Source organism: Pholis gunnellus (genome assembly GCF_910591455.1).
Source record: "Pholis gunnellus genome assembly, chromosome: 1".
Taxonomy (NCBI): Eukaryota; Metazoa; Chordata; class Actinopteri; order Perciformes; family Pholidae; genus Pholis; species Pholis gunnellus.
The window spans coordinates 19,482,558-19,726,350 of record NC_136528.1 but is presented as its reverse complement, the minus strand read 5'-3'; the positions used below and the strand labels follow the sequence as shown (position 1 = coordinate 19,726,350).

The window sequence follows — 243,793 nt, the reverse complement described above, 5'->3', positions numbered from 1 at the left end:
GTAGTCAGCATTCGGGTCCTCTTCCTCGCTGCCTCGTCCTCACCCTTTTCTCAAAGAGGTCAGAAGCCTAAAAAGGTTTGGAACCACTATAATATTTGATAATGCATTGCATTCTATTAACTTAGATTATGTTGTAAAATAAAATTACATGAAAGATAACTGGTCTCTGCAATACATAAATTGTAGTAGAAATATGAAGTAGCATGGAAATATTCAAGTATGGTAAAAGTAGCTCAAAGTTGTACTTAAGTACTGTACTTAACATGGAGGCTACTTAGTTACTTTCTACCACTAGTTGTCAGATAATAAAGCCTGTAGTATATCAGTGGATATGTTCTTTAGTGGTGCATATTCTCGAGTAAAGGTACAGTTTACTAAATGACCACAAACCATCGTCAAACTGTCAAGATGTTGGTAATCCACATACAAATGCATATAATAATAATAATATGTATTAATAATAATAATATGAATTATTGATTGATATAACCTTTTCATATTTATTTTGTACTTTACTGTTGTGTAAACATATATACGCAATAATAATATCCATATTTAAACCGATTTAAACTGACATTCATAGCAACGTGCTCAGTAACGTCTCCAGCTTACATGTTGTTTTTAATGCTGTGGGTCTTAGTGCGCATGCGTTCGCCCAACAGCTACTACTCACCATGCACATGCAGAGACATCCCATAACGTGAGGGGTACTGCAGGGCAGAGCACACCGGAGGGACTAGCTAGTTGCCTTGCAGCTGTCCGTTTACTATTTACACCCGCCTGTATTTATATCCATGCATCACGTCGCGTTTGCCAGCGACACGTAGTTTTGTTGCACAGCGTCTTTAATTCAGCAAGTGTTGGGACTCGCGATGTCGGAGGAGGACTGGGTGGCAACAACAACAACAGGGCGCGCTGCTGTCCCGTTAGCACCGCGACGACCTCCGGTCCATGTTGTTTAACCCGAGTACACCCGTCCACGCCTCCCGCCCAGTCCACTCCAGTCCAGACTCGTGCCGTGGCCCACCGTGATGGCCGAGGAGGACCCCCAGCAGCATGCGGACCGCGGGGCGAGGAGTCTGCCCGGCCTGCTCACCGGGCTGCAGGGCGCTGAGGCCAGTGCTCTGCAGCTGAGGATCAAGAACTCCATCTGGTGAGGAGGTGTTCACATACTACCGCTGTGCATGTACGATGATGCTTCAAGGGGAAATAACTAACAGATATCACATTTAAACTGAGGCTTTTCGTTGTTCTTGGTCAGAGAGTCAGCACCCAGAGGGGAAAGTAGTAAGAGTAGTGATACCACAATGTAATAATACTTAGTTACAAGTAGTCGACTTACGTGAAAGTACACAAGTATTATCAGCAAAGTGTACAAGCATAACATGTAAACAGTACTTGTTGAGCAGAAATGTAACCCAATGCGAGTACTAAATTAGTACATATTATACGTCACTGAATTACTGATGCAATAATATGTAAGGAGCATACTTACATTATAGTCGCTCAAGTGGGAGCCATGTTTACCTACACTATATACTTTTGTTAATCAACAGCAATGCATTATATTTTATAGGCTTATCATATGTTTTACAAGTAAAATGTGAATCTGTAAGGTAACAAACGAATGTAGGGCACAACAATTCCCTCTAAAATGAAGGGAGAGAATTATAAAATGGCAGAAAAGTTAAATACTAAGTGCAGCACTTGAGCCAAATTCCACCACTCCGTTTAGAACGTAACAGAAGCAGAACAACATAATAAACATTTTCTATAACAAACAAACTACAAGTCTTGCATTTACAAGACTTGTAGTTACATTTCATCAAAAGTACCATAACTCATTATGCAACGCACAGTGGTTTCTATCAGCGTCATTGTATTGCACTGTATATTATTATTATATAAATAGATTATTATTGCTGAAATTTGACTTTTTAGTAATGATGGAGCTGATTTGAACTTTTTTCATACTGTCAAATTGTTCAATCAATAGCAATCATATGATCAATAACAGTATCTCATATTATAGTCACAGATTATACATTGTGCATGTAAAATATGAATCTGTAAAGAACAGTACAATGTGGAGGTACTTGTACTTAACTTCTTTACTGCTACTCCACTACACCTCCCCAGAAAATATTGTACTTTTTACTCTGTATTGTTTTTACAGCTATCAGTTATTCTGTAAATATATATGTTACATATATAACATATCTTGTACAATATGATGATGCATTGCTATATATCAAACAATCCAACACTACATATAGTAGTTGAAACTAGCTCCACCTTGAACAGCAACAACATTAAAATGCTGCACTTTAAAGCTACAATTGGTAACTTGGTAAATGTTTGTTTGATGTTTCTTGAATAAAGTACTTAGTTTATGTATTACTCTTTGAATAAGTTAACCCATTTCTCATGAGCAGAAGTAATTAGTTACATTACTTGATACATTACTTTCCATTACCCAGTCCAGCTCAATCAAAGCTCCTTCAAATAACTCAGAAGATGCCTCAGGTTTGTGACCTGGCCGCCATGTTTCAATTAGTCGAGCCAAAACCAAGCACCGCCCACCGAACAAAGCAAACGTTATCATTTTACAGCTGAACGGTACACACATATATGTAAACATTTGATGTGCGAAATAGTTAATTTTGTAACAGAATCTTGATTCATATTTGATCAGCATTGACTAGTTTGATCAGAGTTCACAAGCAGCGATTGACAGCTGCGTTAGAGACTCCTCGGCTCTGATTGGTTGTTTCTGAGTGGAAACTTTTAAATGCTATTAGTAGCACCAAAAGGGGGCAAAGCTTATCTGTCTTATGTACTTTCAGGATAAAGTGACAGTTTGAGCATATATGACAAAAAGTTATTTTCATTAAAGTTACTAACTGTAGCTTTAATGCACCTGTAATAGTAATCTGATATTATAGTACATGATAGTATAAATATGACAGGGTCATTCTGCTTGTATAGTTCTGTGTACTTTCACTCATGGAACTTGTAATAGAGTTTTGCTACTTTTACTTAAGTAAAGGCAACATGGCGCTAGTTCATCCCTTCCTTCACCTTACACCCGCCTCCTCATCTTTTGCTAGATTATTGATTGGTTGAAGGCGTTGTCACAGTAATAGTCATCTACATTCAAGTTCCCTCTATTTCCATCATCAAAACACGACCGACATGCCGAAACAAACAGCTCCAGTATGTAGCTCCCGTAACAGCTGTGCTAAACCCTTGAAATAAAAATATAATGGCATGTTTATCACCAAGATCTGTTTTTGAAAACTGCTCACATCTACCAGACATGGCCACGATATTATCCAAATTATTCTCATACCAGTTTATTTAAAAGAGCTCACTGAACTCATATGTCTTTGCCTGGTTTTAGGCTACAAATAACTATTTACAAAAAAATTACCAGACAGAAGCACATGACTACAAGTGACCTGGGATGCTCTTACCAGTTTTAAATAATCAGGACGGACACTTATCTACTCAAATGACAAAGTCAAACACACTGAATCAAAGCCTCATGGAAAAGTGTATGTATTAAACTAAATGAATTTAAGGATTGCATAAAGCTGCCAGTCAGTTTAACAGCCTGTAAATAATAGTAATATTACAGCAGTTGTTGTTTGTATTCTAATAGATCTGTCGGCTATAATGTTGTATTAATGAATTGAATGATGTTTTATGGTTAAAATATGTCACATTAGAAAAAAATACTTGATTTTGTTAACAACTGATAGTGCATATTGTCTATGGTTGTTGTGTTTCAAGGCTGTGTTCTGACTGGAAGTAGCCTTTAATTTCTGAATGTGAATGAACTCAAGTATCATTTAAATGTCAAACAGCCATAAAATGTCAAAAGGCTGAACTACCAGAAAGCACGACAGTTCAGAGGTGAAACGTCTGCAGGAGAACCTCAGCAGAAACACGTCACTATGCTAACATAATGGGGTATTGGATATTTGTCCTGCTCACTAAATCTTTAACCTTTAAGAGGATTAGAGCATAAATATTGACGTTGACTTGAGCGGCTGAGCGGTTCATTGTAGAGTGAGACTGTCTTAGTCGGGGCCAGCAAGTTCACCTGCAACTATACCGTCACTGTGTCTTGATCAACAATGATAGTCTATCGTGAATTGCTACTGTTCCTGCTGGTTTTCAGCAAATCCACCTAATCAGAGACTGAATTACACCTGAATATTATACACAGTATGATTTAAAGTTCAATCAATTCTTCCATTGATTCAGTGCCTTGGGTGTCATTTGGGATCTCTGCCAAAATCTGCCTAACAAACAGCTTAATGACGGCCTTTCAGCACTGGGAAATCCTTGGCTCCCTAGTAACAGTGAATTAAAGTGAACTGTTCTTGACGTGTCCTATAGCATCTCCTGATTCTGACCTGCCCGATGTCGCCGAGTAAGAGTCTTTAAATGTGACATGCCTTCTGTGCCTTAGTCAACAACAACCTGACCTGTTTGCAGATTAGGAATTAGACCTGGAGAAGTTTTATTCATGTATTTTAGTTTGACCCTGAGTTATTTCTCATTGGTTTAAATCTGTCTTCTAATGCATGTTTTTGCATGAATAAGTGCTCTTGCATAGGGTCTTGTAGTTTATTTTGTTAATTTGCTCTGTATCTTTTGTCTGACCAGTATGGTCAGTATGGAGAGGACCGGGCTCCTTTTATTGTAGTATATACACTATAAAATACACATTAGTAAAGGTTAAAAGTCCTTTTTTTAAATTAAATTCTTCCTTCAAGATTAAGATATTCGTATGGTAGGTTTACACAGTGACTGCACATGAGGAACTGTGTTCTTCTGTCAGACACAATGTTACCACAGTGGCCGTCTCTCTCTCTCTTTTTACATATGACAACATGTGTTGCTGGTGGTGGGATACATGATCTGAGAGATGCTGGAGGGAGGGTTGTCTCATGCCAAACATTCCTCTGCTTTATAAATAAATACACTTTAGACACAAGCGTTCATGTTACATAAGCTTGATACTAATTTATACTTTGTCTCTGTTTTGCAGCAAATCGGTTCAATCAAAAGTGGAAAACATTCTGGTGAGTTTCCTTGACGTGTTTTAACCTACAAATTACAATTGAAATGAAACCTTTTAATTCAACTGGTGAAATGTTTTTTCTAATATGTTTTTGGTTCTAGCATGTCGGGCTGAAATACTTTTGATTCCTAAAGGGTTTATTTCCTTTCTGGCAAATCTTTCAACAAACAACTAATCTATCTGTACAAAATGTTGTACAGAAGATTTTATAACATACTTATATTGTTTCTTGGGATACCAGAAATTGGTTAGAACGTAAAAAATATGTCCTGGGAGTGATGCTAAAAGAACATTAATGTGATCGTTAAAATTAAAAACGTATTGGAGCAAATTTAATCTTGACCTGAAGGTGGTGCTATTTCCAAAAACGGTGAAGGTCAAGCTCTGGGAAGAATGACTGAGCTCTAGGACTCCAACTAACGATTATTGTTATTAGAGACTTAATCTGCCGATTTGTTTCTTCATTAATCGATAAATCCTTACGTCCGTAAAACATAAAAAAACAGTTAAAAACAACCATCACGCCCCAAAGTGATGTCCTTTTAATTGCTTGTTTCATCCACTCAACTGTTCAAAACAAAAAAATATTTCACTCAAAAACTGAATATCAACTGTTGTTGAAAATCCGGCTCCCGCTGTTTGTGGGACAAAGAATAAATAAATGTTGCTGTGCTGTAGATATTTACGGTCTATTCAGTTATCATCACGAATCACGTTTTGATGTCCATCGTTTGTACATTGTGACTAAGGCCGTGGTGACTTTACTGTCGTGGTTTTGTGTGATGCTCTGGAGTAGATTTCATAACCTGCTATATAGAGAAGAAGTCGAGTACCAACAAGAGCGGGCTAATGTTGTACTTTACTGTTTGCTGAAGAGGTGTCCAGTGTTGTACATGCCAGCACAGTTGCTATTCAACAACAATATAATTGTTTTTTTAATAATGTGCAGCTCCCTGGAGAGTGTGACAGTCACCATTAAAGCCTCATGGGAGCTGTAGCCTACATGTTGAATAAATATAAATAATTGTTATTTATTTGTTAAAGTCATGATGACTCAAAGTTTTATCGAGCCGTTGTAGAAACCATTTAACATATCAGAATATCCCAGTGTCATGTTTCAGCTTTTAATAAAAGAAACCCTCAATGCAAAAAATCCACTGTGGAGCCAAGGCTAGTAGAAGTTGGCCAGCTTTGGTTGTCCTTATGTAACACTCTATATATACGGTTTGATGTCATGTAGTTGTTAATACAGACTGGTTCATCTACCCTCATCCCTGTCAAAAAAAGAAAGTCAAAAATGTCTTTTGACCTTGTGTGAGCCTGTGTTCTCATCCTCCTCTCTTCCTCCTGATCTCTCCTTGCGCTCACCTTAGATGACCAACCTGCAGCATCGTGTGTCATCTTGTGTCAGGTTCACAGTGTACAAAGCTGCACAAAAAAGCTGAAACAAATGAACTATACACTCCTAAAATGTACACTGCGTTTGTGTTTGCATGCTGGTAACAACTTTGTTAGAAGTGGGGATTGGAGTTCACTGTGCACAGCTGATGACACAGTAACATACAGACATTGATAGTCCAAGTCAGCAGAGCAGGAAGTGAGTCAGACTAAAAAAAAAAGGCAACCACCACGTCCTCTGAATGATACACAACCAGGTTTAAGCAGCATTGCCTCTGAAATACAGATAAAGCTGTGCCTATCATTATTTCTTCGTTAAAAAATGTTCAGGATTATCATTTATAAGGATGATGTGTGTTACCTGTATTCCTCATGGCTGCTCTGTGTTACCTTCAGCCATGAGAGAGCTGTGGGCTCAGCAAGCTGTTCAAGGTGAAAGGTTAACGGCAGAGGATTGAAGTTCACCTCACAAGCTTGCATGTTCTGCCGAAGCCTGTCTGTCTGTCTGTCTGTCTGTCTGTCTGTCTGTCTGCAGGCATTTAAGCCGTATGTGTGTGTCTCAGCTGTACAGCTGTAAGAATGCAGCATGTTAATGCCTCATATTTCTACACTTCTAGGTTTAAAGTCAGGTTAAAACTGAATTAATGCTCCTCACTCCTAGCCACGCTGCTTCACTGTGGGGATGGTATGTTAATGATATGCCGTGTTTGGTTTACGCCAAAAATGGGATTAAGTCTGACAGACAAAAAGAGCACCTTCCCAACAGTTGTATGCACCATCTCCGCCTGTGAAGCTTTTAAATACTTCAGAGGTCTCTTGGTGTCCTTTCTCACTAGTTTCTCTTCAGGCAGATTTCAGTTGTGTCATACTCTTTCTATTTCTTAATGCTTGATTTAAAAGAGTCCTCCGCTAATTTAGTACTGCACTCCTATAACATCGTCTTTTTTATTCCATGCAATCTTCTTCTTGTCAAAACCTGGCGCCTACTATACCCACAATGCAACACGGTTGACACCACGGTTCAGAGATTCAGGTGTGTTATGTTAGTAGTGGCTGATGTAACATCAAGCAGAGATGAGGAGAGAGCTACATATCTGTTAAACTCACTTCTTTCTAACTCCACACCTTTTCTTTTCCTCAGCACCAACTCACGCTGACTCAAGTGACATCACTTGAGTCAATTTAACCAATTTTGCACTGCTCCTTCTGGAGCCACAAAAGGCTTAACACAACTTGTTTCACACATGAAGTTGCCAACTAGAGTTACACATCCAGATACAGTATGTATCGTAATGCTTATGCAAACAAGTATTTTATGTTTAAAATGAATTGAAATCACTTTGTAGAGATATTTCTTTTCACTTTAACGTTGAAGAGTGTTTTCTGTTGAACAGTTTAAAACCAAAAATCTACTTTAATTCAGTGTTTTAAAACAATAAAACATGAATACATTCAAGGGAGGTGAACACTTTTCAAAGCATTTGTTACTGACATCATTCCCACATGGTTGGAGTATTGTTTGGTGTTCAACACTGTTGTCGGCTGCCAATTAAACCACCAGGATTTAAACTGCTCCTTCTTCTTCTGCCATCATGTTAGAAGTGTCTCAGACTGTTTGTAGCTCCAGACCGTGCCAAGGACGTTTAGTTAGCACACATCTTAGATACCAAGGCTAACAGGTCAGCCCTGATGATTTCTTGAATTTTGTGATTCATTTTAGTTTGTGGAGGTTCGGCTGGTCTGCAGAGCAGCATCCAAGACCCCAACAAAAGATGAAAAGTGTTCCTCTGCTGTCTTGATTTACAAAACAAGATGTTTCCCTGCTGATTATATTTACAGGAGACTATATAACATGACAGAATTCAGCTTTAATGAATGTTTAATATTCATCCAGTGAAGCACCTTGTTGCTTCAGATTTAAGTTGTGTTGGACACGCCTGTGTGTACTGTTGTGTTACTACTGTTACATTTGACTGAGAATAGGCCGGGATCATAATTTACTTGTTCACTGTAATAAAGGCAGGTACACTGTTGAGTTGTGTCACTGAGAAGACACGACTTAACAGTCTACAGCAGGGGTCTCCAAAATTTGACAAAATGAGAGCTACTCAGAGCACCAAGTTGTACATGGCTAATAGCAGAGAAAGTTTTTATGGTCCTTTAACAACATTCAGTCACCACAGTCATCGGCTCTATTTCAATCCCACCATATGCGAAGGACTTCTTCTGTTCCTCCTGAAAATTGAAATTGAAATGTTTTGCCTTTTATTGGCCTTGTTATATTCTGCGGTCATTGTCAAATCTGGTGTGTGCTTGCTAGTCTGCTAACACCGCCTAAAGTCACAGCGTCAAATAGAAAGCAACGCAACTCATCGAATCGTCAACTGATTGACAAATAATCATTTTGTGTCAGAAGGGGGTGGTATGTCAGTGAATTTGATTGGATAGAAATGTAAACAGTTAAAGTGACTCTGTGTTATCAAATTAATCTAAATTTTCTTTGAACCTTTAGCGAGCCACTCAGAAACCGTTACGCTACAGTTAGCTCGAGAGCTACTTGTTGGAGAGCCCCGGTCAACAGCCTGTGGGCTAAATGTGTCACAATGACAAGGTTAACAGGTGTAGCAGGTGTAATGTTTACCATGGTCACCTTCTTATAGTTGGGCATGTTGGCAAGCTAACATTGGATTATTAGCACTAAACACAAAGTACAGCTGAGCAAAAGTCGGGGGCCCGCCACAGTTATTACTCTTCATCTTGACAGATTGATGAACGTGTGACCCAGATTTAATTTTAATGCAGCCGATAGTTGTTGTTGAGACTTTTTAACTCAAAACCACAGATGTGAACCTGCTGGTGGCGCTAAAGAAAAAGTCAGAGAATCAGCAAAATCATCCTCTTGGGATCATGAATGTTCGTACAATATTTCTTGGAAATCCATCAAATAGAGGTTAACATATTTCATTCTGGACCACAGTGGAGACTGAACCAACTATCTGCTCTGCAGGTGTACCAGGACGACCTCCACTTTTAAATCCAAGGCAGGAAGCTACCTACATACTGATGAATAGGAAGGCCAAATATTAAAACTATATTCTATTTTTTTTTACCCTTTTTTCATTTCTACAGCAAGATGTGGAGAAGTTCTCAGACATTGAAAAACTCTACCTCTACCTTAAGTTGCCTTCTGGTCCAAGCAGTAGCATTGATAAAAGGTAAGAACACACCTGCTTTCTCACAGTATTTATAGAAAGATGTACAGTTGATGAAGTGGTTTGTTTTAGTCTTAAAAATGTTTAGTTTGTGAATGACATAGAATTGTAAAATAATAATGACACACACAAACAAAGTTAGATTATGTTTGGTGAGGAGGATTTCTCAGGACTCTTAAGGTGACAGGGACTTGAGTGAGCCAAGTGTTGTTCTTTTGCTTTGTCATTTGTCAGTCAACCAATGATCCACGTTTTTTTCTCAGTGACCAGACCGCCCTGTCATCAAGCCGCACTCAGCAGATGCATGCGTTTAACTGGATCCGCCATCATTTGGAGGAATACCCAGAGACGTCTCTTCCCAAACAGGAGGTCTATGATGAATACAAGTGGGTGAAAACAGAGCCCAAAGCAGATACACATAAACACATAAAATATACAACTCACAGAGAATAAAGCTGATTTTTTTTTACTTACCTATAGACTCCACTATGTATTTGAATATCTTTCATTGGTGTTCACCTCTTTAATAGATAACAGCTACTAATGGTCGAGATTTTTTCACTTCTAAATCACTGGCGGCTGAAGCAACAGTATAAATAGACGCAGCAGGCATGGGAATCACAGAGAGCACCATGTGTTGGTAATATTAGAATGGAAAGTCTGAGACAGCCATTGAAATGCTCTGACAGTGTTATGTAACTGTCTTTTTAACTCTACCAGATCAGAAATACAGTGCCCCCCAGAAATATTGGCGCCTTTGGGATAGACATGTGAAAAGGCTTTAAAGAGTGAGAGCGTTATGTGCTTCACTTTAAAACTAAAACATTTTGTTTTCTAAATGGAAATAATCACATTTGGCACTATATTTTTTAAAGGTACTGCAAGTACTGAAGTCAAGAAACAAATGCAAGAAAGAAACATTTGATTACCTCCCTTTATGTTCAATGGGAATGGGGGTGATGCCCAATACAAACATGTAGATATGGACGTCACTTAGTTTAGTTCTCGTTTTACAAATTTGTCAAACTGTGAGTCACTTTTACAACTCTATTGTTGCAAAATTCTACACACCTAACTTTAGCAAAGTTTCCTACTCATCCAGCAGTTGCAAAGCAACATTAGTATTCATTTACAGTCAAGTTTTCTGGTCACATGATTAATATAACTGTTCAATCTCCTCTTAGTTTTGTTTTTGGTCTCCGCCAGCACCTAAGAAAAAGACAAATATCTGACTTTTTAGTATGTTGGAATAGCATTTTTTACTTCCTGAATCCGATTCCATCACCTGAACTTATTGAGTACCGATCTGATACCAGCGCGCAAAAAATGTGTTGCCGTTTGACTGGTGTGCTTTTACAGTGTAAAACATTTCCAAATTGCTGACATTTTGCTAGCTCTGGCTGACGTTACACTCTGCCGTAGAACCTAGCTGTTTGATATTATGCATGTGCAACTCTCAACAAACAAAGAAGCAAGATGGCTCACTCGTGCAGATAACTGATTGTTTTTTTCTGGAGCTGATGATTGAAGTAGATAACGATTAAGCCGTCTCGCAAATCTGTTCCTGTGCACAGCGCCGTCATTTGACATGACAATGACGTCGTTGGATGTAAGGATGAACTAGGCTGCTGTTTCAGCTTGGACTTCAAGTCTCAGCCTCTGGGTAGCCGAAGGGCCGGCTCTAGATGCCGCTCAAAAACGTACTGTTCTCTTCGCTTGTATTGCAAACTCGCTACATTGCAACGAAGAAAATGGCATCATCAAAATGTGAGTGCAGAGGACGTTATGGGCGAGGATACATTTTAGAGTATTTTGGCTTACTCGGATATTCAAACGTATTTATTTGAGTATACTGTCGAAGAAATGCAGCAAAGAGAGACAGAGGCTGAATTAGCTTTGTTAGAGGTTATGGCCGGCACATAAAAGCTGTTGATGGAATTTTCCCTCTGATTTAATTTGTTCTGTCTGTTGTGTCTTTCAGGAGCTTCTGTGACAATCTAAACTACCAACCACTGAGTGCTGCAGATTTTGGAAAAATGATGAAAAACGTCTTCCCGAACATGAAGGCGCGTCGACTTGGCATGAGAGGAAAATCAAAATATCCTTCAGTGGAATGATTGTAACAGTTTGGGGCTGTCTCTGGTCACAGACCATCTGCTGTTGCAGTTCATAAGCTCTCTAAATATAGATGTGAAATGAAATAAAGTCCCCCTCTGCCTCTGAAGCAGGAGCATAATACAGAGGCCACCGTGATCTTAACCTTCACGACACAATTGTGATTTTGCTGATGACGTAAAAGTGCAAAACTTGATTTGTATTTATAGCCTTCAGTCATTCAGGTTAATGAATTATCTTGGTGTGAGAGTTTTATAGGTTGTGATGGCGAAATACTTTTGCCTGTTGAAGGGAGTTTGTTTTGAACTTGTATTAGCAAACTGCTAGTGTCTGAGGAATCAATTTCTTTTCATTCATAGTTTGACAATAAGCACTAATTAAAGTAGTCTGTAAAAGAACTGGTACACTATCAACATATTAAACACGATTTCCATTTTTAAATCCAACAGGCCCTAGATACGAAACAAATCTTAATTTTACATTGATCTGTCAAATAAAAAACTAAAATAGAAATAGAAAATAGAAAATTAAATTGTCCAATTTTCTAATATAGATTTATTTACATGGAAAATTGAACTGATTACATTACATGGAACGTGTACAATCTATATTACTGCAGACGTTGGAATCACATGTTATTGATCTTAACACCAGCTTACATATTGCTACAGTGGACTGAGGAAGAGGCCCTTTGTTCACATGCCATCTTTACCCTCTCTGGATCTCCATAAAACAGGGGATGGGGTAAGCACATTTAGATTCCTTCCTTATTAATCATTTTAAATAATCTCAAAATCTCTTTGACTCTATTTTTATCAATGTCCTGTCATGCAATGTATCATGTATATATGTAAAAACACAACTCTTTTGTGTGTAGCTCCAGTGTGATGTCTTAGAGTCACCGGGCCAGCTGAGCAGCATAAAGGAGGATGTACGATTTGCAGCCTGTGATCTGGTGTGTGAGTGGGCCCAAAAGGTGCTGAAACGCCAGTTTGATGCCGTGGAAGACTTGGCTCGCTTCCTAATCGACAGCCATTACATCAGCAACAAGTCTCTGGCAGCTCTCACCATTGTCACCGGCACAGCAACAGGTCAGACGCTCTCTAAATCGGCTCCATGCCACCTGTGTAAAAACAAGTCAACTGTGGCACCTTGAGGCGGCTGCCTGCTACTGCTCTTTTATGTCAGTAAAACAAAGTGTCTCTGGATCTCTGGTCGAACACATACATATTACTCATTTGATATGTGGATAAACAAAATATTCAGTATTATAGAATCAACAAGTGCTCACACATTTTTGAACCAAATGAACTTAAATCAGACTATATGACTGAATATACATACATGAATGTTCCTATCTAATGTTGTAGCTGGTTGTATTTTTGTAGTTATTAGTTTGAATTTGTCGGCGCTTGTTTGGCCCATTTTTTGCCTGCATTTTGTTTATCTTATATGTGTATTGTTTGATCCAGTTGTTGATGTTATTAATGAATGCATGTTGTTATTTGATTTTGATTGTGTTGTATTGGGATTTTAATCTTAGCTTTTGGACCTTGCACTCATTATTGTATTAATGTTTTATTTTGACTTTTTTAATGCGTGGACTCCTGGATGTTAAGTATTATAAACATTAAGTTAGGGTATTTTCCAATGAAGTGCCATGATCAGAGCATATTGTCTTCACATATAATGATGACGAGGCTATTTACGTTTTACTATTAACAGTAGTATGATACATCTCTAACCTACCGCTGTTTCCTTTCTTTAGAGGTTAAGTCTTCACAGACGGTTTCAGCGTTCGTCCCCACTGCTGAGGCTCACTCCTTCCAGCCTCATGTGACGACCCTGTCCTCACCTTCTGTCGATGCAAAGCAGCAGCTCCAGAGGAAGATCCAGAGGAAACAACAAGAACAGAAGCTGCACTCTCCTTTACCCGGAGAGGGACAAACCAAGAGGGACAGTGTGCCTTGTGCCAGCCCAACCCCTCTGTCACCTCAGCCAACCATTGGCATCGTGGTCGCTGCTGTCCCGAGCCCCATCACGGTGAGAGAGCAGCGCTCTCAGCAGCATGTAGATTACACTGTTGTGTGTAATTTTGTCCTGTCTTTTTGTCACTGTAGAGTAAATAGAAATCTAGATTTTATTGAAATTTGACTTAAAGTGGTAAATGATATATTCTTTGTTAATGCTTAGAACCTGATAAACACAATTTGCGTCCAAAATCACCACTTTTTTAAATCTAATAACACAGTGAATTAATTAATTAGTAAAGATGAGTGCAGTCATCTTTTTTTTCATTCTAATAAAACCTTTAATACTGACTTTACTGACATCAAAGAAGTAATCACACTAATGCAAATTGCATCTGAATGGACTACTCTGTGTAAAACATTAACAGAGACAGTCAATGATATTTGTTACTTCAAAGTCACTCAACATTTTAATGAGTAATTTTGTTCGGATATGAGTGTAAAGCTGCAAAAACACATGATTAGTCAAAACAAATATTAATTTATATTGGATGCAGTCATCATCATCATTTAAAGAGTTAATGGGTTATCCATTCAACATAATGTAAACTATGGTGAACTAACTATTTATTGCAGACCTTTTGATTATGATCTAGAATTCAGTTGTGCACTTTCTGATTGACCTTCCCTCCCTGCAGGTACAAAGAAGCAGGCAGCTGTTGTCCCCCAGCCCAATGGGAACAGTAGAGAGCAAAATGCTGCCTATTAACTTCCAAATGGTGACCCAGCCGGTCCAGGCAGTGAAGCAGAGCCCCAAAACTCCACAAAATATTAGAGCCAGTCCAGTGGGAGAACGCACTGCTCGGCAGCGCTATGCGCAAATCCTGCCCAAACCTGCGACCACGACTGCTATCACTTTGCGCTCGCCCTCCACCATGATCATCGGCAACAGCCCTGTTAAGACAGTGATGACCACATGTCATGTCAGCCCAGTCAGTTTGGTCAAGATGACAGCCATATCGCTCGCACCCAACAGCAGCAATACCACCACTTCCCTCGCAAACGCCACTCTGCGGCCGGCATCTGCAGGCATTAGTAGTACTTTGTTTGCAGAAGACATCAGCTCCAATCAAAGCACGAGGAGTACTTCTGCAGTCCCCATTCTGGCCCCGGTGGCCAGGTCCGGGCAGACTACTAACACTCATACCATCGATGTTGAAATGGAAGTTGAAGCTATACATAAATACAGCCAAATGCAAAATCCTGGTGCTCTAGTTTTCCCTCAAGAGGCAATGGCAATTAGGGCTAGAGGGGCTTTACATAGGGCTGCCAGTGTGCCCATACCTCAGTCTAAAGGCTTCTTGGGTCTGGAGGACACATCCAGCACTAATTGCAATGGAAATTCCTCTTCAAGCTCTAACACTGTGGCAACAGTTGGAAACAGCAATAACGGCGCTAATAATACAAGCGCTTTGCACTTAACTCCCTCCACTCAGAATACCAGCGCTGTTTCTTTACTGAACACCAGCACACCACCTTCATTTGGGGAAAGCAGCCGTTTGATACCAATAAAGGAAGGTTTCGTGTCCACTAAGAGCCTCAGGAAACGTTCAGGCCTCAGTCCAGACCTTTCTCCAATCAAAAGGGCTTTTATGCCCCAGCAGCCAGTAGAGGGCGGTGCTGGTCTTGGATATGGGATTAGAAACACGGTTGGTAACATTTTCAGGCCAGGAGCTCCAACTAGACCTGAAAGTGCACCAGCTGCCAGAGAGGTAGAGACCGTCCCATCCGCTCAAGTCCACGCACCTTGCACTTCCTCTGTCAGAGCCAGTGGCTTCTACTCTGTTGCCAAAACACAGAGCTCAATGCAGAGGAAAAACACTTCCACTGTTATGGAAACTTGCAACTCAGTCAGTCACGCATTAATTCAGCAACAACAGGGGCACACGATGTCTAACGTGCATGCCATACCTAATAACCCCGGCCTCCAAACACATTCAGGTATGAGTGATGTTAGGAGTTCAGCCACAGGGAGCCTGGAGGGAGCTCAACAACATACCTACTCGAAGTCTATCCCTGTTAATACACCCTTAGACTTTTTGAATCAAGCTTCATCGTCAAGCCAGCTCCCTATGCAGACTGATATGGACTACTTTCCCTTTGATGATGATGTGACTCAGGACAGCATTGTGGAGGAGCTGGTGCAGATGGAGGAGCAGATGAAACTTAACAACCTGCAGGAGTTTCAAACCTGTGTTAGTCTGCAGGGCCAACACGCTTTGGTGCCAGACAACATAATGTCTAACAATCAGACCATGTCTGCTTACTATCATGCTGCAAACTGCCACAGCAACCCGATCCAAACTCCAACACCTACTCCGACTCCAACTCCCACACCCACGTCGGAAATGATGGGAGGAATCCAATGCTTCACCAGAGAGAGCCCCTTCTCCCGCATCGCCTCCACAACACCAGTGGACAGCGCACTGGGAAGCAGTCGACACACCCCAGTTGGTACTCCACACTCCAACTGCAGCAGCACTGTGCCTCCCAGTCCAGTGGAGTGCAGAAACCCGTTTGCATTCACACCCATCAACTCCAGCATCACTGGTTTCCACGACGGCAGCACCATCTCCAGCAGCCCAGTCAAGCCCATGCAGAGACCGATGGCAACCCACCCAGACAAGACCAGGCTGGAGTGGATGAATACCAGTTACAACAGCAGCAGCGGGAGCTTAAACAAGGCCAACAGTGGAATGGGAATCCTCCCCAGCTATCAAAGCCTGATAGGTGACCATTTCCAAAAACCTCACGCTTTCGCCGTCCCTCACGCACGGCACCACGACAGCCATTTTGGGCGCTTGACTCCCATCTCCCCCGTGCAGCAGCAGGTAACTAACATGGCCAAGCAGGAGGGCTTTGCTGTGCCGGCCCCTCTGGATAACAAAGCCACCAACACACCTGCTACAACCTTTCGATGTCGCAGTGTAAGTCCCGCTGTGCATCAGAGGAACTTGAGTGGAAACACAGGAAACCTTCCCCATATCCCTTGTTCAGTAGCGTCTCCCTTTAACTCTCCTGTGACGCCAGAGATGTTAAACATCTTTGCAAACTGCCAGACAAATCTTGGGGTGAGCAGCATGGCGCAGAGGAGCCATTCTGTGCCGCTCAACATCATGATGCAAACTGAGGTCCGGCCCACGCCGGGCCAACACTGCCACAGCAAAAACATCACCAATGTCCTTCTGAGCAAGCTGGATGGGGACCATGACGACACTGTTCGGGGGCTGGGCATCAATAATTTCCCCCCCAGCTACACTGCACGTATGAACCTCACTCAGATCCTCGAGTCCGACGCCAACCTCTCCTGCAGTGACCACCACTTCAGCCCGATGACCTCTGACTCCACCAGCAGATGCAATTTGCAGAGGCCAGATTACCTCATCGAGAATGCTATTAATGAACAAATGATTCTCTCGGCAGTTAACAGCCGAGTGCAATCAGCTTCTAGAGAGCAGCATCGACAACAGGCCCAGTCTATGTTGCTATCGCTGAGCTCACAGCAGCATCAAGAAGAACTACAGCAGCAGTTGGATTTCAGCAGCACTGTGAAAGACCTCCTGGCAGACAACAGCCTTACTGCTGGCAGTCAGCTCATGGACCAGGTGTCAGGGCTAACTACAGGCACGGCAGATTTCCCTTGTGAAATCAGAATGACATCGGATCTCTCCAGTAGCATCAATGACCTTAACGCATTGGACACAGACCTTCTGTTTGACCCCAACCAGCAGCAAGGGCAATATCAACATGCTGCTGCAGAGGAGGAGTTGGTGAATGATGTGCTGTTTCAGCAAATTACCAGCGACACGGCCCATTCAAGTGGGCTTGAGTGGCTCGAAAGCAAAGATCATCCAACTGTTGGGTTGATGGGTTGAGAATAGAGCTTTTTTTTTTAGTCATGTTGAACATGTTAACCTGTGGTTCTTGTTTGTTTATTTATTTTCAGGTATTTAGACTTTATAACGCAACACTGGACACATTGAGGTTTGTCCAGTTTAAGTGCCAGGCTGAACTGCAATGATGCTGCAGCACTCTGATTAAAATGCTGGTCATTTCCCTTTAATCAGAGCACGTCGCCTCACGTTGTTTGATCAAGAGCATTTACAACAAGTAAACAAAAGTTACTGAACAAAAAAACAATCTTTCACTGACAAGTCTGTGAAGAAATCATAACATCCGTGGATTTCTTAGTGTAACGAAATGTATAAATGAATGAAAAAAAGAGTTTTATTAATAAGCCTTTTACAAAACTACTTCTTAATATCATTGTGTCTAACTCTTTTAACTGAAGCATTATCTAACTAAAGCATAATGAGAAAAATGACTGCTGAACTAATAATAGTAATAATAGTGATTTGTGTGCGATGCATATTCACTGAAAAAAAACTGCAAGTATCGCAAATTATCTTTGCTGGAGCTTTAGGTGTCAGTCTAGTTTATGTGCATTTTCTTTCGCTGAAAAAAATATTAACAAGACATGTTTGAAAGTGTACACTCAGTTTATAGAAATGCAATTCAGTGACAGAAACATAGAGGCAAATTCAACAATAGAAACACATTTAATATATTCTTTTGATCTGCTGGAGTTGGCATGGAGCATATAATAGGATGCGGAATAATTAAAGAATATAAAATAGATTATCTGATTATATAAAAATGAACACTGAGGGATCAGTTCGATGGAATACATGAAGAGTAATACTTTAAGCGTACCAGAACCAAAAAAGAAAGTGATCAATGTCTAAATTGTCAGTTCATCTGGTCCACATTTTCAAGCTTTGAGATGTCGTTCATTTATATATTCCTGACAGTCATCCCAGACTCCGTGCCTCTCCATTGGATTCAAAGAGTCAACCTCTCATGTCTTAATCATCACCACAATCAAACGTCTGCTCAATATAGAGCTCTGACAACTTGAAGATGATGATCTCCATCGTAGAATTAGGCCTCTTTTGCACTTTGTCTTGTTTTTCAAGCCACATTTTTGCAAAAAGTATGAAAAAATATAAATTGTCTTTTATAATCTAAGCTATAAAGTTGCAGAAACTCTAATGAAGCTCTTTTATTTACATGGAAAAAACATTTCTTTGTTTATTGTTAAATCCTTAGACATATTAAGAAAACCAGCAGTGTAAGATGAGGGCTCTACTCTTAACCACTTGTAGATTAAAAATGGAAAGAATTTATTAAAGAAACCAGTTGATAATAATTAAACTAAACCCCATGAATGTGGGGTTTCTGCACTTTTAGAGTATGATTCTTGTATAAAAGAAGAGTTACGGGACATAATAATAGCCATTTTCCTTTGCACTCAGAAAATGCATTGTTGTACTGTGTGCAAATAACTTCCTTGATTCGGAGGTGAAGGTTTTCATCTGATAAAAAAATTGACTAAATAGATGAAATTGAGCATAAATGTACTCCTCATCTCTAAAGAACTCGAACAATTTTGTTTCCTAATGTAGTACTCCTCATACTGCACTGACAATCTGTAGTACTTGTGTTTCTTTACATAAATGCACTGAGTTCAATTTGAATGATGGAGGAACATGTTTGACTGCGTGGCCTGAGGATTTCTATCATGAAATCACTGATCATATATGAAAAGTCTTGTTTTGCACTGATGAAGAGCTGTGTGTGAAGAAGTCATGCAACCACAGATGTGATGAGACTCACAGGTGCTCCCTGAGGGTTTTGGTTTTTAAGCCTTATGTCCATACCAAAGACTATCTGTTAAATATAACCTGCAATAACATGCACTGAGATATCGGTAACATACTGAGTTATGTTTGGTAACAGCCATAATAATTATATTCTTTAATGTGAAGAATAAAATGGGAAATAGGTGAAACATTGGTGACAGTTGCAGCACTGGAAAAACATTTCTTTATATAATCAGTTCATCAGGACAATGTTAATGTTTTGTTTACTATTGTTGATGCTTTTGTGAAACCAACAGGTAAATAATGTTTTTATGACACTGTAATTTATCCTGTTTCTCTGTGTTAGCACTAGAGAGTGTGTTTTTATTTTTGGTCAGTCTCACCGTCGTTCACGGTGTTTGTGTTTTTAATATTTATTCAGAGTGTGTTGTTTGTACAGAAGATGCAACATTGCAAACCATGTAATCTTGGGAATTCACAATAATCTGACTTGCACTGTCATGATGTTTTGTAGCATACATTTTAAAAGTGTCATAGCAAATAACCACATATCATATAAAGTGCTTTTTTTTCAACAGATGATTTGTCCAATGTGGTGAATAATAAGAAAATGTAACAAAACTCTCAAAATTCAAAACCTTTCAGAACTGTATTTTGGCAGAAAATTGTCCCAGAAAATATTTGCTCACGTTTTTAAAATGTGTAAATGAGACAATCCATAACTATAAAGTGTAATATTAATGTCATGATATATTGCAAGCGCAGGACATTGAATCTCTTTCAGTGTGTTGATAAATATTGTGCGTTGTTTTATACATTTTTAGAAAACCTTTCATTTCTGTAAAAGCAGATTGTAATATATAATCTCATTTTGAGTATGATTTAACATTGATCAATTTAGACAAATGTTTCTTATTTATGTTTTATTTTCTCTTTACTGTGTCTGTGAAACAAACAAAGCATTTATTTGGTTAACTCTGGTTTGTGTTTAAAGAAGACTTCACCCTTCCTCTTGCTGAACGTGGTTCAGAGCTGTAGAACTGCCCTCTACTGTTGTGTCGCTGTGGTCAGTGTATCGGGGATTTTTTTATAAGGGGAAGTGCTTGTTGATACTGCTTTTTAAAGAGTTTTTCAAACAATAAACATTTTAAGTACATCAGTATCGTGGAATCAGTGTTTTCTCTTTGATATGTGCATAAAAGCAAAATACACAAGGAACGCATGCTCGTTCACCTTTGAATCTATAGGTGAACATCTTTCACCTATAAAAGTAGCCACAGTGTAGAAATACTCTGAAATAAGAGAAACATTCAAAATGTTAATTAAGCAAAAGTGCAAATGTTTTAGCATCAAAATATACTTAAAAATACAAAAAGTGAAAGTACAGTGAAATTCAGATTAGGATATTTATACATATTTTCAGCCTTGGCGGGTGTCCTTAAATACACATGTTGTCTATAGATTCACGACTTAATGTCCAGAGTGTCTCTTTCTGCTTCTGTCTGTTGGGGATTAATAGTTGAAGGCATATCTTCATGACTGGTTCTGACAACAAAGCTGTGTGGAAATCCTGTATCTATTGATCTAGAGTTAACATATGCAAGGTCTCACCTATGACAGTAATCAGACTACTTTGTTTGGACTTCCGACTGAATTTGGGAGAACCTGAATTTCACATGAACAAATTAATTTAAATTCAGAGCACACAATTGCATTTCATGACACATATTGTTTGTGACAAACATTTGAATCCTTGAATCCTTACTTCAAATGAATTTAGCTGATACAACAACTCCATACATACACTACGCCATAATTAGACTGACGGTCAATGTCACTAGTGAAACAGAACTAATACCTTGTATTTATGTATTTAAGTTGAGGTACTATATTTGTGTATTTTTATTTTGTGCTACTTAATATTTCTACTCCATTACATTTATTCGACAGATATAGTTACTTAAAGATCAATATTGTCCTCAAATGACTGAATACAACATACACACAGCTTACATATTATCATCAGTGATAATAATAATAATACAATAGTACTTTTACTTTATGTCAGTACGGTACTGAGATGTGAAAGAAATGTAGTGGGAATAAAAAGTACAATATTTCCCTCTAAAATGTGTTAAAGTTGCATTAAAACCTATATTATTATTAGTACCACAAATATGTACTTAAATAATTGTTGTTAGTTACATTACAGCACTGCTTTTTGCTGATTGTAGGCTACTCCATTACTTTAAGTTACTTGTAATGGTATTGTATTTTGTGGTGTCGCTATGTTTATATATATTCAGTGAAAGATTTATGATGCGTTCAGGTGCTCTATCGGTATTGTTGTTCTGGGGTTTCCTCCGACTGTAGAGGTGCCAGGAAGAAGAAAACAAGGAGAGGAGGAGGAGGAGGAAGGACGAAACAGAGGAGGAGGAGGAGAAGAAGAAGAAGAAGAAGGAGGACGATGGATACAGTGAATGACGACGGTGTCACATCGAGCCAATAGGTCAGGTTCACGGTAGCTACCAGCGTAAACACGCAGAGGGCATAATAGAGGCAGAGTAGTAACTAAACACCACTAGAGTCTACTGTTGAACGCGCCACTATCTTCTTCTTCTTGGCTCTTCTTGTCGCTCTCTGTGGGGGAGGAAGGGCGAGGATATTATGGCTGCACTTTCTCCACAGATCCGAGGACTTCAGATAGATGAGGTAAACTAACGCTCCTTTCTCAAACCCGCGACACTGTTCATGTGATCGCGTCGTTAGCCAGCTGGCTAACTAGTTAACGCTATCTATAGCGTTAGCTAACTAAACACTGTGCGTTAACTAACGCTGGCGAGCTAACTAACTAACCCACTAGCAAGGGGGGTCAACTCGCGATGTAAGGAGTTATGTGTTCGCTAAAATGTGGTCGTTATTGATGAAAGATCGATGAAATTGATCAGGTGTACTTCTCAGCTAATGCTACACAAATTGGAAAGCTGTAGCTGTTCACTTTTTCATCCAGGAAACACAATGGGCTCCAACGGCTGTTTCCCGTCCTCAACACACACACACACACACACACACACACACACTGAACTGAAATCGACCAAACTCTGAATTAACTCGCTAAAGAATCACGTTGGCTGAGCTTTCACAACAGGTATCGACGTTAGGGCCCTATAGTTGTGTCCTTCATGCCAAGTCAGTGTGATTGATTGCGAAATCTTATGATGATTCACCAACTTCACAGTAAAAGCATAAATGAGGGTTATGAAGGAAATGTACCAAGTATTGTCAGGATGTTACATCATCCCGTAAACACTGATTGTATTGTCGGGGGGGGGGGGGGGGGGGGGGGGTGGGCGGGATGTGCATGTGATGGGCATTATACTGGAAATGAGTTTTCTGTGTGTGTATGTGTTTTTGTTTGTGTGTGTTTATATCTAGTGAACCACATTCCCAATACAGACAATATTCAGTATTCTGGACTTGCATTAACCATGGACATAATATTACCAGTTATTCGAGAGAAACAGTATGGTATTAGTTCAGTTTCTAGCTCAGGTTTTTAATTGTTGATGTTTGTATTATGTCCTCATGTTGTTTGGTTTATGATTAATGTGTGACGGCAAGACTCCATCTCTGTCTTTATGTCATTATCATATTCACAAACTCATTATTTTTGTATTTTTTAGGAAGAATCCAGAGTCCTAAAAGTGAAAGTCGTTGCTGGAATTGGGCTGGCCAAAAAAGATATACTCGGAGCCAGGTAAGCTGTAGATAGTTAACACTAACTGTTGCTGTATGATTAGGGCTGCAACTAACTCTTGGTTAGTTTGACATTTTCCCTAAAATCAGTGGTCATCTTCCTGCGCATGTGTGGTGGGCGTCTCCCGTAGTCAGTTTGCTTCATTATCTTCAGTAAAGCTGGACAGTCAGAGCTTGCATCCTCTGAACCATTGTGTAGAATGACAGGAAGGGGACGACGACCTTTTCGAACAAACAGCACACGTACGTCAGCCATGAACCAGTTTGTGTTCCATTATTCCAATTCAGTCCGCCATACTCTCCAAAACCCTCTCGACACCCAAAGCAATGTGCTATATCTCTGTCAAGAATTATTCAACTACACCATGGGTTATGTTAGTTCATTGTCTAGTGTTTCATTCTGATTACGTTCTTTTCTATTTTCATTTATAGATGGGTAATTTGGAAGCAGTGGGTGTGTAAAGGTTCAGAAGGATGTTTTTGTTGTTGCAGTTTTCACAACAGACATTCGCTGTAAAAAATAAATGAAAGTCCTTAATTCTTTAAAGTAAAGAGGATAAAAGGTTTCCTCTGGTATTTCCTTTGCAAACAGCCCTGACTTTTGCAAGGCTGGCGCTCCTCTAAGAGCATGAATTGGTAATGAGTGCTGATTAGCTTAGTCTACTACATAGTGTCATGTTGTTGGGCATGTTTACTCTAACAAATCCCAAAACAACTCTACAAATGTGCAAATTTAATTATTTGAATGCCCTGTTTTAAGCCTTTGCACACCACATTTGTGTCCTACTTTTAGGTTTCCTTAAAATCCTCCATTTAATAAATGTTTACTTCCCCATAACCTACAAATGCAATCTGACATTGGCACAAGAGTTGTGGATTTTATGCCTTTATGTTTAATTATACATGGCACAAACAAAATTGCTGTATTAACATCACTCTAATGTAAAAACACTCACTTAATCTATCACCAATGCTGCAGGCCTAAAGATACATAAAGTTAGGGTAATGAATAATGGGATTGTTGAATGTGGTTTTAATGCGCGTCACAGTGCCTCAAACCATCATTTATTAACAATTCCAGTCAACTTTGCTTTAAGTATTGAGTCGCTGGAACCATTATGTTAATGTTTCTCGGGTCTGAATGCAACTCCTGATGTAAAGAGATTTACTTCCCTCAGAAATAAAGTAGAGATCCATGGCAGAAGAACCACACAAACCACTAATACATACAGAATAGGAAGTAGATCATAACCACTTCAATCTTTATAGATGGAGGACTACGCCAGACCTGAATCTAATGTGTGTCTCTTTATCTCGCAGTGATCCATACACAAGACTGTCCCTCTATGACCCCATCAACGGAGAAATCACAAGTCTTCAGACTAAGACAATCAAAAAGGTGAGCAAGTGAACATCTACATTTGCTTTTACACTTGTTCTGTTTGTGGACTTATATTTTATTTTGATTTTATTTCCTTCCCATCACACGTTACATAAAGTCACTGGACCCGAAATGGAACGAAGAATTCTTTTTCAAAGTAAGTAAAAACATAAAATACATAACCATTTTAAAATGCATCTATTTACCTCTCATGTGTGAATATCTACGCTCACGTGTATGTATCAGAAGATCATTTGTGACATTTTATAACAATACTCTTAATCATATATATATCATATATACTTGATCATATGTAACTATAAGATTCTAAAAGTGATGCTGTTGGCTTTGTTGACCTCAGTACTTGTGCGGTTGATTGTATTGATTCTATATTGTGTTTCAGGTTGATCCCCGGAAGCATCGTCTGCTCTTGGAGGTGTTTGATGAGAACCGCCTGGTAAGTTATTTAGTTATGTTCAACCTTTCTCTGTATCATTTTGATATACTCAACATTTTGGGTTGTGTATCCCAAGTGTGGACATCTTGGTTAAGGGCTGCAACTAATAATCATTTTACTTATCAATTAATCAATCAAAAGTTTGGTCTTTAAATTGTTGGTTTTGTCTGACCAATGGTGTAAAACCCCAAAATATTCAGATTTGCTATCATAGAAAAAAAGCTAAAAATCCTCACATTTGATAATGTAGAACAAGAGAATGTTTTAGTGCACATCACACAGGGGAACCAGCCAACCACGCTTGAGTCTGGACATGTTCTAGAAGGTGGATAACCTGTCTTGCTGTATGACAGTTTGTTATAATTGTCGGGCAAAGTGTTTTTATTACTATATTATTCTTAAAAGCCCTGGACAGGCTCCTACATTGACAGGGCTACTGGCTCTGTAGACTGGTGTGAACAGATCAGAAAGCATTGGAAATCAATTTTAAGAGCCACTTTACTATAGAGGGACACAATAGTTGTGATGTTGATAATTGTGCAGGTGTTCAAGTCAGGAAATTGTCTCACAAATGTTTGAAAATGTAAAACAAATTGATTGGCAGAAGAGCTTTAAACATATTAGAGTCATAAACAAATATTTCTCCTAATACCTAATATGTGTTTACCATAAAGTGAACAATGAATGCCAAACAAGGCAATGGTGTCGTATTTCTGAGGATAAGGGTATCTCCAGTCAGTGCAAGGTTAACTTTGGTTTGTCTGCCTGATACAGCCACCCTTGTTTTGCCACAACATGCAAGTTATTGTTGTAAAACTAGGATCCCTTATTATTCAGAGCTAATCATACGGGCAAATCTGGCTGCCTTAAGGCTACAGGTGTGGCTGGTGATTGAAAGAGTCGTGTATCAGGTCGATGTGTAGTACTACGTAGCTTAATAGTTTCTGTTATAACACACATATACACATAGGGTTCTTGTGTGTAGCAGCAGCTCAGTAGGAACTGAGGTTTTGGCTTGTTGTGTGCTGGTAGATTGAGAAAGGAGACTGCAGTGAATGTAGATTACAGTGTTCTCTCATTGATTACACAGTTAGCGCACAGCAATGTGAACGCTTTTGGGAATATAAGTTTGGAGCACGATCTCAATCGAGCTGCTGACCCAGTTTCACGCTGGTCTGATACACAGCAGGTCCTGAGACACCTGAGCAGCTAGACCACAGTGACAGCATCATTGCTATCTGAGACTTCCTGCTAACTGTTCTATCTGTGTGTAAACACAGTGAGTTAGTGGGGAACCACAATTTACTCATTTAGAACAGTTTTATCAGAGCCTTACCCATAAAATTAGCAAAGTGACACATTCTGTAGTTAGTGCACCCTACCCTACATTTACACTCCACATAGTTTTTATTTATTGATCTGCGGCTGCATAGCCACGCATGTTGTATAAAGCCATATATAAAACATTTTTGGAAACTTGTACCACTGTAATTCCCTTTTAAAGCTATTTTGTACTCTGCTCTGGATCAAAAAGAAGTTATTAACTTATAATGTAGATGTTTTTAGTAGTTGAGATTGTAGTATTTTTCTGACTGAGTTGCAGTTCAAATGAGTTTGGTCTTATCTTTACCGGCCCTGTTATCCCCACTGCTTCGACAACCTGTCCAAACTGGTAAAGTCTGCTCAGTGAGCACAAAGCAGCGCATTCGATTGGCAGAAAAAGATGTCAGTGCACAGCTGTGTCTAGAAATCTACCAGGTACAACATGTACAGTTTCTAATCGGTTCTGCACAGAACTAACAGTGCTGTAAAATGGAAATCATATTTTGTCCCACTCCCTTCTTCTATTGTGCTTTGTTTCGTTATGTTTGTAATTCTTTATTCTTGTTGGTCACAATATAGAATAAGTTAAAACATACAGTCCACACAAACACACGTAGCTTCTGCTTCACTCTGTTTGTTTTTGTGCTTGTAGCTTGGCTGAATGTTTCTAGGACATGTCATAATATCAAACAAACCTGGGCGTGACTGACTCGAGTCTGCCTAGTCATGCTCCAGGTAGATCTTGTAAAAATGTGAAGGGTGTGTCTGCACTGTGAACATGTTTCTGTGCATGTGTGTGTGTGTGTGTGTGTGTGTGTGTGTGTGTGTGTGTGTGTGTGTGTGTAACTGCTGCTCTGACACGCAGAGGAATGAGCAGGAAATCCAGGAAACATTCGCAGAAATGTTTTGTTTCGCTGTTCATTGTGTTAGCATTGTTCTTTAATCGACATTGATAATTGTTGTGATCCACAGTTTGATCTTTCACCTACTGTCATCATTACTATTCTTCTGCTGCTTGTTGAGCGGGTTACGCTGTGTAGAAAATGAGAATGAAGGCGATAATCTAACAACAGTGTGTGAGACACTCACAGTGAAAGACATATTCAGAATCAGACACATGCAAATCTAAATAAGAGACATTCTAAGGTTTCCTTTCTGCTATCACATGCTGGTATGGAGATGTCTGTGTAGCAGACCTTGTCTCACTTCCAGAGACGGCATGAATAGAGAGTATGCACATGGCCGTATGCAGAAGTTGCCATGGTTACCCCCCTCGCCCCCTTTGAATGAATGGCCATCATGAATTCACATTGAAAACACTGATGAAATGGTACAGAGCTGTTGTGCTGATTCAGGAAGAAGTTTTTACCAAAAGCTGAAGGCTAAAGAGAATAGAAGCACATCTGAAAGAAAAATACAAAATCCTCCCAACCTGCCCCGATAGTCGACAGACGACCAAAACATCCACTGAAGTGTGATTTTGATCAGGTCCTGCTTTAAGTTATCGACACGTCTGCAGGCTTTGTTCAGAGTAACGATACTTGCATGTATTATTCTGCCCTCACTATGTGTAGCTCAGCAAGCTAAACACACTTCTAGTTAGGGTTGAATACATAATGCATTGGAAGTGTTACTGGAAGCAATTAAAAAACTGTAAAAACAGTGATAGTGAATACAATTGATAAGAAAATGAAAAGACAAAAAGCTAAAGCTATTGTAAAAATGATTTAGGACAGAAACGATAAAACTGGAGTCGCCAAAGTAAAGACTATTTGTCAAATTAGTTATGTTGACCTTCATGTAAGGAAGAAATATATCATCGTCAGTCCCCACAGGAAGTACAGCACAGTAGTTAATATAGTAAAGAGTAAAATACACAACAGCAGTAATTCAGTACACTTCATTATCAACTTTTTCAAGATGGTGTTTTGTTTTCCTCCAGATATCTCAAGCCTTTCTGCTCACAACAGACGTCGCATGTTTGTTTTGCCACTCAGTGGTGGTGAGGGGGCTGTACAATGTGATGCTAGCAACTCGTTAGCCGTTAACTCATTACAGCTGCTGACTGACAGAGCCATCCTCTGTCTCCTGTGTCCAGCCTCCACTCTCACCACACCACACTGACACCGTGTGTAATGACATAATACGGCTTATCTTTTCAGTCTTTCTTTTGGGCCCAGTATTTTTATGGTGCCGGATTCAATCTGTGTATTACACGCGGCTTTGCTTTATTATTGGCCTATTACACACTTAAATATAAATATTGTAGTGTGAGTCGCCAATCTTACGGCCCACGCACCACCATCAATTAAATCTGTTTTTGGCCAGATGAGTGATTGATAGCCAATCACGAGGTTTCCTGGTAGTTTGTCATGTCGGTTTAAAAAAAATAGGCAGCTGCATCAGTGAAGTGTCCTCTGATGAATCATGTCTTTATCCTGGCTGTCTCTTACTATTACACCTTATACTAAAACTGATTTGTATGCACACTAATGCCCTGAAATAGGCCAGTCTGACGCACAATAGACTGCCATTAATAAACCGGACTGTCAACAGCCACGGAGAGGAAATCAGACCAGCACTGACTGTGACATGAGGTGTCTTATAACAGGTGTCGTGTCGTGTCGAAGCTCGTTCTCATCTTCTTGTGTTTTTTCGTAGGCAGGCAGATAATATGTCACAGCTTACTTTATCACTGTTTAACACATTCACTGTTTCTTTGCAAGTATTTCTTTGCTTTAGTTGTACTTGTGCATGAAATACAAGGCTATGGTGGTTTTATTTTGTGCTATGCGATTTTGCAGCCCAGTCCCCAGTTTGTTACAGAATTATATTGGAAGCCATTTCCTTTTGATTTCCTGTAATTCAATAGCAGCGGGTAAAAGTATTTTTGGGGCCACAGAGCAGTAGAAACATTAGAAGCGTTCCCGCAGCAGGAAGTAGGAGTCTCGAGTGAGCAGCCTGAGGCAGATGTAACAGTTTACCAAAGCTTCAGTCTAAGATGCAACGTAGAGGGCTACCATGTTGTTGTTTTCTCCAAAGGAGGGAACAGGAGTGAGGCGGCTGGAACAGACACGAGGTGTACGATATTAATCTGGCTGGAACTCGGGAGGTGCCGTGATCTAGCAGCTAAGCTAAGGTTATAAAGCAGGTCAGCAGTGGAAGCTCTTGTCTTTTTAGTTTTATTTGTAATTTAGTTTTCCGTATAAGGTTTAAGCTCCTTAAGGGGGCGGATGTCTGTGATTGCTCTTGTTTCAAAGGTCGTATGTTTGGGTCATGTCTCCAAACGGAACCACTCGCCCCCTCTGACTAAAAGCTGAGATCAGCCTGGAGAGGAATGCAGGTTGTCACCAGAGCTATTTTGGCAATGTACAGCCGCTAATGATTGTGATCACAGAGCAGAGCTCGGAGCAGTTGCTTTGCTTTCCTTTTTTCCCTTCCAGCGAGTTTGATCATGCAGCTCTCACCAGCGCTGCAGGGATTAGAGAGTTAAACGAATGGCACGCCGTCTGCGCTTACAATTTGCGTCAAGGAGAAGCAACACAGACCCTCTGTCAGAAAGCCTCAGCAGCCATGGTGAGGAGAGCGGAGTTGCCTTGTCAGCTCGTAGCCCCACAGAGAGTCTGGCGCACAGCTCCGTCCACTTGAAGGTGACTCCGCTGTCACCAGACTACGCTAATTTACAGCGGTACTCTTCAGTATTCATACCCAGGGTCAACACTGGAGGATTTAATAAGAAGAGCATTCTGCAGATCTCGCTGCAGCCCTGTGGAAAGCTCGGCGGAGAGCTAGATGGCAGTATAGAGGATGGAGACCCAGGGGCCAGTGAAGGCGGAGCAGGCAGTGGCTCTGATGGAGGCTCGTGCAGCAGCAGCAGCATGGCCAGCGATGCCGGGTACTGTAGCAGCAACAGCATCTTTGAGCCAGAGGCTTCAGAAAAGCACAGGACCACCCAGGAGAGGAGTCTACTCCGCTGCAAGTCAAAGGTCCCTTTGAGACGGTGCTCCTCCTTGGTTATATTTCCAAAGAGCCCCTGCAGCACACCACCTGCTTCCCCCGTCAGTCCAATGGCTCTATCTGCTCTCCCACCAGCAAGGGGGTGTCATCAGTCATCTCTACAGACATCTGCCAGTGAATTCTCACAAGATGATGAGGAAGTGAATTGCAAAGAGTCAATTACCACAGCAGTAAGTGGCCATCGTGTCCCTAAAGGAAGCTGTTCAGCCGAGTTAAGGGACACGAAGCACATGGTGCAATTTAATATTCCTTTACAGGAAGAACCAAAAGGCGAAATGGAGGACAGGAGTAAAATAAGGGAACTGTCGTCAACTTTAGACAGATCGAATCGTCACTCCAGCAGCGTGCTGCTGCACTTTGCCCACCAGAGACCAATAATGTCCGGCAAGGGAGCTACAACCACGGCTACAGTCAATGTGGAAAATCCTGAGGCTCCTAACCCAGCCACACACCCCGATGGTGAAAACAACCCTCGCACAAAACTGTACCGCAGTACTTCTGCTTGTTTGTTCTCCCCAATTAAACCAACAGAGAAAAAGGTCTGTTCGTCAGGAAAAGGACAGGAAAGGCTTGAGAAAAACCATTGTCATCGAGCCATACAAAGGAGCTTTTCCCTGGAGGTGCCCTACGCTAACACTGGAATTTCATGTCACGTTTCAAATCCAAAACTCAGTAGCCCTCACTCTCCACATGTGCACATTCATTTGTCTCCTTGCTGCCCAGCTAAGCTGCCTAGCTTTTTTACTGATGTAAACACAAGCCATGAAGGGATTAACGTGCAAAAGAGTCAAAACACCAAGGTGAGTGTTACGTTTCATTGGAACTAGCTGATGCTCGCTGATCAACAGGAATCAGCTCAAATGCCTAAAACAGTTCACCCAAAAAGCAAGAATTTATATTTTTTTCTCTTACCTGTATCGACCGTAGAGATGTCTCCCTTCTCTCGAATATAAAGGGACTATATGGCACTCGTCTCCTGCCAAAACAATAGTCCCGTTATATTGAAGAAAATGCAGACATCTCCACGGCAAACCCCAAACAATCCAGATTGAAAAATGTGTATTTTTTATTTGAACTGTCCCTTTAACAATGAATTGCATGGCAAAGAGCTCTCTTAGTATTAACTGGACACATAGAGGCCCTAAGGTGTAACACTGTGGAGTCACCTTTAATGTTGTCTGACTGGTTCTAGTAGATTCCCCGCTGCTTTGGTTTGACAGCTCAGGTGAAGCCACTTTGACTTCCATGTACAGAGTAAAATTCAAGTTTGACTCTTGAATACTTCACGTAACAAACAGCATGTTCATTTTATGCTAAATCTTTGGCTCATAGTTGCAGAAGAAAAGTTAAACCTTTAAAAGATTACTTCAATAACTTTCAGTATTTAATATAAAGCTGAGGTATTGGTGCTCTCCTTCAGTGCTGTCGCCATTCAAACCCTTAACACTGTTTACTCAGTGTCAGCCATTAGACTCGCCACAAGCTAGAGAGATATGCAGTAAGGGAGAAGATCACTATAGCTAAGTCATGCTATTAACAAGCCCAATGTGGACAAACATTCAGAGGTATTCAGTTACATTACAGGAAAGCCATTTACTTATTGGTTTTCAAGAAAAGCATGAATGAGAAGGAAGGGTTTCCCGTCTTTCATCTTGTGAGTCTGTCCGTTTGTTGGCGTGTATGAAGACATTCAACTTCAGAATAGCTCTCCATTTTTACTATTCTGTTAGCGCTATGAGTAATCGACTTTAAGTATTTACCCGGGCTAATTTTAGTGGTGGGAAAAGCAGTGCCCCTAGCTGGTATAAATAAAGTCCTTCTAAAATATTCCCCTTGACTCCAGATAGTCTGGTGGTCTGTAGCACTGCCCAGTCCTGTGGATTCAAATTTAACAGCATGATACTAGAGCAGCGCACAGTCATGCCAGCCAAGCCATCTGTGGATATGGTGTGTGTGTGTGTGTGTTGGGGGTAATGTAATGAAGCAGGATGGGAGCGTGAGCCTTTCCCAGTAAAAGGTTGGCGCGTTCCCTTCCCTATGGGTCCTCCTGCCAGGCAGTGTTTGTGACGTATCAGGTGTCGGCCCCCCTCCTGCATTTAGCAGGTTGTCAAATAAGACGGCGTACTCCTTACCTAATTAGCCAGTCCATTTACTTTTTAGATTTAAGATATAAATTTGCTTTTGTAAATCTGGATTTTATTTTCTCACTTTAAAATGCCTGTGAAATACCAGCATCAAGTGTCTTGATTTCACTTGAGCTTTGATGTTCATAGTCCTTCGTGAATATAGATGTGTGACGAATCACATCACCCTGTTAAAAGTCTGCATCAATACTACACACCTTTGTTTACTTTCTGACTGTGTCTGCCCACAACTGAGCAACAACAATGGGATAAGTATATCATAATTCAAATAACAAGGAAGCACATGTAAAAAAAACAAAAAACTAATATATATGTAGTGATTTTCCTGAGGACATGTAGCAAAATGAACTTTGTACTTGCAAATGACTTTCCTTTTACTGCAGCAGTAAAGTTGGTCACCTCATGCCTACAATCAGTCTTCCAACAATGTTTAATATCTGGACCTCAAACAATCAAAGCAGAAAATAAACTGCTATTTCAAAATATTCCCATCCCCTGAACTATATGGGCTCAAAGTGCTAAATGTGAAAACCTTTGTTAATCTCAGCAGTGGCAGAGACAAACTACTGTGGCGGGATCAAGATAATGTTTTTCTAACAAAGAGAAATCTGTTTAAATTTATAGTTGAATGGGTCGGGTGCAGCAAGATGTGATCTTTTTTAAATCCCACAACGGAATTTCTTATGGAAAGTTCAGGTCTGCTGTTCTTATCTGAAGTGCCGTCATAACCCCGTATACCTCATCTTACGAGTTAATGAACAACCAGTAGTGACCACGTTAACCAAGGAAGGGGAAACACGTGACTCATAACAAAGAATAAATTGCACAACAAATGGAACTTTAATGACATTTTCTGAGGTATCAAGCCAAAGATGAGGTTCATGTCATTATGGACCGTTTAGATTTGTCTCAGCTAGTTTTGTGCAGCTGCCACGGTGGTGGTGGTGTTTGTGGTGTTTGTGGCCGGTTGCAAGTCTTTCAGAATTCTTCACAAAGTGATAACATGTGGTTTAGAAAAGTCACTCACGCATTAATGAAAATACCCGAGCAACAAGCTTAACTCTTGGACTTTAACTTTAAACACTGGAATATAGCAGCAGACAAGAAGAATATGACCTCTTTCTTCCCCTTCAAGGGTTAAAATACTATGTTTTGGTTAGACGCTCTCGATAAGCATAACAAACGAGCGGTGCAGGCCATCAGACTCGCTGTTACGGCCTCCTGCTGTGACAGCAAATGCTTTCAGGTGTGGAAAACAAGGGCTTCCTCATTTCACAGCGATGACTTAACTTTGTCGAGATGATTAAGCATATTGTCTCTGCAGCTCAGGCAGTCTCATGACTGTTTTTGCCAAGATATAACTTGTTTCAACCTTGTTTTACGGAATTGCTTCTCAGATGTGAACATAAGTTCCTGATCAGGATGGTTTATCATCATCACTGCTCCAATAACATTAGCTGGGTAACTCTTCAGAGGTTTAGGTTTCACAAGCTGCTGTCCACCTGTTAACAGTAGTTCGTCGCAGCCAAGCTAAGCTGGATATCACTGAGCTTGCTCCACAGATGCCACAACCTCACACAGTACATGGTCAGCACTGCTGTGTTTCAATTAGTGTCACGTGAACCTTCAGGGATGCTCTTCATGAACATTTATCTTTTTATCTTCGGGTAGTCTTGTCATGTGTCCAAAGCAAACACTTCCTCTTTGTTAAGCTTGGCCTCACTCCACTCTACATCCACTAACTTTACAAGGAAAGAGACCGTTTCACGTGATAGAAAACTCTGTTACTGATATAGAAATCACCTACTTTGACTTTTCAAACCAGCAGGGACAGCCATCACTATTAGCCTGCAATTGTTTCTGCATTTCTGTTCATGGCACCCTCGGTTTTAATTTGACGGAGGGATCAGTTGTCCTATTAGGCTGTAATTGTTTGTATATGGTTCAGTTTCTCATCGCCTGAGCAGACTGTTAAAAGCTATGACGGGCAGATTGTATTGATAAATGTTGTTAAGATGTCTAAGAGCTACAGAAGTAGTGGGTGACTGTTACATGGGCCCCGGGCTTAAAGTGGAGTTTAGATGTAGATGGATCGGATCAGTGCCGACAGCTGATGACATGAATGTGACACTAAAATGTTATCCTGCTAGATGTTGTACTTGATTTATTGACTTAAATAAGTTATGAGAAACATTGCCATAATAAGAGATTACCTACTGTTATAATGTCTTTACATTACATTATCTTTACATTAAGTCCAATCTCTCAGTCAGTAGACATGAGGCTTTTCATTTCTTTACAGTTTAGGAGAGGAAAACAGTGCATGAAGATGCTTTAAATGAACCACTATGTATTATGTATACATGCATACATTCATGTAAATCTCCAATACACTGGCTGTTTGTAAACAATCCCAAAAGAAACACAAATTCAAACTTTTTTTAATGTCCTGTGGACAGTTGTGTGTAAATAAATATAACCAACATTAATGCCGCTGTTCCCTCTTTAATAAACATCTGTATTTTAGAAGACCTCACTGTCGGGGAAACACTGTGCAAAGTTCTTCTCAAAATGCACTATACAAACATTTATCCACTGGGAATAGAAAGCAACTACAGCTTGCAGAAAAGTAATGATAATAAATACGCTTGACATACCAGAGCGTTGTTAGTTTTCAGTTTGTCAGTTGAGAGGATTTACTGCTTTACTTAATAGTAAACTGGATATTTGTAGCAATGTAATTACATCAACTAGAGCTTTGGGAAATTGCTTTTTGTCTCTTTTAACTATTTTCTGACGTCAAATGATTAATTGTGTAGTTGAGAGTCTGCACATTAATAAACAATGAAAATAATTGTTAGCTGTAACCGCACTTCTGTACACTTGTGATTTCCATTCTGTCCATCTTTGTGCAGAGTGACTTACAGGGAGTGCTGCCATTGAATACCTCGAACAACAACATTGCAAGCAATCTGTAGTAAGACTTGTGTGTCTTATCTTGTTGACTTGTGTCTTTTTAGGTGTTCATTAAACCCAGAATGGGTCAAATAAATATATAAATAAAGAATCCTTCCAAGACCATCAGTGAAAACTGTTTCATGTAGCATGTATCTTTTAACCTCGACTTAGCTGCTTCTCTTGGCTCCACTATTAGACGTGCAAGGGCAGGACGAAGGAGGCCTCCATCTATATTTGTTCACGTAAACACTCTATACTGCTGTTAGACAGTTTGACCTGACGCGGGTGTTAATTTGGTCACAAAGCTGGCTCCCTCAGCGCAGTGTGTGTTTGCCTTTGAGACTGTAAAGGCTGCAATACAGGCATGCAGTGAATGTGTGAAGTGTTCAGAGAAAAGAAAAGTGTATCTGACAAATGCTACATTATTTCGGTCCCAGTCTCTCTGGCGATGACACAGTAAGCCATTCATTGTGGGCTGATAAACACATTCCTATCGAGGCTACATAGTTAATATATATGGAAATGGATAAAGTCAAATGATCCGCATTGTTTCAAGTAGAAAGAGTGCAGTGTTCCATTTATTCTAATGATTAAAGACAGTTTGTTAGAGGAACTGGCTCGTAATAGATGTAGCAGACAAAGAAAAAGTCTGATGAAGATAAAATACCACAAAAAATAAATCACTATGTCTGTACAGTACATTTGAATGTGGAAGGAGATAATATTGTCATGCTCTCTCTCTCTCTCTCGCTCTCGCTACCCCCCCCCCCCCCCCCCCCCCCCCCCCTCTCTTGTCAGACACGTGATGACTTTCTGGGACAGGTGGACGTCCCCTTAAATCAGATACCGGTGAGTTCTCGGTTGCAGAGGAAATTCTTGTTATTTGTATATTGATATCTGTGACTTGTCTAAGTTCAAGTAAGTTAGAATTGATTTAGTTTTTATCTGGAGCTCAGTCTCACCCATATCACCGTGGGACTATATACACGCATGCCCTTCTTCTAGTGTCTGTTCCACATCGTTGTCTATCGTTTTGGAAACACAGTCTGTCATGGTTATGCTATGTTCCTGCTTTTGTTTCATTATAAATACAACACTCGCAAATGAGCCCTCATGGTACACTGCCACCATCATCATTTTCTTTAAATATACAGTGCTGTGTTCGGATACACGGCCAGGCAGTAGATTTATTCACGTGTCTGTAGAAATGTTCTGAGAATTAAAGATTTCCTTTTATTGTTTTGTTTTTTTTCTCAGACAGAAAATCCTAACACAGAAAGGCCATACACATTCAAGGATTTTCTGCTTCACCCACGAAGGTTGGCATGATTTCATGGCTATTTAATCCTTTTGTCTTCTCCTGTTTTACATTACATTTCACATATGTTAATTTGCAGGAGAAATGATAGGCTACAGTTCATACTTCATTTTTTTAAACAGTCATGACAATATTTATTTCTTCGCTGTTCAAAAAAATAATTAATCTGTTGGTTACGCAGCCACAAGTCCAGAGTCAAAGGTCACCTGCGTCTTAAAATGACGTACCTGCCAAAAAACCCCGGCTCAGAAGAGGAAACGGCCGAACAGACGGAGGACGTAGACGTAAGTTTTGCTCGTGATTGTTGACAGTAAGAAGATATCACAGATCCTCTTGTGTTTCGTTTGCCTACGCAGTGATTCTTCTTACCTGTTCATAACGCATCACCTGCAGCCTCAAGTTAACATTTTAGAGCATCAATTAAAACAGATGGAGATTTTGGCATGGCCGCAGTGATATGAGTTCTTAAGAGCTTCTACTTAATGTACGTCTTGTCTTAACATAAAGTCCGTGAGTGCATATTTGTCCCACTGCGTGTCCTCGACCTTTGTAAAATATGCTGATGATTTCTTTGAACTTAATCAAACTGAAAGCTCCAGTCTTCATCCTAGTGAATGTTCTTGTAGTTTGCAAGTCTTTTTTTGGTGTGTGCACTTAAACAGCTGGCATTAGGATATTGTCTCCCTGCTGCTGGTGCTGCCTGTTAACACTTTCTGTTCATGTGGAGCAGCCTGGATGGGAGTTTCTGGAGTCTCAGGACATGTCCGGTCCCAGACAAAGCCAGCTGCTGCCTGCTCTGCCCCCTGGCTGGGAGGAGCGGCAGGACAACCTGGGAAGAACCTTCTTCGTCAATCATGAGAGCAGAACCACACAGTGGCAACGACCCACAATCCAGTAAGACTGCTGCCCTGTCCACAGCCAAGTTACATCCTTTTCTTTGTTGGTGCAGTACTAATAGAGTGTGTGTGTGTGTGTGTGTGTCTCCATCCTAAACAGGGAAGTTGATGGGCAGGTGCAAAGAGGACAGAACAATGATATGGATGCGGAGCAAGCTTTAAATACACGCAGACAGATCTCAGACCCAGAGGAGAACAACACACGAGAGTCTCCTGAGGTAATTTTAACACCGTTTTTAGAAAAAGCCTTTTAGGTGAATGGATAAGGGAATATTCTGCTAGATATGCAGACGCCATGTTGAAGCCAGGTGTTGCACTGGTGGTTGTAGCAGTGTAGTTCTGGCGTGTCCTCTGAGGGCTTTGGCTTATTACACTTTCTAAACAATTTAACTTTTAGGTTTACTATACAACAGACCACTGTATAGTTAAACTGAGTCATTTGGCAGAGCTGTTGTTGTCTGATCTAACCTCGGATCAATCCCCCACTGAGTCTTCTTGATGAATCTCATCTGTCTCCTCTTCTAGAGCTGGGAGATCATTACGGAGGACGAGTCCACCTTGTACCACAGCAATAACCAGCTCGCATCGCCTCCACCACACGGGCCTGCAGAGTTCCTGCCGCTCCAGGACGAGCTGAGAAGCACTCAATTTTCGGGGGCCACAGCTGGCGAGCTGCGCGCCTCCCAGATGGTGAGTCACTTTCTGTGCGCCATACGGTTCTACTTACCAGAAATTCAGAGGAATAGAGACTCACAAAGAGATGGATGGGAACCACACGCTTTCAGTGAGAGAGGGAGAAAAGTTAAATTAATAACACATTAATGGCCAAGTGATCATTGTTGTCTTTGACATGCTTCCTCTGTCCTGCAGAATCATGCTAGTAATTCAAGTAATTCAAGTCATTCCAGTCGCAGAGGAAGTGCCCAGACTTCAACGGGAGAGGAACATCCTGTTAATCCTGTGGTGGGTATTTCACTGTCTTATGAAATCACTCCTTAAACCTGTCTTACATCAGGGTGTTGCCGTTTGTGTGGACAGCGTTCAAGATTCACAGCTGTTTTCTTTAATCTACCAGTTCCTGTGGTATGGAAGTTAGGAAATGGTTTTAGTGAATGTATGTGTTTCATTGTTGGTGTTGGGTTTCTCAATGAGCTTGAGGTTTTCCGTATTGATCACTGTTTTCATTTTTGATGTCGTTCAATAGCATATTCCAACCTCAGCTGGGCTGCCTCCAGGATGGGAGGAGAAGCGAGACAGTAAAGGAAGACGCTACTTTGTCAACCACAACAGTCGAAGCACTTCATGGACACGACCCGTCATTCAGGTACAAAGTGATTTATTTTATTCTTATTGATACTGATAGGGGGGAAAAGTATGTAAACTGACGCTCAACTGGCCAAGAGTTAATTCTTTAGACCAAATTTCTCCATACCTCTCAATATTATATTTGTTGTTGGACAGAAAACCACAGAGACACCACCACCACCACCACCAGCAGCAGTAGCAGCAGCAGCAGCACAGCGTGGTGCAGGTGTACCTCAGAGCCAGACTCCACCCTTACCACCCATGTCCCCCGAGGACTCTAACTCTCAGCACACCCCAAGCCCCGAGGCCACACCTGAATCTGGCTCCCTGCCGGCTGGTTGGGAGGTTCGCAGTGCTCCCAGTGGAAGACCCTTTTTCATTAACCACAACACTAAGACTACTACTTGGGTGAGAAAGATGTGCTTTTACCTTTTTTATTTCCAATACAAAGTTAGCTTTTTTTCAAACGTAAGTATTTCCTCCTTGACTGAAACACACCCCGTTTTGTTTTCCTCTGAACAGGAAGATCCCAGGCAGCCCAAGATTCCTGTGCACATGAGGAAGAGACCCTCACTCGACCCATCTGATCTCGGCCCTCTGCCGGTAAATTCACCAGTTATAGAATATCGGTAACAAATCAATTGAAAGACATTTATCAACTTTGAGCTTTAGATCATCGGGAAAAATCATACATGAGACCTTAATTGCTCTGTGTTGTGATATATAATCAGAGCAGACTGTACTGTCTATTTTATTTGATAGTCTAAAGCCGACATATTTAAAATGTACATTTTCTTTCTTCCAAGCCCGGCTGGGAAGAGAGGATCCACACTGATGGGAGGATATTCTACATAGATCACAGTGCGTATGACGTTTAATACTCAGATTACATGATGGACTAAACAAAGTGGACTAAACAACGTGTAGGTTTCCATGTTAATGAACGGCCTCTGATGTATTATATTTCACAGACACCAAGATCACACAATGGGATGATCCCAGACTGCAGAACTCAGCTATAACCGGACCAGTGAGTATAGATTATGTTTGACAAATTATTCTTCAGTAATACAGTATTAGCGCACAACAGAAATAGTTCTTTATTTATAGTTTGCAGCTTTCCTGTAAATATGTATCCTTGACTACAGTGTAAGTCATAAGGTTCGGGTGGATTTGTCACTAAAGTCTGTCCTTTGTTGGTTCTAGGCAGTGCCTTATTCCAGAGATTATAAACAGAAGTATGACTACTTCCGGAAGAAGCTGAAGAAACCGGTGAGTGTCCTCAAAGAGCAACTGTAACTGTTGATTCTTTACAACTACTTCTACCAAATACTTGATTCTAATCAGGACTGGTGTTGCTTTAACCTCTGATATCAGTGTGTCACTATCACATATGCTGTATTTATTCAACCTGTAGATGATCATAAACTCTCTTCTTAATGCTGCAATACATTTCTGCGTAGGCTGACATCCCAAACCGCTTTGAGCTGAAGCTGAGGCGAAATGCGGTGCTGGAGGACTCGTACCGACGCATCCTGTCGGTGAAGAGGGCAGACCTGCTGAAGGCACGACTGTGGGTGGAGTTTGAAGGAGAAAAGGGACTGGACTATGGTGGTGTGGCCAGGGAGTGGTTCTTCCTCATGTCCAAGGAGATGTTCAACCCGTACTACGGACTGTTTGAGTATTCTGCCACGTGAGTCCAAACACTGCCTCTGTTTATGCCTCCTCTAATGGTCTTATACATCATTAACTTGTGTTTAGACAAGACAGTCTTGTGTTGCAGCACAGCCATTCAAATTTAGAATTTGCTGGTGCTCCGTTTTATATGAAGGAACAGTAAATAAAAGACATTCAGGACAGATGTTCTGCTTCCAGGTCTGGAAAGACCAAAGAAATATGAGAAAATACCATCCTAGAGACATAAACACCATATATATCTGCTCATATTCTGCTCACACATACTCTGTATGTGACTTTTGGAAGGATACGTTTCTGTTTACACAGTGTCACGGCCACATTGAGATTAATATTGCTCATCTTCCTTCACTGTCCTACAATATGTGATCTGGAAAACTGTAATTGTGGAATGGAAAATGAGCAGTTGGTGGTATTTACATAACTTGTAAGGCGCTTCAATGAAAATATAAATGTCAAGCGTCAAGTCAAAGTCCCCATACAATCACAGGATTCTGTTTCTTATAATAGCAGCAATTTAAGAATACGCATAAACAAGCTGTAATTATCTGGCAGAAACCCGGACAGATGATTTAGGAAAATATTTATTCCTGTTCATATTTTGTGATTTGCCTTCCAGAGACAACTACACGCTGCAGATTAACCCCAACTCAGGTTTATGTAATGAGGACCACCTGTCCTACTTCAAGTTCATCGGTCGCGTGGCGGGCATGGCTGTGTATCATGGCAAACTGCTCGATGGTGAGTGCTAAACGGTGTCATCGGGCATAGGGGAGATCAGAGGGATTAGAGCAAATGGTGATTTTTTATAGATCCTGACATTTTTATTTGTGTCCTTCAAAGCTTTCTTCATTCGGCCTTTCTACAAGATGATGCTGCAGAAGCCGATCACGCTCCAGGACATGGAGTCTGTTGTGAGTGTTACATGTTTCCACTGCAAATAATTAGGTGAATCACGTAATGTGGAAGATATTTATTTTGTGTGTGTTGTCTTTTCAGGACAGTGAATATTTCAACTCCTTGAAGTGGATTTTGGAGAACGACCCGACAGACTTGGATTTGAGGTTCACCATTGATGAGGAGCTGTTTGGACAGGTGAGTTCAAACATGCCGTCTTTGCCTCAACATCTTTTAATTTGTGATAAGTGGTTAAATGTGTAATTTGCATTATATATTTCATTCTTCATGTTCAGACTCACCAGCATGAACTGAAGCCGGGAGGCACAGAGATTGTCATCACTAATGACACCAAGAAGGAATACATCCAGTAAGAAAGAGAAAAAAACACGTCTCATCATCTTCAAAGTGCTGAAATGATGGTTTGATGCTAATCAGCTGTGTTGTGTTTGACAGTCTGGTGATGCAGTGGAGGTTTGTGAACAGGATACAGAAGCAGATGACTGCCTTCAAAGAGGTAACAACTTATTTGATGCATTTTTTTGTAACATGGTAGACACCATCTAACAGTATAAAGTCATATTTTTGTGTTTTAGGGATTCTTTGAGTTGATACCACAAGATGTGATCAAGATCTTTGATGAGAATGAGCTCGAGGTGAGTTTTCAGTCCGTCTGATGTACTGAAATCCCCTTTCAGGTTAATTGTAGATTCATTCCAGACAGATTAATAATGATGTGTCCACCTGCCGTCTTCTCCTCCACAGCTGCTCATGTGTGGTCTGGGAGATGTGGATGTGAATGACTGGAGAGAGAACACCAAGTACAAGAACAGCTACTGCTCCACCCACGCTGTTATCCAGTGGTTTTGGAAAGTAAGACAACTTTCCACGCCTGGAGCCATCAAGCTGAGCTGTGGACCTTTTCAGAGTTTATTCTCCTTTTTAAGAAGAGCTTTGTGTTTGTTGTTTATTTGTATATCTGTTTGTGTTGTTCAGACGGTGCTGTTGATGGATGCAGAAAAGAGAATCAGGCTCTTACAGTTTGTGACAGGGACTTCAAGGGTCCCAATGAATGGCTTTGCTGAACTCTATGGTGAGATAACACTTTTTATTGCTGCATTATTGTTTGACTGCCTCATCACATATTTTCCCTCTATACTGAATATATAACACCTCGCTTCAGTTCACAGATGGCTGGGAATTTTTAGTTTTATTGTAAATTAATTCCAGTTGAAATCAGGTTGTATGTGTTTGTCTAATGTTTGATGGGTTTGTTTTTTCCAGGGTCTAACGGACCACAGCTGTTCACCATCGAGCAGTGGGGAACGCGTGAGAAACTCCCCCGAGCCCACACATGGTGAGCACTTCACTCAGATGTTTCAGTTAATATTTTCCGACAGCAGATTTTGCCATGTGCTGTTCTTGCTACTGATTTGTTGGTTATGTTTAGCAGTGAGGTTTGTAGCGAGACCAGAGATTTCAGTTGAGCTTTGAGGAACGTTCACAGATATTATCATGTGACTGTAACGTGTGTTGGATGTTCAGAGCCCACAATGTCTCTAAAGATGACCATTTTCATCTCCACTCTTGATAAAAAATACGGGCATGCAAGATTAAACATATATATGTATATATTCTGGGGCTTCAGGGGCGCCACAAGAATGTAAATCCCAAAGATTTTAGTGTTAACCAGAGTTGTGCTCATTCGTTTCTTGGAAATAAGAGCAAATAGTAGGTTGAAGCCCTCTAGTGGCTGGATACAGTCATAGCTCTCGCTCCGCTGATTGAGAACTGAATACAGTCATTAGGCTCAGAGAGACGCTTCACTATTAAGGGAGAACTCCACTGATATCTAAATGTGAAAGTTAATTATCTAGTCGGTCACAGAGAATGCAATAGTAGCAATTGAGTTGCGTTATAGGAAGTTAAGGATCTAGGGTTTTTGTAGCTTGACCCCTTCCAGGGACTGAAGTGTTTCTGCTACTGTTGCACCACATTCGACCAATCCTTAGTTAATCCATCTCTGGAAAGTTCCTCGTTTTTATGCAGGTGCAGCATTAAATCACTGGACTGTCTCTTAAGAATTATGAATGAACACATAGCAGCTGCAGTTGATTCCTGCATTATGACTTTTGCTTGAATATGATTTTTCCCTTGTTTTCCCTCATTCTCTTTGCTTTCACCTCGTAAAGCTTCAACCGACTGGACCTGCCTCCTTACGAGTCCTTTGAGGAGCTGAGGGAGAAACTTCACATCGCCATTGAGAACGCACAAGGCTTCGATGGGGTGGACTAGAGCTTGTGCTGACATTACTGCGTGATGTGGTGAAGAAATGTAATGATGAGAAAAACAAGCTGTGCAAGAGATTCATGTTTTAACCTGCCAGCTGTGTGACAGATGAAGGACAGTCACACAACCTTCACTTTGGTCCTCTGTGGAGCCACATGTGAAGAAAGGACATCAAATCTGGAGGGACGGAGTTATTTAATCACTCTACATCTTCTAAAGTTTACAAAGCAAAAATGCAAAGCTGTATGCTGTATAACAAAATCATCTAACCTTTAAAAATAATTGTTTAATTTTGGCTGAATTGCTTCAGAAAACATTATGCTCTGATTCTCACATCAGGTACTTGTAAGATTTTGTCTTTTTTTTTTGTATTTGGTTGGAAATAATTTAGGTTTTGTGGCTCCTTAACTAAATCCCTTAACTTGTTGTTGTAGGCAACGACGTGTCAGACGTTTTTTAACGACAACCTGAATGATCAATTGGCAATTCAACCTAAATGAAACGTATCTTTTCCTATCATTTAATTCTATACATAATTAAAAAAAACATTCATTCCATCACACTTACCCCAAACATATGCACCTCAAAAGCATTGGTAGCAGAAAATGTGCAAGTTAAATACAAGTTTGAGCGACTACACTTAAAGAAAGTGTATTATTTAATTATTATTATAGTAGTGATGTACCAATACCAGGACCAGTAAACGGCTAAATTCATTATTCTGTAGTTTGTAACTGACTACATGCAGTGTTAGATTGTGCTCAATCATAATTGCATAATTGTACATATCGACATGAGATCATTGAATATCACCAGATTTCTTTTTTGTTATTACATAAATAAACTGTACATATAAAATTCGCTTTACCTTCTACAAAATTATGAAGCATTTATTGTTAAAACTTTTCACTCGAAATTGTGAAATTGGCAAATAACGGCTATTGGTGCACTTCTACATCACTCGTACTCAAGTTCAACAGTAACCGATTGTGTATCAGAGAAAGAAACAAATGTATTTACACATGATATCTGACAGACTTAGCTTATCACACACTTTGTATACAGTATGTTAGAAATTAAGTTTTGTTGCCTTTTGTCAATGAGTGATATCTTTTTGTTTTCCTCTCCTCATCATGGTTGTCTAATTGCAGCACGGTGCTCTATTTTTAAGAGTACAACTTTAATAATTGTTTTGTTGGTTGTCAAAATATGTACAGATTATTGTCTGTTTTAAAAATGAGTAATCACTTGTTAATACCTTTGTAGGAAAGTAACTGTTCGTCCGCAGTAGTTTTAACATTTTCTAAATGGCAAAACGTGTTTACACCACCTGCCATGTTTACAGGTCATTGATAAAAGAAGCTATCGTGGGCTGGTTCTTGTCTCTGACAACACAATTTTATACTTTATGCTTTTATACAGTCAAGCACTTTGTTGATATCGATGAGTCTTACTTCTGAACTGTCTGAATCTTTGCCAATCAGTCACCTGCAGACTGCTTGAATCGCTCTTTAAGAAAATTATCCAATGCTTCAAGTGCACGTGTTTAAATGTTTACATGTGAACATCGCTGAAAATAAGCACATTCTCTTCTTTCACTTATATTTAAAGTCAAATACAGAGGCCTTCGTTTGTAATGTATTGTAGAATTTGATTGTTAATGTTTTAATCTTTAAATGGAAATACTGTTATATAGCTATTGTCTACTGAAGAATAATGAATATATCAACACTTAAGTTCTGATATATCAGATTTTCTTAATATAGAAATTAATTAAAACACCTATAAGTGCATTACAACAACATATATACAACAGTTAAAAGGGTTGAATGAACTGTAGCTGTTAAATACCCATTTGATGACGTATAGCACACCAAATTCAAAATAAATATATTTGAAAAATAAAGAATTGTTAAAAACAACTGTCTTCATGTCTGTCTTTCCCACTGAGTTTTATTTCTTATTGCAGATTTTCACCACTGATTTGAAGCACGTCAGACAACTATTCTAAGACTGCAAAGGCAGTGAAGCAGTGATCTCAACCTAAAATGCATTCACTTAACTTTTAATGATTTAATGATTTAATGGCAGTTCTTAGTAACACTTTACAAAAACTGAATTCATGGTTTATAACACACTATAATGTAGTTTTAAGCAGATCTATTCACGTATTTGTCAACAGCTGTAACTCCTCCTGTGGTATAAGAGGAAGCTACAATACACCAGTAATATAACTATAAGGTATAATCGCTGTCTACAACTGTACATTATTAAACACTTTTAAGTGTGTTATACATGTTAATATACCCCTTATTGCTAAATAGGTAACTATCACATAGAAAACATGATTTGCAGAGCATTTAACACCAGTACAGGAACTTAAGTACAGAAGTCACCTTAGAGTTGTCTCACAATCTTTCTGTTGTGTTGTCTAATAATAGGAGTGAGAATATGTCCAGGTACAAAACATGTGACTCTGTAATCAGTGTGAAGTCGCATGTAAAAAGAAACACCAGGCTGGTAACCTGTAAAGAGAGGAGGTGTCTGAGTGTTATGTGGGGAAATCAGTGGAGGGACAATAGCACTACAACTTTGCAGTATCGAAGTTGGATGTCTTACATACACATTTTTATCTAAAGTCTATATTACAGTAGGTGTATGAACATCTATGACCTGGTGTAAATGACACTAAGGAACAGATATAGAGCAACAAACAAACTGCCTGAAATATGTTGTTGTTTTTGTGTCTGGTTTTGTGTTTCAACGCTGCATAACAGCAGGTGAGGCCTTATGACACGATGCACTGTCAGTATGTGTATTCTTGATGATTGTATAAAGACTTTTGAGGACACATCTTGGAGTTTTAGTCAAATAAAATACGCCCATTTTGGTTTTTGTCTCACCAATTCTTCGCCATTTTAACTGTTTTTTTTGGATTTGATGTAATGAAAAGCATTTGAGGTTTTATTTTTGAGAACTGACACTGATATCTTTCAGAGTATCCTGTACGTTCTTTTATTCAGTCATTAGAAGTGTTGTTCTTTTGGGTGGCACACATAATCTAACCAGATTATTGTAGTTTGAACAGATGTAAAGTAGTGTTTGTAGTACTGAATTGTTCCAGCTGGGGGAAGTAAAACACATTGTATTCTTTGTGAATGGCATCACCCAACTTTTAAATTTTACCGCTGACGAACAGAATGTTTCACATCATATTAGTAGGAAAACATTGACTCTTCTCCTTCAATTCTGCTTTTTTTATGTCCAAATGTTTCTCACATTTTGGGATTTATTTTAAACTACATTTCAGTGCATAACAGAGCTGGGAAGACAGTCTGCCTGTTTATCTCAAGCTAATTTAGCTGCAGTCAAATATGGATCTGTGATCTCTCCCGTGGGCTTGTTGACCTACAGTATGGAGCACTGATTCATAAGTAGTGTTAGCTGTTGACCGGCTCTTGTGGAGAGGACTCGTCAACATCTCTGTGGTCGGAGCCTTTTGTGTGACTCAGCTCCTATGTTCTCCACAACCCCCCTGTTGTGGCACTAAAAGCCCCCTCCCATCCACTGGGTCAGTGGAAAGGTCGCACACCATTCAGGCCGGCCTTTTGGACACTTCTGGGGTCAGTGGGGATGGGCATGTGGGCCAGCAAGAAGACACAGACCTCAACCAATGGCAGCAGGTCCTTAGAAAGCTGGATCCCCTTTACCCACAGCCTTACCAGCATTCATAACCGGATGATTACTTTTACTACATTGATCCGGCCGCAGAGCTTGACCCGAGTTCACATCAGGCTGACCATCACTCCACCCACAAACTCTGCCATATTGGCAGGTGCCGAAACTGAATTTTTGATTAATTAAACACCCTAGGGAGAGCCACACTGACCATGAATGAGGCCATGCTCTCGCTTTCCCACGTTATGTAAGAGAAGTGCCGGCCATCTGCAATAAGGCTGTGTACTATCATCTGGTTATATAATATAGTTATACACTTTACATGAAACTGTAATCACGGCACACTTTACAAGGAAACATTACAAGCTTATCGGTTGTATAGTGTGTATAAATGCGTATTGATAGACAATATAAGTTGAAAGAGGTTAGGTTGTTTTGATTAATTGGAATATATTTTGAGGCCATTCTTGGAACGAATGTGGGATTTTTTCAAATTTAGTAAAACGTGAAGAAATCTTGATGATGACAATCATTTCTTTCTTTTTTATGGACTTTTTAATGAATTTGTTTTGGGGAAACAAACAGAAATGGCTAAAATTCAGTTAATTTTTAACCTTTGAACATATGATCGTCCATATTTTTTAATGTATTTTTTAGGTGCATATGTGGTATTTAAAAAATATTATATACATATATTAATAAAAACCGTTGCAACAGTGACACAGTAAATGTATCAAGTACTTCTGCATAACTCTTTATTGAAGAGTGCCGTTTTTTTCTTGAGTGTGTTTTGTTTTCTGATTGACTGGACATCCCAGCTGGGCTGAAAAAGGTTCACAGGGGGAGGGGGTAGGACCGTGGGAGGGAGGTTTGATCTCTCGCCACAATAAGTGATGGATATTGGATCAATATCGACACTGACACAGCAGCTGTCCTGCTCCTATCAATGCTTCTTCTTAATTCCAGGACCCCGTTTTAAAGGACAAATTCATTTCTATTAACGTTGTTTTTTCGTCTGTAGAGACCATTTGGTGTACAGTTAGTCTCATCAATACAGCTTCACTTGTATTGATAAGGAAGAGTGAAAAGCTCTTGGTGGAACAAGTGAGACAACCATATCGGTGTACAAATGCTGAACTCCCATTGTTACAAAATGTACAAAGCATTTATCATTTTGGTGTCAGACCCACACTGTACAAAAAACAGTGATCTGATTTTAAAGTTGTTGATACAAAACATGCAGTGTTATTGTGTTTCTTTACTATTATTGTGTGAATGAAAGGAGGCTCCAATCAATGCAATGCATACTAGTAAAATCCATAATCAAAAATCAACTTCTTCAAAGTATTGCTAATTTAATATGTCCTTAAAACGTGACATTAACATACACAAGCATACCATTTTGCTACATCAGTGAAAGTACTTGTAATGGGCTTTCCATCCCTGTAAAGTACACATTGTACTTTATTTCATCAGATGGCACCTGAGCCAGAGACATCAGGACATGCAGCAGCTCTCCTCCAGGTGCCTAAACTCTGTTACTCATTTAGTGGATGGGTGACCCTCAGCGTGATGCGTGAGGTTGCTATTCTTGTAATTACCATTGCAGTAAAGTGCGTATGTTGCCAATGTACGACAACTATACTGACAGCATTTGAGATACCACCAATGAACCTGACTACTAAGACATTTGTTTGGTAATGTGCAAATGAAAGTATAATATCAACTGAAATGATAAGGGCATACAGGTGGACGCTGCATTTTTAGCCATCTTGTCTACCTGTCTTATAAAGGGGCCTTGTGTGAAACTGTACATGGTGCGTACTCCTAAATAAATTAGGTGTAAATTAAGATAATAAGTGGGGACCCACATCTTGGCTCATGTTTGCCCTTCTAGCAGGTTAACCTGGCCATGGACAGGAACACTCTCCCCCACTAGTTTCAGAGGGATATATTGTACCTTTTACTCCATTACATTTATGTAACAGCTAACATTAGTTTCTTTGCAGATAGACATAGGTGTTTTACATTGAATATGATATGTACTTATAGATTGTGACACATAAAGTATCATGAAGTAGACAGACCTAGTGCTGGAATACCTTCAGCATTAATACAGCCTACTATTTATATATTAAACATAGTGAACCAAGGTGTTGGATCAGGTTAAGTACAGAGTGCATTGAGTTAATCTAACGCTAGATGGCGCTGGACTAAACGCTTCATTCAGACCCACTGACGTGAATATTTGACGAGTGTCCGTCCCAGAGGAGGGAAACTCAACTCCTGCAGCTCTCAACACCGCCGGCCCTCCTCAGTAGTAGCGCAGTTCATGTGGAGGAAACAACGATGAGAGAGTAGCTAGCATGCACTGACAATTAATGTAGTTAAATGGCGCCTGTCAAAAGGAAATTATATCAGCGGTTGCTGTTATTTGTCGCTTTTCTACCAATCTCAGGTAAGGAACGTTTTCACCTATATTTTGCTCGAGAGTTAAGTCAAAGTTTAAACACTCACAATTAGGAGCATCACTCTGACTGTGCGAATAATAATGTCATCGTGATAACTTGATTAACTGGTTTTGACATTTTCGTTTCCTAATAAATTAACGTTAACGTTAAATTACTTATTTACAGGACAATTATCCGAGAAACCTTCATTCTTCGAATGCCAGCTGTATTTATATCTGATATAACGTTAACGTTATATTAAATAGTTAACTGTTAAAATGTTTTTATCCAGTGGCGTTACTCCCGTTTAACTGTTGGAAGGTTTGTTAACTAATATATCTAACGTTACTTCAATTCAGAACGGTTCTACAGCTGAATATAGAGAGATCATGTTACTGATGAGGCATACTAATGCTGTGGGTATATATATTTTAAAAGCCACATTTAAGCACATCATATTGATGCTTTAAATTGGTAGTTTGGCTTTGCAAGAGTACACTGACAGTATTTATATTGTTAAGTATTACAAAGCATTTAGTTTCAGTTTGACTCCATGATCTTCCTATCCCCATCATCCAATTACAGAGGTGAAATGAGAGATCAGCAGTGTGTCAATCCAACAAAGAACAATTTGCTGGTACAGAATCTGAACATATATCAAACACAGAGCTGGTGTTGGAGACATTGCTCAGGAAGGACTACACACACTGTGGCCATGCTTCATGAATGGTCCCTTCCTTTGCTTTAGGAGTAAATGTTGCATGTTGTCATGTTATTGCTCTGAGTTGGAAGTACCTGCAATGTATTCTGTTGATATATTGAATTCAGGGGAATAACACTGTCTCTGTATTTGGTCAAATAAAGCTCATTCTGAGGGTTCAGTAATTGGTTTCTGTGTAAACTAAAGGGACTAATCAGATTAACCGTTTCACCTTCAGCTGGTGACTTTATGAGCTGTAAGTAATTGGATTTAAGTGGTAATGAAAGCTGCAATGTGATTACAGAGCAAGACAGTAGATCTCCAACCCTTACAAATGTAATATTTCACCTTACAAGGGTGTTTTGATTAGTGTCACACTTGTATCCACCTGAGACTATAAACACCGATCCAGAGGATACTGAGCCACAGCCTCCAATAAGTGTAATTATTGACTGAAAACTCACCTTTTAAATCACTTTCAGCCAGTAGTTTTACTCGACTCCTTTTAGTGCTGGCCCCTTCACTCACATGCATTTCTTCTCTCTTTCTACAGGTGTTTTATGCTTTAGCGAGTTATTTTTCATCAAGGAGCCCCATGATGTCACTGTCATGCGGAGAGAAGCTGTTATTTTGGACTGTCAGGCACATGGAGAGTCACCCATCGACGTCAGATGGCTCAAGAATGGAGTAAAAGTGGTGGAGAACGAACGGGTGTACCATCTCTCCAATGGCTCCCTTTACATTTCAGAGGTGGAGAGCAGAAGAGGAGACAAATCAGACGAAGGGCTCTATCAGTGCCTTGCTCAGAACAAGTATGGTGCAATCCTGAGCCAGAAAGCCCGTCTTACAATCGCAAGTGAGTATCATGCTGGAAGTGTTGAGGACATGAGATGGGATTTAGGTTATAGCAAACTCTAACCATGTTCAGGCAGAGTCTAAAGTCTTGTATTGTGGGTCTTTGCTACCATTTATTTTGCAATATTCATTAGGTGAGAATCAAATCTCCCTGCATGGTATTTTACACCTTGCTTTATTTTGCTGCTCAGCGTTGCATTTGAGGCAGCTATGGTGGTAGCAGTGAGGGAAGACGGACAAAGTCTTCCCATTGGTGTGTTAATGAAGGGGCAGCAGATTTGAAAGGTTAGGAGCTGTCCAGGAGACCGGCTCTCCAATGCTAAAGAGCAGATGACCCCTATTCACTGGCTGGGGCTTTCATGTTATTGCACCCTGATCGCTTGAAGAATTGTCCTTTTAGAATGCTTTCTCCTCCGGTGCTGTGCGAGTTGGCTTCGTATTTTAAGGGGGGAGAAGAGAAGCTTCAGGCAGAGTTGGTCTTTTGGGACCAACTCTGCCTGAACCTCCTCCCACACCACAGGCCATGCATCTTGCTGTGCCACTTTTGCAGAATGTATGTAAACCCTTTTACCCTGCCAGCAATACGTTCACTTGTACTACAACGTGCATTTTTAACATTGCTGACATTTTATTTTACATTGAATTTAATGAGGCGTGTCTTGTCCTGGGGTTGTATTGTAATCCTCGTTTCCATGTTCAATTCCTTCTCAACGTGATCCAAGTTTCTGAAAATGACTTCTGATGATTTTCTTTTAAGAGATAATAAAGAATAAAAAGTCTGCTGACTTGTAAAAAAAAAAAATCCTCCAAGACCAGCATAGATTTATAGGAGCTGATAACATTGCCAGCACTTTTGGTTTAATGGAGTGCAATTAGCTTTAGTTACATAACAGTTCTTTCAGTTTCTTGAGCCAGTTTACATGAATTTTTCTGAAGTTGTACTTAACTAAAAGCAGTGCTCTCTGGTAGAGTGTCAAGTCTTAAGTCAGATATTTTCTGGTACTTGCATAGTATATATAGTTCATTAATTATTTGAGTGGTATACCTGCTTTATAGTTTGAAGTTAAGAGGTGATAAAGGCTGCCAGTAAGCTTTACTAGTTAGTTTAAAACGGCACTTAGACCTGCTTGAGGGTCTATCTGGAAGCTCATAAAATTTGCACATACCTGAGAAATGCTCAGTTGAAGGACACAGAGGTATCAGTGGGGGTTGCAGCGAGAGGTGTGCCCACACACATACACACACACACACAAATGTGAATTGCTGTTTCCCAGTACCACTGCCTTACCCCAAGTGTCTAAATGACCGAATTTTATTGCAGGTCTTACCAGGTCAGTAGGGGCTGGAGGCTTTGCACACAATTGTTTTCAGCCTCACTTCTCTGGCGAAAGGGTGAAAAGCTTTTCACTCTGCCGTTTTGTCCACATTGTCCCGCATGCTCGCAAAAGAAAAGGGTTTCTTTGGGGGCAATTGTTTGTCCTGATATCAGTGGACAGAACAGCTGGATCTGTTCCCCACTAAAAGGCTAATTACATTTATCGTAAAAGTTAAACATCAGAGATTGATTCTAAGTTTGAAAAGTCAGGGTGGCAATCCTCATTAAACAGCTTGGCTCTGTTCTATTACCTGCCTGTTTTTTTTCCTCATTTTGGCAATACGTGATCATTTAACCGTTAATTCCTCGTCTGAGAGATGCATAGTGTAACAAGTGGGGAGCCTCAGTGCCTCCTTTCCAGAGCCAATTAGATGTCCCTCTTTATCAGACTCGTGCTCCCATTTCCTTTCCAATAGCTTAGTCTTTTAGAAGATGTTTTATGTCTGCAGGAGTGGTACCCTTGGTGAATTTTTCAATCCCATGCTCATGTACTGAAGCTTTGGACCTGCTAGTTGTTCTTTGAGGAATGTGATGGTGATGGAGGGTAACCTTAAACATTGGTTTGCTAAAGCACGAAGGTGAGAAGGGATTTGGCCACGATGAAAAGGAATGTGACACATGATCCTCACCATGTGACTTTTGTCAATAGGCTTCAGATTGATGGGGATTTCAGTAGAGAGATTGTCTCCTGAGTTAGCTTCCTGTTTGGCCTCTTGTTCCATGTGATCACAGGTACATAAGGCATGAAAACCGAGAAAAATATCAGATTCCTCATCTCGTCTGTATGGCTCAGTTGTGGCCCCCATGTTGGTGTCACTGTCAGATGGTGAAATTTGCCCAGAGATGTCAAGTTTTACGTATGCATTGCAGTCTGGATGGTTTCAGACATGATGATAGTTTAAGAAAATCATTGACCAGTCTGTAATGATAATGATCTGCTGACCCTGGCGTTATTGATGCAGTACAAGCTGGGGACAGAATCACCAGTTCTAGGAACAGTTGAAATTTAGGGCGTCTGGTCAATCATGTAGAGAGGAGAGGGCCTGTGTTGGAGGTTAAATGTATAAACAGCTCAGCTGTGTTATATAACATTATGTGTCGCATTCACACTGATGAAGCTCATCTATTTATGATTACTATATTATATATTTTAACTTGACATTACCCACAAATGGTGCTTCGTTAAGGTGTATGTTGTTGCTGCTTGATGAATGAAAAGTAATTTAGCAAAGTGCTTGTGTTGTGGTCACCTCTTAATTTGCAACTGTCATCCAAAGCAATCTGTTTAAGCTGATTTACCAATCCAACTTTTTATCTCCCGCAGAATACGTGCCAGTGCATTGTAATGGCATCCTAGATTACAGTTTTAGTGTGGTTGTTTCTAGCTAGTAAGGTCACTTTCACAGATACAGAAGTTAAACATCTTATACTGCATATTATTCTTGTTTTATTTGTGTTTAAAGCTGATATCAGAATGAGCTTCAAAGGACTTATTTGAAGGAGCTGCTGCTGTTCATGTACAAAGTTTATTTTACCTTAATAGTGTGTCCAAAGGCGTTAGGCCAGGACCACAGCATTATTTTAAGTTGCTAAGGAATGGGTCTGACTAGCACTCGCTGTGCACAATTAGAAACCCCAATAAGACGAAAGCAAACCTTGCCCAGTGTGAGCTGTGGGGGTGAATGAATGAAATGGCCTGATGGGAGACAACTCAAAGCCTGGAATCTTGTTTTTCTCCTCTGCTGGACACGAAAGGTTTCCATGGTTCCCCTGAACGGCAGGCCCAGAGGTCAGAGGTGTCTTTAAGTTGTTCAATAGATGGAGGGCAGCGAGACAGAACACACGACTTAAATCTTTACTACAACAACTCGAGATGCTCATCTAGTTTTATCAGTTGCTGTAATAGTCGTCAGTGGGTCGACTCTCTCACTTATCCGTCGTATTAACACAACTTTTATTTTGTCTCCCATCAACTTATTTTTCTAATACCCCATGACAAAGTATAAAGCTGTTGTTAAAAACAAAATGTAGCTAATTACAGATCTATGTTGTGATATGGAGATTAAAGACAATGAAGCCACTGTCTGTGGTGAGTGGAGGTTGCTGTTGAATGATTGGAAAACTTTGTAGCAGAGATAAGGGGTTGGAGGAGGGGATGAATGCTCCTTCCAACACCGCTCCCCCACAGCTCGCACGGTGCTTTCAGAGGTCAGGCTGCTCATGGGAATAGCTCTTTGTTTAGCCAGGCCAGTGGTCACTTGACTGTCCTGCAGCCTGTGTTTAGCAGCAGCACATCTGCCAGCCACCTAGTGATTGATTTGTGGGCTTTTTCAGCTTTGCATTCTTCTGCTTCTTGGTTATCAGCTCTCTTTTTTTGCCCGAGAGGCTTTTATTTATGTTCAGTGGGGTCACTGAACATTGTAAGGGACTCATCACTCAATTGAAAAACAGCGTTTTTCAGTAGGAGTTGTGGAATGAGTAAATGTCCTTAAAAACTTATTTTGGTGTAACCATGTGGTGCATTCAAGTTCACAGGATTGTGGTCCATAAGAAGAGGACATCAATTTAGCATGCAGCTTGCAGGATCAGGAGAAGATGATACATTTTACTGTCTCCCCTAAAAGATTGGACCCTGGGGGTTGAGGATGGTTGGGGACCATCATAGCCATCCACATAGTTGAACTAGCTTAACGTCACATAACTGAACACAAACTGTTTCATCCACAATGTTAAAACCAGATTGAAGGTAACATCCTGTCATTTACTGTCGATGACAACATTTACGGAAAAGTATTTTGTTTATTCCAGAATAATTTCTGCATTTTGATTTAGCAAAACATCACTTTTCCTTGATAGATAGAGAGATAGAGAGATAACAGATAAATAAACTTGTGTCCCCAAGAGGAAATTTGTCTTGGGCACAGCGCTACACTCCGTTGCTTTAAATAAACATCACAAAACAACATAAAAGCCATCTTAAAACATACTGTAACAGACATTTGACAATGGCAATGCTGCAGATTAAAGTGCTATCTACTTGACACAGAGTGTGTTTCCTCACCTGAATAAGAGAACAGTGCATATTTTGTAATATGAGATGTGTCAAATTTTATTTTCATCACTTTGACGGCTCTATTAGTGTGCAAGCTCACTTGCGCATAGACTGTGCTGGGCCCTGGCTGAGAAACTGACCACAGTAACCAGAGGACAGAGGGCTGAACTAATTCCTGGTATTTGTAAGGGAACCTTTGTTTTGGCCTGACCTGTCCTCTGACATTCGGTTTGTTGAGCTTCTGGCATAAGCAGGCCCATCTGTTGCAAGCTGAAGTGAAGCAAATACACCATTCTTCAGGTAAACATACCGAAATAAATAAGGCATGTGGATAGACTCATATTTGTATATCTTTAGCTTTACATTTTGAACTCTGGACATTGCTGTCACTTTACGTCAAGCATGCAGTTGGTTTAACATTGTGGTTCAACATGTAACAGCTGTACCTCATGTGTTGTTTTATTCGTTGTAGTAGCATCAACTGGCACATGTCAGAAGAAAAAATATATTATTACGAAGCAGCATTGAAAGACGTCGCAGCTGGAGAACAGCAGGCAGTTTTACAGTGAGCAGTAGTGCTGGTTTGGGGTGTTCATGCAGGGCTCTGAGTTGGGTGCTAACCAGGATTTGTGGAGGTCAGAGGTCAGAGGTGAGAGGTGAGATTGCTGGGAAGTCAAAACTGTTTCTTCATGCTTTTGGGGTATAGGCTCAGGAATGTATTCTTCTTTATCCTATTCATCTTCTTCTTCCAGTTGGCTAAAGTGTTATGGTAAACTAACCAAAGATTTTATATTTATGTATTTTGGTGGATTAAAGGAAATGATGCACACATACGCTCAGTGAAAGTGAAAAACGTAATTTTAATCTACTTAACACAAGGAAGAGATGGCTCAAGGCAGATTGTTAAAGTAAATCACAAACAGCTTGACATGTGGGCTTTGATCATTTCATCTGCACATTAGATGCCCCTCGGCAAACATGAGCGCTCAAGGCAGACGGTCAGCTTCCTATTTTCAGCCAGGAGTGCTCTGGCCAATGCTCGACAAAGCCTAGTAACTTATAGATTTCCCTCCTTGTCTTAGTAGTTTATCAATAATCAATTATCATCCCGCTGTTTGTCAATCCGGCATTATTTGACTGAAAGGCAAAGTAGTGAGGCAGCGGATCAGTGCAACTCATCTCTCGTGCCCTGCAGTCATATCACTTCAGCACATAAATGGCATTTTTGTAAGAGCCGGCGTTGACACTCGGGGGTGGGAGACGGTGTGCATGTGAAAGGTGGTGGTGGGGGGGGGGGGTTTGAATGCCTCTCCCTGCTTCTGTCTTCACATCAAACAACCACAGTGGAGCTAAGAGGTGTAACAGCTCAAGACTAATTTGATTAAATGTGTCTATGGCCAAACGATCTGATTGTGACGACAGTTTGCCTCTTGTCCGTTAAGAACGACATCAGGCACATACCCGGCATGTTCCCTCACAGTCTGCTCTCTTGAACTAATCATTACATTTATTTAAAATACTCTAATCAGAAATATAATACAATATTATTCATAATCTAATCTTAGAAAACAAAACCATCACCCCTTCCTTTGGCTAAAATGACACGCTCTTTCCTCCACAGACGTCAGCTAGATATGGAGGCAAAGCGCTGTCAGTTGTGTAAAAGTCATAATTCATTGAATGTTTTTTTTTGGCAGTTAGAGCTCTCCTGCTGTTTAGCACCACAACACCTGGCAACACTGCTCGCACACAGCCATCCATCATGGCCTTCATAGACACTACAGTGTGTTTCTGGCAGTGGAGGGATTGCCTGTAGACTTTTCTCGAAAGCACAGGTTACCACTGTATGGTGTTGCATGTAACTGTAAAAAATAATAATACTTATTAGGATATTAAATATCCAATTTCAGTCATTTGTGTATTTTTACTGTTTATGTTTTTCCCCCCTTTTGGTTTCATGAGGTTTCCTTTAAGTATTGTATTTATTTAAACCATAATATAACACACAAGGTGTTGTGTTTATCTCATGTTTAGTTACTCATTTAGTAAATAATTGATTAATTTATCAATTTTTCGCACTGAATACGTGACAGATGTGGTTCAAACTTGGTGCTCTGTTTCCTGCTCCTTTCTGTGTCTTCTTTGCTGAGTGCCGATGGCTCACTGCAGCATGATGCTTTGGATGTGTGCACGGATGTCAAAAAGCACCACAGTGTGTTTGTTTATCCATTACTTGCAAGATGATAGTTTCATCCTAAAAGCAGCCTCCAGTTTTGCATCTTGAAACGGACCTAGTGAAATTATGAATTATGTCATTTGGGAAAATACAAAGTTCTACAGCTTTTTTTTTGCTGGTCCATCAGAAAAATCATTTACAGTCTATTGATGTTTCCATCTCTGTTTGAAACATGTATTCTTTTTATGATAATGAATAACATGTTAGCGTGCTGTGATGCTTACTGTTTTCTCATAATCACAGTAGTCGCTCTTTGTCACAAACAGCAGTGCAATTGATTTCTTTAACAAATGACTGACCTCAGGCTTCTGCAGCTCTGTGAGCACAAAGGGGGGACTGTATTGCAATGGGTGACCTTAATGGCTTTTCGGGCTAATATGGCCCAAAAGGACCCATTGTCAAAAAGAGCCTTCATTAACAAAAATGCTAAAACAACTTAAATCTTTATAAAACACATACATGTCTGTTGGCTGTTCGGATCACCATAAAAGGCCGTATTGTAATTTGTGTCGGGCCCTATTTGCTTGCTGCTCAGCCGGTGGCTGGCAACAGCTCAGTTTCAGGGAAACTCTATCCACTTAGGATGTAGCTGTTCCCCTCCAGTCATCACCTTCTTGCAGCACTCAGCAGGTCTGTAGCTTTAGGTTATAGGCATGGATGGATGTCTGAAATGCATCAAATATGTTTGGAAAGGAAGAGCGTTAATTCAGATAATAAGATTTAATCATCTTTACATCTTGTAGTACTTGCCGCACACACTTTATGTCTATAATTGCGTTTAGATAATAGTGACAGAAGTTGTATTGATAGTGATTTAACTTCACCTTGTATCATCTTTCCTTGCTGATTGATGGGTTTCTCTCTAACCCTGCCATTGTGGGCAGTTGTGCCGGGCTTTCGACTGATTACATGTCTCGGCTTAGACTTCTAATGTTCTAATGTGCTAATTTTCTAGCAACACATGGAGTGAAATACAACATACACTTTTACAACAAAGAAACACCTGTGTTGTTGTGTTTTGCTGCAGGTATTTCCGCTTTTGCAATCCAGCCAACGTCTACAGTGGCGACTGAAGGCTCAGTTACCAGGTTTTCCTGCAAAATCAGTGCACACCCTCCTTCCATCATCACTTGGGAGTTCAATCGGGTCACATTACCCCTTGCCACTGAAAGGTATGGACTCTGTTGGTTTAAGTTTAATTTCATGGTATAAATTTCAGCAGATCAATGACATTCTTATCCATTATCAGTTATTATGAATTTCTGATGTGTCATTTTTCCATATTGTGAGTAATAAATGTTGTATCATATGTCTGTCATCCAGAATCACAGTCCTGCCCAGTGGTGTTCTCCAGATCCACGGGGTGCAGCGGGCAGATGCTGGAAATTACCGCTGCATCTCCACCAACATTGCCAGCCGCCGCCGAAGCACAGAGGCCACCCTCACTGTAACCCCAGGTGTGTCAGTAAAACCTCTTTTTTCAAATGCTTTGTGTAAAGGGCATCAACACATAGTATAGTTGTAAAATATCCATCACAAAGCAGAAACTGTGTTTGCTGTAGGCATTTACCTAAACCTATCAAATATGATGGGGGTTCTATAACTAATTCTAGGAGAGAAATTGGGAAGGAATTATCATATTTAAACCAATACTGCAATGTCACAGTGAGGTAATTGGTTTGAGTCTCTCAAGCAGTTGTAGACCAGTCAATAGTTTGTTGAAAGGCTTATTTGTTCGCTCAAATCTACGATGTCCGTCACATAACCCCACATGCACTAAAGCTGTCTTCCTCCCTTTCCCTGCAGCTCCCAGGCCCAAGCTTCCCCAGAGGCCATGCATCATTGCTGGGCCACAGAACATTTCAGTGTCGCTGCATCAGAGTGCCATCCTAGAGTGCATGGCCACAGGCAATCCCAGACCCATCATTTCCTGGAGCCGAGCAGACAGCAAGTCTATTGATGTTTACAACACCAAAGTGTTGGGAAACGGCAACCTCATCATCACAGACATCAAGCCCCAGCATGGAGGAGTCTATATGTGCAGAGCCACCACTCCTGGCACGCGAAACTATACAGTCGCATCGGCCAATATCACTGTGTTAGGTACAGATATACTGCAGTTTGGCGACGTACTGTATGTTTGGATTTTGTTTTGATAATTCATAATTCACAAATGTTTTTCTCATTGATGTTCTTCCTTATAAAGCACCACCTTCCTTGGTCGAGTGGCCGGAGAGCCTGACCCGTCCCCGTGCCGGTACCGCCCGCTTTGTGTGTCAAGCTGTAGGATTTCCAACGCCTCAAATCACTTGGCTCAAGAACGGAGAGAAAGTTCACTCCAATGGTCGAATCAAGATGTATAACAGGTATATTCCTCTTGCCATTTAAGGAATAATTCCTGAGATCTATAAATCCCTTTCTCTGCCAGTCACATGTATTTGCGTCTGTATGCACAGAGATAATAGTAAACAGGAACCCTAACTCCTTTTACTGCACCATGAAACGCTTGTTTAACAGTCTTTCTTGGCTAATTTAAAACAGTTTAAATAAATAATTCCCTACAGTCGAAAGGAAACTGAATAATTTACAGCAGTGCAAATGGGGTTTTAGTTTATTTCCCTATAATTTGCTCCAGCTTCTTATTCAATTGTCAGTGCTTGTTTAAGGTAATTATAGAATGATTACATCCTGTTAAAGGAGCCTCTTCATCTTTGTGTGTCTGCGTCACATAGCAAACTGGTCATCAACCAGATCATCCCTGAGGACGATGCCATCTATCAGTGCCAGGCAGAGAACGAGCAGGGATCGGTCCTCTCCATGGCTAGGCTCATCGTGGTGATGTCTGAGGATCGGCCGAGTGCTCCCAGGAATATCCAAGCTGACACCGTGTCGAGCTCCGCCATCCTGCTGGCTTGGGAAAGGCCTCAGTATAACTCAGATAAAGTTATTGCTTACTCGGTGCATTACATGAAGGCTGAAGGTGAGTGGCATTCAAACAAACAACAGATAACAAGGATACGATTTTCATTGTCTTTTTGTCACACAAGGATACTGTCTCCAGTGAAAGGCTACCGTCATTTATTTAGACATTTCATGGTAGCTTAAAAGAGAAGAACACGAATTTAGCATCAACCGGCTTTGTATCGTTGCAATGATACATCATTTGCCAACGCGGGACACAAAACGCTTCATTCAGCACCACCATGCAGACTTTTGCCAGCAGGTGAGCGTGGAGCTCCGGGGCACTGGGAACATGGAGGGATGCCGAACATCTTTAGTTTTCGGCCTCATTGCAACGACACAAAGCCGTTGTCACTTTAAAGTCTCAGAAAATGGCGGTTTAGCAACATAAATATAGCCACTTCCTGTCTAGTAACTATACTGTGGGAGCTGACGGCTATGTGTTGTTAATGCTATGTTGGTGGGCAGAGGTCAAGGGAAGAAAAAAAGAAATACTTCTCTAAAATAAAGACAACAACAAGCTTTTTCTTGACTAACAGGAGTAGTCCTCTATAGATAGACCCTCCATAGCCCTGTTGAGTTTCAAGATGCAGGCTCCTTTCCTTTTGGCTGATGAAATACAGAATGCACACAAAACTATTCACTTAAAGCACAAGGGTTGAAATGTGGCAGCAGAATAGCCTTTCAGCTTTCCTGGGAACTCTTGCTGTTGACAACAAGAGTCACATTCAAAAAATCAGTACGTTCACTCAAGCAATGCACTTAATTATAATGTCACTGACTTCCATTGGGGAGGTGAAATGTACAGAATTCAACTAGAGAGAAAGGAGCACCTGCTAGATTTAGTTGGGGATAAGGAGGTCAACATAAAAAGACCATGTTGAATAAATTCTCTCTGGTTTATTGAATAACTGGCATCTGTCAGGGATTTTCTGCACTTGATTTAGATTTAGTGACACAATTTCGTTGTTCCCAGTCACAGAGAATGGCTGTTCACTGACCTTGAGTATCGAACAGTACGCTCTGTACCTAAAGTTAAAAAAGCTCAGCACTAAATGGAGGTTCTAATGAAAGGAGGAACTAATTAGCCGTGTGATGGAGTGTCCAACAGTGTGTGTTCTGTGAGGGCTGTGGGAGGGTGTGAATTGGACAGGAAGGCAGACTTTGTTACATTTTTTGAGAGGCTTACTGCTGCATTCAGACTACGAAGAAAGCTTTTTTTTTTTCACTCTTCAAGTACCTTGTTTACCAAGTCAGACATTTTTTTACCCGGGACAAAAATCTTTTTTGTGTCTTTGCTAATCCGCTCTAATTAAATAACTTTTACACAGTAGGTCATTTGTAAAACTGGAGATGAATGTAAAAAAAGTGAAGACTGTAGCTGTGCAATACTTTGTAATGACAAGACAGCATGAAAATGTTTTTGGGACTCGAGGAAGAATTATATTTGACCTTGTGTGGAGTTTAAGAGGTGAATGGAGCAATATCTTATTTATTTTTATTTTTTTAACTTGATGAGAGAAAACATAAACTGCATCCCCACTGGTGATTAAACTGTACACATATTCAATTATGAAAACATTAACAAGAAAAAAAGTTTTCCATATCAACAACAAGAACTTCGACCATATTTTTACACTTTTTTGGAGACTGGACATGATGTCTCCTGTTGTGTCCAGAAGTACTATTGAATTGTATTTGTTTTAATATATAACTCCTTTTACAATGTCATTTGTCCAGGATTAAACAACGAGGAATATCAAGTTGTCATTGGAAACGATACAACTCGCTACATTATTGATGACCTGGAGTCGGCTCGTAACTACACCTTCTACGTGGTGGCCTACATGCCCATGGGAGCCAGTCGTATGTCGGACAACGTGTTCCAGCACACGCTCGAGGATGGTGAGGCTTACACTTAGTGAAGGTTACACATAATACAATCTCCCCACACTGAAAACAACATCAGAAGCAAGTCATATATAGAGAGTAAAATGGACAGATAAAGAAAAAAACGATACTATGGGTCTTTGAAGAGACGCTAAGACTCTATGTTATCCTAGTGGGAGCTCAGAAGAGTTTGTTTACAGAAATATTGAACTGCAGTGAATGAGCTTTGTTGTTGATGTAAGAGACAATCAAAGTATTTGTACACAGTGTATATACAGTACATGTATGTTTGCGCCCACGTACACAAACCTATGTGTTTGTCTGTGTATCTGTGTTTATGTTCCATGCCCCTCAAGTTTTTTTTTATTCCAGGCAAACCTTATTATTATTAAACTCATATTACATAGCTTTCAGGTCAAGCTTGAGGTCGCCTCAAATTGTGCTCTGGTAAAGACAGTTTAATCCCATTTTAATTAGGGAGAAATAAATAGCATGTATTTTGTTTAGTTTTTTGATTTTGACATGTAAGATCCTGTGTGTCAGTTTCTCAGATAAAAATATGACTTAAATACAGGATGTGTAGCTGTATCATATTCACACTCAATTCCAGAGGAGCTACATTATTAAGTGTAGCCTCTATTTGCTCAGTTTTAGGGTTAGGATGAGCAATATGAATAATAAACTGTATTGTTTTATGTGAAGTCTTATGTCACTATATATTGTGATGTGGTTTATTTTCTGTAAAACTGATTGGAGAAATAAATCAAATATTGCCATGAAACAGCATTCTCATGCATAACTCAAGTTCTTGATTTCACTTCTTAATGTTCCAATTGAAGCAGCTCATGGGGAGGCCACTGAATTTATATTATCAGTGATCTACCATGTTTGGAAAACATTCTATCCACTGAACCCTATTCTAAGGTTCCCCTCTTTCCTATTAGTAAAGACAAACCTTCAGAAGGAACATCGATTCAGAGCATCAGGGGTTACTTTTCCTGTTTTCTTTGGCTCACAGGAGTTCTTTTGGTCTTAACTTCTCTGTCTTGTCGTTCCACAGTTCCGCTCCGTGCCCCTGAGCTCAGCCTCACCAGTCGCAGTCCCATGGACATCCAAGTGTCTTGGCAGCCCCTTCCAGACAAGCTGAGTCGTGGCCGAGTCTCCGCCTACCGTTTGTCATATCGCACCACTACTGACAATACAGTTTCACCGATAGAGCTACCTGGAGACAGGACCCAGCATCTCCTGAAAAACCTGCAGCCTGACACCATCTACCTGCTGCGTATTGTTGCTGCCACCAGCGTTGGGTGGGGAGAGCAGTCTGTCTGGACGTCCCACCGCACTCCGAAGACATCCAGTGCTCGAGGTATAACTTTTGGAAGAGTTGCCGACAGGATTCATTAAAGACGATGAAGTAAAGATTTTCATGCAGGCACAAAATATTAACATCTAGACGCACAGACAGTTGGTGCAAAAAGCTGAATTATCACTGAACTTTTCTCTTCGACTTAAACCATGAGAGAATCAGGAGAGGACGAGCTTGCTCTAATAATCTTGTTAAGGCATTGCGTTTGTTACTCTTTGACCTTTGCCCCACACTGTCAGGAACATTGGAAGAGTTTCAGTCATGGGTCATAAAGGACTCAGGCCTCTGGGTGAGAAAGAGTATTTGGCTGTTTAGAACCACATCTGAAGCTTTGAGACGGGGGAGGGGAGGATTTGTTTTTCTTGCCCATCTCTATTGCCCTCTGTCTCCAGTTTAAACGCAGACTCGAGTCTTCTATTGGCAAACTTCAGTCCCCTCATTCCTAAAATATAAATGTGTGAGGTTGCTCCCTGACTGCTAGTCTGGTTGTCTCTGGTCTGCATTGAGTGTGAAGCAGCTGTTAAGGCATCAGGTGGTAGTTTCACTTTTCAAAGAAATATCCTGGTTAGGAACCTCTTCTGAAGTCTGGAAACAACTTGATGAAGAGATTCCAGCTTTCTAAGAACAAGTTTCTGTTTTCGGAAACGCTTCAGTCATAAGATGCAATGTCTATGAAGCAGCACTGTTTATTTTGATTCACATTTTTTTGGAGTGCTTTTGTTTTCATTGACCAGAAAAGATTGTGTGAGCACTTGTTTGTGTTAATGTAGGATTGCCGACATATCATTATCTAATTTCTGACTCTTCTTTCCGTAGTTCCTATGGCTCCTGAGCTGCATTTGGAGCCTTTAAACTGCACCACCATCGTGGCGCGTTGGCAGCTCGCACCCAGGAACTCAGCCAGTGTTCAAGGCTACAGACTCTTCCACCATGAGGAGAGCCAATCAGAGAGGGCCCCGGTTCAACTGCGTGCCTTGGATAATACATACACCTTCGGAGGCCTTGGTAAGTTTTGTTTCAGATCATTTGAGTTACCTGCTGCCACTGCGGCACCTGTTATGCAGGCCATCATACAGTATTTTCGTAGTCTACTTGTGAATACCAACACTCAACAACAAAACACCCCAAAAGCTTCATATTTACATTATAGAGCAGATTATCTGATTTTAGAGCACCTTGCCGCATATATTTGCATATTGCTGATGGAAAAAGTACTTTTAAATAAACTCCTATAACTCATTAGTGCTTTAAAGTACAAGTTCCTATCAATAATGCTGTTTGTGATGTGGAAAATACTTTTGCTATCTAATTTCTAAATTAGCGTAATTATTGTACTTACTAGCACAAAACATGACATCTCATTATGCTAGTGATGGGTCATGAGGCAGCTAAACTACTCTTTTTCACATATTAGAGTATGTGAAGCATTATGACAACAACTAAATTATATATAATATATATATATATTATCATATATATATATATGTATATATATACATATTTATATATTTATCCAAATGAGTGAGACTCCCAAAGATTTTTTATTAAAAATGTGCATGTCTTAACCATCATTTAAAATGTTTAAGTTCACAAAACTTTAACTGAAATAGTTTGTGGTGGTTAAAACCAGCAGCAGCATCTTTCGACAGCTAAGTTTATGAGTGATTAATTGGCTTATGTGTTGAGCCGTGCAACAGAAAAGCACCACATCCCACTTCCATGACCTCCCAACCTCTGTGCAGGATTTCAAAGTGTGCGTCTTTCCAGCAGCTGCTGGATGGTGTTTTGGACATATCACAGCTCTTCTGGCCTTTGGGTCAGATTTATTTTGGCTTTTTTTTGTTTGAGTGAGGAGAGGGGGCTCAGGCCAATGCAGTGGACAACTGACCATCTGTGGCTAGAGGGGTCAACCAGGTGGTCAGCAGCTGACTTGTAAATCAGGAAGCTCATTGCTTGTACGGGATCAGAAAGAAAGAACGATGAGGTGGCACTATAAATTACTTTAGGCGTTAACTTCGACTGCTGCAGGCGTTTAGTTAGTTAGATATTTAGTTCAATGGGTTAAACACAATTCATCTACTATGAAACCAACGACAACCACTCTTGTTTCTATACAATTACAATCATTATTCAACTAATTTAGTTAAATATAAAGTCATGCCTGGGATGCTAGTTTGATAGTTTGATAATATCTTAAGGAATAACTGCAAAAATCCAATTGATTTGCATTTTGAATGTTTTAATTATTTTATGTTATGTGTTGGTAGTATTGATGTATGCTACTATGGAGAGCTCTTTGGTTTTTTAAAGTTGACTGAGTGCTGATAATATTAAGCCAATAAACTAAATTAACAACAATAACAAATAGAGCTTCGGCTGAATAAAAATAATCATCTTTTTGTTCCTCTTTGATAAAGGAGCTTTCCAGGTCTGTGTTTTGAAGGGAGGGAAGCTGTTCTGTGGAGGCAGATTTATTATGTGTTTTATGACTGCTTTGAGCAGCGTTGCTGGAGGAGCATTGACATCAAAGACTCATTGTGTTTGGCTCTGAGAGCCACAACGGTAGTTTATTAGCCAAGACTTAAAGGAAATGCAACCTCTCACCAACTGAGCTGTGGGCCAAACAATGAGCGTGTCTTGTGAGCTCGCTATCTTGCAGTTCTGAGATTTCTTTCTTTCATGAATTAGCGCTGCAGCACTGTGCAAAAGCATCTGACCCCCTGTGTGGCAACTCTGCATCAGAGAAAACCCTGCTGTGCTGTGAGGAATCTTGTCTAAATGGCTTTAGCGCTTATCACTAATCATTACTTCCTTCTTTAAGACATTGCTTTTTGCTATTATTGTAGCTGCACCATTAATTAATGAAATGTGACCAGCTAAAAATATGAGACCGATCGGCCGGTCACACATCATGTCCAGTCAGCTGAAAACCGTCCGGTTTTGATTGTCTGCCAATCGATCGGTGCGTCTCTAATACTGTATCTAAAGTTTGCTAATATTAGCCATCAAAAGCTGTTGGTCATACCAGACAAAGTGAAGCTGTGGAAGCAAAACCTTTGAGTTTAATGAATTGAGCCAAAGTACATTTTGTTGCTGATGAGTTGGGGAACACCTTAGATCGTCTGTTCTACAAGTGTTAAGCAGAGTAACTGCTCTGTATCCACAATGATAAACAGAACATGTTCTTTCTGGGAAATGTTAGATCAACTATTGGACTAATAATGCATTATGAATACATACCATGATTGTCTCTGCTACAACATGTTATTTACTGAAAGCTGGTTGCATCAAATAATAACAATATGTTGATGTTTACTCACAATTGAGTACATGACCTGCATAGAAACAGAGTGTACTGGGCTTTGGTTTATTGAAAGGTGTGTTGTACTGTAACAGTGAAATTGATGACCAGGAACCATGTAGTTCATCATAGTACCTTATTTTTTTGGTAGATTATTTCTAAGGCTGATGTCTTAGAAATAATCTTTGCAAATGTTAATAGCTGCATTTTGAATGACTCTCTAAAGATTTGAAGCTACAGATGCTCTAATGCAAGGTTACATCCACACTAATACGTTTTTGTTTATTACCGGGGTTTTAAAACAAAAATGATCTCCGGAAAATGATTTCCGTCCATACTAACACGCATGAAAACGAATATCACGTGACTATTCACGTACACTGGGCATGCGGGTGCCAGTGTAAACAGAAAGTAGATTGGTTGGAGTATTATAGTAGTCTTTAATAATGAATGGTAGTGCTTGATACTTAAGATCTTCCTCTATAATCTTCCTCTATATATTCAAACAGACACATTTTGTGGAAAGTTTTAGAAGTTTTAAAATGGAAACGTTGCAGTGTGGATGTAGCCTAAGAGTCCACATTTTGTGTCCTTGAAACCATCAAATGCTGACTGTGGAATTTTCTCAGCAGGCGATTGCTTTGCTAATTAAATCTGCTTGTACTGTAAATGGCAATTCCTTTAATCCAACAGAAGCCATCCCTTTTTTGCCAATAACATTGATTTCTGAACTGCCAGCTGTAGCAAAACTGGATGCTGCAGATTTAGCTCTTTGTACGTCTGCAGAAGGACATGCTCGGAGCTGGCTGTTAAATTATCTCTTATGACCAATCCAGATGATTGAAAGCACACCCTGAGAGACAGGAATGTGTGTTGAGAGGCTCCAGTTGGGTATAAATGACACGGTGATGTGACCTTTCCTTGCATGTGTATTCTCTGCTTGGCTCATGAGTTGTAGTCGAGGCTTAAATACCTCTCATACCTGTTGGCACCAGGCAGCGCTGCATGCACAACTGTAGATTTACCTCATAGCTGCAGGCCATCTTACATCTTGTCCACTTTTTTTGTTACACAAGGATAAATGTGCTTAGTGTGAATACTAGATTTGCACTACAACATTCAAAGAGTATGCTTAGTGTGTATGTCAGTATGTGTCTGTGTTGATTTGTGTGGGTAAGGGCAAAAGAGACAGGGGGAGGAGAGAGAGAGAGAGAGATGATAGATGCTGGTGTGAGGGTTCATGCAGGAGTTGACATTTATGGCCCCTGTTCAGGCCTGGCTTGCCGCGGCCTGGGGGGCCTTTAGCAGGGCAGAACAAAAAGCTCAAGAGGCCAACAGGATCTGCATTTTGGCTGTAAAAAAAAGGGTGACCACAAATGGCTCAAATATGTCCTTTAATACAAACAGCGTAATTTATGGGAGTAAGGCCATGTGAGATTTATCTCAGTGGGAAGGACAGGAAAATGTCTTCACTCAAAGAATGGAAACTCTAGCAGAGCGCAGCCCTCTAAGAATGTAATGTGTGGTAGTGCAGCCACATTTAGGTTTTTTAACTCTAGTTCTGCATTCACTGCTATATCAGGTCCTGCTGAAACAATTAGTAGAATAATTGAAAATTAATTAGCATACATTTTGACTGTGGATTAATCCTTTAAGTCTTTAACTCAAGCAAAAATGCCAAAGATGTTTCCAGTGTTTCCAGCTTTTGAAATGTGAAGATTGCTGCTTTTCCCTGTTTTATGTCACTGTAGTCTGAATTTCATTCGGTTTGGGACTTTTGGTGGGACAAACAACTATTCTGTGGTAAAGAGTGTAGTCATTGGGTTGGTACATGGTCACATCATATCATGTTTTAAGGTGAGAGCTTCAGGTGTCGGGTCCATTGTGAGTGAAAAACAAACCTTTCCTCCAAGTTTTCTCTGATCAGGACACCTATTAAGTGGCATTTTATTTTGACTCTTGGTGCTTCCCTGTTTTTCCACTCACTTCCTCCGCTTGACCCTCCCCCGCTCAGAGAGAGGCCTATCACCCCTCCTTTTGCAGGACTTAGCTTGCCCAGATTCCATGTCAAAGGTCGTGGCCCAGATGTCACAGCTTCCCCCCTCACAGAGCTACTCTCTTGCATAATTACGACAGTCCCATTGTATTGTGGGGATGGGTAGAGGTACATACTATGTGCCTGCTCCTCTTTAGAGGTCGACACTAAGACATAACAAACTGGGCAGAAAACTTTGGATAACAAGGTGGACATTGTACAAAAGTGCAGGCTTTCTGGTTTTATTCATCTCTTGCAGCAAGAAAAAGAAATGTATCAAGAGAACTTATTTTCCTTGAGATTAGTCTTGCTATGCTCGACAATTATCTACCCTGAACAGACAATTCTTCCAGCAATTCATGATGCGGTTCATATCGGTGATTAGTTGTTTATATTTAGATTTTATTGTTAATTGTCATTGCAAATAGCTATAAAGTTTTCAACAGGGACAATCTCTGGGCAGAAAAAATAAGGCTCATCTCATATTCCGAAACCGTGACCTCAGATTCTTTCAGAGTTTAATCTCGGCCTGACCTGCTGGCCCTGGTCTGGCTCCAGTGAAACTCCTCAGGGCTGTATGGGGGTGCAAGAAGCTAGACTCCACCCCTCCTAAACTTCTCTAAGATCCATGCACACAAATTCATCGCCTGTGGTCTGCCTCTTCTCAAGAGACCCTAAATGTCTCATACTCCAGCAGAAGTGTGCTTTCTGCAGTATAGACAGGACTGTAATAATAGTAATAGAGTCAAGATTATTTTAGTGTCAATTTGAGTAAAATACACATGTTCATTTTTGAGCTATACATTTATTTATGTGCTTCCATAACCAACAAGCCAGCAATAATTTATTGCTTCAGAGTGGCATCTATTGCAGTATATTGTACAGTTGATACACAGTGACTAGTAAGCACAAACAGTTTCAAAAGTAGCATTTATAGTCGGGTGAATCTCTGATTAACAAACATACATCAGACATCATTTTCATAACACAAAGACAAGAATGGCAAGTGGTCCCACTCTTACTTATTTAAAAGTTCCTAGATCTCAGATTAAAAACTGATTTGATTGTAATTTATCAATATATGCATACATAGTATTGCAAAAGGGATTTTCATCTTTCCACCTAAGCATGACCAAGCATTTGAGATACGTTCATTCAAAAGGTTGAGGATCAGTGTGCATTTTTTTTGTTGCCGTATGTAGGAGTTGACAGATATGACCCAGAATATCGGAATTGTATGCAATATTCAAATCAGACCCTGATCATTATTCTTTTAGGGGTAAAAGGGACATTTGGTCAGATGGCTTTTGTTCAGCGCAGGGTCTTCAGGGTCTTCAGGGTCACTGAGGCCTGCAACTGCTGTTGACCGACATGCGATGTCCTTCCCAGTGGATTTTGTCCTTCGATTTGACCCCCAGATTCTGGACCTGAATAGGAGTGGCCACTGACCAATGAACAGCAGGCCTGATTGGAGCCATAGAAAGGGCCTTCTTATTTTCTCAAAAGACTCGAGGTGACGGGGTGATGGATAGTGGAGCTCCTCTGTTCTGCTGCCCCGAGTGCTGCAGAAACTGACCAAAGGACTTACGTCACTGAGCATCTGTCGCACTGCCTCACCTCTGGTTCCCACCACACCATCAAACCAGAAGACCTCACTGACCCCACACCCACACAGTCCAAGTCTCTTTCATGTAACACTCCTGCTTCCTGTTAGCTGTAGGAATCGCGTTGTCATCTGTCTTGGTGTTGTGGTCCATGGTGAATAGTTGAGTGTTGGTGAGAATAAATCTCTATGGATGCTGACTGAAGTCCAGATCTGTGACTGCTAGTAGACTGATGTATTTTGCAGTGAGAATTTTGTGTGTTTCACATTTCTATGATGTGATTTATTTAGACATGTTGGTCTCTTTCTTTTTCTTAATGTAGACCCAAGGAAGAAGTACCACATTAAACTGCTGGCTTATAATTTTGTGGGAGATGGCTACCAGGCTGACCAGACTATCAGCACTCCTGGATGTGTCTGTAAGTCCCACGATATTCTTGAAATGACATTTTCTTTTGTGTCTGACTCTGAAGCATGATGCTGTCGCTTGTATTTGAACATTAAATAACATTACTTTTAACGTATCTCTCAGCTGTTAGAGATCGCCTCGTGCCCCCTCCACCTCCTCCACATAACGTGTACACCAAGACTAACAGTTCGACCGCCGTGTTTCTGCGCTGGGGTCGACCAGCCTTCACCTCCAGCCATGCGATCAACTACACTGTCCGCTGCAACCCAGTGGACCTGCAGAACGCCTCCCTGGTGCTCTACCTGCAGACGTAAGAATTTCTTCATAATACAACTTCTAATTTTAGGCAGTTTTTAATCACTGTGTTGAACTATGAAATTGATTAATGCAGCTTTAATACATTTGTGGGGAGTTCTATATCATGCTTTCCTGTTGAATGAGTGTTTCATGGAACGTGAAACCAGATTTAAAACAGCTTTAACTGTGTGTTTGTGTATCTTCTTGTGGGATGACTTGGTCCCATCCCACATTTCAGCTCTTATCTTAACACCATATTATATTATTGACATATCACGGTCTCATCTGAATCATATCACCAAAACACTTTACACTTAACAATAAAAAGACTTTCCTAACACTTGTTGGGGAAAGTTTACTGCTCACCAGAAACTCTCAGTTGTTTCTTTTCCACCATTGCCATCACAGCTCCATATCACCATCTGCTGGGCAAGGCCTTTGACTAAAGGACCAGTTTACAAACACGACAGCACTTCACAACACATATAATAATATGATTGCATATTGAATGTATTTTTGTATTCTGCGGCACACAATTGCCATTGATTGTATTGTTTTAGAGTGATCTACACAACTGATACCTCAAAACCTCAGCAAATCACATTGAACTGATTTGGATTATAGATCCTCATCTAGGCAAAAGGAAATGTATGTTTTGAGTTAACTCGCCCCTAAAAAGCCTCTGTTATGTCTTTCTTCCACAGGAGTGAGCAGAGCCTCCTGGTGCGAGATCTGGAGCCTAACACCAAGTATGAATTTGCCATTCGCCTTCACATTGACCAGCTGTCCAGCCCCTGGAGCCCTGTGGTCTATCAGAGCACTTTCCCTGACGGTGAGTGCAACATTATCAGACATTTAAATCGTATTATTAAATATATGATGATCTATGAGTTTGTGATTGCTGCTGCTGCTGCAATGTAATTTTATTTGACTAAGTTCTTTCTGTCTGCACCCACACAGCTCCCACTCTGCCCCCTTCCAATGTGAAAGTGACTCTGATTGAAGAGGACACGGCGCTGGTTTCATGGAAACCCCCAGATGAACCCAACGTAGCTGTGACACATTACACCATCCTGTATGCCTCCAGAAACGCCTGGATAGCTGGGGAATGGCTAGTGCTGCAAAGAGAAGGTAAGGAGGAGTGTGGAGAGAAAGGGGTTATACAGGTGTGCAGGGGGAACCACAAAGACTTCCTACTGTCCCACACAAATGGTCCATTGGAAATCAGTAACTCATTTAATTCTCCTCCTTGTCTCTGTTCATTGTGATCCCTGAATGGTGCAATGACAGGTTGAGTTCACTGCTTTTATCTTACTGATAAAAGACCAGTTTTGAGGTTTAATGTGATTACAACAAAGATTTAGATTTACTTTCTTATTGACCCTTTTCACACAAATACTATTTTGAACCACTTCTATTCATAAAAACAGACCATATCTTTCCCAGTGATGCACTTTATGCAAATACAAGTGCAGCAGTGTTGAACGCATATATGATCTCTTTCTGATTGTATGCATTTGATCAAGTATTATTCTAAAGTCTGCAGATCAATGCAGCTTTAAACTCATTCTCAATGTGAATAAGCAAAAAGAAGGCTTTTTGCTTGTATGTACGTGTTTGTATGTTTTCTGCGCTGCTGTAAAGTGTCAGATGTGTATGTGATTAGTTTTCATCATGGTCAAACTTTCTAAAATAATCAACATACAGACTTCAACGACGTGTAACTGTGTAGTTTCTAGTTGATCTTAAAACAGTTTCTTTAAACAATGTTTAGACATAACTGTGTCTATAACTATGTCAGGATCAAAACAATGTTTTAAAATGGGTTTCATTGTGTATTCTACAGCAGACATTTTGTGTGCAGGTCTAAATGCTCTATTTCACGCAAGATTCAGTTTCCTATGAAGTTGTCTAAAGAGAAACGCATCGTTTGCCACATTATGACAGTTACCTGGGAGCCTTTTTTGTTTTTGAATTTACACTTAAGATGGGGCAATTATAATTTGTGTAATCAGTGGGAATTGTGTCAGACATGAAGTGACCCTTTAATGGACAGATTCACAGAGATATAAACTGCAAGTGAGAGTTATCTGTTCATAGAATTTTTGTTTTGTTTTATATGATTAAGGCCGAAAGAAAGTTTTAGTGGAGAGTTCCAACTTCAACAAATATACTGAATGATTCCTACAATATTTTTTGCCCCAACAAAAGTAGAGTGAGCAGTCTTTGTAAAGCAACCATTCCACTCAGTCACAGGCATTGTAAAGCTGTCGCTCTATCTAGTTTCTGAGGCAACATAGGTGTTTTTCAGGGCAGATGACCTCAGGAAAGAAAAAAAGACACCCTATTCCCCCTGGTGAAGGGGTCAAAAGTGAAGCCGTTCACAAAGCCCCTGCAGCTCAGCCCAGCCCCCCCATCCCCTCAAACTGAACACCGACCTCTCTTTGGTCTCTGATGGGACCCTGGTGGTGTGTAGACTGGGTGGTACTGAATAAGGGAATGTGTATAGCCCTGAACCCCTGATCCCCTGACCTCCTGCTCTTCTCTCACATAGCATCTCTCAGCTATGAGGATTGTCTTTGGGGTAACAGTACAACAACTATGTGTGTTTATTTAAGATTATGTCTCATGTTGGGGTGCTTAAATATATTTAGATATTTAAAGAATAGAAACTCAAAATGTATTCACTTTCCGCGATTTGTGTGTTTTACACTTTTGTTTTACGTACGGAGATATAACGGTGGTAATTAACACCAGTGTGGAGCCTCAAAATAACAGAACATTAATAACCATTAAACAACAGTAAATAAGGTTGAATAGACAGAAACACCTTTTCACCATTTTTTTCACAACGTGCAGTTAAACACCAGAGTTAAATCTCACCAACAGGAACCATCACAATGTCACTGCTGGAGAAGCTAAAGCCTGGCCAGATTTACTTCGTGAAAGTTTCTGCATCCAACCACATGGGTGATGGGCCGTTTTCTCATACGATGGAGCTGACAGTCCAAGCAGATTTCTCCTCTGGTCATGATCCCCGGCTCCCTGGAGGCTCCACCCACTCCACCGGTCAGTAACATCAACGTAATCCTGACAGAATCACTTCATAACTTGTGATTTGGGTTTTACTTTCGTAGGCATTGAAATTGATTACGCTTTTTCCGACTGCGCTTTGGCAAATGATTGATACTCTGACAATGTTGCTTCATGCTTCACAGGCTTTTCTGATGGCTTCTACCACCTGGACCAAAAGTCAATGACGGGGATCACTGTTGGAGTCTGCATCGCGCTCATCTGCATCATCATCTGCGCTTTCATCATCGTCTGCAGAGGGAGAAACAGGTACTTAGTATGTCTGAATGCTTAGAAGCAGCTGCCAGTACATACAGTTTCTAACAGCAAAAGCCAAATTTCCTTGAGTATCCTCCGTTTGTGATGACGTGATGATGTTTGTTTCCCTCCAGGAAATTGTCAGCTGTTAAAACATACGGAGAAGTAGTGAACACATCTGCCTCGGCTGCAGGACATCTGGGCTCTGAGGGACAAGCAGAACATGCTGATGTGAGCGTCCCAATGATGAGCCAAAACAATTTAATTGATGCCAAGGTACTTGACACTTAGTACAGCATAATACGCTCACCAAAATCCTGAAATTATTGTGAAATGTTGGTTTTTTTCAGGCCTGGAAAATATTTGGAAATTTGTGAAATATTTTTCGTTTTTTGGAAACATGAAATTGTATTTTAACAGAGATACTAATTGGTGTGACCTGCTGTTCGCAGAACTACATACAATGTAGTTGCAAGAGTATCACTTCCAATCATATTTATTTTACAATAGAGTCCTGGTTACGTTTTCAGACTTAAATATAATTTAAAATATGTATTTTTTTATTTTTACTTGTAGGGTGGAACAAATCTCATTATAAATTATCTCGGCCCTGTTCAGTCCAGCACTGAGAAGAAAGAGAAATGGTTTTCCTTCAGCACTAATGTGAAAAAGGACAGCAAAGCAGTGCAGGTAAGATTCATTCAGATAAGTGATGAGTCCTGCTCGTTAAATTGTCATCAGCTACTTGTAAATTGATAGCAAAACAAATACCCACAATTGATTTTCTATAAGTGTTTGTAGACTACAAGGGACTCTCTTGTCCTTAATGGAGCCTCATGCTGCATATAAACCTGGCTATAAAAAGAGTAGACCCAAACCTCATCCTGAACCTAAGCAGACCTATTTTGTGGTGCTTGTTGGAGGTAGTACTCGGCCTGAATTGAGCTAAGTAGTGCTTACTCCCGGGCAAAGAAGGCCTTCTAACTTAAGCTTGTGAGTGAATTTTGATATTTAAAGGGCATTTTCAGGTGATCCTTTTCTCATTTAGTAATTATGAATACAGTGTAAGGAAGAAGGATGTAGAGAATATATAGAGGTTACTGTTTTTTCATCTGCCAAATGTTACTCTAAGAGCAACAAAATTAAGAGGAAAGGAAGAAAGGGCTTTTTGGGAACTGCAATGAAGACTGGAAAATTGTATCAAAAAGTCTTCTGAGGCTCCTATTTATAATTTGGATGATGGCATGTAAAGACAGAATAAGATTTCCAGCAGGTTTGCTTGTGACATCAAGATAGGTTGCAGCTATCTGCAACTACACAACGGAGCCATAAACACTCAGACTGACTGAAGCAACGTGTTCTCTGTGTTGTAGAATATGAGACACAGCTCCTCCTCCTACCATCCCGGGACCACAGTGTTGACCTATGAAGAGGAGCTTTCGATGTCTCCAGACCAGCCCACCACCCTGCAGGCCCTGCTCTGGCGTCCCGGTGACTCGGAGGGCTCCTCCAACAGTGAGGGCAGCCACGCAACCGGTGATTCGGGTCGTTACTCTCACGACGAGACAGAGATGACCAACCTTTCGTCTGGAACCAGCAGCCGCCCTCCGTCTCTGAGGGCGGAGGGAAGCGGAGGTTCGGAATGCAGCGCCCCCCCTGAAGAGTCAGGAGAGCTGATGGAGGAAAGTCACACTGACCTTAAGTTAATGGAGTCTGTCGAGAACACCTGCTGTCGTCATGAAGAGCAGAGCAGTCCTGAGTCTGCACTTTCTCTCCAAGTGTGTGTGCCTGAGTGTGTGTGAGACTGTGTGTGTGTGTGTGTGTGTGTGTGTGTGTGTGTGTGTGTGTGTGTGTGTGTGTGTGTGTGTGTGTGTGTGTGTGTGTGTGTGTGTGTGTGTGTGTGTGTGTGTGTGTGTGTGTGTGCTTGTGAGTGTGAAGGCAGTGGTACACTTGCAAAAAAGTCAAACTGCACTAAAATAGCAAAACAGCTGAGAAGATCACCTCATAGAAATATGTGTGCTCACTGCAGCTTCATATTTTTTTTATTTTTTCACTCAATTATTCATCTTCTGGTGAGACTTCGATGGGAAGATTAAGACCACTTATTTAGAAGAGTGGTTTCAATCTTTTTATCTAACACTTTCTTGTCTACTCTACTCTAGCGTGTTTCCCAAAATGTCTAACTGATCCTTTAACTATGTAGCTGCCAACAACAGAAGCAATTAATTTTAAAATTCTAAAATGTATCCACGTAAACCTCCTGCTGTTATTTTCCGTCGTAAGTGTACCACAGGCCTGAATGTAAGTATGAGAGAAAGCTGGAAAGAAACAAGGAAAGAAACCTTTTTTTAACCTTTATCCTGGTCCAACACATAATGAACAGAAAGCCGACAAATGCCTTTTACAGTATAAGATATTGGCAGGGAGGGGTCATTTGATTTCTTTTACTTATTTCTTTTTCATTCAATGAATGTCTTTTTCTTTTTTCTTTATTTGTCTGTGTATGTTTTTGAAAATCTCACCCACCATGAATGTTTAAAAAGACTGTCAAAAATGTGACATTTCTGACATTATTTAAGAGAGTTTATCACTGGAGTGAAAGGGAAGTGTGAGTCCTTTTCACTTATTATCTACCTCGGTTTACCTCCGGGTAAACTTCCACTGTATATTTAATAACTACTTATACCTACGTTTTGTAATGGGCTGCCTCAGTTTCATTACATTTTATACTTCCTGATGACTTGTCTTCCGATTCTCATCCAATTTTGTCCTTTTCTCTTACTTTGTCCTGATTTTACTGGATGGTAAGGGCGCTGCAGCTCTGTCCTCTCGCTCCACCTGTTGTGTGCACTGAAGGATGGGAAACATACTGTTTGTTATTTATCTCCTCAGATGTAGCTGAGGTACTGAGCCAGTATTAAGTGTTTTTTGATCATTTTGTCCATTATTGAGTAATGGTGTGAAAAGATAATGAATGTCTGCTTTTGTTTTGTATGTTAGTGTGCAGCTGCCCTTGCTATTCCTGTTTTATACTACCTCAATTAAGAATTTATTTTATTGTCTTATTGTTTTCCTAAACTCAGGGAACAAAGTTTAGTACACTTGAAAAGTCATGTAGTGTTACATGCTTAACTGACAGGGTATCTTCTCAGTACTAAACAGTTGTAGAGTGTAATTGCCTAAAATGAATGTATCCGCCCTCCCCACAGATGAAAACCCCGTCTGTAGTTTCTCCTCAGGTCCTATAACGTCTGTTTTTTACAACAGACTCTTTTGTTATTGACTTCTTCCTTTTTATTCGTGTAAAGATTCACACCAGAAGTGCTTGCAGTGGCGTTAATTGGCCTTAATGCGGGAAAGCATCCCTCAGACGTGGAAACCAAAGCCTAATCTTTCTGAGGGAAAAGCTCCACGTGAGGATGCAAAACGTGGAGAATGATTGTAGTAAAAGCAATGGAAGTGTTAAATCAGAGATGAAAATGAAGAATTGAATGAACACCATAAAACTATATTTTTGTTAGAAGAGAATGTAGTACTGAGTACCTGAAAAGTACCTGAAAGTAGTTTTTTTTTTGTTTTGTTGGAGAGTAGATAAAGAGTAGCACTTGTTTTGCCAAGTAGTTTTGTATTATCTGCCAATGTGCAGCGGTGACTGTGATGCTATTAACCAAAGAGTTGTTTGCTCCCTGAGTTTATTTTAGTCTCAACTAATCTCTGGCAGAAGGTTACTGAGGAATGTGAAATAATCAAAACATGTTAGACCAAAGATGAAACGCGGCCTTTGAGATCAGTTGAGCTCCTCAAACGAAGCCTTGCACGTTAGTGGCCTTGACCCGCGACAAAAAGAGTGAAGAGAGTTGCGGGTTAAAACTCTGAGGAAGTGCCAGCAGGATGAACAGGCACTTAATGATGATAGAGTGACGAAAAAAAGAATCAATGTTATGCACACAAATCAAATTATTCTGTCGCAGAGTGCCTCGAAAACTGTTGCAAACAGATGTCTGTAAATTGTAGGTGGAAATGATTAAATACAGTATATTATATTGAGTAGTGTCTGTGTTGCAACACTGCAGTCGTGTGAAAACGAGCACCCACTGATTTTTCACCTGAGTGAAACATAATTTACAAAATGATTTTAAAAGTTGTATCTGGGAGATTTCCTCACATAGTAGATACGTTTTAAACAAGAAAAACAACGAGTATTTAAATGTCGTGCCTTTTATACAGATCATTTGAAGATCTCACGTTTGTTTTCAATCATAAAGATTGTAGAAAGGTCAGTGGGTACTCAATTGTGTTTTCACATATCTGTATTTTTAATCAGAGGATTCTGCGGAGGATTCAATCATGGAAAACTTTCGGGATGAAAAGTGACACAATCAGCTTAACTTTCTTTTAAAATGCAAACAATGTAAACCAAATATTATTTTAAAAGGTCACCGTTGCGTATTGGCATACTGACAGAGAGCCGTTAAAAAGAATCCTATCTTTGTGTGAAATGTTGTCATTTTCAGTGTTCTCATATTACTGTTTAATATGTTGTTCTACGAGAAAGCAGGATGAAAGCTGTTTCTTCATCATTTATTTCCACTAAATCAAGTTTTCCTCTTTTAAAAAAACTAATCTGTTGTCTTTCAAGATAAAATAGATTTTTTTTATACAGCGGAGTCGTGATTTTCCTTGCAAAGTAAAAGACGGATATACGTTTCCATTTTAACTTGAACCATAATGTATTCATATATCCTGTATTGTTAGAGCTTTAAGGGCTCAATCCAGAATCTGAAAATAGCTCTTGAGTTTATTTTCTGAACCCAAAATGTTCAAGTGATGTTGTGAAGCTGTGATAAGATACTGACCTTTAACTACACACACACACAGCTGCTGGAGCCATACATGTTCTGAATTGGGCCTGTTTTAGTACATAACACATAAGTGCTACCTCAGGTTTTTATTATTTCATATTCCTGTTAAAGGTGCAGATTAAATTTACTTGGGTCATTAATGTCTGATTGAGGTCAAGATCCTCAAACAAATGTCCCGAGATGTTGGTCTGTTTTCTTTCATCTCATGAATGGTGTTCTGTTGGAATTATGTTCCTGTCCAAACATGCAAATTTAAAGGGATGAAACACAGAATCTAGTTTTCCCTTTTTGCAGTACTGTTGTGTTTTAATAATGAGGTGGAGTGCTGCGGGTCATTTTTAGTCAAACTCAGGGAAACCCACAGCTGCTCCTCCTCAGTGAGAAAGCAGGTCTTGAAAATTGAATGTACCTTTTTGTAATTATTATGTTTTCTGTTAATGTTTTGTTATATTTTGTCTTCGTCAGCAAAGTCACCTGCAAGTTGTTTTTTGCCAAAAAAAAAGATTTAGTTAGGATATTTTAGACATTGGTTAATTATGAAAAAGTCTGATTCTCAATTTAAATAAAAGAATACAAAATGCAACATGTCTTAAATTGTTTTTACTGAATATGCTGTCTTAGTTTTTCATTGCTTTAGTTTTTTGTAACTGCATTTTATCCACAATCTAAGTTGTTACTTTAACTTATTCAATGGCCTTCCAGACAGGAGACGTATTTGTAAATAAACATGAAGGCCGTTTGAAAGGTTTAACGATACATCTTTCTGCAAATATTTTTGTAGTCTTAGAACATATTAATGTGCAGGATTTACGACCTTTACTTAAAGAATCTGAAAGTGCATAATACGTATACAACAATTCTCTCAAAAAGACTCAAATTACACCAAAGTATGCATTCCCAAGCACATTATATGACTAAGTTACACATTTAAACAGTTTTACAAGTAAGGTTTAGCTTGTTGTGCTACACTGAACATTATCGACAACAGTTAGTCACATTACTGCTGGAGATAATTTTACAGACAATGTTACACAGTCTTCATCACTTTAATGTGCTTCAATTGGTTAGAATGTAATGTTCCCTTATTGCTGCATGTATATAAGGGTATACTCTTTAAGCTATTATATAAAATTATGAGCAAAGCACCTGTACAGTGACCTCTACTGGTATAACATGTTAACAGCAGATCATAGGATTATTGATTCATAATGAAGTTATTACAATAATTATGAAACAAAGATCAAAAACAAAAAACAGCATGTATGATGTATAATTGTTTTGTAAGGGTTGGTTCCATAAAGCATCCTCATTCTGTGATGTGGCAAACAGTCTGCCAGACAGTTAAACCCTGTTTGTATATATATTGTTAAACCCACTACACAACACCATCCGTACGTCTGTTGTGTGTCGGTGGTGTTAAGAGTGTCGGTATTTTTTGCATTGTTAGTTATTTATTGCTTCAAACTAAAGGACCATTTTAACTTGTTGGTGGTTTTGATGACGAGTGAGTCTTCCCAGGCGGTAGTGTCGTATAATAACTCATAGTAGGCTACCAGCAACACTAAAGTTACTGAACTCGACCTTCCAGTTGGGCAACATAACTTTGTATTAGTCAACCAAACATTCTGTTGACTCAGCCGACAAAACGCGCCAACGGCCCACAACAACGACGAGCACGTGCTCTCTGGTGAACAGCTGCACATTTCAGCATTAGTGACAGACTTTATAAAACTTCAGCTAACGCCACAGCACAGTAGAAAACACCCAAATGAGTTTGTTTTGTTGTCTTTCCGTCATGAATCATTCTGTTGGCGGTCTGCTTTGTCACGCTTCCTTGTTTATGTTTTTTAAAGAGCCACAATATTTGTTTCCACCCTCGCTGAGCACGTTTGGCCACCGTGTTGACTTATGGGAAATGTAGTTCTAAGACTTCGGGGAAGGCGTCGCGCTTTGTTTCCACCCATACCTCTTAAAAACTACATTTCCCATCTACAGCCATCTGTTCCGTGTTGTTAACGGATAACCTGGGCTGGGGCATACTGCAATAACTCTTGAGCTCCATGTAAACAGCTGCTTCGTCGTTGGAAACACAAATACCGGTGCGTTAAGTCCATTTTCTTAATTTTTCACAAGCTAGTGATGTTAAAAGCCTGCTAAAGAGAACTAACGTTCTCGATAAGGCTCTACCTTTTGTTCCGATGATGCTCAGAGAGGTGATGTTAAAAACTAACGTTAGCCTCCAAGTTAGTAAACTAGCTAGCTGCGAACCAACCGTTAAATGTTAGTGTGGTTGATGTTAACGGACGATGCTAATGTTTGCTACAGTGAAGAGCTCTGCTGTTGAGGGAAACGTTGGTGTTGGTTCATTGTCAGGCCGCACGAGCTCGCTTTATTTGTTAGCTGCTATCGTGGTTTGTCACCGATAGAGGTCGCTGTTCACTTGTGTTTCTATATTATTATTACTGGACAGGGCATGATGCTGAGGTGGTGAATGGAACCAGATCTAGCCATCCTATTAAATTAAAATACTTTAATATTTTCTAAAACAACCAGATTTGGCTCATAGTTAATGCAACTTAAGGATCTCTATACATTTGTGGTACACACCAATCCAAAAACAATGTTTCCAGTGAAGGGAACATAGAGTAAAGTAGTCAAAGTAGAATACTGAAACAGTTACAAGCTGCTTGGGGTCAGGTGTTCTGCTCAATCAGATGCACCAGAATAAATAGATATTAGTGTAATTGTTCGTTGTCAGTGTGACTCCACACCAATCCATTCTTTTTCATCAATGAACACAGAAAATTAGCAGCAAACGCTTGTATCAGGTTCCTGCTTTTTAAGGCCTTTATGTCACTTAATTAAGAATCTGACTGTCAAATACACCCAAAGAAAGAAAAGCAAACAGTGTTTATTTGTATAGCACTCTTGAAGTTTATTATTGTATTTCATATCTTGATTATGTACAATAATAATCTAATTCTGGACTGTTAAAACTGAAGATTCATGACACTGTTGTTCAGCTCACTGACACACCTTGTGTTTTTCACCACTACATGCTGTTTCCAGTATTTAACCTCATTATTTCTTCTAGATTCTTGTCTGTTGCTGACAACTGACAGAAATGTCAGAGACGTCAAGTGATGCAGAGTCGTCCTGTGGCTGGACCATTATCAGTAATGAGGTATAAATCCTTTTTTTGTTCGTAATCCCAGCTATATTCAGTTGTTGTATTATTAGTATTTTTTATTTTAGCGAGGCAAGGAGAGAGGGGTGTATTACAATCTAAAATAAAACAAAACAAAACTCAAACTATGACAAATGTCTGTGAAGGAAACTAAAGATCAGTGGAGTCCAGCAGCACATTTAACCAAAACGAGACTCGAGGTTCATTCTCTCAAACATCTTCACAATTTTCAGCAAATTGTTGAACATTTTGAGAATTTCTTCCCAACTCACTCATGGAATTGTTGAGACAACTTTTTTTTATAGTTTTATTTGATAAACTGTTCTTTTGATTGTACTTAAATACGTTAAGACATAGTGCACTAATGCGACAGCACAAACTGGCAATAAACATTCCCACAAGAACAAAATCTACAATTCCCAAGAATGAACTGCAGCAACTTGTATGCAAAAATACTTTTTTACTAAAATTCAAGTTATAAAGAGTATTCTTGCACATAAAAAACAAGCTGAGGTTAAGCAATAAAGACTATTTTTGCTTATTTGTTGTAGTTGCTAGTCAATGCTACAAATGCTACATACAAATACTTACTGCAGGCTCCATTGCTTAATGCTGTACGTCTGCATGGATTGGCTGATTTTTGATGCAGTGGTTATAATTTTGAATTAATAGATATGTATTTCTTCCATCATGCTCAGTTTTAATGTTTGCTTATTGTGTTTGCAGGGTTCAGATATCGAGGCGTTGGGATCGGAGGCTGCAGTGGAAGCTGAGCTGTTAGCTGAGCTTCCAGTGAAGGAAGCAGAGCTGCAGGATACACAGGCCGATGGTAAAAAATCCTCATAATAAACTCTTCTATCTGCTTGAGTGACAATAGTTAATATCAGTAATATTAACTGCTAATTATGTCATTAGTATGATATTATAAGAACAAATGGTTTTCTGTGGTGCATCAAGTGTTTATGTGCAGACAGGAATATAAGGAATTAACAAAACAAGTGAGAATTACCTAATGCTGTTCATCTTAACCAATAATTAATCTTAATTACTCAAATCTCAGGGTAATTTTCCGCATCCATGGACCAATAGAGCAAGCGCACTAATGTTTTCTTCAACTCTGCCTTCCAAACCTCCGTCTAAGGATGCCATCAGCTGGGACGATATTAACGAGTGTATATGCACCATATGAGCGCAGTGCAGATCAGCTGTTAGCGAGCCCGGTTGCTCACATGCACTAAAAGTCACGAGCCCGGCCCGACTATGTAAACAAGAAAGTAATCAACAGGATAATGAAAATACTTGACTTTCAGCTCTAATTACGACCGTCATTGCTGTAGCGTATATATTTTTGCTGCATGAATAAGTAAAATGTTACTTTGTAATAATAACTTTAATAATTGTATTCACACATCTTAATTTGTATGTTAAATCTTCAGCTCCGTGTGTTGAAGAGAAGGTTGCAGAGTCACTTGACGAAACTCTGGAAGAACAAACCATAGATGAAACATTGTGTGCCTCCGAGGTGAGAAGACTATACAAATAACCTTCAGGGTGTCTTTGAGTAGTTTAGATGCTGCTCCCTTTGCCTTCTAACTTCAGTATATTGTGTCTCCACCAGGCCGGAGACGACACCAACGGGAAACAGCATGTGGCTCTGTTGTCCTCCAGCGATCACTCGGACATTGTGACTCTTGGAGACTCGAAGGAGGACGAGCATGTGGTGGCGGAAGAGGAGGAGGAGGAGGAGGAGGAGGCGGCAGCCAATCGGGAGCATTACCTCGGCACCTCCTGCAGCAGCCAGTATGCCTTCACTGCAGCAGAGGCTGGTAGGACTGCAACACCACATACACCTACACACTGTACTCTCTTCTTTAGCTAGCTGATTTAATGTCACAGCCAAAGAGTCAACATAGAGGAATTAGACACATCAATACAAAAAAACTCTGTTCCTCTGCCTTTTTTTCTACATCATCAAAGCAGGTTTGACGTTGAGTCACTGGAAACTTCCACAGAGTCTCGTGAACTTAGGCTGCCGTCTGAGAAGTCAGCTCACTGGAGGCTGCTCTTTTCCAGGTGGCCTGATTTGAAAGTGGAGTGAATCTAATACGATGCTAAGCTTGCTCAGCAATGCACCGAACTAATCCTGACCCGTTTCTGACAAGAACACACACTGTTTAGTGACGTGAGCCAGCTGTGCTTCTTTAAAAAAAGCATGATCAACCACATATGGGAAAAAAACGTTTCCCCACGTGTGTGCATGTGTGGGTCTTTGTAGGTCTGTCTACCTGATCGTAGTAGTGTAATTAATATTACAAGTGTACTGATGTTAGAATTATGGTGAAATTCAGTCAGTTTAAGAATTGTGTGCCGATAATATGCCGCCATAACCCATGACTTTTATGGTTTAATATCAGTGTGCATGAGCAGATTTAAAGTGTGATTTAGGAGAACAAAATGTCTATAACTTGACTGTTTCCAGAAGGAGAGGAACGAGAAACAACACATATATTATGGGATATCATGCCCTACTGACCTGAAGACACCTCCATTCACACCTTTTTAAGGCATATGACCTGTGGTGAGGTATGTGACAGTCCGTCACATTCGATAGTCGCTCTTCAGCCTGTCCAGCTGTGCTACCAGGTGTTGTACCTCGTTCCTCTCCTTCAGGGAACACAAGGTAGACATAACATTTCATTCCCTGAAGGAGAGGAACGAGGTACAACTCGTATAGTATAGTAGGGACATATATTCAGGCCCCGCAGAGCAACCACAAACTCCTGCACTGTAGTGCATCATAGACCCAGCAAAATACTCCGTCAAAGCCAACCTGACAGGCAGATATAGCAGATCATTTTGGTCCAGACACCACTGCGAATGCTCGCCATGTAAGCATATAGGCCTTGAGTGGAGGATGCCGCCACAGGTGGGGGCAGACTCATAGCTATTAAATTGGCACCACAGCGATCATGGACGCCATCCCGCCTACTAGCTGCAAAGATTCCAGAGAACGTGGTTTGCGCTCCAACAGAAACTGAGGGGGGCAGCAGTGATTCTTGGCCACTCTGCGCTCTGACAGATGTGCTGGAAAAGAAAACGGCTGACTCCGGGTTATCAAGCTCTTCTGCATATTTACTGAAAAGCCTGGAGCTTGAATGTGGGGCCGCTTCTTCTGCTCTCCGGAGCCCGCCAGCGGAGCCCAATCATGTAGATAGGCTAAAATTCAAACACCGGTCTCACATTTGGTAAAGGTGCCAAACGGCATCACCTGATGCTCGTAGGCTGTGCCTTTGAATGCAAATCTTAGACACTGCCTTTAGTGCAGATGTTACGCTACGCTTGATCTCATATGTTAGCATGATTAGCCTAGACTGACACATGTTTTCTGAGCCTGTTATTTTTGTGTGTCCCTCTTTTTCTGATAATTTCTTTCCAGCAAACAATCACTGCAGCCATAACTTTGTTTATTTTGACTTTAGTTTTCCAAGTGCAGCAACCTACAAACTCGAGCAGCAGTGAGGACGAGGCAGAACGAAGCACCAGCACTGTGGTCCGGAGACGACGGTTGAGGAAGAATACCACAAGCATCGTCACAGAGCCTGAGGAGGAGGTGCTTGAGTCTGGCCAGAGTGAGGAGGAGGAGGAGGAGGAGGAAGAGGAGGTCAAAGAACATAAGTGGCTGCAGGAGAAGGAGGAGGAGGAGGCAGAAGTTAGAAGTGTGCATGTCCGAATGCAAAGCCGGGGCAGCAACATCCTCGGCTATGTCCTGATCGCCCTCGTCATCTTCATCATGGGCCTTGGCCACTATTATGGTGAGAGGTTCAATACAGAACTGAAAGATTTTAATGACGTTATCGTAAACGTAGAAAGTATACTTAAACAGTGATCTCCAGTTAACAGACGTTAATGTACATATTCTTTTATTGCCAGAAGATTTACAGTATAGCACCTTCATGGCTCTTGTCGTTCAGATTTGACGACGTGCTTATTTTTGTTGATTCATCAGATTTATCAGTCTCCAGTTGCAGCCTTAGAAATGTCCGTTTCTTTCCCCACAGCTCCTTAGTTCACTTTAAGACCAAGTGCAAGAGATATCTTAGCGGTTTAGTTCTTATGTGAACTTTAAACAGTTTGTCCTCTTTCGTTCCTCACAACTGTCTTGAGTTTTATAGACCACTGCAAACTGTGATGTAGACATGCTTCCTTTTGTTAAAACATTATGTAACATGTGAATAATCTGTTTGTGTTACAGGTAGAATCCAGATTAGAGAAGCACAGGAGCCAGAGTTGTTTTGTAAGGTAATTATATCTTGCTTGCTATCTATGTAAACAAAGTGCACCTAACAATACTTGGAAACAACTTTAAACGTATTGCAGTCAAATCCACCCACATAGGCATCAAATCTATCATTGACTTGAGTTAACACGTAAAGAATAAAGTAAGGTAGGATTTTATTTCATTACATTAGACCAAAATATTACCAGGAGCTCATAGTCGAGTAGGCCTTAGTGTCGGGGATTTGAACAGATTTTAAACAATGCTGTATTAAAAGTAATTGCTACAAAAAAGACTCTTACATTTTATTTTGTTGCTCATCTACTTATTTGGGTGCCAACTAATCAATATATTGAGAGAGCGTTCTGATCACCTTCAACAATCATGACCCATATAACGACAACTTTAATGGAGCATGACTTGTGTCGTCCTTTTACCACTCAGGTCTTCTCAGGTGAGTTTGGTATGGATGACCTGGAAGAGGAGGAACTGCTCCCAGAAGTGATTGAGAAGATAAAGAAAGAGAACCAGGAGCTCAACATCCAACAGGAGCATATTCAGGTAACTTGTGTACTTCTTGGTAATAATAAGGAAATTGAAACTAGTTTCATATGTCCTCTTGCATTCAGGTTTACCGCTCAAATGCTGAATGATAAGTCATTCAATAAATGATCATATCTCATATCAACACCACTTTAAAAGCCAAAATTGTCCCTCTTTTCGTTTCCCTTGTTTTTCCATTAAGGCCCAGAGAGATGACCCAGAAATGCTGCTGAAACAGAACATTGTGTCTCAGCAGCAGAAGTTGACAGCTGAGAACCAGCTGCTGAAAACCTCCCTAGAACGTGAAAAAGATTCCCTCTCCGCCCTCCAGCAGGAGCTGAGAGACCTGCTCTCTAATATTAGAGATCAGGAGGCGATGGGAGCCGGTACCGACTCGCTGCGGTCAGAAATCCAGACGCTGAAAGACCAGCTGGAGGAGCAGAAACGGCTGATCGAAAGCTTCCACAGCCAGAGGGAAGACATGGTGGCTGAAGCACAGACACTGAGGAAGAAGCTTGACAAGGAGCGAACGGTTACAGATGAGCTGAGGAGAGAGTTAAATGTGCTGAGAAATGACATCCCCAGAGCTGGAAAAGAAGCTGGTTCAGAGTCAGAAGAGCTGCAATCCCGACTGATGGAGCTGGAGAAGAGACTGAGCTTCGAGCAGCAGCGCTCGGACCTGTGGGAGAGGCTGTACGTGGAAACCAAGGAAGACCGAGCTAAAGGAGACACAGAGTCCAAAGTGAAAAGAACAAAAGAGGGCATGGCAGGGAAAGTGAAACAGACATTTGATGCTGTGAAGAACTCCACGAAGGAGTTTGTCCATCACCACAAAGAGCAGATAAAGAAGGCGAAGGAAGCTGTGAAGGAGAACCTGAGGAAGTTTTCAGATTCTGTCAAATCAACTTTCCGACACTTCAAGGATTCAGCTTCGACCTTAATCAACAAAGCCAGTGGGTTTTATGAGAAAAGACGCGGTGAGAAGAACACGAAAGAGTCGTGGAAGCACGGATTCCACAAGCCTCATCACAAGCCCCAACGCAAATCTGACGATTCCTTCCACAACACTCGAAAATCAGGGGAGAAAGTTCACGATGGTCGAGGTCAAGACGCCCACAAGACCAACTCTAAAGGATGCTCCGGCATTCTCGACTGCGCCTATCAGGAGTCCATGAGCCGCTTCGACAAAGCCGCGGAGCCAATCAGAGCTGACGAATTTTACCAGCTGGTAGAAAGCTACGTGCACCAAGAAGTCGACCACTTCCACCACTGGAAAGAGCTGGAGGTGTTCATCAACAACTTCTTCCACAACGGCGTGTTCGTCCACGACCAGATGCTGTTCACAGACTTTGTCAGCGTCGTGGAAAACTATCTGACTAACATTCACGAGTCCGAGGATCACGGCCTTAATGGCGACGTATTCAGAGACCTTGATGACTTCGTCTACCGGCACTTCTTCGGAGAGGCTTACAAAAAGAACTATGGCCCAAGGTAAGTTCAAAAGTACCTTTTTATGAGTAGGAATCTACCTAAATTATGCTGAAAGTTCCCAGCTTTGGAGTTTTCCTTTACCGTCCCATAAAATAAAGCATCACAGAGAACTCCCGTTTTCTTTGATTATCACGCTGCAGGTTGTACATGAATGAGTGTAACACTCTAATCTTAACGCCATGTATGTTTTGTGTTCGACCACACAGCGGGCCATTTGAAAGACCAGACACAGACTCCAAGGATTCGAGGGCGAAGCATCAACAGCGAAAGCAGCAGAGAGACAGATCTCGACCACACAGAGAGCGCAAATGGAGCCGATCAGGAAGGAACGCAGACAGACACATGGCTGACGTCAAAATAGAACTGGGTCCGATGCCGTTTGACCCCAAATACTGAAAATATCTCAACTGGTTTAATATTATAGATGCAAAGTCTATTTTGGGTTGTGTTGAGAGATGCAAAGTGTCATGTTTTTTATTGTAAGTTTGCACAATGTTAACTTTTTAATGCTACTGAACGTCCTTGAGCTGTTTTGTTTTAATTGAAGTAATCATTATTTTTTGAGAGAAAGATTCGGCATATCTGATCCACAAGTTTACAAATGTGAAGATAAAACACCATCGAAACCCATCTTCAACCACTGCACCTATGTTAAAAAATACACATTATTGAGCAGAGAAATGTTGATTGGAGATTTTTCTTTTTTTTTCAATAATGGAAAATATGTAAATGCCACATTCTTTGATGTTTTTGTGTATATGTATGTAGTTGTTTTAATTCTGTTACAAAGACAGCGTGTGTGTGTGTGAAGTGGTTGTAATTTGCTCTCAGAGTTAAGATGCAGTTTTCTAACATTCCACCTCTTGCTTGTTTTAACTGGACCTGGCAGTTTGATTCGTTTTATTTACACGTGTTGGCAAAAAATGACTGGAAGAAACCATGTCACCAAATGTAGTTGTGAAAATAAATACAGTTGGTGTTATACATTTGACACATCTGACAATTGGTATTTCAAAAATAACGAGTTTATTTCAGTAGTAAATCCATATCGTGTGACATTGTCATTTAGGACAGAAATGTGCCATTGTTCCAGTGTTTGTCAGTGCCTTTCATAAATAAAGATGCTTCCTCCAACTCTTCCCTCTGCAAAGTGAGTATGAAATATCTCTGCTGTCCTCACAAACCTATTGCCTTGCAAAAACACGGAGATCTCCTACAACAACAAAAAACACACATATACACATGTCACACATACATTTTGACAAATACATGGAGAAATAGAATTTGTGAATATCTTACCTTCTCCAACACATCAAACAAAACCAGATGGGTCGGTAGAGAAGATTTGTATGGAAATGAATTTCTGAGCCAGTGAAGAGGATCGTCGTAGAACCTGTCTGCTTCATCGACGTAACCCTCGTCTCCGAGATCTGGAGGACACTCGAGGAACCTCATCTTCATCGGGCAGTGGACGTGGCTACAGAGAGAGAGTACAGTCAGGTACACAATCCTATATTCAGAAATGGACCGTAGCCTTATTTACTTCATCTTTGGTCACATGTTTTCTGAAATCAATCACTATTCTTAATTTTATTTTGTAGGTAGACAACATTCTTGTCCAGCTGCTTTCATTAAAACAATCACTGCTGCATTACTACATTTAACATAATTTAATTTAAAAACAGTTAACATGTTTCTATTCCTCACAGAAAGGTGAAACCCTGGGTTATTAAATATGTTAAACTATACCCAGCCCTAAGAGCCAGTAATGTACATTAGTGTACAGTTGAAAATAAAAGTCACCTTAAGGTCCCTTTAATTGCTGTAATGGAGCTTTAAAGTGTATCACACAGTCGTCATCACCAGATTCCGTTTGCACACTTGCAATGGAACAAATTATGTGGTCGAAAGTCAATTTGTAAGCTCTGAACAATGTCCATTATCTTCAAGCTGTCGTCACCTCTCGAAAGCTTTATTTAGAACATCTTAAGAATTTAAAAAAAGATTGCGTCGTTGTGTGCAGCTCTCCCGTCCTCACCTATAATAAGGAGTTGAGTGACACGGCATGAGGAAGAGGACGTCTGTCTGCGGAGGGGCGGAGGTGCTGCTGACGTCACACAGGGTCTGGAGGTGGCTCATGACGTCCAGAGTGCCTCTCTGGTGGATCAGGCCGGTGTAAAGAGCTGCAGCCAGGTTGCTCACTAACAGGATGGATGCAGCAGGTCGTCGCCACGCTTTCAAATTAGCCAAAGATATCCCTGTAGTAGAAGAAGAAGTATTAAAAGACACATCTGGCTGTTCATTATCACAAAGATATTTTACATGTGAAATATAAAAACTTACCACAGAAGATCATACAGAGAGGCAGCACCGGATAGATGAATCTGAACTCCTTGTGAGGAAGCAAACTGAAGGAAAGGATTCGAACATGTCAGTAAGTGGCAGAGGTTTGGTTTTAAAGGCGCTCTGAGAGGTTTGTTACGACGAGTAACGCCGACAATATTTTTACAAGTGGGTCACTGATGGCAACGACCACAACAATGTGCCAGTAAAGGCAGTTCAAATGACTGCAAGCAAGTACATTAGATGTAAACAATGCAGGTTTCAAAATGATCATAAAAAAAAAAAGAATCATGTTTTCAAATGTTTTAACAGTACGTATCCTTCACGATTACTTAATTTTACAAATTTAAGAATAAAAGCTATTTATGAAAATTCTTTTGACTAAATAACAGAAGTGAGCACCTTCTGAAAATGTTTTTGAATGATTGTGATGCATCAAAATGAATAATTAGTTTTATCTGAAGCAACACGAGTACTTCAGAATACTATTTGCTGCTGCTTTGTTGTCAGCCGTCATGTGCAGACACACATTTGATAGGATGTTTTACCACTTAACACCTATTATCTCACACTTATTTATTGCCACTGGAGATATTTAAAACAAATTACACAAACAAACCCTACTACAAACACTTTTTTGCTTCTGCAGAATAACATCCCACAAAGAAAATGAGAATTACATTTGAAAGAATGAAAGATGGCGTCTTATTCTTAAGTGTAATTATTTTGATAAATACAAGCTCACGAATGTGAACACAGACATTTCACCTGTAAACCACGACTGTCCAGACGACTGCTGCTAACAGAACTTTGTATCTTTTGAAGGCGATGCTGCAGCCGTGAAGGAAGAGTGGAAGATGAGGGCCGATCACGACGGCAAACCCCTGAGTGAAGTACCAGTGCCAAGGATGAGAGCCGTAGAAATCTGCTACACTATGTAAGACGTTGAGCTTCAGGAAGTTGAACTGCACCATGGTCCACTGAGAAACAGAGAGAGCACCTGGTACATTTGTAAAGGGCTTGAATAAGCAGATGTTACTGGAATCAAATGGTTTTAAGTTTTACCTTTTCATAAAATATACAGTCGATTACTGTTGAAATCACAACAGCCAAAGCTCTGGAAATGAGGGGGGAAAAAACGATTATGCAATGAAGACGTGAGGATGAAACAGACTCCGTTGACAGATTAAAAGTACAAACCCGATAGGAATTAATTTATGAGTGATGAGCCTCAGTTTGTTGTCTTCCAGCCAGAAATGGTACATCACCAGAGGAAACCACACAATCAGGGCCGTCGGTCGAACGATGACTGCCAAGGCGACCAGGGTCAAATATATTTTGCTGGAAAAACATCAACAACGTGTCTGTAAATAACATATTTTAGGGAAGATATGAATTAAATATGAGAAAGACGTAACAAGCCCGAGACCTGCTGTGTGTTTTGGAACCCGGCAGTGGAAAGTAAGAAAGAGCGAGACAGGTGATGGTGGTCTCCATGCTGTTGGTCAGAGTCCTGGTGCAGCAGTACCACGAGAACCACGAGCACATATGGCAGAAGAACTGGGGACCAGAACAAGAAGAGGCTGAAGGACACGTTGTGTATTTTAGGTGAATAGAGAACCGAGACAGAAGGAATCCTCGGGGAGCTCTGAGCAGACATGGAGCTCTGTTTGAAGAATGAACTGCAGTGTTACAGGTCGACTCCTCACCGTCCATTTTGCTACGTCACAACTTTCCAACGTTCGGATGAGGAAGAAGAATTTTACGTCTGCAAACGCAGCGAATAGTGCTTGACTTATTCGTGGAAGCCATATCTGCAGAACAAACCAGACCAGGATTAGTGAAACAAAGTGACGAGAGGGCATATATCTGGCCGATGCAAGGTTGTCTGAATAGACAATATGTGTGAACTTGCCAGGAGATAGACTGAGTCGTAGTTTGTGAAGTATAATATCTTGTATATGAATGCAAAGAAGAGTGGATAGGTGAATCCTCTTATTCCTTCCTTCCATTCCCAGGTCATATACCCATAAGTCACATTGTTAAGGTCAAAATATGAGAAGGAAATACAATAATATATAATAATAATCCACAACAGTCCAGTCACAAAGGTGCAGATGACAATGTGAAAGGATATTTGAAGACCATACGATGGGAAACCTCCAGAGACTGCCAGTACTCATCGGGGACGAAGCTGGTCTGAACCAGGAAGCAGTTGATGAGTCTGAATGCCACAGAAAACACGACCACTCTGGTTCTCAGCTCACCTGTGGAGTTCACGATAAATCACCTCATATTAGTGCTATTGATGATCTATTTTCATCACTGCATGCAGTTGTTTGGTCCCCTTAAGTTAAATCTACTATTCTAAAGATCACATATAGGGAACCCACCGTCGTTAAGAGGACTTTCATCTTCCTTTGAGTACAGTTGGGATTTTCTCTTCCTCAGTTTCACATCTTCGACTTTATTTCCAAACTTAAGACGTGTTCGGATGTTCTCCATCAGGGCATTTTGTCTCTCGGCTTGTTGCCTGCCAACACAGTACACCTGTCAGGACTATATTACAATTATTATACACCTGTAACTGTGTTCAGTCAGAAGATGCGTGAATTCTGAAAAATAATTACCTTTATTATAGGAAATTAACGTAAGACACTATTGTTTGTCGCGTGCTACGATTAAACAACCGTTTAACCAACAGTATTCAACTCTCACATCTTCAACTAAACGACAGTTAATATATATAAATTAAATCTGGACTTCACTTAGCACAAAGTCAGCTGTGCTCAAGTTTGGTCTGCGCTTCCGCACTCACATTGACTTCCGGCGGAACATTGTTTCCTGACTTCAAAGTAAAAGGTCAACGCTACTAAGGCTCGATGTATAATGAGCCTCAGACATATTTGGATCACTTTTCTCTAGCTGCATATATATATATATACATTAGTTTTTAAAAAAGTAACTGTTAAATGGGATGAAATTAAAAAGAATAGTTCTCATGGTAAAGTCAAAATTATACATTAGAAAGTAATTACTGTATTCACATGACTACTATTTGAGAGAATAGCAATTATGAGTTCTGAATAACTAAATCAAAATTATGATACTTGATAAAAGAAAATGAAGTGAAAAGTCAAATTTTGGCTATCTCAAACCCGTGACTATGTAAACGTAATTCTAACCTACCATTAGTATTTTAGTTTGGATCATTACCTTCCATCCTTTGTTCCCTGGATACATTAAATTATTTAAAATCAGGTCTTTCTAAAGTTGCTCAGGTGAATATTGCCTCTAAAACAAGCGGTAACTGATTACTCCACCAGGTGGCGGATTGCAGCTTTTTGCAGTTCTGTCATAATTGAAAGTAGAAGAAGAATGCTTGCCTGTTACTAAACATCAGCCTCCTTGGTGTGCATGTTGCTGTGTCTCGTGTGTTGACCGCTGTGTCTCTTTGTCTGTCTGTGTTTGGGGATTACAGACACGGAGAATAAACCGCTTCCTCGGTAAGTTATGACTGTATATTAATGGCGTGTACAGTAGCTACGTTGTAGTGTTTGAGTTGAGTTCAGCTCACGATAAAAGGATAGGAAACTGTCAAGCTAGCAGACCCAGCGTCAACAGATCCGGTGTGGGGTTTTCAAAATAAGACGTTAAAACGTCTTTAATTCTCTGGAAATTGTTTTAATGTCAAGGAAACTATCACTTTTGTATTGCTGAATGGTTTATATGACCATGTAAACACAACGTTTTGGCAGTCTAATGATTCTATTGAGTTAACTTGTTTGATTACAGCGCATTACTTAATCATTACACCTGTCAACATTAGGATAGTTTTTTGAGATTATAGTTCTGCCATCAAGCATAGTGTGTATACATGCTAAATTATTATATTACATATATCTATTTGCCCTGTTCCAAATCCATCAGATAAATACCGATCCTCATTCAGCTTTAATAGGATATACACAGGTGTAGATTCCTAATAATGCAGGTGAATGGCCACTGTTCACTTTTCAGCTTCAGTCCTGCTTGGATTTTAGTGATTTAGTGTCTCTGATGATGATTGTATGTGGAAATCTAGTGTACACACACAATTTAAGCATAAATACTATTTGGTGGCTCTGGATGTGCTATTACAGTAGTTACCTGTATGTAGAGTATACATCCATGCTGAAAGTTATGCTTACAATTTTGTAAGAACATGTCATTTCAAACAGAGGAAAGGAGATACAAAATGAAGGATTAGATAATTCCTAGTGCGTAGATAAAGTGTCTTGAATAACACCACTTTACTCTTCTTTCAGGATCATCTTGTGTCTCACCAGTAGGATTTCACAATAAAAGAAGCCATGTTACGGAGGAGAGTGCCCTTCACACAGCTCGTCTTTGCCACACTGCTCGGCGTCGCTAGTGGGGTTTATATTTACAGACCTTATTTTGAGCCGGTGCTGAAGACCTCTGGTCAACAAAACCAGGATGTCCCAAAGAAACAAAATAAAACAGACTGAACTCATGAATCACTCCCAGGAAATACTTCCTGTACAGAAGGAAATACTTCCCGTACAGAAGGAAATACTTCCCGTACAGAAGGAAATACTTCCTGTACAGAAGCCAGAAGAATACATTCGAGGCTGCTGGACTATCAGAACTGAAGGCCGCACCAAAGGAAAGACCAGCATGTTCATGCTTGTTTGGGGTTATTTGTATGATTGTTAATGTACAAAATAAAGTATTTGATAATTTGACATCGTGAATCATCATCTCTTTCAAAAGGACGTGTCAGAGTTTCATTATACATCTCTGTTTTCATTTCCAAAGCTTACAAAGGGTAGTAGATTTAAACACATTTCACAAGGCTTTTTGCCTACTTTAATGCTGTATACACAATGTAATTGATTGAATAAATAGATACATGTTGTGTATTGTCTTTGCAAACTAATAAAACATAATTCAGATAACACCAAGTCTAAGTATGTCATCAAACATGACTAACAGTACTGTGAAGTGGCCCCGAGGAGGTCTGTGGTCCAGATACGCCTGAAAATAGTTCACGTTTTGTTCTACAACGTGAAATACATTAATTATTAAGTAATGAGTACTTGAGCAAATGTAGCCTACTCAGGTACATATGTAACCAAGTAAGTACATTTTTGAGGTACTTGTACTTAATACTGGAGTATTTCAATATTTTCTAGACTTCTATTCCACTACATTTATTTGACAACTTCACTTTTTATTCTTGCAGATTTAGATTAATATTACAAAATATAAATCAACTAATAAATGATCTATTATTATTTAGTTCCCACATTTACTAGCTGCAACATTAAAGACACATTAAACACAAATGCATCAATAATTCAAACTCAAATGGGCCATTCTGCTTAATGAGTCCTTTGATTACATCTTGACGTGGAGGTGTATGGATATAGAAGTGGTAGCATGAGATAGTAATACTCCTAAATGTACTCCGGAGAAGTACACGCCTCTGCGGTGTCGTAGCCGTCAGTGAGCCGTCTAACGGGAGGAGGAGCTGTTGCTCAACGACCACGGGAAGTAAAGGAGCTGCTCGGTGTTACAGAAGCTGCTCTCATGTCAACCGAGAGTCGAGACGCGACGGACAAAGTAAAGCCATCTTTTATTCACCTCTCGGCAAAGTCTTCATCGCTTTTTTAAACTACTTGTTTTACCAGCAGGACACAGTGCGCAGCAGCAACGCCCCGCTGGTGAGTAACGACACGTTACAGTGTTTTCAGGAAATGTCAGTTGAAATAATCCGTCTGTTGCTTCTCTCAGGAGTTCACTAACGTTAAGAGTTCAAAGAGTTTTCTTTTAACTTCACTTCACGCGAGTACCTGCATTAGAAGCAGACTGGCTGCCTTCTAACTTGTTACATTCACAAGAGACCGTTAGTTGAGAAACATTTGTACACCTGCCCCATCCTCTTTTCATAGCTGTTGGTTTATTCCACGCTTGCTCAATAACTGTTAAAGACCAACACCACTGTGTATGCAAGTTAAAGAAAGGTTTGTTTTCAAGCAGGACTACACGTTGTTGTGGTTGTTTGGATCCATATGTTGGCTGCAACATGTCTGACAGAGCAAGCTGGAAGTTGGCATCTATTTAGTCTTTTTGGCAGAATCCATACCAAGTATAAAAAGAGGGATTATTTCTTACCCAACAGGCCTCCTGGCCACCAGTGACACACGAGGGCAATCTAAAGGTCTTTCGGTTTTATTTCGGTTAATCGATTTAAATGTGTGTTAGAGATTGAGTTGAATGAGCCTCACAGATAGCTCCTCACAGGGTGATTTAATTACACAGATAGTGACCAGCTTTGGCAGCCAGAAGTCTAGAAGAGACGTGGTGCCTGTCTCTAATCATTTGATTGTATTGTTGTCCATCGTATGGTGCTACACCCTTTCAAGTTTATGGTATGTGCGTATCCGGATTTTCCCAAGGAGCTGCCAGGGCCTCTCTGTGTTGGACAGCAGCCACTTATCCTGACAAATGATTAAAGCTGCTTCTTGTTTGCTGGTCTGTATGGGTGGTGGTACTTGGCCCGGGAAACACAGCTACTAGTAACAGTGAAGGAGGAAATGCCAACAGATAATAAGGCAGACCAACGTTCATTTAAACTTGATCTCACTGAGATTAAAAGTCTCACCAGCGTCAACAAGGTTTCAATGTGTCTATTTGTCGTTTGTTTTGAAAACAATATCATCGTCCAGTATTTTCTCACACTCACAGATATGGATTTTATTTATGAGGTCATAGTCTGAATGTAGGTGCAACACAGGTTAATTGTTTTCAGACATTGTTGTACTAAACTCATTTAGAAGTTTTTGTAATAAGTTTATGATAGCTTTAATCAGTATCTAATAGGGATGCACCCCCATATCATCTGCTTTCTGTACATTGTATTTATGTCAGATAGTGATACGTTTGAGGTGAATTAATCAAGCACACGTTTTTATAGTAATATGCACCATCTAACCCACACTGGTTAGTATGGTTAACTATACTGAAATAGTAAAGGCCTGAAAACTGGATTTCACAACATTGGATAACACTGCAGCTGTTTGAGGCTCCTTTCATTGCTGTTTATTATATTCTTGTGGAGCATACAGTAGCCCGAAACAAATTCGCCATAAATGACATTACAAGAAACTAATTGCCAATTTGTGATCATGAACGTTTCGCTCATGGTAGTTAATGGTTACTCATTCAACCAAAAAAACAGCCCAATGTCTTTTCCAAAAGTTAAAAAGAATGAAGTGGTTGGACAGGCTCATTACAGTCCTGCGACAGCCACAGATACCTTTTTTTTTATTGTCAGAGCATTTGATTCATCTTTGATTTCAGTCAGGGTGTCATAAGAATTTCTACAAAAATATCAAAATGTTTTTGAAGAAGATTAGCAGCACTGCCTTTTAATAAGTTGATCTGGTTTCGGTCAAATGTGATCGATCCGCTAATTACAGTTTCTCTTTCAATAACATCGAAAAAAATCACTTTCTTCCATCAATTACGAGCTGCTAAATATATTAATATAGATATAAAAATGTACTACTGGCTTTAGATAGTGCTAGATATTCGTCTGTATCAGCTACTAGATTGTTTAGATATTAGAATGGGTAAGAGAAAAATATTGCATACCGTGGTTCTAATTAGTTCAACCAATTCCAATTATTAAAGCTGGTATTGACTGATACTTTTAACATGCCAATATATCGGCGCCTCTCCTATCAATTAAGAATAATAAACAGACACCATGCTGCCAGAGATTGGAACATCGTTGTTTCAGAGAAGTGTATTGTTTATGTTGGGCAGTAGTTTGGATTAGATTTCTTGTGCTCTCACTGCACTCGGTGTTTTCTTGCCGAACACGACGGAAGATCACACTCTGCCATCAGCGCTCGCTTCCTTTTCACAGCTGTGACAGGACTGGGCCTTGACAGTGACGTTTTTAGCACAGCTTTGTGTACTACAGACATTACGCGTGAACATTTGCTTTCTTCTCAGTATATCATTCACTTGTGAACGTGAGTTTAAACTAATTCTTGTTTGCATTTGGAGCTCAATAAGAAGACTTCTGGTTAGCCTGATACATCTGCAGAAATGTGCTGATACAATCTGTATCGGAGGCAGTGTGGTTTTGCTTGATTGTGTCACTTATGTGACCTGTTTACACTGAAACAGAAATCATAAAATGACTCAAGTTTTTATTTTTATTTTTTAGGATTTCAATAGTAATGTCAGCAATAATTAGGATATAAAAAATATATATATATTTTATATAATATAATATATAATAAGTATTCAGAATGACATTTTTCACAGCAGATGCTTTTGACTTGTTATAGAAGTAAAAGTACACCTGTTACTAATAACGTTAATTATGTCTCCATTAATTGTCTCAGTTGCACACCTGTGCTTGTCCTGCTATGACAATTCAACATGTCTGCTGTCAAAAGGGTCTAGTGGGAACATGCCTCTGCCAGTTTTTTAGGTACACCTAAAACGAATGCAATCTAACCGGAGGTGTTGATTCATGTTTGTAGTAATTTCAGAGGTGGACAAAATAAAAAAAACACGCCTCAATAGAGCGCAATACAATTCAGCAGCACCATGAACTAGTAAACCTAGTAAATGTGTGTGTATATACGTCAGTGTGGGCCTTTTGAGTGGAAGATAAGAGGAAAGTGGTGTTATGAAATGTGGCAGGAAGTAAAAAACACAAGATTTTCACTGTTTACAGCTTCTCAGTAGGTTTCAGCGCAAGTATTTACAGTGAACATGTTGCTCACTAATGGTTACATCTTATTTATTTTTTTAATAACATAAGAGAGTGGGATAATAATCTCAGCTGTGTGGGTTTGATGGTTACCTTGCAATAAAAAAATGTGATTTGTAAAACATATTTGAAAAGTGTTCTAAAGAGCTTTGCAACAGAGTAAATCATATACCAAAATCATGTCTTTTTCCATCACAGTCAATTTATCATGGGTCTTGCTTTTGCACGAGACCTTAAGCTGCTTATGTCTCCAGATGAAAAGTTCAGTGAGGGTTACACTGAAAGAATGCAAGACTTGTCTGAAGTCTTTTCTACGCACTGGTCATGTGATACATCTGCCCTTTCTTTTGAATGTTTTGACCGGAGTTAGTCGACCATGTCAAATGTTTCATCCAGTAAATATCATAGTGTGGATCTCATTCTGGAAGAAAATATGTGCCTCTTCACTTAAGTCCTGAATTTAAATCAATTTAAATGTTACTCCAAAATGTGTGAACAAAATGACGGCTACTTTCTTGTCCTAGAGATAGTGAGTAGACAGAGACGTGTTGTCTGGCTGGAAAGAAACAGAGGAATTTAAAATGCTTTCTGTCGTTGTCAGCAAGATGAAATGGCTTTTAAATTACACAAAGCATCTTAAAGCACTGATGTGGGCTCCACCTCCTCCACCCACCCCTCCAGTAGCTGCCCGGGATCCCGGTGAGGATGTGGCGGGAAAAGCATTGGAGCGCAGGAAGCAATCTAACGAGGCTTCAGAAGCCCAGGGTCATCAGGGTGAGGGCGTTGGAGCCCCAGCTGAGTGCTCCAGGAAAGTACGGGCGTTCACGGCACCTGAACTCAGCACCCCATTCCTGGCAACACAGCCAGGTAGCTGCAGGTAGTTGGCCTCAACACAGAGGAGAAGAACCTCCACCTCGCCGACCCCAGTCGGGGCAAGGATGTGGCCAGCTGATTGGGTTTTAACTCATATTTCCTGGTACCAAAACAAGGCGGTTATTCTAGTTTTTGGTTTCATTGGGATTTGCTTACTATAGAACAAAAATATACAATGTCAGTCTTATCATTTTTAAATGGAGGATAGAGAGATTCACGCATTTTAAGGGTTCCTTGATGTTTAGATGGTGGGATGAAATGTAGACTGCTTTCTGTGTGTGGATTTGTGTCACCATGGACACGATCCTCCGTCATTGCTTCACAATTTCATTTTCTACACTGGGGATAAAAAACGAACACTATTTCAATTTGAGATTTCATTTCTTTTCCAGATTGTTTGCTGACTGGTTCCTTTTTCTTTTTGTGTGTCTCAGAAATAAGCGCTCACTATGTCTGATGGGGACTATGATTACCTCATCAAATTCCTAGCCCTCGGTGACTCTGGCGTGGGAAAGACAAGCTTCCTCTACCAATACACAGACAGCAAGTTTAACTCCAAGTTCATCACTACAGTTGGAATAGACTTCCGAGAAAAAAGAGTGGTAAGTTCAGTCATGTTTGAATGAAAGCCGGCATTTGAATTATTTGAATTTATTTTACTCAATACTTCAGTAAAAGCACATTTGGAGTTTACGCTCGGTACTACTGACATAACATTTCCTTGTGTCCATGTGTGCTACAAGCATTTATGGCTTCCTAATTAGGGGCTTAAATGCATTCCCACACTATTAAGCAGCTCTCTTGTAACAAAAGACTACTGATGAATGTCGCAACAGAAATGCGAGTAATGACTAATGTTGGTGAACAGCAGGCAGCACCCTCCTTAAGAATAAACACTTCATGCCATTGGCAAACAGCACAGCAGTGTTCATGTTTACACAGTATTTTGTCTTTAATGCTTCTGACCTTAAGCTCCAAGAATATAGCCTGTTAACAGTTTGATCAGCTGTACTGGAGGTTCAGTCAATCCTGGACAATGTATGTTAAGTGACACCATTGACCATCTTTTTATTAGAAATATTTCCATCACTTCTGATAAAAAAAGATAACGATACAGCAAGTGAATACTATATAAGGAACCAATTAGTTTGACAGCTGTGATTTGAAAAGTTGCACTTCCAGAATACCTTTTGTTAAATATAATAACTCGTCGTCACGGTTTAAGCACAATGTGTAATTGTAGTGCGTCCTCAAACAACTCTGATCTGTGCTTCCTGCTTTTAATTGTGTGTAAAAATGAATCAGTCTTGGTTTTCCTGATCCATGAAATGACCATTGAAGTTATATATATATATATATACAGGACTGTCTCAGAAAATTAGAATATTGTGATAATCCCCATACGTGTGATTTAGTTTACTGAACCAAGCTGAGTGTTTTTCAAGGCTCAGGAAACCCTTGCAGGTGTTTCGAGTTAATTAGACGATTCAAGTGATTAGTTGAATACCCTACTAGTATACTTTTTCATGATATTCTAATATTTAGAGATAGGATATTTGAGTTTTCTTAAGCTGTAAGCCATAATCAGCAATATTAAAAGAATAAAAGGCTTGCAATATTTCAGTTGATTTGTAATGAATCCAGAATGCATGACATTTTTGTTTTTTTAATTGCATTATACAAAATAAAGAACTTTATCACAATATTCTAATTTTCTGAGACAGTCCTGTATATAATGGGATTCATACTCCAGTAGTACTGTAGCTGTCACAGTCATACAGCTGAAAGCCACAGCACGCTCCAAGATGAATGCTACGCGGCTCAACATCGCTTTTAATCGCAAATAGGTTCCAGTAGCTTCCTGTGCTGCCGAAGTGTTTACTGCAACTGACAGAAGTGATGCATTGTTGGAAAGATCAAAGGAAAGCTGTGGATAATATTTGTCTCTATCTGCATCCAGTTTACCATGAAACACCAGATTAATGCTGCTAATCTTTTATTATGAACTCAAATTGGTGGAGACTGAATTGTTTATCAGAAAGGAGAGCTCAATGTAAAACAATCCACTCATTTTAAAAATTTTAAAAACTCATTTTTATTTAGTTATTTTGTGAGACATAAAGTACTGTTTCTTGCCACCACACCTCTATAGTGAGCTGAACACCATCTGCACTAGCTAAGTAACCGTATTTAGATCATTTTTGGGATTAATAGACAAGACTAGATGGGTGAATGTTGCCAAGTATGCCGAGTCATTCCCGTTTTATTTTATCTAATGGAGGCAACTGTGCAACTAAACTACACTCTGCAACAAGCCATGTTCCCACAACACGACTGATGCCGATTGAGATTAAATGTTGTAGGCTTTGTTTTGTAGCTGTTTCTTTCACATTTTAATTGTGTTAAAGTTGGTGCAGGGAACACTAGTTGGTTCGACCTCACCCGTCTGTTTCACTCAGGTATACAAGTCGACAAATCCAGATGGATCTTCAGGTAGAGGACAGAAGATCCACATGCAGCTGTGGGACACTGCAGGACAGGAGAGGTACGTGAAGTACTAGCACCTTCCTCAAATCCTGTGTTGTCTTCTGTTGTTCTCAAACGTGTCTTTTTCACTAATTATGTTTCTCATGAAGTGTTTTTTTTGTCTGAATGGTGTCAGGTTCCGGAGTTTGACGACCGCGTTCTTTAGAGATGCAATGGGTTTCCTCCTTCTGTTTGACCTCACAAATGAACAAAGCTTCCTCAACGTCAGAAACTGGATGAGTATGTCCTCTGATGTGTCCCTCTAAATGTGAACGTTTAGTCATTAAACTGATGTTCCTATCATTTAGTTTTACTTATTTTATGTAAGAGAAATTCAAGTGCACAGGACATTTGACAATATTAAATTCCTTGTTGACCAAAATACTTTCAGTGAATGATGACAAGACTCTTTTTGTTCGTACAGAATTGACACTGGGCTGTGTTATATGAGCAAATGTTATACTACTGCTGCTACTGTGCTCAACTTTTTGGTATTTTATGTGACTATAATACATTCATAATCGCTTGATTTCTTTCTCAAAAGCAAACGTATAACAAATTAAAATAGGATAAAATACATAATAACTTGCTGATTGTGTCTTTCAGGTCAGTTACAGATTAACGCATACTGCGAAAGTCCAGACGTGGTTTTATGTGGCAACAAATGTGACCTGTCAGATCAGAGAGCAGTCAGTGAAGAAGAGGCCCGTGAGCTGGCAGAGAAATACGGGTATGTCTCAGTTTTGATCCATCTGTACACGAAACGCTCCCTCAGGTGTTTGTCAAGAAGGCAGTGGCTGCATTGTTTGCCAAAGTCTGTGCAGGAGAATGTCACTCTTAAATGGCAAATATTTGTTCACAGGTGTAAAATATCCTGCTCTGACCCTAGTAGACACACCTTTAATAAAAACACATGTATTGTAGTGGAAATGCACTGTAGGAAACATTTTAAATGCCTTAAAGCGAGAAGAAGTCACAGTATTAAATACAACATGTCACTCCGGGCTGACTGTGCTTTGGGTAGTTAGTTTTCTCCTTTGATTGTCTTGAACTGTTCAGCCTGTATGATGAAGTCCCCACAAATGTATGTCGTTCAGGTTGATTTTGTAAAACCATAGAAATATATTAAATTAACTTTTGTTTGGACTTTGAGGCAAATACGTCTCAGAGCACCTCATTGTATGATTTTAAGAATAAGGCACCAAAACCAACAAAACTGAGTATTGTCTGTGTCATAGATCTCCGTCATTCACCCAAAAATGTTAAAACATATAAGCATTGCAATGAACATGGGCACTGTCATTTATTTTCGGTTGATCACACGTAGACCATCCTGCTGCTGTAAATACTTACCAGCACTTCAAATGTTTATTCATCCGCAGCTTAGAATTGTCCTCAACAAAGGCAATAATTACTTCTGTTTCAGTAATGTTTGGTGTAATGTTTTGGTGTTTGGTGTCCAGCTGTTTTAGGAAAGAGTCTGAAACCAAAAAGATTGACATCTTCAAATGGAATTGAATGTGTTTGAAGGCAACACAGAAAGTTGGAGAGTATTGACAGATGGTTTTGTTATATATAATAACATAGAATAACTCCAGCCTTATTTATTTTTCTCTAACCCCAAAGTTTTGTGTCACATTGTAATTGGCAGCATTCGTCTTATTATAACCGATGTTTTCTCCAATGCAGAATCCCGTACTTTGAGACGAGTGCTGCAAACGGGCAGAACGTGAACCAGGCTGTGGACGTCCTGCTGGATCTCATCATGAAGAGGATGGAACGATGTGTTGACAAGTCCTGGATCCCTGATGGGACCGTCCGAGCTAATGGACCCACCAACACAGACCTCTCCGAGGGCTCTGATAGGAGCAAATGTGCATGTTAGAATGAACAGTGGTCACAGTACATATCTGTGGCCATAATACTGGAGAAAGAAATAGGAAGACATCCAGGTTAAACAGTGGAAGTATAAACAGTATAGTTTTATTATATGTTAGGTGAAACTTGACATTATTTGTGTCCATTGGCCCACAAAGCACTGCACTGACATGCATCCATTGACATGGTGTATTATTTGTCAGTACAGATAAAGTGCCTTTTAAATGTGGGCATTTCATTTAAATTCATATAATGGGTCTTTTGAATACTTAATTCATATTGGAGGATGGGATATGTTTTTTTTTTATGATGCCTAGCTGAAATGTACAGTCGGTTAAATGTTGACTGTGATACCTGCAGTCATAGTTTATTGTGGGTGTAAAATCTGCTACGGATGTACTAAGGACACTTAAGTTACATGCGACTGATGCTCTACTGAATGTCCTGCTGATTACTGCAATCTAACCCGTGCCATAGTCCGAAAACATGTTGCTCATTGAGCATCTAAGGTAGCTAGATGGTCAATTAACACTGTGACGATACCTTTCGTTAAAAATATACATGATTTTACTCAGGCGAGATCCTAGATACTTAATGCCTCGGCGCCACAACATTTGGATATTAGTTATCAACTGAAACAATGACCATCTCTGCTGAAATCATAAGAAAGGAATTAACTTTTATCAAATACTTCCAACTTCAGGGAAAATGAGCAGGGGTGTTATTTCACACAGGAAATGTAATGTTTTTATTGAGTGTGGCTATCGTGTAGGCTGTCAACTTCTAAAGTATTTATAATAGAAACCCTGTATTCAAGTGGAAAGAGCTGTGAGGTGTTAAAGGACAGCTCCATTGCTAAATTCTCTAACCTTTCACTAGATTATTGGATCGAAGGTGTTTTGTTTCATGTATCAATGTTAACAAGTAGGCTGTTGAATTTGTCGACTTTTGAAAAATGCCCAGATGTTTTTAACGGCGAGTTTTATAAGAAAGGCAGTAAGATGTGACCTGCATGTCAGTTAACTTTTAGAGTGTGCATTTAAAATCCTAAAGCTCACACTTTCATATCACATACCACTGATATTTTATAAATACTTTCACTCACAAATCCACATAGTTTGTGTTACATATACATATACATATTAATGGGTGAAATAATGTTTTTGTTTAGACACAAGTATATTTTTCCACTCACTGTTTCACAGATTTGAAAAACTACCACTAAAATTTAATTTGATTATATTAGGAAGACTACACTGAAATATTTCATATTTTCAATTGTGCCATACAGTTTTCATATGCAATATATGTAAATGATGTCCAAAAATAAACAATTTATTTATGTATTTCTTGAAGCGTATTTATTTTTATGTAATCGATCTTGAAAATGTTGACTAAGTGCTTTATACAAGTGAAATTGATACCAGGTCTTATGTATAGGCACTATTATTCTGTTATGTGCCAGTAATGACGCATACAAGACAGATTTCAATCAGCTCAGCGTCATATACGAGATATTCATCCTCCCCATTATTATTTTTTTAGCATTTAATGATACAACAGCTTACATTTAAAAAGCATTATTTGAGTTATCTCCCTCACTGATTTATTTCTGACTACCCAAGGTAGAAAAAAACACGACCAAGCTCAAGATTATAAGATGTATCTCCTCTTACAATGTTTAAACGAGACACTAGTAGACACTGTTACCACTTTTAAAGATATGATGTAGAGGTATAAGAAATGAATAGATACAAATGTAATAAGATATAAACATCACAATTACACTGTTAGAAAACTGCAACGGCAGCGGAGCAGAGAGCATTTAAAGTGAGCTGGTAGACCGCAGCCTTTAAGAAATCTTCTAAAAACAATAGTATTTAACTACAGATCATAGAGGACGTTGCTGACCATAGCAAGTTTTATCTATTGCTTCATTCTAATTCACTCTCTAGCCTATGCAGTCACTGCTCCCTGCTTATCACCTGTTGGGGGTGTTGTGCCAAAAAAGATGATCTTCTGCATTGCATGATAACTTTTACAGCTGCATCCACCAGTTTATAGTCTACAGCTGCTTTTATCTGGCGCAAACAGTCATGACGTGCAAATCCGCATAACTTTATGTCCATAATAGCAAAGGTATGTCTGTGTACAACTTGGAACCAGATAATCATAATTGTGGCTAAACAAATGTTTGCAGATTAGTAATCATGACACTTTCGTGATATAGGGCCTATGTCACTTAAAAAATATTGCCTATATTATAGGCTCTAATAATGTGTTCGGTATGTCTAATATACTTATTCATATTTGGAAACTATACTGTAATTATAATGATGTATGGATGGGTTATAGAAATTACCTCGTTTGCATTATGACTTTGCGTTTTACCTGCTCTGTGCTCAAGATTATAACCAACTCAGTACTTTGTACCTCTTTAATCCACATCGTACCAAGATATTCAACATACAGGGACTACCCACTGAGGTCCCTGTGGACCACAAGAATATACTGTAACAAACGACCACCACTGCCATGTCTACTCCCTAACAGCAGGTGGCAGCATACCTCTTTGAGTATGAGAAACAGTTATCTTACCTGCAGGGGGCAGCACTTCCCCCGCATTGCTCCAACTAACAGGAGCATTTATCCGGCGAAGAAGAAGAAGCAGCAGCAACATCCTGACCAGTGTTTGGAAAGGTATCTGTGACACATTTTACATCAACGTTTATTTTAACGTTACCTAGGCGCCAGTTTGACTAAAAGACAAGACTCAAACAAGGCGATACTCCAGCTACATTTCATTTAGCTCAACATTTAGCTAACGATAGCTACATTTCTATTTTGCATACGTTTCGCTTCTGTGTTAAGCTTAAGCTGTGTGGTCATGTTTGTTTTATTCCCCTGAGCAGTGAATAAATAAGCACAGACTAACACTTTAGCTAATGTATTCAAGTCCAGTCAGTACTCTAAGCCTGTGCATAAGTGATACTCTTCTTGGGACAATTACATGCTCATATTGAGTGTACGTGTGTTTTTGTATCGATTTATCCAACGACTGTGTAACAAAGCATCGATCACTTTGCAAGAGGAGCTCGTGTGTGTCTGGTGAAGTGCGTGGGTTTACTCCTGAGGATGCATACACAGGAGTACCTCCACTGAGACAGAGAATAGATGTGCAATAATGTATTTACTCCTGCAGAATGCCGTTCCACTTCTGCCCCCAGTGTGGGACAAACCTGAAGCCTGATTTTAAATTCTGTCCATCGTGTGGGGAGAAGCTTCCCTGTCCCGTCGATGAGTCTGCACCTGTGACCTTGACGCCGTCTTTAAGCCTCTCTCCTCCCAAAAAGGATGAGGCCGTAGTCAATTCAAGCCTCGCTTCAAGCTTCATTTGGAAGCCCCCGGGAAGCACGGGTAAATATCAATACAATATTTCATAATAGTAGTGCTGAACAAACTAGTCGTAGTTTTGCATAAATGTAAATTCTCTTTTTCTGTAGTCGCTGCATGTAACGCCTCAACTCCAGTTACAACTCGTCCTGCACTGCGAAAGACCCGTAACGCCCTTCGTCTAGACAAAGAAGTTAAATTCAACCATAAAGATGCCCCTCCATCTTTATGGCCCTCCTCTAGTCCTGTCAGAGTGGACAGGATCAAAGGTGATTATCTGGAAGCAGTTACAACGTTGCTGTTCTGAAGAAGGTTTTATTTAACTTGCTGTGGCACAAACCATCAGTGTGACATAAAGCTTCCTCCTTCAGGCAACACATACCGATGGTGCAGGTGTAAATAGATTCATTTGACAGCTGATGCCTTTCTTTGGAACAACCACGCTATGATTTCAATCAACAGATAACGGTGTTGGATTGGTTGGAACTCCACCAAAGCAGCACACAGTCCCTTTGAAGCTCGACACAGGGGCGGAGCCATCTTCAGAGTCTTCTCCTGTCCTGAAGTTCTCTCGACCTGGTGAGCCTTTATCGTGAAAAACACAGTCTCTTTTCTGTCTTAATCTTCTGTCTGATGAATACTGATTGTGGCTGGCTCCATATGCAGTTAGGGGAAAGGCAAAACTCTCCAGCCCCGTTAAGCAGGGAGAAGAGGGAAAGAGGCTGACGGATAAAACAAGTAGGAAAGCAGAGGCGTCAGCGGGCGACGGCTCTCCTGTGGCCGTCTCTTCCTCTGTTTCTTCACCAATCTCCAGGTCACCTTTAAAAGGTAAGCAAAAAGGTTTGCCATCACCACGCAACATGACTCAGATTCAATATCAATATCAAGTAAAAGGTTAAAATATTATATTATATTATTATTACCGGTGAAGTTCAGGCTCCCGCTAGAGGCTGTGACGTTCCGGATTTGATCCCGGTCATCTTCCTCTCCTTATGCTTTCTGTCACTCCGCACTCACTTTTTTATATTTATACGTTTCTAAATAAAAAAACACCTGTGACATCAGGATGGCGATTTAAGCCCAGAGAGACAAACTGTACAGTTGTGCATCATTTATTCATGCGAGTGTGTAACGTTACTTTTTCCCCTTCTGTGCATCTACAGCGACAGGAAAAAGCAAAGCTAAGAAGGCAAAGCATGCGTCCACTGTGGAGCCTCTGCAGGAAGGTGAAGAGGTCACGGACACAGTGGGCAAGAAGTGGAGGCTGGTGAAACTGCTCAGTCAGAGCGCGACAGAGCTCATCTACGAAGGTGAGACAGTGGACACGACATCAGGGGGAAACCTGGAAAGTTAAAGAAAGAAAGAAGATAGTATATTAACAATGATATATTACATTTACTGTTAAATATCTAAATACACTCTTAACAGATTTTCATGTCCAGTGAACTTCGTTAAAGCAGGTTTTGTACCAGCTGTATAGGACGTGATGGCTAATCTAGTTTAGAGGACAGAGCTGCAGGATAACAATTTACTTTTGTAAAAAAAGAGCCTGTATTGTCACAACTAAATCATGTTGTTTTGTCTTTTTTGCAAACAGTTTCACGATCCAATTCCAAGGAATCAAATAACATCCTCAAGCTGGTAAGTACTGCCTCAACACTTTGTTGTTGTTTTTATTATTATCCCAGAGGTTCCATGAATGAAATAGAAATCGCTCTCCTACTTATGTATTCATCAACAAACTGATTGTTTTTATTTGTTCTCTATTTCCCATAGACTTTCCTGAGTGGGATCAATAAAGTGTATGTTATCTTGTGTTTCTTCATCTTAGGGAGCTAAAGATGGAAGAATCTTCAATGAGCAGAACTTTCTGCAGAGAGCCGCTAAACCTGCGTCAGGTGAGGATTTAGTGTGTTTCTAGTTTAGTTCCTCTAAATCATTTTCTGTGACTTACGGAGGTCTGGCTGCAGTCAAACCATGACTCCAATGTATCTCATGATAACTACACGAGACGTATATGCTGTCCAAACAAAGGCAGTAGCGCTATTTATCACTGTCGAGTGCTTCAGTGTTTATATTGGCTGTAACACGCTGCTCAATAATCAAAGATTTAACAGATGACAGAAACAGAACTACTAACAAGTAGACCGTGAGAAATGTTCTGGCAGTTTGTCACGAGTATCTGCCTTTTTTATTTCATAATCCATTCAGAAGAAAAGCAGAAGTGGACAAGAACTTATTCAACGGGAGCAATGCCAAGGGGACGAATGAAATCTTTAACCCTTTAGGTGCAATCGTGGTTAGTCAGGAGTGTGACGTTACACATGAACCACACATGACTAAAACCGATCCTCTCTCTCTAGTGGACAAGTGGATCAAACTAAACAAGATGGATTTTCTGGGGATTTCTGCCTGTGTTGGCTTCGGTCTTCATCCAGAGTCCTACAGGTGTGAAAATGTGCACATTATATAGTTTAACATTGTTGCTGCTATGAATTGTTCTTTATCTTTCATTTTTATTTTCATATATAGGTTTCTGATTTTCCCCAACATGGGCCAGTCTCTCCAGTCTGTCCTGGAGGAAGAAGCAGAGCCTGTGTCTGAGAAAGCTGTCCTCCAGGTCGCCTGCAGAATAGTGAGTGTACACTTGATGCGTTGCTGTTATATTCTTGATTTCCCCCTCACCTAATAAACATTCATATTTCTTTCTGCTTGCAGTTAGATGTGCTGCAGTATATCCACTCAAACGAGTACATTCATGCTGATATCAATGCAGAAAACATTTACATCAAACCAGGACAGAAGTCACAGGTGAGACATATGTACAAACTTTAAGCTGTCAGTTCCCATCATTGAAATGTGTTTTACACTGACCACTTTGTGCTTGTGTGTGTGTGTGTGTGTGTGTGTGTGTGTGTGTGTGTGTGTGTGTGTGTGTGTGTGTGTGTGTGTGTGTGTGTGTGTGTGTGTGATTAGGTATACCTCGTAGGATACTGCCACGCCTTCAGGTACTGTCCAGGCGGACTACACGTAGAGTACCGTGAAGCCAGCAGAACACCACACGAGGGCACCCTTGAGTTCATCAGCCTGGACGCACATAAGGGAGCAGGTGAGTCACTTCTGTGGTTCCCTGATTCCTCTTCCCACTAACATCCGCCAATCAGACGCCATTTCACTCTATAAGCCTCTGTCAACCAAACACTAACAGATTTATTCTCGTCTTTTCACGGGGAACACCTACACTCCACCCACCGTCCATCTGCCTGCACACACAGGCTTCACATTATAAGAGTGATATGATTTTTTTTTTTTAGAAGGTGATATGTACCTCTGAGGACTGTTTTGTGGTGTTGATGTCTCTAACAGGGTAAATGTGGGAGGAAAAAAACGATGTCGTTATAACCATTCATGTGTATTCTCCGTTAAGCTCCGTCTCGACGCAGTGACCTGCAGTCTCTGGGTTACTGCATGCTGCGGTGGCACACGGGGGCGCTGCCGTGGACCCCCCTCACTGACCCGGACCAGGTAGCCACTCAGAAACAGAGGTGAGAGGGCGTGTATCATCACTGGGATGTTTAAAGTCCCTTTGATTCACCACAGTAATACTGAACTGTATCAACATGCCTGCCTAACATAAACCTATATGATTAGGTTATAGTACAAGACAAAGAAAATGCAAGTACTTCAAATAGTTCTCATTGTAGGTTCACTGAGGATGTTCCTGCGTTGTTGAGTCACTGCTTTGGGAGGAAGGGAGTTTCCAGTAAGTTAAAACGTTTGTTATACAACACGTAAGTGTGTGATCAAGTGCCTTTTTCTGATATATTGTTGTGTGTGTGTGTCACCGGTGTAGGTGCATTTCAAACGTACCTGACTGAAGTGATGACTCTGCAGTACTCTGAGCAGCCGGACTACTCTGCTCTGAAGGCTGGACTCAGTGCTGCTTTGCTGCAGCTTGGAGGGTCACCGGAGCTGCCGCTCAGTTTTTAGGTGAGGACTCATCGCTGCAGCTCAGAAACAAGTATGTGCACTTACATGCACAACTAGAATCTGCACATGCACATACAGATTCTAGTTTTATATCACAGGGTCACACTTTACAGACACTTTACAACCAGAAAACTTACTCTGCAGAATGTTTAATATTTTTCTTTCTCTATGAAAAACAGATTCAGCTCCATCGTGTTGGCGCCTACAGATTTGGGGCAGTGACACACTGTGCTCTGTTTTGGCTTTATATTTGTTAACATTTTGTGTGAAAACACTTTGATACTGTTCCCTTAAATTTAACATTTACAGCTGCAGTTCCACTGTTACAATAAATACTGATTTTAAGGATTTGTATTCAGTACACAAATTCAGGTGAAAGTGACGTTAATCTGGATATGTGCCTCTCAGTCTCATCCTCAGCAAAAAATACCAAACCTAAAATCAAACTGTGTTTAGAGTTTGTGTTGAAAGTTAAGAACCGTGTGCATTAATTGTATTTTGAAATATCTACTGTTTTATTTTCAGAGAAATGGAACAAAAAGAAGACAATTTTTCCAGATTTTTAACTTGTTTTTATCTTGCTGTGTTTTATCCGTTTCATTACACTGAATGTTTGAGTGTTGTAGAGTTCAATGTGTGCAAATGACACTTGTGTTCTTTCATTGGGATCATCCTGTTACGCATTTCTGGTGTTTTTAACATTCTACGGTCAACGTGGATCTCACTACAATGTGAGCATGATGCAAGTTCTCAATATTTGTTGCACACATTTGTGTTTCGTTGACACTTTGTTAGTTAAACGTGTCGGTGTTCCTCTTTTAACGGGTTACTTGTTGCAACTGTTTTTGACATGAACTGAACATTTCCTTAAGACGAGCCAACACACAGATATAGATTAACACAAATCAGCACTTCCTCATATGTCGGCCTCGGTAGTTTGCCTGAATAAAACAGTGCCTTAGTGTCCTTTGACTTCACCAGAAACACCATCATTCATTCATGTTCTTAAGAGTACAGCTTCACTTCATGGGGTGTTTAAATAAATTGTTCTTGAGATCATCTTGTTGTGATGTTTCCTGTACTAAACCAGAGTCCGATCAGATTACACATGCTGATTCAGTCAACACAAGAACAGACATGCTCATTTGAAAGAAACCTTTTATAAAGTTGAAACATTTCTGAACATAAACATTTTAACATTTCAAGACATATACAATTCTTTATATGAAATAGTAAATATCTCTTATTGTGCACACTCTTAAAGTAATTCAGAAAATAAACACTTATCTTTTGCCTGATCTCTTCTGTCGTGGCATTTTAAAACCTTACATCTGTCACTTGAGGCACTTTCTGAATGACGAGGCTTTTGTAGAACAACGTAAAACATGATGCTGAAGGACTATAGCGCCCCCGTGAGGCGGCTTTTTGAACACAGCTACAGACCTGATGGCTTCCTTGCACTGAAGCCTAGCTTACACACTTAAAACTGATCCGTTGAGCTTTTTATACAGACATGCTGGCAGTGTGAGGCAGCTACACATGCAGGTTTAAATATAGTTTTGCACTGCAGATTGTTTTCATGTTGGACCAAAGTGAGCTTGAGGAGAAACTCAAAGAGTGTTTATATTCAGTCCTAATATTACTAATGTTCCTTGTGTTGCTTTTGATGGTTGAATGTAACTTCTGCACTCCGTGTGTATTTCTGGATAATTAACGGTCTCTGATGCCGAAAATGAAAAGCTTCAGTCAGGGTACATTCCAGGTTTGACTAAATGTCCGGAGCACGTCAATGGAAGTCTTCAGACAAACATCACATGCTCGTGAAGTCTTTCTCTGTCACTAACAGTGGAAAGAGCTCTGGGCCGTACACTGATTTAACACTGATAACGTTTGTTATTTCCATCCACATATACTGAGCGCTTTGAATGCAAACTTGCTGCACCTCAGTAAGTGATTGTAGGCTTCTCACTAGATTATAGAAATCAATCATCCTGAACTAATAAATGCTCTGTAATAAAGCCACAAACAAGGCCGCTTGTAGCTGCTCCTGAAATGTTTTGGACATTGAATTTTCACATGACAGGAACAGTTAATGAAAGTGTAATCTAAGTGGTGTCCCACTTCAACCCAGGCAACGTGATGGATTGTGTGTTGAAAAAAGATGAGGACTTTGAAGGGACTGAGGGGGGGGGGGGGGGTTCAGTCATGATTGAGGTACAGACACCTCAACGTTTATTTTTAGCCAAATATGTGCACAAACTCGGCCGTGATGGAAGAGCTCGTTTGTCTGAGCAGTGAGTGGAACAGGGACATGGCTTGAGTAGGTCAGAGTGGGAGAAATGGTGTAGCTATGGTTCCACTGTGTCATTAGAAGACAGAAGTGGCCAAATGGGTGGGAGTAGTGGGGCGCTCCTCCTGACCATGGGACGTGTCCTCCCCTGAAAGATTAAAAACAGGGAAAATTAACAAACCCCGTTCTGTGGTCACATGAACAACTACAGCCTCTGTTTACGGACAAACTCCTCTCACCGTGTTGTTCGTCTCCCTTTTCCTCGCTGTGCTCCTCCCTCTCCTCGGGCATCTCCATCTGACACAAATCCTGCGCGTCCCCAACGCTTGACCCCTTTTTAAAAAAAAAAAAAAAGTTTTTATTTCTTTTAACTTACATGTGATTAACATGAAAATAAACACACTCACACGACTGCTTTAAGAAGCATTAATCAGATACTTTGATTACCTGTGATTCAGAGAAACGATCTTCATCCGAGTTTCTAAATCCTTCCGGGGCTTCCATGAAGATCTGTAGAGCGTCGGCCTCCTCCTCATCGCTGCAGAGGGAGACACACAAAAGTAGACTGATGCAACAGTGACATGCATTGTGGGGCAAATGTGAACTCTTTAGTTGCATGCATACGCTGCATCGTGACATACATGGATGTTTCCATCTTAGTATGGAAACATCTGGATGTTCTGTACATCAGCATTTGATATATTTGGAGATTTTGGCCAATTTAAAGTAAAGTTGGTCAGCGAGGTTCATGGGATTTGGGAAACTATAAGACCTTCTTGAGTATGATCTATTGCTGCGTTCACATCATGTCATTCACACCATAACGATGAACAGCCGAGTTGGAGGTATTGGGAAAACTACGACATCTCCAACAGACCATTGGCAAATCCACAATGAACCCACCATCAATGGAAGTTACATCTAAATAAAAATAAATGTTCTCCCTACAGTTGATTCGGCTCATTTAAACAAGTTTTACACCGTTTATAAGGTTTCACTTGTTACCAAATCACTAGAAATACTTAGCACAAAAAAGTAGAGAATGTTAGCTTTTCAGTTGTGTGACTGCAGTGCTAGAAGAGCGGATTACCATCTTGGAATAATGCATGGGAACTCCCCTTTCAGAATAATGGGAGGTTTTCCTGTTTGAACAGGAAGTTTCATTATGTTTATTGGTCGTGTGAAACGGACATTTGTTTACATAAAATACTTGAAAGGCGCTAACTATTCAGATCTCAACAATGACCACTAACACTGACCTTCTTCCAGAGTAAAAGTTTTCTTCATCCTTTTCTTCTTCCTCCTCCACTTTCTTTTCCTCCATTTTGTTTTGGTTCTCTTCATGTTGCCCCTCATCCTCCTCCTTCTTTTCTCCTTTGTCTTCCTGTTGTTCCTCGTCTTCTTCCTCAAGATCAGAGCAGTTGAGAAAGTCAAAACTTTCAAGGGCTGTCTCGACCTCCAGAGTGAAACTAGAAGAAGTAGGAAAAGAAACCTATGGGGGAAACAAATGCAGGTGTTTAAATATCACCGCCAACACATTCAACTTCACAAAAACAAAGGAGTGAAAGAAGCTCACCGTCAGAGCGCCCTCTGGTGCTTTTGACTCCTGGACGGACGGATGTGGCTCTCTGTGTTTCTCTGATGCTTCTACCTGGCGTCCCGCTCCTGCTCCAGTGGTGCTGTCCTCTGTTTCTGCTTCAGTCTGTCCAACCTTAACTGACAAATCCTCAGATGCGTCTTTTTCCTCCTCCGCTGAAATACAAACTTGTGGGACGCCACTTTCAGACAAATCCTGTGCTTCTATCAGCGACACAGGAGGTACAGAGGAAACGTCGGGGCACGAGCAGCTGAGGTCTGCTGAGGATTCAGAGAGGTCAGCTGATTGGACGGACACTCTATCAGTCACAGTGCAGTCTGGACTATGAGAGCAGGAAGTCTGCAGATGGCCGTTGGGCACCGCGTCTGCCAGAGTGAAAACCTCCCCGGCTTCTGTCTCATCTTCCTCTTGGTTGGATGAGAGCGACGGCGTCGACGCGCTGGACTTGTGCGGCGTGAAGGACAGCTGAGTGGGGAGAGTGGTTTGCAGCATGTTGGAGGCCGCCAGCCTCTGAGCGTGGTGAGCCAAGGCCGGACTGGAGGAGTCGTCAGAGGATTCAGAGGAGTTGGACCAGACGGTCCCGTTCTCCATTTCACTCTGTCGCTTCAGCAGAGACTAGGCAGGAAACAAGACACAGAGAACAGCAATAAGAGTCAATGAGCATGTCTACATACAGCGGGATTTACAGATTCTGTGTACATGTTGGTCATCAAATCCAATCAGGAAAATGCAGATGATAAATACAACTGACAAACTCAATAATACAGTGGCTCTCAAACTGTGGGTCGGAGAGGAATTGAAAGCGAGGCAACGGAGGCTAAAAATGTGGAACTAAAGTTAAATGATTTGGTGTCATGTGCGACTAATGAGTGGGATATGAAACTTCTGCTTCCAAAAGACGGCATGACAGAAAAAGTTTGAGAACCATTCAGTCTATTGACAGGAGCTTTTTATCGTTATAATTTACTATAAACACAGCAAACATTTAAGATTCACAAGGACAGATCTTGCTGTGTTCTACGTCAAAGTATAAACCTAATCTTTTACTTTTTAGCTCCTGTACAGACTACAATATGTAAGTGTATCATTTTGGGCTCTGGTAACATGTAACTTGCAATATTCTAAACACTAAATAATTATCTTTCTTGGTTTTTATATACGAAAAAAAAAAGAATCACTTGTAACTCAATTCATTGACAAAGACAAGTGATCAATTAGTCTTAAAAATCTTACAAATAATGATTTATACAGTTGCAGCTGGCAACATGTTGAAACATAATCAGGCTTTGTCTATTATCTATTGTTGTCTATTGATTTTTTGGTCACTATAAACTTAACTACAGCTACAACGACGTCCCAACACACCGACTGCACAGAGATGAATCTGGGTGTCGTACGGCCGAATTCACAACGCAAGGACGCCGTCCTGTCCGCCATGACATCGTGGAGCGCCTCCACCAGCGAGCGGCTCTGTCTGGACCCGCCTCGAGGCATGCTCTTCAGCGAGGTGAGGAAGAGGAGGGACATATTGGAGCTCTACTCAACCACAATTAAACAGCTACAAGGACCACAGCTGCGTTCACACATGCTGCTGCTGTCACACGTCCCGCTACTGCTATCGTTCATTCTCCTCACATTAGGCACGGCACTCCCACAACCACACGTCCTAACACACAGAGCCCTGCGGGCGTCCTCACACACATCAGCGCTACCGCTACACACAAAGCAGTTGGGGAGCAGCTGAAATAGAACAAGCCAATGAAATGACAGTAATAATAGCCATCAGTAAGATAAAACAAAACAGTGTGTATGTGCAGTGAAATAAGTAGCAGTTTATGGTTTCACATATCCTTAATACAAACTATAACTTAGTAGTGTAACAGAGCAGGTGGGAAGGATTGTTGTTAGTGGAAAATTCTGATCTCTTTTATTGTGACTCACATAAAACACCTGCTCCCGCATAGAGGGCGTGTCAGGGGGGCTCTGATTGGACAGCAGACGTTTGGAAACCGTACTGGTGGAGGATGTCTGGTCGTCCTTATCAAAGGGACTGGGGAAAAAACAACAAAGCAAGACAAAGACTGAGAGACAGAACAAAAAAAACAACCTAAATAAATATTTTAAAAGTGTAAAATTACAAAACTAATAGAGGCCATGAGAGGTCGGAGTACCTCCAGGTGACTTCTAGGTTCAGCTTCACTGTCCCGAGGTCGTTGATATCCACAGCGAGCGTCTGGGGAAGCGGGCAGAACAGGTCGAGCATTTCACAGGACACGCTGCCCACCACCACGTGATTGGCCAGGCCCTTCAGCTCCGTCACCTGGAGAACCACAACAAGCAAACCTCAGAGAGATGAGGAGAGGCAGAGACCACGGGAACTCAACAAACCGTGACAACTAGCTACAGCTGGCTCTCTCCGAGAACAGACAGAATATATCTCACTCTAGTTTATTTTGCAGACAGCTTCCTGCTGCTGTAAATACCCGCAGCGGGAAAAACCCAGTATGTATCAAAAAATGCACTACTTACTGCAGTTTGAGTTACATTTGCTGGAAACTACCCAGCTGTTTTAGGTAAATATTTGGCCTTTTTAATAATGAAACTATGCATTTGTCACCTGTTCAAAGATTTAAATCTTGAGTAGGACCCAGTGGCCACAAACAGGATATGAAAGTCAAACATTGTTGGTTTCGGTCTTTTCATGAGATTCGTTTACAATGACAAACATGCTGATTTCATTACCTTGATTGACAGGAGTTCTGTGACGAGAGGCAGGAAGATGTACTCTTCACTGTCCCAAATCTGCCTGTTGCAGACTTCCACGCGGCCTCGTAGCCTCCAGCGTTGCCGCCCATAACGCATTAGGACCTGATGGGGCCAAAAACAGCCGATGTGATGCAATGACACTCCACACAGTTTGTGTCTACATGCTTGTGTTGGTGTTTCTTACCTCATACTGGTCACCGGCACACAGGCGTGCAAAGCCAGCGAGGCCTGAAACATCCGAAAGAAGAAAATGAGAACTATAAAACTGTATAATAACGCAGAGTGAAGGAAATAGGAAGTGGTAGAAAGTGACTCACCCTTCATCTTGACATGAAATTCTCCCATCTGGCTTTCTAATTCACTCTCAAGTGAGCACATGTGCTGCAGAGACAGATGGAAGGAAGGATTTTAACATAACGGCGATTTGTTAGAACATAAGAACATACAGTGCATGGTCTGATATCTATAACAAAAACAAAGAACCCAGTGTGTATATGCTGAAACACAGAAACACGCTGACATCAGCTCAGTCACTTGCCTCTGTACATTCCCTGTAGCCCTTGTTGGCTTCACTCAGGCTCTCTCTGGCCTCCTTGCTGCCAGTGGCGGAGTTAAAGGCCGCCACCATCTTACTCGCTCCGTCACGCAGTCGGCGCTGTATACAATACGCATCGTACAGCTCCTCAACCTGGAGAAGAAAATATTGCACCGGTCTCAACAAATCAATGTGATGTTCGATACTCATCAGAACACAGAATGAAAATGAATATTCTCACAAATTTGTATGTAGTGTCTTGGTTATTTGATGAAAATGGTCAGATTAAATTGTATACAGTATATATATATATATATATATATATATATATATATTTATCTAATCAATTCCTCATATAAATACACACCTTGCTGAGGTGGAACTCCAGGCGACGCATAAACCTCTCTATAGCTTTCACTTGCTACAAAAGAAAAGAGATTCATTATTAAACTAAAGCAGAAAGTGTCTCTTCCACCTTTATACAGTTTCAATGTGCTACACTTGTGTCTGTATACAACAGGTGTGACTGAAACTCACCTTATCCAACTCATACAACGACCCCTGCAAAGAAAATAACACGTTTAGCATCACAAAGTGTCCAATTTACATCCTGACCGACAGCATCCAGACCAGTACTGAGTGACAGTCAATACTGGGGATACTGGTTGGACTACATGAGCTCTCACCAGACGACCGTTCCTCTTGTTCTCTCTGGTCTGCTGGCCCAGACTGTCCAGCTCCAGCTGGTGGACCTGCAAGTACGACCTGACAAACAAAACAAAAAAAAAAAACATCACTGTTACTTCTTCATTTTCACACTCAAAAGCAACCATGTCCTGCGTTTTCTGTGATTTTTTTTTTTTCTCCATCTGGCAGCGTTCCACTGGAATCGCTGCTAACAGAGCCTGAGACGCGTTTACTCACTGTAAGCCTCGGCGTAAGGCAGCGTACACTTCATCCAGCCGCTCGGGCTGCGGGGTTTTAGTGGGTGGCAGTTTTGTGGAGCCTGTGAACATCCTGCTTCCTTACAAGGCACGTTTCTCTTGGATAAAACAGTGCTGAGGGAGGGAGAGGAACACGGGATCACTTGTGATAAGGCCTTCATGGTTATTTCAATCAAAGCACATTTAAAAATGAAGGAAACTGGCAGGACAGAGAGTGAGAAAGAAAGAGTAATGCTCACCTGCTGGGTAAAGAGAGACTGTCACTACTGTGGCATGCTGGGAGAGTTGAGTGCAGCACTGTGGCTTTAACAAACTGATGGACATGTCCTGTAATTACACACAAAAAAGGAGACATTAGACACAAAACATGTCCCTCTTCACTTCATACCTCACTGTACCTGACAGGATTCTTACTCTGTGATTATCAAGGCTTCTGATAAGTACAGAGGTCACTGGAGGAAAGATTGGTGGAGGAAAAAGAGAAGATAGGAACCGTTCTTTCACTTCCTCGGTCTGTTCGCGTTGTTTTGTCGAAAGTCTGAGACGGTGAACGACATGCATGCAGCAACCACAGTGGCCGCCACTGACAACAGTAAGCAGTACCGTCTGCTTTAGCTTCTCTTCCCCTTCCTTCCCTACTTCTCCACCCCCTCCACATCCAACCCCGGAGTACAGGAAGTCTCGTGTCTGACTCCACACAGGAAATTCTACACAGAAGTTTGGCTCAAGAATATAAAACTAGCCCTCTGCTATGTGCCAGGGTGTCAACATTTTCCCCCATTCTACTCCAAAGTAAGCCACTAAACGTGCAGATTAGCGGGACGCCACAGTCGAGGGAAACTCTAGGAAGAGAGGGTCGTGCATGAGCTCACCTAGTCACAAAAGAGATTACAGATTTAAACCAAACTAAAGCTGTCAAGTCGGAGCCAAACCCATATTAACACATGGGATCTGTGAATGAGACGACACGGGGCAGAGCTACTGCCGGCATCTGCTGCCCATTGTCTTACACCAAACTCAGAACCAGAAGAGAAATGATTACAACAGACAGATTGTGGTTTTATATGACGGAAGCCTTGTTAGGGACAACATTTCTGACATTAGAATAAACTGCATACACCCTGCTGTCTTTCTATGTTCTCCTGGCACACAATGAGGATGTGGGCTCGGGGTGCACCAGGCCGGGGGTCCAGTTAAACCGCTAATCTTAACTGGGAGGATTAACTGCAGTTGGTCAGGGGTTAGAACATGGCAAAGAAAAGGTGCCATACCAGAGAGCCTTTACGGATTAAACACCCCACCACATTTTGCAGGACTCAGATCTGCACCCTGAGGTGGGCACAGCCGGCAAAGTGAAAAGTCATTGCGATGATGCACACGTCTTCCACACTCCCACCCACCCACCCATAAATAGCTCCGCAGACTTCAGTAATATTGATAATTCTGAGTGGCGTTTACCTCTCTGTCAGATGTGCTTTTAACCCCTTCCTTACATTAGAGATCATTAACTGGATTAATCCTCTCCTCCCAGCAGAGTGAACAAAGAGGACACTGTTTCCAATCACCTCACAAGACTGGAGTTTGGTTGAAAAAAAAAAGCTTTTGGTTCACTCACATTCACAAGCACATGCAGGCTTGTTCAGCCAGTAGAATAACACGCATGGGTGTCTTTTCACTGAATAGGGCTCCAACTAATGAGTTTTTACATTAAAACAGATTTTTTTTTTTTAGTCTATAAATCCTCACAAATAAAGTAAAAAGAAGTCCATGTCAATAGATGGATATAAAAACTTAAAAATCAGATACAAGTCTGACATTGAAGAAGATGAAATGAGTAAATACATGACACATTTTTGCTTTGATAAATTATAAAATAAATTAATCATTTGTCAATTATCTCAATAGTTGACCATTAATTGTTCGCTGAAGGACCAATCAATATGTCAGCACTACAATCACAAAGCAGCAGTGAAGAACTAACAAGTGGTTTAATCTGACCGTTAGAAGAAAGTCGTGTATGTGACGTTCACAGATTAGTCATAATCACAACTGGAAGTGATTAGTTACTAGATGATCCACTAATCGACTAATCATTGGATCAATGGCGCGAATATAAACAAGTACGCAGCTCACACCCAGCGTTACCCCAGCGTTCATCCACACTTTGGGGGTCTGTTTGAGGAGGAAGAGGAGGAGAATGACGCTCAATGGTGTTACAATAAAACGCAACCAGCTCTAACGTTACTCTAGATTACTGGATTATCCTAACCCGGCAGCAGGCCACTGAGTCGGATCAACGAGCTCACCCAATCACGCTCGTGCTCTTTAACTTCAAGTAAAACAGCGAAGGATGGAGCTCAAAACTCAACATTTAGGGAAACGGAGTCGAGCCAGATTTTTTTTTTTTGTTGTATTCGGCACATATCCCACCCCAGCCCCCGTAGCTCATCACAGGCCACAAAAAGAAGTCCAGACCAGGACCCCCAAACACCCTGCTCCCCCAAACTGTCCGTCCATTAACTCACAATAAACGCGAAAACCCACACGGATAGTTAAGGATTAAGTCAATCACAGCCAGCTGGCGGGTATATTTCCGATAACATCACAGGAAAGCAACTTCACGTCGGACGGACTCATGTCCATGTAGAGAAGAAGAAAAAGATCAGCCTTCTTCTTCTTCTTCTTCTTCTTCTGTGACCTTGTCGACAATAAGCAGCAGCCCCCCTACCTCTGTTTTAATGTCCGACAGCCCGGAGAATATGTCCGGAGTCTCATTTCCACCGCGATGCTGCCCACAGTTTGCAGAGGTTTACAGTTATTCTGGGCGCTGTCCCTCTCCTCGATTTCGCAGTTTTTTGTGTCCACAATCAAGCCAGCACGAGCTACCACAACTAACTTCCGGTTGCAAGGTTTCAATATAAAAGCTCACCAAATTAACAGAAATGTGCAGCTGATTTGAAAGCACAAATACGTAGACATGAATGAAATGTCAAGTATTTTGGTGCATACGATCGAAAAAATATGTTGTCATAAGGTTTAGGAAACGTGAGAAATTGATTTAAGGCCGCAAAATGACAGAACTCTCTTTTTTAAATGTTTTTACTTAAACTTAAACTATTATAATCTTCATTATACATTAGACATATATATGAAATATAACCTAATGGCCTAACAACTGAACCCTGGGGTACACCACAAATACAAAATAAATAAATACTATCATTAAGAGAAACAAGGTTTGTTTTGTTAGTCGAGTAAAGTAAAAAATGAAAATCACAAGTTTTTCTCTGAGAATATTTTAATTTGTGAAAAATCCACGCCCTCTATTAGAACCTCAGTGTGGACAAGGAAACGTTTTGCCATCCCTTTAAGTGAACAAATGGCGAGAAACAGTGTGTGTGTGTGTGGGGGGGATTCCTCCTCCAGAACAGACAGAATAGATGTCATACTATTCTTGCAATAACAGACAATCTGATCAGCCTTCCGAATTAAAGTGTGAGTTTAATGTCTCATGTAGACAAAAATAGCTGTAGATAAATTATAAAATGGAGAAACAACGTGATAGTAACAAAAACATCAAAATGAAGTCAGTATTGAGTGTAACAAGTTAAAAAGCAAAAGACAAGAGGTATAAAATACAAAACCCTGTTCCAGAGTCCACCTTCTGGACTCAACAAAGATGAGCAGAGTATATTTGTCAACACAGTATTAAATGACACTGACTGAAAACGAAATATTACACTATCATGAATGATTGTGAAAGGTATACTGACTAGACAGACACTGGCTACACCAGATAGGAATAGTCTATTGGTGTGTTCATTTGAAAATATACATCAATTTGTACTCAAATTCTGTTCCTAAATCTGTAGCTTTACCCAACTGTGAACAGCTGCACACATCATCAAAGCTATAAATATGAAGAAAATTACTTATGTGGAGTGTGTGCGTATGTTATCAGGACTGTAACAACTACCCGTCTAATTCTACCCTATTAAACCCCTCCTTTCCCCCAGTTTGATTTGTGAAAAAGCGGGCAACAATCCACGTAAACATCAAGAGGGAGCCAGCCATAAATCACTTTCACATATGGGACAGAGAGTCAATTTGCAAACTTCATCTCAGATGGTTCAAATGTTGCTACAAGCCATGTTGAATGTAGATGCAGCATTGATGACAGGTGACATTTTGCATTGGCTTAAAGATATACTCACAGAAGCTTTGCCTAATATAAGACACCCAGGACGGCCTTGCCGGTACAGAGTCACTCTGGACCAAGCTACTATGCCAGGAGCCAACGACGCACGTTCTTACGTTTTATTTTGAAATGTTGCTCTTGCAACCGGAAATCATGTTCCGGCTAGTTGCTGTGGCAACAAGGATATCCCTGTCTGTCACGGTTTCCTCCGTTGCTGCTCGTGCTTCTCTATCGACGCCACGGCGAATCCAAAAAAGGAAGGAAGGAAAAAAAAAGGAGGAAGACAAAGTGATCCAACTATAGTCATCACCCAAGGGTGGCCCTGTTAAACGTGTGTGCTCAACTTCAGCAGTTAAATCTATCAGAGGCGGGCCGTTAGTCTGAGTTTGACCGAGGAAGGAGGGTTAAGGAGAGAGGGAGCGAGGGGGCGATGAAGGACAACATGTGGCGCTTTTTCCTCCAGATTTCCTACCAAACAGGACGTAGCAGCCGACAAAACCAAGAGTGCTGCTATACATCTTCCAGATTAATTAAATCCATGCCATGTTGTAGAGAAGTGTAACCACATAACAGAGATTATCCAGCCCCTTTCCCGTAGTACCGACACCATGTGAACAGTATCATCAGAAACCAATAAGTGTACGAGTGAAGGTGTTGACACAGCCTTGACATCAAGCTGATATCCAATATCACATAATTATATCCGTTCTACTGGAGACTAGAAAACCAAATAAATATGAGAAAGTAAAATGATGAATGACCAGTGAATATTTAATTGGCCCTAACAGGCTCTTTCTTCTCACATGATGCCACTTCATGTGACATGTCACATGCAGTTGGTCAGTATTTCTATATGCTACTGCCTGTTGGTGTCAGTAAAGTTAGAGCCAAACAGAGCATATCTTTACAGCAGTGGTGGGCCCTCAGGGCCAGCAAGGCATTCTCTGCTGGCCTAAACAGAATCACAAAGTTATATCTATTTTATAATGTTTCTTAAATACACTATACGTATTATAATTTATAAAAATATTTTTCCCATCTTATTTTCTCATTTCACAGCTACCGTCTTCCTTGGTTGCTCTGCTTCCAGTGGAGCTCGTTTTAAGTAGAGCTTTTATCCAATCAGATTTCACCTCTGTGTCTCTAGGTAAGAAGAGCGCCCGAGGCCTGCACTCACAAGTGCATCCCTTTGCAGTTTAAGTGAATGGGGACGATATTGTCAGTGTTCAACCAATCAGATCTTTAGTTTGACATGTTGGGCGTGCCAGAGCCTGCTAGCTGGCCTACAAGTACGTCAGCATTACGTGCAGCTCTGCAGTGAGGTGCAGAGTGCGCTGTGATTGGTCGGTGGGCGAGCACGTGACTATCGTGAAACAAAATTTACGGAAGCTGGCAAAGCTTAGTCGGAGTAATGAGAGTTCAAATTGAAAGATATGGAAGAAATTACATTTGTCATTTTGCTTGGTGTAGATTATAATTTTTTTTACCTAGCTTTGTTTTTTTTAACACTCAATGGCTGAGGGAGGAGAAACAGATTTGTGAGTTGGGATTTAACCGTGGGATTAAACTCTGTCAACAAAGAAAGGCGCATGACTTTCAGTGAACAGCATTTGGTACGTGAACAGTTTGTTTTTTTACATCAAATATCTGAATGGCCCGTGCCCTCATGTGTAGCAGAATGCGTGTTACACTGTCGTTTTCCCGTTAAGCGTAGCCTCCCAGAACACGTGCGGTGCCTCAGCAGTTTTTTTTTTTTTTTTTTGTTCCAGGTTCAGAGGTCACAACCCATTGGCTACTACGTGAATGCAGAAAACATATTTCCCACAATTCAAGCTTCTGCATTTTCCAAATGCACTAGTATTATTCGGTTCGTCTTACCGACAGTTTAATACGAATAAGTGTATTATTACACCCCTAGAAACAAATAGCCGTAGCGCCATCATGAGGTTATTAGGAGATGGTTCAGCTGCAGGCCCAGGTATACAATGCACAGCCTGCCACTGCTGTACTGTAGATATTTCACAATCCTCAGGTGAAAAGTCTAGTTTAGGATTTTGGAGCTACACCTGAATGGGAATAAAATTGCTAAAAATAAAAATGTTGGGAAAATTGGACATATTTGAACAACATTGTGAAAAACCGCCATCCAGACAAGCGGTATCTTGTTAGTTGATATACATTCAGTCAGAGAAAGGAGTGAAGATCTTGATATCAAGTAGTCCATTTAATAAAATAGATCTGCAAGCAAAATACACTGACATTTCTGTGTTAGCACTCAGTTGTTTCTCTGCTTATTTTTGATAAAACTGTTTCTAGCCATCATTTATTTCAGGCTTTAACTGTACTTCTAATACACGCTAACTTCTTTAAAACCAGACTGATTTTAAATCCATGATTGAGCTGCAGATGCCTAAAAAAAAATTAAGCGTCAAGATTAACTTTCTATTTTTTAAATTGGTTGTACAGTCACACATCTGTTCTCGTCTGCCACACAGTTATTAAAATGTCATTCAAGCTGCTACGTCGCATTGCAAATGGTACAAAAGGAAAACATCAACCCAAAGTGGAATGGCTACAAAAGGGATCAAAACAATGTTCATTCCTTGCACTCATCAGTGACAATGTTTAGTACATACAAGTCATCTAAGGGTGTTACAGTAGCAAGAAAGGATCAGAAGATAAGCAGTCTATAAAGCTTTTAAAAACTAGAATTGGCTTAAAACAGGAAATTACTAAAAACACAAAAAAGAAGCCGAAAAAATAAAAAAATATTACAATTTTCTTATCTTGAAAATGTATCTTCCTGAAAGTTGCCTCCGTTTTCTGCAATCTTATGACATTTTTGATTATGTGTCAGGGACTTTCAACGTGGGCATAAATCTCCGGACTGAGAGGTGCACAGAGCTCTTCAGTGAGGATACTGACTATTGCCTGGAATTACAGCCAAAAAAAACCGTAATGCAAAGTCAACATTATGGGTGTGACTGCCATCTACTTACAACGTTTACCCACACAGCGGTATGAACACGTAAAACATAAAAACAATAGGGCTTTGAGAGAGAGGAAGAGGTTTACCCAGATCTTTATAAAAATGACATGCACCCAGTCTAGAATTAGGAAGAGTCGGTCCACCGTGTTAAAACATATTTCATGGACTGGAACATAGAAATGTACTCCGTCAGAAGAGATTCTGTAATGTATATAATCTTAGAAGTTTTCTACCACATACAGCCACCCTGAACTCAAATGTACTGAAATGCATCAATTTTTGGAAGTAAATTCATAATAATCCAACTCTCATCAATACATGATGACAAAGCAAATCTTAAATTACAACAGTGATGTGCAGGATGCAAGTGTTTGTAATCCTAAACGACAAGAATTAAAAACCAAGATGTGATCATGGGTCTAGGTGTGTAGGTTCGACTCTCACATCCATCACCGGTCCATCATGCTGAGGATCATCTCGGGGGTGAGGTCGCCGTTGGGCGGGGCCTCAGACAGCTGCAGCTCTGGGGCCGCCCCCTCTTCCGGGGGCAAGTCCTCCAGCTGGATGGTGGACTTCCCTCCACCGACTACCACCTCCTCTACGGCCCCCTCGTTGCCATCCTCGTGGTCATCTTGATCGGCTCCAACCTCTTTCTTCACAATGATGTCGTCCACCTCTCCAGTGGCCTCGTCCTCCACGCGGATGATGGCAGCCACTGTTAAGAGTTTCAGGTCAGATTCTGGTTCTATAAGCCATGAATATGCTTTTAACATATGAAAGAGATTTTTTTTGGGGGGGGGGATTTTGTGATTGGACTTACACATAGAAGCTCATTCTGTGTCGCACAGAAAAAGCATTCTAGTCCTTACACTTACTGTCTGGTTTGTTCTTCGGGGGGCGTCCACGTTTCCTCTTGACCGGTGGCTCCACAGGGGCCGGGACGGGGACGACTGGTGGGTCCTGTTCCACCTCAAGCTCACTTAGCTCCTCTTCCTCCTCTGCCTCATCCAGTTCATCTTCTACAGATCAAAGCAACATAAGCAGACATAAATTAAATCTAGACAAAGCAGGTTTGTATAGAACCACCACCACCACAGTATAGGATGAACTGTATCCTGGTTGAGTTTACATTTTCGTGGTTCTGTACAATCTTCAGCAACAAAATCTGTAAGGCTGCAGCTATCAATTATTTTAGTATGAGGGTATTCCAGCGATAATTACAACATTTTACAGCCAGGATAAATGATAAATGGCCTCCTTTGACATATTTCGAACACATTTCATTGCATATTCTGGAGTAAAATAGGAGATTTGCTACGTGTATAATACCTGTGTCACCCTCGTCTCTCCTGGCCTGCATCTTCCTCTTCCTGCCCCGACGAGCCTTTTTGGGTGCAGGAGTTCCATTTTCTTCTTCTTCATCATCAATTTCGCCCGTGCAATTCTCAGTGTGACGCAGCATGGTGTTCTGTGGACGCACACACACACACACACACACACAACAATCACAACCATTACAACCCAGTCACACACTGTAAAAGGCAGCTACATGTGTTCGCTATAACTCAGGCCTACCCTGCGGGTGAACGTCTTGCTGCACTTGCTGCAGACAAAGGCCGTGGGCACAAAGTTGGGATCATGGTAGCGCTTGAAGTGCATGTCCAGAAGCTGCTTCTGCCTAAAGGTTTTCTCACACTGGCTGCAGGCAAACGGCTTCTCCCCAGTGTGTGTACGCTTGTGCATCACCATGTGGCGTTCCTATGAGGCAACAGGTCAGATATAAAGTCATTTGGCATGAAAACAGATGAATACCATAATCATATTCCACGTGACACACACACACACACACCTGTCTGCAGCAGTAGTCACACTGTTCACACTTGAAGCGTTTCTCGTTCTTGTGGGTCTTCTGGTGTTGGATGAGTGCATAACGCTCATGAAACACAGCGTCACAGTAACGACACTTCTTTCCCTTCTCAAGAAATGAGTGCTGCTTCCTCAAGTGAACACCTGGAATAGAAAACAACACTCAGTTATACAAATGTTACCGTTTGTACTAACAAAGACCCAAAAACGTTTCTGATGCTGTCAAATAGGGAATGCTAATACTCCAATGACTGGGACGTTTTAGACAATATTTCTATTATAAATGATGCGGAAGAACAATTTCTCTAACAACCAGACTTTATGATCTCTCCCAAGACCCACGTAAGAAACAGCGTTCCTAGCACTTGATCATCTTTCTAATCTGCATTTGATTACATTTAGTTTTAAGTTAAAAAAAAATGGCAACCCATAACTAACCAAGGTCGCTCTTGCGTGCGATGACGGTATCACAGTGTGGGCAGTGAAACTTGGCCACATTCTCCGTGTGTTTCTGCAGAATATGCATCTTCATGGTGCCGCTCTGTGTGAAGCGGGCATGGCAGATGTAGCACTCGTACGGCTTTTCACCTGCACCACGGGGGATAAAAAGTTAGTGAGTGAGGTACTCTTCTCAAACTGGGAGTAACCCTTCTTTCGGCCAACAGATGGTGCGAGTAAGTTACCTGAATGTGTCCTCATGTGTCTCTTCAGCTTGTAAGTGTCTCTGCTGGCGTAGCTGCAAAGACTGCACTGGAAGGGTCGCTCCCCAGTGTGAGAGCGAATGTGCCTCTTCAACTTACTCACCTAACAACAAATGAAAATAAAAGCTTATCCCTGGGAGTAATTCAAAGATTAGATGAGTTCTTAACACAGAACAACATGTGGTCACATACCTCAACGCTGCAATAGTCACACATGGAGCACTTGAAGGGCTTCTCGTGTGTGTGTTTGTAGCGACGATGACGCACCAACTCACCGCTGGTCACAAACGCCATGTCACAGTCCTGGCACTTATGTGGCCGAGTGCCTAAAGAAGAAGGAGGAAGTGAGAATGAAGAGACGCCGCCATTTATTATTGAAAACATCTAAAAGTAACATTACATGAAACTAGAACAAAGGAAGCATGGATGAAGAGTAAAGGAACTTTTGAGTGCTAATGCAATGAGAGACATAACTAAATACAAGTAATCGTTTTCCTCATTACCTGTGTGTGTATTGAGGTGGTTTCTCAGCAGAGTGACAGTTCGAAACGCCCGTCCACACAAGTGACATTTATGTGGCCTCTCGTCTGTGTGGCTCTTCATGTGTCGGTCCAGGTTGGAGCGCCGAGGACAGGTGTAGCTACACAACTCACACTGGAAAGTCTTCTTTACACCTGGACACAACATTTTAGGATTATAAAAGGAGGAACATCACACACCCAAACTGCAATCATGTCTTTTCAGCACCATGTTGAGATATTTATAGAACTTTTATCAAAGTCTAACCTTTTTTCTTGATCTTGGTGGGCTTTGGTGGCTTCATGTTGCCCACAACCTTCTCAGCATTCACTTCTGACAGCAACCCCTCCTGCTGCTCTTCTTCAAAGTCGTACACAGAGACGTCCATGTCACGATTGCCCTCTCCGTAGCGCAGGCGGCTCTTCTTTCCCTTCTTCCCTCTACTCCGTAAATCACTGATGGGCTGGTAGTCTGGGTCCTTGGTCCATTCTGGGTCTTCTTGAAGGGGCACAATGGTTTCTACTTCTGCTGCCTCTTCTTCCTCCTCCTCCTCCCCCCTCACCCCTTGAAGCTCCTCATGGACTGCCTGCAGCTCCTCTTGCTCTACAGTCTCTACCTCACCATTGGCACCCACTTTTACCACCTAAAAGAAAACATTACACATGTATCGTATTGTGACCTGACTCTTTTACAACAATAGTAGTCCACAGAGTTTCGGGACACAACTAAAGTCATTTCTCACCTGGAAGCCCTCTGGCAAGGGAAGGGTGTGACAGATAACCGGCTCTGCGTCCTTGTTAACTCCTGACGCATCGACGTATGTGGCATGGAGCCCCTGAACATTGGCTGCTGTGACCGGTACCTGCACCAGCTGAAGCTGACCCAGATTCAACGCAGCTCCTGTCTGCTCCTCCATATTCACCACCTACATAGAGGAACAAAAAGACATTTCATAACAAGGCCAATAACTGATAATCGAACTGTCGCTTAACCGGTGTTCTATAGCAACCTGGAGCGTGATGATCTGCCCCTCGTCTCCACCAGTAACAGTCACCGTGCCGCCGCCCTCCAGCACCTCCGTCTTCATCTGCAGCAGAGTCGGATCGAGAGCGTCCATCACCATCATCTCCATGTTATCGCCCACCCCCCCCTGTGCGGCCATGACGGCCCCTTGCATCAAAGCATCTCCGCTCTCTGTCAGGACCTTTCCATCAGCAGCCTGCGCGATCTCCATGGAAACAGCCTCTCCCTCCATGGCAACAGGTCAAGTAACACCCTTCATGAGGAAGACGTACAAAAATAAAAAGTTAGGGAAAAAAAGTACAGTGAAATCATTGAAATGTAACTGCATTTCTTTGTATATGTATTTGGGTGGTGGTAGTACCAGAGATGGGTATTTTTTTTAAACTCAAGTATTTTGATGACCCAGCTCAATTAATACTTTCTGCGTTGCATACAGAGTATTCCCCTTTATAGCCACACAAGTTTGTGATATGGCTCAAGTCCTAAATATACCTGTTCACATATGTAGGGACCTGAAAGTAATCAACTGCTTGCAATGACAGAAAATACATTCCATTTAAATGTCATTTTAGGTGTTGTATAATGTACTTGATTGCTAAAAGGGGAGCATTTATAGATTGTGTCTCTAGCATAGTTAGCATAGATCCATTTCTTCTCGCTGCTCATCTCCGGGCAAAGTAGAGTACGAGTCAAAGTAGTAGTAGCTGGAGCTTAGAGTGCAACTGAAGTGACCAAAGTGTTGCGAAGAAGCAGACCGTGTGCGTTTATCATGTGTAGCTCCACTATGTTGTAGTCTAACAGTGAGGCTACGTTAAACTTTGGAGAAGTGTCCGTGTAGCGTGACGTCTTCTTGTGTTGATTAGACAATGATAACGATCGATCAATCAATCGATACGTCGGGGTCACGCGTTCCGACTGTTTCAAGAACGTTTAAAATTACTTTGTAACACCTTATCGATGGTTCACAGTCGAATAATCGTGCATTGTTAAAGATATAAACTATTCAAATATGAACTCGTGTTAGTTAACTCGGGAGGCGCGAGGAAACAGGAAACAAAGGGCACGATAAGATGGACGTCAGGCCTGAACTTACTTAAAACAGAAATACTGGGAAATCTAACCAGCCCCATGCAAATACCCCAAAATAACAGCCCAAAAGCACCAAACCGCTCAACCGGGACACGGAGTTACAGTTTATAGACAGATTTAGTGCGTTTTGGACAACGATAGAGGGAGACAAACACCCCCCGCCAGCCGCCCGATCGGTAAGCCCTACCGTGACACCTAGAGGCCGACGACGGCTCCTACAAAAACGTTTCCGTGTTTGGAGGAAAAGCAACGGCTTCACTTACTCCCAACTACTTCTCTCCTCCGTTATATTCAGTTGGATGGTCGGTGCATGCGGTTGTTCCCTTCAGTCCCGTCGTAAACGTCCGTACGTGCTGAGCGCGCGGACTATTAGTTTTCTCCCGCTTAGGAAGAGTGGGCCTCACACAAAATGGCGGCCCTTAAGAGCTAACCGCGGCTGCGCGAGCACAGCGCCTGAGGGAGTAAAGGGGCGTGGTCGGGCTGTGGCTGAGGGTGATAGGCGCCAGATTTGAATTCAAGCGTGGGCGTGGTATCCCGGAAACATGACGAGGATGATTATCGATAAACCTGAGGGATTATTGATTAGTTTTCTGGCAGATCACTATTGCCCCGGGCGTGTTTTCTAGACCGCAGTCAATTTGTAGTCGCTTTTAAATCGAAATTGCAAGTTTTTGTGGATTAAAGCAATACACAAAATCTGTCACAAGAGGGCAGTATGAATGTTGTAGGTGTAGGGCGGGCCTCATGACACACAAACGTGATTGTGACACCGTCCTCGATTACTTGTATCATTGTGTCATACTGTAGATTGAAGCTGACAGTTTTACATGCAAGTAATAACCTGAATTTGTGATATTGTGTTGCCACCCGCATTTTGAAAAACAAAACTGATACAGGCTAAAATCCTAATGTTACCATTGTCAGATTACACTGCTGGTACAGAACAATAAGATGCTGGGCTATCCTACTTTTGGCTATACATTTTTTGGTACTTCCTGCCCCCAGATGTGCTGTCTGGTAAATTTAGTAGGTTACAGATTGTTAGTTACCCTTTTAATAACATCATCAATGTTGTGTAACATATTACATTTGATTACTTATTTTCCATGTTCCATATTTTGTGTGTGGGTGGGAATGTTACAATAGTGCCTACTACTCTGGTCTGTTCCATCTACAATCTGCACCCTATAGCACTAAAATAGCTGATGCTTTTACTCAGCTTGGAAAACATGACATGCGATCAAAAGTGGAAAGCAAGTTATTTCTGGGTTGTTAAGTAAGAGTTAACCTCTCAGAAAGGGAACAGCACTTTCAGAAACAGAGAAAATAAATATGATCCACAGAGAGAAATTGAGCAGATTTGGCCATAACTCAAAGTTGAATCATATAAATCTTTTTCTTATCTGTGTAAATTATTATACATTTGAACCAAAGAGTTTCAAAATTGAGTTGCCTGGTTTGAATATCAAATATTCCAACAATTCCCATGAAACTCCCTTCATATGCACCTTGTGGAGGTTAGTAGTAAGATTAAGATACATAGAGATTTGTGCTTGCGGGTGTGTGCCTGTGTTTTATTTCATGGTTTCTGAGCTAATCTTACAGCTCATTATCAAGGTAACAAATCCTCTCTGGGCTACTTATTTTCTCTATTACTGGTGAGACATTTTTCTTTGAATTACAGCATTTCTTTTCCGCATATAAAATAAATTATTAATTCGTTACGTAACCCAACAGAACATTTTGTTCATTTCAGATATTTCCATTGCAGTATCCTCACGTGCATGTACTTGTCATAGGCCAGGATGCAGGGTTGTAAACATGTCTGTGTGGTCACTCTATTCCTCCATCTCTCGGCCTCTTCTTCTTTTATCACCATCTTTTTTCTCATGGCTTTCCTCTTGGAGGGGAGGGGGCCGAGAGAGGAGAGAGATTCTGATGTCAGATGTGTCAGTCTAGCCAGCCTGGCCCCTCCCACCTCAGTGGAGGCATTACATACTGCTGCTGCTCCAGCTCTTAGCAACCGTGCCTCAGCAACAGAGCCACGGAAACAGAGCTCCAAGGCAACAGCGTGCCGTGTCTCCTCAATGGAGCTGCCATTGGGCGGACCAGCGCTCAGGCACTATACCCAGAGCAGACCGAGACCTCACCGCCAGAAACTGAACTATCGTCCCAGCAGACCGCAGGTACGGTGAAGGAGGATGAGAGAGGTCTTTGTAAAGATGGAGCGTGAGGGAAAAGGTGGTGTGTGTGTGTGTGTGTGTGCGTGTGTGTGTGTGTGAGTGTGTGTGTGGAGAGAAAATGGAAGGGAGGGAGAGAGGAAAGATGTAATAGGGTACAGAGGGGAGAGGCAGGGGGAAGGGAAGGATGGAGGGGGAGTGCTGTAAAAGATTCCTGGTCCCTGCTTGAATAAGGGAGTCCCATTGTACCGGTCACCGGCTGTTTGATGAACACACACTTGGCATTTTATGTGTGTAAGAGTATGATGACAATGTATGAGAGCGAGCGGTAAAAAAGCTAAAATATATTGGTAATAGAATTGTATCAAAATGTGTGTGATCATCTGCCATTTTCCACTGAGCTGATCCTGTTGTCACAGAGCTGTTAGGCTGTAGACACACGGTCACTCCCTTGGAGCCAATGGCCAGGGAGACTAAATTCAAGCAATTCCCCAGACAGGATATCATGTAACGGTGACTTCTGCTAAATTTGTGTTCTGCAGTCAACCTCCTGATTTTTATTGCTACTTGTGGCCACAGATGTTAATATGATCAGGAGGATGCAAAAACTGTATAGCTGCAGTTTTGATATCACATTACCTACATCGGCAAAATGAGTTATCTTGCTTTCATTCAAATCCAGTGACGCCCCCCCAATTGTACGTTACTGAGCAACTGACTCCCAGGAGGCTGCATGGTTTGTAGCATCATAGATGAAAGATTCAAACCAAGATACACCTATAGAGGCAGAAGAAATACTAGTGCCAGAGTGTGTGGGTTTTTCAAAGGTGAGGGTTGTGTAATGTAAAGTTTGTTTGATCTTTGGAGTGAAATGTTATTTTCTGTGTATGTGTGTGGTAATTAGGAGACAATAATTGAGAGTGACAATGAAGTCCTTGAGCTCATGGGGAGAGTGGATGAAGGAGTTGAAGAGTTCTTCACCAAGAGAGTGCTTCCTACTGATACACCGTGAGTATCAACAGCTGCCCAATTTGCCTCTTTATAGTCCCTTCACATTTAGCCAACCTAGACTCTATCTGCTTTAATACACTAGAATCGAATGCACACAGTATTGGTTTGATATACAATATATGATCCTTAATATAGGGAAAAGCAAGATGAGGAATCTATCACAGTGCACGAAGTGGCCCCTGCCAGCTCTGTCCCCTGTCCACCCCCGACGAAAACCCTCAGGAGGAAGCTTGGTGATTTCTTTACACTCAAAAAGAGACGAGGTCTGAAATCAGAAATGAGCCAGGAGGGGCGACCCAAAAAGACCTCCATCGCCGATCTCATTCGCCCGCTCAGGGAGGTCACCAGAGCTGAGAAAGAAAAGGACAAGGACCGAGTCAAGGAACAGGACAAGGAAAATGAAAAGGAGAAAGCGAAAGAACATCCCAGTGCTGTGACCGGAGAGTCGGCTGTTCAGGAGACACCTGGTGCTCAGCTGAGGGGTGAAGTGGTGCCTCCCCGTCGAGCTCTCAGAGAGGGGAAGTCCCAGTCTCTCATTTTGCTGTCTGGATCAGCAGCTGCAGGGACTACTAATGCCAGAAACACTTCAAAGGTGGGTGCTAGTAGAGTTAAAGTCATACATACATTCAGATCAGTAGATTTGTTTTGAAAAGCACTCACTAAGCTGCTGTTGCTCATTTCAGAAACAGCTCGAAGGCCAACATAGCTTTGAACAGAAACTCCATCTCATGCTTCAACGTATTGGAGTTTCCAAAGCCCAGCCAGGAGAGACACAGGTGTGTGCATGTGTACGTCTACATTTACAGATGTATAGTGTAGGAGTCTGCAAAAGTGTTTAAATGCTTCTTTTACTTTTGTAGAATCAGGAGGGAGAGATGAAAAAAGCAGAGTCCGAAGGTATGTCCCTTTATCTATTTGATGTTTGATATGATTAAACTCCTCTCTGCTCCAGCTTAGTGTTAATGAATCAGAATTAATCTTTGAAGTTGAGAGATTTGTATTAAAAGGAGAGACTTTTTAACACGGATCACTTCTTTATTAAATATATTTAATATCTCTTTGGGCTGATAAGACTGCTCTCCATCCGATATAGTGACATAATAGTGCATTCATTATTCTGGTAAATGATCTTTGTGTCTTAGGTACTATCATTGACAGCAAACCTGAGCCACCACCTACTTTCACGAAACCTCGAACGATGTCTGCATCCTCAGGTAGAGCACAAACACTGACTGACTCTTTCATACAGTATGTATATGACAGGCTAAATAATTTGCACATTCAAATTTTTTTTCCGTAGATACAAGGCATCAAATTCGCCCAAGCGTGTCAGCACACGAGTCAGCCGGGAAACCCGCTTTGCTTCCAAAGCCTGTTATCAAACCGGGTCCACCCCGCTCAACATCTGGCCGCAACACACCTGAGAATGAGTTAGCCCAAATACAGGAAGGGGAGACAAACACACCCACTAAACTGAGTCCAACTGCAGCTCCATCTACCCCTGCTGCTCCTGCACTCACTGCTACCACCACTCCTACTGTACCGACAATCTCAAACTCAGTCCCTGACTCAACCGGTCTTACAAGTACTGTACCTCCCTCTGACTCAGATATATGCACCGACTCTGTTAACGCCACAGCAGCAGCTACAAAACCCACCAATGTTACAGAGCCCGACAGCGAACCTTCTATCCTTGAAGCTAATGCTACTACCCCTGAACTACCCACCTCCACCTTTCCGACAACCCTTACAAGCACTACTACACCCACCGAGCCCCCCGCCACTGTTTCAGTTACTTCCGCTTCCTCTGAGTCCATCACTCCAAGCCTCTCTGTCACTTTCAACCCAACAACAATAACAACGCCTTCCATTACCACCTCAGAAACTGTTTCTGCTCCCAGCAATGGAGGCTCAGTTTCCACAACATCAACAAATCTGTCAACTAAATCGACTTTCCCAGAGCCAACTGGCGTTCTCTCTGTCGATGCCACTCCTGCTGCTGGTGGTGATGCAGCTATTTCTGTCATCACCACAGCTTCTTCACCCTCCACCAGCATATCAGAGATGCCCCCAGGCGTGTCTGCCACCATCACTTCAGTCACTGAAGCTTGTGAGGATCCCACTTCTGTCACCTCCACTAGCTCTGTAACTTTAGTTTCATCAGTCACTAAAACAACATCTCCACCTCCTAACTCAAGTCATGACGTTGCAACTGCAGTTTCACCCGTCGCCTCCATTACCTCCTCCTCCACCCTGATCTCTTCTGCCCTTCCTCCCCCCATCTCCACCTCCTCCACCACCATTACAAGCCCAACATCCACCGACTTCATGAACTCTATCTCTACTTCCACCGTTACTCACCCAGCCCCCCCTAGCCCTGCTGAAATATCTGTTCCCTCCACTTCTTCGGGTGAAACAAACCCCACAGACACCCCCTCCACCGCCTCCAGTTTAAACCATGCAGATACCACTTCCACTACCAGTTCAGCTACCGCTGCTGCAATTTGCTCCCCACTCATGACTGACTCAGACCCACCTTACACTTACGACGTCAGCACTACCCTCACACCAACTATTGACAACTCAAATGCTACTACTCACCATTTGACCAGTCCAGCCCCCGATAATCCCGGTCAAGATTTGCAGACATCTCCTGAAGAAAGATCCAGTGTAGAGCCAGCCGAAATGGGCACATGTAAGTTTTGAGTTCTGTGAGTATGTCTTGCATATAACTCTCTGCTTTAACATGTGTGTAGATGTGTGTTGAATGCTGTTTTTTTGTCTCTCAACAGCAGATGAGAAGCTTGAGAAGGTTAAAAAAAGCAAGCAAACTGAGATGGACGAGAGCAAGAAGGCTGTCGACGGTGGGAAGGAGATCAAGAAGGAAAACGAAAAACCAGCTCTCACTTCCAACAGTGAAGTTATGATTAAAGAAGTGCAGGAAGAAAGTGTGAAACCCGAAGAAGATGCAATGAAATCAGAAGTGGGAATGGCTGAACCTGCATCAGGGAAAGATGGTGAGCTGTGCAGGAACAAGGGGGAGATAGAAGGTCAAAAACAAGGAGAGGGTGAGGAGTAACTCAAACATAAAGAAATGGCTAAACACGGGACCAACTACTGTGACAGGGGCAGGAGAGGCCACAGTAAACGGTAAAGGGGGAGACGATCCATGGCACTTCCTACAGGGACCACCACATTTCAGCAGCACACCACAAAGGGTGGGCCACTGGACCAAAGAAGTGAGATCCCCTTGGTGTGATGTAATCAACAAATCCAGCAGTGTCTTTGTCCTTTTTTAACTTATGTTTGAATTTTTTGCATTGCACGTATCATTATGTACCATAAGACAACTACTGTGGTAAAATACACCATGTTTACGATAGATGGATAAGAGACATAGTTATGAATATTAAATGGAATATTGAATTAACTGACCCTTTGTTTTTTTATGAGTTAACATATTATTTCACAACAACTGATTGTATTATGACAAGAAAATCTTAAATCAAGGTACACTTGCTATTTCAGGAGCCCATGGTATTCCTCGTTTGCCATGGAGATAGCTCCGTTGTTATCACAGTTGGTTATGTCATTGTCTCGGTTCAATAATGATCTTTGGTGCCAGAACAGCCTGAGAAAACTCCATCAGCTAAGGAGGATCATAAAAGACCTTGAGTGAAGGTTTTTGTCATCTTCCAAAAGTCAAGAATGAACTTTCATGCTGAAATCAATTTAAGCTTTCATATTACATATATTTGTAATGGACAATGCAGAATATAAAATATTTAGAAATCACAGGCTACACAACTGGGGAAGTATAGCACTCCAGGTTAAACTGTATTTCTTCATTTCATTTTTATGCTGGTACTGTAAAACAATTGTAAGGCAGTTTTCAAATTAATTCTAAAGTCATATTTTGTTTTACTTTACAGCACTGCTGTATATTATGTATGCACACAGCGGAGCTTACTTCACTAAATTCTGAAATGGAGGTCACATTTGTATCCAAACCAAATGCCCTTTACTATCTATAATGTGCAGGTGTATCAGCAACTCAAATACTTCCAAAAAGTTACAATATATTTCCTGTGTCTAATATTGCCTATGAAGACAGCTGGCCAAGGCCTGTAGAACTGGATGTAATGAAGGGGATACTCCGTTCACAACAGCTGGAGGAGTCATAAAGAGTATTTTGGGCCTCATTCACAAAATGTTTCTTAAATTCAACTTGTGTTTTTGAGCAAAATGTCAATTGAAAAAAAATAATAGTGTGGAAATCATAATAACGTTCTACCTCTTGAGACATATCTGTTCATGATGATAGGCAGACGCCCTGGAGACCTGCTGAGAGATGAGGAGTGTAAACAGTTTAAGCACAGGGAGCTTTCTTTGAGGTGTGCTTAATGTACGAAGTCAAAAAAACAGAGAACCTTCCTCCATAAACGCTACGTTTACACAACAAATTAAGCATGTTCCTTGTTTTGGATTGTACATGTTCGAGCGGTTTTGATTCAGATTTAGAAGTAGAAGAAGAAGAAGAAAATGTGTTTATCATCCACACCAGCAGGTGTCGCTGTCGAGGACATAGCCCAGAAAAGCCGCACTTCACCCGGAAGAGGAGGACCGAGGGAAACGACGGCTGAGGGATTGTTGTAGACACAAGTGTGAAGAGTTTCTTTCGCTATTTAGATAATCCAGCGAGTTACGAAACAACTACTACCCGAGGTACATTCGCAGGAGGATTCAGCCTCGTCGTGCATACCTTAGAGATGTCCGTCGCGCCTCCCTGTCGCTCGGCCGCCGGCTGGCCGCGCGGTGGTTCCGTTCAGTTTGGGAACAAATACATCAGCGGGCCTGCTAAAGCGCTCTCACTGGAGAGGACCATCAACCTGTGAGTTCATGTGCAGCAGAAAGTAATGCATCAATATCAAAGGGTGCTCGTTAGTTAACGAAGACCGACGCTAAAGTCTTAACTGTTTTAATTAGTTTATCATGTGTCAGTAATTTAGCGCCAAACACCACGATCGCATCAAATAACATTGTGTTTCACACAATACACCAGAGTCCCTGATGTGGCCATGTCTTGGACTTGGATCTGGTTGCTTTTCAAGAATTTTATAAAAATGTTGGTCTGAATATTAAATATAAAATGTAATATTAAAAACAACAACAACACACGTTTCAGCTTCTCGCGTGGGAATATCTGCTGGTTTCCTTTGTCTGCTTTTATATTTAACGAAATATATTTGGCTTCTGGGCAAAATAGGCAATTTATATGCCAGTCCTTGCTTTGTGAGTTTGTGATACGTATTTTTTAAATTAGTACAGCTCGTTCAAACTAAGGAAACCAGTAAATATTCACATTTCAGAAGCTGGAGTCGATACCAGTAATCTGTTATCAAAATGTTTGTTGATTCAAAGTTATAATAATGAATTAACATTTTTTTTTAAATTTAAGACTTCAAGATAATACTAACTATGGCAGCCAAACTAGTCTAATCTTCACAGCTGAAACAATTAGTAGTTGTAAAGTGAATTAATCTGCAGTAAATTTGATAATTTGTTTGTCATCCTGTAAATTGAGGATTTGCTTCTTTTCTGTTTTTTAAAAAATTTAAAATCTAATTAGTGCTGTTTGAAAAAAAGAAGCCATTTGAAGATTCTTTGGGTCTCCGGGAGAAACATTTTGCAGATTTCACTATTTTCTGACATATTGTGAATTTTAAAAACAACCGGTTCATCCAAAAAAAGCAATAGATGGTTTAATCAATAATTGTAAATAATTCTTTGTTGCAGCCCTAGATTAAAATTGTGGTATTAAAGAGTATATCCCAGCTTTTTGTAGCATATAGGTACGAACCACACTGTTGATCTCTGGTCATGCTTAATGACTTCATGTGTGTGTCTGTACTTCAGATACCCTCTTACCAACTACACATTCGGCACCAAGGAGCCTCTGTATGAGAAGGACAGCTCAGTGGCTGCCCGGTTCCAGCGGATGCGGGAAGAGTTTGATAAGATGGGAATGCGGAGGACAGTGGAGGGTGTCCTCATTGTCCATGAACACAGGCTGCCTCATGTGTTACTGCTGCAGCTGGGCACCACTTTCTTCAAACTGTGAGTAGTTGATGTTCAGAGGCTCCTGCATGAAGCAGCAGAAGTTTAGTTTTTTTACTGAACTGATGGTTTGCTTCTCTCCTGCAGGCCCGGGGGAGAGTTGAGTCCTGGAGAAGATGAGGTGGAGGGTCTGAAACGCCTGATGACTGAGGTAGCTACATCACTGCACAGTCTATGCTTCTTGTTGCTGCGGGGATTGTGGAGTTTACACATATTAACTTTGGTTTTGATGTTAGATCCTTGGAAGGCAAGATGGCGTGAAGCAGGAGTGGTCGATTGACGACTGTATCGGCAACTGGTGGCGTCCAAACTTTGAGCCTCCACAGGTTAGTGCACACATGTGACAATGAGGATTTAATCAATTGAAGGAACAATTTTCATAGATGTTATTTCCAATGTTTTAATGGAAAGCAGTGTAGCATTAACTGGTCAGTGCTGATTTAGCAGCTTCATAAATCCAGGCTGATGTCGCTCTCATGATGTAGTTTATATCCGTGTGTACTAATGTGAGCTAATCCAAAGTCGTTTGTCTTGCAGTATCCGTATATTCCAGCTCACATCACCAAACCCAAGGAGCATAAGAAGCTATTCCTGGTTCAGCTGCAGGAAAAAGGTCAGTATATCACAACATAACGTGTGAAGTTATTGCATGTTAGCGTCGACGTTTAGTAGAGAAGATGCATGGATAAAAGTTCCAGTGTATCATTGCTTCTTGTTTGGTAACCTGTGATTCCTGTTTTTTTTTTTTTTACAGCGCTGTTTGCTGTCCCCAAGAACTATAAACTGGTGGCAGCACCTTTGTTTGAACTGTATGACAACGCTCCTGGATATGGGCCAATCATTTCCAGTCTACCACAGCTATTGAGCAGGTATAGTTTATGTCATTGTGGAACTAGCCTGAATTGAATTGAGACACTTGTTTTTTTTTTTCTTTCTGTTGACTGTCACTGGCTCAATTTAAAAACAGGCTGGAATCAAAGATCATCACATGAATCGTCTGTATCAAGGATCTGCTATGTACAACTGCTGACAAAACCTGTATGACCTGTAACTTTTCTAACTAATCAATTGGCTTGTATCGTTCATGTTTGAAATGTAACATAATAAAACGTTTTATCAACACCAATTAACACAGTGAAAGCACAATGGGTATAGAGACTGCTACAGAGCTTTTTAGATAGTATCAATCTATCTGAAGCCTGCACCACAGCTCATTTATACAAGCCAGGAAGGAAAAGGAGATGTATAACACAAGATATTTGCAGATAAAGATTCTACTTAAAAATAATAAATATTAAGTTCTGTGTAGAGGGGTATGTCTCTTTTTGCACACCCCTCCGATGAACCAGTCACACATTCAGGTGTGTTGTATTTTGACTTTAAATTAGCTGAAAGGGTTTTCATGTAAAGAGATAAATGAATATCGCAAGAGACTGATCTGTTGGTGCTGGAGTAATCCTCCAGAGCAGGATATGACTCCAACAGGAGCTCTGAAATTCAAAGGGCCAGTGTGTAGCGTTTTAGGGGATCTATTAGCAGAAATTGAATATAATATTCGTACCGATGTTTCCATTAATGTATAATCACGTGAAACTAAAAACTATTGTGTTTTCGTTAGGTTAAATGAGCCCCTCATATCTTCGAAGGGAGCAGGTCCTCTTTATGGAGTCCATTTTTCTACAGTAGCCCAGAACAGACAAACCAAACACTGGCGTTTTTACGTTACCCATAGGCCACCGTAGTTCTCTGACACACGCTCGAAGCTGCGTAAACGTGAGCCACAGAGTGCAAAACCAGGTACCAGCAGCAGTTATGGTAAGGATGGCCTCTGAGTAAGGCGAACAGCGTTACCACAGTTTTGTTATTCCAGTCTGTCACTAAATCCTACACACTGTCCTTTTTAAAGGTGCCCTGTGGAGTTTACATTCACTGTTTCTCACCAAAACACATGGTGTATCCTTGAGATCAAACGTGTTGAATGCATTATTCTTATTTTTTATATATTTTAAATCTGGTATTATTTACGTTCATCTGTACTTGTTACCAGTTTTTTGTTGACACGTTGCAACGGCCGGCTCATTAAAAAATAAAACCTGCTCAAAAACTTCACAGGTTACCTTTTAACAGAGAAGAAACAAAAAATACAAAATTGGAGAAGACAAAAAATTGCATTGCCATTATTGTGAAAATCATCTCTTAACAACTGAATCTTTAATAATTATTTTTGTATAGCTTCAACTTCATTTACAACTAACTTGAGTGAACAGAAGTACGTCTTGCTGTCTCTGAGTGAAGATGAGACAATGTGGAGAAGAAATACGTCTCATCTTTAGCTCAACTTTCACAAAAGAAAAGCTCTTCATGTATATTGACAGTTCACAGGGGTGTTTATACTGTTAGAAGAGAATAGAAATAGTCGTGTCTTTTTTTTTATATAATGAGAAACTGCTTGTTTTGTAGTACGCAAGTCTGTATTCCAGTGCGTATTAAGAATCTGATTTGATGTTCACACAGGAGGCCAATGTTTGATTAAACAAACTACATTATTGCGTTTCCTGTTATTTTAACCTGTAACAATGCTGTTTTTATTTCTTTTTAATAAAGCAGTCCTTTGAATATGTTTTTATAAAGCTTTTGCTTATTTCTTGATATTGCCAAAATATTTCAGCATGAGTCACTACTGGAGCTCATGAGGCTCAGATGTTAGCATCCTAATAGATTAGCCAAAATTAATGTTTGACTCTGCCTCTTAAATCTAACGCGTGTGCAGCCTACACCTTATTGGACAGAATAATTGGTTACGTGCTGTGTAACTGACCGCCCAACATGCTTCATCAGGCACTTGGTTGTGTCCAGGGTTAATGTCAGATGTGTGTTGCAACCACATACTAAGTAATGAAACATTATACTGGCAGTGTAAGTTTCACTCATATTTTTAGAATTGTGTGGATGGACACTTTTCCATTACCACAACACAAAAAATAATTCATATTTCAGTTAATAGAACTGACCGCTTGCCCACTTTCGAATGTGGCCTGCATGATATAATTGAACTATTCTCTAAACTGCTTATCCTGTCAAGGGTGATCCCAGCACACACTGGTCGTCATTATACTGTCTATATTGTTAAAATCAAATTAGATTAAAACAAATCATCTTAAAGCACATCACATATCTTTTAAATGAAATGTCTCATATTCTTAAATGCAGCCAAGCAAGGTTGCATTCAAGAATAATTGCACATTTGAACTGGGAAAAAAATATTACATTGAAAACCAGTATTCTCCCAAATCAATCCAAATCCAACATTGTCTGTTAAACATGACAGAAGGTGGTGCCAAAAATATGACACCAACAGAACAAAGGATATGTGGTCACTCACTACATTTGTAATGCAAACATATTTTCAGAAACATAATAAGGTAAGTTCAGAATAAGAATAAGGTTGATTGCCAAGTAGGTTATTCACCTATAAGGAATTTGCCTCAGTGTTTGGTGTACACAATAAACAAAAGGAAATAAAAATACAGGCCAAGTACTGCAAAAGCCAAGAATGTAAATAGAAAAAGTAAGAATCTGTAAAAATACTTTAATAAATATTAATATAACTAGTATTATCCACAAGTTATGTTTTTATTATTCATCACCTTAAGGATGAATTATATATTTGATAGGTAACTGACCTGGTTGCTTGGAAAATCTAAAATATAACCAGTATATTTAATTTCTGGTGTTTTGCCAAATTTATGATACAATTTAACAAATAAAGTATTTTCTGTCAGTTTGCCAATGCTGCCTGACAGTCAGTATTCAGGGAGAAAATTCTCGCCCTTCCTACAACGTCATTTCCCCGCGTCACACGAGCCATCTCACACACGCGCGTCAGTAGCGTGAATGTACCGTCAAAGCTGTGTTTACCTGACTGAACACACCGGATAGTTTCTATAATGGCGTCCAGACGACGGCCGGGAGAAAGCGTGAAAACAGACATGAAGAAGAAGAAGAAGAAGAAGAAGACCACGTGTGAGGAAGCAGCTGAACTCTGTTCACTTGTAGAAGACGAGCAGGTGAAGAAGAGTGTGCAGGATGCGTGGAGCCAGAGGACTGCCCACAGACACGGTGAGTGAAGCAGGAAAACACGGACTCCTCTAAAGTAACGTTGCTACATCTCAAAGCAAATATACCTGAGACAGGTGACCGTTTGAAGAAGTACTGCACGAAGAAAACCCGGCTGAAGATCTGCTTAAAGATCACCAGCTGGTCATTATTTGTATTTATTTTTAGTGTTAACAACTTTATCCAACTTGATTATCAGGATACTATACTACCATATAAACCTTGGACCACCACAGTAACTATCCAGTAACTATCGAAAGTAGGGACTTGACAGTCTCATCACTGTTTTGATATTAATGTCTTTGGTTTAATTAGATTATATTTTCCTTCTGACAGGGATGGGCGATATGTAATTTCATATTATAATAGCTATTATGATGTATTTATTTTCAGATACTGTTTATTAATAACAGGACAGAGGTATTTCTGTTCTTGGCCATATTGCCATAATAAAAACATTGATCCTCATTGATTTGCAGCATTGTGCTTATTTATCTGATGCATCCAGATATTATTGATATAAACGATTTGGCAAAACACTGACGCTAGATACATTTATATTTTCATGGTTTAAACTGACACATTGCCCAACCCTACCTTCTAATATGTCTAAAGACTGTATGAGTGGAGGATAATTCTTACCCCAGTGTCATTTGATCTCATTAAACCTGAATGAATATGAATTGTGTTTTTCCAGTGAAAAGTCTGTTTGCCAGGTCCAAATATTTCAGTTAAGTTCATGTTTTGTGGCGTTAGCAGTCCTGAGCCTCTGTTTGTTTACTAGGGCCTTTCCAAAAGCAGCGCCGGTTGGCGTATTATCTTTTGTTAATGATGTGCAGGAGATCTGGAGTTGGACTGCCACCCTTTCCCTCACTGCATCATCAAGAACTTCCTCAGCAGCGACACCTTCGTGGAGAACTTGCAGAGAGAACTGATGGAGCTCAACTTCCACGAGAAGTCAAATGATCTGTACAAATTTAAACAGTCAGACGACTTGAAGAAAAGAACAGAGCCACATATCTCAGGACTGAGGTAAAAAAAACAACTTGTGTTTGTGTGCTTTATATGGTTATTAACATATTATTATACGTTGGTATGAGCTTCCTTTGTGGCAGAATTAGTGAGTAGAAAAGGATAGATTGTGAAAGTATGGATAAATGTTGGTCTTGGTGCAACAAGTGGAAAAAAAGGGTGCTTTGAAGAGAGGAAGCTCATTCTGTCAGGTGGGAAATATGCTACAAACAAGCTCATTTTTACTACGACATCACATTGACTCAATCAAGTTGGTGTCTTATTGTCTTTCAAGGATTTAAGAATCATTTATCGCCATTATGCAAAACAGCGATTCGCGACAAAATTCAGTTGTAGCCCATTTGTATCACAACAAACACATGACAAACAAAACAAAACCATTCCTGTAGTGCATTTTTAATTTGCATCATAAGGAATATAAACGGCTGCAGATAATATGGCCGACATCTTCACATTAAGAGTCCGCCTCCTCTCGTCCCTCCTGAGTCCTGCGCTCTGTCCTTGAACTCTTGGTCAAGAGCCAAAATTAAACCAACAATTAATGGCCAATAATGCTCTATCGCCTGATCTTCAGCTGTGTTTAAAGCACATTTGACCTACTGGTATTCCATTGTAATCAATATTCCCAGCCTGACAGAATGGCTGACCTTTCTCTAAAGCCAGATGTTTTTATTATTTGGTCATCTTGATTTTGTTTCTTTTTGCAAAATGAAATCCATCACGATTGTTAGTCCATTTTGATTGACATCTTATTTCATATCTGACAAAGTAAGCTTTCTCGATTCAAACCACTTTTACTTAACTGAATTGTGAGGTCTATTTTTTTTTTTTTACTTGTTGCTGATCTCAGAGCTGTAAATCCAACAACACACACGTTGGCCGACTGTGGCTCCGTTGTAGAGCGGGACCTCCGCTAGTGCTAGTCCATGTCGTTGTGTCCTTGGGGTCCTTAACCCCACATTGCTCCCGCAAGCTGGGCCTGCAGTGTATCGATGGGTATGAATGATTAGAGAGACCTGATGGGCAGTTGGCACTTGCATGGGAGCCCCTGCCATCTGTGTATGAATGGGTGTGAATGAGTGAATGATGACATGTAGTGTTAAAGTGCTTTGAGTGGTCGTATGACTAGAAAAGCGCTACACAAGTCCAAGTCCATTTAAACATACTTTTAGCTTCTAAAACCTTTTGCTTTAAAAGAATGAGAGCGTGTTGCTGACGCCAGTCACACAAATCCTCAACAAAGAGACATATATTAATGTTTTTAGAGATTTCTTGAAGGAATTAAATATCTAAACATCGGCAGGGCAAAGTTTGTTTTTGTCTCTAGTATTGGTCTGCATTGATAAGTGTTACGTTAAGGTTGGTTTAGTCAGCAGTGAAGGAATCACAAGGCTGTAATGCTGAAGTTGGCCCAGTGGTAAAGACATGTTTATCAGCTCCACCAGGTGGAGCCAGAGGTCACATCTGCTTCCTAATTAGTACATCTTGTTCATTTAGTGCTGTGATTCTGACAGCAGTAACTTGAGGCATGGGAGGACTGTACAGTGAGCCCAGTGGTAAATGAACTCAGCTGCAGTTACTCACCGGTGATCTTTGTTAAAGCGGAAGGACTGTTTCTTATTCAGTGTGGTTCCAGTGCTGGACTTTGCAGTGAACACAAGAGGAGCACACTACGTTATTACAGCAGTGTACATTTTTGGGGCTTTCAGACAAATGACTAGAAACAAAAGATGTTATTGCAGAATTATGGAGCAGCAAAACCTGCAAAAAAAAGACTTCCAAGAAAAACAAGATCTCAGTGGATAAATCAAGACGATATGATCTCGGTGTCGAGTCTGAATCCTAGACAACCCCTCTGAGACTCGTATTACCCAGATTGCAAAATAATACACAAACCTTTCCTTTAAAAAAAATAATGTGCAGTTCTTTTTTTACAATTATAAGCAGTGTTTACTTTGAAAGACTGCAACATGTAATTTCTTCTAAATACGTATTTGTGACTACATACACTGGGCTACACCTACTGAAGAAATACAGCCCTGGAATAAATACCATAATTAAACCGCACAACAACGGCCTCCTCTCGTGATCATCTATTATTTATGTCACAACAAAATGTCACGGTAGGTTTGAGCAGTCCAACAATCTGTCGGTGTGGTGAAGGCTTTCAAAAGGTCTTCAATTTCATACAAGGTTAAAGGTTCAACCACGTTGTTATTTTCAATACGAAACAGGATTGCACCATAAAATGTTTTCTTGTGTCACATGTTCTCAGGGCAGCACTGTTTGGGCGTTTCCGCTCGTGGCTCGGAGAAGTGTTGCAGGTTGAACTGGAGCCCACAGTGGATATTTCTTGTGCCAGATACGAATACACAGGTGAGCTTTGTTTCAGGGTTTTTTTGAGGAAGAAACTCCTTTTTTCCCCCAAAATGTAAAGTTCTCTCTTCTTTCTAGATGTTCTTTTGTGTCATGATGATGAATTGGAGGGGAGGCGCGTTGCTTTCATCCTGTATCTCGTGCCTCCGTGGCAGAGCAGTGACGGAGGAACCCTCGATCTTTACACAACAGACAGTGAGTGTCTCACTTTGTGTGTGTGTGTGTGTGAATTTCTGTGCTTTTTAGACAAGTCTTGTGTAATTTCCATCTCTGTCATCAGGTAATTTCCAGCCGCAGAGTATAGCGAAGTCGCTCGTACCCTCTTTGAACACGCTCGTCCTCTTTGAAGTTTCTCCAGTCTCCTTTCACCAAGTAAGAAAAATCGCTCCTGCCTTTATCTTTACCGCAGCACAGAGGAAGTGGCTGTGATTGCAGATCGATAAGATGTGTTGTGTTTTGTCCAGGTTTCAGAGGTTTTGACACAGGACAAGTGTCGCTTGTCTCTGAGCGGCTGGTTTCACGGGCCGTCGTTGGAGCGCCCTCCTCGCCACAGAGAGCCCCCCGTGCCACGGAGCCCACACTTACCAAGGGATGTGAGTTCGGTCAACCGTTCACACTATCTTTATAGGAACAGTTTGACATTTGATGACAGGAAACGGGGGGGGGGGGGGACAGCTGGCTTGGTCTCTGTGCCATGGCAACCAGATCTGCCTTCCAGCACCTCTAAATCTCACTAATTAACACGTTACATCGTTTGTCTAAAGGGTTAAAACGGCATGTTTCAGCAGACACACGCAAGCTTGATATCAATGTTATCATTGGACTTTCAGCAAGAAAGTAAATGAGTATTTCCCAAAATGCCAAACTATTCCTTTAACAGACAGCCTACATTCCTGCTGACATGCGTTTGTTGTGTCTGTTGTGTTCATGACAGGAAACATTGCTACTGGAGTGGGTCAATCCAGTGTACTTGGACATATCCTACCAAGAGCAGATCCAGGAGGAATTTGAGGACAGCTCTGAAATTCAGCTCAAAGATTTTCTTAAGGTAACTTCTCATTTGTGTTTTTTTTTTTCTTCCTTGCACGTGTCCACTTGTTCCTGTTGATTGATAACCGCTCTGTCTTCAGGAAGAAAAGTTCAGGGAGGTGAAGGAAGCACTGCGACTCTCTCAGATTCAGTGGACAAAGAGAGGACCACCTAATAAGAGGTAGGACATGTTTCAGAGATTATTTAAAAAGCGTATTCTAGGACTGTGATTACAGGAGCTGTATATGTGTCCATTTAGATGCTATGAAGCGGCCTCTCTGGATACTCTGCCTCAGTGTGTGAGTGCATGTTGGGAGCTGCTCTGTTCAGAGGCTTTCTTCCTGCTTCTCTCCAACTTTACCGGCCTCCGATTGCACTACCTGTGTCCTGCTGATGACGACGATGACGACGACGAGATTAAAGATGAAAAGAAGGAGGATGTACCGGACGCAGAAGCCACAGGGTCTTCGACTGAATCACCACCGGCAAATGCGAGCAGAGAGAAAGGTGTGTGTGTCAGTAGGAGTGGGTTTCCTCTGCCACAAGTTTGTGCAGCTGTTTACGTGTGTTTTTTGTTTGCTTTAGAGCTGAGCACACCTGTGTGTTGTGGTGAACTACGTCGATGGTCTCACGACGGCTACACTCTGTTGCATGATGCAGAAGCAGCGCGGGCAGAGTACGCTCTGGACCTTGTTTTACCTTTTTGCGGTGCGGGTAAGTCGACACGCACACACACACACACAGGAAAAACAAATACATTCTTGTGACTTTTACAAAACTTTCTTTCATAGACTGGCAGTCAGAGTTTGGAGGCTTCACTTGTTATGTTGCTAATGAAGAGGATGAGGAGGTGAGTGTTGATTACAGTATAAAGTGTGTGTGTGTGTGTGTGTGTGTGTGTGTGTGTGTGTGTGTGTGTGTGTGTGTGTGTGTGTGTGTGTGTGTGTGTGTGTGTGTGTGTGTGTGTGTGTGTGTGTGTGTGTGTGTGTGTGTGTGTGTGTGTGTGTGTGGGTGGGTGGGTGGGTGGGTGTGAAATACTTCATTATCATCATTGCTTTGGTTTCTTCCTCATCACAGCTGCTGACGGTGTATCCAGAGGATAATTCCCTCGCCCTCGTCTACAGAGACAAAGAAACCCTCAAATTTGTCAAACATATCAACCACAAAAGCTTGTCTGATTCTGCATTTTATGACTTTTCTTTTGTGTACTATGAATAAATATGTATTATTTATCTTGTGGGTTTTCTTGACATCTTTGTTTCATCTTTTTAAAAAGGTGGTGCTTACATTTTAGGACATACCACGTACACATTCACAGATGCTACCCTGGGAGCTATTCGGGGTTCAGTATTTTGCTTAAACCACAAACCCTTTGTTTACTTGACTGCACCATCTTGAAACTAAATTAAACGTTTTCCGTTTAAAATATATTTTTCAGGGATATCTGTTTTCAAATTCTCAGTCCTCTAAAGGTCTGCTGAGTGTTTCAGTCAGATTAGATAGCTCCTTGTCTTCATTTCATGAAAATTACAACTCAAAGATTTTGGTTGAATTGGCACTGCTATACTGTGATTGCAGTAGATATCAGACTTAAATGTGCGAGATGACAATTGAGCGAAGATGGGATGAGATGGTTCTGTCCCAGCGCTTGTCTTAAATTAGACTGAATCATTAAATACTATAGGTTATCCGTTATAAGTGTCATGTAAGAAACATGAGACAAGTCAATGGATGTAAAAATGAAGAGCCGAATAGTTTTGTACCGAAATCAGCTAAATATTGTCCACATAATTAGATCATCTAAAAAGTAATTATTATTTTCTGTCAATCGATATTCTATTAATTGACTAATTTATTTCTGCACCGGTGGATACATCCAACTAACAAATGTTTCCTTGTTGTAACACATTGTTGCCACACTTATGTCAATGCCATGACTTGCATTGTTATGGGTTTTTTAGCAGCTGTTTTACAAGGCCAAACATTGGATAATGGAGAAGATCTGTGTATTTGTATTGTCATGAATTACATGTCGCCCTCAGCCACTTCCTTGACTTACTTCACTGATTATTTTAACTCATCAGTTTACCTCTAACATTAATGTTTATATTTGAGTAATACGGAATAATAAGGACATGTTCATGTTAAAAGATAAAGCAAATGAGATGTTTTGCCCTACATTGAAAATAAAAAAACTCACTTCCTTCCCGTCACGATTCTTCACCCCAGGCGGCATGTTGATTTCCACCAATCAGAGCCTTCTTTGATCCATGCTCAGCCAATGGGAGGCCAGGAAGTTATGACGTGTCAGTGGGTGTGATCCCGCAGAGGAAGCGTCAAGCCACCGAACAATATAACAAAGTTTTAAGGTAAGTTTGTACCCACTTTAACACCGACTTACTGTACAGTGAATACAAAGAAGGATTATTTACAAGCCATGTGTGCCCGATCCAGTGTCTTAACCGTAAAGTAAACACTTTTACCAGTTTATTTTTCGCACCGCGGCCGAAGTTTTACGGCAGTTGTGTCCAGTGTACGTTTATCAACACGATCTACGTCCGACCTCCTTTTACGTCTTACATTAAAAACACAAACTCTCTTTAACTATAAGCCCGTTAACTCCAAGTCTTGGCGAAGACATTTAACACCTTGAAATTATAGTAACCTCTGGATGTATTTTGACTATACAGATATCTAGATACGGTAGAATATATTTGAGCAATAATTGGACCGGTTTTGTAAACTGTACACTCCTATTATTAGATGCTGCACACAACACGAGTTTCACCCGTTTCACCAGAGCTACCCTCATTTAAAGGAATGCTTCACGTGTTGTTTTTGAGTCTGGAAACAACACACACACACACACACATGTATGTTAACAGCATCAATACTCACTGTAATTGTTTCTTTTTGTCCATTCATACATTATGTAATAAGACCCCCACCTAAAATACAACTCTGCTCTGTAGCCAGTATAGGTAGGAGGAATGTTGTCTGTCTCTCTGTCTCTGTCTCTGTCTGTCTCTCTCTCTGTCTCTCTCTCTCTCTCTCTCTCTCTCTCTCTCTCTCTCTCTCTCTCTCTCTCTCTCTCTCTCTCTCTCTGTGTCTGTGTGTTTGTGTTTGTGTGTGTGTGTGCGCCGCTGTGAGTGTTGTTATGTGACAGATTGTATACGTTTGAACCCATCCTTCCAGCCCCCACACAACCACCACGGTGCACCTACTGAGGTGTTTTCACTTATTCCTCCTGATCAGACCTCCTGCCTCTCTCACTACCCCTCTCTGTCACAGGAGTGCTGCAATTACCAGAATAGCTTTAATGTTGATGACTTGCAAGCTTTTACTTTATGAGACAAGTCAGGACATTCATATGATTACAGAGTTGATTTAGTGAGAGTTACACATACTTACTGTACATTGGCAATATAACACTGTATTCATTAAATGTACTTTGATTACCTTGAACGACGGACTGGCTGACGAGAGGCGTCCATGTTTGAGATATGTAATGAGCAGATCCCTCAGTATAGGCCTAACTGAAAGCACCTGTATATATTTATCGATATTTTTATTTAGTGTACATATGGACAATAATCGTATTCATTAGAAAATGTAACGTTTTACCTGTTTGTGATGACATTTTTAGATTTTGTTTTTATTGCTTTGCCTCTAAATTGCATGGAAATGATTAAATCAAAGGGCTAAGTAAACAATTTGTTATCGCTGAAAGTTTATTGTAAGTTTATATTTATCTATTAGTTGATTAATCAGTTAGCCAGTTGACAGAAAAAGAATCATCAATCATATTTTTATGATATATTATTTTTTTTAAATATTCTTTAATCAAAAAAATCCAAAGATGTGCTTTTAAAATGTGAGGACTCTTTTGCTTTTCTTTGTTTCATGGTATGGTGAGTTGATTGTTTGGGGTTTTTGGACTTAAACAAATCAACTCAAGCAATGTGAACATTGGGATCTGTGAAATTGTGACTAAATGATTAATGAAAAGATAATCAACACATCTTCTTGTCCATTAAGTTTACATCCAGAGCTATAAGCACTGAAGACAACAACACAAAACAGACACAAAACATCAACTCCCATCGTCACATGAAGGTAAAATGAGTGAATCAAATGTGTTTCACCTAAATGTCAGCCAAGCTGTCCAGGGAATTCTAGAGGTTGCCTTTTCACAGCAAAAGCGAAATGATATATTTTAAGCTCCTGATGATCACTTAATCCTCATACAGCTGTTGAACAAATCTCACAGTATACTTCCAGTATACCGGTAGATAGGATAGCACATAATTACATTCTGGCTAAGTTGTGGAGATTCCTGTAGAAAAGCAAAGCATACTGTGTATTAGTGAAATATAAGGACATGCATATAATCCAGCTCAGAGGATGCTCTTTCCATGCAGAGCGCTCTGCATCCCTCACATGGAGACAACACCAGGAGTGAACTAACGGGCTAACGGGCGAGTGCAGCAGTTAGGGGCTCGGCTGGGGGAGGGGAGGACTGAGATTAAACATGTTTTTATGTAATGAGGGTTTCAAAAGGAGGCTGGAGTGAAACAAATGTTAAAGAGGAGTGAAGCCGAGACAACCGGGGACCACTCGGACAGGAGTTGGTTTAACTCTAAGAGGAAACAGGCCGATATATTTAGAGAGGTTATGTGATTCATCTTTCTCTTCGCTGTGATTGGAAAGTGTTTCATCAGTTGAAAGGAAAAGCAAATTCAACATGTCACAGAATCTGATGGACAATTCAGTGCAGTGGTTGTGTAACCGAGACAATATCAACTGTTTCTGTCACCGCATGTGATGAATTTCATAATTTATTCAGTAGCGTTTCAACAACACTGATAAATGCTTATCACAATATAACAGAGCCAAAGGTGATGTAATAGATGACGAAAGATCATAGAAAACAACAAATCCTCACATGTAAGAAGCTGCACCAGTGAATGTTTGGCAACTGTGCTTGCAAACGATTCAATCGATTGTACTCTAACATATTGTATCATAGAAACCACTCGACCTGATTCCTGCGAAGCTACTCTCAAATATCAGCTGCAGTCAAATCACAATATTAAACTTGACTACTTACCTTTGTTCAACTATAAATACATTAAGTTGTCACACAACGGTAAAATATTGAATGTAATCATGAATATTGGGAATTGCTACCTCACTAATCCCTTGACAGTGTTGACCTTTGTGGGTTTTCTTTTTATTCAGCTCTCATGATGTTATCATATAAAATGGTTGTAGTGTTATAAGAGCACTTCTCAACAATCCTAAAAGGAACAAGACAAGCAGTCACTTATATTAAAGTCATTTATATTTATTGATTCAAGCCATTTTAGAGAAAAGATAGAGCAGGATTGTGCAACAGTCACACACACATGTTACAAATACACACAGAGAAATATAAATTACTTTGTCAGTCCCGTTCGCTGGCTGCTGGATACGCAATCAAATAAAAACAACTGCACGTACTCACTTACACACTATGAAGGATAACATTGTAATGGAGGAAATGGAGGATAATCTCGGCATTTCAAGGGGTTGAAAGCATCGTGAAGGCAGTGAAACATACTCCTTCAGTAACTCACTACAAACGATAGTCTCTGATCACTGCAACTGCTTCTGAGTTTGCTTCTACCTGTTTATTTGTTTGTTTTATATTGTACATATTATGATGTTGTTATTTTTGTATGATTGAGATGTTTCTATGTTTTATTCGTTTGTAACGACTTGCTTCCTGTTGCTGCCTTCTGGGCCAGGACGTCACTATAAAGGAGGACTGGTTCTCATAATAAGGTTGAATAAAATAAAATAAACATATTTGTGGAGAGCTGCGGGCAGATGTAAATCCTCTGCAATATTTCAAAGCAACTCAACACACTGATGCCTCTTTGGCTTTGACTAATTACATCCACACTCTCAGTGACTTGGTAGACCTGTGTTGTCTTCATGTTGTGTTCAGAAGATGGCAGACAAGACTGTGGATCGTGGGCCATGGACAGGATGTGCCGTCATGTTTCTGCAGTCACTCTGTCCTGGTGTGAACCTGCTCTCTCTCTTCAAAGACAGAGACCAGGGAAAGTTCATCGTTTTCAAAGTCATCAAGCTGACACTTATAGGTGAGCCCTCGAGTTTAGCTCCACTCGGTGTGCCTCGTTTACTGATGCAGATAAAAGATGCCTTCATCATGACAAATCTGTATTTTTCGTGGAAGTCACATTTATTAATCAGTATTTTTTATTATTTTTTACGCGGCCAGATTCTGCAGGAGGTCTGGGTGGTTACGAGATACTGAAGGTCCATGACGCTGATCCCTTTCTGGGGGTAGAGGTGAAGTTTGAGGATGTGGCAGCATGTCAGCAGTTCCTGGAGAGCTACAGCTCTGGAGCGGTGCGTCAGTCCCTCTCTCAACACGCCTGCCGGCTTCTTACTCTTCCCCAAGAGTTCACAGTGGAAACTCAGCTCAAGGCCAGCGCACACATCCTGGATCTCTATCTGGACAAGCTGGAACTTTGCCTACAGCACATCCACCTGTCACAGGTATACTTGACTCTTCTGTGTGTCTTTTCTTTGGCAATTTGAGATGGAGCTCCAGTATTTCAAAATCCCAATCAGTCTGTACTTATTAAGTGGGTTGATCAGACTGATTTGCCATTTAATTTCATTAATCATTCATTCAGCCTGGTGTGTTCATGGCAGCTGATTTCTTCATGTGATTTTGTTTTGTTTTGGCCTAACCAAACACTAGCCAGTGATTTATCCCGCCTACCTTATTTCCTGTTGACGATGAAGCTGCAGTTGCAGTTAACTTTAAGTCAATATAAGTTGTTATTTCTGCACTATTGAGCATGTTCGCACAATAGCCTCCATGAGTTTTGGGAACCGGAGGCCATATAATGACCAAAAAAAGAAGAAAATCTTTGGAGTAAACACAGTTTAATTGACTTCTGTCGTCAGATGTATTATTTCCTGTTTGTATAAAATGATTTGTGTGTTAGAATCTGCTCATAGCATTGTACAATTATATAAATATTCAATTATGATTAATAACAATAATCATAACAAGTATTTTTCAAGGATTTATAAAGTCAAGTTTCATGATACTTCATAATTTCTGGTCACTCACTGACTATAATCACCATAGTTTTATCAATCACTGTTATAATTCTTTATAATGTGATCATACGTTACTCTGAGTGGTCATTGTTTGCATTAAGTTTTGTGTGTTGTTGATGATATTTCTTTCACTTTACTTGAAGTTTTGTTACGTGACTCCTGTGGGTGTCAGAATGTGCACTCGCATAAAAAAGAGGGTGAGTTCACCTCATTCCTTTTATTCGGTGTACGTGAACTTTGTCATTTTGTGTCAGCCGGAGCGCCTGCGCGATGAGGAGATTGAGCACCTAGAGGAGCAGCTGAGGACTCAGGCCCGCGGCCCGGCCCCACAGCCGACCCCCATCACACAGGAAGAGGGTTCCGTCCCCAGCCACTGCTTCAAGTTTCAGAATAAAGTGTTTGGTGAGTCAAGTCGACCGCTTCTACTTCTGAGTCTTGTGTAGTGTGTCCTTCACAGACTCGGTACCAGACTTTTGGCCAAGTGAGGTCACACTAGAGATTAAAAAAGCATTTTAAAAAATCGTAATCACTTTAACTGCTTGGTGCCTTTTATTATCAGATTCAGCAGAAGCACATGGTTCAGTGACAAATAGGGATGAGAATAGGGAATAGGGGATACCATGAGATTTTAATTGATTTCCTGTCTTCCAGATAGCCATTTATTTTACTTCATCCAACAACGTCTTAAACGGAAGTTGAGATAAGAAACTTGCTTGTAATATATAATCCACGAGAGAGAACATCAGCTGGTATTTGTTTTATTACGTTTATTGGTCTGCGGACAAAATGTTTATAATGCGAGAGGCAGACAAAAATGTATGTTATCCTCCATGTTGTTATCACAACATCTGACACTGACAGCATTCAGTGCTGTTTGTCATCTGACTCTCTAATCCAACCTTTTATAAATTGATGGTCAGTCTATGGGAAGAGATTAGTACCAGCAGATAATGTATTTGGATTGCATTGATTTGAGTTTGCCGACCTCGTATTGAACTGTTAAATTAACATTAACTGATGAGGCATTAGAAAGTCTTGAAAGTTAATTTGATTTTCTATTTTAGTTAATTAAAGATTTGATTTCAGTTCATGTAAATGTAGTTTCAGCTTCCTCAGACACACAAGTGTGTCTGGGCATCAGGGACTTCAGTTCCCTGAGTGCCTCCTCCAAGGCTCCGACAGCCCCGACTGACCTGGTTTCTAGTTGACTCTGAATCATGAAAACTGATTTAGTAGTGTTTAAGCCAAATTTGAAATAAAAAAATGAAACAAATGTATTAATTATAAATCGATTTCTGTTAATACATGACAAGATCAAATGCATGCAATTTAAATGCACTAATCTCTTTTATTATCTGTCACATTCTGAGTGGCCACATGTGTGAACTACCTATAGTCTAATGTAGCCGCTGGTATATGAAGGCAACGTGGTGGCTTTTTCTTTGTAATTGCTTTAAGCGTTGAGCTATGAAACGTGTCAAACTCCCTCCGTGTTGTAGGCAAAATAAGAAATATAATCCACTTCAGACGGATCAAACCAGAGCCGCTCACTTGAACCTTTTCTCTTGGGATTTGTAAATTGATACCACCATTGATATTTAATGAAACTAAAACACCTTATTGTTCAGTATTCACTCACACATATTTACAACCATGAAGGTGCACAAGTCAATATTGTATCGACAATGGATTCAATCACTTTGGGTAATGTGAAAGCTGTCGCTTGTTGTGGAAAAACTCAGAGAATTATCTCCATCTCCACTCAGCTTTAAGGAGTATTTGAGCATGTTTCAGCTCATTGTTTTGGTTTTATGACTTGCAACTTAGCAGTTTTACTTCATTTTCACCGCTCTAATAAGCATTGTTTTCAGTTAAAGGCCTCTGCTCTGCACCAATCAGCAGACAGACACAGTTATCAGTGGAGCATTCAGCAGCTAAAGAACCAGATATTTCTCTTAAGTTGAGTTGTTGGGGACCAAATCAGTAAATATTGGGCTTACATTTCTCAGGTCACAAACAAGACTCCTAATTAATGCTTCCTCTTTTTCCTTCATCCTTTACCCTTTGGCCCGTCAGAGGACCGAATGCTGACTGCGGGAGATGTCCAGAGCTTTTCTAACGGAGTGGGCCGCCAGTGGAAGCATGTGGGAAGGGCCCTGGGCAAGAGCTGCCGGGCTCTGAAGGGTCTGGCCATAGACAACCTGGCCTACGAGTACGAGAGAGAAGGGCTGTATGAGCAGGCCTATCAGCTGCTCAGTCGCTTCATCCAGGCAGAAGGGAGAGCGGCCAAGCTGAGCCGACTGGTCAAAGCGCTGGAGGACTGCAAACTCACCAGCCTGGCTGAAAATATTCTGGAGCTACAGCCACGAGAGTAACTCGGTGTGCTTTTGTTCTGCGTGTACGAGTTTTAAAAACTGAGGGGTGACAGATCCTCTCTGCATGAGGAGCGGTTGACATTGTCCTGCCTGCTTATAATATACAATGTGTCTGTTCTTGATTGACTGTCTGTCATTCAAAATCATTCCTGTGTGTGTGTGTGTGTGTGTGTGTGTGTCTGTGTGTGAGTGAGTGCATGTTTCAGACAGGTTGTGTGAACACATGCTAACACATCTGTGAGAATTGATTCATATCATGATTTGCTTTTCAATTATTGGTGGTATTGTTTCATTTAGAGGAAATTATCTGTCATCACTGTTTAAAGGACATGCTGTCTGGAGTTTAATGCACTGTTTAAACCTTTTATTTGTGCTTGATGTCATTTTACAGATGAACCCTTCCACAACTGAAGGTTATTGATTTTTTTTTTCTACAAAATGGGTGCATACAAATTAAATGGTTGTATAAAAAAAAAGTCTTCATGTTTGTGTTTGATGCATTAGTGTAATTAAATCTGAAAACATAATTTTGTCAAAATTCCCTCAGGTATAATTTAGTGTTAATCCTCCCTCCCTACCACTCGCACACACATGCACATGCTCATATGATTAAACTGTGCTGATTACACTGCATGTGTCACGTTGTGGGAGCCTGAGGGCAGAGAGGTGGAGGTGTGTTTTTCACAGGTTGTGTCTCACCTTGACTGATGGCTGGAGTCTCCTCAGGTTGAGCTCCTCAGCTGGTTTCCATTCAGGGTCCACTGTAAAACCCCAACCCCCCTTTTTTTACTCCACTTGACCATCCATCCAGATGTGATGTGTGGATTAGAAGCTTTTATGGAACACACACACACACATGTATTATTGCTATCTGGTATAGCCACAACCCCCAACGTAGACATACACAGTTTAAGTCATGATAAACAAACGCATCTCTCTTTACGTCTGGTATAATCAGGAAAGGGAGGTTATGTCCTCAGTAACATTTCTGGGAATATTGGGGGTCTATGAAATGTTGAGTCGATGTTCTCCTTACACAAAACCTTGCACATTTTGGGGTTGCTCAGCAGATGCTGAGATTATAATTTATTTTTTTTTTAAGTATTCATATCTGGCAATGTAGAAAATGTGACTTTGAAACAACATAGATCATAATACAGGGAAATAAATATAAATCCATATAAAATATGGTAATTATTATTTATTTTTATTTGAGATAACGGTTAGTGACGAGCCCTTACTTTCTGGGGTGTGTTGGGTTTTCCTTGGCAGATTTGGCATCTTTTATTACATATTTGCTTATGATTAGCAGAAGTGGAGAGTGATTAGGTACATTTACTGAAGCACAAACACAATTTTTCTATTTTCTTAGCCTACATAGGCCTACTGTTTTATTTAAGCTTCCTTTTCCTTCTATAGGCTAGAAGAAAACATTCATTAAACATCTGTATTCATGCCTAGTTGTTACTTTACAGATCAAGTATACGAAGCCTTTGATACATTTAAAGTAACATTTTGAATGCAGGACCTTTACTTGTAATGGTGTATTTGTAGCGTAGGCTACGGTGGCAAGAACGGGGCCTGAAGGGTTCCTCCACTGTATTTTTTACTTTATTGTAATGTTACTTAATTAAACAAACAATTGATGAACCGACTATATCTTTATGTAGGCTAATTAAAAGAAACCGTTAATCTTGTGCTCCTTGAACGCCATTCATGTGTGTCAGGCCTATGTTGTTTACGTCAGTGCAACCCTTGTAGAAGAGGAGACTATTAGTGTCGAGGCGTTTTGATTTCAACAGCAAGACCATTTCCATTAATGCCAAGAGACAAGAGGACAACAGTTGCCATTTAAACGGCTCTTTCATTTGAATAATCTTTCATGGGACGTGATTAAAAGCCCGGCTGCTCTGACGTAAGCGAGATTTTCCGCGTTAGGTGAGTCTCGCGCAGCCAGCTCTTCACTCCTCGTCCTCTCGCGCTCGCTGTCATCATCATCACCAGCAGCACCGCCCTGTAGAGAGAGAGAGAGAGAGAGAGAGAAAGAGAGAGACCTCCCCCCCCCTCTCTCCCCACCTAACAACAACCCCAGCCCCGCAGGCTCGAGCACAACGACCCCACCCCCCAACCCCCTCTGAGAGAGGAGACGGAGCGAGAGCGAGGCGCATATACAGAGTCACGGAGAATATAGACCGTTTTCTGGATCCCGGCTCTGTTTTGCCCTCGATCCGGGCCTAATGCTGTAGCAGACAGCGCAGGAGGAGAGAGCTCGAGTGAGAGACAACGCACTGATTGAGAGTCGGTGAGGGACGACGGGATTGTGCTCATTCGCCTGGAAACATGGGATGTACACTGAGCGCCGAGGAGCGCGCTGCTCTGGACCGGAGCAAGGCCATCGAGAGAAACCTGAAGGAGGACGGGGTGGTCGCCGCCAAGGACGTCAAGCTGCTTCTGCTCGGTAAGAGGAGAAACCTCCCCGGCCGCGGGGCTGCGCGGCACGGCTCGGTTTGGTTTGTGGTTGTGGTGGGACTGCGTGGGGCGGAGGTGCTCTCCGTGGTACTGATCTGATTTCACTGACGGGTCTCACTCTATACCCTCCGTTCTTTTACAGGCGGCGGGGAGTCCGGTAAGAGCACCATCGTCAAACAGATGAAGTAAGTGGCTCTTTTTTTTCCTCGCTTCTTCTAACCCTCTCCGACTCCGCCAGAGTAAAAGGCCCGAGATTTGCGCCTCCCATATCTGTGCTAAGGCAGGTTGAGCCGCCATGTTTCGAGAGGCCGTATAGCACCGGAGGAGTGCCGGTGACTCGAGCACCTCCTGCAGACGGACAGCGAGGCTGCGGAGGCCGCCCCGGTGCGTCCCAGGGCGCTGTTCACTGCCTGGGTGCTGAAATGTAGTTAACACGGGTTTTTAGTTGACTACCGGGAGTGTGCGACTGGGAATATGTGGGTGTTGTTCCTCTGTGTGTGTGTGTGTGTGTGTGTGTGTGTGTGTGTGTGTGTGCGCGCGCGTGCGCGCGTGTGCGTGCGTGTGCGTGTTATGCCTGTGTGTGTGTGTGAATTACATTGAGGTCACTCCAGCTCCATTAGTGAATACCTCTGCTTTTAATCTTAATGGCTTTAAGTGCCCGATATCGCCGGGAGTACTTTGCCTATAAAGCGGATTTACGCAGAAATATGGCTTCTAAAACCGCATCTAAACCTTCCCCTGTCTAAGCTAAATCATCTTTTGATGTTTTAAATCACTGTTGTTGTTTTCTCTAACCCTTTTAGTTAAGTTTCCAGATATTTCTCTACCGAAAAGGCACGATGAATTTTAGGTTATCTATTTTCTCTTGTGAAACATCTCCCGGTGTTTGTGATGTAGCAGTGTTTCTCTCCGCGCGTCCCGGCCTGCAATGCACTGACTGCGCCCTTCCTCCCTCCCTCCCTCCCTCCCTCCTTCCTTCCCTCCGTGCCCTGCTTCCTCCTCTTCCCTCCACCTCATTACCCTAGCCGTGCACGGTCTCTGGTCGTCCATAAATCACTGCTGTGCCCTGAACACAAGACGCTGGGTCCAAATAGTGTTTACAAATACTTTTCAGGGTTTGTTTTAGCGTCAGCAAGCAGCAGATGGATGGTGGTGCCTGCACAGTGTGGGTCATAAAGTTTAGGTGTTGGAGAGCAAGTTTAACATGCTCTGCTGTAATATGTCCACTCATTATCATCACCACCATCATCACTTGATGTGCAGGTTAGTATAAAGGTTGAGAGTTTCATATTGTGTGATCCAGGCCTGGAAGTGTGGTGGAGGTTTACATTGCAGTGAGAGTGAAACTACACCTGCTGTTTCACTGCATGAGTGTGTGTGTGTGTGTGTGTGTGTGTGTGTGTGTGTGTGTGTGTGTGTTTGAGAGAAAGACAGAGAGAGAGAGAGAGAGAGAGTATGAAAGGAACAAATAAATTACAAGACATTTTGAGCAGAACAATTTAAAAAAACCTAAAAAAACTGTAAAAAAATGTAATAATCGAGTGTCATATGTGTAGAGATGAACACAGTGGAGTAGATCTGATGTTTGGATTGAATGAATGAAATAATAAGCTACTTCATTGAGGGTGATGTACTGTCGAAATGTCAGTCGTGTCTATTTTTAGACTTTTTTTGGAGACTGTGATTGATCAGTTCAGTTTTCATCACTGTATGGAGATCTGTAACGAATAGTCCATTCAATTAAAAATTAATCTGCAGCTTGATAACCTCTTAATCGTTTTAGTCATTTTAAAAGTAAAAATAGCTAACAATCACTTGTTTTGACTTTATTAAATGTGACTATTTACTGGTTTTCTTACTTCTCTATCATATTAAAGCTGACCATCTTTGAGTTTTGGACTGTGCACAAAACTACAGATTTTAAGATGACATCTTGGCTCTTAGAAATTGTAATGTGCATTATTAAATACTTTAATACAAATCTTTATAGACTAATGAATCGAGGAATCAAGAAAATAATCTGCAGATTAATCAATAAGGTATGTAATTGTTAGTTACTGTAATTTTAACTTCTTTGCCTTAAAAAAAATAGGCATCTTGCATACACTGAACTGAAAAATGTAAAATAAATGCACCTCTTAGGGTTTCCCACTATGCACCATGAAACCTAAACAATAGTCACAGTTATTTTAGAGCTGTAGTGATAAATTGATTAATCAATTAGTTTATTGACACTCGAGTCACTTAAGTCATTTGTGTTGAGCTAAAATCCCAAACATTTACTGGTTCCTGCTACTTAAATGTGATGATTTGATGCTTTTTCTTTGTCTTAAATTATAGTAAATTGAATACTTTTGGGTTTTGGACTGTTGTGGAAAATTTAAATACATTACATTTTCTTTAATTTGCTTGTATTTCATAGACAAAGCGATTAAACGGCGCATTCATTGATAATAAAAAATAATTGATGGTTGTAGCCCTAAAGTATCTAATGGCCTTTGCTGTGTGAAACTGCACCTCTGCTCCTTTACCCTAATTGCTCCTAATTTTTTTATTTCATAAAACTGTTCATTTTTATGATGTTACTGGAGGTGGCCAGTCGGCTCTGCTATGGAACATATTTTCATAACGTGCACTGATGGAGGGAATACAGGTGAATAGGTTTTTTCCTCCTCAAACATCAATCACGGATCACAAAAAGAGGTGAAGAGAAGCTGGTGAAGTTTCAACATGTCAGGAAGTTATGACTGATATAGTTCATAGATTCACTGAACATGAGGTCAGGGTGAGAAGGGTGTGCTGATGGATAATTTAATGATGACCAGACTATAAGCAGTTTAACTGTGCCGCACTAAATGTAACGGTACAGATCTGTGTGGTGGGATTGATTAGTGCTCTGACTGATTCCACTCCATTGCCCACCATGAATTATAAATGGCTTAAATATCACATTACTGTCCAATTACAGATTGCAGACTGAGAATGTGATCAATTCACTTCCCATTATACACTCACACACTTAAAGATGCATTTTAGGTAGAGATGGTTGGAAGATGAGAGAGGGGACAATAACACTTGTTGTGTTTGATGCCAAGAATCACCTGGCACACACACACACACACACACACACACACACACACACACACACGCACACACGCACACGCACACACACTCACACACACACACACACACACACACACACACACACACACACACAAAAAGCTCTGCCAGAACATACGGACCTGTCATTGTTAAAAACACAATTATCTTGGTCTGTAGGAACATATGGATACGTGTGACTTATTCTCTCAAGTCCACACTTGTCCACACAAGTCCACACTCTCAAGTCCACACAGTCCAACATATCTGTTTGCCCCTGCAGGATTATCCATGAAGATGGCTTTTCTGGGGATGATGTGAAGCAGTATAAGCCTGTGGTCTACAGCAACACCATCCAGAGCTTGGCGGCCATCCTCCGAGCCATGGACTCACTGGGCATCGAGTTTGGAGACAAGGATAGAAAAGTTAGTCTCATATTTACCCACCAGATGAAATGCTCACCTTACAGACTGCTGAGAAACTAATATTTTATTTATATTTAAGGGTTGAAATGGGATATGTATCTATTTGGGTTAAGATATCAAGTTGATGTCACTCACCTGGACTGGAAGTAAAACTGGAACTGTCATTTTTAGGAAACTAGAAATCTTAGAAATATTTGACCACAACAACATTAATCCACAGATATAAGTGTGTTCCTCTTCCCCTGATCTTATGAAACATATTCGTCCAGGCCGATGCTAAGCTGGTGTGCGATGTGGTCACTCGTATGGAGGACACGGAGCCGTACTCTGCAGAGCTTCTCACTGCTATGAAGCGTGTATGGACCGATGCTGGGACTCAGGAGTGCTTCAGCCGTGCCCGGGAATACCAACTCAACGACTCTGCTCAATAGTGAGTGGAGCTAAAGGACTATAAGAACCCATATATGTGCAAAAGAGACACCAGTCTTCTAACCCACATTCTTGTTGCTCTTTATCTCTATCAGCTACCTGGACAGTCTAGACCGGATCGGGGCGCCAGACTACCAGCCCACAGAGCAGGATATCCTGAGAACCCGAGTGAAGACTACTGGTATCGTCGAAACCCACTTCACCTTCAAAAACCTCCATTTCAGGTGGCTGTACATGTAGCTCAAGACGACTTGGCCTTTGTCGATGGCATTTTGTGTAAGATTAGGTTCAGGGATTACAGCTCTACGTCTCAACTGATTTATTGCATTTTTTTCCAGGCTGTTTGACGTTGGGGGTCAGAGGTCAGAGAGGAAGAAGTGGATCCACTGCTTTGAAGATGTGACTGCCATTATCTTCTGCGTTGCTATGAGCGGATACGACCAGGTGCTCCATGAAGATGAAACAACTGTAAGTGTGACTCAGTTAATTCAGTCTCAATCCCTCTGGTGCACAATTCACTGTGGGGGTTCTGACTGATGTTAAAGACGTCCCGGTTTCCTGAGTGGTTTAGAGACATTACTGCAACATCACCGATGTGATTCTGGACGGGGACCTTTGATGCATTTATATCCTCACATTGGACCTTCGTCTCTCTCCGTCTCCATTTTATCCATCTGCACACTACTGTTACATATCTATTAAAAGCAAAATGCTCAAAAAATAAACCCTTGATAGTTACAGTTTGACAAAGCCAGTACACATTTTTTGTGTTTTTTTTCATGTCTATATTTTAATAGAATAAGTACAAAAACAGATTTCTCTCTGCACTCAAGTCAATTCAAACAGTTACAGAGCATACGTTCTTATTTATACATCCCAATGTTGTCTGAAACGGCTTCACAATCAGTACAATAAACTCTATCCTTCGACCCTTGAGTTGAATAAATAAAAACATCCTGAGAGGCAGAAACCCCAACAGAAGAGGACAAACAGTGAACTCCCACTAAAAAACCTAGTAAAATCATTTATTTAGTCGTTTTTTAATAAATAATTTGTTTACTTTCTTCCTCTTTGGTCATCCATGAGCCTGGGGTTGGGATAGCAAGAAACACATTAATATTTAAATGTGTATTTGTTATGTTCCTTTTTGATAATTCACAAAAAAAATTTGAACAATAAATGTTTAATCCCACTTGTTTCTCATAGACTGTCACTTTAGTTACACATTAAGCAATTGGTGGTTGAAGCAGTGATGTAGAGTTTGTTAAACTGGCATTTTGTCTCGAAGTTAAGTTATTCTACTCTACTTCCCGCAGAACCGCATGCATGAGTCACTCATGCTCTTTGACTCCATCTGTAACAACAAGTTCTTCATCGACACCTCAATCATCCTCTTCCTCAACAAGAAGGATCTGTTTGATGAAAAGATCAAGAAGTCACCGCTGACGATCTGTTTTCCAGAATACACAGGTGAGTTTCATCTTCAAGCAGAGCTTCCTCACGAGCAAAAAAGATAAATGTTGGCCCTTCATGCTGTCTGCTCTTCTCTCTCTCTGCTTTGTCTCCAGGTGCTAATACTTACGACGATGCTACTGCATATATTCAGGTTCAGTTTGAGAGTAAGAACCGCTCTCCTAATAAGGAGATCTACTGTCACCTGACCTGTGCCACAGACACAGGAAACATCCAGGTAGTGTTTGATGCCGTCACTGACATCATTATTGCAAACAACCTTAGAGGGTGTGGCTTATACTGAGGCCTGGCCAAGCACAGAGGTTGTTATGGAGAGTATGAGGTGTTAATAATGATAATTTTGATGATACTTAAACACATTAATATGTAATTCTACACGTCCAAATGGACCCAAAGAGCTGCCGTCTGACACCACACTGGATTATTGCCATGATTTGTTCACTTCCTCTCATTTTGATTTCGGTATAAAACCCCAGTTTTGTCTTATAAAAAAAACGTGTTTTTGAGCTGAATGTTTCATGTTTCGTTGATGACTGTGTCAACAACTGGGGAGGTGAGAAGGGGCAGCACCAGGGTTATATTCAGCTGGAGCCTCGTTTTGCAAAATGCAACGCGAGGAGAGTGCAATGTCATTTTTAACCACGGCGTGGACTACTGTCCCATTCTTTATGTGACGTTTTTAATGTGCAAGTCTCGAGGCATTTATATCTGTGCTGAAAATAGCCTGTTGTGCTGCATTTGAAGAGCTGCTGTGTGTATGAAGGTGGAGATGAAGAGGATGATGTTGGGGAGGTGCTGTACTCGTGGTACTCGAGGGTCATGGTGGGGAAGGAGGCTATTTTAACTTTCAGAAGGGACAAAGCTTCCCTCTCCTTCAGACCCACACATGACTGAGTAGCCTGCAGGTCATTTCCACTCTGTTTTCTCTTTTACTTTAAAACATAATGAGAGGATTCTTCTGTTCAGAGTGGCTACCCATTTCCATTGGCCTCCTGTAGCGTGAGGAAATGCCTAGCAGCAATGATGGCAAAAAAAAAAGAAAAAAAGAAAAGTAATATCGGTGCCAACCATCCGAGGGACAGATTAGGATTCATAGTTCATGTTCATACTATCAAATAATATTATTTAAAACACAGATTATTATCATCGAATGATTTATTTATTTAAGCCTCATGCCCTACATGCCTCCTTCTACCTCCTGAAATCCCGTGCCACATATTTATTTCCTGACATGAAACACTGGGGCCCACAGACACCTGTCCACGGTTCAGAGGGTAGAAAGCAGCCCTCCAATGGCATCTTGTTCTCTGTGTGGTGCTTTACCCTTCGATGTGAATCTGTGTAGAAGTAGAAGACTGCACAAGAACAATATCATTTGAGGCAGCCTCTGTCTGGGGAGTCGTGGGTTTTCCCCAACCCTCTTCTTCCCTGATCAGTAAACAGGGAACCATCACCCCCCCCCCCCCCCCCCCCCCTCCCCACCTGTCTGTCACGTTTCTCTTTTCACAGAGAAAAAGTACAGCTCTCCATTATCACCTCTGCACCCAGAAATTCTCCCATCTCTCTATACTCTTATCTATCACATATCAGTCCCCGTATCCTATCTCCATTTTCACCTTAAAAGCACCGTACTGTATATATATTATGATTATACCAGATTTTTTTTTTTACTGTGAATGTTTTTGTGCTGCACCCCATCCTATTTGGTAGTTTATTGGTTGCTCTCATGTGGAATGTTTGTGCTGAGCCAATCGAATGTTGTGTTTACATTAAAGCCACACTTTTCCTAACTATTCCTGCTGTTTGTGGTCTGAGTCTGATTACACCGACGCGCTCGCGGCGCCATCCCCTCTGCACAAGTTTAAATACACACGGACCGGCTTTAATCTTTGCAGAGAGCTGAGGTTAGACCAGGAAATTAGGCTGACAATTATGAGAATGGACCACTTTTAATGCTTCACTGCCCAGTGAACACAGCTTTGTATTTAGTGTCAGAAATATGTATAAAAGATTGGGAACAGGTCTTGCATGGCAATAGGGCAGCACTCCGTGAAATGTGGCGGATGGCAGGGATCAGAGGCGTTGCAGAGCGGCTCTCAATTTATTAGGTTAAAAGTGTTCCATCATCACAGACAAGGAGCTATTCATATATTGAATGACTAGGCTGGATCAGCTGTCTGACCTGCTTCTGTCAGTTTAATGGGTATGATGTTCATTACCGCTCCGTTTTACCGAAGGCTCCCCTCCTCAGTCCCAGTGTGTCCTCCTTTCTCAGAGCCAGCTACAGGTTAACAGGTTGGAACTCCCGGTGTGACACAATTACACTTTTTAATTACACATTTCAGAGAATATTCTCATACTTTACAGATCATTCGTATTAAATAGTTCACCATTAACCGCAGACCATGCCCTTAAAAGCTGAGCTGTAACTCTGATACGGACCGACATGAGCCGTGTGTGGAGCAGAAGGCAGAGACTGAAAAATCCGACTGAAATCTCCAGGATGAGCATATTTGTTTCAGACAAAAAGAAAATCCCAGGCCATTTGCCCGAGCCCCGCCCACCCCCATTTACATAAACATGGATTAAACCTGGATTGTGCAGAGCTCTTTAGTGCAAAGCACGACAACGTGGGTACTGCACAGTGATCACTGATGACCAGCGGAGTGGTTCATGAGTTACAGTCGCAGCCTCTTGATATCTTCACTTCTGAAGTCAATACGAAGCGCCAGAACCTGACGCACCTCCGCCGGGGTCAGCCGCCACGTCAGCGGGCCTGAGTTTGGGCCCCAGTAATCCAAGATCTCAGTTACCTGCAGGACAAATAGGTACATGTTAGAGGAAGTACTCACATTTACTTAAGTAAAATGTAAAAAAAGTGATATTATTCATAATGCATCAAATTGCCCAAGTGAGTATATACTGGCTTATTATTATTGATGCATTAATGTCGGAATTATTATTATTTTTTTTTTCTCTTTTTCGGGGCAGTTTTGCAGCACAGGTCTGGCCCAGTTGAATGGTTTGCATCTATGGACCCCAGGGCCCCCTGGATGCCCCATTTTACTGTTGTACTGGAGGCGGAGCCAATTCAACACTTTTATATATTGTCAGTCATAACAAAGCATCATATGTCACAAAATCCTTATGTTTTGTATATAAAATCTCAATCTTTAAAGTAACAGCAACTAAAGCGGTCAGATAAATGTGGGAGTAAAGTTAAGTAGAATTATAAAGTATAATAAAATAAAGTACACATATTTTAAACATGTACTTCAGTAAATGTACTTACTTACATCCCACCACAGCCATACAAATACAAATACTCTGTGTATGTGTGTAATATGATCTGAATTACCCGCTCCAGGTTGAGGATGGTGGCCATTTGTGTGAGGCGAGCGAATTTATCCCTGATGGTCCAGGTGGTCACGGTGGTGAGGTACGCCACAAGAGACCGGAGCTCTTTATCGAACTGCAGCCCTCCAAGCTACGACAGAACCATCAGAATCAGTGATCGGCTTCATGTTGCACAAAGTATTAACATTTATTCAGAGGTTCACTGTAAACACGCTCAAAATAGGAGGATGCTATCGTGACAAAAAGGAGGCAACCTCCCATGCAGGCCTTTCTGAACTCATTAATAAATCATTGCTCAGGCTTATCATCATGTGATGTGATGCAAAGTGATGCAGAGGGTGCGCAGCGCCACCTTGTGGCCGAGCCCGGCTCCTCACCCTGCTGAATGAGCATTTGAGAATGGTCTTCTCCATTTCAATAGATATCAAGCTGGTCATCAGGCTGGTCAGAGTGTCGTAGATGATGGGAGATAACGCCGTCTGGTGAGGAGACGTAGAGAAGTTTAAGTGATAAGAAGGAAGGATACATTTATACTTTGGAGTCATAGCTGCTCAGACAAGATACCTTGAACTCCGCCATGAGCTGCTCCAAGTTAATGATGAGCTGCTGCACCCAGGGATCATTAGCTTCGTAATCGTTGAACTCCTCCTGTGAGGAACAGCAGCTGTTACAGCGACATGTTTCGTAACCTCTAGTTTATTTTCGTTCACTATTCTGAGACCGTTACCTCTTCTATGTTGTGTGTGATGGACAGGAAACTGCTGATCCAGGGTTTGATCTGAGACTTTATGGCTGTTGTGTTTAACTCAGTGAGGCCCTCCTGTGAAGTGAAATCACATCAGAGAATGAAACACTGGCTGGACACTCGGAGACAAAGAGGCTTATAGTACCACGAGTTTACACACATCTACAGTACAAAAGCTCACATACGTGTCCTTTATTACTGTGGCAGGAGGTTTTCATCCTTCTTCTGTAAAATGACACCAGTAATTTGAATAGCTATCTCCTTAAAATTTGAGTTTATTTAAGAAAAATATTACCAGATCTCAACAAGTTTGGCTTGTACTTCTTTTTTTGCCAGTAACTTTTAAATAAAGATATGAGAATAGTCTGTAACACTAACCATTTAAAGGCTGATAGAATTGTTCACTGTTGCATAATCCCTACTGTAAATAAGTAAATACACAACGCTCAGCTGACAAGCACTGATCAGTGTGTGTGTGTTCGTGTGTGTGTGTTTGTGTGTGTGTGTGTGTGTTACACCAACCTGTAAGAGATCCTTGAACTTGGCGGATGTGTTGACGAGGTCGGACAAACAGCTTTCAATCTTAGCTTGTTCTCCAGAGCCGGGGCCCTGATTGAACAACTTGGAGCAGTCGTTCTGCGAGGAAAAGAAGAAGAAGTAAATCTCCGAGCAATGAGGTCAAGTATAAATGACAAGATGAATAGATGCAGAGCGCTAACACAGATGAGCAACTTACCTCAAGGTTCCTCTTTAAAGTTGTGATATTCTCACTACACACCTCAACGTTATTTAGAGTCACCTAATATAGAAAGAGAAACAAAGAGCCAATATGGTTAAAGTCTGCAGAATTCTTTTGGTAGCTATAAACCTTTAAGTGTTTCTTGAAAAAGGGTTTTGAAGTAGTGCTTCCTTCAAGAGCCATTATAAATAGTACCTCCCTTAAATTAGGTTGAGGTTATTCATGCATTTAATTTCTCACTTAAATTACTGACGCTGTATTTTTAGCCTGGCCGACGATGCTGCCTGAGAGCGAGGTAGGGACAAAACACGTTTATCCGTTTGTCTGTGCATCTTACCAGAAATGCCGCCTTGGCGTGTTCAGCGCTCTCGATGCCCATTGTGTTGAACTTGCCCTGCTGTAAGCTGCTCTGCATTAGACTGACCGCACTGCTGACGCCACGCTGGATGTCCTGAAGCGTCGTAGCCGGGAAGCCCTGCCGCAGCTTATTATACAACACCTCCCTGACAGGTGCACAGAGACGGGGCACATAAATGAGACGCGAGATGTGAAGAAGTGTAAAAAAACCAAAACAAAGAAAAGTATTGAACATGTCAACATGTGAAGGGACAGAGTGAGCACCTGAAGTCAGACTCCAGCACAGAGTTTGCGTGGTTGATCATGGCACAGAGGCAGTCGATGCTGGAGCTGGATAAAGCTCTGCTGATGCACTTCTTCACGATGTAGAAACAGTCGTCCACCATACTGGAGTTCAGCTGACCCTTCTCATAAGTATCCATAGTAACAGCCTGTGGAGGAAAACATTATTTCTTTAAATATGTTCTGATGATAAAGATGACATTTAATGTGTGAAATACACTGTTATTATCCTCAATGTTCAACACGTTCATAACATATTATCTTAAAGAGAAAGTAAAGGTTGGTGTTTATTAAAACTACTTTGCTGTATAAGATGATTCTCACATTCGCACTTATTTCATATAATAGTTTGCCAAAGTAAGCTTTACAATTTTAATAAGAATCAGAATCAATACCACTTCCCTCTGACACCTAGAAGATAGATAGATGTGTGGAAGTATAGTTATTGAATTTGCTACAACTCAAATTAGTTAGTTTCTTCGTGAGTTTTAAAAAAAGTTATTATCATTATTATTTATTTTACGTACTTTAACTTATTTTTCTACCATAATGTAATTAGGCAAAACTGTGATAGATAATAAGATTTCATTGAGAATACAAATATTTAAAAAAAGAGAGAATCGATGCAGCAGAAACCAGATATATCATCTTTATGATTCCTCACATTATTCTTCCTTGGTGCCTACATTACCCACAATACAAGCGTGTCACTTTAGGATTATTTAGTCAAATATAGAAATACTGTATAAAACTAATTTACCTTGTTGACAGACTCTCTCATGTAGTACTCTTCCATTGGAACATAGTACCCAATCAACTCCTGCATCGTCCTGCTCAGCAAGCAGTGTTTCAGGAGCTTCTCCACGTTCTGCTGATGCTCTGGATGTTCAAATATGTGCAAAGAAATAGCATTTTAACTACACATCTCAAAAGGGAATCTGTGCATGCATCACCACACATTAATGTTTAACTACCCTGTGTGACGCTCTGAGCATCCCCAACTTCAAAGTCGGCCAACATGCGACGGCGTAGAAAGCGCAGGTAGAGCTCGGACCTGGCGTTCATCAGGGTTACTTCAGTCAGTACAGGGTCCAGTTCCCTGTTCGTGTGAGACAGACGGATAAACAACAATGCCACACAGACAATAACAGAGGACAGCAGGATGTTGCTGAGACAAACATACTTGGGCTCGATCCTCTCCCCCGGCACGCTCTTCATCATGCTGCTCTGGACGACCTGAAACTACAGGGATACAAGTTCACAGGCAGCTCTCACTCAACAAAGTGAGTAGAGCTAAGCCACAGGCTTTGACATGAACTGTTATAGTGTAATATGATCCGTCTATGTGTCTGTTTTTACTAACTGCTTCTGTTTGGTGAGCCAAAGACACATTTCCCCCCTGGTGGACAGAAAAGACTCATTGTATTGTTTTGTAGAGGTATGCAGTGAAACACTCACCTTGTTGTGGTATCCTCTCTGCTGGATGAACTTGTCGACTATTTTCTGGGCCTGTTGGTCACATTCCTGCTGCAGGTGAGTGATCAGTGTGTACAGATAGCCTGGACCATAATACGTCTCTACTATGGGCTGATGAGTCTCCACTACACGAGCAATACCTGTAAACACACACCAACGCTTTAGAGGAGTCCACTCAGAGCAGACGAAGGTAAATGTACACACACATACACGGAGAGAGAGCATCAGGCCTGATTTCTCACCTTCCAGCAGCAGCGTCAGAGTGTCTGCAAAGACCAGCGGTGCTCTCTTGTCGCCCAGGTCTCCTCCTGTAGCCAAGAGAAGGTTCTCCTCAGCTTTGGAGGCCAGCTGTAATAATATGTGTGAGAAAAGTGTTTGAAAGAAATTAAACATATCTGTGTTTTATTTCTGACCAACTGTATTAGCTATCTCGTTTGATCAACAATTTCTTACAATCAAAAAACATCAGATTAACTCATGCTGCCTTCTCTTTTTGTTTATGGAGCAGGCCATTGTCCACATGTATTACAGAGTGGGAACGCTTTACTTTAATTCAAGTATTTAGCTGACACTATCGCAACATCAATAAGCCCTCATAATGTGTGTACCTAAACCAAGGTTGCACAATTCTGCTGGTCTGTACTGCACCTGGATCCATAATCTACATCTGATCTTCATCTAAATACACGTTGTGATCCAAGGAATACGTGTACCAAAGTGATTTTATTCAACTGCATCAAAGAAAATAACAAATTCCTTTTAAAACAATCCCTGGATCCACACGATAAACGAACCAACTGTTAATTGGTCCGTGGCCTCTTCCCACCAAACTTAAATCAAGTTTTTGAGCCAGACTCAAACTGGACCGACGACACAACTGACCTGACTGCAGAGATATTGGCCAAAGCGGGCGAGGCCCTGCTGGTGGAGGCCCAACAGAGGGAAGATCTTGAAGAACCGTTCCACTTGTGAGAGGTCGACTGCTGCAACCGCTTCGTCCAGCTTCTCGGCAACGATGACCTTCAGTTTCTTCTCTGCCTCCTGCAGCATTACCAGGCTGGCATCCACAACACTGCCTGTGGAGACATGAAGCATCGGCAGAGCTACAGTGCAAGCCTGGATGTGTAATGTCTTTATTTCATTGATACTTACAGTGCAGTGAGACATGTTTATATAAATAACTTGATTCAATGTCAAAATAGTACAAAAACACAAAAAGATAACAGTAGTTCTTCACTGCAGTGACTACATACTGAGCTAAGCACTACGACAGAGAACTAGAGGCCTCGTACTTTCTTCTCCCTGCCTGCTCAGCTCAATAACCGACTGGTCCAGCGAGAGGTATCGGTGGATGTGGGCAGCAGCCTGCTCATAATCTTCGTTATGTAGAGCCGTCTGCACGCCGTCTGTGCAGAACTTCAGATCGAGGATATCGTCTGCGCGCTGGATGACGTTATACAGCCGTGTCTACAGAGGCAAAATAAGAAACGCACTAAGATCCTTAGTGTGAGATCCAGTACGGCATTCTTGTAATAAAACCTCTAACACACCGTAAGCAACAGTTGGAACGTACACGTTTAGCAGACATGATGTACTCACCTTTGCCAGGTCAAGCTGTCTGACTTTGCGGCTGACGTTTTCAGCCAGGCTGCAGGTAAATGTGATCATACCCGACAACTGACTGGCATCTCCTCCAATCAGCTGTAAGTTGGGCCTGCAGAGCACAGAGACACAACAGAACAAGATCCTTGTTGGTTGGAGCTCAAATGCACGCTGATCATCGGGTGCGTTTTGAAACTACACTGATTTATTTAAACTGTACCCCATCCTCTGCAGGGCCAGCATCTTTGTGTGAATGGTCCCCTCCTGTCCCACCAGTCTGTCCAGCTCAGAATCCACTTCTTTCTGTATTAGAGGAGAAAACACAGCACGTAATGAGCAACAATATGTTTTCAGCATCTTCTTCACAGATCACATGCACGTCACTACAACTTCAATACATGTTTTAACTGTGTTGAAGCTTCTGCAGCCTGACTTCATATGTTGTTTGCTTTATCTAGTGTCAATAGCGTCTTCTTTACTTTTGTTGATGTGCTTAATGACACAAATAATGGATAAAAAAACCCATATATGGACACAACTGTGCGTGTGACACCAAGAGTGGGAGGATCTCCTCAGATATACTTGTCAATCCGTTAAAAAGTTTCACATTTGATGCACTAAGAGCTGAAAGACTAACTATCTGTGCTGTATGCAAAGAGGAAGCACAGCAATAGACATGAAGAACACGTTTTAACATATCTAAGTGCCAGTTCTAGGTCGGTGTGGGGTGCTTCTTTTTGTCATTTCCCCTAACCTGCAAAGACAAGTCATTCGCTTAATTGTTTAATCTTCATTCAGCCATCATTCAACAAAGTGGAGCTTTTGTTTTGAGCCAGCAGCGTCCCGGAAGTTTACGTGGATGACGAACGTGAGTGTACACGTCAAACAAACTGCCGTTAACGGCGGTTTATACGAACCTCCTCCGCGCAGAGCTGCCGGTAAACTATCTCCAGGTCCTCCAGCTCCGTCAGCGTTGAGATGGTCTCCATGCTCACAGAGGACAGCGAGCCAGAGTCGCATCTTTTCGCTGCGATGGATCCGCCGTCCGCCATCTTCCGCCGCCGATAGTGGACGACTCAGGACTACGTCATCACAATGTTAGTGCTCCCTGGGTTTAGCCTGTCAGGCGGTGCCTCTCCGCGCAGAGGGCGACAGAGAAGACACATGGACTCCTCGTTTTGAAATTGGGTGAATTTCACCCCAAGCAAGACCGTGACATTGTCCTGAACCATCTCTCATATGAACCCACGTATTACCTTGTTGGTGGGGCGAGCTGTCGCTGCACAGACGCACTACCTGAGAAGTCCTATCCTGGGGATGGAATACTCCTAATACGCATGCGTTGTACGTTCATGTACTTGAATGATAAGTTTATTTCATGGGTTCATTCATTTCTTCTCTTAAAGTGAATGAGTGATCTTGTGTTAACATAGTACTATACCTCAGGTTTGCTGTGATATAAGTTAGAAATATGCACAATGTAAGGATCATATGAAAGGAAATCAGAAAGGCATTCAATGCAAGTAGATGCAATGCCCACTTGATAATGAATCATTGGTTTTGGTATTATTTATTAAGTATATACCTCAGGAACTTCTGTCATCAAAAATAACATGAAAAACTAAAACGTAACAATATCCAAGTTACTCAGGATACAGTTGGCCTCACTCACTACCATCATCAGTGATGTATTAATTCAGTAAAGAAGAGAAATCTAATCACTTTATTCTCTTGCACAGACACATTTTAATGACATTACCTCGTGTTCCTGTAGAACAAATGATGCTCCAGTAGGAGTATACACATATTTTAACCATAAATTAAAACGGCCTCTAAATCTATCAGTGGATGCACTTTTAAATGATTATATCTTGCCTAAACATCCTGTTTCAACAAAAAGGATGCTCCCCTTATTGTACAGTCTCTGTCTCAAGATGAATTGAGTTTCTTTACAGGTTCATACCAATTGTTAGTGACAAAATGGTGTATTGTGGTAAATATAATGAGTTTGATTATTTCAAGCCCTCACATTGATTGTGTAACTACATGACAGCCTCTGATGTATGTCAGCTTCTACTGTCATCATTCCAATCTCATGGCAAAGTTATACAAACTTTAGATTCTTCTGAACCCGTCCTGCAGACTTGCAGAGTGAGAGACAGCACATATTTTTTTATGACCAGTCTTTGCCGACTATATACACTTAAAACCTGCTTGTTGCAGCCATGAATTAATACAGTGTGAGGTGGGGAGTGAGAGCTTCTTCCTGGATCAGAGTTCTATGTATTTGATGCTAGAGGACATCAGGACATCACACGATTCAATGAGACAGGACCAGAGTGAGCGGTAGAGGAAGGATGAAGCAGCGCAACACAGCTGTGACAGAAACAAAAACAAGTTGATTGTTTGCAAAATATATTTTACTAAAATTCACATTTTTACATCAACATGTGTTTGCATTAGTCCCAAAGCCTTTATAAAATATTTAAAATCAGGAACGTCGGCGACACGACCGTCATATTGTGAAAGAATCAGGAGGCTTGCTGTCCACTGGAAAACAAGACAAGTTCTTCTCTTTCCTGCTGAAGCTCCTCCCATTTCTCCAGCAGCTCTGTCTTTTCCTTCTGCACCTCTTCTCTCTGTCTACTCAAGTCTTTGGCTTCCTCCAGCTGTGCTGTCCTCAGTGACTCAATCTGCTCCCTCTCTGCAGCCGCCTCTCTGGCATTCACCACACGCAGCCTCTCCAGCAGCTCCCTCTGTTGCTCCAGAGCCCGGGCCTCCTCTCTCTGCGCTCTCCTCAGAGCTTCTATCAGCTCCCGCTCTCTCCTGAACACACGCTTTTCTCCTTCAGACGCTTTAGAAACTTTTAACAGGCCTGTAAGAGGAGGGAAAGAGAAGGTCACGTGTTTAGTGTCATTACAATCTTGAATACAGAAGAACCACAAAATGAAAACGTTTAAACAACTTTGATTATTTTAAACGTGTAGAAGATTCATCCACTCAACTTACATACGGGGATATGCTGAGATACCAAATTGCTTTCTTGAAATTACTGCGAAAATGACAACACAAGTACTTAAATAATGTGCTGGACGATGCTTTACCTTTCTATTTACTTCTTCTGCAGTTGGACTATAAAGGAAATTTACAGAGAGAACTATATAACCATACCAAACTGTATGCTGTTGCCCAAATTAAAGCATTTGGTTAAATAAAAAATACACTAACAAAGTAAAACTAACAAGTTTAATATTTTTTTCTAATTTAGGGCTGCAACTAATTAGTATTTTTACTTAAATATTAATCTGTTGACTATTTTCTAGATTAATTGATTAATTTTACACGTTTTGACATCTATCTTGAGTTTAATATCACAGAAGACTAATCTATTAATTTGCATGTTATTTAAACTATTAATTGTTTGGATTAATCGTCTATGGAAATAATTTTGCTTGAGCATTGGTCCAAACACCAAAATACTGAGTTTACTGTTTTAGAAGGCTAAAAATATATTCCCATTTGAGACCTGGCTGATGTTTCAAACTAAACAAGATAAAACCAGGGCTGGGTATCTAACTAACCTCGATACCTTCTGGTACCAACTTAAATGTATTCATGCTGTCATGTACTGAAAGCTGGCCTCAAATATGTGGTTCACAATCTTGTCTTTATTATTCTTTGACCAGACAGTGTAGAGTATTTTAGATTGTATTTCATCTAGGTTGGTGTTTAGACAACATTTAACATTTGTCTTCTAATAAATGCAGAGGTTCTTGTAAAAACAACACATTTATAAATGTCACTTATTCCACAATGTGTCTTTGAAAAAGCCAGAATGCATTATACACACAAACAACAGTGAGCTATAATACATTACCAGAAAACTGTCTCTGCTTCTCTGTCGCCCCAACGTTCTTTGGTGGCATCAATGCGTCACCATTAGCATCTGAGCTCTGTGATGAGTGGGGTGGTGGTGGTGGGTGCTGCCCGTCTGCTAGTAGCTGAGAAAACACCTCCGGGTGTCTCTTTGACATGTGCCGGTGCAGGTTGCTGGTGCTGCCGCCTTCAAAGTACTGTAACTTCTTCATGCAAATGCAGCAGCGAGCAGCAGCCAAACTGTCCAGTTGCTCGTAGTGCCTCCAAATCAAGCTGCGTTTACTCCGCCTACGTTTCACAGGGTGGTCTTCACTCGCCTCTTCATGCCGTATTTGTTCTGCTGGACCTCCTTGTGCACCGCCCGGGACGCCGTTCATGGTAGAATTAAGGGTGTCAAAGTCTCCATCCCCCAGAACCACTTCCACTAAATAAGAGGAAAACAAAATTATGATTAGGTCCGCAAGTAAACGTTCATTACTGGTTGATATGATTCTTAAACATAACTAACTAATTGTTCAGTGTCATCTAAATTCTGCAGACATTGTAATGTAGTTTAGATTATATTCTATCAAGGCATATTTGTCACCATTAGCATCTGAGCTCTGTGATGAGTGGGGGGGTGGTGGTGGTGGGTGCTGCCGTTCTGCTGCTAGCTGAGAAAACACCTCCGGGTGTCTCTTTGACATGTGCCGGTGCAAGTTGCTGGTGCTGCCGCCCTCGAAGGACTGTAACTTCATGCAAATGCAGCAACGAGCAGCAGCCAAACTGTCCAGTTCCTCGTAGTGCCTCCAAATCAAGCTGCGTTTATTCCGTCTACGTTTCACAGGGCGATCGTCACTCGCCTCTTCATGTGTTATGTCTTCTACTAGATGTCGTTGCGCACCTTCTGGGATGCCGTCTACAGCAGAGTTAAAACCAGTTTCATTCACCACGGTAAAGGTGTCAGAGTCTCCGTCCTCCAGAGCCACTTCCACTAAATGAGAGGAAAACAAAAAGTTATAATTAGGGCTGCAACTAATGACTAATTATTGATTAATACGTTGATATAAAATGTCATATAATTGGAATAAGAAAAATTGGAAAAGCAGCACAGCCTCACACCCGAGAAGCATCTAGTATCTGCCATTTTTGCTTGGTACATTTTCTGACTTGAACAATTCACTTAAAAGCAAAATTGTTGAGTTCATTAATTTTCAATTATATATTACATTTATTTCAGCACTATTACGACAACATGCTGCTTTTCCTGGCTTCTTATCATTTCAGCTTCTTATCATTTCAGATGTGACAGAAAAAGATGACAAAAAGCTGTCCTCTCATCATTAATAATGCAATGATGATGTAATGTAATGTAATATGCTGTAATAGAGTGCTACACAACCACATGGAGATTATCAGCCACAACATCAGAAAATACAACTGTCGCACAGCATCTCATTTCCAGATGTATAAATTAGGCTTCAAACCTTCTTGGCTAGGTATAAGAATATAATAAAATAAGCAAACTTCTCTCGTGTACTCTCGCAGGAGATTGATTGGACATCAGAGCCGGGAGGCGGGACTTTTACATCACATCCGTTACTTAAACAACAACAGTCGCTCCTCTTCCTCATCCAACTTTTCAGTATATCTTGTTCCTGCAATGGAGCTGCCAAACGTAATGGGAACCAGTGAATCTCGCATCTCAATTAAATCATAGACTACCCGACAAAGGATTTAAAACCGTGGGGCTAAATAATAAATAATTTGATACCACATTGCTACACGCAATCCGCAAATTAAGCGTACAGCAGCAAGCATTTGTGTAATAAAGGTAGCCATACCGAAGCAGAACGGTTTAATGTCCGTCTCCATGTCTTCATGGCCGTTGGTAGAAGTTGTTTCCGGTATCCGCTTCGTCAACGGTTTTAAAAAAGCCCCAAACGACGCTTCTTTTTCGGTCGGTATCGACCGCTCTCCCTGGTCCATCATCCGCAGCATCAACCTTAGTGGTCCAGATAAGAACTACTAGCTCATATTAGCTCATATTCAGCCTAGTATCGGTGCAAATTAGAGATAATGTAATCTCCACTGCTCAGTAGTTACAACATAATCAGACAACAGTAAGAATCAGTGGCGTTAGCTTGGAGTTTATTCGGTTTATTCTTTGCTAAACTTTGACCCACAATGCATTGCTGCCGCCAGACGTCATCTCCGGGGTGGGGCAGAATTTGTCATAAAACAAACGTTTACGAACAACTTCCGCTCTTTTCCTCATACATCCGTGACCATTTCCAATATGAGATGATTTGTTATGAAAATAAATTAGTCCCTTTTCAGAAATTGAATGTCGAAGCGTAAGTTACTTTGTCTGTTGCACATTTGTTAAATAAATTAATTTCTAATGGATGCATTTCATTATAAATATGGAACCATATGTACCACACACCAGTATTGACTGTAATTCAGGTAATTCCTGCTCATGTATTAAGAAATGTGCATGTGTAACTATAAACAAAAACCAGTAACATGGCATGTGTAACGTTTTACTTGTCCCATTGGAATAAAAACTGATATTAAAAAAGGTACTAAACAGCTTTAGAATATATATTTTGAATGTAATATATGCAGCAATCAGATCATGTAATGCCCACATGACTGCAGCATAATGCTCCCATGGACAAACGACGGCTCTATGGAGATGAGGGACTTGGCAGGTAGAGGTCATATTTGTCTTTGCAAAATAAATAAACTGAAGTTTGAACAACAACACTAAATAATTACAACTGTATTTATTTAAGGAAATATCTGTCAGGTAGATGAACAGTACAGTTTCCCAACTTAAATGCAACACATTGTGCTCAAAAAGCCATATTATCAATTAAAACAACACTAACTCTAAACAAGATAAATATTACAACCGAAATTCACAGGCTGAAAACACACACACACTGAACAGAATGAAGGATGGGAAACGTATTCCACACAAAGACATAAATAAATACAAAAAGTCTTCCTTATACAGACATGGTAAATTCATTTTTGCAGTAAGCCGGTCGGTGCGAGCACCACACTGCATATTAAATATGTGGCATTTTATCAGTTATCAGTGCAAACAACAAAACAAGAGCAACAAGAAGGTGAAAACTTAGTTGGAATGCATTTTAATAGTGGTGGGTTAAGGAAACATCCTGCAGACAAATGTGATGTGTTTCATAAAGACACTGAATGTAAACTTGATTCATTGTTTTTGTAAAGCACTGTTGGGATAGCGTGAGGTAAGCGTGTAAAGTGTATGCATCCTAAGAAGGGAACAGACCAATCAAATCAAAGTAACACACGGTTTCTGTCTTCACCTCCTGACTCAGCAGTAGGAGCACTGAGGCCCAATATTACTCAGGATATTCAGCAGTGCTGAGATGCAGTGAGTGACAACAACAACAATGTAAACTGTTTCACACTTCCTTCTCTTGGTCTGAGCCAATTAGTCCAGTGGTTCTACTCAACGAAAAGATCAGTAAGGTTTCAGAATGAATGGGGGGGGTCGAGTCTCCTGTACTTTAAATGCATAGATGCATAGATCTAATTATAAAAACATTAAATTACTTTAATGGATAGCACATGTAAACAAACCTTTTAAGCAAAATTTAGTTGTCAAATACTCTCAGGGTTTGCATCTAAAACTTTCAACAGTTTAACAATAAAAGGTCACTAATCTGTCATTTCTTTTTAATGCGATACTCCACCTTAAAATCTATAATCCGAGCATCAAATGCTCAACCTGTCGATTTGACAGGTGGCTTTAAAAAGATGCTAGTTTCCTTCTTCACAGTCAGTTTCAATGGTTAAATAATTTACCATTGGGGAGTTTTCACACAGTGGAAAACAGTTACCAAACATTCCTATAAATGCCTTTCACTGAGGCATAATCCACTTCACCATTGTCCTTCTATATGTTACATTTAATCCAGCCAACGTTTTATATTATAAAAACACTGCGTCACCCTCATTACAGTAGTGTGTATATATATCTGGAAGTAGTACATTTTGATGAAATGATGATTGAACATATGGTAGAAGTTTCGATGGTTTAGATCCTTTTTCCACGATGACAACAAGTCACTACTGTACTACTGCAGCAGGCAACACTTCCAGCTCACTGGTAGCTGTTCTGTCTGTGAAGAAGGAAATATCTTTCCAGCCAAAATAAAGACTTAAGATTAGGTATCACTTTAAGAATTGGGTATTTTGAGGGGCAATGCTACAAACTAGACTTTTTATTATTCAGTTTTCTACATAGCTTATTTTACTCAATCCCTGGTATCTTATGTATGCCGTGTTATGTCAGAACATAAACACCTACAAGCCCCTCTTGCAATCTTTGACTGGATGCTTATTATCAACCATTACAAACATAAACAAATAAAACAAAACTCTGCACAGCTCCATTATTCTGAAGTTTAAAGAGGCTGAGCTCCAATGTAACATCATTTGAATTGTTTTGTTAGTCAAATCATGCTCATGCTCTGATACTCACATTCATTTCAGAGCTAAACACTTCCTTTCAGAATAAGGTGCTATTCATGTCTAAATGTTATGTACAACAGAGATTCTAATGTTTTCTTGGTTGCACAGTCACCTTTCACTGAGCCACCTTACTAAATGACAATCAACAATTGGTCACGGCCCAAAATTGGGCAGTTAGAAGAAAGTATATGCCTGTGCACCAACTTAAAGTTGTTTTGATTGTGTTGATGCCCATTCAACCATTTATTGGTGTAATTGTAAACTCTGGCAAACACTAACTACTGATGGTCTGATGACTTTATAAAATATAAATAAAAACCTTTTAAAGAGGAAATATTCAAACATGTGGCTACCTCAGGAAGAGCTGTGCTCTTGTTTAATTACAAATATGAAGTATAAGCTTATTAGATCTATCTCTGATTATCAGTAAAACACAACAACCTGCATGTTTCTTAAAATACAGAAATATATCCAGATATGATCATTAAAGTGAGGAATGGGGTCAGACATCCATTGAAAGGTTGTTTTTTGACTCCCATGGAATTTAGCTCTTGGGCCAATATTTGACGTAGGTGTGGTGCCTTTCTGACAGGTGACATTTATCAACCTCATTAAGCAGGAAATGTGCAGTCATGACTCCATGACTTCTAGCTTCAGTGAGAATAACAACTGTGTCGAAGTGTTTCGCACGGCAAAGGTAATAAACGTGTGAACAGGTAGCTATTTAAATAGTTTTGTTGGGAATCAGAATAATGGAGCTGTGGCAACAACCTTAGTGTACAAACAAATCATAACTGCGAGGGTACAAACATCCACTACACAGTCATGTTTTCTAAATTAAAGTATTCTGCTCATTATGTGACAGAATGTAAAAATTCAAAAAGTAGTCATGGGTAATTAAAGGAAAAACATTCAGAGCCCAGTTTTGTCAGACACATGTATAAGTTGCACTGGGTGTATAAATACTCAATAATATAATATTTAGTTCTTATTTCTCTGCAGAGCCTCACACAGGTTGTGATTGGGATCTGGCTCCTGACTCATGATCTCAACACACTCCCACTCTCCACTACAGCTGGACCGCTTCACCGCCTCCACCACCGTCTGCACGTAGAGGCCGTCCTCGAACGTTGGTGCCATGGCCACCGGTCCTCGTGCCCACGACCTGCGCTCCTCGTGAGCCTGAAAAGACTGTCTCAGTGCCTTAACCATGGAGCTCAGCCCCCGCAGGTGAGGCAGGGGCATCTCTTTCACCTCTGGTCCCACCCACCCACTGTCGCCGAGCAACAGTTCCTCACCTTTACTCCCATTGCGTTGACCGTACAGCTCCGCCCCCCTGGCAACCAGTCTCCCGGTGGATCCGACTACCATGACCTCGTGCACAAATGACCCCGGCATGTTGAAGTTTAGCGTCACGGTGCAACACACACCACCAGAGCTGGACCCGGCTCCACCCATCAACATTTGGAAGAAGCAGAAATCATCGCTGGTGACGCGGCGGATGCCTCGGATCAAACCGTTTTGTTGGACAAAGGTCCGCAGAAGGCCGTGGACACGATGGGCTCGAGCACCGGTTAAGTAACTTAAAAGGTCGATGATGGACGAGCCAACGGTGTGTAGGCCGCCTCCTCCCATCAGCTCCTCACATGTCCAGCCGTAGGACTGGTCCAGGAGGCTGGGGCCATAGACTCGGACATCACACACCTGCATTTCTCCAACGTATCCCTCCACCAGCAGCTGGCGCATTGCCACAAAAGCTGGCAGGAAGCGCAGGGTATTACCCATAATGCTGAGCAGCTGTGGGTAGTATCTGGCTGCAGTCACCATCTTGAATGAATCCACAGCAGTTGCAGCTTTCTCACACACAACATTCTTACCAATACCTGCAAAGAGAGAGGGAAAGACCGAGGTTATCATTAACAGATAGCACTGAATTCAATAGAGTGCTACAGTAAAAGGTCCTAAAATGAGTTATAGCATAGTTTGCACTTCCGGTTCCCTTGTCTTGAAGATGATGGTTTTTCTTAATGTTTCTTTGGTTAGATGCTTAAAATAATGTCTGCGATTAACAAAATATAAAGAAATGTTCACATTTTGTTTGAGAACATAAACTAACACACTAGCTTTTACGCGTCTTAAAAAAGGCGGTTGCTAACAAATGAGACTACAGACGCTGTGTAGGACATTACACCTAACACAGAAACTCAACTCCTCACTAGTCCACCTTTACAGCCTTGTTGTTTTTGTACTCACGCTTTTGCGAACTTTTTAACTTTAGATTTACGCTAGACGTCACTCAGGAAACGCGTTTGTAGGCGAGCAAAATCCAGTTTGGAAATCTCAAGTTGGAAGCTTAGCGGTAGTGAAGTTGAAGTTGTGCGACTGTGGTAAAGTTTGTTTATATCCGAAACTTTAATTATTGCAATTATGCTTTAAAAATGGTGTTCATTTGTGAAGATTATCTTGCTAAAGAAAATGTGCAAGTATCATAAACATTTTCAATTTAGGTTTCACATTCAGTAAGTTCCTACCTTCATTTATATCAATCAGGGCAGACAAAGTTATACAAACAGCTCTCAATATAATTCAATAAACTTGATTCAATGCCTCTATTAAATAGTTTCAGTAAAAAAGGTAGGATTCTTTTTCTAAACTGTTGTATTAGACTGCATTTGTTGTAGCTGGGTGTACCTGTATTAAAATGGCACCTGAGTGTGTATCAACTATGATTTGAAGATATAGCGCAGGCTTAGTGTCTCAGTGCTCTGTGATAGCACAGAAGGTGTGTATAGCTTTCATATACGAGTTCCCTTTGGAAGTATTGCCGTGGACAAGTCCTTTGGCGGGGGACACACTCAGGAAGTTGCAACTAAAACAGGAAGCTGAGGTCAACACTCAGGAATTCCATCAGATACAGTAAGTTAACTTTATAGATCAACTCTCCTCTGATAAGACAATGTGTTATGTTTGCTTCAATGTGCTACTAGCAAATGTGAAATGCGAGGGCTTTCAGTTCACGTTTCTGTCGGTAAGGTTTGTTTTATTTCTTTCCCCCTCAAATTGCTACGTTCCCTGAGTTTACGGGTATAATCACATCTCAAGGATGAACCCAGAGAGATGTGTTACATTTTCAGTATATGCATCCTTTGGGGAGTACTGTCATTGCAGTCAAAAAGTTAATATCTATTGCAGATCTAACCTGCCACGCCCAACTGGGTGTGATCACAGCTGGGCGTGTAACTGGTAATATAGGAAACAGTGGACACTGGAATGTAAGACTTGGCCTTTTGGTAGAAAACTGATCTAATCTGAGTGACATCATGAACACAAAAATTATGAATTATTATATGTAAATTAATTAATTAATTAATTAATTAATTAATTGCACTGCTGTAGGTCTTTATGAATTATGATAATTATGAATGTATGTAGGCTTAGCACAAATGTTTAGGGTAAAAGTTCAAGTTATACACTTTCAATTTGCCCAAGATTTTTGGACAGGACAGCATGACAAAAGTAAAAAAAAAATAATCTGGATTTTAGTCAAAGTGAATGTGTGTTTATGACCTCTTACCCAGTGCTTTGACAGCGATCTGTCTCGTCATTGAGGGCGGTATAGAGATGCAAACGAGGTCGACATCTTGATGCAGCAGGACGTCATCAGATCGGCTGGTGTGAAAGGGGATGCCGAGCTCCTTTGCCAAGCAGCACGCTTCCTCTTCGCTTCGCCCCCAGAGTGCATGAACCTCAAAGCCTTCAGCTTTCAACAACGGGACGAGCACTCGGGCTGTGCTGCCCGTGCCAAACACACCGACTCCTGGCAACATGGCAGCGCCACTCACTGCGACCTTACGTGTTAACCATGGCGAGCCTCACCGATATCCCAAGAGCCTAAAAGTCCAGGAGCGCTTACCGTACCTGTAAAAAATACAAGAAGAGACCAATGATACTATGTGACATTGAAAAAATTAAAGAGTATCACACTTTTTTGTTGTAATTTTATGTTTCTTCCACACAATACTGTAGTTCAACTTAAGGTGAACATGCACGTAAATACATTCAATGTTTATTCAGCTAAAGCAGTTAAATAAATTCAGAAAAACACTTTACTGTAATGCAGGATTCAAGAGCAGACCGTAACACATTTAATCTATATCAAAATGTTATGATAAACCAAACCACAGACAATAACGTGTCTCAGAGGACGACATCTATCCTATCTCTAGTGACTGTATCAACAAACAAGACCAACACATCCGATGGAGGTCTAGACCAGTATTTCTTATCAGTAATCTCTCTACTTACACTGTGTCCTGCTACATAGTTAACATGCCATTCCTCAGATGTGCCACACCCACCGAAAGTCAACGTCACCTCTACCTCTGGAGAGCTCTACCTCAAATGCAGTGTATGTCTGTGCCGTTGCCCTGAGACAGGCCATCTGTTACGGACCTTCAACTGTTGTGGATCTCATTCCTCCATGTTAATTGCTGTTAATGGGATTGTGTGGTGGGGCACCTGCCCACAGTATGACCCACCTTAAAGTAGGAGGGTGGGGGTAGTAGCTGGTAGTAGCTGACAGTACCTGACAGTACCTGTAGCCATGAAATATAAGATCTCGCTTTTTACACATTGCATCACCTAAGGGCGCAAACAGCGTGGCCAAACAAACATACATTAAACCAGGCTTCACTCTCTGATACACGGACACCACTGAGAGTAACCTAGCCGCGCTGTGCTGCTGTCGGCTGGTCAGATAACAAAGCCATTCCGAAAGAAATCATCGCTAGAGGGATCAATAGTCAGTTGGGTATTCGCCATATTTGTTACGATACCACAAACTAGCGAAAAGTGGCCACAAATGTGACTAATATAGGCGAATAATGCTCCGGGTAGCTATGGTTCACACACACTAAGCTAGTTAGACTACTGATAACACTAGCTAGCACGTTCAGCTAGCCGGGCCAACAGCTCCCGATACATGAAGATACTTTACAGAGTTAATATCTAAAGTAGATCCATCTAACGGTATTCAGACTTGGTATATAAAACCCGCCATAGTGAAATGAAACGTTAGCTACCTACTGTGTTTACCAGGACCACACCAACAGCCGTTGAAGCTGTTCAGTCGCGCGCTGCCCAGTTGCTAATGGTAACTTCAGTAGCAACGGCAGGACCGTGTGGAGGGACAAGGACACTACAAGAGAGGAGATGGGTCACTAGTAGAGAATAAAGTAAAGGGTACGCAGACGCCACTAGCTGGACTCGATGTATGGCTTTAATGTAACGAACCTACAGGAAGTTGTTCCCTGTGAAACACGTTATTTATTTATTTTTAGATACAATGTAAATAACTAAAACAAGAAAGATGAACTGAGGTAACTAGTATGTTCCCGTTGAGCAAGTGCACTCTTTGGTCGGACACCATGTTTTCCCATGATTCAGTACGGTAGTGACTTCATATTTGCTTTTAGTTTTAGTTTGGGGCATTTCAACAAGTAACATTTTCAACAATATGAAGTTACTTAAAAATACACCTAAACAGGCCTGTTATGGTTTCTGTGGAATTAACTGTATGGTTCATTGCAGACTGACTGGCAGGTGTCTACAGATTTGTAAAACGTGTAGCCCTATTAGGCTATGTTGTTTCCTTTTTATGTAGAGTATATATATAGAGTACACTCTGGTAAAATATTTCAGAAAATAACGACAAGGTTTTTGAGTAGCATATTGCTCAGTGAATACCAATTATACATTGATGAAGGCTGTTGGAGCAGTTACAATCCTGTAGTGCTCATTTGCATAAAGCATGTTTAAGTTTCCCCAAAATATTCCTTGAATTTTGTTTATTTCGTTGAAAACAGTTTGCTCAAATTTGAAGTTGTTTCTTTTGGAAATATCCTTTAACATTAGGCAATAAGGTCTGAAGCTAAATTAACTTCTGAGTCAGACTACTAAGTCTGTTTTCTGTAGCATAAAAATATCTACCTGATTTAGAACTTGTCAAATTTCATCAAAGGATGTATCGGGTCTGACTGTAATCTACCCCTCAAACTACAGCTGTGTCTGCTAATGTGCAGAGAAGTGTTTGACATGTGGATCAGTAGATTGTATCCAGATGTGTCTGCAGGTGGAGTAATGGTTGTATGGGGATGATAGGAATGACGACAATATCCAACATCTTGAGATTCTGGGCTTTTTGTGTTTGCCTCCACAAGTTCAATCCCAAAGGAGGAATCTACAAGGCCATGAGGTGGATGACCACATGCATACATGCATGGTTTTAATGTTCTGTTTTAGACAGAAAAATTGGCAAAGCAGTAGAAGAAAACATATTCAAAATTGGGTGGAATTTAAATTAAACAAGAGCTTGTATTTCCTTTCAGTATGAACATTCTGTCACATGGATTTATGGGATTTTACCCTGCATGGATGCTTGATATAATACTATACGATCCAATTTTTAAGCCTAACATTTATTGCAAACTGCTTTGGGTTGCACATGCATATGGTGGAGGAAACTCTTTTAAGAATAACTCTTTTAAAAATGTGCTACATTCAATCTTTGATTGATATTGATATGGAACACTCCTAATTTGGGTTTATGTGTGTTCAGTATGAGGATGTGGATATTTACCGGCTTCATTGAAATTCTGGAAAGCCCCATGGTCCACCTTCACAGGTGCTTTTACTTATAGCCTAATTCCAGGATTTAGGCTATTAGTTCATGTTTGGTTACATCAGGGAATTTAAAAAGAAAATTGTTAGTTACATTTTTCAGTTAAACTGACCCATTGAGACCAAGTTCTCATTTCCAATGGTGCCATGGTTACATGCATACATACAATAATTGCATTATCAGAAAACAAACATGAAAATAAAATATCAACCATTTATAGTCATATCATACATACAATGTTTTAAAATCACAAAACAATACAAACACAGAAATCATCAATAACCAAATGTAACATATCAACAATTACACATTCAAACTAAAATACATTATCACTATTCAAAGCATTCACAGACCTTGACATTACATTTATTTAAACATATTATTGGATTTGCCAAAATAAACTGTCATTCTACTTGATGGTCTTTTGAAACGTATGAGGCTCTTCGTGCACACTAAACATATGGGAGCAAAAGCGGCGTTATATCGGCCAGGGACGATACAATGATGCGGTCTAAAATGATCACCAGAAATAAAATGAAGTGCTGAGTGATAAACGGTGTCAAACCCTTTCAAGGTGGCATGGCAGCGTTTAAACAGTCACCATTGTCATGTAACGTTACTGGCATGTAAGTAACTAACAGCTTTCTATTTTCACTGGAAAGGGGGACTTAATTGAAGTGTAGACTCTAAAAACTAAAAAAGATGGTTACTTTTAAAACATTTTAAGTACTACAACTTTGAGTAAAAAGTGTTGAAAAAATAAATTAAATCTAAACATGGATGAAATTTATTTACATTTACTGAATATTTTGGTAAAATTGATTTATATTTATTAATTATATGGGTTAAATTGAGTTGGATTCACTAAATAAAATAAATGATATCAACTCACATTTGAGCACATTACTTGTTAAATGTTACTTAATTCAACACATTCCCACTGCTATTCTAACTTTAAATCTATTCAATAATATGTATTGTCACTTTGTTGCCATATTTTTTCTATGTCTAATTCACTCAATACTATGCCATCTTGGTGTCACAGTAAACTTAACATGGGCCAACAGATCACCATGGATATACAGTGTACTCAAACATTTACCTGACTAATGCAATAATAAGCCAATGTAATTGAAAACACCTGTGTGGGTGTGCAGAGCTGCAAATAAACCAGTTTTATTATATGCACGGAAATTGGTATCTCTGCAAATGTAAGCAGACAATTAAAGTATTTTCCTCAGAAACATGATTATTCCGAAAAATATATGCTGTTCTTCAACATATCATCATTGTTTCCTGTGTTTTAATAAATACATTAACTGAATAAAAACATCTGGACATTGAAGCAATACTTCTCACCAGAGCTCAGGGTGTTGTATCACCTGCTGACCAGCAGGGAGCGGTAGTCTACTAACGGACCTGGACAGGACGCGCAAGGCATTATGGGACTTCTAGTTCTCAGTGGAGGACGGTTGGCTTGATAACACCACGAACAACAAAACGAGACATTTACCACCGAAAATAAAATATCAGCCTCAAATTCAGCATAAGTAAGAGCTCCGCATGCGTCGAGTCCGGATAAATTAAGGTGGATTCAATCGTCGTACGAAGAAAAGCGGCTTACTTTTGGTGAAAAATAAACAGGAAGTTGTTAGCGTTGTGGGACGTGTAGTTCCGCTTGTAGGCCACTGAGCTTGATAACAACGCATAGAATAAAGAAACAACAATAAAATAAGCTAAACTTCATCTGAAGACCGTGCTTTTGGCCTCGGTGTTGACATAAACATGCCCGGGTTCACCTGCTGTGTTCCTGGGTGCTACAACAACTCGCACCGGGACCGGGACCTGCGCTTCTACACGTTTCCTAAAGACACCACGCTGAGGGAGCTGTGGCTGAGGAACATTTCCCGGGCCGGAGTCAGTGGCTGCTTCAGCACCTTCCAACCCACCACAGGACACCGGGTCTGCAGCGTGCACTTCGCCGGCGGGAGGAAGACCTACACCACCCGAGTGCCGTCCCTCTTCCCTCTGCGCGGGGTAAACGAGCGCAGGAGTCGGCGGGGCAGAGGCAGGAAAGTGTCCGCGGCTGTTCCTGGCCCCGCGGCCGCAGCGACCTCCGGGATTGTGCTCTCCAACGTCCTGGGCAACACGGCCGAAGGAGCCGAGGGTAACGCTGGCGGCGAGGCGAGTGATGACAGCATCACCGTGGTGCAGATAGGCCAGAACGGGGAGTACCTGGGCACGGCGCGGCTGCCCGCCCAGTCCGAGGGGACTTGTTACGCCGTCGGCAGCGACGAGCTGACCGCCGACGATTCATCGGTTGAAATCGCGCACCAGCCGCCCGCGCAGTACGTCAGTGTGACCAGCAGCCCGCTGGAGCACTCGTACTCTCTGACCACCGGCACCACGTCGGCCGAGCTGCTGCGGAAACTGAACGAGCAGCGGGACATCATCGCACTGATGGAGGTGAAGATGAAGGAGATGAAGGCGACCATCCGCCAGCTCCGGGTGTCCGATGCCAAGCTGCAGGAGGAGGTGCGGGAGCGGGACCGGCTGCTGTACGGAAACTCTGCGGCGTTTAGCGTCCGGAAGAAAATCTGATGGGTGAACATCACCGGAGACGAGCCGTTACAGAGACTTAGACTAACGGAGATGACACCGAGGAGTTTGAAGTCCGCAGATTCAGACCTATTTTGTATAAAACCACGAGCGATGACAATGTGTTTTCAAGTAGAGCTGGTTTTTCGTTGGTCTGTGGTGAAGACACAGTGGGCTGGCTAGTTTATGTAGCTTAGGCTATACTAATAACACCATGGTTAACTACTTAGGATCATGCACAGTCCAATATTGACATACAGCTAAACCAAGATAGCATTTTATTCATTCAACCAAGACTCACCTTTGCACTGATTTAGGCAGGCTTACACACTTATAACCAGACTGATGAGGAAGATGCTCAAAACTGCCTAGTTGCAAAGAAAGTTTTTTGTCTTTAACATTTCTCTTCTAATGTGTCGATTTCCTTGCTTGAAATTAGGAGGCTGTTGCAAGAACCGTCTCGCTGTAGATGTGCAGAGGTAAAGTAGGCCGAGATGAAGCATCGAGGATGTATTGTGAACAAGACACTATTCTCGGCACACTTGCCAATGAAATGACTTTATCTGAGTTGCCTTTAAAGTTGTTTTCCTTTTATTTCTGCTAAAGACATTTGATCAACAGAAAATGGAATTAAAGGAATTCCTTCAAACTTGAAGAAGACTCAAAAGATGTAATCTTATCAGTGTGTTTCTTGATGACAAGCATTCAGTTTCATTTGCTCACCCATTTTGTTTGTTTTTTGAAAATGTTAAGAGAAGTACAAAGAAAAACATTTTCTTCAGATACTTTATGCAACTATGTCGGAGGTTGTTCTGTGAAACAGCGCCTGCTTGTTTCAGTGTGATTCATTCGATGTTTCTCCTCACAGACGTTTAGTGGCTGCATTTCTCTGTCCTGTACACCAGTGTTTTATACACAGTTACATACATTTCTGATTTTTGAACTTGGTCTGACAGCTATGCTCTCATTTTGAAGTAAATTTAATTTTGAAATGGTGCTGATTTCCACTGAATAATTTCTCAGTCCCTGAAATGTTTTCCTGATTTTATCTCAGTCACAGTTACAAAGTGATGAGCCAGAAGCTCCTGGAGTATTTCTTTTGTTGCTTTTACCTTCAAGTTGAGGGCTCGTAGCTCAACCCAAATGGGTCGCAGTCCTCTGTCTCGGGCTCTTGTTTGGACTTTTTTCCAGTAACTTAAGCTGTAGGAGTATTTATTCCCAGCTGTGTTGAGCATCATATCAAATCCCAAATCATAAAGACTCAAATCTCAGGGTTGCTGCCCTGTTGGGTGACCTGGTGCTGAAAGCCTCACTCAACATGTAGCGACTCCGTCAGTGTTAAGAGAGTGTCCTGATAAAGATATTGCCTTATTAAGATGAATGTGATCGATGTGTGCAACCCATCAACTTGTACTTGGAGTTATTTGTTGAGAAACAACAAAAAGGCACTGATACTCCTGTTCATCTTTGTGTTAATATTGTAAATTAGGGTTATTATGGATTTATGCAGGGATCACAATAGCAGATCAATGAATTGGTTAGGCCATAAAATGTCCAATAATCAGGAAAAGTGGCCATTATGAGATACCAGAAGATAAAGTTGTGTCCTCTGATTTCTTCCATTGGTCAACAGTTACAAAAGAAAACGACAGGCAGTTTTTTGAAGCAGCAAATCCTCACATTTGAAAAACCATATCCTGCAAGTGATCATCTTATTTGACTGTGATTTCAGTGCTTTAGTTTCAGTGAGTGCACCACTACAGTGTCTGGTTGTTTTTGTTTATTTTCATAGGTTGATAGAAGACAGTAAGAGGTGGTAAAGTGTGTCAGATGTTGCAGCGTGACGTTCTCCCTCTAGATGGCGGTGGCATAAAAGCTTGAAGAGCCGGAGGTTTAGCTCCCGTCTGTACGGCCTAGTTCATCTGTCCGTGTGTTGGCAGCTCGGATGGTCATTTGCTTCATTGTTGCTCCTATTAAAGCAGTGAAATGTTGAATGTCTTCATGTGATTGTAAAGCTGTTAATCAAAGCAAACTTAAAATCCGTCATTTTGAACACCTGCCGTGTTAATGCATCACATAAAACAGAGAAAGAGGGAGAGCCGGATGAATGGACGGACAGAGAGAGAGAGAGGATCCAGATCCTAATCTCATCTGGATTTTTTATTTTTTTTACTCCCAACAGTGTTACATAATGCCTTAATCCAGTGCTGTCGATCAAACTTACTCACTCTATCTTCCTTTTCAATGGCCACTGCCATTCATCAAACCGTCTTTACATTCTAACTGCAGCGTATGCAATATGTAATCCTGAAGTCCAGTGTTTTGACATCAGACTGTGTATAAGCCGGACATCCGTGGTTGCCACTGTATAAAATCTAAGTTCTTCTGATTCCTTTCTATCTAAAGACTTAAGTCTTCTGATTGTCTGCTGTAGAATCCATCAGCCCCAAAGTCTGTCATAGGATAATTTTTTTGTTTACAATGATCACAATGCACACATTATTTTCTCGTTCCATGCAAATCGACATTCTTGAACCACGTAGAACAGCATGAGCTGCCGCGTTTAAAGGGCCGTATCTGTCCTGATCAATACCCTATACACTAAATTTAATGAAGCTTTCAGGTCACATTAGGCTTTGGCCTTTCTTATTGCGTCATCAGATATTTACTGATTTCAATCAAAATTCTGCATGTTGCAGTGTTTTTTTATTTAGACAATGTTCTCGTACAGCTGCTTGTGTTCAGGCAATTTAAAAAAAATGGCTTCCTTTATTTGATGAATGAATAAAATAGTGTAGAAAAATATGTTCATACCGAAAGTAACATGTGGAGAAAAGTATCAAACATTCCCTGCATATATATATATATATATATGTATATATATATATATGTATATATATATGTATATATATATATGTATATATATATGTATATATATATATGTATATATATGTATATATATATATATATATATGTATATATATATGTATATATATATGTATGTATATATATATATATATATGTATATATATATATATATATGTATATATATATATATATATGTATATGTATATATATATATATATATATATATATATATATATATATATGTATATATATGTATATGTATATATATATATATATGTATATGTATATATATGTATATGTATATATATATATATGTATATGTATATATATATATATATGTATATGTATATGTATATATATATATATATATATTCCAACATAGTTATTATTGGAATCCATTGTAACCGGCCCCGTTAAGATGAGTTTTGGTTAGCGTTTTGAGTTCTTTGGTTGTGCTGGGAGGACAATTAATGCAACACTTCCCACATCTGTATCTGGACACTCTGACACAACCTGACAAGTTTAATGATTCAGCTGCAGTAAAAATACTGTATAGAAACAGGGACAATAAGATAACTCCCTTTCCTGTTGTGAAGCATTATAATGAGGATGGATGCAACAACAACAAAAGTCCAGAGAGATCAAATATCTCTGAAAACCTGTGGAATGACTTCAACATACAGTCGTGTTTCACAGACACCTCACATCCAGCTCGATCGACCTCGAGCACATCTGTATGGTAAGAAAGTACAAAAACCTGATGTTTTCAGGAAGAAGCACAGCTGGAATTGCTGGCGACGTTCCCGTGATATATTGATTCAGGCCAGCAGCTTCAGATGCAGACAGATTATTCTGCAGTTAATGGCTGTGTTAAGCCACAGATTAACAATGGGTTACCATTCCTCCTGTGTCAGTATACAGATGTGAACAGGGACTTAAACTAATGCACAGAGTGTGAGCCATCTGGGGGCGTAGCAGAGGATTTGGAGGCCTAGAGGCAGATCAGGGGATGGAAGACACAATCTCAAGTAAGAAACGTTGCGAACAAGGAAGATGGTTTACGATCACCCATCTAAAATGAGGGTCTGCATGTGTAGTGTGTCTCTTACCAACCTTTCGTTCAGAGTGTTTAACACATACAGCGCTCTTCAATAACCCATCATGACCCACATAGCTGTGGATGATCCTCATGGGTCGCTGCTATTCTCAGAGGGCGCTTTGCGTCTGTGTTGGACTCCCAGGTGAGCTTGATTCTCTTATCCTCAGTGGGACTCCATCCATCTGTCCACATGAAAATGACACTTCTGATAATGTTTCCCTCTACTTTCCTTTGTGACGAACTCCTTGTTCAGTCGTAAAATCTGTTTTTTGCAGCAGGTAAGTGTGTGAACGAGGTAGAGGTGGTAAAAATGATGATGTATATGTATATAATTGATTAGTGTTTCAAATAAATGTGCGTAATACTAAAGACCGGAAATGAGTACTCTCTAATCCAGTGTGCTGAGTTGTGATGCTGTCATCGGTCTGCTGCCTCCGAGCTCTCCATGGCTCTCGCCTCGTGCCCCTCCCCAGTGCACACGCATGCACACACACACACACACGCACACAGCATCCTCTTACTCTCTGCGATGCAACAGCCCCTTTCACAGTTAATCCAGTCGGGTTGTGCCACTGTGCATTGCTGTGCTTTTGCAATCTGAGGAATTCCCAACGGATGGCAGATCACATCAAATTTTAAAGCAGCATCTTTGGACTCTTTGGACTTACGGTCGGTGGGAGCTTCACACCAGAGACTCTGGTTCAGAGGTGGGACTCGTGGAACCAACGATGAAATCCCAACCAGGCATGGCGACCATGCTGCTGCCGATCGCTCTCTGCCTCAGTAAGGACGTTTCTTTAATTGTTGTCTCAGTGTGTTGACTATGTGCATTTAAGTCTTCTGGAAACATTTGTAAGTGCTGAGTTTGCTCTTGCCTGTCCTATGTTGAACACAGTTTTCCAAATGTGTCTTTTTTTATGCACATATTTCTTGAAACTCAGGTTGATCAGAGGAATTTTAGCAGGTTGTTCAGAAAACCCTCCAAAGTAGTTAAGTTGACTGATGAGGAATATTGCATTTAGCTTGTTCTGAAACTGAGGAGAGACAGGTTTTACAAATGCACTTACCTTAATGAAATGCTCACTGTCCCCTCATGCTCTGACTGTCTCCCGCTCTCGCCTCCCGTTTGTGTACATTTTAGATACCTCATCTAGTATTAAGGTGCGAATTCTACTATCTGTTATTTTCTAGTTTCTTTTTTTCCAGTAACATTGTTCTGCAGAAGAAAAAGAACCATCTTCACGTTTTATCGATGACAACGATGAAATTAATCGAAAGAGAATTACAAAATGTTTTGCAGTAAAATCAAGCTAAACGTTCTTGTGGGATAAACAATAAATTAACAACCACGATACAAGCATGCAAATACAACAAGAATAAACAACAAAAAACTTTTTTTAACAATGTCTATTCATACGTGATTAATAAACTCTTGAGGCAGCAATCAGGACAGAACAAGTTGAATCACACCTGGAATTCGCCATGACTCATCTGTCTGAGGCATAGACAGGAAAAAAGAGGGGAAGATCACTTGTTAAAGCTAAAGATATACAGCAGATAAAATAATTACCCACTGATATATTAAGGCAAATATAGAGAAGGGACATTGTCAAATAATTACAATAATACATATATATAGTTTTTGGGTAATTGCTCCTTGTGGTTGCCTTTTTAAACGATGTGGCTAAAAGTACGTGGACACTTCTGCTCCCTTTAGGTCTGAGGCTGTTTTCTATGTTTTGGATGCTTTTGATGCTCAAGTTAAAATGGAGGGAAATACGAATGCTTCAGATAACTAAAGGTAGAAGTTGGATAAAAGATCTGCACACATGTATCGATAAATGTCTGACGTCTGTCAATAGTAATTATAAAGAAATGAATATCCATGGCTTTAGAGTGAGGTGTATTATACTCAGGTGTCCACATACTTTCGCCATGTAGTGCACTTCTGATCCTGGAACAGTTTACCAACGGCTGCTGACAACTGCATGTGTCCACAGATGTCTTCAAGGCTGACAACAAAGCAACTGCGTGGGTTCTATTCACAGGGAGAGCTTGACAACTGAAACACACATCCACAGCCTCATGTACGGATCGAGTTAAAGCAAAAATGTCCTCTATTCCAAATCAATGTCTAAATATTCCAGTCAAACCTTAATTCACACCTTTACAGGAACATTTCAGTGGCTCAACTCAAACCAGGCTCAGAGGGACATGTTACGTATGAGCTGATCAATGCACTCAGACAGCTCACACAGGGTTTTGCAGTCCTACACTGAATTTGGCTTTGAGGTTGTATAATCCGTCCAGATGAATGGAATACTACATACTATACCCATATTTCTGTATTTGTTTGATCCATCTAAGCACCAGATGGATCATGTCTCTATGAACACAATGTGCTTCACTCCACAAGATGAACTCTCCGTACCAAAGAATCTAGAGATTGTATTTCTCTCTCTCGTCCCTAACTCTTAGCCATATTCATATGTTGATACCCATTTTTTTATACATTTGTTTCTCAAATTGTAAATATACTTTTCTCTTGTCTCTTCCGCTCCATTAGGCCTGGTCACTGTGTGTTCCGGAGCTGCAATTCCCTATTCGTGTGGTTCCATCTACAAGAGTTTTGCTCAGTGTTTAGTCACACTTGGAGACAGTTTGGTGGATACACAGAAAGACCAGAGCACACAGGACATTGATTCAATCTGCAGGTGTGTGTCTGCCCATCACTGTGGTAACCATCCAGTAAACGCTTTGTCTGTCTTGATACAACTTGTCTCAAACTGTTAAAGTTATAATTCTTAAAGTTGATATAACGATTATTCGTATTGGACACGCTGGCGATGTGACGCAAGGGATGTTAGTGTCAGTCGGTCCACCTCCTCTTTGGTCAACAACTGTTGCATGTATGATTAATCCTACTCATGCTTAGTGATCCTCTAAATTTTTCTTTTTGTGCCACTAAGAGGCTGACATTTTTAGATTTTTGTAAAATGTCTCAACAGATATTGATTGCTGTGAAATGCTTGCAAACCCAATGAAAAGCCTCAGCTGTACTTTCTTTCTTGTGCTAGCGAATGTTAGCATACTAAACTAAGATGGTGAACATGGTAAGCATAATACTTCGTTAACATCAGCATATTGGCATTATCATTGAGAGCATGTTAGCATGCTGATGTTAGCATTGAGTAAGCAACAAGTACTTACGGAGCTTTCATGGCTGTAAACTCTTGTTATATTCACAATGGATGTAACATGTGCTCGCAGTGACGAACCCACAGAGAGTTATCGCCTGATGACGCAGCAGTCTTTTAACTCATTGTTTTGGGTTTATGGCCTATAATTGTATTGTTTTAATTCAGACTCTTCGGTCTCTTAGCATCAATTATTTTACTTTCTCTATTAAAAACATTACGCACTAAACAACGCCCGTCTTCTGTTGCTTTTCTGACAGAGTAGCTGCAGCAGGTTTACTTCCCCTGAATGGCACTCTCTATTTACCTGTACTGTTAAAACGTACCAGCCATCACCACCAGTAACCACAGGTGTTGTCAAATAAACAAAGCCTAAAAGGTTAAGATTATAACTTAGAAAAGTAACTTAACACCAGACCAGCAACATGAAGAGTTAAACCAGGGGCTCATTTTTACTCAGGTGTTACCCATACTCCCATCACTGTATTGTTGTGTTCTACCTGTATCTTGGCTTTCAGTCATTACATTTCTTCACTGATATCTCCTCATATCCTGGTTCCTTGAAGGTCCTGGAATGAATTCCATGTTTGTGCCAACTCGGCTCTGGCCGGCTGTCCCGGTGAGGCAGCAGCTGTCTGGGAGTCCCTAAGACAAGAGTCCAGGAAGACGCAATTCTCTGGAAACCTCTATGACATGTGTGCCAGCCGCACCACCCTCCCAGCCAGCACTGTGCCTGCACCCCAGAGCCCCCCCACCTCCGACCAGACCAACCAGGATAAACTGAAGGGGCAAACGAACAAGCACAGCCCCACCTTCTGCACACTGTTGTTCCCTGTTTCCAGCACCTTACTACTTCTGCTCAGGAGTTAATTAACTCAATGAGTCTTTCAGTGAGACAGCTGGTCGTCAGCGTCCAGCTCCCTCCACCATCCAAACACGCCAGGGTAAACACTCGTCACAAGTAAGACTCATCATGAATACATATTGATCCTAAAATAAGGAGTTCAATAACTGGAAGACAAAAAAATAAAACAAGGTGGAGCATCTATTTAGGCATTTGCTCTCAGAAAGAAGTTGACACAGAAGTTGCTTTCATTCTGACAAATATTCAACTGTGTCACTTAAGATGAGCGGATGATTGATTGTGATTAAATTCACATTGCCTACTATTGCTTGGTCACATGATGTAGGCTGGAGTGATGAACAGTTAATGAAGATGAAGGCCCGCCGACTCACTGAGATAACTTAGCTGAAAGACAAATCTCGAAGTTAAAATTAAAAGCTGATATTTGTTGTAAACATTTTATTTTTGTCACTACTGCAGTACATCAGGAATACTGCTGGATTTTTTAGGACAAAAGAGATTTTAAAGGATGCCAGGTGTTCATATGTGCTTGTGATCCAATCAGGTGTGATCCAGAGTAGAGTATTATTACAGGCTGCCAAACTGTGTTTTTGTGCAGTTTAATTCATCATCCTGTTTGAACAGTTTAATATCCGAAAATTAGATTTTGTGTGGGGGCATACTTTGCAGTGTGTGCATGATGTTGCAAAATGCCATTGCTTGTTCAAACTGTGTCATTTCATGTGACCCTTTCAGTGGTTTTCCAGTCCTTCTTGAAGCAGTTATATGTTGCTTTTTCTATTCTGTTATGTAATGTTTCACTTCAATCAATAATTGTATGCAGTGGAGCAATTCAAAAGGACACAGAGCACACACTCTCTATAAAATAAGATAATAAGGAAGAAGGGAGTGGGACATTTCCCAAGTGTTCCCCAAGTTTCATCCTTATAGCTTTAACAGTTGCTATAAAGTTATTTAATGTTGTATAACTTTTTTTTGTTACAGAGCTGTTATTGCAAACACGGACTGCATTTTATTCACTGGTTTTCACAATAGCAATTTACTTACTGTATTGTTTTCTGTTTTTTGGTTATTTGTATTATTACATTTTTTTCACAGCAGTGTAGAGTGAAACATGCCTCTTTGATTAACTCTGATTTTAACCCGACAAAAAACTTAAATTAAACGTGCACTGACAAACACAACGCCGAGTGATTTTCCTTAAATCGCAGCTATTACTTTTATGTCATGGGTTTTTGAGTCAGTTGTATGTGTGTGTGTGTGTGTGTGTGTGTGCGTGTGTGCGTGTGTTCTTAATACTCTTAAGCTGTTTCATAACAGCAGAATCATGAGTAGATTAATTTGTCCACAGTGTAGCAGGTTGTACCTTGAAACCCTTGAAGTCTTAGTGCCCTCAGAGCACAGAGCATAAATACTGTAAGTGGGAAATGAATGATTAGTTGTGTGGCGTGTTGCTGTGTCAGCATTGTCATAACTTGACATAAAGTGAGCAGGTATGACATCTAAAGGTCGGAGGTGATAACTTAATTATTGCAGCATGCTGAATTTAAGAAGTTATTGCAGCGGTCACTGAAACCTCGGGTGGACGTCCTGTTTTATATTCTGCTGAAATATTCATGTGTTACACTGATTAAATGCCACCATGCAGCCTCTGTAACCCAAAGTTCACAGGTTAAATGGCTGATTTAAATAGTGCTGTTTCAAAGATTTCACAGTTGATTTCAGATGCGGTTTGCACACAATTTGCACGACGTACTGTACCTGATTTTCAATCTGAAATTACACTGTGTGTCAAAAAGTCTCTGGCCTTGTCTGCTTTTTACTGACAGACTAGATGTTTAAAAAACAGATTATAACCCTGATTTGCTCATGACGATGTCACCATGAGCAGAGAGGGGATTTCAAATCTGTTGCTGTCTGACTCAGTCAGAGCTTCTATGAATATATTGACCAGGTTTGATTTTTAAACATGAAATATGAACAGATATGAAGGTGTTACAGTAGTACGAATCAAAAGGCAGTGTGCCTGTAGAGTTGTAAACACCTGCAAACATCAGTTGTGTCTATTTTCAGTCAGTTATGTGTGCTACCACCTTTCATATTAGTTTTTTTCCCATAATTTTTCTTAAGATAATTCAAGGCAACTAACTAATGAAGATTAGTGAAGGGTTCCAGGCCTCTATATCACTGCATTTCAGTCTACCAGACTAACTTGTTGTTTTTATATATATTTTATTTAGTCTGCCAAAAAAAGCAAATTGCTCTGGATTCACTTTCTGTCAGGTCCAACATGTTCTCATTCCAACTCGACACATACTGACGCTTTGTCAGACCCATTGCACTTGCTCAGGTTAAGGCCACAAAACCACTCAGTTAGGTTGAGAAAAAACATCAAGGTTGGGTCCAGAAGCATTAAAAGGTAAACATATTGTGAGGAAAGCGTGTCACAAACATCACTAACTTAAAAAAAACTCAGCATTGGTGTCAAACACCCAGAGTATTTTCTCTGTGTCTATTAATGACATGGATGGGTTTATATTGTAGTTTCTTGAAAGCCAAGAGCATCTCATACAGACACTAAAGGGTGCTTTGTCGGCATCAGATGCCGAAGGGTGTGACAAATCGTTGGTATTTGATGCCATGAGAATGAGAACGTGCACGTCAAGTCATATATTCTTTAAATCTTCTTTTTGATGGTCCATCCACATCCTTTACTAAAATAATATAATGACTGTCATCATCTTGGGTAACTTCATTAAAAATGTATAAGGCTTTTTAAAAGTGAAATCCTGAGATATTTCTGAAAACAGCCTGGAGGAAAAACTAACTAGGTCTTTGAATTGTCCCCAGAACACCTCGGTGCGCCTGCTCACTCTAATCTCTCTTCGTCCTGCATTTTACTTGAAAAAAATCAGCAACATCACCATGAAATCTTTTTACTGTGCGCCAAAGACCTCACAATCTGCGCCCAGCTGTTGAAATGCTCAAGATACAAGCAAAAAGTCAGTGATATTTTAGAACAATGTTAACAGATTTTGACCAATGTTCTCTAACAGATGGTGTGTAGCATGAAACATGCCTGAGATTATGAATTCCATGTGTAGCAGATTGTACCATCCAATCCATGTGCCTGGGACCTCATTTTACGAGCACATTTACTAATGCTACAACATTGTACACTGCACTACACCGACTCTACATATATGATTCTGTAAATACATTAAATAAATATGCAATAATGAAGAAATGAAAAGTAAACAATGGTTGCTGCAGCTGACAGACTGACATCATGGCTAACTTTCCATTAAAGGAGTTGCTCCGCTGTCTTTGATTCTGATGTTTTTGTGTGTCTTTATGATTTACATTTATGTCATTTCATGCTATTATAAATAACACCTGTGTAACTAACTTCATTTTTGCTCAGAAGGCAAGTTAGCTGTTGAAATGTTGAAAATACGTTTGTGAAGAATGACCTGATCTGTGTAATATCTTTAACTACTGGTCAGTTCAAACGTTTGACAGCACATCTACGCTCATAATTGTTGCCTTTATTTGATACCTGACAATAGAGATAGTCAGGAAACATGGGGAGAGAGAGGAGACATACAACAGTCAAAATAAAATTGAGGACTTTTATGAAGATTATTACCGTAAAGTTCCTGAGGCTATTTCTTAATTTTGAGATCCAAATATCAAAATATAATTTTGACACATTCTATTATTTCAGTTTTGGGTTTACTTATTAAAATTACCACTGAGTCTGGATAAGTGGGTGATTTTGGATTCACTCATGCTTACAAATGTCGTTAACTTGTCCCTCTTCAAAAGTCATTTACAAAGAAAACACAAAGAGACTAAATGTGAGTACCAGGTGGGCCAGAATTTCTGCACTGGAGCACCTTAGAAGGTTAATCCAGCCATGCTGACATTACACATTACTTGAACTATTACTTACCTTATGTTTTATAATGTTCCTTCATGGTTTGGAAGAGAGAGAGAGAGAGAGAGAGAGAGAGCGAGAGAGAGAGAGAACACAAGCAAACGTACACACTTTAGTGACACATTTGTCACCTCAGAGTGAAATGTTTAATAGTCAATTACACCACGTGAGTCGTGTGTGCGCGTGGGTGTAGGCTATATATTTGCATGGTTTCCCACTCAGGAGGATGAACCAAACACCTGGACTAGCCTACTGTGGAAGAGTTGTTGAAAGTCTTTCTTGAAGAGCATCAGTTAAAGCGTCTCCTCCCGGTGCCGTGAGTCTCGGAGCTTTGTTCAGGATCATGGAGGAACTGGCCCGCGAGAGCATCAACCTGCTGGCCCGGTCTGCGTCTCACGCGGACCCGCCGCGGCTCGGCTCGCTCGGCGCGGTGTTCATCATGCTGAAGTCTGCGCTCGGAGCCGGACTGCTCAACTTCCCCTGGGCTTTCCAGAAGGCGGGGGGAGTGACAAGTGCCGTCAGTGTGGAGCTGGTGAGGACCAAACATCTAACTGACCCACTGCATGTTGTTAAGTGTTTCATACAGCCTTGATATCAAAGGCCTGCATGAATAGGCCTATATACGTTCATGGGATTATTAGAAACGTTTAACAGCAAATACCTCCATTGTATTGACCTGTTTCTTTATATATCTTGCTCGTCAAAAGCTTTTGGGGTCTTAGTTTGGCTGTTAGCCTGCAGACTGTGTATATAGGGTACATCCCAAGTCTCTTAATTGCATCCTCGTTTCCCTTACTTGCGTCTTTTCCTTGCGTCTTAGCAAGGAAATCACATGCGAGGAGAGAGGAAACGAGGGATTGACAAATAAGAGACTTGGGATGTGCCCATAGAGACTCACCACCCCTCAGTCTCTCCCTGGTGTGAAAGAGGCACATCTTTTCACAGGTGAGCTCTAATGAAGCTTTCCAGTTTAGGTGAGGACCTGAACTTTCATTGCACTGCAGCAAAAAATGTGTGTGTGTGTGTGTGTGTGTGTGTCATGGATTGATTTGCATTCTGACTTTCCAAGAACAGGCCCAAGAGGTCTGGGGCTCCTAGAAGGAGCCTCTGATGGCTCTTGATCTCAATTTGAGTCCTTTTCCTGTTTATGTTCCTATAATCTACAAACAGTTTACTTTCAAAGTAAAACAAGTAAGGGACGAATAGGCAGAATGATCTTTATGGGGCCCGTTGTTTTAAGGATGTGTTCATGGTGTGTGTCCTGCAGGTTTCGCTGGTCTTCCTCATCAGCGGTTTGGTCATCCTGGGCTATGCCTCATCAGTCAGCAGACAGAAGACGTATCAGGACGTGGTGAGAGAGGTGTGTGGAGGAGCTGTGGGTCAACTCTGTGAAGTCTGTTTCTGCTTCAACCTCTTCATGATATGTGTCGCCTTCCTGGTGGTGGTTCAGGACCAGCTGGAGAAATGTAAGGGCTGAATGACGTTATATTATTTTCACGATGTAGGTTCTCTCGTTACTTACAATGGACCACTTGGTCAATGGCTGTAGCCTACAGGCTCCTACCTTAATTTTATTTTCACCTCTCTGTAAAGAAAGTATCCATAAACCACAATGTCCCGGGTTTGAATCACCTTCATTGCATCTCTCACTCCCTCGTAACATCTTTCTGCTTTGACTCTGTTAGCTACAGCAGCTCAGTGTCGAAGGTGGAAAAGAATTCATTGAACTGATGTTCTTAATTATTTTTAATTGGGGAATATATCCATCCATGTTATGCAGCTCATCCGTGTCCGTTCACATTAAAGCGATTAATTATATCCTTCGTAACTATTGTATTAGATGTTCATGATAATGAATAATTCTGGGCCATATTGTCCTGACTGGTTTTACACCATACTTTCAGGTATGACCGTTAATCAGGTATTAAATTGCATTCTGTGTGGTATTAAACATGACTAATGAACCCTGCAAAAATCCTGATCTAGGAGGCCAGGAAACATGGGACAAGGGTTTATTTAAAGGTTTGCAGATTAAATTGACAAGACTTCATCTTATCCAAACATTATTTCTCCAACCAGTTCATCACAAACTTAATGTCCTGTTCTGTATAACACTGTCAAAGACTTCTCCTATCTCTTAGAGCCCATGTCACTCAACTTTTGTCCACACTAAACAGCCTTTATGGCGCGATCACCTGTTTAATAATAAATCAGAATCAGAAATACTTTTGTGCATTACAGTTGCTCTCGTATATAAGCATAACGAAATATGAGAAAAAATAGAAATATAAGACTACATAAAATGTAAATATAGGACTATGTAAAATAAAATCTAAATGATGTACATATTGCTACAATATATAACAGAGTATATGCAGAGAATACAACTGCAAAACACAAACAAGGAATGGGAAATACAAGACATATTTGCAAATGTCTGCATCAAACACACAACAACATGCAACCACAGTGTAAATAAGGGATTAAAAGATGCTGAGAAGTTAAAGATATTTGTGCTTGTATTGTAGCACAATGTTTTAATCATCGTTATCATTTTATTAGGAGTTTGTGATCAATTTAGCAGCCATTTCCATGTCAAAAAATTAATCTCTGACCACAAATCATCCCCACTTTAATTTTCATTCTAGCTATTATTAGAGTAAAACATGTGACTGGGAGCAATAATGTTACCCCTTTTTTCATTTTTCCCTTTGTTGTTTTGTCCATCTCAAACGCTTCAAATCTCTTTAATGTTTTTGCTCTGTTCCAATTCTAAACGGAGCACTTGATTGGATTTACAAACACACCACCTCCAAAAAATCCGTCAATGATCAGAGATTCTGCAGAGAGCACAGTGCAAATAGAGCATTTAACTGTAGTGAGATTTAAACACATATGCATGAATTGTTTTCATTATTCTCTATGTTCATCCCCAATGTTAATGCGTTCCTGTTGCAGCCATTTAAACAACATAAATCAGACTTTTAAGCAGGAGATAAAAAATAAATTAATCTGTAAAATGATTCTGTGCGCATGCAGACTCTACTATATTGCTACTATTCTTATGTCTGCATGTAGCAGCATAGATAGACTCTAATTTTGACTCTGACTTCTACCAGTGAGTCTTTCTTTGTATGAGTCGGTGACTGGGTCCAGTGAGGGAGAGATGCCGTATCACTGGTACTCCGACCAACGGTTTGCCCTCTTCATCATGTGCCTCTTCATCATCTTACCCCTGTCCATCCCAAAAGAAATTGGCATCCAGAAATACACGAGGTATCTGTGGTCACAATGACATCCAGTCGAGTGTTTATCTTTATGTGATTTAATCAGAACCAGAAACGATTTATTGCCAAGTACTTATGCATATACAAGGAATTTGGCTTGGTGATTGGTGCATGACAATAAACCCAGTGCAATAGTACAAGACATTATTTAAAAACAAAAATATGAAAATGTACTGTAATAGAATATGATAAACAGACAAAAAATACAAGAGTATGTTAAGATAAGTCTGTTATTAAAGTGTATATTTAACGGTTTTCTCCTTATGTCAGTGTGTTGGGAACGCTGGCTGCTACGTATCTGTGTGTGGCAGTGATTGTCAAATATTACATGATGGAGAGCCACACTGTTATAATAACTCCAGAGCACAGCCAAGGGTCAGTAACACTGTTTTTAATGGATGCATTTCTGTTTGTGTGTTCATCATTGGCTTCTCATTTTATATAGCTGTTGAATTGTGTGCATGAGTTAATGTGTGTGTGCTTGTTTTTTCAGTCTGAGTTCATGGGCTTCAATGTTCAGTGTCGTGCCGACCATCTGCTTTGGCTTCCAGGTAGGATCAACTTCAGGCTTTTGAGTCTGAAAGTAGTCAGTTAGACGTTTGGTATTCAAGTGGTTTAATATGGATTTGATATTGTCCAAATAAGAAAGCGCAAAGAAATGTAGGAGCACAAACCAACCAACAATAACAGATGAGCGTGTGGAGCATGAGCAAATTATTTTAATTTCATGTAGTGCTTTTGTCCGAATGCCGTATCATCGGAGGTCTTTGGGCTCTTCCCAGTATTCCTGTCATAATATAACTGTCAGTTTCTGATTGTAAAATATCTGAGCAATGAATGCTAATGCCTAATGGAGAAATGGATGCAAGACACATTTCTTTGCATTCTACCTTTTAGCTAATATTTTGGGTTGCTATTATTGCTATTTGATTTGTGGTACTTTTACTTGTGGCCTTGCATACCTTTCAAAATGTGCTTATTATCTTTTTTCTGCTTTTCATTTTCATGCTAGATAACAGTCAAATGATTAACAATGAATTAAGTACGACCATATTAAACATTTGCCCAACTCCTGTTTACACACACAAACAATTATTGTAGCATGTATAGCCATAGTAATACAAATATTCATATTTTGGGAACAGTAGTAGCAGATAATAAATGTATCCCATATAATATAATATATCCATGTATGGAGGTATGCTAAGTAAGTTATTCATACTACTAGTACTAAAACTACCAGAAAGCAGCATGACTCTGGATAACTTGATAGAAAAAAGTCCCTTAAACTGACTTTAGTGTCACTTTGAGTGTCTGTGTGTGTTTGCAGTGCCATGAAGCCTGTATTACGATCTACAGCAGCATGGAGAACCAGAACCTCTTCCACTGGGTGGTCATCTCTGTGGTCTCCATGATTTTCTGTTTACTCATCTACACTCTAACCGGTGAGTTCAAACTCTAAAGCGTCGACCTCTGTGCATTATGTGCTCACCTGAAAGCTGCGAATCACATTCGCTCCCTCGCTCATCTCCAGGTGTGTACGGCTTCATGACGTTTGGACGAGCGGTTGCCTCTGATATTTTGATGTCATATCCAGGAAATGATGTGGTCATGATCATCTCCAGACTACTTTTTGGAATATCAATCGTCACCATCTATCCTATTATTCTTCTTCTGGGGAGGTGAGCGACACCGGAGTTCATTTGTTTTGTGTGTGTGTGTTTTAACAACTAACATGTTTCTTTCTGTGTGTCTGTGTGTGTGTGTGTGTGTGTGTGTGTGTGTGTGTGTGTGTGTGTGTGTGTGTGTGACAGATCTGTCATCCTGAACCTGATGCTGCGTATTCAAAGAAATCATCGGGGAATCGTCACTCATTCGTTTGAGAGTCGCTGCAGAGTAGTTCTCACTGTGATCTGGATCACCATCACTCTTCTCATCGCCATGTTCGTCCCCGACATGGGGGAGGTCATCAGTGTCATCGGCGGAATCAGCGCCTTCTTCATCTTTGTTTTTCCTGGTATGTAAACAACCGTAACATACGTATATGTGTATTTATCTCTGTTTGTAATGACATGATGTGTAATGCATGGCTTTACATTTATATATGTTTTATCTTATTATTAGTTTCCTGTAAATCACTTTGAGTTGGACTCATCTGTATGGAAGGTGCTATGCAAGTAAAGTTTGGTTTGTGTGTTACAGGTCTTTGCTTATTGTTCACAATGCAAACTGAATCTGTCACTCCAAGAGTCAGGTGAGTGAGGACCTATAGACTCATATGTGCATGAGTTTATTCTGATAATTCTTTTATTTGAAGGTCCATCACTTTCAGAATTATTTCCTATTAATTTCCAAATAAAATCCTGGAAAGAACAATGTAATTGGTACAAATTACAGGGTAAATAAATAGTGTTTAACTGATACACTTCCAATTAATTAATTCCATCTGCTATCGTAACCTAAAGAGTCTTTTAGTCACTTCACAGCCGACTTAGCTCAAAATGCTAGAATGTAAATTAGTTTACAGGCAAACACACAATTCAAAATATATGGAAAATACATTTTCAGATAATGAATGAATAATGAATGTATATTTTCTTGAGATTTTCTTGCAAGGAAATTCCTATTTTTCTCTATAATAAGTACCAAATTACATTTCTAGGACATTATTTGGAAATTACAAATTTGAATTTTAGCAAGTTAAACCAGAAAGAAGTTAAACGAGAGGGGTTTCATGGAAAAAAAGTTGCTGGTCATAGAAACAGGGCAGTGAGGTCACATGCTGCAGAGTAACAATTGCAAAAGTGATGCAAGTTACCAGTCGGCAACAATCTGCTCAGTCATCACCATTCAAGTTCACAAAGTCCTTTTAGAGTTTGGACTGTGTTGTCTCCCAGGAAAGAAAGACAACGTATAAAAAAAGTGTCTCTTATACTGTAGAATAGAAATGGCTTGAAGGTCGGGAAGGCCTCTATGGGTATCGATATCCATTAGATCCATTTTAACATGAAAAAATAAGTGTATTAATGACTCTTACTGTCAGGAACAAGATTCAAACTGTTGCCTAATAACTTCTTTCTGTTGATGTCCTTGTTCTTCTTTGCAGGGTTATTTTATCGATTTGGGGAGTCATAACCATTGTAGTTGGAGTCTTCATCTTTGGACAGAGCACCACCATCGCTGTCATGGAGCTTTGCAACAAATTCTGATTTTCGCACCATTTTCACCACTACACTATCTGCAGCAGCTGCTTCACTGTGATTTCACAGTGTTTTTTGTACAACTGAAAGTTGCATTTGTAAAGGTGGTTTTCAGTTGTTTATATGATACTTATCAAGGTCCTCCATGACCTGGATATAAAATGTATCTACTCTATAAGAATATTTCTCTGTGTGTGATAAATATTGGATTTAAATTGACAATAATATAATGTCAAAGAGAAAAATGCAATGTTATGTATTTCATTGTTAGGTATGTGTAGAAAAATATTATGTAATATTATATATGTGTAGAGTATTTGTTTTATTATTTCATCTAGTGTACCAATAATATACTTTTATTATATTAGATGACAGTGGCGGCTGGTCAATAGAGGGTGCTAGGGCACCGCCCCCCCTTGAGCTACAAATAATAAAAAAAATTAAAAAATAAACTACACAAATTGTCAATATTTGTGTTTTTGAAATATGGAATCACCCAGTAATATGTGTAAAATATGATATCTGCGGTAAATATATACTTTTCCTGCATGTCCTCTCCGCCTGTGCACGTCTCAGCTGGCTGGGGCGCTGGAGAAACTGCCCCAAAGAGGCAGGTCTATGAAGCAGTTTAGCCAATGATGCTTGAATGCCGATTAAATATATAAATGTGAGACATACAATTTAGCCAATCAGCGTCCTCAAATAGATTCAGCCAATTCTGCGATTTTAAAATAATTATTTTACTGAATTTGTTCTTTGGGTTGTTAGTGTTGTTCAGAATTCATAGTTAAAAGGAAAAGTAGAGAAAGCACAAGAGACTCAGATAAATAACCTGTGAGGAACTATTAAAAGTTTCTATTAATTTACCGTTCTCAATAAATGTGCGAAGGAATCCTGTGATTCGACATGTTTCCTCCGAAGAGACATCCCTGTCTTCATCCTCATCCTCTGTTGGCCACTTTATCTTCTCCAAGACCATCTGACAGAATCATTTTATACGATCAGTTAACACTCGTTTCCAAACAAACAAGAGAAAATAGAAAATGAGAAATGTTCAATTCTAATAATCCAAATTGTAATTCGATCAGGGCATAGTTGTTATTTTAAAGAACCATACTGGAGGTTTTTGCATGGTAACGTTTTTTTAATTGGTTTCCTTCCTTTTAGGCAGCAATTAGTGTCAGTTCTTTTCTATGAAACTCAACTTGCAAGGACTTCAGGACACCCATGTTTGAGCAGTACTTGTTCATGCAGTGATGTGATGTAGCTTTAACTTGAAAAAAGAGGAGAAAAAAGTGATCAAATGCTGACTGTGATCATTTCCATGCAACACGTTTGCAGGTTAATGTTTATTGTTATGAAGTGAAACCAATGGCTGCCAGAGGGTATTTCTGAGAAAGTAATTTGTGTGAGTTCAGAGGAGTGTTTCTGACTTAGCATCATGGAGTCACTTACCTGTGGTGTACGATGTACATCAGATGCTCTTGTAAAGAGGGGAATTGTGTCTTTCCTCTCAGTTAGCAAAGGCCAGATCGGTGTCTCTTTTAACCCCCTTCGTAACTGTTTCATTTGTCTTGAGGTTCTTCCAAGGACCTGCAAAACATTTGCATCACAATAGAAAAGCAAAGCAGCCTTACTAATCTTTAACTAATAGTCTAATTAGCATTACTTAAGAAAAAATGTTGTCCTACATCAGAACTGAAACTCTGATTAGTCGGTCTGGTTTGATCTGTTAAGTACAGATCAGAATACTCACAGCATGGAGGAGCACTTTGTCCAGCAGTCATCTCCTGTTGTCAGACGTGACTGCAGGCAGATCCCAGGACAGTGCCAACTCATAGTTGGAATGCTGTTAAGCATTCCAACTATTGTTATCCTGTTCTTTATTCTTCCTTATATTATTGTTGGAATGCTTTTAAGCATTTTTGCTACTTATCTCCTTCAACATTTTTTAAGCTACAGAAACCATTCAACTATCAAAATGTTCAGCTCTTTCAGCAGAGGGGTGCTATGACTTTTCATATTTCTAATCTTTAGCCCCCCCACACACACACCATTTTAAAATAAAAGCCCCACAGAATTAATTCGAACTGAAATGCTTGTGATGAAGCCTGTCATTTAATAACCTGTCTGTGTTTATCTAGCATTATGATTCTGTCCCCCCCCCCCCCCCCCATTTCAAAATAAAAGCCCCAGAGAGTGAATTTAAACTGAAATGCTTGTGATGAAACCTGTCATTTAATAACCTCTGTTTATGTGTGTCAAACATTATGATTCTGTCTCCTCTCCCCCTCTCTCCCCCACCCAGTACCACCCTTTCAAAATAAAAGCCTTATGGATTAACTGTATTTAAACATTAAGCTTAAAATTAGGCTTTTTTTGTCTGACTGCTACTACTGCTACTACTTCTACTACTACTACTGTTATATTAAATACCACGACCACTACTATAGCTATTACTACGATTACTGATACTACTACTTCTACTACTTCTAATTATTAATACTTCTACTACTAATAATACTTCTACTACAACAAATATCACTACTGCTGACATTTTTTAAATCACAGAAACCGTTCAACTATCAAAATGTTCAGCTCTTTAAGGAGAGGGTTGATATGACTTATCATATTTGTAATCTTTAAACTTTTTGAATTATTAAGCTTTTTGCAATTTAAAAAAAAAAATTGGATTTCTATTTTCAGCAATGTTTCAGCAGTTCATTTCAGCTTTCAGCATTCCAACGCATTTTCAGCAGGAAATGCATTTTCTAGTCGATTATGTTTTTTTTTCTTCAGATGACAAATCTGCTGTACCCTCCAGCTAATAATGACAATTAGAATAGATTAGAATTCCTGATTTCTCAAGACTTGCATATTATTCAGATTTGATACAACAAACAGGGAAAGGACAACTTGTCAATAACTATCAATCGCGTGGTTGACAACACCCACTGGTCTCAAACCACATCCCAAATAATGTCATTTTGTATCCCTTTTAAACAGCATGTTGGGGACCTGTTAAAACTGTGTTTGCTCTAAAAACATTTTACATGATGACATCCGTCACTATAATTACATGTGTTAAAAAAAATGTACTTAGGTTTATGGTTTTAATATTGCTTCAGCACCCCCTGCTGGTTTCAATTAGTAAATTATGTGATTGTGGTATTATAAATATCTGAGAAACATTTCTGACATCAGGTATTACTTTTATTGTCCTTGCCCCGAATTTTTATCTTTAAAATCTTACTGGAAAAATGTATTGTACCACTTTGATTGTCTCACGGATGTCAAGGTCAGCACAGTCCTTAATATCTATTATGGCTTCTTCTGGGGATCCACCAAAGAGCACATCAGGATAGCTGGGCTGAGTCCTCCAAGGCCCATTATGGAGGAATGAATCACTTGTAGCATGACCGACCTGTGTTTGTGGATATTTCAAATGTCTCACATGGTAACCCTCATTGGGACATGGTATGATGATCAGTTGGCGACTTCGTGTTGTTCCAGAGATTTTGAGCAACTCAAATCCTCCCCCTTGTCTGAGTTTTGGATATGCCTCTAAAATAAATTCTCTTAAGTCATTTGGATCTGTACGACTACCTGAAAATAGAAGATAATAATACAAACAACCGATCTAACTTGAAATATAATAACGTTTAATGTTTTTGAAAGGTAACTTAATTCAAGAAAAATACGTCTGTATGTCAGACGTTTTTCCCCTAGTCCTGCAGCAGCAACTCTATCTCTGGCATATCGGTTTGACCTCAACACAACCAAACCGATTTGGCCCCAAGCTGCGCGTTCTCGTCAGGAGAAGTCTCTACAGGCGAGCGCGAGCGCCAGCGCAAGCACTACTCCTCCAAGACCCGTATGAGAGGAAAAGTTTGGCGGAGATTCTGCAGGCCAAAGAGCTGATCCCACATCAGCCTGACCTCACAATCAGACAGCAGATTAGCGGGAAAGGGAAGCAGAACATGAAGCTTCTCTAGTAGCTGAACATCAGACAGGTTTGGCCAATAACTTATTTAGCTTTTTAAAACAACGGGGACAGATCCAGCACGGACAGTTAGGGAGTTAGGGATGAGGAGGTAAGGAATCATTAGAACACCAGGGCACACATGGAGAACTCTGTCAAGCTACATATTAGGCAAAGTGAACATTTTTTCTTGTACATAGTTTCATGACAACTTGGAGGCATCAACATTTAATTGAGATGGTAAATTAACAGTGAAAACTCATCATAGCTTATATATATATATCTATCTATGTATGTTTGTGTTTTATATTATACAGAATATATTATATAGAATATTATTATATGATATATATTATACTGTGTATATATATATATATATATATATATATATATATATTATACTGAATTGCTTGTGAGGGTGACTAAAATAAGATGTCCTGACGTGTTTATCAAAGTGTTATTTACTGCTTTTTTTCGTGTTGGAATAAATGTTAAATATTTAACTGCAAACTAGTAATGCGTATTTGATACCTTAATTGTTTTGCATTAAATCATACTGGGAAGTTTGCTGAAATTGATTGGATGGCCCTACCTAGAAAATGTTCCACCAGCCGCCACTGTTAAATGAGCATTCACAACGTGTTGCCTCTTTGAGTCTTCATTGTGCTTGCAAACGCCTGACAGGGGGCAGCATTGTACTACAGAAGAATTATTTATTTATCTGCATAGCCATTCATTCATTCATATATGTATGCAATTGCCTGTTGGAGACACAGATAAAAGAAAATAATAGTTCTTATTATTGTTATCATAGTGCAAGGGATCATTTTGACGATAGAGTGCCACAGTTTTATCAAGCAAGGCATTGCTCCTTTCCTATGTACATAGATGGATGGTGTGCCCTTGAAATGCTTGTTTAAATGTACCAGATTATAACATGCATCAATAGTATAAAGATTTTTTTTTAGTTTCAAGAACATGATTGCTATCCTTCCTCTGCATTTGTCTCGTCCCTTTCTCTCCTCTGACCTCCACATGGCCTGAATTATACGAGTGATTTACATTTGAAGCTTTCGTTGAGCACAGATTGATGGCTGAGGTATGCTGAATATCACTGTTTATTGTTTATTGGCTTCCAGCTTAAAGGAGTTATGGCACGCACTCTGTGAGCGTGCACATGCTCACACATGTGTGTTTGTGTATGAGTGATTAATGATTTACAGTAAATCTAGAAAATGGGCGCTGTATATCTGTACCTGGAGGGGTGTGGTGAAAGCAACATATCAGCCATGCTAACTTCACATAGGGGCCTACTTATCTATCTGAACACACACACAAAATAAGAACTACAGTCTAGAAACACACAGCAGCTACTGATAAATGCTTCAGCTTGTTGTATATATGCGTGTCATCCTGTGCAGCATTAATGTCCTAAGGGAAAAAAACCCAAACTGTGATACTTGTGTTTAGCTCATGGGATTATATTTCAACCTGCTGGCCAAATGACTAAATCCACTAAATGCAGGGAAAAGAAAATCCTTGAAAATCACACAAACTCCTTCTTGAATCCTACAGCTGCGCTCTCTGTCAAAGGCAACTCAGCAGTCCTGGGAAATACAACTAACAGACATGGGGATACCAAGAGCTTAGCACTCAAGTTCTGTTTAACTCGTTTCATAATTTTATGCCTCCAAAAATTAAAGAATGGTCTACCTAGCTAAGGTATGACTTCACAACAGCTATTGCTTTGTGTCATACCAAAAAAATAAAAATCTAAAATAGGTGTCTGCCATGCTAGTGACTGTGAGGCTGAATTTACAGTGATGACTTGAGCTAGCATTAGCATGCTAACACACGCACAATGATAATGCTAACATGGTGATGTTTAGCAGGTATGTTTACTAAACAAAGTCTAGCGTGTTAGCATGCTAACTTTTGCAAGTTCTTACACATTTTGTGTTGTATCTACATGGTTGAATGCACTTATTGTAAGTCGTTGTGGATAAAAGCGTCAGTTACAAATGTAATGTGATTTTCTATTAGCACAAAAAAAGTACAATTGAGGCTGATGGGAATACAGGTTGAAGAATAACAGAAAACAAATTGAAACATTGACCTGATGGTGACTCTAAAGGAAAGGTCAGTAAGTTATTACATTTCAGCCTGAAGGGAACATGAATGTCTGTCTGCGCAGAATTTCAACCTCTAATAATTGTTGAGATATTTCAGTCTGGACCAAAGAGGTGGACCAACCGACCAGCCATATCCACCAGCTTGGCTGAAAATCATCCATTATTCTCTGCATTACATTATCTTTTCATTTTCCTCTGCCTGTGAAAAATAATTTCCAGTCCTCATTATTATGTTGTCCCCTGTAGCTACTTTGTTTTTGAAAGATTACTTGTAATGCGTGGCGTAAAGGCTTCTCAAAGTCCTAATTAATGAAATGGCAATTTGTAGCAACGTCCCTTTTAAATGTTAATTGTTTCTGATAAGAGCGTCAGCAAGAGTCCTGAATGATTCTTTGACTGTGTGTGTATGCGCGTGTGTGTGTGTGTGTAGTCTCTCACAGTCACTGTCACACCGATTGTAATCTGGATGCCTTTTGTGTTCAGAATGAAAAAAAGCTATTAAGCTCCTGTTTAATTTGCAGATAGCCTGCAGTTTTATGACCAAATGAAAAGAGGGATGTTACTGTATCACTGTGTGTGTGTGTGTGTCTAATGGTGTATTGTATGCATGACATGGTTGTGTGCATATATTATGACCTTGTTTTTTTTCAAGGTTATGACCAACATGCTGAGACCATTGTGATGGAGATAACATGCGTCCATCACTTTGCTGCTCAGGCCTTTATTGAAGTGATGACAGCAAATCTTTGACCTCCGGGCTGAACTCTGCGAAATAATCGCTGCAGTGGCAATGAGCTCAGGTGAAGGAGAGGCCTCCGTCACCTTGTGTGAGTGCAGCAGATCAGGATAACACTAAATTCTGTTTGTAATAGAAGCGCACTCATGTCTTGAAATGTTTTAACAGTGTTTCTCCTCTGCTAAATAGCTTTTTTAATTGTGTGCAAATAAGCCATAATGACTAAATGGCATATTTAATTGGGCGCTGAACAAGATAACTTCATAATCTACTTACAATCTACTTTAGATAAATTACAAATGTATTGAACAATCTCTGGTCATATTTAATTAGATTAGAAAAATTTGAAAATTAATATAACAGAAGTTTAGTTAAGCTGAAATTGGAATGTGCATATTTCTGTGACATGGAAATAAAAATAACTAAATAAATAAAGATCCTTTCAATTTCACACCCTCTGATAGATGTGTTTCTTTTTTTAAATCTCTCTCAAACCAAAGAGAGAGAGAGAGAGAGACAAACAAACAAACTGAGACTGCACTGATGCCACTTGAAATCGGATATAAGAAGAGGATTTGCAGGTTTACAAAGCCCCAGAAACTTGCATTACATTTGCTTTGGAAGTTAGATATGATGTATATGTACAGAAAAAATATGATTCAGAATTAATCACATCATTGCGTTTACACACGTGCACGAAAAACAACGAAGAATAGAAAACAGCAGTTAAGACTGCATGATAAATGTATTCTTCCTGTCATGTGCAGTTGGGCTTCCCTGATATCAGACAGAATTGTCAACTCAAACTTGGTGGCGTGGGCGTATTCAAAGGTCTGGACTCAGGCAACAATTGTGCTTCATTCGCCCACTTTCCTTGATCTCTCCATCCAATTACAGTGAAGTGATGACTGCAGCATTCACATTTTTGGGCAAAAAAAAAGCTTCCTGACAAAAAAAACATGAAATATGGACCACAGTGACTTTTGTCCTCTTTAATGTAATCACAACATATATATTTATTTAGTTGTTAAAATTATGTTAAAATCTTAACTGTGTTTTCACATTTTTGCAATAACTAATGCAATAATCTATTAAAATGTTATGTATCTATAACACAGTGGATCTTTGAAAATAAATGCATGTGTCAGGTTGTAGCAGCTGAAGGAAAACAGGTGAACTAAATGGTTGATTAAGCACATTTCTGTTAGTAAATAACGATTCAATGTAATGTGTAATATAGCCAATGATTCCATAGAGAAGATACCAGTTAAAACTGAGACAGTCATGTCAGCATTGTCCCTAACGTCTGCTGATATCTATGAATAAAACCATTATCTTAAAATAAGGTGCTGGAAGTTTCAAAAAGCTCAAACTGATAGATATACACTTTAATGTGTTCTCCGCATAGATTTAAGTGTATGAATAAAAAGCTAAAAGCCTACAGCAACGCTATCAGCTCTCCAAGGCTGTATTTAGTCACAAGAATGCTTTGAGCTAAATGCTAACCTCACAATGACAATGCTAACATGCTGATGTAAAGCAGTTAGCATGCTGTTTTATATGTTAGCATGCTAACATTTGCTCATCGCCAGTAAACACAAAGTACAGTTCAGTCTGATGTGAATGTCATTAGTTATGCAGATATTTGGTCTTAAATCCAATTTTCAGACAAATTACATAAAAGGCCAGCTGATCAAAGTTTTTACAATTTATCCTCTGGGAACCATACATGTTTGTACAACATGCTATCCATCGAATAGTTCTTGACTACTCTTCAAAATTGTCACCCTCGTGGTTGCACTTGGGGATCACTGAAGTCAGTAGGATACATAAACTGGGAACCATGACTGTCCGTGCACAATTTCATGGATTATGGTTTGTGTGTGCGTGCGTGTTGAGTTATTCATCTTTGGTGGTGTTTGAGCTTTGGAAAGTTATCAACAGAGCGGAAACAACCAAATACAGGGAAACCCAGGTGTTTGGAAGTTGAGTCACAAAGTTCAGTCCATTCATAACAATCAAAAAATAGGCAGAAGAGGTTTCCAAATCTACAATATGCAAAATGCAACAGCATACCATCTAAAGTGAAGATACATGGCTGAGTTAGTTATTTTATCTATCTTACGGTTTTGCAGCTGGTTGTTCAGGAGGACACTCAAAGTGCAGCGTCATGGCCGAGTCACAGTTAGTTTGTTAGTTGAGACATGAGTGAACTGAATGCTGGAGGGAACTGGCTGGAAGTGGCTGCCCTTTAGGAATAATATACCACATTGAGTGTGGATGCTGTCGGCCTCCCTTCCCATTTGCAGAGCACATTTAATTCTTTTCATAGTCACACGCGACCTTTAAAACCTCCAATCTCTTTAATATCAATTGTGATATACAGTATACGCTGTTGCATTTGATTTGAATACTATAAATTTGGAGCTTTCTTTGTCCCTGAGGGCATATTTGTTTCTTCTTTTTTTTTTTACATGGCTCTGCGTACCTTTTCCAAACAAATATTAAGGTCAGCCCTCGTTGATAGAGCTGCAGAAATGTACTAAATAGATTCTTTAAATCCTGTTTTGCAGTTAGTACACAAACAAAAGTTTTGATTGTTCATTTAAAAAAGAAGCTATTTCTTTTTCCCTAAACCTCTTCAAATCCTTCCTCAACCTGCATTTGGATAGTACTGTAGGAGCATTAAGATATAAATAGAAGGATATCTTCAGAAAACACACATTAATATTACAAGAGGTGTCATTTTTTTATTAATAAATTGGCCGACAAAATGTTTAAACCCACCATTTTTTGAAATCCTAACTGCACATGGATATCCCAAAGGTCCATTATTTATGTATGAGACTCCGTCTGTGAGTGTCCTGTTTTTACTTAGCCACATATTTCTTATTAAAGTCTGAATTATTCTGAGCAGCATAGGTGATATATGTGAAGTATATTGGATGTGGAGGAAAGTGAATGCAGTGATACAAACAGTTTGTAAATTCAACATGGCATTAAACCAAGTTTCCATCAGCTCACACTGCAGAGAGGTCTAATAATTATATAACATGATGACACAGATCAGTTCACTGGGGATAATCTGTCTGGAAAGATGCACACACAAGCAAATCCAGTAGAATAGAGGATCATACAGTCAAAGACTCAAATCCTTCTGAATTCACTCACTATTCACTAATTCACTAAAATGAAAGTTAGAATAGTTCAACGCCAACCTTTATATTTAGTGATTCTCTTATTGTCATTTGTCAGAAAAATCCCAAATAGCCATATCATTAGAATAATGAAGCGATAAGTCATGTATGTGCTGAATCAGGATCAAGTCTACAGAGTAATAATCTGTGCTAATGAATCAACAAAAACAACTCAAAACAGTGGATAAACTATAAAGCACCAAAGGAAAATATTCTGGGGATGAATTAACATTCAGTGTAAGATTTCACGAGATAACTTAATTTGTTCATTGTTGCAGCTTTGTGCTACCTGATAGCCGAAGGATTTTGTTCTGACTGTAAACGATGGAAGAAATTAATTGCAATACAATATATATTAAAATGTCCAGTTCAAATTCTCACACCCTATTAGCTCTGTTATGTAATCTTCTTGCCATCTCTGCAAATAATGTTTTCCTTATATGTATTTCTGTATACAAGATAACATTTTATTTTCAAACTAATTCCTTCTTAACCAGCCAAACATCTTCATCCCTTTAAACATCCTAGCTGGCTGCCACAAGATCAGGTTTGACGTCTGCTATCTTCTCTGCAGTCAGGTCCTTCTAAAAAATATAGAGCTCAATTTTCTATAAAATAAAGGGATACCTTATGGAATTATTTTTGTCATCCCTACAGAGCATATCAAAACTGCATCCTCTATCTTGGAAATTGAAATATTGGTGAGTAACTAAGTATATTAATTCAAGTAATGCAATAAAGTACAATTTTGAGTACTTATACTTTATTTGATCATTTCCATCTTCTGCTACTTTATACTTCTACTCCACTACAATTCAAATGCAAATATTGTCCTGTATATAGTACCCCACTACATTATTTGATAACTTTATTTGCTTTGCAGATTGATATTAATGATACAAATTAGCATAAACAAATAAATTATGATTTAATATTATAAATTAAGACACACATGTATTGATCCCTCGGGGGAAAGTCACATGCTACCCAGCAGAAAATAAAGCAAATAAAATGAACTCCACCTTTAACAGAAAGTGATGAACACATTAATGTGTCAATAATTAAAACTAAATTATATTATGTATATTCTCCTGTAATTTCAATACGCCATTCTACATTTATTTTTTGTAAATTTTGACGCTAATATTTTTGCCTTCTTTCGTACTCTTCTGTTATTTTGATGCCATTTTTTTTTTTTTACCAAATAAAAAAAGTGACATATTCCTTTAAGAGAAGCCCCGCCTTCTCAACATTGCGCATGCGCAGTGTTGTCCTGAGTCACATGAAAGCGTGGTTCCGTTCCCTGACAGCAGCCACAGTCCGGTGAGTTTGTGTTCAGTTGTTTTCAGGCTCCTCGTGTCTCTCTTATCGACAGACTCAGGCCTCAGACGTTTACCTCGGAGAGACTTTAGGAAGCAAAGAGTCAGAAAAGGTCACTCATGGCCGACTTTAGGAGACACAACTCGGCCATGCGCATTGCGCCCGAAGGAAGCGACCCATTCAGCTTCAACTTCTGTGTCTTTTCACTGTCCCGACAACACAACACGTGCAGCCTAGTTTCCTCAGTGAATACCACACATCATTAACTTGGGTTCTGAGTTAGTGAGCAGCGAGAGTTTTGAATGTGGACATAGATTCAAGTTGTGCTGCTTAGGCAATATAAAGCAGTCCAGTTACTATTGTTGCTAGAATGTTTCATTTCAAGCATCCTATTGTTCGCAAGAGTTGATGTCTTATTGCGTCTTTTTTTATTATTATGTCGATAATGTTGTTATATTAGCTGATTAGACTATACGGATAAACTGCCATAAGTATTTGGCAAATTACCATAAATGGATTATTCACATTTCTGAATTTTTTTGGTACATAGTTTAACTCAATAATTTCACTCTAGCTGGTAAGCCTGCAACTAATGCTTAGCTAGTATTCATTCATTGGTAAGTATGTGTTTTTACTTTAAGCTTGTCTTCAGCTTAAGGTTCTCTACACAGTCACATCTGAGATGATAAATTCAGATCTAATTAAGACCTACTTAATTATCACTCAGCTCAACTTATATCAAGTCTCGTTATCACCTTCCTTAATCTCTTTTATGCTTAAACTGTCACAGCAGGCTGTTTTTATTGCTAGTTTATGTAAACGGCAGCTAAAGAAACACAGCAGGAAGCAGACGACTTTAATACACACAAGTGGTGCTTAAACAATATGATTGATGAGGAATAATTGATGAATGTGCCACATATTACCATACATCACTGCCTCACTGCAGACTAATCACGAAGTGATCCGGAAGTGGCTCATGTTGTCCTCTAAATCATGTGCACATGAGCCGAGGATTAGCTCTGGGCTTAATTTGATTCTGATTGTAAATTATTTTTACGTAATGAATTAGAAATTGCTCAATATTTACATTAATTGTTATAAATAAAGGTTTCAGGACATCGTGATGGTTTCGTGATGGTTTAGCACCACATTCTGGTAAACAAAACACGACTAAACCGTCTCGTAGAGCCACGTATCTCCAAAATTTCGCCTCCATAACGGAAGGAATTAAGTGTCCCTCCAAGGGTTGAGAAAATTCTCCTACTTTTTAAGATATAAATAATTTAAAATCTCACTGGGTTGTCGAAAGGATAAACTGCAACCAAGCTGACTACGTGGCTTCCACAGTACAACAACAACACCTTTAATCTAACTTCCTTTATGTAGTATTCATGTGTTGAACCAATGTATTAGAGGAGACCGCGTGTTGTAGAAAACCTCTTGATATTGTGGGTGAAGCTCTGGCCTGGTGAGGTAATCACCAGTATTTACAATCTGCCCGGTTGCCTGAGGGCGCCACATCATAATGAGTCGACATAAGTAATTCAACACCACTCATGCATGTAGAGAAGAATGAAGGGTTGCAGAGCCGGGCCTCTGTAATGTATAATTCACTGTGAAATGTTCTGCTTGCTGTTCTGAAGATTGACTGCCTTTGCCATGTAAGCAAGTCACATAAACCCGGAACAGTCTGGTGGATTACACTAAAACACAAAAGTGGATAACGCAGGTTTTAATCATTTGGAACTCCTCTTGTCCTGCTTTTAACAGGTGTGGAGGATGAGCTCGGGCAGTGGGACCAGGAGGAAAGTCTGCAAGCTGCAGCATTTCAGCAACACGGTGGCGTTAGAGACTGAAACGCTGACTGAGATTCAAGGTATTTTTGGTAAAATCAGAACGTATGTGAAACCTTCAGATGAGGAGTGGTGCATCCCCGACCCAAACGCCGCTCTGAGCCACTCTGCGGAGGAGCACCACGGGCTGCAGGTCCTGAAGGCGTCGCTGAACGACGTCAAGAACCAGCTCAGTGACAAGAACGTCCAGGTCTGGCATCAGCACACCAACTCCACCAATCGGGCCGGCAAGGTGATCGCCGCCGTGCGTTCTGCGGCCAACGCGGAGATCTGCACTCAGGCCTGGTGCAAGTTCTCTGAGATCCTGGGAACCTTCGACCTTCTTCCAGAGGAGGCTCTTCAAAATGGAGAGCTGAACACGGTCCACCTGTGTGAAGCTCCAGGGGCTTTCATAACCTCCCTGAACCACTACCTCAAAACCAGCGAGTCCACGCGCTACTGTGACTGGAACTGGGCCGCCAACACTCTCAACCCGTACCACGAGGCAAACGGCGGCGGCGCGACGATCGCAGACGACCGGTTGATCGCTAACACGCTGCCCTGGTGGTTCTTTGGACCAGATAACACCGGCAACGTCATGACCCAGGACCATTTGCTGGAGCTGCAGAAGTTTTTGGCTAACATGCGCAGAGTTGACGTGGTGACGGCAGACGGTAGCGTTGACTGTCAGGAGAAGCCCGATGAGCAGGAGGCGCTGGTGGCGTCGCTGCTTTACTGCGAAGTCACGGCCGCACTGCTGCTCCTGAGCCCCGGCGGCTCCTTTGTGCTGAAGATGTTCACCCTGTATGAACACTCCTCCGTCTGCTTACTCTACCTGCTGACCTGCTGCTTCCGCTCCGTCAACGTCTTCAAACCCGCCACCAGCAAGTCGGGCAACTCTGAGGTTTACGTCGTGAGTCTGAACTATGACGGCAAGGAAGCCGTGAAGCCCCTGCTCGCCAAACTGATTCGCAACTACGGACCACATCTGGCCGACCGAGAGGCGCTTTTCCCAAACTCGCTTGTCCCGGAGTCGTTTCTGAAGCAGCATGAGGAAGTGTGCTCGTACTTCCACGCGCTGCAGGTGGAGACGATCACAGAGAACCTGCGACTGTTTGAAGGGATGAGCAGCGAGCAGAGGCAGCGTCTGGACTACATCAGGGACTGTACGGCTCAGGAATACCTTCAGCGCTTCCAGGTAGGATGTCTGTAGAGACCAGTCTGTCTGGAGGTTCACGCTTCACCTTTGAAACAGCAGTTAGAAATGATTTAACTAAAGGTACGATTGGTGGAGGTTCCAGAGCCTTCGATCATAATAACACCGTCTTTCAGCAGATGGAGTTTGCCCGTTTGTTATGGAATTATAGATGTTTGACTTTATTTTTTTTTACTTTTTAAAGGATTTTAGGGTCAATTTCAAGTCTTCAATTCAGTTGAATTTCAAGTCCTTCTACATGTATTTTCCCAATGAGAAATGTGGCCAGAACAACTGCAGAGCAGTGTAGTCTTCATGGGTTTTAAAATGTGTCCCTGACCCGAACAGACTTAACAACAACTAAACCCAGAACCAAAATATGAGACCTGAACAGACCAGAAGTTCAAAAGTAGCCATCCTTTGCAGGTACACCCGTTTGTGTTTAAACCCATGTAGAGCCTTCCATCTGTTCCCATGTTCAGCTCTGCAGAAGATGGAAAACCTAAGTGGTTCATTTTAGATATCAATTGCTTGGTTCATACAGTAACGGAGGTTTAATGTTTTAGCAACTGGACAGTGGGGTTCAAAGCAATACAAGCTTCCAAAAGTCTAAAATCAAACATGATCAAGTGTCTCTGTGTGTAGGTGAGGTTCCTTCCACGGAGTCGATGGGTCTCTCGTAACACGGTGAGTCCCGCCTGCCGCAGCGTCTCAGCGGGCCGACCTCTGGGACAGAAGAAGCAAACAGGCTCCTTCAATGAGCGGAGGGAATTGCAGACCCTGAGCTGGAGGGAGCGCATCGAGAGGGGTTGCCATGCCCCCTGGATACAGAGACACTGCGGCGAGGCCTTGGGGACGGGCTGCGCGCTGGAAGGACCCCTGTCCGGGTGTCATGTGGATTCGTGGTACGTTATTGCCGGAGATGCGCTGCCAGCTATCAGAAACTCTGCGTTCTGTGACGGAGGGTTGTTGAACCACTTGAACGAAGCCCTGATGGACACAGCAGTAGACTGGACTCGCGCTCCTCCCTGTGACTCTTGCCACGCGGTTTGCGCGGCCTCCGTCTTGTCCGACGTTGCAGGTCTTTGCGTCTTCACAGCTGACAGTGATGGGAACAGAAAGCAGAGACAGTGTTTGGTGTTTGGCAGCTGCTCCGTGTGGGATGCCTGTGAAGGCCAACTGGGGGATTTAGTCTTAACATTTTCTGCGGAGCCTTCAGCTCCTCCAAGAGGCTGCATCCCGCTGCACGACGGGGATCCGCTGTACCAGCAGCAGCTCTTGGGTTGTGTTGTGTTCTCCCTGCAGACACTGAACTCTGGGGATGCCCTGCTGCTGCCTGTGTTTTCTGCCTTTACCCGTGTCACCGCAGCTGTTGTGCTCTGCCTGCATGTGTGTTTTCGCTCCGTCACGTTCAGGTGTCCGCCCCCACCTGGCGTAGTCGGGACGGTGCTTGTGTGTGCTGGTTTCTGCCTCGAAGCTGCTGCACGACTGCTCCCTGTTCTTACTGACGTCCATCACCGCATAGGTCAGCTGTTAAGAGGAGAGGAGGACTCGGGTAGAAATCTGCCGTCTGGGCGTCACAGTCAGGTGTTGCAGTTTGTTCCCATGGAGGAGCTGCTCACAGGAGGACTGACTGAGTTCCTGCGGACCATGAACTCTGAAATCATCCAGCAGCAGCTGCATTCGCTCATGCAATCATAGTGCAGTTGAGTGAGCTAAGTTTCTGCAGGAGCCAGATGCAGCGAGCAAATAATCTGTCTCCAGTGAGCTAGTTATAAGCAGGCTTCACCTCTAGGGCACCGATAATCAAAGTTTGTATGTTATCTCAGTAAAAAACATTTCACACATATTTTTTTTGTGGTGAATTAACCATTGTATTGACATTGCTTTCCTCCCCATGTGCATATGTTCCACCAGAACAAGTTCCTATCTTTTGTAAGGGCATCGTCGCTGCATCCTGGGCTACTTGCCTCCCAAGATGATTGTGATTTGTGAAATACAAACAAGACAGAGGGTTTTTTTCCCCCTAAAGCAGAATGATAATGGGTGCAGACCTTTCTCCAGAGATGTCGAGCGAGACTAAGTGAGCTGTGACTCTGGGCTACATGCTATCGCCGTCGCAGTCCGTTTTATTCTCGTTGACTGTTTTTTTCCCAGCAGTTAGTCACTGAATAATTTTGTACACCGATATCAAAAGAGTACTGCACTCGTTTAGCATTGCACCGCTAGAACATTGTCAGGATCAAAATTGATGCTGCACAACCGGAGATCAGCTCTTTTGACTTCTTCCACGTTAAAACCACGTCAAGTGACGGCACTTGAGGAAACAAAAGGATTCCTACTGACTCTACTTTCAGATCACCATACTACCGAAATGTACAAACATGGAAAAGACAATTGGAATTGATACATTTTTGTTGTTGATCCATTTTGGCCGATTTAAGATTATCCCAGATTCATCGGTATCCGTTTGTATCATTTATTTTCTAAAGCCTTTTTTATTTTATTTTTTAGACTTAAGACTTATTTATTTATTTTTTACAAAAAAAGCTTCTGAAAGAAACTTGTCAGTGCTCTGTGATGGTGACTATACATAAGAAATCATATAATATATCCCTGATAAAATAAAATCGTACCTACCACACCAATGTGTCATTAACCTGTGATGTTAAATAAGGATGTTAAATCACTACACCAGTCTCAAAAGCATCCATGTCACTATTTATGTTCCAACAAATCTAAGTGTGCGACATACAAAGCTTTTGACAACCTGCAGGCGACGACATTGTCTGATGATACAAACTTGCAGTGCATGAAAATACAAATAGCTTTCAGCACTTGATCAGCAGAATTCATCTGTTACTGAATTCACCGAGGATTTTATGGGGGTTGAATAAACAATAGTCGGCACCAAACCTCCTGTCAGTCACAGATGTTTTGTGTTGAAATCCACAACACAAAGACCCGGGAGTTTTACTCTGAAGTGCCTGTTATGTTTTAAAACACATTATTTCATCCCAGGACGGTGGGGATCTCTTTTGTCTTGCAGTGTATAAAGTGACCCACTGTTAAACAATTAATTTCACTCTTTTGTGTCCAGTGAGAAAAACGTTCTATCCACATTTGAAAGGACAGCTTGCGTGCACAGAAGTGTTTTATACTGCATGAGCTACTGTTGAAGAAACATTTCTGTGTTCAGATGAGTTTTATTATTATTAACTGAGCATCACAGAGAAAAGTTCACGACAAAGCTGTAGAATAATCTCTGACCACTGATAGGTTCTGGCTATGATTACATTCAATGTTAAAGGTAATAACTAAACCAAATGTGTGGGAGCAGCTGCTCCTCTGAGGAAGGACAGGGGGCATTGAAACAGCCCCCAAGATACAGCATGTATTTTGTGTTGTCTGAAAGACACAACTCAGAAGTCTGTCAGAGATTTGGGTCTTCTGTTTGTTCCTTTGTTCATGTTCATTCAGGTTTAGTGTTCCCTGCTTTTATTTTGTAATTTTACTCTCCCCTTGTCCTGTCTGGTTTTACGTCCTTTTTCTTGCCTTTTGTGTGTTTTCCCGCCTTTGTTGATTGTCTCTCCCGCCCTGATTAGTTTCACCTGTCTCATCAGCCCTGCAGCGGCCAGACCTTCTGCTCACCTGTTCCCACTTCCCCATTAGCCAGTTACTACATACACCAGCCCAGTTCCTGTGCTCGGGGTCAGTTTGTCTTTCTTTCAGTTTGGAGTCCAGTTTGGAGTGTTTCTGCATCCTGTGTTGTCGGACTAAAGCCTGTACATTTTTAATTAAATCATTGCAGTTTCTGCTGCCTGATCTTTTTTTTTTCTGCCTTTGTGTCCGTCCTCTGATGCCTGCTCTCTAGAATGTGGCATAGATAGCTTCTCTCAACACAGATGTCACTGTTAAAGAAATGGCAGAAATACACAGACAATATAAACAAATACAGTGTATAAAACTAAGAGATATAAGAACACATTCCACACTAATAAGGCGCTTTTGAGTAAAAAACTGAGCACAAAAATCATTGTTTTTCTTTGACAGAAAAACAATGATATTAAGGATTCTCCAACAAGGTACACTTTGGCTATACTTGTATGCAATTAATAACGGTACTTCTTGGTTTTAAGGCAGGATGGCAACATAAAACTAACACAAACCTCACCCTAGTAGGTAAAAAGAGAAATGACTGGTTTATGTCCCCTGTGTTCAGTCCTGATGAAGATTTGTATTTTGGGTCAACCCTTAACAAACACCCGTATAACACCAAACTCACCAAATGGTTTTCATTTGTAAGTTCAATACCTCCAGAGTTTCCGAGGTATTGATTTTGTGGATTACAATTGAAAACGGGATCAGAGAAAATCAGAAAGTCATATTTCACAAATCCGTCACTCTTGTCCGACACCAACCGCCCACACAACTAAATAAATCAGCCAGATTAATACAAATTGATTATTTCCTCAAAACAGGAAGAGAAAGCAAATAGATATACAGGGAGTCTCTTTAATATGTCAGCGTTTGATGAAAAGGAAGTTATTTTGTGTGTGTGTGTGTGGTTGAGTCATGTGATTGGGTTGTATTGTGTACCAAGAATGTAATCTGTCCTATATTTTTCTGTGTTACCACTGCGTGCTGACTACAGTCCAATCTGTGTGGATGAAATAATCAGATGGTGAACTTGTGAACTGTGTCCCGAGCTCAGTACAAGTAGGTCAGTTTGTATCCTTTCACGTGGAAAGAAACCAAATATCAGAAACCCTATTAAAGCTGTTCACATGGCAAATATGGTGAAAAGAAAGCCAATGATGAATCAGATGCATATTGACAATAATCGACCTTCAGGTGAGCAGTGAATGACATGGCAACAACACACACATGTCAGTATAAATGTGACAAAAGAGCAGCATTTATGGCTGATATGAAACTGTCATGTTGACTCTGAATGGAGACTCGCCTCTTTGCTCTGCTGTCTACGGAGAAAAGACTTTGACAGATCAGGAGAAGTGAAACTCTCGTTATGTAACAAAAATAAGGCAGCGGGACAGAAAACCTGTGAGGAGGAGAGTTGTGTTCCTCAGAGGGAGTCAGCTCAGTCACTCAGTTGTCTCTCTGTGATCCCTTTTCAAGTGCTGTCTTACTTGTTAGTCTCGCTTTGTTACTGCAATCGTCAATCTGTGAGAAACAAAAAACTGTAGAAAAAGTATTAGCATTCCTCAAAACATCCTCAGCACAACCAAACAACTATTAAGCTCCCTGTTTTATTCATAGTTTTCTCGACCCTGTCAGGGTTAGAAGCCTAATAACTGGATTTGCAAGGTGTTTAACACAGCTTTGCAAGGCCTGATCTGTACTGACTATTAATTTCTTTATTGCTCCAGGACTTTAAAGGGTTAGAGGTTTAAGCTTTTTGTTTCAGGTCTCAAGCTAAATCAAGTTTCAGGCGGCCTAGTTTAAGTTTAGTTCCTCATTTTGGGACATAAGGTAACCGTTAATTGGACATTTGCTCACTCTCTTGTCTCTTGAGTTGGAGAATGTTGATACCACTCAAGTTAGTATGATGAATATGAAGTTATAGCCAAGAGCTGGTTAGCTTAGCATAAAGACTTGACACGGGGAAACAGCTAGCTAGCTTCTGGGGGAAACTAAAAACACTGTGATTGAGAAATCTTTATTGGGTTCATCAGGTCAAACCTGTCTGTTTCGACAAACAGTTTCAACTTCATTACTTCAGTAATTATATTTACCATCATGTTATCTGGTCAGTTGATGACGACGTTACTGCCAAAGCAGATGCTCCGCCAGATGCTGCATCAGCTCTGCATTACATACAACACAGAGAAGAAGGGAAGGTCAAAGTGAAGAAGGGAGAAGAAGGGAAGAGCAACAGCTTTATGGACGGCAATGTTGGTCCGCTGGTCCACTACTTTGGTCTTGACTAAAAGATCTCAACATTTACTGGAATGTTGTACAAACAGTTGAACAGACATTCATGGTCCACAGAGACTGTATCATAATAGTGATCCTCTGAGCTCTAGCGCCACCATGAGGTTCACATTTGTAGCTTTGGGTGTTTTGACACCCATTGGATTGGTCAAAACAGGTTCAAACACATATTTGTCCACTTTGGTGCTAATTAGAAAACTTAAAAAATTAGCATTCTAACGCGATAAACTTAGATGGTGAACGTTGTAAACATTATACCTGCTTAACAACTTAGCACTGACATTTTAAGCACGTTAGCATTTAGCTCAAACCATTAAAGAGCTACTAGTGTGGCTGTAAACTCTGATTATTTAAGACTTTGTGCCACATATCAGTTATAAGCTAAACACTTAAACTGTATTACAATCGTCACATATATAGGTACATACATGAAATTTGACCTATGCATTTAACCTGTAACAAATCATGCCAAGAGCCAATGCAATAAAACGAAACTTGTTTATACATTATGTCCTATTTTTTCTGTAGACATCATCATCTAATATAATAAATATCAACAGAAAAGGACAATGAGTTGTGAAAGTGAAATACATTTTATATATCACATTTTTCTGTAAGGGCTGATGGTTTTGTGAATAGTGGAGAGTGAGTCTGTTCACAGGATAAATGTTGAGGATGACAGTAATGTTTCAGCTCCAACCTGACGAGGAACAGAGTAAATCAACACATCACTAGGCAATCACAGAGAACATCTGTTCTCTGTCACAGCGACGCTGCAGCGATGCAAACGAGTCGCTCGCTTTTCTCCCGCAGCTGTTGTCTGACAACAAACCCTCTTTGTCCCTTTCACAGGCGAAAGATGGATCATCTAAAAACAGAGAGAAGACGAATCAATCTGTAAATTATAAAAAGAGATAGGGGCCATGTCACATCTGGCACAACAGACACAAACAATACTACCACTGCAAATCAGATTATGAACAGGAATATGAACGAAAACTAAAAACGTTTTAATGGTGAAGTTACTGTCGTGGCTTTTAAAATGTACATCCCTGCAGAACAATTACTGGTTCACTAACAAGGACCACGCCAATAACAGTATGAGTTTCGAGAGGTTTATTGCATAACGGAATGATTGTTAGATTAGGAAGCAGAAGGGGTAAAGGGTAGAGGGATGAAGGGGAGTAGGGTAGAGGGATGATGGGATGTGGGGTAGGGATGAAGGGATGTGGGGTAGGGGTCGAGGACGAGGGATGAAGGGGTATAGGGTAGAGGGATGAAGGGATGTAGGGTAGGGATGCAGAGATGAAGGGATGTAAGGAAGAAGAACTGAGGAGGGTTTGTGGAAAGGAGGTTAGGTGATTGATGGGGGACCGTTGGTGTCCCGTTGGTGTCCGGTGGCTGGCAAGAACAGGGGGAACGGAGTTGTTGGATGGGGGCTATCTCTTCGGAAGCTCTGGCGGTGCAGAGTCCCCTGTCATTCCTGTAAGAGAGAGGGAAAATAGGAAAACAAAGCGGGGTCGGGGGGAGGGATGAGAGAACAGAGTCGAAGAGGAAGTGAACGGGTTCGTTGAGCATAAATACTTGTGCGGGGGAAATGAGCAGAGTTCTGGGCGTGGTCCCGTTCCTGAACAAAGTTTATAAAACTACATTTAAGATGAAGCTCAGCTATTTTCTGCAGTTTAAGAGGAAATGTGAAAATGGAAAACGACTTAGATGACTAAAGATAAGTAAAAATAAAACTGAAGATGTAATCCAACCAAAGTATGATGGGTTGACTTGAAATAAAAAGATAGAAGCTTTGCTGCTTATAAACTGTGACGGCTGCAGATAAAGTTTGAAGTGATAAATATGTATATTCTTATACTAATCCTCGAGACCATACTGAAAGAGAATACACAGCCGGAAAATCTTTGGGAGGGAATAATTAATTAATCCAACTTTCATGTAAGGGCGTTTGGTGTTAGTCCTTCATGAGGTAGATACAGCTTGGGTGTCTGGGGCAAATTGAAAACTCGTCGGAAGAGAATAGAAGGATTTGGTGTCACAAATCTTTCATTGTGGCAGGTGATTTCCACTCATAAACAACAGCAACCAATTAACCCCTGATGGAAGTGTCAATCGTTGTCGATTCTTGGAAATACTGCAGTTTAGTTGCTATTCTAATAGCTCGTTTTATGGATTGAGTATGTAAATCATGCTGGATAGTCTAGGATTTATTAGCAAAGCACAGTGGTCTTTGGTTTTGTCTTCTTAAAATGCTAATCAGTTTAACTCTCTTCTCTGGCGCTCCCGCTCTTTTTCTGACAGTCAGCTGTGCAGAGAGGAACCAGCGGGAAATGCAGATCATGAAACACAAACTCTGTCATACACGAGCTATGAAGCTGCTGTTAGAGCCATAGGGCCACCGCAGCTGCCTTAAGATCAGAAGATGTATTAACACTAAATGTACTGGGGGTTTACAGGGTTTACTGATTATTTGAACGTTTTCTACACTATTGGTTGACTATAGTGTTGACATTTTATTTCATGTATCTGTTCAGTATTATTTCCGTATGTTCAAATGGCCATATCACTACAACAATGACACCTCAATACCAGTCATCAATAATAATAATTGTAAATAGCTTTTCTAGACTCAAAGGGACAGCTTTGGATAGGATACCATATTATCAATAAATAATCATCACAAAAAAGACATTATTCATCTCCTGCAGCCAACAGCACATCAGTTCTTGGTGTTGATTAATTTAACAATCATAGTTACAGTATGAATGAAGGACTATAGTGAAGTGTTTTGCACTGAGGAGAGCTGAATCTTGTACAGCAGCAGGATAAAAAAAGTGTAACTTTTGTTTGTTCTGCTGGAAAACAAACTGAAGTTTTTGTAAAAATGCATCTGATAATGCAGTTTGGAGCAAAAACTACCAATACAGGTTCTGAACCCCTGATGTTATTAAAAGCTGACACGATGATGAAGGCGGTGGGTACTAACTCATCGCTGTGGGTCAAACACAACCTCGTGCATAAGAACAAATGCAAATACTGTTTAATCAAAACAACAAAAGCTACATGATGCAAATACATGAAGCAGTGTTTGTGTGTGACAGGGTGGACATAGACAAATGCCTCATACTGAGTTCACTTGAGGTTAATTTGTTGTTGAGACATTTTATTACTCTAATATATACACTTTAAATCACCTCTTTATAGATACATTCTTTGGAAGAAAAAACATATAAAAGGAAGGTTTCATTTTCATTCAAAGTTTCATTTAAAGTCTGAGACGTCAACCTTCTACCGACAGTGGGTGTAAGTCGGCATATTTCTCTGTAAAATCAGAAATGTTAATCTGGTGTGGCTAAAACCCGCCTGGCCTCCATTCACAGCCAGCGGCTTGCCCTTTCAGCTCATTGTGTCATATTCTGTCCAAATTAAAAACACGATGGAGCCAAAGCTTTAAATGAGCAGCTGCTAAAAACAGTGTGTGAAGCTGCTGAGTGTCTGTTGGGTCACGCATGTTCTCCAACAGTTTGGCAGTTAGTCCCATATGGCCCGCACTGGGCTTTAGTTTAATTTGAGTAATTTGTAATCACAGGGACTGATTCCTGACTGTACCCACTGTTATTTCTCTTCTACGCTACGCTCAAACAATCACAATCAATGGCTGATAGATACGCTCTTTGCCAGTGTTGTTTACTATACACTGGTGTCTCTCTCTCTCTGTGCATGAAGGCACATCGATAGACCTCTGTTCACCTCTGAATTGAATTGACTTCATAAAAGGGATTGCTTAGACAGAGGTGGGGGCAGAGGGCACAAATCAGGCCTCAAGGACAACTTGTTGTTGGCATTCAATATGTGCGCGCACACACACACGCACGCACACATACTACACACCCATCTGAGGATATGTTTGCTCAGGTATGTGTACTGCACTTTCATATTAGCTCGTAGGAGTGCTTGTTGCGCTTCAGTGCATTTGTTTATGGAGGCCTGTCAACACACAAAGATTCATCACAGCGCTGAGCTCCTTTACTTTCCCACCATGTGTGTGATCCACGTTTGTCTGCACAGATTCATTTTTCTTCTCTCAAAAAACACTGATGACGAAGAGTGGTGGTTGCAGGTCGGCATAGTGAGCCTTTACTCTTTGATTGGACACCACCATCCACATTATTTGATGCTTTGTGAGTCTGGTTAAACCAGTTAGCTTAGCTTAGTATAAAGATGGGAACCAGTTAGCCTGGCTCTGTTCAATGGTAATAAAATCCACCTTTCAGTCACAAATTGACACCTTATATGTCACGTGCTGGACTATTTCTTGACTGTACATAATAACTTCCTGGAGTGTCATCGCCATAATACTATATATATATATATATATATTAAGAAATAATGTGACAAAGAACCCCCCCGTAAAACCACAACTTAAGGTTTTTTCACTTTGGTTTTTATATGAATAAAACAAACACATAATAACGTGTTATAGAATGAGCTTTATAGGTGCAGTTAGGTGGATTTTATCACCTTTGGACAGCACCAGGCTCCTTATTATCCCCCTGCTTCCAGTCGTTATGCTAAGCTAAGCTAACCGGCTGATGCATGCAGCTTCACATTTGACAGATATGAGAGGGGTATCATATGAGAGGGGTATCAATCCTCTCATTTAACTCTCTGCAAGATAGGGAATTTGTGTATTTCCCAAAGTCTTGAACAATTGCTATAAGTCAAAGTTCTGCGTGTAAAAACAATGGTGTGTGTATGTGTGTGTGCGTATGTGCGTGAGCTCTCAAACACACCAGTACTGTGTGTCTTTTCTGACTGACTTTAAATTATAATTACCTGACTATGCATTTTTATCATTTTTTATCCAAGAAGTTATCGCTTTACAGCCTTACTGCAGCGCTCACTGCAGCGCTCACTGTTGCATCATGAGAACAAATAATCACCCCTTTTCTCAGGTGACATTATTATCAGTGGTGGGGTTGTTTTTGCAGTGGAGAAATGTGCTCTTGGGAGGTCCAGTCTCTTAATTGTTCCCCATGGAGCGGAGGGAGAACACATCTCTCAGTGTGCAGGCAGGACACCTGCACACTGAGAGATGCCGTTCTCCTCAGAAATACAATTTTATCATGTGAAACTATCTGCCGAGCTTAATGCCCGCCTCATCTGTAAAATGCCCCATGGAGATGCTTTTGTCACATTGTGAGTTCAGCTCCGAACACAGCAGGAGAACCCAGTCATGGTGGTGTTTGCTGCTATCACTACATGTGATTTTCTATATATTTGTTGCCTGTGTGAATGGCATGTAGTAAATGATGATGCAGTTTTTCTCATTGTAAGGTCTTTATCTGTTCCCGTGTTCGGCAGGGAAATAATCACAACTCAATCTGCTAAATAGACAGAAAATTGGACTCTGCTTTATCTGTTTCCAGCCTTTGATAACTCTAACAGTGTCTATCTCTGATTATCACTAGCTACTCAGTCCACATTGTGCAGCTGATAAAAATGGTTGATTACTGCGATGAGGCACCCTGTCACTCTAATTTACACAAATCGTGCACTCCCACTCTGACTTCTGCTCAACCGTATTAACGTGGGAGCAAATGTCTCTGGCAGTCAAACCAAGAAAGACTAATCTAATCTACATGCACACTTCCACAGAAATAATCCCACACTGTGATATTCATTCCTACCAACAATATGCACATTTGGTGTTTATTGTTCCTCTCAGCATGTAATTATGCAGTTTTAGATGTTTGTTATATCAGTAGCATCCCATCAGTGAGGAGGACTTTGGTGTAATTCATCATTTCAACTGATACCTGAGGGTTTGGCTTGTTGGAGGTTAGATAGTGAGGAAGTGAAGGTTCAGGTTTGCGGATCATCAGAGAGCACATTAACATTCCTGTCCTGAGTGTCTGTTGAGCTAATGATGATGACAGATGGGAGACAAACAGCCACATGGATAACTTACTCACTGAGCCCTAATAGGACAGCCTCCTGGCCATTCAGAAGAATGATGGTCTGCTGAATTCTATATGATGTTATGTCATGGTGATGTAGGTAGTGAATACAATTTGGGGGCATATTTTAAATGCAATCATTAGCATGCAGTTACCTTGCATGCTGGATTCCTACAGTTATCTGTGTGGAGGTAGATCTATACTTTATTTAACCCATGGGGAGATTTGACTCGACAATGCAAGACCCGTCAACACATATAGGTTCACACAAGCAAAGAAAAAACATGAAGAGTACAGAAAAATTCAGTAGAGATATAACAAATATAAACATACACACCCTGAGGCATCAGTCAGTGTCTAGTTTTCGTACCCCAGTATATCCTATGTGCCCTCCACTTACTTTAGGTTTAACATTCCAGCTGATACAAACACAAAGGAGTTCTTAAACCAATTCAATATACACCTCTGAGCCCCGTGTCGTCTACCTGACGGTAGCAACTCACACTGAGAGGACAGAATATGGGATGGATCCCAGAGGACTCTCTTTACCTGTTTAAGTACACACTGGTCAAAGAGAGAGATATGATCACCTTCTTAACCTTTGATTTTCATTGCAGTCTGAACCAAACGTGACAACAAACGGTGCAGGACTAATCCAACATGGATGGCTCCCTCTTCATGAAGTTCAGTTTGCTTCTCCCTCATTGGGTCTGCGTCAGTATTGTTCGTAGTGGAATGAACTGACACAACAATATGTTCGAAGGAAAACAACATCATGGTCATGGCTGATCCTCCTCTTCGCCACTTCAGCTCCAGCTGCCCTGCATCACCCCGATCACTCTTAGTCTTCCTGGTCCTCCCTGTCCCTGCACCCATGGACGTGACAACCACACTCATTGAAGTTATCGGAATCATGAAGGTGTCATTTGTCTTATCATAACTGAATCAACAAAGCTCAAAGATACGAGGCAGCATGTTTTCTTCTCTTCTCTACAAGGTTTTTATTTTGTGATTGAACATCTGCTCTCTTACCACATCAGGTGTAATTAATTCACCAGGTGGGTCATCTCTTTGGCTTGCGTGCTTTAGGTTGATCAGATATCAGAATGCGGCCCAGAGAGATTCAACCATGACTGCATGCAAACATCAGTGAAGGCCTCACCGGGCAGCTGCTGCCACACACACGCACACACACATATGCTCCATAATCACTTTGTGAAATGCATCAGTATACTGGACTTTGCATCATCAGTGTCTCCTGCTGTGCTCATGTTTATCAGCGATTGACTTTCTCTCACTGTGGATAAGCAGAGGTGAGCACAAAGTTACATTTATGCAGGGAAGGAAGTTGTCTTGCTGCATTTGTATTATTTAGAAGAGGCTAATGTTTAATGATGTGTTTTGGCCTCCACATTTTTCAAAAGTCTCATCATATGAACCTCACAAAGAAACGAACAAAATAAAACCAGACCTTTGGCAATGTTTTGGCCTACTCTTTCTTCTCAAAAGGTTAAAATTGGTGTTGAGTTCTTTAAAAAAAACCTCTTCTTTAAGATTAAGAAAGGGAACAGGAAGCTCATCCTTGGGGGCTTCATGACACAACAGCTTTAGTTTTTCTAGACAAAGCTTTGTACAGTCATTACAAAATGGATGTCAGAATATACAACTATAACTTTAATATTCACACAGTTCCCTGTGAATATAAAAACTATTTATATTCACAACACTCTGATTAAGGTTCCATGCCAAAATACTGAAGCATATTTCTATTGTGATATGAGACAAATAAACAAGTATTTTTTTTGTAATATGCTCATTGAACATTGACTGTGAATCCCATTGTTGAGGCACAACCTCCTTTTCCAAAACAATGTATATTAAAGCTTTGATTGTACTTTAGGTTTCTTAATGGAAGGTGTAGAGAGAGTGTTGAAGAAATGGCTTTCATTGATTGAAGCAGGACAGATGTGGTGAAACAGCAGAGACTGGAGGTAATAATCATCCATAACAGAAACCATTGACCCACAGTTCAAACCTGCAGTAACTAACTGTCTGTCTTCATTTAAGAACATATTGTGCTCATTCAGTTTGATTTGCCACAAGAACAAGTACTACCAAGTCTGACCTCTGAATATGGCTTATCTATTTTTTTCTTTTTAAATAATCAGTTCAGTTTATGCATAAAGGCAAACAGGATTTGTGCACTTGATCCTGCATAATTCTGCATAGCACCAAAGACGGGACATTGTTGTTGCGTTTCAGAAAATTAAATTAAAGTGAACTGAAAAGCCTCTTACAGTAAACACCTGCTGCCTGAAACATTTCCTCATCCTGCTTTTTCTTCCAGTGTTAACCATCAACATTAAGCCATTTTTAACTAATCTAAATTTCATACGATACATTTAATACAGCATTAACAGGACTGCATAATTATCCTTAATCTGCAATCCACGAAATGTATAATAACTGGCATGCAAAGCCAACACCTCGACATCGGCTGTCTGTTTATGATTAAAATTGTGCATCTGTGTGTGCACATAATGTGTGCAGCGTGTGTGTTGTAAGTACATGCTCATATCCACATGACCCTTTTCCATTTGAAAGGTGATCAGAGGTACATTAACGTCTTTGTCCCTTATCCATCATTGTCGCTCACACCTCTTCATTATTCATCCCATCACTTTACCTCCAATACTTTCAACAGAGAGCTTTCAGAGCTCTGCAAACCACATGCATTTCTCTAATTATTATTCATGGTGTTTAGGCTTTACGGTGACATTTTCTATAAATATCCCCCTCCCCCCCTCTCTGTCTTTTCCACATACACATACAGCAGTTGTACATATGCACTTATCCTACACACACACTTATTATCTGCTCTCTCCAACTCTCTCTCTCTCTGTTTGTTTTCTCCCATTTCTTTCTGATCAGCAGCATACAGCTCTGCAGGGAGGAGATAAAGAGTTGTCTTCTTCTTCTGCATCCTCTAAATGTGAACACCCTCCCCCCACCACAGCTCCCATCCTTCACACCAGCCATGGGGACCAAACTGGAGAAGGGAGATGCACCACACAGTAGGAGGAAAAGATGAGAAAAAGATAGGAAGGCAAGGCGTGTTGGTGATTTAGTAACAGCCGCTGCTACTGCTGCTTGGATTTACGCCAAAAACGAGTTCGATTGGCCACGGAGACTGAGTGCCCCTCCGACCTCCACAGGCCGGGAAGAATGATGGAGAGTGTGAAAGGTTGAGGGAGGGAGGAGGTGAGAGTAAAAGCTGAGAATGGTGGGAGGGCATAGTCTCATTTGTGACATCGGATAGGTTAAATCAAAACTCAGCAGACACAAGAAGAAGAAAA

At 40.7% G+C, this 243,793-nt stretch overlaps 20 protein-coding genes across 28 annotated transcripts; 14 read left to right on the top strand and 6 right to left on the bottom strand.

The window, feature by feature from the left end:
- The first annotated feature begins 755 nt into the window (after positions 1–755).
- LOC306695357 (DNA-binding protein RFX7-like) lies at positions 756–20,669 on the top strand. The gene is made up of 9 exons (XM_079158585.1): positions 756–1,153; positions 5,063–5,096; positions 9,623–9,708; positions 9,969–10,091; positions 11,687–11,804; positions 12,481–12,564; positions 12,698–12,911; positions 13,589–13,863; positions 14,489–20,669. The coding sequence occupies exons 1-9, from the start codon at positions 1,032–1,034 to the stop codon at positions 17,723–17,725; spliced, it is 4,293 nt and encodes a 1,430-aa protein (XP_079014711.1). The 5' UTR covers positions 756–1,031; the 3' UTR covers positions 17,726–20,669.
- A 1,404-nt stretch (positions 20,670–22,073) lies between these two features.
- nedd4a (NEDD4 E3 ubiquitin protein ligase a) lies at positions 22,074–45,858 on the top strand (the record flags this gene model as incomplete). 3 transcript variants are annotated; one of them, XM_079164412.1, is made up of 29 exons in its annotated part: positions 22,074–22,225; positions 23,197–23,270; positions 24,590–24,668; positions 24,769–24,807; positions 25,054–25,107; positions 36,348–36,398; positions 36,807–36,868; positions 37,049–37,151; positions 37,598–37,761; positions 37,864–37,981; positions 38,289–38,453; positions 38,634–38,726; positions 38,968–39,087; positions 39,225–39,476; positions 39,591–39,671; positions 39,875–39,929; positions 40,040–40,098; positions 40,275–40,340; positions 40,532–40,761; positions 41,383–41,504; positions 41,607–41,677; positions 41,763–41,858; positions 41,957–42,030; positions 42,117–42,177; positions 42,257–42,316; positions 42,426–42,533; positions 42,657–42,753; positions 42,945–43,017; positions 43,853–45,858. In XM_079164412.1, the coding sequence occupies 29 exons, from the start codon at positions 22,181–22,183 to the stop codon at positions 43,953–43,955; spliced, it is 2,775 nt and encodes a 924-aa protein (XP_079020538.1). In that variant the 3' UTR covers positions 43,956–45,858. The 3 variants fall into 3 exon arrangements, with proteins under 3 accessions (XP_079020538.1, XP_079020539.1, XP_079020537.1); XM_079164413.1 differs by lacking the exons at positions 22,074–22,225; positions 23,197–23,270; positions 24,590–24,668; positions 24,769–24,807; positions 25,054–25,107 and adding an exon at positions 29,533–29,581; XM_079164411.1 differs by lacking the exons at positions 22,074–22,225; positions 23,197–23,270; positions 24,590–24,668; positions 24,769–24,807; positions 25,054–25,107 and adding an exon at positions 29,928–31,247.
- A 4,160-nt stretch (positions 45,859–50,018) lies between these two features.
- prtga (protogenin homolog a (Gallus gallus)) lies at positions 50,019–77,289 on the top strand (the record flags this gene model as incomplete). Its single annotated transcript, XM_079159734.1, has 19 exons — positions 50,019–50,085; positions 51,331–51,633; positions 59,323–59,467; positions 59,619–59,752; positions 60,102–60,398; positions 60,502–60,661; positions 61,028–61,275; positions 62,997–63,161; positions 64,207–64,512; positions 65,329–65,517; positions 71,775–71,870; positions 71,984–72,170; positions 72,862–72,989; positions 73,118–73,288; positions 75,047–75,226; positions 75,376–75,499; positions 75,622–75,763; positions 76,064–76,177; positions 76,861–77,289. 19 exons carry the CDS (start codon positions 50,019–50,021, stop codon positions 77,287–77,289), a joined length of 3,585 nt encoding a protein of 1,194 aa, XP_079015860.1.
- Positions 77,290–82,353: 5,064 nt separating this feature from the next.
- Positions 82,354–90,983, top strand: ccpg1 (cell cycle progression 1). Of its 2 annotated transcripts, XM_079158740.1 has the most exons (11): positions 82,354–82,448; positions 83,444–83,533; positions 84,263–84,365; positions 84,973–85,058; positions 85,155–85,362; positions 85,517–85,609; positions 87,016–87,348; positions 87,789–87,835; positions 88,257–88,373; positions 88,558–89,846; positions 90,053–90,983. In XM_079158740.1, exons 2-11 carry the CDS (start codon positions 83,474–83,476, stop codon positions 90,240–90,242), a joined length of 2,526 nt encoding a protein of 841 aa, XP_079014866.1. In that variant the 5' UTR covers positions 82,354–82,448; positions 83,444–83,473; the 3' UTR covers positions 90,243–90,983. The 2 variants fall into 2 exon arrangements, with proteins under 2 accessions (XP_079014866.1, XP_079014867.1); XM_079158741.1 differs by lacking the exon at positions 85,517–85,609.
- pigb (phosphatidylinositol glycan anchor biosynthesis, class B) lies at positions 90,856–94,992 on the bottom strand. 3 transcript variants are annotated; one of them, XM_079158760.1, is made up of 13 exons: positions 94,820–94,992; positions 94,583–94,748; positions 94,327–94,456; positions 94,105–94,222; positions 93,899–94,003; positions 93,619–93,749; positions 93,390–93,530; positions 93,255–93,306; positions 92,958–93,169; positions 92,190–92,254; positions 91,885–92,104; positions 91,146–91,323; positions 90,856–91,059 (listed from the first exon to the last, which is right to left on the bottom strand). In XM_079158760.1, the coding sequence occupies exons 2-13, from the start codon at positions 94,692–94,694 to the stop codon at positions 90,946–90,948; spliced, it is 1,578 nt and encodes a 525-aa protein (XP_079014886.1). In that variant the 5' UTR covers positions 94,695–94,748; positions 94,820–94,992; the 3' UTR covers positions 90,856–90,945. The 3 variants fall into 3 exon arrangements, with proteins under 3 accessions (XP_079014886.1, XP_079014885.1, XP_079014887.1); XM_079158759.1 differs by having other exon boundaries at positions 94,583–94,722; XM_079158761.1 differs by lacking the exons at positions 94,105–94,222; positions 94,820–94,992 and having other exon boundaries at positions 94,340–94,456; positions 94,583–94,720.
- Positions 94,993–97,748: 2,756 nt separating this feature from the next.
- Positions 97,749–107,603, top strand: rab27a (RAB27A, member RAS oncogene family). Its single transcript, XM_079186086.1, has 6 exons — positions 97,749–97,918; positions 102,297–102,464; positions 104,322–104,407; positions 104,525–104,628; positions 104,995–105,118; positions 106,078–107,603. The coding sequence occupies exons 2-6, from the start codon at positions 102,312–102,314 to the stop codon at positions 106,271–106,273; spliced, it is 663 nt and encodes a 220-aa protein (XP_079042212.1). The 5' UTR covers positions 97,749–97,918; positions 102,297–102,311; the 3' UTR covers positions 106,274–107,603.
- Positions 107,604–108,927: 1,324 nt separating this feature from the next.
- Positions 108,928–114,677, top strand: vrk3 (VRK serine/threonine kinase 3). 3 transcript variants are annotated; one of them, XM_079159031.1, is made up of 16 exons: positions 108,928–108,966; positions 109,469–109,683; positions 109,770–109,928; positions 110,122–110,238; positions 110,326–110,487; positions 110,823–110,969; positions 111,257–111,300; positions 111,491–111,557; positions 112,023–112,107; positions 112,192–112,294; positions 112,378–112,470; positions 112,636–112,768; positions 113,087–113,204; positions 113,364–113,422; positions 113,513–113,649; positions 114,175–114,677. In XM_079159031.1, the coding sequence occupies exons 2-15, from the start codon at positions 109,470–109,472 to the stop codon at positions 113,647–113,649; spliced, it is 1,638 nt and encodes a 545-aa protein (XP_079015157.1). In that variant the 5' UTR covers positions 108,928–108,966; position 109,469; the 3' UTR covers positions 114,175–114,677. The 3 variants fall into 3 exon arrangements, with proteins under 3 accessions (XP_079015157.1, XP_079015158.1, XP_079015159.1); XM_079159032.1 differs by having other exon boundaries at positions 113,829–114,677; XM_079159033.1 differs by having other exon boundaries at positions 113,513–113,680; positions 113,829–114,677.
- Positions 114,678–114,771: 94 nt separating this feature from the next.
- LOC306695713 (rho family-interacting cell polarization regulator 1-like) lies at positions 114,772–124,647 on the bottom strand. The gene is made up of 17 exons (XM_079159021.1): positions 124,510–124,647; positions 122,021–122,108; positions 121,762–121,895; positions 121,524–121,602; positions 121,375–121,398; positions 121,205–121,258; positions 120,841–120,990; positions 120,620–120,683; positions 120,487–120,530; positions 120,279–120,404; positions 119,708–119,856; positions 119,478–119,586; positions 117,516–118,151; positions 117,199–117,431; positions 116,387–116,477; positions 116,179–116,272; positions 114,772–116,087 (listed from the first exon to the last, which is right to left on the bottom strand). The coding sequence occupies exons 3-17, from the start codon at positions 121,851–121,853 to the stop codon at positions 116,017–116,019; spliced, it is 2,016 nt and encodes a 671-aa protein (XP_079015147.1). The 5' UTR covers positions 121,854–121,895; positions 122,021–122,108; positions 124,510–124,647; the 3' UTR covers positions 114,772–116,016.
- A 3,543-nt stretch (positions 124,648–128,190) lies between these two features.
- On the bottom strand, positions 128,191–134,569 carry LOC306715525 (transcriptional repressor CTCF-like). Its single transcript, XM_079185922.1, has 13 exons — positions 134,430–134,569; positions 133,064–133,330; positions 132,797–132,979; positions 132,322–132,697; positions 132,039–132,209; positions 131,728–131,861; positions 131,518–131,638; positions 131,273–131,422; positions 130,818–130,978; positions 130,544–130,726; positions 130,298–130,436; positions 129,844–129,987; positions 128,191–129,683 (listed from the first exon to the last, which is right to left on the bottom strand). The coding sequence occupies exons 2-13, from the start codon at positions 133,307–133,309 to the stop codon at positions 129,418–129,420; spliced, it is 2,274 nt and encodes a 757-aa protein (XP_079042048.1). The 5' UTR covers positions 133,310–133,330; positions 134,430–134,569; the 3' UTR covers positions 128,191–129,417.
- Positions 134,570–141,980: 7,411 nt separating this feature from the next.
- Positions 141,981–146,096, top strand: nudt21 (nudix hydrolase 21). Its single transcript, XM_079186197.1, has 6 exons — positions 141,981–142,248; positions 143,274–143,474; positions 143,562–143,625; positions 143,711–143,800; positions 144,012–144,087; positions 144,229–146,096. The coding sequence occupies exons 1-6, from the start codon at positions 142,127–142,129 to the stop codon at positions 144,378–144,380; spliced, it is 705 nt and encodes a 234-aa protein (XP_079042323.1). The 5' UTR covers positions 141,981–142,126; the 3' UTR covers positions 144,381–146,096.
- A 1,254-nt stretch (positions 146,097–147,350) lies between these two features.
- ogfod1 (2-oxoglutarate and iron-dependent oxygenase domain containing 1) lies at positions 147,351–153,245 on the top strand (the record flags this gene model as incomplete). Its single annotated transcript, XM_079163875.1, has 12 exons — positions 147,351–147,593; positions 148,430–148,622; positions 150,898–150,998; positions 151,077–151,193; positions 151,279–151,370; positions 151,463–151,591; positions 151,933–152,046; positions 152,129–152,208; positions 152,287–152,534; positions 152,613–152,741; positions 152,819–152,877; positions 153,105–153,245. The coding sequence occupies exons 1-12, from the start codon at positions 147,422–147,424 to the stop codon at positions 153,243–153,245; spliced, it is 1,575 nt and encodes a 524-aa protein (XP_079020001.1). The 5' UTR covers positions 147,351–147,421.
- A 1,100-nt stretch (positions 153,246–154,345) lies between these two features.
- Positions 154,346–162,014, top strand: tradd (tnfrsf1a-associated via death domain). The gene is made up of 5 exons (XM_079161419.1): positions 154,346–154,396; positions 158,020–158,176; positions 158,317–158,597; positions 159,428–159,575; positions 161,250–162,014. Exons 2-5 carry the CDS (start codon positions 158,023–158,025, stop codon positions 161,546–161,548), a joined length of 882 nt encoding a protein of 293 aa, XP_079017545.1. The 5' UTR covers positions 154,346–154,396; positions 158,020–158,022; the 3' UTR covers positions 161,549–162,014.
- A 1,808-nt stretch (positions 162,015–163,822) lies between these two features.
- gnao1b (guanine nucleotide binding protein (G protein), alpha activating activity polypeptide O, b) lies at positions 163,823–169,823 on the top strand. Its single transcript, XM_079159922.1, has 8 exons — positions 163,823–164,006; positions 164,160–164,202; positions 167,400–167,541; positions 167,811–167,971; positions 168,066–168,194; positions 168,309–168,438; positions 169,287–169,440; positions 169,539–169,823. The coding sequence occupies exons 1-8, from the start codon at positions 163,889–163,891 to the stop codon at positions 169,724–169,726; spliced, it is 1,065 nt and encodes a 354-aa protein (XP_079016048.1). The 5' UTR covers positions 163,823–163,888; the 3' UTR covers positions 169,727–169,823.
- A 1,203-nt stretch (positions 169,824–171,026) lies between these two features.
- Positions 171,027–179,063, bottom strand: cog4 (component of oligomeric golgi complex 4). Its single transcript, XM_079165953.1, has 19 exons — positions 178,919–179,063; positions 178,222–178,304; positions 177,999–178,113; positions 177,692–177,866; positions 177,282–177,475; positions 176,642–176,747; positions 176,382–176,539; positions 176,107–176,165; positions 175,898–176,022; positions 175,684–175,802; positions 174,906–175,072; positions 174,622–174,787; positions 174,282–174,344; positions 174,068–174,181; positions 173,528–173,620; positions 173,365–173,448; positions 173,178–173,279; positions 172,802–172,930; positions 171,027–172,256 (listed from the first exon to the last, which is right to left on the bottom strand). Exons 1-19 carry the CDS (start codon positions 179,051–179,053, stop codon positions 172,122–172,124), a joined length of 2,322 nt encoding a protein of 773 aa, XP_079022079.1. The 5' UTR covers positions 179,054–179,063; the 3' UTR covers positions 171,027–172,121.
- Positions 179,064–180,458: 1,395 nt separating this feature from the next.
- LOC306700252 (uncharacterized protein) lies at positions 180,459–184,015 on the bottom strand. Its single transcript, XM_079165215.1, has 4 exons — positions 183,701–184,015; positions 182,464–182,850; positions 181,879–182,301; positions 180,459–180,876 (listed from the first exon to the last, which is right to left on the bottom strand). The coding sequence occupies exons 1-4, from the start codon at positions 183,855–183,857 to the stop codon at positions 180,533–180,535; spliced, it is 1,311 nt and encodes a 436-aa protein (XP_079021341.1). The 5' UTR covers positions 183,858–184,015; the 3' UTR covers positions 180,459–180,532.
- A 661-nt stretch (positions 184,016–184,676) lies between these two features.
- Positions 184,677–191,527, bottom strand: gfod2 (glucose-fructose oxidoreductase domain containing 2). 2 transcript variants are annotated; one of them, XM_079159656.1, is made up of 3 exons: positions 191,465–191,527; positions 189,958–190,301; positions 184,677–188,266 (listed from the first exon to the last, which is right to left on the bottom strand). In XM_079159656.1, the coding sequence occupies exons 2-3, from the start codon at positions 190,208–190,210 to the stop codon at positions 187,365–187,367; spliced, it is 1,155 nt and encodes a 384-aa protein (XP_079015782.1). In that variant the 5' UTR covers positions 190,211–190,301; positions 191,465–191,527; the 3' UTR covers positions 184,677–187,364. The 2 variants fall into 2 exon arrangements, with proteins under 2 accessions (XP_079015782.1, XP_079015783.1); XM_079159657.1 differs by having other exon boundaries at positions 191,469–191,516.
- A 3,015-nt stretch (positions 191,528–194,542) lies between these two features.
- Positions 194,543–196,712, top strand: thap11 (THAP domain containing 11). Its single transcript, XM_079162786.1, has one exon. It carries the CDS (start codon positions 194,848–194,850, stop codon positions 195,661–195,663), a length of 816 nt encoding a protein of 271 aa, XP_079018912.1. The 5' UTR covers positions 194,543–194,847; the 3' UTR covers positions 195,664–196,712.
- A 3,643-nt stretch (positions 196,713–200,355) lies between these two features.
- nrn1lb (neuritin 1-like b) lies at positions 200,356–203,694 on the top strand (the record flags this gene model as incomplete). The annotated part of the gene is made up of 3 exons (XM_079162962.1): positions 200,356–200,410; positions 202,194–202,341; positions 203,391–203,694. The coding sequence occupies 3 exons, from the start codon at positions 200,356–200,358 to the stop codon at positions 203,692–203,694; spliced, it is 507 nt and encodes a 168-aa protein (XP_079019088.1).
- A 4,278-nt stretch (positions 203,695–207,972) lies between these two features.
- On the top strand, positions 207,973–214,125 carry slc38a8b (solute carrier family 38 member 8b; the record flags this gene model as incomplete). Its single annotated transcript, XM_079160024.1, has 10 exons — positions 207,973–208,161; positions 208,897–209,095; positions 210,749–210,905; positions 211,187–211,291; positions 211,410–211,467; positions 212,247–212,361; positions 212,451–212,598; positions 212,731–212,933; positions 213,119–213,170; positions 214,023–214,125. The coding sequence occupies 10 exons, from the start codon at positions 207,973–207,975 to the stop codon at positions 214,123–214,125; spliced, it is 1,329 nt and encodes a 442-aa protein (XP_079016150.1).
- Positions 214,126–225,421: 11,296 nt separating this feature from the next.
- Positions 225,422–232,203, top strand: cmtr2 (cap methyltransferase 2; the record flags this gene model as incomplete). The annotated part of the gene is given in 4 exon segments (XM_079163983.1): positions 225,422–225,443; positions 225,446–225,486; positions 227,257–228,516; positions 229,159–232,203. Coding segments are annotated over 4 exon segments (2,379 nt in total). The 3' UTR covers positions 230,215–232,203.
- Positions 232,204–243,793: the final 11,590 nt, after the last annotated feature.

Bases quoted from the DNA above. Each gene is read 5' to 3' on its own strand.
- LOC306695357 (XM_079158585.1), top strand. From the start codon at position 1,032: ATGGCCGAGGAGGACCCCCAGCAGCATGCGGACCGCGGGGCGAGGAGT. The intron at 1,154-5,062 runs GTGAGGAGGTGT...TCTGTTTTGCAG, and splicing joins AGGATCAAGAACTCCATCTG to CAAATCGGTTCAATCAAAAG. The intron at 11,805-12,480 runs TATCCTTCAGTG...CACCAGCTTACA, and splicing joins GCATGAGAGGAAAATCAAAA to TATTGCTACAGTGGACTGAG.
- ccpg1 (XM_079158740.1), top strand. From the start codon at position 83,474: ATGTCAGAGACGTCAAGTGATGCAGAGTCGTCCTGTGGCTGGACCATT. The intron at 84,366-84,972 runs GTAAAAAATCCT...TTAAATCTTCAG, and splicing joins GCAGGATACACAGGCCGATG to CTCCGTGTGTTGAAGAGAAG. The intron at 85,363-85,516 runs GTAGGACTGCAA...TCATCAAAGCAG, and splicing joins CTTCACTGCAGCAGAGGCTG to GTTTGACGTTGAGTCACTGG.
- pigb (XM_079158760.1), bottom strand. From the start codon at position 94,694: ATGGAGAACATCCGAACACGTCTTAAGTTTGGAAATAAAGTCGAAGAT. The intron at 93,531-93,618 runs GTCTCGGGCTTG...ATGTTTTTCCAG, and splicing joins GGTTCCAAAACACACAGCAG to CAAAATATATTTGACCCTGG. The intron at 92,105-92,189 runs GTAAGTTTTTAT...CTTCTACTACAG, and splicing joins TCTCTGTATGATCTTCTGTG to GGATATCTTTGGCTAATTTG.
- rab27a (XM_079186086.1), top strand. From the start codon at position 102,312: ATGTCTGATGGGGACTATGATTACCTCATCAAATTCCTAGCCCTCGGT. The intron at 104,408-104,524 runs GTACGTGAAGTA...GAATGGTGTCAG, and splicing joins GACACTGCAGGACAGGAGAG to GTTCCGGAGTTTGACGACCG. The intron at 104,629-104,994 runs GTATGTCCTCTG...TGTGTCTTTCAG, and splicing joins CAACGTCAGAAACTGGATGA to GTCAGTTACAGATTAACGCA.
- vrk3 (XM_079159031.1), top strand. From the start codon at position 109,470: ATGCCGTTCCACTTCTGCCCCCAGTGTGGGACAAACCTGAAGCCTGAT. The intron at 111,558-112,022 runs GTGAGGATTTAG...CTCTCTCTCTAG, and splicing joins AGCCGCTAAACCTGCGTCAG to TGGACAAGTGGATCAAACTA. The intron at 113,205-113,363 runs GTGAGAGGGCGT...TTCTCATTGTAG, and splicing joins GTAGCCACTCAGAAACAGAG to GTTCACTGAGGATGTTCCTG.
- LOC306695713 (XM_079159021.1), bottom strand. From the start codon at position 121,853: ATGTTCACAGGCTCCACAAAACTGCCACCCACTAAAACCCCGCAGCCC. The intron at 120,684-120,840 runs GCAAGTGACTGA...CTGTCTCTGCAG, and splicing joins GCTACAGGGAATGTACAGAG to CACATGTGCTCACTTGAGAG. The intron at 118,152-119,477 runs GTGAGTCACAAT...TTTCCTGCCTAG, and splicing joins TGCGGGAGCAGGTGTTTTAT to TCTCTGCTGAAGCGACAGAG.
- LOC306715525 (XM_079185922.1), bottom strand. From the start codon at position 133,309: ATGGAGGGAGAGGCTGTTTCCATGGAGATCGCGCAGGCTGCTGATGGA. The intron at 132,980-133,063 runs GTTGCTATAGAA...TCCTCTATGTAG, and splicing joins GGCAGATCATCACGCTCCAG to GTGGTGAATATGGAGGAGCA. The intron at 132,698-132,796 runs GTGAGAAATGAC...GTTTTCTTTTAG, and splicing joins CCTTGCCAGAGGGCTTCCAG to GTGGTAAAAGTGGGTGCCAA.
- nudt21 (XM_079186197.1), top strand. From the start codon at position 142,127: ATGTCCGTCGCGCCTCCCTGTCGCTCGGCCGCCGGCTGGCCGCGCGGT. The intron at 142,249-143,273 runs GTGAGTTCATGT...TCTGTACTTCAG, and splicing joins CTGGAGAGGACCATCAACCT to ATACCCTCTTACCAACTACA. The intron at 143,801-144,011 runs GTTAGTGCACAC...TTTGTCTTGCAG, and splicing joins CAAACTTTGAGCCTCCACAG to TATCCGTATATTCCAGCTCA.
- tradd (XM_079161419.1), top strand. From the start codon at position 158,023: ATGGCAGACAAGACTGTGGATCGTGGGCCATGGACAGGATGTGCCGTC. The intron at 158,177-158,316 runs GTGAGCCCTCGA...TTACGCGGCCAG, and splicing joins CATCAAGCTGACACTTATAG to ATTCTGCAGGAGGTCTGGGT. The intron at 158,598-159,427 runs GTATACTTGACT...ATTTTGTGTCAG, and splicing joins AGCACATCCACCTGTCACAG to CCGGAGCGCCTGCGCGATGA.
- gnao1b (XM_079159922.1), top strand. From the start codon at position 163,889: ATGGGATGTACACTGAGCGCCGAGGAGCGCGCTGCTCTGGACCGGAGC. The intron at 164,007-164,159 runs GTAAGAGGAGAA...GTTCTTTTACAG, and splicing joins CGTCAAGCTGCTTCTGCTCG to GCGGCGGGGAGTCCGGTAAG. The intron at 168,195-168,308 runs GTGGCTGTACAT...ATTTTTTTCCAG, and splicing joins TTCAAAAACCTCCATTTCAG to GCTGTTTGACGTTGGGGGTC.
- cog4 (XM_079165953.1), bottom strand. From the start codon at position 179,053: ATGGCGGACGGCGGATCCATCGCAGCGAAAAGATGCGACTCTGGCTCG. The intron at 173,280-173,364 runs GTATCTTGTCTG...TCTCCTCACCAG, and splicing joins AGCTCATGGCGGAGTTCAAG to ACGGCGTTATCTCCCATCAT. The intron at 172,257-172,801 runs GTAATTCAGATC...TTTGTCCTGCAG, and splicing joins CCATCCTCAACCTGGAGCGG to GTAACTGAGATCTTGGATTA.
- LOC306700252 (XM_079165215.1), bottom strand. From the start codon at position 183,857: ATGCTGCGGATGATGGACCAGGGAGAGCGGTCGATACCGACCGAAAAA. The intron at 182,302-182,463 runs GTGACAAATATG...CCTCTTATTTAG, and splicing joins ACAGAGCTCAGATGCTAATG to TGGAAGTGGTTCTGGGGGAT. The intron at 180,877-181,878 runs GTAATGTATTAT...CTCCTCTTACAG, and splicing joins GAAGCAGAGACAGTTTTCTG to GCCTGTTAAAAGTTTCTAAA.
- gfod2 (XM_079159656.1), bottom strand. From the start codon at position 190,210: ATGTTGCCAGGAGTCGGTGTGTTTGGCACGGGCAGCACAGCCCGAGTG. The intron at 188,267-189,957 runs GTAAGAGGTCAT...CTCTCTTTGCAG, and splicing joins GATCGCTGTCAAAGCACTGG to GTATTGGTAAGAATGTTGTG.
- thap11 (XM_079162786.1), top strand. From the start codon at position 194,848: ATGCCCGGGTTCACCTGCTGTGTTCCTGGGTGCTACAACAACTCGCAC.